Raw genomic sequence first — 287,581 nt, 5'->3', positions numbered from 1 at the left:
TATGAATTTCAGAACACTAAAAGGGATGTTACAAGAGATTTGGAGGTCCTTGAACCTAATAGTATTGAGAACATGTCAAAGAGATGCCTATTAGACATTGTTCCAAAATAATAACTCCGATCCCTTAATACTTTTCTTACTCTCCTTTTTTAACCTTGGAAAGATCTTTTAGAAAATAATATATTTTGTGATAAAGAAACATTTACATAAGTTCAACAGTTCTTTTGGTTTCACTTCAGTTTCCTTTTATTCAGTCAATTACAGGTACAATTAAATTGATTAATTTTTCTCTAAAAAATAGCACATATTGGCCAGGTGTGGTGGCTCACACCTATAATCCCAGGACTTTGGGAAGCCAAGGTGGGAAAATTGCTTGAGACCAGGAGCTCAAGACAAGGCTGGACAACATAGCAAGAGACCCCTTCTTCACAGAAAAATTAGCCTGGCATGGTGGCCCACGCCCGTAGCTCCAGCAACTTGGGAGGCTGAGGCAGGAGGATTGGCTTGAGCCCAGGAGTTTGAGGCTGCAGTGAGCCATGATTGCACCACTGCATTCCAGCCTGGGAGACAAAGTGAGACCCTGTCTCCAAAGAAAATAATAATAATAATAAAATAAAAATAGGCTAGGCATGGTGGCTCACGCCTGTAATCCCAGCACTTTGGAAGGCCAAGGTGGGTAGATCACCTGAGGTCAGGAGTTCTAGACCAGCCTGGCCAACATGGTGAAACCCCCCATCTCTACCAAAAATACAAAAATTAGCTGGGCATGGTGGCACATGCCTGTAATCCCAGCTACTCAGGAGGCTAAGGAAAGAGATTCGCTTGAGCCCAGAAGGCGGAGGTTGCCCTGAGCCGAGATTGCACCATTGCACTTTAGCCTGGGTGACAGAGTGAGACTCTATCTCAAAAAATAAAAATAAAAAAGAAAGAAAGAAAAGGTGGGGCAGTGGAGGGTGGGGAGTGTAAACTATACTCTGTCTGCATCACATGCTGCTTGAGATAATCCCTGGTGCCAAGTAGCCTGTTTCAAGTCAGAACTTGTTATTTGCTGCTGTGCCTGTGGTTTATGCATTCACGTCAATGTGATCATGGGCACCATTCTTGAGAAATGAAACCTTATCATGACTAGCAAGCAGCCACAGATGTATACCTATCCTTTGCTTCTTCGATATATTGGATTTTTAACCCCTGATTGACAGTCGATGCTGCTGGCATTGCAAACCCTCCTCATTCATGTTTATTCTGTAATAAAAAAGTGGAATATGATGTTTTTGTTACCATGTATAAGAAATTACAATCTTTACCTAGTTGGGGAGGATTTTTTTCCTTCCTGAACTGGTTGCTTATGTAAGTATTCTGTATTCCAACAATCCATCCATTTCCATGCTTTTCCCATACCCAAAAGTATAGCTTTTGTCACCTTACTGATCTCTTGTTCACAAGTTGATAAATTTTGCCAATTCCTAAAGATCAATTTGTATGGGAAATTTTGTTTTTAACACTAGACAAATGAGGTCTCTCACATCTCTCCATCCATATATAAATAAAGAAACAAGCAGGCACACACACAGACAACTCCTAAACTCTAAACCAGGCAGTTGTATTCACCAAGAATCTTTCCACCGCATATTCACAGGCTGGATCACAACCTCCTAGACCAAATTTCTAGTGAACAAAAGTAACCCAGACGGAAATCCGGTCTCCTGATCCGCCCCGCTTTCCAGTAAATGGGCCCCCTCCCATAAGTCCATGTATCAGCAATCTATCTCTTGAATCCAGCAGAGGGCAGAACAGTCACAGAAAAACTACCCTTGTAAACCTGGCCTCCAAATGTCTAACTGGTTAAGGAAAAGAGGTGGAGGGGAGAGAGATTGTTGGTCCTGCGGGTAAAGGAAGTACTGTAGAAGGGAAAGCCAACATTTGAGTGCCAAAATGGGGCAAAAGGTTGGTTTTATTTTCTATTAAACTAGACCAGTTTCATCTAACAGGATATAATAAGGCAAAGCAGAGAAAAAAATCACATAATTCTATGTGCTTTTTGCAGAATGTGAATTTTAAGTTATGAGAGTTAAATGAGTTAATACATACAAAACACAATAGTGCCTGGCATGTAGTGAGCACTAAGTAAGAGTTTGTTGTTGTTGTTGTTGTTGTTGTTTTTGTTGTAGAGATAGCGTCTCGGTATGTTGCCCAGGCTGGTCTTGAACTTCTGGCCTCAAGCCATTCTCCCTCCTCAGCTTCCCAAAGTGTTGGGATTGCAGGTGTGAGCCATCATACCTGGCCTATTATTATATATTAAGATGTCAAAGCCCTTCTATTATTTATGTTTCTTACCACAATAAGAAAATAAATACTATAAGTCAAAAAAAAGTCTAAAACTGGTCTGTTTTGGAGTGAGGAACTCCTCTCTTTAGTGTGATACTGCTGTCACAGATGGGCTTGTACCCTGCTCATGCTCCACCAGCTGGAAGCTGGCTGGTCTCCAGTAGTCCACTTTGTCTTGACCCCTGAAATCCCTGTCCATGTCTCACTGGCCAGTTCAGCCTCTGTGATGCAAAGCCGCTATGGTGTGTGTAGCCAGCATCTCCTTTATTTACACAGAAAGGGTTCCTCCCTCAAGGCTGGGGCTCAAATGGGAGGCCTGTTTCCCACATCATGACTTGTTAGCATTTGTGGTTCCAGAGGCTTCCCTTAGCACACCTTTGATCTGGGATCTGTACAAACAGAATACACAGGGCCAGGCCGCAAGAGTGCCAGCAGCTACCTGCACTTTCCCCACAGGAAAGTACTTTCCCACTGTTGTCCTTTTTTTAAAATAGCATCTCTCATCTCCCTACTCAGACTGCTTTTCTCTTTCCAGGGACTCTAGGGCACAGAATAAGTCTTAAATTTGTATGCCTGGGATGCTTGATCTTTCTTTCACAAGAGAGAGGGGAGGGTTCCAGCCTCGTTCCCCATTTTATCCCTACCCTTGGAGCCGTCTGGGATTCTCCATTCTCTAATTGCAATGGACAGTTTTGGGGTTGTCTGGCAAGCTCACAGTTCCCCTTTCTTCCTTCCTATCATGTACAGTGGGAAGAGAAGTACTTTGATAAAATGTGGCTTTCGGCGACCCCACCCTGTGGTCACTAAAGATACACACACAGGAACAGGTAAGAAATACACATATAGGCATGTGCACATACACAGGTAAGACATGCATATACAGAAACAGATAAAATAATGTGGCAGACATGGAAACTTTGACGCACACAAAGACACACACACACCCCCACAATCCTGTGGCTTAAGGAAGTAAGATTTTCCCCCGGGGTATTGTTTTTCTTGTTGACTCTTGTCACTGCACAGTTCTTAGAAAAAGGACAGAAACACAAAGCCTCTCCCAAGTTAGAAACGAAGGCCCTGGCACAGCCCAGCCCTGGCTCACCAGTCCAGGATGCCTGTCCTACCTTCATCTCCTGGAACTGTAGTTCTGGCTCAAATGGTGCCCCAGGGATCTTAGCCAAGGAAAACAGAGCCTGCCCAGGCACTGAGTGCCACTGGGCCAGCTGGCCCAGACCAAACATTCAAGCTCTGATGCTCAGAGCCCCCACCGTCTGCAACCCAAGCATCTCTTCCCCACACAGGCCAGCCTTACCTCATGTAGCAGCCTGCTGCAGGGGCGAAACCAAGGGTGAGGAGGGTGAGGTTTGAGAGATAGGTTAGAAAATGGGGTTGGGCATCATTCTGAGCAAACTATCACAAGGACAGAAAACCAAACACCATACGTTCTCACTCATAGGTGGGAATCGAACAATGAGAACACTTGGACACAGGGTGGGGAACATCACACACCGGGGCCTGTTGTGGGGTGAGGGGAGGGGAGAGGGATAGCATTAGGAGATATACCTAATGTAAATGATGAGTTAACGGGTGCAGCACACCAACATGGCACATGTATACATATGTAACAAACCTGCACGTTGTGCACTGGTATCCTAGAAATTAAAGTATAATAATAATTTAAAAAAAAAGAAAATGGGGTTGGGGGGCAAGAGGTATGACTAAGTAGGGGGGTGACATGTTTAAATTTCCACGTTTGAGGGCCCAGCACCTAGAACAGTGCCTGACACACAATAAATGTGAATGGCTCTGGTAGCTTCATGAAAAGGGGGCTGGAAACTGATGGCCCTGATGGCAGGAAGCTCAGTCAGGAGCATCTGATCACGTAAGAGTTGGGTGGGGGCTTGCTCTGGGGCTGAGGATGAGGTAGGAGTGAAAAGAGAAAGAAATGGAAGTGACTGTGGATGTGATAAGAAAGGCTGGTTAGGCCAGGCGCGGTGGTTCACGCTTATAACCCCAGCACTTAGGGTGGCCGAGGCAGGTGGATCGCATGAGGTCAGGGGTTCGAGACCAGCCTAGCCAACATGGTAAAACCCTATCTCTACTAATAATGCAAAAATTAGCCGGGTGTGGTGGCAGGTGCTTGTAATCCCAACTACTCGGGAGGATGAGGCAGGAGAATCGCTTGAACTTGGGAGGCAGAGGTTGCAGCAAACCAAGATCATGCCACTGCACTCCAGCCTGGGCGATGGTGAAAAAAAAAAGCTGATTAGAGCTGAGACCCTGGGCTCTGACTCATGCTAATTAAAACAGTACTAAGGCAGACATAGAAAGCCAGCTTGTTAATTTACTGTGAAATATACCTGTCGTGAGGATGGGAAATACATGCATCAGCATAGGCGTTCCCATCAGCATACAAACATGATCTGGTATCTCTCACTCTTAAAATTATTCCTTGACTTATATCATTTCTCTTCATACTCCACCTCATTTCTTTGCTTTCCTTCATAGCCAAACTTCTAGAAAGAGTTGCCCCCAAAATGCTGTTTCTACTTCCTCAATCTGTTCACGCCCACCCTATTCCAATATGACTTTCATCTCTACTATTCCATGAGGTCTTCTCATGTCAAAGTCACTGATGATTTTCCTGTTGCCAAATCCAACAGGCTTACCTAGTTCTTCATCTAGAGAAAATAGAGACTCAGCAGGTTAAACAGAGTTTCACTTCTTGCAATTTGGTCCAGTCCCCTCATGAGGACAACTGGAAAATAAGAAACAAATCTGCTTATAGGCATAGAAGAGATAATAAATTGGTGTTTGGGACTACTTTTTCCCTGGAGGGTATTTCTCCATGCTCGAATGAATGACCAGAGGAAGATGGCCTTTTTAAACAGGAGGACAGTTATTGAAGTTTAGGGCTAGCCAAAGTAAGAAGCCCTGGGCTGGGCATGGTGGCTTACCCCTGTAATCCCAGCACTTTGGGAGGCCAAGGCGGGAGGATCACAAGGTCAGGAGATCGAGACCATCCTGGCTAACATGGTGAAACCCTGTCTCTACTAAAAATACAAAAAATTAGCCAGGCGTGGTGTGGGCGCCTGTAGTCCCAGCTACTGGGAAGGCTGAGGCAGGAGAATGGCGTGAACCCAGGAGGCGGAGCTTGCAGTGAGCCAAGATCACGCCACTGCACTCCAGCCTGGGCTACAAAGTGAGACTCCATCTCAAAAAAATAAAAAATAAAAATTAGCCGGTGTCGTAGCAGGCACCTGTAATCCCAGCTACTCAGGAGGCTGAGGCAGGAGAATCACTTGAACCTGGGAGGTGGAGGTTGCAGTGAGCCGAGATTGCACTGTTGCACTCCAGGCTGGGCTATAAGAGCAAAACTCCGTCTCAAAAAAAATAAAAAATAAAAAATAAAAATTAAAAAGGGCTCCTGGTTCCAAGATGGCCGAATAGGAACAGCTCCAGTCTACAGCTCCCAGCGTGAGCGACGCAGAAGAGGGGTGATTTCTGCATTTCCAACTAAGGTACCAGGTTCATCTCACTGGGGCTTGTTGGACAGTGGGTGCAGTCCACAGAGTGTGAGCTGAAGCAAGGTGGGGTGTTGTCTCACCCAGGAAGCGCAAGGGGTCAGGGAATTCCCTTTCCTAGCCAAGGGAAGCCATGACATATGGTACCTGGAAAATCGGGACACTCCCACCCTAATACTATACTTTTCCAATGGCCTTAGTAAAGTCAAGAGCTTCTGCACAGCAAAAAGACACTACCATCAGAGTGAACAGGCAACATACAGAATGGGAGAAAATTTTTACAATCTACCTATCTGACAAAGGGCTAATATCCAGAATCTACAAAGAACTTAAATTTAAAGAAAATATCAAAAAACCCCATCAAAAGTTATGCAAAGGATATGAACAGACACTTCTCAAAAGGAGACATTTATGCAGCCAACAGACACATGAAAAAATGCGCATCGTCACTGGCCATCAAAGAAATGCAAATCAAAACCACAATGAGATGCCATCTCACACCAGTTAGAATGGCAATCATTAAACAGTCAGGAAACAACAGGTGCTGGAGAGGATGTGGAGAAATAGGAACACTTTTACACTGTTGGTAGGACTGTAAACTAGTTCAACCATTGTGGAAGACAGTGTGGCGATTCCTCAAGGATCTAGAACTAGAAATACCATTCGACCCAGCCATCCCATTACTGGGTATATACCCAAAGGATTATAAATCGTGCTGCTATAAAGACACATGCACACGTATGTTTATTGCAGCACTATTCACAATAGCAAAGACTTGAAACCAACCCAAATGTCCATCAATGACAGGCTGGATTAAGAAAATGTGGCACATATACACCATGGAATACTATGCAGCCATAAAAAAGGATGAGTTTATGTCCTTTGTAGGGACATGGATGAAGCAGGAAACCATCATTCTGAGCAAACTATCGCAAGGACAAAAAACCAAACACCGCATGTTCTCACTCAGGTAGGAATTGAACAATGAGAACACTTGGACACAGGGCGGGGAACATCACACACCGGGGCCTGCTGGGGGTGGGGGGAGGGGGGAGGGATAGCATTAGGAGAATTACCTAATGCTAAATGACGAGTTAATGGGTGCAGCACACCAACATGGCACATGTATACATATGTAACAAGCCTGCACGTTGTGCACATGTACCCTAGAGCTTAAAGTATTCCAAAAAAATAAATAAATAAAGGAGCCCTAATGAACCTCCCCAAGTTGAGATATGGAACAGCTGAACCTTGGAAGTAAGGGTCAATTACAAGTAGACAGACCCTAATTGGAATCAGCTTCAAATCATCTCCATCCCTGCAACTAGAATAAGGTAATTCTGGAATGCCATTGACTCTGAAGAGCCTGGCAGAAGCAAATTTAAAGCCTTTCTGGAGGAAGACATCACAGGCCTCAACTTATTGCTATAAGCAATTTTTTGCATTGTATTTTGCAAATACAATTTCTGGCTCATGAAGAGATAATATAGCATGAACGAAAACCAGCAAAACCAGTAGACAATAGAAATAACTCCACAGGGGCTCCAAATGTTGGCATAATAACAAATCAACTTTAAAGTTACTATGTTTACCATGTTCAAAGGCATGGTTGAGAATTTCAGCAGAGGACTGGGAATAATAAAAAAGGACCTAAATGGAAATTCAAGAACCAAAAACACATACATGTTTTGTTTTATTGTGCACCACTTTATTTTATTTTATTTATTTGGGGAATTGCACTTTTTACAAATTGAAGGTTTGTGGCAACCCTGCCTGGACCATCTAGCAAGGCCATTTTTCTGATAATATGTGCTCACTTTGTTTTTTTATCTCACAAAGTGAGAGCCTTTTTCAGCAATGTTTTTCTTCTTCTCCTCCTTCTTCTCCCCCTTCTCCTACTTCTCCTCCTTCTCCCTCTGTCCCTCTCCTCCTCCTCCTCCTTCTCCTCCTCCTTCTTCTTTTTAGAGACAGGGTCTCGCTCTATCACCCAGGCTGAAGTGCAGTGGCACAATCATAGCTCAATGCAGCCTCAAACTCCTGGGCTCAAGCAGTCCTCCCACTTCAGCCTCCTGAGTAACTGGGACTACAGGCATGAGCCACCTCGTGGCTGCAATAAAATATTTAAAAATCAAGGCATGTACATTGGTTTTTAGACATAATGCTATTGCACACTTAATGACTCTAGTGCAAACGTCAACTATTATATACACTCAGAAACCAGAAAATTTGACTCACTTTATTGCAATATTCACTTAATTGTGGTGGTCTTGAACTGAACTCACAATCTCTCCAAGGTATACCCATACAATCATCAATAATAAGTAATTATGGATAGGTTTACCAGTTGATCTGACAAACTAAAGAGAGAATTTACGAATTAGAAAATAAGTCAGAAAAAAACCAGAAATAAGTGCAGAGAGAAAAAAGTATGGAAAATACAGAAGAGAGGAAATGATTCATAAAGAGTGTGTAGAGAAGTTCTAACACATGTGTAATTCAAGTTCCAGTAAGACAGAAGAGAGAGATAACGGGGTAGAAGAAGAGCCTGAATGATTAATGGCTGAAGACTTTCCAAAAACGAAGAAAGGTATCAAATCACAGATTCAAGAAATCCTAAAAACCCAGGCAGAATAAATAAAAAGAAGTCTGCACCCGGACACATCATAGTACATTGGACACATAGTCTACATGGGACACATCAAAACCAGTGACAAAGAGAAAATATTAAAAGCAGTCAAAGGAATACAGATGCATTATCTTCCAAAAAAAAAAAAAAGCAACAATTTAATCAATGACTTCTGCTCAGAAATAATGAAAACCAGCAGACAATGGAATTACGTATTTAAGGTACTGAAAGAAAATAACTGCCAAATTTGAATTCTGTATTCAGCAAAAATACCCTTCAAGAAGAAAGGTAAGATTCTGATTCAAAAAAAAAACTATAAATAAATGAATAAGAAAAAATCGGAGGAATTTGAATACTGACTGAATATTTGATATTAAGTAATTTAATTTATTTTAAATTGTGTTTTTTTTTTAACGAGTACTTATCTTTTAGGGATAGACACTAAAGAATTTACAGTTGCATTTTTTTTTTTTTTTTTTGAGACAGAGTTTCGCTCTTGTTGCCCAGGCTGGAGTGCAATGGCACAATCTTGGCTCACTGCAACCCGTCTCCCAGGTTCAAGCGATTCTCCTGCCTCAGCCTCCCAAAGCGGCTGGGATTACAGGCACCCCCCCACCACGCCCAGCTAATTTTTTTGTATTTTTAGTTGAGACGGGGTTTCACCATGTTGGCCAGGCTGGTCTTGAACTCCTGACCTCAGGCGATCCACCTGCTTTGGCCTCCCAAAGCGCTGGGATTACAGGTGTGAGCCACTGCGCCCGGCCTACGGTTGAAATATTATGATGCCAGGGACTTTCTTCAAAATAATCTGGAACTGGGTGGGGACTGTGTGGTGGGAAACAGATTGGATAGGTGCTGATAATTGTTGAAGTTAAATAATGGATATACAGGTTCATTATACTAGTCTCTCTACTTTTGCATATGTTTGAAGTTTTCCATTCTAAAAATTTCTCAGAAAGAATGAAAGTAAAATAAAGACATTTTTAGACAAATAAAAATGAGAAAATCTGTCACTGGTTGAGCCATACTAAAAAATGTTCTTTAGGTCAGAGGAAAATGATGCCACACAGAAGCTTGCAAATGGCCGGGCGCGGTGGCTCACACCTCTAATCCCAGCACTTTGGGAGGCCAAGGCGGGTGGATCACGAGGTCAGGAGATTGAGACCATCCTGGCTAATGCGGTGAAACCCCGTCTCTACTAAAAATACAAAAAATTAGCTGGCCATAGTGGCGGGCGCCTGTAGTCCCAGCTACTCGGGAGGCTGAGGCAGGAGAACGGCGTGAACCCAGGAGGCGGAGCTTGCAGTGAGCTGAGATTGTGTCACTGCACTCCAGCCTGGGCGACAAAGAGAGACTCCATCTCAAAAAAAAAAAAAAGCTTGCAAATGCAGAAAAGAATGAAAAACAATGAAGATGGTAAATATGTTTATAAACCTGAATAGACGCTGGCTGTATAAAGCAATAATAATAACATGAGGTTGAAAATGAAATTAAAATGTATAACAACAATGACATAAAAGCCAAGACAGTAAATGGAGTAAAAGTGTTCCAAGGTTCTTGCATTATCCTGGAAGAAGATAAACTCCTATTAGACTTAAATAAGTCAAGGGTGGATATAGTAATCCCTGTAGTATTAATAAAATAATAGTGAAAGGGTGCATAATTTCCAAGCCAGTAGAGAAAAATGTAGAAAAGTTAAAAATATATTATCAATTCAAAAGAAGGCAAGAAAGGAGAGAAAAGGGAATATAGAGCACATAAAGAGTGTTCTTTCAGCATACAAACATGCTCTGGTATCTCTCACTCTTAAAATTCTTCCTGGCCTATTATTTCTTTTCATACTCCACCTCATTTCTCTGCTTTCCTTCATGGCGAAACTTCTAGAAAGAGTTGCCCCCAAAATGCTATTTCTACTCCCTCAATCTGTTCACTCCTACCCTATTCCAATATGACTTTCATCTACCATTCCACAAAGTCCTCTCATGTCAAAGCCACTGATGATGACTGAGGATGACTGATGAGACAAATAGAAAGCACTTTGGGCCGGGCGCGGTGGCTTATGCCTGTAATCCAGCACTTTGGAAGGCCGAGGCAGGTGGATCATGAGGTCAGGAGCTCAAGACCAGCCTAGCCAACATGGTGAAACTCCGTCTCTACTAAAAATACAAAAATTAGCCAGGTGCGGTGGCATGCACCTGTAATCCCAGCTACCTTGGGAGGCTGAGGCCAGAAAATAGCTTGAACCTGGGAGGCAGAGGTTGCAGTGAGCCAAGATCACGCCACTGCACTCCAGCCTGGGCAACAGAGCAAGACTCCATCTCAAAAAAAAAAAAAGAAATAAAGAACTTAATACAATTATAGATTCAGACTGAAATATACCAATAGTTACAGTGAATATAAATGGAAAAGAAATTCTCAAAATACAAGGATTAGTAGACAGGATTTAAAAAACAAACAACATGCTATTTACCAGAGACAGAGGTAAGGCATAAGGATACAGAAAAAATGAAAGTAAAAGGACTGAGAAATATAAAATTGGAAGACTCTAAAAGAAAGCTGATATAGCTATATAATATATATATATATATCATAAAAGGTTGGTTTCCTCCTTCCTTTTAAAGTATATAATTCAATTTCTTTTCAGTATGTTCACAATATTATGTAGCCATCACCACTATATAATTCCTAGATAAAATTTACTTTAAGGCAAAAATTCTTTTTTTTTTTGAGACCCAGTCTCACTCTGTTGCCTAGGCTGGAGGGCAGTGTCGCCATCTCGGCTCACTGCAACCTCTGCCTCCCAGGTTCAAGCAATTCCCCTGCCTCAGCCTCCTGAGTACCTGGGATTATAGGCGCGTACCACCATTGCCTGGCTAATTTTCGTAGTTTTAGTAGAGACGGGGTTTCCCCATGTTGGCCAGGCTAGTCTCAAACTCCTGACCTCAGGCGATCCGCCCACCTCTGCCTCCCAAAGGGCTGGCATTACAGCTGAGAGCCACTGCGCCCAGCCAAAAAGTCTTAAACCCAGAAGATACAACAATCCTAAATTGCTAAATCTCTAATAACATAGTCTCAAAGCACAAGATGTAAGAACTGATAGAACTACAAAGACAAATAGAAAAAGCTACAAGCCTAGTGGGAAATTTTCAACAAGCAAAGAGTATAGAAGATTTGATTTCAAAATTCATTAAAGTAGGGCCGGGCATGGTGGCTCACACCTGTAATCCCAGCACTTTGGGAGGCTGAGATGGGCAGATCATGAGGTCAGGAATTCGAGACCATCCTGGCTAACACAGTGAAACCCCGTCTCTACTAAAAATACAAAAAATTAGCCGGGCGTGGTGGCGGGTGCCTGTAGTCCCAGCTACTCGGGAGGCTGAGGCAGGAGAATGGCGTGAACCCGGGAGGCGGAGCTTGCAGTGAGCCGAGATTGCGCCACTGCACTCCAGCCTGGGTGACAGAGCGAGACTCCATCTCAAAAAAAAAAAAAAAATTCATTAACGAAATAGAAGATTTGAACAATACAGTTAACAACTTTGACTTAAGAGACATACACAGAACACTGTCCCCTAAAATTCTGACTACAGTAGTCCCCCTCTTATCCACAGTCTCGTTTTCCATGGTTTCAATTAACCCATGGTCAACTGCAATCTGAAAATAGGTAAGCATAGTACAATAAGATCTTTTGAGAGAGACATTTTTAGTAGAGACAGAGTTTCACCATGTTGGCCAGGCTGGTCTAGAACTCCTGACCTCAGGTGATCTACTCACCTCGGCCTCCGAAAGTGCTGGGATTACAGGCCTGAGCTACCATTGCTGGACTTTCTGTTGTTGTTTTTAGACAGGGTCTTCTCATCCTATCACCCAGGCTGGAGTGCAATGGTGTGATCATGGCTCATTGCAGCCTCAAACTCCTGGCTCACATGATCCTCCTGCCTCGGCCTCCCAAAGTGCTGGGATTATAGACATGAGCCAGTGTGCTTGGCCACAAAACTTTTTCCTTTGAACATAATTATGAGATTGAAATAAAAAGGAAAAAGACTTTTTCAGCGATATGAAAATCTAAGGAGGATATTATGATTAAGGAAAATTACCTACTAATTTCAGTCATGAACATAGATGTAAAAATCCTAAATAGTAGATTAGCCAACCAAATCTTGCTATACATAAAAAGGTCACTTCATAATGAGTAAATTGTTTCTATTCTAGGAATGCAAGTTTGGCTTAAGACTTGAAAACCAATCCAAAAAATCTACCCCATTAAAAGAATAAGGGAGAAAAATCATGTGATCATTTTAATAGATGCCAAAAAGCATTTAATAAAATTCAACATCCATTCATGATTAAAACAAAACAATACAAAACAAAAAACTTAACTCTTACCAAACAAGGAATAGAAGGGAATTTTCTTAGTATAATGAAAGTCTACATAAAACTATATCAAATATCATTTTTTTTTTTTGAGACGAAATTTCACTCTTGTTGCCCAGTCTGGAGTACAATGGTACGATCTCAGCTCACCACAACCTCCGCCTCCTGGGTTCAAGTGACTCTCCTGCCTCAGCCTCCTGAGTAGTTGGGATTACAGGCATGCACCACCACATCTGGCTGATTTTTTTGTATTTTTAGTAGAGACGGGTTTTCTCCATGTTGGTCAGGCTAGCCTCGAACTCCCAACCTCAGGTGATCCACCTGCCTCAGCCTCCCAAAGTGCTGGGATTACAGGCGTGAGCCACCGCGCCCGGCCTTCAACTATCATTCTTAACTATATCAAATACCCTTCTTAATGGTGAAACTTTAGTTTTCCTTTAGACACCTAGACTTAGAATAAATGAAAATACGTCTCTACTACCTCTATTCAACATTGTAATGAAAGTCCTAGACAGCACAGGAAGGTACGAAAAAAAGCTTTGAGATTGGAAAGGAAGAAACATCTTTTTTTTCTTTTTTTTTGAGATGGAGTCTTGCTCTGTTGCCCAGGCTGGAGTGCAGTGGTGCCATCTTGGCTCACTGCAAATTCTGCCTCCCGGGTTCAAGTGATTCTCCTGCTTCAGCCTCCCAAGTAGCTGGGACTACAGGTGCGTGCCACCATCCCTGGCTAATTTTTGTATTTTTAGTAGAGATGGGGTTTCGCCATGTTGCCCAGACTGGTCTCAAAATCAAGGCGATCTATTCACCTTGGCCTCCCAAAGTGCTGGGATTACAGATGTGAGCCACCGCGCCCGGCCAGAAGAAACATTTAAAGATGACAGGAAATCTTTGTAGAAGATACTTAGAAAATCCAAATGAATGGGGAGAAAATTATTAGAATTAATTATCAAGATTACTGAATACAAGCTCAATATACGAAAATTGTGTTTACATATATGAGCAACAAAAGAAAAATATATTTCAAAAGGCTATCATTTATTTAAAAATAGTGAAAAGAGACTGGGCACGATGGCTCATGGCTATAATCCCAGCACTTTGGGAAGCTAAGGCAGGTGGATCACTTGAGCCCAGGAGTTCGAGACCAGCCTGAGCAACATGGTGAAAGCCTGTCTCCACAGAAAATAGAAAAAAATAGCCAGGCATGGTTGCATGTGCCTGTAGTTCCAGGTACTCAGGAGGCTGAGGTGGGAGAATCACTTGGGCCTGGGAGGTGGAGGTTGCGGTGAGCCGAGATCATGTCACTGTACTCCCCGCTGGACGACAGAGCAAGACTCTGTCTCAAAAAATAAAAAAGAGTAAAAATATATACAATACCTGGGAAAAAATAATAAAAATGTATAAGATCCCTGTGAAGAAATGAAAGAAGACCTAAACCAAAAGAGGATTCTATCTTGTTTATACGTTGAAGGTTCAATGTCTTAAAGATATCAGGTCTCTTATAGTGATCCATAAACTTACCAGCATTTCAATCAATATCTCAAAAAGTGGGGTGATTATGGTGGGGTTTTTTGGTGGCTCTTGAGAGGCTGACTGTAAAGTTCTTATGGAAATGCAAGAGCCAAGACCCTCAATAAAAAAGAACAAGGTTCAGTAAAAAGGTACAGTATGGTAGTGGGACAACGATAGATAAATAAAGCCATGAACTAGAATAGAGTTCAGGGACAGACCCTCACAGGAAAGGACACTTGCTTTATGACCAAGGTGGCATTGAAGTACAGTGGGGAAAGGACAACAGCTTTTCAATAAACAGTGCTGGGATAATTGTGGATGTCCACAAAAAAGCAATTTGCCTACAGTTCCCCAGTGACTATGTGGTGAAGCCAAGTCTTTATTATTTTTCTGTTTGTCTTGAGACAGAGTCCACACCCGGCTAATTTTTGTATTTTTAGGACAGACAGGGTTTCAACAAGTTGGCCAGGCTGGTCTCGAGCTCCTGACCTCAGGTGATCTGCCTGCCTCGGCCTCCCAAAATGCTGGAATTACAGGCATGAGCCATCATGCCTGGCCTGAAGCCAAGTGTTTAAACCCAAACGTATCTGGCTCTAAAGTCCATACTCTTTACATTTGGCCAACCACCATGTCACGTCCCAAAGCTGTCGTAAGCAACAGGCCTCCCAAGCTATGGAGGTGCTCTGTGACCCAGAAAATGTTGTGAATACCTGCGGAGGAGATAATTACTGCCTTCCAGGTTGGTAGGGTCTCCTTGGCCCATAGTCCTAAAGCTCCTACTGGATTCCCCTCCTCTCTGGTAAAGTACAGCTGGCACCTGACCACCAAGTCCCTTTGAAAAAGAGTGGCCCTCTGGTTGACTCTGGGAAGGGGGACTTCAGCAGGGGGCTGGCCTTACAGCCAAGGTACTCAGGACTGAATACCCCCAGGGCGCTGTGAGAGGCTGATGCTCTGAGGTTCCCTTGGGGTCAGCCTCAGGCCAGAATTTGGTCACCAGAACTAGGTCACCAGAGACTCTTGGGACAAGTTTTGTGTTTTACTTTTTAAGCTGAACTTTGTGTTTTTGCGGCTTTGGTCCAGGGGTAGAGGCCAGCTGAAGAAGGAAAAGCAGTAGAGCCTTCCAGGAAAACATGCAGCCGAGGCCTAGTTCCCTTTGGCCTCTTGGCCATGCCCTGGGGGATCCCTCGGAACTACCAGGGTTCCGAGGCTGCCCTTCCTCCATTCCTCCCTTCCCTAGTTTCCTGGATTGACAAAGTAGACCTTTGTTTCTGGCTTTGAGACCTTGAGGGAGGATGGGAGTCCTGTCTTTAGCACCCTAGCAGTAACTATAATCAGGCTGAAGAGTTTTCTTAGAAATACAAAATGGCAGCTTTGAAAGGCCCTCGCAGCCTCCTGACCCCGTTTCCAGATGGGGACTAGAGAGATGATCTTGTTACAGGAAAGGGATCCCAATCCAGACCCCAAGAAAGGGTTCTTGGATCTCGTGCAAGAAAGAATTTGGGGCAAGTCCATGGAGTAAAATGAAAGCAAGTTTATTAAGAAAGCAGAAGAATAAAAGAATGGCTACTCCACTGGCAGAACAGTGGTGTGGGCTGCTTGACTGGGTATACTTATAGTTATTTCTTGATTATATGCTAAACAAGAGGTGAATTATTCATGAATTTTCTGGGAAAGGGGTGGGGATTTCCCCCAGAACTGAAGGTTCCTCCCCTTTTTAGACCATATAGGGTAACTTCCAGACATTGCCATGGCATTTTTAAACTGTCATGGCACTGATGGGAACGGGAGTGTCTTTTAGCATGCTAATGCATTATAGTTAGCGTATAGTGAGTGGTGAGGACACCAGAGGTCACTTTCATCGCCATCTTGGTTTTGGTGGGTTTTGGTTGGCTTCTTTACAGCATCCTGTTTTATCAGCAGGGTCTCTGTGACCTGTATCTTTTTTTTTTTTTTTTGAGATGGAGTTTCACTCTTGTCGCCCAGGCTGGAGTGCAATGGTGTGATCTCGGCTCACTGCAACCTCCACCTCCCAGGTTCAAGCGATTCTCCTGTCTCAGCCTCCCGAGTAGCTAGAATTACAGGCTCCCACCACCATGCCCGGCTAATTTTTGTATTTTTAGTAGAGATGGCGTTTCGCCATGTTGGCCAGACCAGTCTCAAACTCCTAACCGCCGGTGATCCGCCCGCCTCGGCCTCCCAAAGTGCTGGGATTACAGGTGTGAGCCACCACGCCCGGTCTGTGACCTGTATCCTATGCCAACCTTCAGTCTCATCCTGTGACTAAGAATGCCTAACCTTCTGGGAATGCAGCCCAGTAGGTTTCAGCCTTATATCACCCAGCCCCAATTCAAGATGGAGTCACACTGGTTCAAATGCCTTTGACATTCTTGCCTTGGTCACCCAGGAGTCAACCCTAGACTCCCAGTACAGCACTTCCTCAGTTCCCTCAACTAATTGCACTCCCCCAAATTGAGGCATTCCCAGCAGTATGCTAGGATGTGTACTGACATCAGGATTGGAGAGGGGCCAGGGAAAGGCCTGGCAGGACTTGTCTCCCACAAAGAAAACCCTTGGAACAGTCTCCTGGAGGTTGTGGGCAGTGAACCTGCACGACAGGGTAGACCCAAGACAGGAAGAGTGCCCATGGACCCTGGGAGCCAGCAGGGCCAAGATCTCCCAGCCAAACTCACAGAGGCCACCAAGCCCAGCGCCCTTGAGACACACACAGCATCTGAGTCAGACACAGAGCATTCTAAGCTGGTAGGAATGGCCCAAGGTGACATATGAGATGTCTTGCCCAACAGACAAATTGTTCATGGGGGAGATTTCTCCTGTCCTCAGCATGCAATTCTTCTCTCCCCGTTCCATAGTCTCATTGTCACTAGGTCAGTGTCTATCCAGAGCAAACCACATGAAACACAAATCATTGAGGCTTGGAGTTGATGAGGTTAAACCCAACAGCCTGCTTTTTAGCAGTCTTGATTCAGCTTGTCATCAAAACAAACCACAGCCCCTGGCTTCGCTTAGGAAAATGCCTTTGGCTGAGAACTTACAGGTGGTCTTGGAATAGTGTGGCAATTGCCCTCCTTTGGGAAGAGGGTGTACAGTCGGGGAGGAAAGGTGCCGAGAAGAGAAAGGGAGAACTGAGCAGGCATCTAGGCCTTATTGGGGAATCCTAGGTCTCCACCTGACCTTCTGGGTCCCCGCAGTCTTGAGACAGACACTGTGCTGAGCCCTCCTGAACACCAGGTGTTGGCCCAGGCAGGGCAGGTCCCGGAGGATTAAGAAGCTGTCTTGTCCATGAAGCAGGAACTGGTTGTTGCTGCCCAGAGTGATGCTTCAGAGGCAGAAAACCCCATGTCTTCAGGTCCACTTGCATCCCCAGCCCTCAGGAGTCTCCATTCTTCCCTCTTCCCCACGCCTTAGGCCTCCTTGCATCCTCATGGATTGTTTCAGTGTTAACCATTCCTGTACATCTCCCAGACCGTGGTGACACCAATGCCCCTGGTATACGGAACTGTCGCTCTCGAGTTTACTAGGTTCCTAAGTCCTCTAAAACAGTAAAGGGAAAACAAAACAAAACACAAATAATCTCATCCCAAAGGTGCTCTTGGCTCCAGCCCTGGATCCAGGCTGTACTCCTCTCGGCAGCGCTGCTGAGGCCACAACTTCCCTGGCTGGGGCAAGGCACCTCACAGCCTCCATCCCCCTGCTCCCACACTGTGTAGATGAGGAGCTGGGCCATGGTCCAGTGGCCAGAGCCCTAGCCTGGGACTCAGGAGATCTGTGTCAGACCCAAACTCTGTGTGACCTTGTGCAAGTCATGTGAGCTCCCTGAGCCTAAGTTTCCCATGCTGGGATTATTGTAAGGAGCAACACACGGTACGTGGGAAAGTGCCGAGTGTGCTCATGGAGGGTGAACACGGGTGAGGGGTTCACGAGTCCACCTGCACCCTCCCTGCCCCACAGGCCCGCCTTGGAGGAAGGTGGGAACTAAGAGCTGGGCCATGGAGCTGGCCTATCTCCTGTGCTTCTGTCATCAGGGGAGACCAAAGTCACTGCGGCCACCGCAGCAGGACACAGGGAGCACTCCAAAGGCCCCGGCGACGTTTGATTGTCCAGCATTCCACATCTGTCCCAGAAATGAGTTTCCAACAGCTCCAGGCTCAGGTCTGTGTCAAAATCCAGATGTCAGGGCCTCCCTCTGCAACAGGGCTCCTAGATTCTGGAGTCAAAGATCTACTAGAAAAGGGGTCCCCCTTGTCGAGCTCTGATCAGGCACAAGAGGCGAATCTCGCCCCTCCAGAGCCAAGACAGTGTTCCTCTCCTACCGCATTCTTTCCATTCTTTAGTGTCTTGAGGCTCGACAGTTCAATCGCACTCACAAAAGAGTGGCAAGAAATGTTGTAACTATTTTTCTAAACCTGAGAGAATTGCCAGAAGCCCCCCCAGCCTGTGTTGAGCTCCTGTTCTGCCTTCTCAGATCTTCCTACAGCCATGCCATATCCCACCACCTGTGAACAGGGTTCAGGCCTCCACCATTCCCCCAGGGGAGGAACCCTGAATCGCCCTTCCAAGAGGACTTGTGGGGAATGCAACTCCTACCAGAAGACGACCCAGCATGTCCTCTCAACAGGGCCAACATTCTGAACAAAGGCCTCAGCCCAGGGTGGGGCGGGGACGCTTAGAACAGGAGCCTGGCCCCAGGCTATGTAGAGAAGGAAAATCATCTTCAATTTTTTGCTCATGCATCTGCTCCCACAAACAATTACAGAGTAATTTCTGCACTAAATTATTCATACATTTCCCTGCCTCATATGGAAAGACCATTCTGTAGTTTCCTTTGTTTCCTTAGGCCTCTTTCCAATCGATAAATATAGATCCACTTCATCATTCTCAATGGTTGCATAGTACTTGATTGTTTGGATGTACTTCATTTTACTTAGCACAGTCCCCTATTGATGGTGGCTTCTTATTTTCCAGAGCTACAAACAGCACTAGGGCGAACACTGACGCACATACATCTTGGGGTGTGACTTTGTTTTCTTAGGATGAATTCCTAGAAGTTGACTTGTGAGTTCAAAAGATAGGTCCACTTTTAAGACTTATTTCTCTATAGTCCACTCCCAGAATGGGTGTGGTAGTACCCTCGCCAGTACCAAGTCCTGTCTTTCCCAAGTGTCCTGCCCATCTCCAATCCAGGATCTAACACGGAGTTCAGGCTCTCCTTCCTGACACCAGGGGACCCTCCTCTCCTTCAAGACATAACCTATCTAGCTGACTCCATTTTCACCCCCAGGGATAATCCAGCCCCCAGCTTGTCATTTCTTCCTCTAAAAAGCCTCCAGCTCAGCCCCTAGTTTCCACCAACAGTCAGTGGGAACCAAGTGGGCACCCTGGGAGTAAGGGGCTCCTTGCTCTCAGTCCTGAGATCTTGACTGAGTCCAGGCTTCAACTTCTCTACCTAAGCCCCACCTGGCAAAAGGACGGTTGTATCTATGTTATAGCTTTGCCACAGCCTAGACTCCTTAGGGGAGGACAGCATTTGTCTTGAGAACAGGTAGCCGCTGAAAAGCCAGTCATTGGGGACAAGGTCCCCAGCTGGATTCAGCAACCAGGCTGAGTCCCTATGACTGGCCAATCCTCCTCAGGTGGCATAGCCCACACAGCCAGCACATCTCACGCTCAAATCTCCAGGAAGATGCTGGGACTAACCACCATGCTCTGCCACCTCCAGAGCAGAACAGACCAGGCAATGCCTTCACCACAGGGAGCCTTCTTATTTTTTCATACTTTGGTAAAATACACATAACATAAAATGCATCATTTTACCTTTTTTTTTTTTTTGAGACAGTCTCACTCTGTTGCCCAGGCTGGAGTGCAGTGACGTGCTAAGTAAATGAACTGCAACTTCCACCTCTTGGGTTTAAGCAATTCTCCTGCCTCAGCCTCCTGAGTGCCCGGGATTAAAGGCATGTGCCACCACGCCCAGCTAATTTTTGTATTTTTAGTAGAGACAGGGTTTCACCGTGTTGGCCAGGCTGGTCTCAAACTCCTGACCTCAAGTGATCCGCCCACCTTGGCCTCCCAAAGTGCTGGGATTACTGGCGTGAGCCACTCGCTGCGCCCGGCCTCTACATTTTAACCTTATTTATTTGTTTATTTATTTTTTGAGACGGAGTTTCACTCTTGTTGCCCAGGCTGGAATGCAATGGCCCAATCTCGGCTCACCACAACCTCTGCCTTCCAGGTTCAAGCGATTCTCCTGCCTCAGCCTCCCAAGTAGCTGGGATTACAGGCATGCACCACCACGCCTGGCTAATTTTGTATTTTTAGTAGAGACAGGGTTTCTCCATGTTGGTCAAGCTGGCCTCGAACTCCCAACCTCAGGTGATCCTCCTGCCTCAGCCTCCCAAAATGCTAGGATTACAGACATGAGCCACCAAGCCGGCCCATTTTAACCATTTTTAAATGGGAACAGGTAGCAACTGAAAAGCCAGTCATCGGGGGCAGAGTGCCAATGTAAAGTTCTGTGGCATTAAGTACATTTATATTGTTGCACTACCACCATCCATTTCCAGAACTTTTTCATCTTCCCCAACTAAAACTCTGTACTCATTAAACAATAACTTCCCATTCCCCTTACCTCCCCCGGCCCCTGACAACCACCATTCTGCCTTCTGTCTCTGTGAATTTGACTATTTTAGCTAACTTGTCTAAGTGTGATCATATGATATTTGTCCTTTTGTGACTGACTTATTTCGGTTAGCATAATATCTTCAAGGTTCATCCGAGTTGTAGTATACGTCAGAATTTCCTCCCCTTTTAAGAATGACCGATATTCTGTTGTATATATATACCGCCTTTTGTTTATCCATCAATGGACTCGTGGGGTTTTTTTTGGCTACTGTGAATAATAGTGCTAGGAACTAGTATCTGCTCAGGCTCCTGTTTTTATTTCTTTTGGGTATATAGCTAAAAATGGACTTGTTGGATTCTATGGTAATTCCATGTTTAATTTTTGAAGGAATTTCTATACCATTTTCCGTAGGGGTTCCACCATTTTACATTCCTACCAGCAATGCACAAGTATTCCAATTTCTTCTTTTCTTTTACCCTGAATCAACAATGGCTAACATCGGATCCAATTTCTGCATATCTTTGCCAACACTTATTTTGTGTTTCTGGTTTTTAAAATAATAACCATCCAAATTGGTGTATCTCTTTGTGGTTTTTATTTGCATTTCCACTGGGAGACTTCTTAAGGTCAGGAAATCCTAGATCTCTTTGTCAAAGGACAGATGGCCCAGCTGAAAGGAGCCTGGGTAGGGAATTGGCTCCCATACTCCTCTTAACCCTATCTCTTACTCCTGGGAGCTGAGCAGAGGCACAGCCACCCTGTCTGCATCCCTGTGCTTCTCCCTCAGGCCCCTGGGTACTCTTGACCCTGCTGAGCTTGGTAGGGGATGATCAGGAAGCCTGAGTTTTGGAAAGTTAGGGAAGAGCAGGTGAGAGGAAGGATGGAGACAAAGAAGCACTTCCGAGGGACAGCAATGGAGCATGGATGGCACTGGGCACAAGAGGGAGAGGTCTCCAACGCCATGCCAGCCCTCCCTCACCAGGTAGAACTTTAACAGCTTACCCCATGATGCTCCAGGAAGCCCTGGGAGGGAGGGAGGGAGGGAAAAGAAGAGGGAGGGAGGGAGGAGAGCAGGAAGGGGTGATCCTGCTGTTTTTACAAATGATGACCCAGAAATAAATGGACTTCCCTCAAGAAGACAGAGAAGGTTAGTCGCAGGGCAAGAGGAAAGTCAACAGCAGGGCACTTCCTACAGAAGACGCAGAGACACAGAGAGGCGAACCAACTTGCCCAGCAAGTGGGGAGTCAGAGACAGTCACACATAATGGTCATTGTATGGCTTCCTCCTGGCTTGTCTTTCCAGGCTCCCTGCCTGGTGACCTGGCACTCACTCTCCCCAAATACACCGTGACATCATTGTGCCCCGTCTCTACTCTTGGTGACCCTGGAACACATCTCGCTGCAGGGCAAATGTCCTTGGGGTGCCATGTTCCTCTGGTCTCCAGTCTATTGACCCTATCACTCATAACAACCTCCTCTGCACCTGGAGTTCCTCTGCCTCACAGCCTGGGTACAGGTCCTGAAGCCCAGAAAAAGGCAGTAGCCACGTTCCCTGCCTGGGGACACTGCCAAAGACGGAAATGAGGCTTGCCTGCCATGACCGGCTCAGCCAGACAAACCTCATTTCCTTTCCGACATGGTAAGAAGTTCCAGTTCTAAGAAGAAACCAGCCCTTAGGAATGTCTGAAATCCCACCTCCTGGAAGAAACAAGAGGGAAGGAGCCTGGATATGTGGCAGAAACTTGGTAACCTTCAGAATGTGGTCAACGTGATCATCCTCATTCCCTCCCCTCTCCCCCCACCACCCCCACACAGCTGGCCTCAGTTGAGAGCAGCAAACATGTCTCGCCCAGGGAGGCGCCACTCATTCACCCCCAGGGGCAGCCGCCTCCTTGGGCCCCTTGGCCCTGCCTCCAAAGAACAGCTGTAGGCCAGTGGTTTGGCACCTGGGCCACATTCTCCCATGGACAAGAGGTGGTATGTGGGGGATCTGGTGATTACTCTCATGATTATGGGGCTCTGCTTGGCTCAGACTTGGTTCTTCTGGGTCCTGTGTGAGACTAGAAACAGAGCATTTCTCGAGGAAATGGCTGAGCCTAGGAGCCTGTCCTTGGCCCTCTTCCTCCTACCTCCCTCCCTGGTCCCTTGGAGCCCATGGGGAGGGGGTTCAACCTCTCTCCCTCCCCAAGGCTGCCATCCTCAACACCTTCACTCAGGTGGGGCGTGGAAGGGTGGGGGAAACACCGTTGGTGAGGTCCTGGGTGTCTCCAGAACAGCAGCAGTCACTCGCCCTGAGGTTTACTCACCCAGCTGCCACATAGCAAAGTTCAAGACCTGTGCCCCAGAAGAGGAAAAGGGAAGATCCCCAGCACCTGAGTGTGTGCATATGTATATCTGTGCAATATGTACATGGCAGTCTGTACATGTCAACACATATGCCCACGTGCATTTCAAACAATTAAACAAGCATAACACTTGTCGTGCTTATTATGAGCCAGGCATGTTCTAAGTGCTTCATAAGTATGGTATTAACTCACTTAATCTTCATAACAGCCCTATGAAATAGGTTCTGTTATAACTCCCATTACACAGAACCAGAAACTGAGGCAGGACTGCTTAAGCCCAGGAGTTTGAATCCAGCCTGGGCAACATAGTGAGATCCCTGTCTCTAAAAAACAAACAAATAATAGAAAAACTAGGGAACAGGTGCAGTGGCTCACACCTGCAATCCCAGCACTTTGAGAGACTGAGGCAAGAAGATTGCTTGAAGCCGGGAGTTTGAGACCAGCCTGGTCAACATATTGAAACTCTGTCTATAAAAAAAAAAAAAAAAAAAAAAAAATTCTGAAAGGCATTTTGTGAGAAACTGAGGCACAGAGAGGCGAAGTCATTTGCTCATGGCCACAGAATAAGACGCAGTGGCAGGATTTGAATCCAGGTATGCCGACCTCTCATAGGCACATGTCAGGTGTGTTATGCATGTTAGTGTGTAGGCATGTGTGGAGGTGTGTGGGTGGATGCGTGCGTCTGGGTGGATGTGTGTGTCTGTGTGTCTGTGTGGATATGTGTCTCAGTGAAGTGGAGCACACAGTGAAAGGGTGAATTTAACCTTTCATTCACTCACTCAGACCTTACAGCTTGCAAAGTCCTGTGTGGCACTGTGATATAATAAAATATATATATTTGGCCTCTGCGCTGGGTTCCTGGTAGAGAGCCCCTAAAACTCTTATAATTTCCTGAGCAATAGGGTGCTAGGAGAATCTTTTATTCTAATATTTGGTGCTTGACCCTGGTTCCTGACAGAGCTTCTAATCCCTTGGAATTTCCCGGGTGACAGGAACGTCTTTTGTTTTAATGAAATGATTCTCAGTGAACTCCTGGATGGGGACTGGTCACCAGAAAGACCAAGCCATGATGAGAAGGTTGGCACTTTCAGTCCCACTCCCATCCTTCAGGAAGGGGAAAGGGGCTGAAGGTTGAGCTGACTGGCAATGGCCGATGGTGTAATCTATCAGGCCTATGTGATGAAGCTTCCATAAAAACCAGAAGGACAGGGTCAGATGAGCTTCCAGATAGCTGAACACGTGGAGGTGTCTGGAGGGTGGAGCCCCTGGAGGGGGCATGGAAGCTTCTCTCCCCCTCCCCCATGCCTTGCCCTATGCATCTCTCCATCCTATTCTTCATTGGTGTCCTTTCTAATATCACTTATAATAAGACCAGTAAATGTTAAGTGTTACACTGAGTTCTGTAAGCTGTCCTAGCAAATTAAACCCAAGAAGAGGCTCATGGGAACCCCAATTTATAGCTGGTTGGTCAGAAGTATAGGTCACAACTACAGCTGGGTGAGTGATATAAGCCTGCAGCTCAGCTACTTCTACTTGGTAAGTTGTGGCGGGAGGATTGCGCGAGCCCAGGAGTTTGAGGCCAGCCTGGGTGACACAGCAGGGCCCTGTATCCAAAAAACATTTTTTTAAAGCATAGGTCCCAACCAACTACTTCTGACTGGCATCTGCAGTGGAGGCAGTCTTGTGAGACTGAGCCTTCAACCTGTGGGATCCGATGCTATCTCCAGGCAGACAGTGTCAGAATTGAGTTAAATTGTAGGACACCCAGCTAGTGTCCACTGGAAAACTGCTTGTTGGTGGGGAGAAATCCCCACATATCTGGGGGCAGAACTGAAGTGTTGTGAGTGGTGGTGTGTGAGAAGGAAAGAAACAGGTTTTTTGTTTGTTTGTTTGTTTTTAATTTTGTCAGACCCTCTAAGGCAGCATTTTGTCCAAAGGACCAGAGCTGTCCTGTTTGAAGGCCAGATCTGAACCCCAGGCCACCTCTGCACAGGCCTGAGGTCACCAGGGATCCCTCTAGCAGTGACATGCAGGCAGGGCCTGCAGCTCCCTGCCAGGGGTGGCTCTCCTGCTCACTGGTTTCCTGCAGCCCTTCTTCAGGAGTGCCAATTCAATCCAACCAGCCTGACCCAGGGCCACCAGGGAGGAGGCACCTGGGTAGAAACTAAGATCCTTTAGAGCTTATGGTTACATTTCCTGAGACTGCCAAGAAACCTCATTTTGGATAATTCCCTTCAAGTTACACTGTGAGCACCTGGTGCAAATGGCCCTGAGATCTACGTCTGAATGATCCTGGTATCTGTTGAAAATAGCAGAATGTGGTCCGAGAACTGCTGGGGAAAAAAATTCTTCTTTGAAATGGCACTAGCTACTATGTAGTGAGTACTTGTGAGGCATTAGTCATTGTTTTAGATACATCGTCACTTTTAAGCCTCAAAAAAGTCCCTATGTGTTATTATTCCCATTTTACAGATAAGAGAATGAAGTTCAGATGGGGAAATGTCTGATTCCAGGGAGGCATGTGTATTTCTGTGGGTCACAGACCAGGGAATGACCCTGTCCCCACCCCATCCCACAGCCATGACACCCCTTACACCTGGCAAACAGAAACCACCTGCAGTTACAAAGATAGGGTCATTTATTCATGTTATATTATTTAATTTTAAAGGCAAAAATACAGTTCTGTTTTGAACACCAAGGTCAGACACAGCCCCCTACACAATGGTAAATACACACATTTGCATACACAGGAAATCAAAATACACAGCACAACAGGTTTCTGGGACATGAAAGCCGTCATCCTGGCTATGCAGAGCCCCCGCCCCTGGCAGTCAGCAGAGACCCTGTCCGGGCTGAAGGCCAGCACAGCATCTCCTTTACCCTCCTGTGCCACCTCTGCCCTCTTCGATCTTTCCCAAAGGCCAGTTCACAAAGGGTCACCAGCAATAGGATACACAGAAACAGAGAAGGGCATGGCACATGACAACTTCACGGTCATAACTCCCAGGAGAAGGAAATGCTCCCTGAACCCCCAGCCCTGAAATCCCCAGTAAGGAAACAGGACCCGTGGCATCTCACGGATCAGGCAAACATACAGGCCTAACTGTGCCCTGGCTGTGCCTTGGGCCCAGGTGAGCCCATGAGAGCACTACATCAGCAAATGGGGGAGGCAGTATTTCCCTTGGTTCTAAGAATGACCTACATACTTGACATGAATGAGAAGGTAACAACAACAACAAAAAAAAAAACAAGAAAAGGTAGAGTTTGGTTTTAAGAGTAAAATAACACAGAAGTTACCACTCAGGGCATTTGTCTGATTTCTTTTAAGGCACTTTGGAAAAGTCAGGTCTGCGGACAGAAAGAGAGGCTTTCATTCTATTTCCCAGAACTCTCTCTCAATGCAGTCATTTCTAGTTTTAATAATATCCTTGGTATAGAGTGGGGAACTGACAGAGAAATACTTTTTGCATAGTCCAGCTGCTTCTGCAATGGAAAATAATTTTTAACCAATACAAAGGCTTCTGGAAAAAGAACCAAGTTAGCATCTGAGATGCGCAAAGCAGTAAAGGCACAGATAAGACTGGGGCCAGGCACCAGCTCAGCCTCCACACTGAGGGCTGGTACCCAGGAGGGCAGTGGTTTGGGGTCCGCCACAAGCACAAGGCTCAACCCTGGGATTAGGCAGCTGAGTCTTGGAACCTGAGCCCAGGCTGGATCTGGCAAAGGCGCTCAGTGGTAGGAAGTGCCTTGTGCCATCTCATCCCAGGCGGCTCAATAGCTCCCAACAGAGGTGGGTTTGTGACAGACAGCCCTGTGGGTGGGAGCCTCAACTGGGGTGGGAGCACCTGTGAAAACCTGAGGTGGAACAGGAGGCTTTAGGCACCGAAGTTCTTGGGAGGGCGTCGGGGTGCGGGTTCGGCTGAACTTCTTTCTAGATCACTAATTAAAAGGCACATTCATGCTGGGGAATGGATAGTCTGTTTGACCCTGAGTGCCACAGTCAAGTTTTAGGGGACGGGCAAGAGGCAAAGGAACAAAAAAGGGAGAGGAAGGAAGGAATGAGAAAGGCAGGGGAAAAGAGGAAGGAGGAAGAAGGAGAACTGGTAATATAGGGTGGGCCAGGGAGTGTGGCTAGCAGAGCCTCTGAGGGAGGTGGCCCCCACTAGAACAGAGGCTCCCTTGCCTAGGGAGTTGCAAAGGGCTGGTAAACAACCTGACTGCTGTTATTTACAACCCCCCAGCCTAGGGGCCTGAGGGATCAGTCTAAGGAGGCTGAGGCTCCCTCCGCCCTGCCCACCTGGGGAGGGTTGGGGAAGTGGGGAGTTCTGCACAGTAGGTGCAGAGGCTTCTGTCTCCCAGGTATCCTCCCTGAGGTCTGGCAGGATAATGCTGACCGGGAGGCCTTACCTGCCAAGGGGCCAGAGAGTGATTTTGCTCTTGAGAAAACCTGGCCTGCCAGCTAAATCATAGGCCTATTTGTGGCCACTACAGCATATATTTATTTTTTTCCCTAAAAAATGCTCAATACCCCTCCCCATATTTAAAACACAACAATAAAAATACATAGGAAATTCAAGTTTACATAGCATGCCAAGAAAAATAAATTGTCATGACTTAACATTAAACAGCTATGCAAATTTGGATCAACACAAAATCAAGCTAGATCATAATTAGAACTCGATCTGTTCTTTCTTTAAAATACCACAAACTACTATTAAAAAAAAAAACACAACAACTTTACATTCAGAAATCAGACAATCTGGAGATAGGCCACTGAATGTGAGAACACCCAAGGCTTTTGCTCTGATGCTAGAGTTGCCCTGGAATCCACATACATAGGACAAAAGGTCCAGGGCTCAAGTTTTAAAATCCTTTTGCTAAGAAAACACATATGCACAGTGATTGTAGTAGTTGCATACCACTGAAAGAAGGGGGTGGGGGGAGGACGTAACATTAACAATAGTTGAAATTTTGTGTTTTTCTGTTAAAGATCACACCAATCCAATTTTAGCAGCACTCTCCAAATTTTCACGAATAAGAAAACCATAATTGAAAGAAAAATTCTAACCTATTTCACAACAATTTAGCAATTCTATCACCGGGAATGTGTTCCATGGCCACCAAATTTTGGGATGTGTACAGTTCTGACTCTGGGGTGACACTGCGAACACATCAAGAAATCCGCAAAGGCATAAACACCTTGCAGAGCTAAGAAGTCACGTGCCGAGCCAAGTCGGGGGCAAAATATCCCACTCGTCCTGGTCATCTGGAAAGCCATCTGAATGATGAGCGAAGGGGACCTGTCACTCAGACTGGTAAAAATGAGAGGGACCAGCCCAGCAGATTGGCAGAGACACACAGCAGAGGTCCCTGGCTAATTTCAGGTCTCTTATCTATGTACCAAAACGCTAGCTCGGTGTCCCGATGTCCACTGTGATTTGGGTATACAATGGGTATCTCTGTACGTCCAGCACCTGGTAGGTGAGTGAGTTCAAACCATCAGAGAGCATTGTCTCCTTTGTGTGTGCAATTCGGTCAAACCTACAAGGAAAAGAGCACAATGAGATTGTCTTAAAACAAAAATCTTAAGAAGAAATCATTACACGTACTTCCTCCTCCCTCTCCACTGTAACCTGACCACCTCAATTTCCCTCTAGGCCCAGAGCCCTCTGCAGAGCCTCGGACCTGCAGCCTACTCATCCTAAAGGGGGAAGGAGTATGAATAAACAAAGAATGCACCTCTGAGGATTGGGTTCATTTTTCTTGTCTCTTGAGTGGCGGATCATGCGACACCTCCCGACCACAGCATTTGGGCGAGATATAGACATGCCTCTAAAAACTAATCTGCAAAGAGTAAAGGGAAAGTCATTATCACAGAGCTGCCATACACTTGGCCTGAGAGCCCTGGCTGCAAGACTGTTGCTCCATCCACCATCAACCTTGCTGTTCTCACTCAGCCCACAACCCAGCATCATGCCAGAACTCAGCCCAGCATGACCCTGGTTAAAACTCACATTCCTACTCCATGTCCTTTTACAACTGGTTCTGCAGTTTGTGGTGTTGACTATCATGTGCCAGACACTGGGGGCGTCTGCCCCACAGAATATACAGTGTGAATGCTTCAAACATAGGGACTTCAGGGCCAGGATGGAGGTGAGAAGAAGAAGATGAGGTTGGAGACACAGAGGAAGAAGCACAGTTTGTAACCTCTGCTGGAGCAAGCCTAGGCAGAGCCCAGTTGAGGATGAACAGGTATCTGCCAGAGCATTTTGGGCAGCCAGGATGGCACAGGCAAAGGCATGGAAGTGAGAGCAAGCCTAGTGCCCTCAGGGAGCAACATAAGCTCCTGGGGACTGGTGACAAGGGTCTGGGGTAGGACGTGGCAGGTGATGGGCTGAAAAGGGCAAGGCTAAGTCACAGAGGCCTTCTCAGAGCATCCCACAAACGGTTGCCAGTATCTGAAAGGGGCCTAATATACAGTATTTCCAAAATACTTTTAGCCATGGGGAAGTCTCTCTGGAAAGTAGTATAAGAATGGAGGGCTTCAGAACATGTGGGAAAAGGCAGAAAAAAACAAATGGAGGGCTGAGAACAAGACTAGAGGCAGCCAGAACAGGGTGGAGGATTCTGTGTTGGTCTAAGGAAAAGGAATGAGGACCAACAAAAGCCTGGAGAGCAGGAACAGCAAAGTTAGTTAAGAGGCAGAACTGGCTGATCCCAGACCACTTAAACATTCCTGGCCTTGCCTGGCACACAGTAAGTGGTGCACAGTAAGTGTTAGGTCCTTTATCTTTCAAGAAAGTTGCTCCACACACCACCCATCCTTCCAGTGCCACCGCCTTAGCATGGGACTAGATGCCTGCGGATGCTCCCTCCCTCCCCAGCTGTTCTGACCATTCAGACCTGTCAGCCCTGCACACTGTCATATCGGTCCAGAGTGTCTGCCCAGGAGTGCCTCTGTGGAAGCAGGCTTGCTTCTGTCTGGACCCTATGTCCAGGTTTTCAGTGTCCTGGGCCTGCCTGGCACAGTGCTCTGTATGCAGCAGATGTTCAATATGCACACACTTGATACTCCATCTACATACTAAAACTGGAGTTTTCTTCAAGGCTTATATTGAAGACTTGGGTCTCTGTTAAGTTTGCACACAATGGTAACTTGAATGACTTGGGTGTTGCTCTGACAGATACCTTCTGTTAACTGGTACTGCAATTCAGAAAGGCTGCACCAGGGTGTATTCTGATATTAAACTCAGTAATGAGTTCTGACTCGCTCCTGGAGGGAGAGGGTGCTCATCGGGGGCTGGTGGGGTTGAAGCTTCTACGGCCAGAGGACTGAGCAGAATGTTCTTTCAAATACTACTGACAGATGTTTTTTACCACTGTAAATGACAACCCACATCATAAAGATTTACCAGCTTAAAAAGAGCCCCAGGATGTGGATGGGACAGAACTGACCATGCCATAATGGTTGCTGGGGCTGGATAGGTCCTCAAAGGTTTATTATACTACAGTATCTCTTTTGTATATGTGAAAAATACTCCAAAATAAAAATATAACACAAAGCTTCTGTGAAGGCAGTTAGGATTCTGCTCAAGGAAACTTGTTTCACAGTGAAAGGGGACCATAATGAAATGAGGGATTTTTACAAAGGACATTGGTTTACTCCTTGAGTACAAAATGGCATGCGGCAAGTCAAAGTAAACTTGCCCCGTCACTTGGTTCCCATTTGACATTTTTCCAGGTCTATACAAAAATCTCAGAAACTCATTTTCCTACAGATCCCTTTTAGCACCTACAGGACCTGTAGGAAGCCACACCTAAGAATGTGGGCTGACTAGAGTGCATCCCATCTGAGGGTCAGTCCTTGGGGAACAACCAAGCATTGGTTTAAAATCTGGAAGTGAAGGTTGACAGAGGAGAAAGATATCTAAGTTATGACCATTACCTGTTAAAAATGTCATCATCTTCTCCTCCCCAGCCCCAATAATTATTAGGAAATCCATTGATGGTTAGAAACTGTTGTTTACTTAGAGCAGAGACACCTCCAAAATACTGAACATAAGGTAGGCTGGAGGAAAAACATACACACAGAAGGAGCAGTGGTTAGTTAAGTTCTGACATCCCCAAAATAAAGCTTGCTGAGAACATAAACACTTTTAAAGTTCTTCTTTTTGCTTCTCTAGAGTTTTTATTTATTTATTATTTTTTTTTTTTTGAGACGGAGTCTTGCTCTGTTGCCAGGCTGGAGTGCAGGGGCACAATCTAGGCTCACTGCAACTTCCGCCTCCCGGGTTCAAGCGATTCTCCTGCCTCGGCCTCCTGAGGAGCTGGGACTACAGGTGCCCGCCACCACACCCAGCTAATTTTTAGTAGAAACAGGGTTTCACCATGTTGGTCAGGATGGTCTTGCTCTCTTAACCTCGTGATCTACCTGCCTCGGCCTCCCAAAGTGCTGGGATTACAGTTGTGAGACACCAAGCCGGGTCTTTTTTTTTTTTTGAAAGGGAGTCTCGCTCTGTAGCCCAGGCTGGAGTACAATGGCGTGATCTCAGCTCACTGCAACCTCCGCCTCCCAGGTTTTCAAGCAATTCTCCTGTCTCAGCCTCCCAAGTAGCTGGGACTACAGGCGTGTGCCACCACGCCTGGCTAATTTTTGTATTTTTAGTACAGATGGGGTTTCACCATATTGGTCAGGCTGGTCTCGAACTCCTGACCTCAGGTGATCCAACCACCTTAGCCTCCCAAAGTGCTGGGATCACAGGCAAGAGCCACCATGTCCAGCCTCTCTAGAGCTTTTTTGATGGTGGGTGGGGTGGGAGGGAGCAGTTACGAGGGTTTTGTCTGTTTTGCTTTTGTATCAAGGCTCACATGACCTTAGATTAGACACAGATATCAAAAAGTATGATTTTCCTCTTTCCACAACACAGCGCTGTTTCTGTGGTTATGTAGAAAGCCAGTCAGTGACAAAAGCAGGCCTAAGCCCAGTTCTTCCTGAGTGACTCAGGAATCTGCTTCTCCAGCGCTCTGTTCCCGCACATGAAGTCCTTATCCAGGAGCTCCTGGAATCTGAGATTGTTTTAGAGCCTCTCTGTACCCACCCAATCATGGCCCCCCTTCCACACCCATCCTATCGACCAGTCTAGCTTTCATGTTTCCAAAGGCATACTGACTAGAACACTGGCCCTAACAGTTGAGGAAGTGTTTCTGAAAATTTGCTAAAATAAAACTTCTTTGAAACTTCAGACTTTATCCTGATTTAGCAAAATGTATAATGATGAACTTATGTTTTAACATATTTTCAAGTAGTAGAGCATCTGGGCTCTCATCCTTCCAAAACTTTTTGTATTTTAATATTTCAGTGGTTATGAATTGTGAACTCCTAAGGGATACAAAGTCAGCACTGATGAGAAATGTCAAGAATCAGGACGTGCCCCAAAGCCTTCCTGTGGGTTCTCTAAAGGCTGTGGTTTTGTGTGACTCTGAGTGCAGCTCCAAACCACACCCAGCTCTTTCTGGAATCCAAAAAGACCAAACCCATCACATAAATTAAGGAAAACTCTAACTCAGACTTTGAGGGGGAAGTCAGCCAAACCATACAGAACATATGAAAATAAAGATGCAATTATTATATTCAAATATATTCAGGAATTCTGACTGTAAGGCTCCTCAAGCAAAGGCCCCCAGAGGGTCTGCTTTAATGAACCTATTCGTAATTAGGTGTCATCACTTAGGTGCCGAGTCATCCACCTTTGGCACACCTCATACTACTGTCCACATTATTAATGTGAGGGTTTGAACCAAAGGTGGCCAGGCCAATAAGGTTTTTTGATAATCAGTGTTTTTACAGAAATGGATTCTTAGCTATTTCAGGGGGAAGTACATGCCAAGCTGACATGATTTGGTTTTGCTGTCTCTGCTGCTTTCTCTTCCCTATCTGCCCCAAGCCCAAACCTGCCAGGCTCCTTGTGAAACAAACATGGTGCTGTGGCAAAGACTTAGGGCATCACGGGCCCCTTCCTTGTTCACCACTGTGCTTCAAGGGAGGAATCAAGAGGGGTCAGGGTATAAACCTGTGTGTTTCAAGAGAAGAAGATACACACACGGAGAGGGAGGAAGGGTGAAAGCGGGGATGGAAGGGTATAGAAGGATTTCTGAAGAGTCTAAAAGTAAGGTTACATTCAAATTTTCCTCCCTTTAAGACAAGAAGTTAGGATCTTTGATCTGGGAGAAGGACTTCATACATTCCTATATTCCCATCACGGCTCTCATGCTCCCAGCAAGGGAGGACAGGAAGAAATGATGAGAATAAAATGAGTCTGACAGAAAGCTGTTGCATCTCAGCAGGTGCAGTAGTTCATGCCTGTCATCCCAGCACTTTGGGAGGTCAAAGCAAGAGGATTGCTTGAGCCCCCAGGAGTTCAAGACCAGCCTGGGTAACATAGTGAGACATCTCTAAAAAAATTTTTTTTTTTTTTAAATCAGCCAGGGGTGCTGGCCCACACCTGTGGTCCCAGCTACTAGGAAAGCTGAGGTGAGAGGATCACTTGAGCCAGGGAGTTTAAGGCTATAGTGAGCCATGATCATGCCACTGCACTCCAGCCTGGGTGACAAGCAAGACTCTGTCTCAAAAAAAATAAAAGAAAAAGAAAAAAAGTTGTATCTAAAATAAAGGGTCTGCTGTCTACATGAGCCAACCACACTGTACTAGTCAGCCTAAACCAGGGGTACCCAACATAGAGGGTACCTGTGGCACAGCTCCTGGATCTTCAAATTCACTTAAACCAAGGAAGGAAAGGGTTTTGTTATTCAATTGATAGGTTTTTTTTTTTTTTCTTTCTCTGAGACAGTCTTGCTCCGTTGCCCAGGTTGGAGTTCAATGGCACGATCTCAACTCACTGCAACCTCTGCCTCCCGGGTTCAAGCAATTCTCCTGCCTCAGCTTCCCGAGTAGCTGGGATTACAGGCACCTGCCACCACACCTGGCTAATTTTTGTATTTTTATTAGAGATAGGGTTTCACCATGCTGGTCAGGCTGGTCTCGAACTCCTGACCTCAGGTGATCTGCCTGCCTCAGCTTCCCAAAGTGCTGGGATTACAGGCGTGAGCCACTGCGCCTGGCCACTGACAGGTAATTTAAAACACTTTTATGTTAATATAAACACGGAATTAGGAAACAATATACAAGTTTATTTATATATTTATTTTTAAGACAAAACAATGGACTATAAGGCCATTTTCCACCAATGACAATATGCTTTGGATAATACCCTAGTCGGGCATCTGGGCTGGCCTCTTCACTAGGGGCATTTTGGTGGAAAAATTTGGGCTTTGTATTTAAGCAGAAGTTTGTGCCCTGCTGGAAAACAGAATCACGTTCCTTCTTATAGGGCCAAGGGCGGGAGCAGTGGTTCACACCTGTAATCCCAACACTTTGGAAGGCTGAGGTGGGAGGATCACTTGAGCCCAAGAGTTCAAGCCCAGCTTGGGCAACATAGCCAGACTTCATCTCCACTAAAAATAAAAAATTAGCTGGACATGCTGGCTCATGCCTGTAGTCCCAACTACTCAGGAGGCTGAGGCTGCAGGATGGATTGAGCCCAGGCAGTCAAGGCTGCAGTGAGCCATGATTGTGTCACTGCACTCCAGCCTGGGTGACAGAGCAAGACCCTGTCTCAAAAACAAAACAAAACAGGCCAAGGAACATCTGCTGAGGTATACAAGCTAAATAATTCAGTGGGGAAAAACTATTCCAATTTACTTTCCAAAACTTGTGGGGCAAGAGAAAGAAAAAAGCAAGAAAATACAGTACCGTTTGGAGCTTAAAGATGAGAGCCCCTCCCAAATGCTAAAAACTGTTCTTAGGCCAGGCATGGTGCCACATGCCTATAATCCAGCACTTCGAGAGGCCAAGGCAGATGGATTGCTTGAGCTCAGGAGTTCGAGACCAGACTGGGCAATATAGCAAAACCCCATCTCTACAAAATATACAAAAATTAGCTGGGCATGGTGGCAAGTGTTTGTAGTCCCAGCTACTCGGGAGGCTGAGGTGAAGGATGGCTTGAACCCGGGAGGCAGATGTTGCAGTGAGCCAAGATCACGCCACTGCACTCCAGCCTGGGTGACAGAGCCAGACCCTGTCTCAAAAAAAAAAAAAACAAAAAAAAAAAACAAAAAAAAAAAAGAGAGAGAATTTGTTTTTGTCTGGATGTGCAGAAACTACAGGCATTTCTGGTCTCTTCTTTCCATCTCAACTAATACAAAGCACCCATTTCTCAGAGGAGGCATTCTGCTCCAGAGCTTAAAGAGGCACTCCTGGGCTGCCAGGACTGCACTTCCTAGTCAACACATGAGAGAGAAACATGTTTACCACAGACTCTGACTGAGTATCTCTTACCTGAATCCAAACTTATCCATTGCAACAGAAATGTGCCGTGGCTGTGAAAAACACCTGTACGCATTATGGTCATTCATTGGAATGAGGTCCACGTCACTAAACACAAAGCAGGTGTAGTCATAGTCCTTCAAGGCTTCTTGAAAGCCAACATTGAGGAGCTTAGCACGATTGAACATAGTGTCTCCCGCCTGGTGCAGAAACAAAAACAGTGATATCAAATGCCTTAAAGCCTCTAGGCCAAACACTCACAGGGACTGGTGACTTGTCCACTATACACGGTCACTAGGAAACTCTTGGGCCTCACTTTTCTGTCCTCACTCTACAATCAACACAGAGTTCCAAAACCTCTGAGTCAGCAATTCCCCTCTAGGAATATATCCTGCAGAAGGACTTGCATGTGTGTGAATGACTATGCACAACATTGTCACTGTGGAATGTTCATCATAACAAAAGACTGCAAAAAACAGAATCAGTAGGGAACTGGTTCAATAAATCATAGTACATCCATACAATGGAATGGAACCGTTAAAAAGAGGCAGCTCTGAAAGGAAAGGTGAAAAAGGCATTTAAACACATACATCATTTATTTATACACACTATAAATAAACTCCAGGAAAGGTATCCAGGAAACTGGTGACATTAGTTGGGTACCTATGGGACTTTTCACTTCTCCCTTCCTTATATGGTTGACTGAGGCTTGATGACCACATTGTGTACCTTCCATCTACCTGTCAAGCACAAACCTAGGCACCTGAGAAATACAGCAAACCCAACTCAACCTCTGCCCTCACAGTGCTCACCATGGAGGGTAGGAGGCCATGCCATACACACCAGGATAGAAGCAAGGTGCGCAAGACAGAAGAAGGACACCTGCTTCAGGGTGCCAACCACGAGGTCCCCAGGCACCAAGTGTGCTGGTGCAAAGGGAATGCATATTTTTATTTATATTTTTTATTTTTGAGATGGAGTCTTGCTTCGTCACTGAGGCTGGAGTATAATGGTATGATCTTGGCTCACTGCAACCTCCGCCTCCAGGATTCAAGCGATTCTCCTGCCTTAGCCTCCCGAGTAGCTGGGATTACAGACACGTGCCACCATGCCCGGCTTTTTTTTTTTTTTTTTTTTAATTTTCAGTAGAGATGGGGTTTCACGTTGGCCGGGCTGGTTTCAAATTCCTCACCTCAAGTGATCCACCTGCCTCGGCCTCCCAAAGTGCTGGGATTACATGTATGTTTTATTTGTTTTCTTTCAGTAAGAATGTAAGCTCAGTGAAGGTTAGGATGTTTTGTTTTTTTATTCACCCAGTTCCTTGAATACTGCTTCTCACACATTAAGAGCTCAATAAATAGTTGCTGGTTGGCTGAATGAATGAATGAATGAATGGGGTTCCACATACAATGGCAGATGGTAATCCCTTCTGGGAAGCTCAACCAAAGAGCCCTGTGAGGGGTCACCACAGGGATCACATTGTGGGGTAGAGTTGGGAATCTGGTCTTATCAATTCCCATGGCCCCAGGTTAGTAAGGACAGACCTAGCACTGACATTGCCACACCTCACTCTCAGCAGTTCACAAAGCCTCCTGCACACATGCTGTCATCCTAACCGGAATCCTCACAACACCAACATGAGGAAATGAACTAAGGCCCAATACTTTGGAATCCTCATTCAATGCTCTTTCCCATCTCTCTTGGGATCAACACAGTCAGAGCCCTCTACTTTGGGGAAAAAGTGTGTCATAGGGGCTTGCGACTGGTACACAGTCTCAAAAGTGGGATGCTCAAAGTCTTCTCTCCATGCCCTTACAAGATGACCTGGGCTGGGTGTGGTGGCTCACACCTGTAATCCTAACACTTGGGAGGCCAAGGTGGGCAGATCACTTGAGTCTAGGAGCTCGAGACCAGCCTGAGCAACATGGTGAGACTCTGCCTCTACAAAAAATTACAAAAATTAGCCAGGCACGATGGCGCACACCTGCAGTCCCTAGTACTCTGGCGGCTGAGGTAGGAGACTCACCTGATCCCAGGGAGGTTGAGGCTGCAGTGAGCCATGACGGCACCACTGCACTCCAGCCTGGGCAGCAGAGTGAGACCCCCATCTCAAAAATAAATAAATAAATAAAACCAAGACCTGGAAACTGGCACTCCAAAAGGCTGCCTGTGTGCGTACAGAACGCACAGATGTGCCACAGCCACCCAGACTCAGGTGGGGAACTCGGGGAAGCAAACCACTTAGAGAAAGAGAGGCACCAGGAAGAGAAACAAGGAAACATTTTACACACAAGAGCTCCTTTTTTAAAGCCCCTGACAAAGTTTTCTAACCCCGTGTGGTGAGTGAAAGAGCCAAAAGGCACACTGTGTTTTTTGGCTGTCCCACAGGCTGAGTTGATTTGGAATTCCGTGTTCAGCTAATTCTGTGTAAGTCATGGGATCAAAGAAATTCAAAGTTTAGGCTGGGCGCGGTGGCTCACGCCTGTAATCCCAGCACTTAGGGAGGCCAAGGCGGGCAGATCACTTGAGGTCAGGAGTTTGAGACCTGCCTGGCCAACATGGTGAAACCCCATCTCTACTAAAAATACAAAAAATTGCTGGGCACAGTGGCTCACGTATGTAATCCCAGCACTTTGGAAGGCCAAGGCGGTGGATCACCTCAGGTCAGGAGTTTAAGACCAGCCTGGCCAACATGGCGAAAGCCTGTCTCTACTAAAAATACAAAAATTAGCTGGGTGTGGTGGCGGGCGCCTGGAATCCCAGCTACTCAGGAGGCTGAGGCAGGAGAATCACTTGAAGCCGGGAGGTGGAGGTTGCAGTGAGCCGAGATTGCGCCACTGCACTCCAGCCTGGGCAACAGAGCGAGACACTGTCTCAAAAAAAAAAAAAAGAAAAAAAGTTCAAAGTTTAGAAATTGCATATGAAAATTATGAAGTTGTTGGAATTATTATAATATAGTGTGAATATTCACTGGTGGGGATACCGTACACAAGGCATGGATAAGTGTTTCAAATGGCATTTCATTTAATCATCTTGACAATCTTGTAACAACCCTCACCCCAACCCAGACTTACACTGTCAAACACAATTCAGCCCCATTGAGCACTTTCCAACAAGCAAAGGGAGGTATACCAACAGAGCCTTTCTACATCTGTGCACTAGACCCCCAGGGCTGCCCAGCCCAGGACAATGCTCCCTTCTCGTGGTACACTCCCCAACAACTGGGGCAGAGGGCTCTTTGAGGCCATGTCTCTACAATAGGACTGGGCCTACTGGCCTTGGTTGTTTGATCTAAGCAGAGGCCTAACTGCTGAACTAAGCATTTTTCCTCTCCCAGGAATTGGAATTTTGGAACCATGAATGAGCACCTCTAGAGCTAAGGCCCATGAGCAATGGCACCCTGGAGGAGAAGCCCAAGAAGCAGACCTGGTTCCAGCCCCTTTCACCACGGGGGGTGCCACGGCCCTTTCAATGCGGTGAAATGCCCCAGTGTCCGGCCCGGACTTAAAATTGGTCAGGCAGTTTTCCAAAATAACCTGAGCTACATATCCCTCCCTTTCTCCCTCATCCCAGCCTGGCCTCATCTGTGGGATGCAGTGAGACGGAAGGGCATGGTGCACTTTAGCAGGTGCTATCACCTATCAGGGGCCATGGGAACACCAGGCCAGCAGAACAGTGGAGGAGGAAAGTGTCCTCCCCTGGAATGACAGAAAAGTCAAGCATTTTCTAGGCTTCTTTAGGTGAAATGCTGTAACACCGGGGCACACACCTTCTTTGATAAGAAAGACAGGCTCTGGCAAGCTCACCAAGCCCCATCACTCGCAAGAGGTGGGAAGAGCCCCAGCTTCACTCCTGCCCTCCTCACTGAGCACACTCATCGGTGCCTCTGCTACTCTGTTTGCTCAAGTAAACATCGATCAAGCACCAAATACACCACGGTGACAGACACATGCATTTTTAATCCCAGGAATGCTGGCTTCTTTACTTATTAGCTATGTGATTTGGGGCACATCACACCTCCAGGCCTCAGTTTCCTCTTTTGTGTTATGGGGAGAGCATGTGCATTGTATTAAATGAGACAACACTGTCTACCAACATAAGATTAGGTCCACCCTTTAAAAGCTGGGTTTTTCAGAATTAAGAAGACCCAGCCCGGGGAGGCTGAGGTTGCAGTGAGCCATGACAGCACCATCGCACTCCAGCCTGCGTGACAGAGACCCCATCTCAAAAATGGGGCCCCACTGCCTGACAACAAATGTTGGCTACTATCATTACAGGAAGAGGCTTTCCCATCCATCTTGAACAGTCAGACCATTCCAAATGTCTCTTAGATATCCTACCTGGAGACTCTGCCTTCTGTAGTGTTTGCTTCAAAATTCCTCCCAAATCCTGCTTTTCTCTGATGAACGGGAAATTACTAAAAACATTTAAGGCTCAAGGGAATTAGCCTGTGGCTTACATGATTAGAGTTTCTCACAGCAGAAGAGAGTCAGGGGGACCTCTGGAGGCCTGTGAAATGCGTAGGAAGTCACGCTTGGTGAAGAGAAGCCAGCATGCTGGGTGCAGGTGTCCCTTTCAAAGACGCAGCTTTTAAAGGGTGGGCCTAATCTTATGTTGGTAGACAAGAGTTAGAGTTATCCCTTCCTTCTAGGTCAACTGGCTGCTTTTAGAGGGAGAAGACAGGCCCCCTAAAGAAAGGCCAGAAAACATATAAAATCCCCACATGATTGAGCAGAGAGTGCTACAGGACGGGGACTGCAGACAGCAGACAGAATCGACCAGACATAGACTCTGGAGGCGGTGCTGGGAGAGAAGGCATCTGTAGGAGCAGAGAAAAGCATGCATGGTGACAGCATTTGTAAAGGCGGTAAGGAAAAGAGAACAGTCAAGGAACTACAAGAAATTCCGAATGAGTGAAGCCAGAATGAAACATGAAGGCAGAGATGAGCCAAATCACAGAGGCTGGGGAGAAGGGTTAGGTGCTTGTTAAGATACTTAAGCTTTATCTTTATTTAGGCCACAGGGAGCCTTAAACCATGGTTTGTATGTCAAGGAGGGATTTGTGCCCCAATCCAACTGAAGGCAAGGAAGCTGTTATATGATTCCTATGAGGCAACAACCGTGGGTAAGCGGACAGTCCTCCCCCAAGGGCTAAAGGCAGGGTCTCCACTTCCACTTCCACGCCTCACCTGCTCCCCGTGTATGTGCACTACACTTGCAAGCAGACTTTGTAGGGGCAGGGCGAGAGGTTCAGGACAGGTGCTAGAATCTGGTCTAATCCCCAAGAAAACCCTAACTATGGTTAAGGAAGGCAAGCATGGCCTTCCCCTGATTGCAACAGGGGACAGATGACCAACTACAGAAAGCCACGGGCCACTCTTGTCCAAGTCCCAACAGTTTCTGGAAGAACTGTTCTGTCCAATCACCCTGCCTTCCTTGGATGTCAGGTCCATGTGTGTATATCAGCAGACACATCCCTTGTCCATAATGGCTTAGGGACCAACTGTGCCCAGCCTCTCCTGCACCAAAAGACACAGCAGCAACATGGCTGGAACCATCAATCCAAAGCCAAGACTCGCAATGAGTCAGAATTTCTACGTGATAAGAGACACTGTTGCTCCCATACACATGCCCTGGCTCATCACAGCGCCACACCCCTCCCCACCATGCAAGAATGCAGCACTGAGCTCTCAACACGACAGATCCGGGGGCAGGTCTGCAGCCAGCGGCAATGTTTGCTGAAACACCCTCTATATGCTTTTCTGTGCCCACTGAGATAGTAAGAGGAAGGAACTAGGCTGAGTGGGTTGCATCAAACAGTAACAGATCAGCGGCAGCAGAAGCTCTGACTGGGCATTCCTACAGGCCTAAGTGTGGATCCTGGAACAGTGGGCAGGCTGGGAGGTGATCCCCAGAGAATTTCTGGAAAGAGCCTGGGATTATACAAATGCTGAGTTTGTGGAGGGCTAATAATATCTACTCAGCCGTGAGTTCACAGCAGTTGGGCTCTAGTTTTGCTTTTGTTGTTGTTGTTTTTTTGCAGGGGAGACAGGGTCTCGCCATGTTGCCCAGGCTGGCCTTGAGCTCCTGGGCTCCAGCAATCTTCTCACCTCAGCCTTTTGAGAAGCTGGGACTGTCAGCACATGCCACCACGCCCAGCTGGGCTCTAGTTGTTAACCATAACAATATGGTAGCTCAGAGCTGTCAACAAAACTTGGATCTGAGATTTAAACTCTTCACCCCAGTGAGTGAGAGAGATGGGCCTTCAAGGGTTAGGGACCAGGCTATGGGAGTGGTTCTTGGTCAATCAGTCACCACTCTCAAGAGTGAGCATACCCTTGACCCCTGCCACACAGGAACACAGACTGGACTGAGGCTATAAAGTTGCTTTCAGAGAGAACTGAGCTCCTTGAAGAGCCCAACAGGGATTCTGGATGAAATGAGCACAGAAGAGAGTTTTTTGTTTGTTTGTTTGTTTGTTTGTTTTTTTAAAACTGAGTCTCGCTCTGTCACCCAGGCTGGAGTGCAGTGGCGCGATCTTGGCTCACTGCAAGCTCTGCCTCCCGGGTTCATGTCATTCTCCTGCCTCAGCCTCCCGAGTAGCTGGGACTTTTCAAGTGCCCGCCACCACGCCCGGCTAATTTTTTGTATTTTTAGTAGAGACGGGGTTTCACCACGTTAGCCAGGATGGTCTCGATCTCCTGACCTAGTGATCCGCCCACCTCGACCTCCCAAAGTACTGGGATTACAGATGTGAGCCACCACGCCCAGCCAGAGGAGACAATTTTAAACCCAGCTCCAAGGAGCCAGCGCAGGACGCCTGCCTCTCCCAGGGCCTGACACACTGAAAAGTGGAGACGTGGCTTTCCGCAGATATATCAAGACAGTGGTGCTAAGCACGTTCAGGATGTTTAAGATACAAGTTGGAGAAAAATACTTAACAAAAGCTTCTCTTTCAGAAAGCAATTTGGCCATCTGTATTAAGAACTATAAAAATGTGTAAACCATATCTGAACCCATAATCCCACATCTGAAAATCTAGCCTGGGAAAATTATCCTAAATGTGGAACAAACCAACACAGAATAAACTTCATACTCCAAGATGTTCATTATGGTATTATTTACACTCACGGAAAATTGGACATTACCTAAAAGACTTCTAAGAGAGAAAAGACAAGTTAATCATGATGGAATTCTACGATCAACTACTATGAAGGCATGGAAAGTGATGATGATGAAGACTATGAAATAACATGGGAAGATGCTGATGATAAAGAATTTAAGGAAAAAGCAGGATACAAAAGTTTATACACACACAGCATGCGCTCAACTGTAGTTTAATTTAAAAGAAGTTAAACTCTCAGACCCTGTACAACGGGCTGGCGTCCAGCAACCTCAGCATTTCCGAGAGAGCCCACAGAGGCCCTGGTCTTGCCTAGGAGACCCCAGGGCCTGAGGATGGCACACTCATGGGATTATTTACATAGCCTCCCCCTGACCAGCAGGGCCCTGGCTCTGGGTTGATTTGAGGACATGTGAACATTACCAGGGTGGTGGTGGCAGCGGTGGTGGCAGCAGCAGTGGCAGTGGTAGTTAGGTCGGCATTCCTCTCTCTCTCTCTAGGAGGCGGAGAGTACAGAAGAGAAGGTAGGTGGAGAATAAGAAGCAGATCAGAGAGGAACTCCTCCTTCCACTTGCTTTGCTACAAACAGGATTAACAAGTAAAGGCAAAAGGCCCCTGCTAGAAGGAAAACAAAAAAGAAGAAAAAGAGAAAAGGGTGGATGCAAGGGAGAGAGGTGAGGAAAAGAGAGGCAAATGTCAAAGCTGCAAGGGAAAAGGGGCCCATTCTGATGACCACTGTTCCAATGCAAAAACAAATTTCTAATAAGCTGTCACTCCTTGTCACAGAGTCACGGGTGAGCAGAAAAAATTGCGTTTCCCAGAACAATGTCCATGGAAGCAATTCACCAGAAAATTGAGTCCCCAGGAGAACAGAGACACACACAGACTAGGTGGGGCACACAGCAAAGGGGCAACACTCAAACAGTGATGGCACAGAGACACTCCCTGGCCTTCCCACTCCCACTCCCCACCCCGGCAAGCTCCAAAGGGTCCAAGTGCCCGAAGCAAGGGGAGGCTACAGGACAGGACCAGCCCTACCCCACTCCTCCCGAGCTCCGTTCCCACACACATCAATCTGTGCACTGACAGCTGAGGTAGAAAATGGAAGGCCGGGATAGGGGGATGGTAGAGATGATCAAGATAGAAACCAAACCAATGGGGCCATAAGCCCAGGCAGCTGTCCTCACTAATGGGATAGACCCAGGAGTCTGCTTCTCCCCAGTTGATCTTGACCTTGTGTAGGAACCAGCTGCTTGGACCAGTGACAGAGACAACTGCTGAGGTAGGGTGACAGATGCTCTTGCTCACTGAGGGTACAAAGGACTGTCTCCAAATCCATCCTCAACCAGCCTGGAACTATCATCCCATCATCCTAAAACAGTGCACAGAAGAAAAGGAAACAGGAGAAAACTTCAAAGCCAGACAGAGTCCTCAGGGCAGCCCTCCCTCCATTTCTCCACAGTCTTTCAGGCAGGCTCCAGCTCTGCTTCCCAGCCATCATGTGCTTACCTGTGGAGCCTTCCCTCTGCAGGAACAATCAGAAGACCATTTGCCTCACTCTGGGGGATGGGGGGAGGTGGGAGGGTCAAAATTCAAAGTGAGATCATAAAGGTGCTGAGTCCAAAGGACCCTAAAGGAGTTTTGTGACCATTAACAATCACAAGGCTAAGGTATTAACAGGTTTTTGGCATTTTTCCTGATAAGGGAGGTCACCCCAAGGACTGTCACAGGCAGCCTGTGCTCTGGTCAGCATTGAGCCGGAAGCTTCGGGGAGCGGCCTAAGGGAGGGGTCCTGCAAGTTCCGAAGGGTCACGACCTGGCCCCACTGGGAATGGAGGCTTCACTTCCAAGAGGCACAGATCTAGGCAGAAGATCAGGAGTAGGGAGTCCTGAGACTAGGGAGAAACAAAGGGGCAGGAATGCCGGGGAGAAGCCCCGTGGCGCCACTCACTGACTGCATCTGTACTGACTATGCACCAGCTGTGTGGTCAGGGAGAATGAAGGGAGGCAGACATAAGGGACTGAGAGTCCGGGGGCTGGGGTGAGGCTGGAACTCAGATAATCATCCCTTTCCAGAAAGTTCTGAGAAGCCTGGGAGCAGCAGGGAGGGAGAAGTCAGCTCTACTCCAGGGGCTCCATAGAACTAATGAGGTTGGGGAGGGAAGCTTAAAAGATAGCCAGAGACACACTAGGAACAGAGGGGACAGCACAAGCAAAGGCACGCAGAGGGGACAACAGAGGTGTCTGGGTGGAGATGGGGAGTCCAGTGAAGTGGAGAGGAGGAAGAAGTGGCTGGAGGTAGGTCAGGGTCTGGGATGCTAAGCTTGGGCCTTCCGACCATTTAGACCCTTGCCTGTGGGCAGTCATGAAATGCTAACAGGTTTAAAAGAGGAAGTAACATGGTCAGAACCAGAAAAATCCTGGGCAGCTGAGGGAGAGGAACAGAGGTGCCAGAAGATACGCAATCGGGATTGGAGAGACCAGTTCTGTGTACTGGCTGTGGGGCAAAGGGCTGCCATGGTTGTGACAAACCCACCTGGCCAGCTGTGCCTGCATTCCTTACTCATTTTGTAATTTTTATGATGGGCAATCCCACAAACATTCTGCATTCCTTAATTTAGGGCTAGTGCTACCAGGTGGTGACCTGCCCTCCCTTCACCTGGAGTGAAGTCTCGTTTCTGGGTTCGAGTATTAGGAAATGCAGCATGCATCCCTGTTTGCTATGATATCTTCTCCTTCTGCTGCTTCTTTTCTTGCTGCCGTTGAAGTTAGAATGCTATATCTTGACATCCACGTCTCAGAGTACAGGGAGCCAAATAGTATTCTCCCATGCTGGTGAGCTAAGGTCGGGGGTGGGAGGACAGACCTTAAGGAAAAAGAGCAACTCTTGTTCTTCTATATCTCAACCAGGAAAGCCTCTCCCGGCTCATTCTTTCAATATCCTTATTTTAAGATATAAGTTAGTACAATAATTACAGAGGCATAAGCCAAATGGTAGTGGTTAACAGCTTACTATAGACAGAGTATGAGTCATAACAACTTGTGAAAGTTCACTCCTGTGTGTGGAGCTTGATACGTGGCCCTTCTTTGAAGAGGCTTACAGGCCCGGGATGGCCTCTGAGATTCTGCCACCTGGCTCACTCCACTATCCATTACCCTGTGATTCCAAGGAGTGCAAACCAATAGGAGGAAGGGTCCTGATGCGGGCCCTGAGTTGGGGGTGCAGCAGGAGGTAGTAGGAGCCATGAGGAATTCACCACCACAGAAGCAGGCAGAGGAAACAGGCAGGATGAATGGAGAGTGCAGAGGCAGGAGTGGACCCTCCCAGTAACGGCTGGTATTTACTGAAGGTTTACCATGAGAAGGATGCCTCACAGCGCTCCCCACCAAGGAGGAAACTGAGGCCTGCAGAGCTTAAGTAACCTGCCTGAGGTCACTGACTGGAAAGTGGCAGTGCCAGGACTGAACCCAGGCAGTCTGAGCACACAGCACACTCTCAGCCCTGGATACTAGACTGTGAGCAACACTGGGGGCACCCTGGCCATGAGGAGTGTCACTGATGCCCTGAGAAGGCACTAAACCTGGAGTCAGACGCTGGGGTTTGAGCCGCAGCCCTGCTGTTGTCTATGTAACTTTCGGAGACTGTCCCTCTCTGAGCCTGTTTCCTCACCTGTGACATGGAGCAGAAGTTTCTACATTGTCTGGTCTCAGGGGTCTAGGCAAATCCTAGCAGAGACTGAATGGGAAGCTAAGGAAGTGGAAATGGGACATGGCCCCTACTTCAAGTAGAATGAAACCCTTGTGACCTGTTATAAGCGGAAGGTTGTGTAGCATTTCAATGGGGCAGAAACAAATCTGATACTGAAAAGCCTGTTTGGGAACCCTTGGACTAAATGTCTCAGAAGCCACACCTATTTTGAGCATTATTTCTGTCTAATCTTAAATGGTATGTGTGTGTGTGTGTGTGCATGTGTATTTGTGTGTGTGAATGAAGAGTCAAAATGACAGCAGGGTGTCTGGGCCAGGGAGAAGCTGAGAGGCTATAAAGAGGGCTAATAGCCCATAAGGTTCATTTGCTCAACAAACAGTGTAGAAAGGTCAAAACCAGGTGCTACAAAATCCTTTTCTTCTTCTAGAATATAACCATAAAACAGACAACGCAGGCAGTTTCTAATTTGTAGACAGGATGTGCTCCAAATGTTTCTCCTTCCACCTCTTTTTTTTCAGGGTTCAGGTTTCCCATTACCATTTTATTATTTATTAGGTAATATTCTTTACTGAAAAGGTATGGCAGAGTTTAAGTATTTCTCAACTTAGTTACCTGGACTCTGACCATATTTTCCCAAAATGATCAATTAGGGTGAGATTGGAGCAGATGATAAGAGAGTAGCTGGGGAAGTGGTAGAAAAAGAGGAAAAGATTCTCCTAAGGTGGAAAGTTAATCCTTGGAGAAGGAAAGGAGGAAGAGAAAAAAAAAGTATGAGGAAAAGCAAAGAAAAAAAAAAGATGATATTGACAAGATAAGAAAAAAGGAGGTATACATGTTTGAAAAACCAAAACTAAAATATTCCTGATGCTAAGTTGTGAAGTGGGAAGAGGGAGGGAGGGAGGGAGGATGGGCAGTTCCTAGTGTTCCAGGGAAAGCAGGGAGGCAGTTGGGAGGAGATGCTAACTTAGGCCCACTTTCCCCAAAGTGTGACTCACAAAACACTCATCACTTGAGGACGGTTCTTGGAAAAGTTCTCTCGTCAGGCAAGCTCAGGAAACACTTCTGGGGTTACAGTGTATACCAGGGTACCAAAGGCTCTGCGGGAATGAGACCTGCTTTACATGGTTCAACCCAGCATTCCTCAAGCGTATTTGGCTCCATTTGGGGAAGCACACTTTTGGAGGAGCACTCTCTTAGGTGGTGCCCAGTGTTAGCCAGCACAGCTGTGCCACCGGTCTGAGCTGGCTTGGTTAGTTGTTCTGTCTACTCGGATTGAGATGGGCAGGAGCATGTAGCTGGCAGAGGACATTCAGAAATCTACTGTGTTGAGCCTGGGGAGTGTGTAAATTGTATCACAGGAATTTAAGCTGGTGGCTAGATTTTACTGGTCCAATATTTGACTTCAAAACAGGGAAGTCTCACATTCACCTAAACTGCAACATATCTAGACGTAGCATCCCACCCTCCAGTCTTCCTTGAAAACAGCCACCTCAGTTCAAAAATTCAGCATCATCATCACTAACTCTCTTTTACCCTCTTTACCCAAGTATATATTTTATTTATTTATTTATTTTATTTTTTTGAGACGGTGTCTCACTCTGTTGCCCAGGCTGGAGTGCAGTGGCATGATCTCGGCTCACCGCAACCTCTGCCTCCTGGGTTCAAGAGATTCTCCTGCCTCAGCCTCCCGAGTAGCTGGGATTACAGCCGCCCACCACTATGTCCAGCTAATTTTTGTATTTTTAGTAGAGACGGGGTTTCGCCATGTTGGCCAGGCTGGTCTTGAACTCCTGACTTCAAGTAATCCGCCTGCCTTGGCCTCCCAAAGTGCTGGGATTACAGGCATGAGCCACTGTGCCTAGGCCCAAATATATATTTTAATCTACCTATATGGCACCCAGACCACAGCTGTCTGTCTTCTACTCAGACAGATTTGTGGGATGCTGTCAGATGCCCTGCTGAATAAGATATGACAGCTTTGTATCCAAAGCACATCCCTCATCTACTGGCATAGCAACTGTCAAGAGAGAAACGAGATGCAGCTGGCACGGCTTGTTGTTAGTCATCCCTGCTGGCTCCTGGTGATGGTGGCTGCCTCTTCCAGGTGCTCGCTGCCACTGCTTTAATAACAGGCTCCTGAATCTTGCCGTCATTGGTATGTGCTAACTGGCATCAGACAAATGTTTCTCGATCACAGAGCTTTTCTTAAATGAATACTTGTTGGGTTAAAGTGACCTGCACTTTGCAGGACATTTACCTGTTCTCTCTTGCATTCTCCAATATTCTTCCAAGGTGACCCACAACTGCGTGGCTGTCCTGCTTGCAGGTGTTCATAGGGCCCTGGTCTGTGTCTCACTTGGCCAAAGAATTCAAACAGCCTCAAGGGGTTTGCCCACCACCTGCTCTCGTGCTTCAGTTTCCTTGTAACAGGGCTTGTTCTGCTCTCTCCTGCCTCACAGGCTTAACTCTGACACCTGGCCCCAGAGCTTCTGGTGCTTCCTACCCCAGTGGGCATCTCAGTTTCCAGGAACATGCAAGGCTCCTTTCTGCCTTGAGGTCCCTGCTCACTGGCCCCAGCTAAGAAGCCCATCTCCCTGCAGACTTTAGAACCTAGTTTATATCCTGGCTCTTCCAAGCCATTGCTCTCTCTCCTTCCTCTGAGCTTCCAAAGCATTTGGCAGCCACCATCCAATCACAGGATATTTGGGTCTGTTAACAAATTGTTCCCTGGGAGGGTCCCACTTGCCAGAAGTGGGTTGGAGGCTTCGGGACAGGGCAGGACTGAGACCTTACACTTCTTCAGAATCTCCCTGCAGCAAGTGATGCAGCACAATGCCACAGCAGTCCTCAAGTGCTTCCCCTGGGGTCATAGGGAAGGTGCACAGAGTCCCTTGACTTTGATGGAAGCCGTACACTGCCAACAATCCTCCTACCTAAAGCAGAGTTTATCTCGAAATGAAATGGACATTGGGCCTTGTAGAAATGGGCGTACTCAGACTCTTCAAATGAATTTCAATGAAATTGGGTGCTTAGATAAGTTAGATGTGTCATTGCACCTAGGAGGTTATAGTCTAAAGACATGAATTTAAGTGTTAGGGGAAATCTTGAAATATCAAAGTTATACTCTTGGGAAAATAATGCTCCTCAAATAAACTGAAAAAATTATTTCAATAAAGATGCCTCTTAGATCAATCTGATTCTCCATGCCATGGTGATGAAAGTTGACCTATCCTTAGCATTACTTTCCTAAGCAGGGCTAAAGCCCAACACATATGGATCAGATGAGCAGTGAGAAACTTTTTCTCAGACTCGGCCCAGTCCACATAACTCTCAGATGGCCCACGAATCAGACTTCTCCAGATATTTCACCAGGGGCTGGCATGCAGGCAGGCGACCTGAACTAAGGGCACTGTCTCCAGGTGCCCCAGGAGACACACTCTGACTGACTGAATAAACTTTGAAGTTACCTAAAAGTCTGACATCTAAATGGTGGTTTTGTTTTTAAAAGGAAAATACACAGCTACACAAAGCCAGGGAATAATCAGTGTGTACTTTGGAATAATTAGGGTTGTCTTTTTTTCCCAATTTTGCTGCAAGGCTACTTCCAGAAAACAAAAACAGAACAACGAAAACACTCCAGCATTTCCCTTGGCTATAGAGTTGACAGCAATAGGCAAGCACACTGTTTGGCGTTTAGCTCATCTGCACTGGTGGTGGCTGGGGGAGCTGGCTCCTCGCTGTAAGTGCCAGGTATCTGTGAAATCACTCCCCTTCCCCTGCCCTCATTACACACACATCTGATACACATCTGCACGCACACACATCCTCTCTCATTCCACCTTCCCAGGCCTCACCTGGTTGATAACATAGATGCCATAGTCCAGCTGCTGGCGCTGCAGAACTGGGTGCAAATAATATAGCCAGTACTTGAGGTGCTCCTGCCGGTTGCGGAATGGAATGATGATGGCCACCTTGTGAGGAGAGACGCAGTCCCTGGGGGCGTAGCGGCCGCCCATCTTCACATTTGGGTTCTGCTTCGCCACGAGCTCCAGGTCCACAGGCATGTTAAACTCAATCAGCATGGGGCCCACTAGAGAGGTGGAGGGAGGGAGAAGTTAGCAGGCCACAGGACTCGCCACCACTCCACAGGCTGCATCAGATGGCCAGGCTGCAGCTGCAGAGGAAATGTCTCCTCCTGGGAGGCAACGTGGCCACGGAGAGGGCCCTCCTGCCCAGCATCAGGCACCACATCCAGCATTAGGGTGATCAACCATCCCCAGAAACCCCCTTCAGTGCGGGGCAAACCTAGATGGTTGGTCACTCTGTGAAGCACTCGCCTGCCCAGGACCCTCCCCGCTCAGACTCCACTGTAAAATGGAAATAATTTTTACCCAGACTTCCTGATAGGCTGTTGTAGAAATCAGTGATCATGGATGAGAAGGCAATTTCTCAAAACCCCTGAGGTTGAGACTTAGCTCTGCCACCTCCCAGCTGCGTGGCCTTGGACAAATGGCTGACATCATCTCTCTGATTCTAGCCTAACTGGGGAAGGATGTGTGTGTGTGTGTGTGTGTGTGTGTGCGCGCGCGTGGCACACACGTGTGCACATGCATGTTGGGGAAGTCAGTGTGGAGGGAGTTAGCTTCGAAGTGGAAGGTAGCAGGAGTGGCATGAGTGACCACGTCCCAGGAAGGGACTCGATGGAAGGTGAACCAAGGTCTGGGAGGGATGGAGGCAAAGAAACCCCAAAGGAGACTGAGGGAAAATAAAAGAAATAGCTGGAAACACAGACGAATGCTTAGTAACAGAGGGGATAAAGTAACAAAGAGGAAGAAGAAGTAACAAAGAGGGAGGGATGACTCCCAAGTTTCTGGCCTAGAAGAACATGGATGCAGATGAGAGAAGTAAGTTAGTAAGAGAGTGCTTGCCTCAGAAGAAAAATGGATGAGGTGCAGATTGTGGATTGTGAGGTAACGGCAGGTGGGAAGAGGGATGAGGAAAAGGTCACATACCAGGTATGTGGTACACGTGGTGCAGTCCAGGCAACACAGGGAATCAAGGCTCTGCTGACTTGCCTTGATTCCCTCTTGACAAGTCAAGAGCCAAGACTTGAACCCAGGCTCCCCATACTCTCTGCAGACCAGACCGCCTCAAAATGCGTTCCAGAAAACATCAGACCCAGCAAGATGCTTAATGGAAAAACATGTCTCGTGGTCAAATAAGAACGGGAATGCTGCATATTAAATCCTGCTTCTGCAAAGTCACAACACACACCAAAGGCTCTGAGAAGTTGTGCAGTCGAAAAACCCCCTTGGTTATATTTAACCCACCATTTCCCAAGCTTATTTGGCTACAGAACCATTTTTCCAGGGAACACACTTTGGGAACTGTTACTCTAGTGTAACCAGCTTCACCTGTGAAGCAAATGAGCCATAAGAACAAAGGAAGGAACCTAGAGAACAGGTAGGAACACCAACCATAAGCACAGATCAAAACCTGAAACATGCTGGTGAGAACCCGCCCAGGGCCAGTGAGCAGGCTTCAGCCTGCCCTGTTTATCAATAATGCGTGGCTCTCCAAGCACCCCCTACTCCCGGAATCACTCGCCCTTCTGAATTGAACAGCACGAGAAAAAAAGCTGTGGGCCTGGTTCCTCTCACCAGATAGCTGCCTCTTCCATCCCCTTCCCCAGTACACATCTCACACCTTCCCTCCCTCCTTAGCTGACCCAGGTCCACCATCACAGGACCTGTTCCCATTAGTTCGTTTTCTTCTGAGATACAGCCCCGACCATATTACTTTCCCACTAAAACCTCCAGTGGCTCTAAGGCTGTGTGGCCCTGCACAAGGGAAGGCCAAGGCCCACAGCTGAGCAACAGGCCCTTCAATCTCAGCTCTGTCTGTCTCCTTCCCCATCCCTTAAGCCATGCCTGTCCACACTTTTCTCTTTGCCAGAAATGCCCTTCCCACTCTCCTCTAACTAGCAAACTTTTGCATTGAGAGATAGGCCTCAATCAAGCTTGGTCCTTTTACTCTCTGCACTATCACAGAGCTCAGGCAGCAGACCCTCTGGGGCAGGGAAGAAGATCCTCAGGGCTCCCTCTCTGCAGCCCTGCTCCCTCTCTGGTCATGCACCTCCCTCCTGGAGGGACAGAGGCCTTGAAGCTCAGTCCCTTGTAAGACTGCCTGCTGAGCCAGCTCCCACCTCCCAGGGTGCCCTAAAGTGAGCAGGCACTGTACTCTTCAGAGAAGACCAGGACTCAGTCAGTGGTCACCCTGGACAAGTTTTTCCCAAACCTATCATCAGAATTGCTTGAGGAAGTTAGTACAAATACAGAATCTTGGGCCCTTCCCTTAGAGAGTCTGCGGATTTTGGGAAGGACCTAAATGGCTACCTAACAAGGAGCCCAGATGATTCTCACTGGGCAAGCTGGGTAGTAGGGCTCCGATGGACCATCTGATGGGCATCTGATGTCAAGCCTTAGGGCTTTCAGGCAAAGACGGCCCTCGGGGATTCCCACCATTCACACCCTTCCCCACAAGGTCGGCCAGGCCTGGGCTGCCCAACACCCAACCCTGGGCAAAGCCCACTGGGGGGCCCTGCTGCACAGTGAACTTGTGAAAAACATGAAGAAAAGATCTGTCACAGGGCTCTTTTCACTTCAGAGGGCCCCCACAACATCTGCAGCCCCCACCCCACCTTTGGTTCTGAGGATGCTGCTAAACATAACCCCATTTTGGGGAACCCAAGAAGCACCTGGGCTGTCACCCTGCCGACTTGCTCGTACCTTCTGAAACCCACCCAGAAAACAGGAATTCACACGTGGCCTGGTCGCTTCCGCGGGACAGACACCTGCAGGCTGGAAAGTGTCCTGGTGTTGCCCCATCATGGGTATCAGAAAGGTGGTCCTGAAGTCAAGAGCCCTGGACAGGAGAAGAGATGCCTGGGCCCTGGTCCAGCTCCACCAGTGACTTTCCAGATGATCTTTGGTATCCTGAGAGTGGATAGTACAGCCACTCTCAGGGTACTGGTTTCCTCATTTGTAAACTGCAGGGACTGGACTGGATGATCTCTAAGGTCTCAGAACGCCCTGACATGTCCAGTGACACTTGGTAAACCAGGAGGAGTGCAGGGATCCAAAGCAAGATCTTTGGACAAATCCTTGCTCCCACCTTCCCTGCCCTCAGCATGAATTTCCAAGCAGACAGGAGATGTGAGTGTCCTGCATAGGAGAGGTGGAAAGAAGCCTTGATCACCAAGAGTCACATTTACCTACGTCTCCTCTTACCTCAATTCCTAGGCTTTCTCAGCTTCTTTCTTGGATGTCCATCTTTGCCCCCTTCTCTTCTCACTCTCCCTATACCCAGGTCTTTGGTTTAAGCACATGACAGCTCCCAAACCTCTGTTTCCATCTCACGTCTCTCTCCTGACCTCACAGCCAATAGAACATGGCTAGCCATATGTCATGGGCACCTCAAACTCAACCTGCCCCAAATGGACTCTCATGCAACCCCACCACCATCACCACCTATAGCCAGACCTGCTTCTCCTCAGGATTCCCTCAGCAACTGACACCACCGTCTCCCCAGGGCAGAAGCTGATACCCAGGTGGTCCATCTTCTATTCCCCCTCCTCTCTCCCCAACCCCAACACACACACTAACGCTCTCTCACCCTCACATACACACACACACACGCCCACTCGCTCCCATGCCGGGGCTGTCCACAGCATGCTGACAACCCACAGAAGCCGATCAAGCACCAAGCCAGAGAGTCTTTACTCTGAAATGTCTGTTAACTGCAAACTTGCCCTGTGATATGTATAAAGACCAATTTCAATTTGTTTCAGTTGATACTTTCTGGGTACCTACTGTGTGCCAGCCCAAGGAGGAGTGGGTTGAGGTAAGGAGGGAGGATGGACAAGACAAATCCTGCCTTCCAGGAGCTCCCTGCTGAGCATGTGGCAGAACCTAAATGAAAATTACCCTGGTTTAAGGATGGTCAAGGAGCTTGCTCCTCCAATGGCTCTGTGCAGAGCTTTATCACTGAACAGCCTCTTCTCACTCTCCTGCTCCCTTCTGAACTCGCTGTGCCCCTTGCACAACCCCCATCATGCTTCCAACACACTGAGACACCTTGACCCCCAATCCTGCCCTTCTTGCCAATCTGGCAATTTTTTCTCCACAACTCTAAGGATCTTGCAGCTCACTCCTTTGAGACAACAGACAGCAGCCCCAGACCTGGCGTTGAATGACAAATTGGGTCGAGTACCAGCCAGGAGGCCTCCTGAATGCCCTGCACACCTCCTGCCATACTGCAGGGGCCATGCTCTGCTACACACCTGGCTCTGTCCGAGTGAGAAACTCCAGAGAGCTCAGACTCCAGGAAGGCAATGACTACCTCTATTCAGAATCATGCAGACCTGCGACCAGGTTTCAGAGCCACTGCCTGGGGTGGCGGGGAGAGGCTCTGGGAAGAGGCAGAGGGCTGAGGGCTTCATGACAGGCCTCAAGCCGAGCCAAGGCGCCCTTGCTGTGCGGCGCATGGCGTGTGCTACCACATGCTCTCGGCCCCGCTGGGCTGGCTTGTGTGTTTTCTTGGCTCTGGAAGCTGGGAGGCAGGGTTACGTAAGCAGATGAGCAGATGTAAGCTGTCCTCGGCTCCCCCAGCTCAAGCCCCGCCACGTGGGCCTCTCGGCTGGGAGTCCAGGTCATGGCCTTGCATGTAAGTCGCTCAATAACTTCAATGTGTGAGCTCAATTCAGACAAATTCCACTGCTCCCCTGCCTGGCACAGCAAACCCAAACACATACATGCCCCTCCATCAAAGGCCCTGCTAATCTAAGCCAACACCAGCATGGACTCCTGACTGGTTTTCATGCTGGCTGAAGCACTAGTTCAATCCTTTAGCCTCAGCAAAACAGGCTGAAACATCTAGTCACTGTTTGTCAACTGATTGGCCAGTGGGTCGAAAGAAGCGTTGGCCTGATGCTTTATTGTGACAATGTTTCACTAGCCCAGGAATGAAATCATAGAAGTAAAGACCATGTAGGTGTTTTTTCATTAAACTAAAGGTAATCAATGTATAGGAATGCCCTTTCTTCCAAGATTAACTGCTTCTTACTCTTTGAATATTAAAATGTCCTTTCTCTTATGAAATCATCACAGATTTTCATGCTGGACTGATTTTTAAAATTTAATTAAAAAAAAAATCCTTCCTTGGCAGCCATGGGTCAGGCCTCTAAGTTTCTTTTGAAAATTTCCTGGACAGGAAATTCAAGTATTCAGGAAACATTTGGGAACACGTGGAACTAGGCAGTGCCTAGAACTCTGTGGTTCTGAGAGTTGGGATACTGGAATTTCTTCTTGGGTCTCAGACCTGACAGTACACTGCACAGCCCCTCTTCACAAACCAGCTCCCCAACCAGTGCTGTTCCACAGGCTCATGTGGGTGGGCCGCTTCTCTCTGTACCAATCTTCCAAAGGCCAGGTGTGCACCGCAAGCTGAGCCAGGCATTACCACCAAATTCCCCAGCCTGAGAAAAGATTTGCTTGCAGCATTCTCATGAAATCACGGTGCCCCTTGAGGCCCCTTGGGCTAGAAATGAGAAGCACCATTTACTTTACGTGGCTCACCCATCATTCTGGGAAGAGCACAAGCTCTCTAAGTCTGCAAGGGCTTCAATCTAACAAATCTAACGGCTGCCTGGCCTTACCTCAAACACCACCCCCCAAGGAAGCCTTCCCAGACCACTCAAGGTTGGTTCTTAAGCATTTCACCCACTTCCCCTAAGCATTCACAGCACCACATCCATTCATATTCAAACATGTACCCAGTTAGTATGTATCATGTGCCAGGTGGTACAGGGCATGCAGGGGTTGGCAGGGGAGTGGGCGGCAGGGTGAGCAAGTAAAGAAGAGGTCTTTGAGGCCGGGCGTGGTGGCTCACGTCTGTAATCCCAGCACTTTGGGAGGCTGAGACAGGCAGGTCACCTTGAGGTCAGGGGTTTGAGACCAGCCTGGCCAACATGGTGAAACCCCATCTCTACTAAACCTCATCTCTACTAAAAATACAAAAATTAACCGGGTGTGGTGTAGCTGTAATCCCAGCTACTTAGGAGGCTGAGGCAGGAGAATCTCTTGAACCTGGGAGGTGAAGGTTGCAGTGAGCCGAAATCACGCCATTGTACTCCAGCCTGGGCGACAGAGCAAGACTGTCTCAACAACAACAAAAAAAGGTCTTTACCCCCAGGAGTCAAGGAGACCAGCAAAGCCAACAGTACTGGTGAGTGTGACAGGTAAACAATAAGCTAAAACTAGCACAGAAGGGGAATCAACTAGGGGACAGGAAGAGAGTCAAGGAAAGGTTTGCAAAGAAGCAGCTCCTCCATCAGGGCCCCTCAGTCCTCTTGGGAGGATTCATCACAGAGTTGTGTCCACTTGGCTGCCATGCACATGGGAGTACGCCAACAAATCCTAGCTGTGTGGGTGGCGCGCAGCTATCCTCTCCACTTCTCTGCCACCTGCACAAGTAACAAAGGTTTCCATAAACCTACAAGAAAACCTGACAGAAGAGCAGGGGATGGAGAGCCACCAGAAGGGACTCTCGATTCTCACGTGAAGCATTTTGCACTGAGTTTCAAAATCTAACTCATGAAGGCTTCGAAAGTGTAGGAAATGATTTATTTATTTTTTTTCTTTTTGAGACGGAGTCTCGCTCTGTCGCCAGGCTAGAATGCAGTGGCACAATCTTGGCTCACTACAACCTCCGCCTCCCGGGTTCAAGCGATTCTCCTGCCACAGCCCCCGAGTAGCTGGGACTACAGGCGCACGCCACCACGCCCAGTTAATTTTTGTATTTTCAGTAGAGATGGGGTTTCACCATGTTGGTCAGGATGGTCTCGATCTCTTGACCTCATGATCTGCCTGCCTTGGCCTCCCACAGTGCTGGGATTACAGGCACGAGCCACCGCGCTCGGCTGGTTTGTTTCTTAAATCAGATGTTTGTGGTATTTTTCTTTATACCTTTGGTTATATCTTTAAACTTGAACAATAAATATTTTAAAATATGACCCACAGATGGGAAAGGTGACCCCCTCCCTAGTCCCATTCCTAATAAGGAAGTATCTTCCAAAATAAGGATGTCAAAACATACAACTCAGTGACCAGAAAACAGGAATAGTCTATTCTTAATGCTGATATGATATGTCTTGGGTACACCACACACAAACACAAGTTCAACACCCCCAACACCCATTGTCCTTTCCACCAACTCACCATCCAAGCCACTATTTGTTTCTTTCCCTAGGACCTCTTTTTCTTTTCTTTCTTTTTTTTTTTTTTTTTAAGAGACAGTTTCTCGCTCTGTCACCCAGACCAGAGTGCAATGGCATGATTATCGAACTCCTGGGCTCAAGCAATCCTCTCGCCTCAGCCTCCCGTGGGACTACAGCGCATGCCACCACACCCAGCTAAGTGAGAAACATTTTTTCAACAGGAAACAGAATACATCTGTGGTCTCAGTACCCTGCATTTGGGAACAGAGAGAAAAACAAAGAATTTGCTGAAAAAAATAGGCCAGGTGCGGTGGCTCACACCTGTAATTCCAGCATTTTGGGAGGCTGAGGTGGGTGGATCACCTGAGGCCAGGAGTTTGAGACCAGCCTGGCCAACATGGTGAAACCATGTCTCTATTAAAAATACAAAAATTAGCCGGGCGTGGTGGCACTTGCCTGTGATCCCAGCTACCTGGGAGGCTGAAGAAGGAGAATCGCTGGAACCTGGGAGGTGGAGGCTGCAGTGAGCCGAGATCATGCCACTGCACTCTAGCCCGGGCAACAAAGCAAGACTCCATCTCAAAAACAAAAGACTCCATTTCAAAAAGAAAAAAAAATAAAAAATTAATAAATTAAAGGAGACTGCCAGACAAGGTCCACACAGCAGACCCTAGGTGGCCAAGTGGGAAGCTGGACCAACTGGGCACAGTGGGGCCAGTTGCTCATCCATTCATCTGTGCTCAGAAACAGTCCTGCCACATGCCTGACCTGCCACACTTGGTAGTTCTTCTAAAACATGACTTAAAAGTGACTTCGTCAGCAATGAACCGCTGACTGACCTCAGTGGAACTGCCATTTCTCATGCCTTGCTCTCTCCCTCATTAAAGTCCCACTCAACCTTCACAGGCCAAGCACTCAAGCTTGCTTTCACAATGCTGGTAGGTTTCCCTCTATTGCAGAGGCTTTCATGCTGTGCAGCACAAGAAGACTCATCTGCAGAAGTATGTGAATTTGCAGATTCTTGGGTCCTACTCACCAGATTGATTTGATAAGCCTGGGGCAGGGGCCCAGGAATCTGCATTTTAACAAGCACTCTAGGTAACTGCAATTGTGATGCAATTCCCTGGACTACATTTTGAGAAACGCCGGTTTACAGGTTCACTTATTAACTACCACTTCCCTCCCACCCCCATGAAGCTATTTAAGAATGAGGCCAAGAAAAACAACTTATACTCAGGAACTACTGTGCATTTTCCTCTCTGAAAATGTGTAACATGTTTTGCTTTCAGCTTTTGCAAATAGTCAAATATAATAATTATGTTGGGACCCATGGTTTGAATATCTTTTTTTTTTTTTTTTTTGAAACTGGGTCTTGCTCTGTAGCCCAGGCTGGATTGCAGTGGTGCCAGCTCACTGCAGCCTCAAACTGCTGGGCCCAAGCGATCCTTCTGGGCTGTGGTCTCGGCCTCCTGAGTAGCTGGGATCACAGGCACGAGCCACATAGCTCAGCTAATTTTTAAATTTTTTGTAGAGATAAGGTCTCATTTGAGATGTTGCCAGGAAAGTCTCAAGCTCCTGGTCTCAAGAGATTTTCCTGTCTTGGCCTCCCAAAGTGTTGGAATTACAGGCATGAGCCACCGTCCCCGACTAAATATCTACCTTTTCACTCTTCCTCTTAATTTTCTAAGTTCCATTTCTCTTTAATTATTTATTTTTGAGGAGGAGTCTCACTCTGTCGCCCAGGCTAGAGTGCAGTGGTGCGATCTCAGCTCACTGCAACCTCCGCCTCCCAGGTTTCAAGCGATTCTCCTGCCTCAGCCTCCCAAGTAGGTGGGACTACAGGCACGTGCCACCACACCTGGCTAATTTTTTGTATTTTTAGTAGAGCTGGGGTTTCACCATGTTGGCCAGGATGGTCTCGATCTCCTGACCTCGTGATCCACCCACCTTGGCTTCCCAAAGTGCTGGGATTACAGGCATGAGCCACCATACCCAGCCCATTTTCTCTTTTTCTGATTTTAAATTTATATTGGTCCTTTTTATGGTATGTGTTCTTATAAGCCACCTCAAAAACTTCAGGAAACAGGTAAAGCAACAATTTTTTGAAGTTCAAACCAAATGTCATCCCCTCTTCAGAGCTCTCCCCAGTCCCCTCTCAGGACCAATCAGTCCCCACTCCATATGCCTGCAAAATCCTTCACAAACCTTGGCTGGAGCCCTGCAGGGATGAGGCACTAGTCGACCTGCCTGCTTCCTCCCTTAGAATCTTGAGGGCAGGGGTTGTGTCCCATTCCTTTCTATGCTGGGACAGTTCCTGGCAGCAAGAGCAGCAATCATGTGTTGACCCACACTGCACTTGTTCAACTAAGAGGTGAGAAGCTGAACTCACAGAGCTGGGAGTCATCTTGCCTTTGATGTTTTAGAATCTAAGATTTTAGTCTTAAATTACAGTTAAGATCAAGGTGGGGCAAAAACACTCTCATTTCTGCCAGACGAGGTCTTCAAAGCAAGCCTAGGTGGCCAAGTGGGAAGCTGGACCAAGTGGGCAAAGTTGGGCCAGTTGCTCGTCCATTCATCTGTGCTCAGAAACAGTCTGCCACATGAGGCCTTTTGTTTCTAGGTTTAGCACCTGATTCATGAGCTACAGCCACCACCTCCCAACCCCTCCAGCATCCCATCAATTTTAAAATAAGTTTTCTCCAGACTCTAGGCCTAACATCTGACACTTTGTGGCAATGGATGGCCTAACCTCCTAATAAAAATGGTGCATTTTCTTGGCTAAGCCTCACATAGCCACACCAAACAGGCTCTTCACCAAATGTCACTATTTCCTTGAGAGAATAACCCCAAAGCTCAAAGTTTTACATGGGTCACAAAATCACCAGAAAAACCTCAGGTGGTCACTCAGCCCAGGATGCTGTCGCCAAGGCCTACATCTAAGGAAACAGCGCCATGATCAGATTCTGCCACCTCAAACGGCCAGGATCCACCTCGAACCAGACCCTAGGGAATCCTGGCAGACAAGGGCCAATAGAGCCGTGGGAATTATGTGTGGGCCCCACGGTTACACAGGAAAGAAACTGAAGGCCAGAGAGGAAGACAGACTTCCTCAAGAACACTCTTGGAATGGCAAAAAAGCTGTCCTAACTTCCCCTTAAATAATCTTCCAGGGTTCTGATATTCCTGGACGCATCCACACAGTGGACAGCAAATCACAGCACACGTGCCTTTACCGTCCCTGCGCTGTACCCATGGGGATTCTGTCTCAGAATCTTTTCCAATTTAGGGGCCCGGGGGGCCTTCAACTGATGGAGGTGGCATAAAAGTGAATCTTATTTGACATCACTGATCTAAACCATTCTCAAGCATTACTTCTATACCATATGTGGTCACAGATCCCCAATTCTGTGGGGCAGTAGAAACAAGGAGAGGACGTGGGGAAACCTCTGGGAGACCCCAGAACAGGCAGCATGACAGTTCCACTTCTGTCCAGTGGGGAAGCCATAGAAATGCAAAGCCTTGGGGTCAAGAAAGAGTGACTGGGGGTCACAGGCTTTTAAAGCCCAGTAAACAGGCTCCCAAGTGTTTGGTCTCTGGAGGAAAAAGTCCCAAGAGGAATTTCTGCTTTCTTTGGTCCTCACCCAAGGGCAGATTCCTCCTTCTCACTCCTTCCGCTGGAATTTCTGGAAACTGTGGAAACTGTGCCTGCCCACAGATATCTCTACCAGGAAAAAGCTCTGAGGCCTACTTGCCTATAAACCCCATATTAGCCCCAGGAAGATCTTGCTGTATATCTGTCCTTTTAGAACTAGAGCGCTTCCAGAAGGGATGATTTTAGCTTCTCAGAAAGGATCAGAATGGTATAGGCATCTGGCGTTTTATTTTAAGACTTTCACCTCCAGGCTGGGGCAGCCACCTGCCTCTTCTGGGCTCTCCTCTCAACCTGGAGCCAGTCACTGACAAGTAGCCCAGGAAGAACTCCAGAGTCACACTTACCACTACTCCCTCTAGGGTCCCATGCCTCACTGCCAAGTCAGGATGCTGGTGAGGATGCTTTGCTTTGCACCTCCTTAGGCCATTTGTTAGAAGAGATTTAGACATTTGACACACAGTCTACAGGAACTAAATGCAATTTTCTTTCTTTCTTTTCTTTTTTCTTTTTTTTTTTTTTTTTTGACACAGAGTCTCACTCTGTCACTCAGGTTGGAGTGCAGTGGTACAATTTCAGCTCACTGCAGCCTCTACCTCCTGGGTTCAAGTGATTCTCTTGCCTCAGCCTACTGAGTACCTGGGAATATAGGTGCATGTCACCACACACCACATCCAGCTAATTTTTGTATTTTTAGTAAAGACGGGGTTTCGCCATGTTGGCCAGGCTGGTCTTGAACTCCCGACCTCAGGTGATCCACCCGCCTCAGCCTCCCAAAGTGCTGGGATTACAGGCGAGAGCCACCACACCTGGCCCCCAAATGCAATTTTCAAGGGAAGGCAACACAGTAGGAAGGAATCACAGGAGGAAGGAATCACAGGCTATGTTTCAAATCACTCCTCCACCTCTAAAAAGCTACAGGCAAGTTTTATAACCTCTCTAAACTTTGTTGGTGACAACACAGTTCCTAACACACACTAGGCCTATGACATATATTTGCTGAATAAATACAAGAATAATATTTGTATGTGGACCTCACACTCTAAGAGGAAGACAAGTCATTCTTTTTTTTTTTTTTTTTTCCCCCTGAGATGGAGTCTCTCCATCACCCAGTCTGGAGTGCAATGGTGCCATCCCAGCTTACTGCAACCTCCCTCTCAGGTTCAAGCGATTCTCCCACCTCAGCCTCCCAAGTAGCTGGGATTAGAGGCACCCGCCACCACGCCCAGCTAATTTTTGCATTTCATAGAGACAGGGTTTCACCATGTTGGCCAGGCTGGTCTTGAACTCCTGACCTCAGGTGATCTGCCCACCTCGGCCTCCCAAAATGCTGGGATTACAGGTGTGAGCCCCCACGCCCAGCCAAGTCATTCTTAATAGAATCCAGTAGAGGATAAGGTGTCATAAAAAGAGACTGTTTGCTGAGGAGAGTCAGCAGAGTTCAACTATACCAGCATACCTAAAATACGGAAGAACAAAGGGCATTAACATAGTTACAGAAAAAGAAGAGCGCTGGTGAGAGACTGCACAAAACAATGGGAAAAACAGTTTAATGTTCCAACAAAATACAGCATGAGCGAAGTGAACATATATATAATAGATGCAGGAGGCTGAGGTGGAAAGATTGCTTGAGGCCAGGAGTTCAAGATTGGCCTGAGCAACATATTAAGACTCCCATCTCTAAAAAATAAAATAAAATTAGCGAAGTCTGGTGGTGCACACCTGTAGTCCCAACTACTCAGGAGGCTGAGGTGGGAGGATCACTTAAGCCCAGGATTGCGAGGCCACAATGAGTCATGATCATACCACTGCTCTCCAGTCTGGGTGACAGAGCAAAACCCCAGCTCTTAAAAAAAATTGTAAATAAATAAGTAAATAACAGATTCAGAGATATCTGCAATGTCTGAGACCAGGAAGGGATTAATATCCAGGACGTATAAGGAATTCCTGCATATCTTCAAGAAAAATATAAGAACTCCAGTGAAAAACAGGCAAAGGATTATAATGAATAAGCAATTTACCTAAGAGGAATCCCAAAGACCATGAGGCATATGAAGAAATGCTCCAGCTCATTAGTAATCAGAGAAAAGCAAGTTAAAACGAAGAGTTATCCTAGCACATCATCCATTAGTTTGGCAAAAAATAGGAAGCTGATTAATGCTGATTATTCACGGAGACGCAGAGCCTGTCATGCTCTGCTGGTGGAAATGTAAACTGAGGCAGCCATTCTGGAGCTGTGTCTGCCACCCCTGAATCAACATAAACATGCTCACACGTTGCCCATAAAGGAAATGTTTAAGGATTTTCCTCACAGCAATATTTGCGAAGGTAATGCTGGAGGCAGTCCAGGAGTCCCTCATTACAGAAGGGAAAAAGAAACACTGGGATGGATGACAATCATGAGGTATTATTCAGCAGTTAGAATCAACATGCTGGACATATACACGGCAACATGGATGGACCTTAAAAACAAAGGTGCACACTTGGCACCAATTCTTGTTTTCTAATTATGATTCTCTACTAAAAGGAACTAGAGCTCATTGGAGAAGTGACTGACTCTAGGGCTGAGTTGGGGAAAGAACAAGAGGACCATGGAACTTCTTGCTGTGCCTAAAAGTAAAAAAAAAAAATGCTCAAAGAATAATAGGATATGTCAAAAGGAACCAGGAACCTCTAAAGAGGAATCCCAAAGACCATTCCCGTGAAGGGGATCTATTGGCTAAATCTGGGATAGTCTGAACATCAGAATACATAATGATAGTAAAGGATTATGATTTAATGAAGTAAGGATGCATAGGTCTGCATTAATATATGAATTAATTAATAGGGAAAAAGGGTAAGCTCTTCCTTATAGAAGAATGCCAATTAACAAACATAGAAGGAATAATGGAATTAGAAAACCATCAACTAACTGATTCAGGCAAGAATCATTTGTAGATGCTAAAACTCAGTGGATATAAAGAAAACAATGAAAGGTAAGAAAAAAAAAGTGGATGAAAGTTTGAGGAGTAACAGGATATTTACATAATCTCAAAGTATATGCCCATAAGATACTTTAAAAATTTTTTTATTTATTTACCTTTTTTTTTGAGACAGAGTCTCACTCTGTCACCCTGGCTAGAGTGCAGCGGCATGATCTCGGCTCACTGCAACCTCCGCCTCCCAGGCTCAAGCAAGCCTTGTGCCTCAGCCTCCTGAGTAGCTGGAACTACAAATGCGCCACCACGCCAGGCTAATTTTTTGTATTTTTTATAGAGATGGCGTTTCACCATGTTATGTTGACTAGGATGGTTTCAAACTTCTGACCTCAAGCAATTTGCCCACCTCAGCCTCCTAAAGTGCTGGGATTACAGACATGAGCCACTACGCCTGGCCAGATAGTTTTAATTTAAAATGGTAAAATAGTAACTATAATGGAGTAATGCCAAATGCCACTACAATGAAATCCTCAAGGTTCACACTGCCAATAAGGAACAAACTGACAGTGTGTTTCTCTAGATCTCGTTACACTGAGAAGAACTCAGCATCATTTCAGTGGTATTCCTGTCAAAAGTGAATAACCTGAATCTGATCAGGAGGAAACATCAGACAGACCTAAACTGAGAGACCTTCTACAAAATAACTGGCCTGTACTCTTCAACAATGTCACTGTCATGAAATCCAAAGGGCTTGGGAATTATTCCAGATTACAAGACACTAAGAGACATGACAACTGAATACAACACATGGTTTTCTTCTACCATCAAGGCTATTATTTGGGCACCTGACAAAGTCTTCCTAAGACCTGTAGATGACATAGCAGAAATGTTTCAATGTTGATTTCCTGATTGTTAATTATACTATGTTTATATATATTTTTAAATCACCTTGTTGTTAGGAAATATACACTGAATAAGGGTAAAAGGAGATATATATATATATACACACACACACACACATATGCACACACACATGTATATATACACATATATACACACACATATATATGAGAGAGAGATCTAGATATATCTATCTAAAATTATATTAATATCTATCTGTCTACAGGTAGATACACACACACACACAGAAAGAGAGAAGGAAAAAGTAAATATAGTAAAATGTTAACATTTAGGGACTCCAGAGGATATCCAGGAATTCTTTGTATTAGTCTAACAACTTTTCTGTAAGTCTGAAGTTATGTCAAACTTTTTAAAAATAAAAAAAAAAAACAACCAGAACTGGATGAAAAACATACAATCAAAATGAGCTATAAAATGCCATTTACATATGTTTTAAAAATGTATATATACTGTATGACTCCATTTATGTGACATCCTCAAAAAGACAGAACAATAGTAATGAAGAATAGATCAGTGGTTGCCTGGGATTAAGGGTGGGAGGAGAATGTGACTGCAAGAGGGATTTTTTTGGTGTGATGGAACTGTTCTGTATCCTGATTGTGGTGATAGATACACAAAAATATGTATGTGTTAAAATTTATAGACTATATGCCAAAAAGCCAATTTTATTGTAGGTTAATCTAAAAAAAGGTTTTTTAAAGTTAAGAATACATCTATATATAAAGCAGTGGCTTCCATTTTGGCAAGAGCAAAAACAGATACACAAACTATAAATACATTAGAATAGTTGCCTATGATATACCTGGGAAATAGAAGTGGGAATGAGGACAAAATAAAACAAATACATAAGGCAAGAGAGTCCGTGAGTAGACCCCAATGATGATTATTGGCCATGAAAGGAAGCTTGATGGCTGGATGGAAAGAAGGAAGGAAGGAAATAAGTAAGGGAGAGATGGCAGATGGAGCTGGATGTGTCCTTCCAGGGCTGTACAAAGGAGGGGGGACCCCAACCCCTAGTCCAGACAAAGGTCCCTAAGGCAGGTGTACAGTATTGTGGGGATGAATTCATCAGCCACGAGAGACTGACCCATCTAATGTTAAATTCACTTCCCTGCTCTGACTGCTGACTCACCAGCTGTTAGCTTATACTGCGGCTTCCCTTGCAGTTAATTCAGCCAGAGAATTCTAAGCTACTCAACAACAGTTCTAATCTTCCCAGTAAAGCTGCAACTTTGCATTCCAGTATGTAAGTAAGTCTCCTGGGAGTTTTATTACTGAGTCAGCTGCCCCTCTAATCAGTTTTGGAGCCCTGACAGATTTTCTGGAGCTGCGGTGCTGATTACGAGCACATCCTTCTCTCTCCACCTAGCACCAGACCTCTCGGACTGTGGAGGGCCCACTGCTCCTATGGGCCATCTGGGCACTCAGCCAGCCATGTACTCCTGGCAATACCTCTCTGGTGTCAGGGCTACTTTAAATGTAGCCAGCTCCAATTTCCTTCTCTAAGGAGTGGGGATAATTATGCCTTCCTTTCAGATGTAAGTGAAATAATACATATACATACATATTGCAGTGCTTGGCACTAATAGATGTTCAATAAATATTACTTTCCCTTCTCCCCCGACTCCTTAGAACTTCAAAGCTTACAAATTACTACAGCTCTATCAGCACACATGGCTAAATTTTCACATTTCTACTCTTAGCCACTACAATCAGTGATAGATTTGGAGGAAAAGTCTGGGACCTTAAAGGGTCCCTGGAGTATTACATAAAGCTTCTTGCAGCGTTGAGAGTTGAACAGAAATTCTGTTCATCTTTTGCTGTCGAAGCCAAGTTGGTGGCTTCTAAAGAACCAACTTAGAAGAAAACTCAGGAGAAAAATTTCATCATTTTGGGATGGTGAAGACCTGCTTAAGTATGAAAGCAACCTGAAGGAAAACATAGATTTAAACACATAAAAATTCAAAACTTCTGGCCGAGTGCAGTGGCTCACACCTGTAACCCCAGCACTTTGGGAGGATCATTTGAGGTCAGGAGTTTGAGATCAGCTTGACCTACATAGTGAAACCCCGTTTCTACTAAAATACAAAAATTAGCTGGGCGTGGTGGCGGGCGCCTGTAATCACAGCTTCTCGGGAAGCTGAGGCAGGAGAATCGCTTGAACCCAGGAGGCAGAGGTTGCAGTGAGCCGAGATTTCACCACTGCACTCCAGCCTGGGCGACAGAGCAAGACTCCCTCTCCAAAAAGTAACATAACATAATGTAACATAACATAACATAACATAAAAACTTCTATATAGCTAAAGAAACCGGAGATAAAGAAGAGTGACAGATGGAGAGACCATATTTACAAATGATATGTAATAAACAAGTAAAATCCACAATATAAAAAGCTCCTGCAAACATATTTTTAAAACTAATAGAAAAATGGGTTAAAAGAAAAAGGGTAAAAAAAAAAAATGGGCCAAAAAAAGGGTAAAAAAAAAAAAGGTTAAAAAAAAGAAAAAAAAAAAGTCAGCTGGGTACAGTGGCTCACACCTGTAATCCCAGCACTTTGGGAGGCCAAGGCAGGTGAATCACTTGAGGCCAGTTTGAAACCAGCCTGGCCAACGTGGCAAAACCCCATCTCTGCTAAAAATACAAATATTAGCCAGGTGTGGTGGCACACACCTGTAGTCCCAGATACTTGGGAGGCTAAGGTGTGAGAATCACTTGAACCTGGGAGGCGGTGGCTGCAGTGAGCCAAGATCGGACAACTGCACTCCAGCCTGGGGGATAGAGTGAGACTCCATTTCAAAAAAAAAGAAAAAAGAAAAAATACTCACATAAGAAATACAAATGGGCAAGCCAGCCATGGTGGCTCATGCCTGTAGTTCCAGCTACTCAGAAGGCTGAGGCGGGAAGATCATTTGAGCCCAGGAGTTCGAGTCCAGCCTGGGCAACATGGCAAAGACTCCCATCTTGAAAGAAAGAATGAAAAAAGAAAGACAGATGGCCAATAAACACGTGAAAATCTGCTTAACTTCATCAGTAATCAGAGAAACATATTAAAACAAGATACTATGTCTGAATATGATACCGGCAAATATATAAAGGTTAGTAACATCCAGGGCTGGTATGAGTGTGAGGAATAAGCACTCTTATACACTGTTAATGAGAAAAAGCCAGAGGGCAAACTGACAGTATCTATCAAAATGTTTAAAGTGCATGATCTTTAAATCTCAAATCAGTAACCTAACCTTCTACCTTAAGACACCAGAAAAAGCAAACTTAACCAAAAGCGAACTTAACCAAAAGCAAGCAGAATGAAAGAATTAATAAAGATTAGAGAAGTTAATGAAGCAGAAAAATAAGAACAAAGAGAACAAATAATGAACTCAAAGTTGGTGCTTTGAAAAGATAAATAAAAATGACAAGCTTTTGGCAAGACTAAGAAAAAAAGAAAATTCAAATTATTATAATCAGTAATGAAAGAGGGACTATCCCTACACCAACTTTAACAGAAATAAAAAGGATCATAAGGAATCACTATGAAATGTATGCCAACAAATTAGATGACTTAGATGAAGCAAACTCCTTGGAAGACACAAACTATCAAAACTGACTTAAGAAAAAATAGAAGGTCTGAATACATCTATAACCAGAAACTGAATTAGAAATCAAAAAGTTTCCCACAAAGAAAACATCAGGCCCAGATGGCTTTACTGGTGAACTCTACCAGATATTTAAAGAAGAATTAATAAAAACCGACCACAAACTCTCAAAATACAGAAGAGGAAGGAACACTTCCCTACTCATTTTTTGAGGCAGTATTACCCTGATACCAAAACCAAAGATCTCACAAGGAAAGAAAACGAACAGACCCTTTCTGACAGTGGTAAACAACTATGAAAGAGAAAAAAGAGAAGGGGAGGGGAGAGGAGGGGAAAAGAAGGGAGGGGAGGGGAGGGGGGAGAGAGAGAGAGAGAGGAAGGAAGGAAGGGAGGGAGGGAGGGAGGGAGGGAGGGAAAGACTACAGACCACTATCTGTTACGAATACAAATCAACAAAATACCAGCAAACTCAATCCAGCAACAAATAAAAAGAATTATACACCATGACCAAGTGGGATTTATCCCAGGTATGCAAGATTAATATCTGAAAAATCAATGTATAATATACCATATCAATAGAATAAATGACAAAAAACACATGATCATCTCAACAGACACAGAAAAGCATTTGACAAAACCCATCACCTTTTCATGATAAAAATACTCAACAAACCAGGAATAGAAAGGAACTTCCTCAACCTGATAAAGGGCACCTAGGAAAAACCCACTGCTAACATCATTCTTAATAGTCAAAGACTGGATATTTTCCCGCTAACAAGACAAGTATGTTGTCTCTTAGCGTATCTACTTAACATTGTACTGGAGGTTTTCACGGGGCATTTAGGCAAGAAAAAGAGCTGCTGTGAGAGTTCATGAAAACAATGCAACTGAAGTATTTTTCCCATGGTTGGCATGTAATAAGTGCTGAACAAGCATTATCTTTTGTTCGGTGATGTAGGTGGTTGTTGATGGAGCCTAGAACCCTGCATCTACAGTGGCTCCCACCGATTACTTTTTCACACTGACCAACTTATCTATTCATCTTGACTTTTGATTTCCTGTTTAGAGACTAGAATTGCTAGAAGGTCTAAAGCAAGCATGTCCAACCGATGGCCCATGGGCCACATGCGGCCAGGATGGCTTTGAATGCAGCTCAACACAAATTCGTGAACTCTCTTAAAATATTGAGTTTTTTTTTTAAGCTCATCAGCTATCATTAGTGTATTCTATATGCGGTCCAAGACAACTCTTCTTCCAGTGTGGCTTGGGGAAGCCAAAAGATTGCACACCCCTGGGTCTTAAGTTTAGGTGGATGTGGATTTCTCCAGTAAGACCAACCCTGGCTCTTAGGGCCCACTGACAGCCACCCCAGCATTACACAGCTGGCCCTAATGGAGGCAGCACTCAATGGTCCTACCACAAAGCCATTTAGTGATGCTGAGCAGGAGTACATGGCTACATCAGAACTCCAGGCAGGAAGAGACTCCGGAGAGCATCCAAGCCAATCCTTCATCTCATTTTATACATGGGCAAACTGAGGCCCAGAGAGAGAACATGATTTCTCTCGGATTATTCAGTAGGTTGGAAAGAGAGCTGGACTTTAGGGTCTGGCATCCTGGATTCCAACACCAGCCCCAAGGTAGAATAAAGCAGGTTATCTACAGGTTTGTGCTTTAGTTTTTCTACCAACACACCAGGCACACAAGACAGCCCACCTACATCTATCTTTTTGTTTTAATGATATACTTTCTCACCTAAGACTCAATCAAACATCTAATGCTCCCTCTTCAGCTCCTCTTCCTAATCACTCAGCTGTCTGTGGTTTATGATGGCCTCTTGCCCAGGATACTGATGAACAATGTCCACCTGAAGGGAAGAATGTGTGCAACCATAAAATTCCAGTGTAACTGACACAGGGGAACACACACTCCAAGTTTCCAGTGCTGTGGATTCAACAAGATAGCGGCCTTCTCCTTGTGGCCTGGGGTACTCGCTTTGGGCTATATTCTGTCCCTAAGTTGTGGTCAGAGCCTCACAGCTCTTCCTCTTCTTTCTCTTGACTCTGCCCCAAGGCAGATGAAAACCTGCATTTGGAGGAATTTTATATGTGGCCTAAGGGTACTGACTGTATGCCTTTTGTGCCCAAGAAGATGAGTTAGGCATTGATCAAAAGACATTCAGAGTACTGATATTACCATATAACTAATCTCATTCACTCCTCTTACCAACATCTTGAGGTAAGAAATTATCTCCCTCATTTTAAGTAGTAAGAAAATCTTGCCCTAGGTCTCTAGGAACAATATACTACTAGCAGCTCTGACCTAATTCAGTGGGCCCAGAGTGCCATATTAAGTCACAACTGACTGCTGCGGAATGCAGTCAAAGGAAAAGAAGACATATGACATAGCTAAGGAGTGGCTGTCACAAATTAAATATGCCCCATCTGCTGGATCTGTGAACTTTTTTTTTTTTCTGGGGGCGGGGGGGTGGAGACAGAGTCTCACTCTGTCACCCAGGCTGGAGTACAGTGGCCTGATGTCGGCTCACTGCAACCTCCACCTCCCAGGTTCAAGCCATTCTCCCACCTCAGCCTCCTGAGTAGCTGGGACAACAGGTGCATGCCACCACGCCCGTTTAATTTTTGTATTTTTAGTAGAGACAAGGTTTCACCATGTTGGCCAGGCTGGTCTCAAACTCGTGACCTCAGGTGATCCACCCACCTCGGCCTCCCAAAGTGCTGGGAATACGGGTGTGAGCCACTGTGCCCGGCCAGGATCTATAAACTTTTAGTCACTGAAATCACTAAGTCTAAAATCATTCCATCATTTATGCAATTCAGTGGGCTTCTGAATCTACAAGAGTCTACAAAAGATGCAGGCACATGGGGGATGACTACAAGGACAGAACTGGCAATTAATATTTGCAGACTTTGGGCTACTGTAACAACTTATTTTTATCCAACATAATTTAAAAGCCTTTCTTCATTAGGGCCCTGTTTCTGGATCCCATACACCAGGGCTATTACATAGAAGTTCATCCACATGAGTTAAATGATCAGGTGCCCAGGCTAGCCCAACAGAATATAAGAGTTTCTATGGATGGCTACATGCAGTGTTTCCAAAAACCGATCCACAAACTTTTTGATCAACACCATTATTTTTAAGTCAGGTTTTTAAAGCCAGAGCCTGCCCCATGCTATAGGTTTAACACCACATATCAAGGAAGAAGGAAAGAATGTTCTTACTTTCTGTAAACCAACTTGGCAAAGGTAGGTGGGTGTTGAAAGAGCCACAGTAAGGCTCCTTTTGTGGACACAGAGTGAATTCAACAGGAACTGCTCTGAGGCAATCACTTACAGGAAAACCCTAATGTCCAGAAAGGCCACATGGTGTCCAGCACAGGGAACTACACACACACACACACACACACACACACACAGAGGATGGAAGTGTCAGTGTGAGGCTCCAGCTAGATCCAACTCGCCCTTAGAATCCACATACTTCAAAAGCCAGGATTTTCCAATTTAGAACCTGTGAATGATTCCAAACCTCTTGGAAAGCAATGCGGCAATGTGAATCAGTATTGTCAAGATGACCATATCCTCTGGCCTAGAAATTCTTCCCCAGGAATTTATCCCAGGAAAGTAATTCAACTGAAGCAAAGAGCTACACACTACAAAAATGTTCATCTCTAGATTATCTACGATAGTGAAACCTGGAATAGTGTATGCTAATGGAATATCTATAAGGATACTAGACAGCAACAAAAGATAATTAGGATAATCATAAACAACATAACATTTTATAAGATAATGTTGGATAAAAATGGCTGCATGCAAAGTTTCACTCTACAACTGCATTGGAATATATGCATTGGAATATGTATGCATTTGAAAAGTAATAGCAAGCTCTGTTATATACAGGAGTGGGAGCATGTTCTGTTACAATGGTAAGTAGAATTGTTTTTAACATTTAACATGGTAACATTGTATTTTCAACTAAAAAAAAAAAGGTCCTACAAAGCAAAAGCCAAATAAGTATTATACTACCAACAATAAATAACATATATTCACAACTTATTCTGTGTTAGGCACTGTTTTAAGCCCTTTCATGGCTACTACCTGTATTTCATAACATCTGTGAGGTGGATACTGTTATTGCCATTTTACAAGTGAGAACACTGAGGCACAGAGAGGATAACAACTTTCTTAAATCAAATACCACAGTGTGACAGAAACATTCCTTGTGCCATTTCTATGGGTCATCCACCTGCTAAAATTTTTATGTCTGCTTAGACAGACATGATGAAATCCTTAGCAGAAGCCTCATGGGTAGTGAGCTTCAAAAGGAATTCCAGAGGCCTTTCATGTTGCAGATACAAGCAGGTTTCCCCCCCCGCCCCACTCGCCAAACTGGAATCTAGGAGGTAGAGAAAGACAGAGGCTAAAGACCAGCAGGCCCAGCCCACTCAAATTTCAGAAAGACAACAGAGACCAAAGGAGTTAGGACTTGCCTAAAATGATGTAATGAATTAGAAAAAGAATGAAGACCAGAGCTCGGAATCCTCACTCCAGGGGCCTTCAAGGCTTGCTCCTACCTTCTGCAGACCAAGAAATCCCTCTCTGCAGCTCTCTTCCCTTTCAACTGCCTCCCTTTGATCCCTCAGTCCAGCTACCCTCAGACTTCCTCTGTCCATAACAGTCCAAACTGCACCACCTTCTCTTTCTTTTATCATCTTCAGCTCACTCTGCCTCCACTTCCTTTCCTCTCCTGCCCTGCTGGTAAAGGTGTGCAACTTTTGGAATTTCAGCTTTAGTATTCTTTCCACATGACAGCAAGTAGAGGAAATCGCAGGTTAATTTTAGCAGTAGACTCCTGCCCTTCCAATAAGGGAGACTGTTCAAACATACTGAGAGACAGAGATGCTAAAATCAATGTCTGGAAGAGAGGTCCTTCATTCTGACTCTGGCCCTGGCCCAGACCACCCATTTGGCTCCCTGCACCTCCTCAGTACCCTCAAAGCACCCAGGCTTCCTCTCTCTGACCACACCATATTGCCAGAGTCTATCTACTACTACTAAGGGACTGCCCAAGAGTGGGGGCCTCTCTTGTTCATGTCTATCTCTCACACTTCATATAGTGTAGTTACCAATAAAAGTTTGCTGAATGAGGAAATGAGTCCCTATTCATTCTCTTCCTGGGGAGAGTCTCTCCTGACTTTGGTGTGAAGACTCAATTCTACCTATTCTTGGGCAGGCAGGGACTCTGGCCAGAGTACTCCTCTAAATGTCAGGCGCTACCCAACACCTCAATACCACATCCCCACAATCCCATAACACAAATACCAGCTTCCCTAGGCCGCACCCTTAACTCCACATCCTTTCCTGTTTCTTTTTTTGTTGTTGATTTTTTCCAAGCTGGCAGTGTCCTGCAACACCAATGACAGCTCTGCGGTTTCAGGATGTCAAAGGCAAAAGGCCATTATGCAAAACAGGAAGAAACTTTGAAAGAAAAAAACTTAAGGCATTTTTAGAATATACCCTGTCATGGGGCCAAGCAATGATTGAATCCCCTGCCAGGGACCCTCCCCATGACCTCTAGGCCCCCGTGCTGGGGCAGGAAGGAGCCTGACCTCACACCGTATCCGTCACACTGCTGACATAATCCTGCCCCTTCCCTCAGTGCAACCTTGCCCTAGCGCTCCAGGCTTTGTGCCAAATGACCCCGGCAGACAAAACTGCTCCTCAGAGAGAATTTATCTCCACTGAGGACATTCTAAAGGGAGTAACTTCAAAGTATACTCCTTGGGAATAGCCTGGCACACTGGCCTGAGGCTTTATTGATCTAACCCACCTGAACCAGCCCCAACTGAGAATCAGGTTCTGCCTCTCCCTAAGAGAGCTTCTCCCTAAGAGAATTCCTAGAAACCTAAAGTTTCTCACTATGGCTCCTCCCTAGATCTCAGGACCACCTGGAGGTGGGAGAGCTGTGCTATATGTTTCAGAATCTGATTTGCAAGCTTGCTCCCACCTTCCTGTGCGTCACATCTCAATGATGTCAACAGCACTGGTTTAGCTAGCTGTTGTTCACCCACCACCACAGCCCCAGAGCTACAGTAGTCCACAGAAGGCCAGCACAGGGACTTAGCTGCTAAAGAAACAAATGGAGAAGTTACTGAGAAAGCATCAGCCCCACCGATTCTGTTCACCACAGATTTCTGCTCAGCCAGATCCTAAGAGCCTATCCTGCAGCCTGGCCCTTTGCCCCTGCCCCCAGGCACTTCCTGGACCTAGTTTCTTTTTTAATCAGAATTCTAGACACATTGTTCAGCAATAAGTGATACTCATCTGCCAGCACTAAGCAAATCTGGAATTTCCAATGAGTCTATCCTTTTGTAAGACTGGCTTGAAAATCTAGCCCTTCTCAAAAAACATTCAACACTTTTTTTCCTTTTTTAGAAAGCTCTCCTACAGAAACCATCCAAAAAGTACATAAAGCTTTCTGCACAAGCATCACTACATCACTAAGAAAAAACAAAAACTATATATGTATATGTGTGTGTTCAGCAACAGTTGAATTATTTTTTTAAGTTATGGCAGATTCAGCTGACAGAATATGATAATGCCTTTGTGATTTTTAAAGGTATAGGGTCAAGTCTGTGACAGAATCTTAAATGAAAAATGCTGAACACCAGGCTATCTACATGAATCTATGTCAATCTATCTGTCCATCTATAAAGACAACAGCTATAACACTGGGTGTGGTGACTGACACCTATAATCCCAGCGCTTTGGGAGGCCAAGGCAGGTGAATCACTTGAGCTCAGGAGTTCGAGACCAGCCTAGGCAACATGGCAAAACCCCATCTCTACAAAAAATACAAAAATTAGTCAGGCATGGTGGTGTGCACCTGTGGTCCCAGCAACTTGGGAGACTGAAGTGGGAGAATCACTTAGCCCGAGAGGTCGAGGCTGCAGTGAGCCGTGATCACTGCACTCCAGCCTGGGTGACAGAGCAAAAACCCTGTCTCAAAAAGAAAAAGAAAAAAAAAAAAGATATCAGCTATATTCTCAAACATGAAAAAGACTAGTAGGAAATATGCCAGTATGTTTCTTTTGGGTGATAGGAATTTGGGTGTGCTTTTATATCTCTTTCAACTTTTCAAATTATTTTCAATGAGCCTGCATTGCTTTTTACTTTTAAAATGAAGGAAGAGATTATCCCCCCTCAAAGGGCAAAAGCAAAGACCCATACCACTATCCCCAACATCCCTGTGAGGCAAGTTGTTCTCTCTCTCTCTCTCTCTGCCTGGGCTTTGTGAGGGGCTCTGGAGAAGCAGCGGGTGTGGGGAGTGGATAGAGAAGCAGCTACATAACACACTCAGACCAGACTTTAAAATCACTGCCAAAGAATTCAGCAACAGCCAATTATATAGCCCCTGGCCTTCATTTGTGCAGGGAAGGGGCGGGCTGAGGCCAAGCTGCAAAGTGGAACCTGAAACACTGAGTGTGTGACTCACCCCTCTGTCTTCTAAGGACAAATCCCTTTAGGCCACATTCACCCAGAACCAGCTCCCCACTAAACCCTGTCCCCCACCCCCAAGCCCCACTCTCCAACCTGTAGGTCTCTGACTTACAGAACAATATCCTGAGATCACTCCTTGAGCTAGTGACCGCCTCAGCTCATCCTGCAATGGCCCAGATCAACACAGAGGCCCCTACAACTCAGGTCTCAGGTCTCTACAATCTCAATCACAGTCTGGCTCCCAGGAACCCCTACCAAGTTTAGGGACAGGAGGGACCCTGTGAGTCTAATCCCATGCCTTCTTAATTCCCCTAGGAGCCAGGGTCTGGCTGGCTGGCCTTACAGTGACCTCACTGCCCAGGGACCACACCAGTCTATACCAAAGCCAAATGTAAAACTGTCACCATGCCAGGCCCTCAAAGGATTTAAGCTTCAAGGGCAGACCATTTGTCCTAAGACAACTGGATTGCTGCTCCACTGGATAAGGAAAACTGGAATTTCCAGGTAGATGTGGGTTCAAGCAGAATTCCAGTCTCTGCTTCTTCACAGTAAGAGCAGAGAACAAAGAGTAAGAAACAATGTACAGGAGGCACTGGGTAAACAGATAGCAGGGAAATCAGCAGGTATGACTACTGAATAAACCTCTTTCACAAACATACACCCATAGCCCAGCTGAGTGCAAAGGGGATGAGCCTGCCGGCCCTGTTCCTTAAGTCTGGATGGTCCCTAGGGTGGAATCTGTGGAAGGCTTGGACTGCCTTGCCATTAACTGCCCCATAATTCCCAACCCATAAATTAGCTTAGTCCCAGCCTGGAAATCGCTACCCTGCTGCTACCCAAAGACCATAATACCCAGTGATATCTCATTATAATCATTATAAAGCAGCAAGTTAAAGATTACTCAGCAGAACTAATGCATAGCTTCAGAAATTAGAGGAAAATTTTCACACAACCAAATAAAACCAGGGCTGGAGAATTTTGATATGAACTTGGAGTTTGTGAAAGAAGAAAGGAAGAAATGAAGGAGGGAGGGGAGTGATAGGGAAGGGGATAAATACACACTTTGGTTCCCTTAGATGACGTCAGCACTGTTCAATTATGCCTCCCCTGCCTAAATTAAGAGTTCCTGAAGAAGAGGCATTTTGTTTTCTTCTTTGAAGCTCTAGTGCCCAGCATAATACAGGAACACTGCTGGAACTGAAGGAATGAAGTTATCAGATGCCTTAGCCATCATGGATATCCATACAAGATCACCATACAAGACCCTTCAGATGGACCAAGACACACACCTTGCAGGGATCGTCTTCTGAAACAGGTCACCCTGTTTCAGGGCATATCAGGTCACCCCTGAACCTGTGCACTAGCCAACTATTGAATAGTAACCTCCAGGAAGAGCACTAGACAATCCCATCGTGGAATGCTACAGTTCTAAGAAGCTGCAGTTTAAGTCCAATCCCACATTTGGCTCTTGCTCCCCATTCCCCAAGGAGTTTCCATTTGGTTCATCAGAGGCTCCACTGCAGGTGGAGGCGGCGCCGTGTTTTTACTCAAAGTCTGGAATGAATTACAGCAGCCAGGGATCACTCTTATCGCCATAGGCTGTGTCTAAGAAAGCGACTAAGTTTCACCATGAAAGCAAACCAAATAGTCATGGAGGGTATTTCTCAATCTCAGACTGTTAGACAAAGAATGTCTGTGTATACGTCAATACATTATTTTCCACAAAAAAAACAACAGGACAAAACTGGCTTACAAGACTAGTTATCTGAGCCTAAAGCTTCAACCCCCAGGATGAAGCTCCACCCCAAGCCGGAAGGTGATGAGGTTCCAAGGCTCATCCCCGAAAGGGCGAGAGACAGTCCTTTCCCAAGCCTCAAAGTACACTCTGTCCTGGGCAGCCTGCTTGCGTCCACATGTGTGCATATGAGGGAGGGGGAAACGTGCTGGTGGGGAAACGTGCTGGTATAGAAACACCCGAGAGCTGAGAGCCCAGCAAAGACCAGCAAGTGCTAGGGCACAAACCCTGGCAGAGGCTCAGCGACAGCCCCCATAAAAACCAGGGAAACCGGCTCATGAGCAAGTGCTCCTCGGGTGCCCTGGCTACCTGTAGCTGCTGTTTGCTGGTCCAAGTGCCCATCTCTAGATCAGAGTCTTCCCTTTGAACAAATGAAGAGATCTCCTCAAAGCATAGGTGGGCAAGAGCAGCCTCTGAGGCTTAAGCAGTCTAACACTCACTCCCCTACCCCCCTGAGGGGACTGTACCAACCATCCCAGGCCCCAGCTGAGCCCCTAGGCCAGCCTGCCTCTCTCACCAGTTCAGCTTCAGGTACTGCCCACCTCCCCCCATCATCCTGCTCATCTCCAGACTGGCAGTGCCACAGCTGCTCAAGTCCCATTGAGCTGCTGCCCAATCTGAGCAGAGATAAACATGACAGGGGGAAGAAGCCCAAGGCCACTGTTCCTCCCAGCTCAGCAGGCAAACACCCAGGTGGCCAGAAAAGAGGGCCTCGCTGCAGGGTGATAAGTGGATGCTGCATGGCCCTGCTGAGGACCTGAGACAGGGTTAGGAAAGAAGGATAGCATAGCATCTGCAGGCCTAAACTACCTTGGAGGATTTCCTGGAGAAAGCTGTAGAATCCTCAGGAAAGGCCCACCTTCCCACTGCATCACTCACTCCTGCAAGCCTCACATTAGCCCATAGCAGGGTGCCTGGTGTGGGGGCGGGGGGTACTATGGCTCCATACCTGCAGCCTGCCCCAGGTCACATTAACCCAAGTCTATCTGAAGACTATTCCAAGGCCCTGACAGCTCCAACAGCAACCCATCAGCAGTCCAATCCAGTGCGTTATGTCCTCCAGGGAAGGGCTTACCTATAACCCACACCTGTCAGCCGAGAGGAATCTCAGCATCTGGCCCAGACCCCTGGACACCAGAAAGTAAAGCCAAGTCGGGGAAAGGAACTGCAAGTAGTGAAAAGGCCACAACTCTAAACCCCACGGATGCTTTCTCCCACCAACCACAAAACCACGCGCAAGGGCTTTGGCTGACACCTGCCCATGAACAGATGGGCTCGACTCCCCCCACCCACACACTCCCAAGGAGACTTTCAGCTTTCTCAAGGCCTCATAGCCAGGAACCTCCACTCTGAGAACTGTACCTAACCATCCAAACCTACAGGCCCTATTAAAATGAAGAAAAGACCTCTCGGCCCCCGTTTCTGGGGCTGCCTCAGCAGCAGCCTAAACGTCATGGTCCCTTGCATGTCACACGAAAGCAGCCAAACTAGAGAAGGCACTCTCTCCTCGTCCTCCAAAATGTTCTTTCTCGGGAAGTTCTTTCAAGTAGCCAATTACAGTCCATTTAGAAACACCAGTAACTGGTGACAAGCCGATCACTAGCAACACCATTACAAAACAAAACTAAGCAGAGATATGGTCACGACCTTGTCTCTTACGCTTCCAAGAGAAGATGTGATACTCAAATACCAATCTAATCAACTTTGCGGTACTTTTGTTTAACTTGCTAATTATTTTTTCTTTCTGTGCAATATCCAGGCAACAACTAAAAACAAAAGCAAAAAACCTGGCCTTTTTCTGGCCTGGAGACTCAGTCTCTCTCCCCCTTCACTCTGCTGTTCAGAGCCATTTCAGTGGGAGTCTGAAAAAATGAAACTTTTTAAAGGTCCTAAGCAAATATTATTACTATATTATTATTATGCGGTGTATTGAGTGCCTGTATTTTTTTTTTTTTTTTTTTTGAGACAGTCTTGCTTTGTCGCCCAGGCTGGAGTGTACTGGCACAATCTTGACTCACCGCAACCTCTGCCTCCCAGGTTCAAGCAATTCTCCTGCCTCGGCCTCCTGAGTAGCTGGGATGCCACCACCCCTGGCTAACTTTTTTGTATTTTTGTAGAGATAGGATGGTGTTTCACCATATTGGCCAGGCTGGTCTCAAACTTCTAACCTCTCCCCTCAGCCTCCCAAAGTGCTAGGATTACAGGCGTGAGCCACTGTGCCCAGCCTGAGTGCCTGTATTTAATGTACATGATCTCATTTAGTCTTAAAAAAAACCCTGTAAGGTAATCATCGACAACCACATTTTACACAAGGAAGAGATTTTGAGAAACTCGATAGCATGTCTCAAGTCAGACACTTAGCAGCAAGGCAGAGTCCATTTCATTTTATGGTACTAGTCTGCTTCCCAGAATCATCATCAAATGCAAAGGAATTTAATTATCTGCTTAAAAAAACAAGCCCCCATTACTACCACAGTTCATGTCTAACCAATTCCAAGATGTTCTTCCCAAACTTGATATGAACACATTGACGCAATTACTGGCGAAATTGAGCAAGAGTATGTAGTAGCCAGGGCTCTGTGGGAAAGTGACAGAAAACTCCTATCGGCAGGATTTCATCCTGCCTGCCAGGGCCCCTCACTCACAACAATTATCTAAAACTTAGCATTAGAAATGAGAGACCACCTGTGTGGTAACCCTGGAAGCAACCTGTGGTTGCCTTGGGCCTGTGGGCCTGTAGGTTACAGGTCAAAGAGAAGTCCAGACTAGGCTCAGCCTCCTGCTATGAGGAATGCAAACTCACCTACTCAAGCTCTCTGCCTATGCTGAAACAGGCTAGAGGTCAGAGTTCAGATAATCTGGGCAAGATAATTGAGACTCAGGCTGCTACCGGAAGTACCAGAAATGGGCAATGTGGTGTTGACTGGTTATATTTTAGCCCTCTAGCCCCCAGAGTACACAAGCTCTCTGCCCCTGGGAGAGATCCCTGCTCACCTAGGTTTTGCGTTCCCATACCGGGAGGAGGCTAGGGGGAAGGGCTCTCGGTCACGATCCACACAGAGGAAGAAATGAACACACAGTGACAATTTACTGAGGGCTTACCCTCATTAATTAAGCCCTTATTTACATTGTTCACATAATCTTCCAAAACAACCCCTTGAAAGGGTGACCATTTATTATCCCAGAAGAGAAACCTGAGGTTCAGAGAGAAGTCACTTGACCCAAACGATCAGGAGAAAAACCCACTCTCAGGAGAGTGGCTCTATGGCAAGACACGTGAACCGAGAGGTCAGTCTCCTTCCCCACCGGGAGCCTCACGTCAGTCCCCAAAAGGGAGTGGATTACTCGAGGTCCCTACCAGAGTTCTCAGTGCAAGGCTGCTCCAAGCCCTAAGCAGACCCAAACTCCAAAACTTCCTGAGCCTCGGGCCACAGCAGGGAAGTCTCCAAGGCCTTCTCTGGTTCTGGGACTAGAGGGGCCTCGGGACTTCCTTGTGCGGTCCCGGCCCCAAGCCTCCAACAGGACTCCCCAAGGGCCCACCTCGCAAACCTTCTCTCCCATCCAGTCCCGAGCCTGTCTGGGATTTAAAACTCTGATCCAGAAGAGGGAGGCTGGCTGTCGTAGAAAAGCCAGCCTGTGGGAATGTCTGGGGGACCCTGTCGGAGAAATCCGGGAGGGGGTCCCAATCCTCGGACTGGCGCCGACCCGAGTCCTTACCAAGCAGCGGGGACTCCTCAGGGCAGGCGGGCAGCGACAGTGCGGTGGTGTGGGGCACTGGGACCGAGGTCAAGTTGCTAGCCGGGCCAGGGCCAGAATCCGCGACTGGGCTGGAGTCGCCACCCGGGCGCGGCTGGGAGGAGGCGCCTAGAGGAGGCGGCGGCCGGGCCCCGCCGGTCCGGAGCTCCCCGGAGGGCTGCCCGATGGCGGCGGCACCGTTCGAGCCGCCCTGCAGCGGTGTGGAGACTCCGACCAGCTGGGGCAGGCGGCTCAGGTCGCGGCCAGCCAGGTAGTAAACGAGGGTGACGCCAAGGTGCAGAGCGCAGACGGCCACGAGCAGGCGGCAGGCCCGCTGTAGGGACGCACCGGGCATCGCGGCGCTGCCGCTCAGGAGCGGCTCCCGAAGCCTCATCTTCCCGCCGCCGCTTTAAGAAGGGTGTAGGCTACAGGAGGGGAGGCGACCCGCCCGCTGGCCGCCCGCCAGGCGCTGCCCCACAGCGGCGACTAGGGGAGGGCCCGGAGCGGCGGCGGGCGAGCGGCTGAGCTGAGACTCCTCCGGCCAGCCAGACCTGGGAGCGGCGAGAAGCCGCCCGAGGCGCCGGCGGGGAGGGGAGGGGAGGGGAGGGGAGGGGAGGGGAGGGGAGGGGAGGGGCCCCGACGGAGGCGGGGGCGGGGCCGGGCGCGGGGTTTTCTGGACGAGGGCGGGAAGGCGGGGCAGCCCGTGGCGGGATGGGCGGGATGGGCGGGATGGGCGAGCTGGGCGGGGCCTCGGGAGGGTGGGCAGCGGGCGGGGCGGCCTCGTGGGGTCCCCGGAGTCTGACTGGAGCTCCGACGCTTGGCCGCGCACCGCCCTCTTCCTCCTGAGCTCGGTCGCGTTGAGCCGCGCCTCCTCTTCCTCCTCCACGCTGCCCTCGACAGGCCTCGCCACTTCCTGGGGTGCGAAGGGACTCGGGTGCGAGCCTGGGCCTGCAGCGCGGCGGCGGAGAGAACGGAGAGGACAGCTGGCGGGTGGTTATCTGGGGTGGTTTGGGGCCGCGGCGGCGTTCTGGCCAGTGGGCCTTGGTGGGCTAGGAAGAGAGGCAGCAAAAGGTTACCCAGGAAACGGGCTTCGACGCCGGGCGAGGAGTGGCACGTTCGAAACCCCCTCCCTAACTCAGCCCGGCGGGACCCCTCTGCTTAACGGGGGGTCCTGCGGCAAAGAAAGTGGACGGGTTGCCACTTCTGTGCCTCCCCAGCCTGGGCTATAAGGGGCTTTCAGACCAGCTTGGTTCCAGATGTGTGTGTGGCGGGAGCCCTGTATACTTTGAGGAGGAGAGCAGCAAGAAGCCTCTAACTCCCAGGCCAGCGTGCAGGAGAGCAGCCGGCGTTACAGTCTACACTGGGCTGCACACTGTCCCATGAAGTAGCAGTTCTCCCCATGTCGTAGAGTGGAGCCCTGGCAGATTAAGAAACTTGCCAAAGAGCCCACAGCTGGCAAGAGGCAGAATTCTGGCTCCGAAACCCGTGTTTTCCACAGGTTTACCCTTTGTTGATTTGCAAGTAAGGGCTGAAGGCTGTGTGGGTGAGAGACTTAGGCACCGACGCCACTTGACCTCGATTTGACCCAGAGGCCTCAGACCCTGAGTGAACAGAGACACCTCACCCCAGAGAAAGACTCATGGAGGTGCTGTCAGTAATGTGGATAGGGAAGCTGAGGGCTCTGGCAGCCAACCAGCAGGGAATAACAGTAGCTACCTTATTCTGAGAGTTTGCTGTGTGCCAGTACAATCTGCCATGAAGTAGGTGGTGTTACGATGTCCATTTCACAGATGAGAAAATGAAGGCTTATGAGTTGACACTTTGGTTGTGATCATACAGAATCAACTTTCCTCACTTGCCTTCCTGGACACCAGGTCCTTCTGATCTTCCTCACTTCACTGGCCATTTTTGTCTCCTCTCTGGACTTCTTCCCCAGTTGCTGAAGGCCCCGACCGTAGTCCGTGATGTTCTTTTGTGTCTACACTCACTCCCTCAGAATGATTTATAATATCCAAATGCTGATCACTGATTTGTCTCCAGCCCAGATCTCTTCCCTGATCTCCAGATTCAACTGCTTATTTTACTGGCATCTCAAACACATCTTGCCCCCAGCAACCTACTCCTTACACACCACTCCCGTTCTTACCTCCGTCAGACAGTGATACTATTGTTTATTCAGTTCCCCAGAATCTAAAAGGTGTCCTTGATGTGCTTCTCTTGCTCTCAATGCCATTTGCAAGCCCTCAGCCAGCTTTGTCAGTGCTACCTTCAAAACATCAAAATTCACCACCAGCCAACTCTGATGTAACCATCCTCGATCAAGCCACCATCATCTTGCCCTGAGTTATATGGCAGCTACTAATTGGACACCCTGCTTCCACCTCCTCCATTCCTCCTCCCTAGTCTGTTTTCCACAGAGCATCCAGGAAATCTTTGTAAGCATAAATCAGATCATGCCATTTTGTTCAGAACCAAATCCATAGAATCCCTGTTCAATCTGGTTCCTATCTCCCTCCCCACCCACATCTGTCACTCTACCATGCTGGACCTGCCTTAGCCACACTAGCCTGATAGCTATCCCTTGAACTTGCCATATTTCTTCCTGCCTCAGGGCCTTTGTACTTGCTGTTCACCTAGCCTGAAACACTTGTCCCCAATATTTCATTCAATTCAGGTCTCTTAAATGTCACTTTATGACAGAGACCTTCTCAGACTACCTTATGCAGAATGGCCTCCTGCCCAAATCTGCTTAAACTGCTTGAATTTTTTTTTTTTTTTTTTTTTTTGAGACAAAGTCTTGCTTTTGCCCCCAGGCTGGAGTGCAATGGTGCAATCTCGGCTCACTGCAACCTCTGCCTCCCGGGTTCAAGCGATTCTCCTGCCTCAGCCTCCTGAGTAGCTGGGATTACAGGTGCCTGCCATCACGCCGGGCTAATTTTTTGTATTTTTAGTAGAGATGGGTTTCGCCATGCCTGATGTTGGCCAGGCTGGTTTCAAACTCCTGACCTCAGGTGATCCGCCTGCCTTGGCCTCCCAAAGTGCTGGGATTACAGGCGTGAGCCACCGCGCCCAGCCTTAACCTGCTTGATTTTTTTCAGAGTGGATATCAACTACGCAACATTATGCATTTATTTTCTGTTGTCTTGCCTCCCTCATTAGAAGATCAGCTTCGTGAGAACAGGAAATTTCTCTCTCGTTCACTACTGTATCTTCAGCCCCTAGAACTGAGCATGGCACATAGTTGGCACTGAATCGATACTTTTTTTTTCTGAGAGGGAGTCTCACTCTGTCACCCAGGCTGGAGTGCAGTGGCGTGATCTTGGCTCACTGCAAGCTCTGCCTCCTGAGTTCACGCCATTCTCCTGCCTCAGCCTCCCAAGTAGCTGGGACTACAGGCGCCCGCCACCACGCCTGGCTAATTTGTTTGTATTTTTAGTAGAGATGGGGTTTCACTGTGTTAGCCGGGATGGTCCCAATCTTTTGACCTCGTGATCTGCCTGCCTCGGCCTCCCAAAGTGCTGGGATTACAGTTGTGAGCCACCGAGCCCGGCTATTTGTTAAAATACTTTTTTAAATACTGTGATCATCTTGATGATGTGGGAAGGAGAGAAGGGAAAAATTATTGCTAATTTAGTTTAGAACGTAAAGTGGAGTTCTCCAAGGAGTTGGTAAAGGTGAAGCTGACCCCAGCATCCTGGGTCTAGGGGTAAAGTCGGCCTGGCCAGTGAGTGAGGGTGGGTCAGATTAGTCCCGCAACTGAAAATTAAGTGGAGGGGGAAATGGGGATGTGTCTTCCATTGGTATAGATGATGGCCAGGAGACAGGACTGCGGGGGGTATTAAGAATCACAGACCTGTCCCAGGACACACTGTGGCCAGAAATCGAGGAAAAGGAACAACACTTGCTGATTGCCTATCCCTCAGGAACTTGCAGAGTCCACTGAGGCCTGAGCACTAGTCTCAGCTGCCCCTGATCCACAGGCACCTAGAATCAGTCAATTACAAATAATACAGATGGCCCAGAAACCTTTGGGACAACATTGTCCAGCAGTCCAGACATGAACTGGTGCTAGTGAGACAGACCCAGGCAACCTTCCTCCCCACTGTCTCCAGCTCTTTTCCACTCTCTACTTTGTCAGGTGAAAAATTAATGCCATCCAGCAAGACAAATGGAGGAGGAAGTTGCAGTGCTGATTGGCCAAAAGCTGGCATGGGGGCTTGGCCATTGGCCCATCCATGTGCTCATCTGCCCAGAATCACCAGCTCCCTGCTTCTCCCTGCAGCTGGCCTTCCTCTGCCCTCCTATGGCGCCCTCTTCTGCACCTGTCAGGTTACATTTCTGTTTTTACCCTCGTGGATCAGAAGGGCATCAAATAGTGCCTGGCACATGGTAGATAGTTATTTCAGTCATCTATTGCAGTGTAACACCTACCCCAAAACTTACTGTTTTGAAACAACAATTTCTCGCAGTTTTGCAGTTGGCTGGGCAGCTTTGCCTCACATGGTGTCAGCTGAGGCACTGGCACAGTTGGAAGTTCCAAAATGGCTTCACTCATGTGAATGGCAGTTGGTGCTGTCTGGGGGCTGGAAACTCAGAATGGGTTGGGTTATGGGGCCTTCATTCTCCACTTGGACCTCTCCACAAAGGACTCTCCATGTGGCTGCTTGGGTTTCCTCACAAACTAGAGGAAGCATTCCAAAAAGGAGCGTTTCAAAAATACAGAAGATGGAGATCCCTTAAAGCCCAGCCTTAGCATCACTTCCAGGGAATTCTTTTGCTTAAAACAAGTTTATACGGCAGTCCAGATTCAAGGGGAGTAAAACTGTCTCTGCCTCTTGTTTTTTCTTTTTTTTTTTAGACAGGATCTTCCTTTGTCAACCAGCCTGTAGTGCAGTGGTGTGATCACAGCTCACTGTAATCTCAAACTCCTGGGCTCAAGTGAGTCTCCTGCCTCAGCCTCCCAAGTAGCTGGGACTACCAGGATGCGCCTCCATGTCCAGCTAATTTTAAAATTTTTAGTAGAGATGAGATGTTGCGATATTGCTCAGGCTAGTCTCGAACTCCTGAGCTCACGCAGTCCTCCTGCTTTGGCCTCCCAACGTGCTGAGATTACCGGCATGAGCCATTTCACCTGGCTGATTCCACCTCTTCACGGGAGGAGAGGCAAAGAATTGTCAGGCACCTTTATTCCACAGTAGTTTTCCCAGTGGCCACAAATTAGTTAGATTCTCCTCACAGGTAAAATACATTAGTGTCTTCCTAAAATCCCCCAAAGGTTCAACTAATTAAGACTTCAGGTCCAAAGTACTGTCTAAATCAGATCCAGGTGTTACCGACCAAAGCGCAAAAGCACTCACTGCCCAATGTTCTAGAAACCAATACTGTGACACCAGGTTTTTGAGAAAAGAAAAGCTTTATACTGCAGGTAGGCCAACAAGGAGATAGAAGAGTCCAGCTGAAATCTCCCTGTGGTGACTTTAGGTCTCCCTGGGCTGGCTCAAGTCTCCCTGGGCTGGCTTTAAGGTAGTGTTTTTATCAGAAAAATGTTTGGGGGTGGATTCTGAGATTAGTAAGTAACTGGTGGAAGGAAAGGGGAGGTCTGGAAAGTCCTCAGTCATGCACAATTATTTCTTCATGCCTCTTCATGGGTCACATGTGCAATTCAGGGGGATTTAGAATGAAACGTGGTGGAAATTTGGGTTGTGACACCAGAAAGCTCTTTCTGTGCAACAGCCCAGTTGCCCTATTTGTTCCAACTGATTTCAGCCAGTTCTTTTATCTCAAGCAGAGGGAGTTTTGGCATTTCAGCACATTGTTTCTTTTCTTATCTGCCATCCTGCAAACTCAGGAATTTCTGCTAGTCATTGGTTTCTTTAACTCTTTGGGACACAGTTTCACAGGTATATTCCTCAGGTTCAGGGACGGGAGGTATGGATAGCTGGGTGCAGTGGCTCATGCCTGTAATCCCAGTGCTTTGGAAGGCTGAGGTGCGAGGACCACTTGAGCCCAAGAGTTTGAGACCAGCCTGGGTAACATCTCTAAAAAATAAAGATAAAAGAGGGACCTGTGGATTATAAAGACAAATTACCTTATTCCATTTTTTTTTCTCCCTTTTCCTGAGAAATTCAGTTAAAAAGTCACTAGGTAGGGTTGAGCAACATAAGAGTCCAAACAGCATAGACAGGGTGTCAAAGCCCAACCCGGATAGGGAGGGGTAAGGGTGGGGGTGGGGAGGATAGCAGCCCAGCAAAGAGGGTCAAAGCCCAGGAGAGCAAAAAGGGACTCAGGACCTGAGCATGGTAGGAAGTCTCCTGTGAAGTAGGGCAACCGAGTACAGGGTGTTGAAGCCAAGACGTGATGAAGAGAGTGTTGAACACAGGAACACTGATTAAAAAGTAACTATATGGCCGGGCATGGTGACTCACACCTGTAAACCCAGCACTTTGGGAGTCCAAGGCGGGCAGATCACCTGAGGTCAGGAGTTAGAGACCAGCCTGGCCGACGTGGTGAAACCCCCATCTCTACCAAAAATACAAAAAGTAGCTGGGCTTAGTGGCACATGCCTGTAATCCACAGCTACTCGGGAGGCTGAGGCAGGAGAACCACTTGAACCTGGGAGGCAGAGGTTGCAGTGAGCCGAGATCGGGCCGTTGCACTCCAGCCTGGTCTATAGAACGAGACTCCATCTCAAAAAAAAAAAAAAAAAAAAAAAAAAAATAGCACCTATATATAGATGAGAGTTACCCAAGTTTCTGACAGTCAGAGGAGTTACAAATATAGACAGGGAGAAAACTAAAATGAATCCTTTGGTACATTATTTAAATTTGAGAAATTGGTGTGAATTCATGATTTTCAATATAGTGATAGATGAAATAAGAATGGGGTGTGTGTGTGTGTGTGTGTGTGTGTGTATTGTCTGGGAGCAGAAATTTCCCAAGGCCATGAGCACATCTAGCAGCCAAGTCTTGGTTTCTAAACACCATTCTCCAATAAAAGGACCTAGGTATTCTTGGAGAAAAGGCTGATTGCTGATTCCAGGGATTGGCTAAGAATATTACAAGATGAACCTGGAAAATCTTGTGTCAGAAAGTGAGGAAGAACTCAAAGAATGATAAGATTATGTCAAAAAGACACAGAAATCAGTTTGAAGGGGCTCCCATTGGCCAAATATGGAAAAATTTGAGAATGAAAATAAATATTGATAGAAACAATTTATTACCAATTGAACAAAATAAACTATGAATCCATAGTGATATAAATAAATGGAATTTGATGAGTAACAATATATTTACCTAATTTCAAGTACTGCCTTAAGAAATGCTAATAATTTTAATGGGAAACATTAGAGAAATCCAAATTGTGAGACATTCTAGAAAACAACCATCCTGAAATCTTCCAGAATGTCAAGGTCATAATAGTCAAAGACTGAGAAAATGTTCCCATCACAATTGAAGGAAAATAGAGAAATAACAACTAACCATCCTTTTCTTGGGGTTGCACTACTGTCCAAAGAGCATGTAGTGAGGGCAGTACTGCTAACGTCTACACAACACACCCGCATCAACTAGAGCTTTGCTTTAGCTTGGTGTAATTTTTGGAAAAATGAAACACTGAAGGAAAAAAACAATGCAACATGTGATTCTAAAGTGGATCCTTCTATTATAAAGAATATTCTCTGGGCGTGGTGGCCCACATCTGTAATCCCAGCACTTTGGGAGGCTGAGGCAGGCAGATCACCTGAGGTTAGGGGTTCAAGACCAGCCTGGCCAACATGGCAAAACCCCATCTCTACTGAAAATACAAAAATTAGCTGGGCATGGTGGCACGTGCCTGTAATCCCAGCTACTCAGGAGGCTGAGGCAGGAGAATCGCTTGAACCTGGGAGGTGGAAGTTGCGGGGAGCCAAGATCGTGTCACTGCCCTCCAGCCTGGGTGACAGAGTGAGACTGTGTTTCAAAATTATATATATATCTTATTGGGGGCCAGAAGCAGTGGCTCATGCCTGTAATCCCAACACTTTGGGAGGCCAAGACAGGCAGATCACTTGAGGCCAGGAGTTCAAGACCAGCCTGGACAATATGGTGAAACCCCGTCTCTAGTAAAAATACAAAAATTAGCTGGGCATGGTGGTGTGCACCTGTAATCCCAGCTACTTGGGAAGCTGAGGCAGGAGAATCGCTTGAACCTGAGAGGTGGAGGTTGCAGTGAGCCAAGATCACGCCACTGCACTCTAGCCTGGGCGACAGAGCAAGACTCTGTCTAAAAAAAAAATATATATGTATATATATAAAAATGAAATTGGAGGCCTAGTGTGGTGGCTCATGCCTATAATCCCAGCACTTTGGGAGGCCAAGGCAGGAAGGTCGCTTGAGGCCAGAAGTTTGATACTAGCCTGGGTAACATAGCAAGACCCCTATCTCCATGAAAAATTTTAAAAATTATCTGGACATGGTGGTACATACCTGTAGTCCTAGCTACTCGGAAGGCTGAGGCAGGGGGATCATTTGAGCCCAGGAGTTTGAAGTTATAGTAAGCTATGATCAAGCCACTGTACTCCAGCCAGGATGACAGTAAGACCCTGTCACTAAAAAAATAAAAAATTAAAAAAAAGAATATTATTGGGATGACCAGTGAAACTTGGATGGGGACTAAGGATAAAATGATAATAATGTAGCCATGTTAACTTCCTGTTTTGATGATTATATTGCGGTTACACTGGAAATATACACAAAAGGGTTTTGGAGTAATAGGGCATCATATTGGAAATTTACTGTCAAATACCATCATGTGCCACGTAACAACATTTCAGTCAACAATGGACGGCATATAGGATGATGGGTCCATAAGATTATAATAAAGCTGCCCTGTACATGTATACTATTTTTTTATATTTTACAGTGTATTATTACTGTACCTTTTCTATGTTTAGATATGTTTAGTTACACACTCATCATTGTGTTATAATTGCCTACAGTATTCAGTACAGTAACATGTTGTGCAGGTTTGTAGCCTAGGAGAAATAGGCCATACCATATAACCTAGATGTATAGTGGGCTGTACCATCTAGATTTAGACTCACTCTTTGATGTTTGCACAATAACAAAATTGACTAACGACACATTTCTCAGAAAGAATCCCCATGATTAAGCGATGTATGACTGTAGTCTAAAAAAATTATTTGTACTAAACTTGCAACTTCTCCTTAAGTGACTTTTCCCCCACACATCTAACATATAATGGAAGTACAAGGACAAGAAAACCACAATAGACACTCCCATTTAGAATAGGAGATTAATAAGAGGCACATAACAGCCATTAGCAAATGTGAGAACTAACCATGCACTTGTCACCAATTCCCCCTGCTCCAGGGGCAGGGAATGTGATTCTCTGTGGCTCTTATCTCTACCCTTGGATGGAGCTTTTGGCTCCATCCTTTGAGTCATTCCTCCTTTTCCAAAAGAAATAGGCTTTGTTCACAGTCTGGCAACTTGTTCAAGATGCTTCACTGGGTACCCAGTGTGCTTTTTTCATGTTGAACTATCTTTGTCTGTTTTAGCTCAAGCCACTACTGCTTACACCGGTACAATTCTTGTAGGGGAAAAAACTGTGGACTTTCCATTAATTTTATTTTTACTCAAACCATACCCCCAAATCTCAAGATAAGCCCTTCCCTCATTTAGGCTGTGAATTACAGTGCTGTGGACCAAAACTTTAAGACTCTTAGAAGCACTTTAGTCTACATGAGAGGTTTAGGAGGCACTGTTTTAAGTCTTTCTGAAATCTCAACAGTCTTACAACCATAGAAAAGAACAAAATTATGTCCTTTGCAGCAACATAGATGCAGCTGGAGGCCATTATCCTAAGCAAATTAATGCAGGAACAGAAAACCAAGTACCGCATGTTCTCACCGATAAGTGGGAGCTAAACATTGAGTACACGCGGCACAAAAGTGGGAACAATAGACGCTGGAGACTCCAGCAGAGGTGGAGGGACAAGAGTTGAAAAATTACCTATCAGGTACTACCTACTGGGTGATAGGATCATTAGAAGCCCCAACCTCAGCATCATGTAATATACTCATATAACAAACCTGTACATGTACCCCCAAATCTAAAATTTTTTTTAAATTGCTACCCATATATTACTATATGCCAATAATATACTAATAGAGTACAAAAAATAACTAATATAACATTTGAGAAACAACAACAAAAAAGTCTTATACAGCCACATCCTTGACCTTAAGGCCCCATTTTACGGGGAAGGTCTTAGAATTAATATTCCCTCTAGGTTTTAATTTACTTTGAGCATTTTTTTTTTCTGGCTGTAGATAATGCCCTGGGCCGTCTATAGTTTCTCAAAATTTTTCTTGAAACAAAATAGTTTCTTCTTCCTGTACTTTTTCACAGGCAGCTAAAGGGAGTAAGTTGGCATTTTGAACATTTTGCCTAGAAATTTTGCCTAGAAATCTCCATACCAAGGCGGCAAGTTCCATTATTTTCTCTTATCCATGTTACTACTATGTCACTTAGGTCCTGAATAATTTTCCAACAACTTCCTCGCTGTGTTGTCATCCTCTTTCCTACCCTTCAGGACTCTGCAAGCTTCCCGATTCCAAAGTCAATGTTATATGTTTTAGATTTTTGTTATGGAAGCTCCCCACTTCTGGGTGTTAATTTGTTTTAATTGTCTGTTGCAGGGGTTGGGAAACTAGCTTCCATGGCCAAACCTAGCCCACTGTCTGTTTTGGTAAGTGAAAATGTATTAGAACTCAGCCATGTTCTTTTGTTTGTGTATTTTCTATGGTTGTTTTCATACTATGATGGCAAAGTTAAGTAGTAGCAACACAGATCATCTGGCCTGCAAAACCTAAAATATTGACTCTCTGATCTTTTACGGAAAGTTTGCCAATGCCTGATTTATTGCTATGCAAAACAAAACAAAAAAAAACTACCCAAGATGAATCTCTTAAAACAACAATTGATTATTTCTTACAGTTGTGTGCATTAACCATTAACCCAGTGGTTTTCGGCTTCACAGAGTGCTGGGTGGGGTGGTAGAACGTCTGGAGGTACAAATGACCTTACTCACATGGCTGGAAGTTGGTGCTAGTTGCCAACTGGGAGCTCAGCTGGAACTGTTAGCCAGGTGTCTCACTTCTCCTCCTCCGGGTGGGCCCCCACAGAGTTGCCTGGGCCTCTTCATAGCATTGCAGCTGGATTCTCAGAAGGAGCATTCTGAATGCATAGGAGGAAACAGAAGACCTTTTTTTTTTTTTTTTTTTGAGACAGGCTCTCGCTCTGTTACCCAGGCTAGAGTGTAGTGGTATGTGATCTTGGCTCACTGCAACCTCCACCTCTAGGGATCAGGTGATCCTCCCAACTCAGCTTCCCGAGTAGTTGCAGCTACAGGTGTGTGCTGCCATTCCCAGCTAATTTTTGTATTTTTAGTAGATATGGGGTTTTGCCATGTTGCCTAGGCTGGTCTCAAACTCCTGGGGTCAAGCTTTCTACCCACCTCAGCCTCCCAAAGTGCTGGGATTACAGGCGTGAGCCATTGTGCCTGGCCCAGAAGATCTCTTCAGGCCAAGGCTCAGAAGTTGTACAGTGATACATAGCTACATTCTATTGGTCCACATAAGTCACAGGACTAACCTAGATTCAAGGGGAGAGGAAATAGACTCCACATATTGATGAGAGATGTAGGAAAGAATTTGTGGCCATCTTTAATCCATCACAACACAAATAAACTGCGTGTCAGGATGCTATTACCATCTATATTTTGTTCTGAGTGCTCAACTATACTTGTTCTCATGATCCGAAGTGGGTCTGCTTCCTCCTCTCACCCCTTTATCCCAACCTGTGCAAAGGTGCCATAGCACTGGGTCCAGGCCCTGCTCAGTGACTTTGGTCATCCATTTCCAGCAACATCTATACCCAAGACAGGATATGTCTACAGTCTGTTGGGATGGGTTATTTGCCTCAAGTGCTGCTTTCTCAGATCCTAGAAAGGCCAATAGAAGCCTGGCAACTGCCTTCAATTGCTGTATCTTAAAATTGTTGGAATATCCCATAACTAATTGCTAATTAGTTATTGCCATAATAATGCTGCTTAGCAAATAACGACCAAATTGAAGTGCCATGCAATAATAAAGCATGTATTTCTCTCTCAGGTGTCCATGGATTGGCTGGGACAGCTCTGCTTAAGGATGTAGTAGCTCTGTAGGTTGGCTAGGTTAGTCTATGCCATGTGTCTCAATTTCTTCTGTGATGCCCACCAAGGGCATGTTTTTCACATGGCACAAGATGGTTGAGCAAAAAGCCCCAATATCTCATAAGGCCTGTGGTTGGAGTGGTCACTTCCACCCACATTCTATCAGCCAAAACAAGTTGATTGGCCAATCCAACATTATCATATTCTGCCTCTAGTGGGAGAAACTTCAAAGTCACATGACAAAGGGACTGGATATAGGGAGTGGTGAAGAATTGGGAATAATGCAACCCTCCATGACTTTTTCTTTTTCTGCAGCTAGAATGGTGGCTGGGAATTGTACTCCAGAACAGCTCACAATTTGTAATAAATCTGGTCTCTTTTCCTCCAGTTTCCTGCTCTTCCCAACCTGCCCTATGGACTTCATAAGATTTCAGCATTAGAGAGAATATAGAAGGACATCAACCCTAACTTCATCCAGTGAGGATTTCCACACACCATACACTCTCTGAGAGTTCTCTTGGCTTTGTGTGCACACCTCCAGTGACAGGGAGCTCGCTATGTCATGAGGCAGCCTGCTCCCTTGTGGCTATCACTGACCCAACTATTAAGCCTTCTTATACAGACAGTCCCTGACTTACTGTTAGACTTACAACTTTTTGATTTTACAGTGGTGCAAAAGCAATATGCATTCAATAGAAACTGTATTTCAAATTTTGAATTATGATCTTTTCCCAGGCTAGCAACATATGAAGACCAACCTTTTATTTTTAAAGTAGGCTTTGTTTTAGATGCTTTTGCCCAACTATAGGTTAATGTGAATGTTCTGAGAATATTTAAGGAAGGCTAGGCTAAACTGTGATCTTTGGGAGCTCAGATATGTTAAGTGCATTTTCAACTTACAATATTTTCAACTTACGATGAGTTTATTGGGATGAAGCCCATTGTAAGTAAAGGAGCATCTACATTAAGCTAAAATCCATGTCTATAACTTTCTCAGTAATATCAAGTTTGTTCCTTGGAGCCAGAGAATAAACGGAATGCTTTTCCACGTGATGGTCTTTCTGTTGTTTAAAGAGATCAGCCATGTACCTTCTCCCAACCTGAAGACAACCCCTCACCAGGCTACCTATCAATTCTACCTCTTTTTTTAAGAGATGGGGTCTCACTATGTTGCCCAGCCTTGTCTTGAACTCTGGGCTCAAGTGATCCTCCCACCTCAGCCTTCCGAGTAGCCGGGATTACAGGCACACACCACCATGCCCAGCTCCATTTCCATTGTTCTTCATGCTTCCTTATTGAGTTCCTTCTCTGTCCCGATTATTCTTCTTTGATTGGGCTTTGACTACCTGGGCATTTAGTAGGGTCCATAACTGAATGCAGCATTCCAGCCAGGGTCTAAGCAACAGAATAGAGCAGGACCATCATCTCCGCAATTTCCAATATCATACTTTCATCAATGTCTTCTGAAACAACATTCACTATTTTATGTTCATGTTAAACTAAAAGACAGGGCTGAAGGCAGCATCCTGGAACAGTGGAAACATTCCTATAAGTTGACTTGAATCCTTTAAATAAAGTCAATGTACCAACCAGAGTTTTTGACTATGAAAACAGTCAATTATAACATTGCTCTGCTGTGGCCACCACTGCCCATGATTATTTAACACGACTGCTACAGGAATGTTCATGCTGCTGCTGCCTCCATGAATAATTTCTACACCACTCCTGCCTCTTAGCATCACTCCTAAGAATTCAGAGTCTTCGGTGGGAATGACTGAGCCAATTCACATGCTTGAGCCCTAGCTGCCAGGTAGGGGAGGAATGAATCTTCCCCTTTCTGCCTCCATGGTGGGAGCTAGGGCATTGCAGCCCTCCAGTACTATATACACTGGAAAATTCTTCCAAAATAAGATGGGGGATTGCATGTTGAGTGACAAGTATAATGGCAAAGGTTCGTTCCAGTCATTTAAAAAAGTTCAATTTCCCTTTAATTGTACTATCATCCAACCCATATTTTCCTTTTTAGTCACAGGAATAACATGCCATAGATTGTTAAAGGCCGACCCAGTTTGCCAACAGACTATCAAATGCAGCACTGTGATCTGGCAGTTTAGGGACCTGTTAAAAAAAGAAATGTGATAGTCTTTGCTCTGGCTTGTTCTGAGAAATCTCCACTTCCTTTACATCTTTAAAAGTCTATTCTTGGCCAGACACAATGGCTCACGCCTGTAATCTCAGCACTTCAAGAGGCTGAGGCAGGAGGATTGCTTGAGCCCAGGAGTTCAAGATCAGCCTGGGCAACATAGTGAGACCTTGTCTCTATTAAAAATAAAAAAAAATTAGCCAGGCGTGGTGGTGGTATGTGTCTGTAGTCACAACTACTCATGAGGCTGAGGTGAGAGGATTGCCTAAGCCCAGGAGGTTAAGGTGGCAGTGAGATGTGATTGCGCCACTGCATTCCAGCCTGGGCAACAGAACAAGACCCTGTCTTACACACACACACACACACACACACACACACATACACACAAACTGTTCTTAGATAAGACTGTAGTTTGCAGAATCAACATCTTCCTGTAATGGACAGGTATTGATTTTTTGTGCCTCCTCCTCAACATTACTCCTTCTGTTAGAGACTCCCACTCTTCCCCATGTGGTTAGGACAGGCTAACTATGGGGTCACTATGGCCCGGGTAACTTATATCTGGCCAATCAGAGCACTATACTCCTCTGGCCACAGTTGATTTGTTCAAGGATCAACATGTGGCCCAAGAAGGATTAATGAGCAATGTCCCTTCTTCTCCCAGGACTTCTTCTGCAAATGTTGAGTAAAAGCCTTTTCCTTTCCTCTGGAATGGCCAGTCTGGAGTTAGCAAGGGTGCTATATTAGTTTCCAAGGACTCCTCTAACAAACTGTCACAGACTTGGCAGCTTAAAACAACAGAAATTGAGTCTCTTACAGTTCTAGAGGCTAAAAGTCCAAAATATCAAGGTGTCAGCAGGGACACGCTTCTTCTTCTTTCTCTTTCCTTTTGTTTTCTTTTCTTTCTTTTTTTTTTTTTTTTTTTTGAGATAGGGTCTCACTCTGTCACCCTTCCTAGTAGCTGGGACCACAGGCATATGCCACCATGCCCAGCTAATTTTTTTAAAATTTTTTTTGTGGAGACGAGGTCTCACTCTGTTGCCCAGGCTGGACACGCTCCTTCTGAAAGCTCTAAGAAATAATTCTTTCTTGCCTCTTCTAGCTTCTGGTGGCTTGCAGCCATCCTTGGCATTCCTTGGCTTGTAGCAGCATCATTCTAATCTCTGCCTCCATCTTCACGTGGCCTTCTCTTTGCCTATGATTTTCTCCTGTTGATGTGTCCTCTCCTCTTATAAGGAAACCAGTCACTAGACTTGGGCTCACCCTAATCCAGTATGACCCCATCTTGACTTAACTAATTGCATCTGCAAAGACTATTTCCAAATAAGCTCAATTCTGAGGTTTCGGATAGAAATGTATTTTGGAGGTACGCTGTCCATCTCATTACAGACATTATGTGGAAAAAGCCTATCTGAGAATTAAGCCAAAAAGGAAGATAGAGGGTTGCGCCCTGGTATGCGGTATCAGACTCCCCCTGGACTGACCAGTTATGTGACCTGGTGAATTACTCCTCCCTTTTTTCCCCCCATAAGCTGATTTGAAGTAACAGAAGGAAACTGATTACCACTCCTCCTTTTGCAAAATTAGAAAATCATTTACACAGGACTAATGTTCCAAACTTCTCCCCGCTATAGTCATCCTCCAAAAGTCTCTGACAAGGATTGAGCAATTTCATTTGGAAATTCTCTTAGTGCCTTGGATTTACTTCATTTGGCTAGGAAACTAACTTATTTTGAGAAGTGAGATGATCTCTTACAATGTCTTCAGCCATTCCTTTCTTATAATTTTTGTTGTGGAAAATTTTAAAAATATACAAAAATAGAGAAAATAGTGTAAGTCTCCAAGTTCCCATCACCCCACTTAAAAAAAAATCAACATTTAGCCATGTTTATTTCATCTATACCCCCAACTTTCCTCCACCTCCTGCAGGATTAGTTTAAAGGAAAATTCAGATAACATGTACAGTAGTACCCGCTTATCCATTGCTTTCTGGTGTCTCAGTTACTGGAGGTTAACAGTGGCCTAAAAATATTAAATGGAAAATTTCAGAAATAAAAAATTCATAAGTTTTAAACTGCACACTGCTCTGAGTAGTGTGATGAAATCTTGCCGTGTCCCTTGCCATCCCACCCAGGACATGAATCATCCCTTTTTCCAGCTTATCCATACTGTGTACATTTCCTGCTCATTAGATAGCTACCCATTAGTAGCTGTTTTGGTTATCAAATAAAAAAAACATAGGATGTATGTAGGGTTCAATACAGTCTGCAGTTTCCAGCATCCACTGGGGGTCTGAGAACATATACCCAAGGATAAGGGTGGACTACTGTAATTAATTTACCCTCTTCAACCACTATCCTGAGCTTAAAATTTGCTCATAACTGCATTTGATAAGCTCTGTCGCCTGCAAGACAAAGCAAGTTACTTTACACATAGGAAGTGGACAATTGAGGTTTGTACATACAGTCCCTGCCCTCAGAATTTTCAATCTAATAGGAGAGAAAAGACAAGAACCTCCTCCAGGTGCTCACCAAACTTTAATGGGGATCACCTGGGGAGCTGTTAAAATGCAGACTCTGCCCAAGTAGGTAGGAACTGCATTCTGGAGTTCCAACAAGCTCTTGGGCAATACCAATGCTGCTGATCCATGGATCACACTTTGAGCTGCAATGCCCTAGACCATCATGCAAAGGAGATAATGATAGGGTGCTGTATAAGGTAGAGATAATGGGCCACACTGTTTAAGACCTGGCTTGTTAAATAGCTTACCACAATTATCCAAATTAATTTTTTAAATATTCCAGAGTGAGACTAACATCGAGTCAACCACCAGGGAGCCACAAAAGAAATTTTATAAACTCTGGGAAGAGAAGGCACAGTGACCTACCAGTTCAGGAAACATATATGATAGAGAGCGAACATGTCTAGCCAGCTCAGGGTTACTCCTTTCTCCACAAACTTGCCCCTCTTTAGGAAGGGTCCTGGGTAGCCATGTTGATACTGCTTGCCCCCAGCCTCCAGCCACAGCTGTCTGGGCCAGGGGTGAGCATCTGACCCAAGTTGGGCTAATCAGATGATTTCTCCTGAGAATTTAGATTTGCAATTCCAGAAAGCTGGTCGGCCCCTGGGTGTGGCTGGAATTGAGATGATGTAAACATTCCACCTTCTGCCAATGCATAGAGAAGCAAAGAAAGCTGAGAGAATGAAACAGACCACAGACAGAGAAGTGGACATAGAAATGAAAGAGAAATACCCATATTCCTGAGGCTTCTTTGCCCCCATTCTGGTCTTTCCTGAAGCCTATTAGCATTTCTGCCCATGGTTTCTGTGCCTTAGAATTCAATCCCCTTATATTAAAAATCTTCCAAGCGTTGTACCAGTGAGTTTCAGATCCGCAAAAGCAAAGAGACTGGCTGGGCGCATTGACTCACACCTGTAATCCCAGCACTTTGGGAAACTGAGATGGGCAGGTCACTTGAGGTCAGGAGTTCGAGACCAGCCTGGCTAACATAGTGAAACCCCGTATCAACTAAAAATACAGAAATTGGCCTGGGGCAGTGGCAGGCACCTGTAGTCCCAGCTATTCAGGAAGCTGAGGCACGAAGATCGCTTGAACCTGGGAGGTGGAGGTTGCAGTGAGCCGAGATCGGGCCACTGCACTCTCCAGCCTGGCGACAGAGTGAGACTCTGTCTCAAACAAAAAAACAAAAAGGAAAGAGACTGATGAATAAACACAGTTCTACAACAAGCAGGACAAAGTCAGAGAGGGAGAGAAGGGTAAGAGCCTAGAAATGCAGGTCAATGTGAGTCCCCCAGGTGGGTAGGTAGGAGAGAGGCCATTCCTGATAGGAGTGAAGTTTCAGGAACCAGAAAAGAAATTTCCTCCCCGCAGGCAGAGTGGAAGCCACCTGGTTCATGCTCCCTGTCTGCCTGGAGAGCTTCACCTGGGAACTCCCCTCAGCCTTCCTGTTTGTGTAGGATCAGCCATGCCAGAATGCACCTTGTTCCAGTCCAGCTCCGGGGCCACGGCAGCCCTTCTTTACTGCTACCTGTGGTCACAGCCTGGCCCTCCCAAGTGTCTGGGGGAGCTGTTCCCAGCTGGCTGCCACTCTGCCCATTTTCCTAATCAGCATGCCACTCCCCAGGTCCCCAGCCTGGGGATGTGTGGCTTGGCTGAGCTGCAGGTGGGTCCCAAAGTCCATGGCGATGATCTGTGCCCGGTCCTTTTGTTCCAGGTAGACGACCAACTTGTCCTGCCTTTCCCAGGACCATCCCAGTTTTAAAATGAAAAGTCCCAAATCTCAAGAACCCTCTCAGTTCTGGGGAAACTGGTAGGGTTAGTCACCCTAATTATAGAGACCCCAGGTCCTCAGTGGAAACTGCCTTAGCATTGTGCCCTGAAGACAGCATCCCAACCCTAAGGACCCCAGACCTCCAAACCCTACCCTCCTAAGGATTCCCACACAAATGGATATTCCTGAAACCCCCATATCTCTCCATAGGCCTGTGTGCAGTATGAGTCAGATTAGATTCTGAAGCCTCCCAGTCTTGAACTGGGTGACCTGGACATGTTACCTAACTTCACTGTGTCTTATCTGGAAAATAATATCCAAAATAGCACACGTGCCTCATGGAATCATGGGAGTATTGCCTGGGAATTCCCCCTCGACTTCCTGATTGCGTTAGGACCAGCCATATGTCAGAAAGCACCTTGCTCCCATGAAGCTCTGGGGCCACGGAGTCCCTGCCAGCTGAGGCTATAGTTTGGCCCCATAGAAAGTTTTATTCTCTCAGCTTTAATTTTTAAAATATTCTGACTATATAAAAGTCAGCAGTTACTTTCATAACCTTACCCTAATCTAGTCATTGCCTCCTCCTTCCTATGGCCCACCTCCGACTCTGTTGGGTACACATCAGAGCACCAGTGGTATGGCACAGTTCCTGCACAGGCAGTGGGAGGACCCAGGCTGCCTGCAGAGGCTTCACCTAGTCCTTCGTCTCTCTGGCCTTAGACCAGGGCCTGATTTCTGTAATCTCCAGGCTGAATCCCTGGAGGGGAAAGCTCATGGAGCTAGCTAGAAGGGCCTAGCAGGAAAGGGGCTGTCAAAGGACTTCAGTTGCTTGGCCAGCACTCTGATATGAGCAGAGGACTCTGTGTCTCTGCTCCCCATGTTCTTACACCTGTCAGCAAGAAGTTCCAGCTCAGGAGGGACTATCCCCTGTGAACCCTGGAAATACAGAAGAGGCATAAGCACATTTTGTGCATGCACAATGGGGGCAGCTGATGAAGTCCTTGCAGCCAGCTCTCCCACCTGACAATTGTCACATGGGGGTGAGGGCTGTCTGCTCACAAAGGCAACCTGGCTCACATAGATTTCTTAATTGCTGTTCACCACAGAGAAGTGTATACACTAATACGGGCATTGTATGTCCTAATGACAGCAAATCCCAAAGCCCCGGTGCTGGGTTTCAGGCCCTCTAAGGAGAAAACCACAGGAGTGCATGGAAGTCTCACCACCTTCTCTGCGCCAGCCACACTAAGTCGGCTCTCAAAGGCCGACTGTGACTGTCCTTTCTCTCATCTTTCCCCACGTTGATAAACGTCCTGGGATTAGCCCTTCTGTGTTTATTGGATGAGCAATTTGTGTCTGTCTGAAAAGCTACATCTGAATACTATTTGGCATGAGCTGAAGAAATGTGATCTGCTGCGTTCTCCTCCAGCCAACTCTCTGGAGCTAGCCTGCCTCCTGCCAGCAGGGCCTACAGCTCTTCAGCGGGGTCTGGCAGCCGCACACGTTTGCTGAGGGGAGTGGTTGCACGCAGGAAGTTGGAGGAGGTGCCTAGGGTGGGACCGGGAACCCAGAGAGACAGAGGCAAAGCACCTTAGCAAATTGGCCAGTAGATCTAGAGCCCCTATAATAATTTAGGGACATCACAGATGCATGTGGTGGGCCCCAAGCCCTAGGGACAGGAAAAGCAGGTCCTCCATACAGCTCAAGAGCCTGAGTGGTTACCTGAGCCCAGTGTCCTGGGTATGAACTGCAGCAGAGGTGATTCAAGAAAGTCCAGGGGGTAGCATCCCAGATCCCAGGTCTGGGAGGGATTAGTGTCGAGCTCTTGAGAGTTGTGTGTTTGTGTGGGATGAAATGGCAGAGAACGGGCAGTACGGTTGGGGAGGGTGGTGGAATAAGCTGTACCAAGGCTATTCAAATGTTTCCTGACTCCATCAGCACAGGTCCTGGAATTGGGAGGCCAGAGCTTGCAGCTGCGGCAATCAAGGGCCCAGTTAAAATATGCTGAGGAGTGTAGGGGAAGAGAGAATTTAGTTGGTATGGATGTGGGTGTGTCAATGACTTTCCCTAGCCCATATTCCCCAACCCAAGCCTTCTGCTGTGACCCCCTCAGCACTCTCTCTGCTATTCTCTTAGGGCCACATCACTTCTCCTTGTATCCCATCACTCATGTCTTTGTCTTCCCTCCACCTCTTCCCTACCCTTCCCAAGTCAGGGATCCCAGGGCAGGACACCATCCTTGTGTTCCTGATAATGAGCATTGAACTGGCCACCAATGAGGCATCAATAATGTTTTCCTGAATAAAGGAATAAATGAGAGAGGCTGGGAATTCAAACTTCAGTGGCCACAGGTTCACAAGAAGATGACAAATGACAAATCAGACAGAGGTAACAATACAGGAGATCAGCTCAGGAGTGAAAACACCATCCTCGGAGTGCAAAGGAGTAGGTAAAGCCAGCTCATGACAGGAACTCGGGCACTTCAGCAGCCAGAGTCCATCTGATGAATGGCAAATGGTGTTTCACATGGTTCCAAATAGTCAGCAAACAGCTTTTGAATCCCTGCTTTGTACCATACTCCATAGGACGCTATCTGTCTCCACAAACAGATAAAAAATATGTGCACTCCTAAAAAGATAGGAGCAATCTGTGCTCTAACAGAGGTGTACAGAGAGGGTTATAGATTCAGAAAAGGAAGAGGTTAATTTCACTTGGAGAAGCAAGGAAGGTTTCCTGGGGATGGGGGTGATGTTAGACCTGAATCTGGAACAAGGTCTGCAAATGCATCCCAAGTGTGCTGTTTCCCCTATACACACACCCAATCTGTATGTCTATGGTGGATTTTTGCAAACTGATCCTTTTACTTTTTACTCTTTAGACTTGTGGGTGAGGTTTGTGAATGGAGAACAGTGGATGATGTGACTGAAAAAATAGGTTGAAGCAATATCTGGATTAGGATTTTGTCAGGCTAAGGAATGTGGGCTCAGGCCTGCAGAGGGAGAGGGACTTACATAGCTGTGTTCAGGAAGACATTCTGGCAGCAGCGCACAGGGAGGGCTGGAGTGGGAGGCGGGCAGACCAGCCAGACGTCTGTCCCAGGCAACAAGTGACGAGGCCTCCTCTGAGCTCCTGCCATACTTGGCTGAAACATCTGTTTGACACTCATCCCACTGTCTCTCTTGGAGCTGCCTTTTGATAGCATGACGGCCCCACAAGCCTGCGGGTTCCTTGACAGCAGGGACTGTTTGTTGCCCCAGGCCTGACATGGTTCTTGGCAGGTGCTCATTATATATTTGTGAAGTTACTGAATAGGGCAGTGAAAAAAGGACAAGAGGCATACAGAGAAGGGCACAGATTTCCGGGATAACATTCTGTTTAGCAAGTGCAGTTCCCGAGGCCTGGGCTTTGACACAGCTGTCTTTTGGTGTGTGTGGAGAAGTATAGGCATGTGCAGGCAGCCCAGGCAGAGAAGGAGCCACAGCTCCCTCCAGTTGGAGTGGGAGCTGCTGTCATTCTATGTGTGTGTGCGTGCATGTGTATGTGTGTCTCAGAGATGGGCTTGGACAGAGTGTTTGGCTTTTCAGAGAGACCTGGACAGACAGATGGGAGACTTCATGATTTACTACCCTAAGGTGTCTTAAGAGGTATATTAAAACTCTTCTTTTTTTTTTTTTTTTTTTTTTTTTCATGAGATGGAGATCTCACTATGTTGTCCAGGCTGGATTCGAACTTCTGGGCTAAAGCAATCCTCCCACTTCAGCCTCCCAAGTAGCTGGGGTTCAGGCACATGTCATTGCACCCAGCTAAAGCTCTTTTTGGGTTACAAGTGAATAGAAACTCAACACAAGCAAGCTTAGGGAAAATTGGATATTTATTGGCTGGCTCATAGGATGCATTTGGGGGTAGCCGGAACCAGGGATTCCAACAATACCAGACTCTAGCATCTGCTTCTCTCTCCACCCATTAGCCTCATTCTTGCAGCCTGGCTTCCTCAAGGCTGGAAACACGGCTGCCAGTAGCCTGGGTCTCACATTTGAGAGCTTCCACCCAAGAGGCACCAAAGGCTTTCTTTCTCAAGTCCCAACGTCAAAGGTCCCAGGAAAGGACTCTGACTGAGTCCCTTGTGTCAGGGACCTGTCCCTGGCCTAGGACCAAGAACAGTAGATAAAGAAGCAGGGTCATGTAAGAAGGAAATACCTTCCAACAAAACCTCATTATTGGAGTGGGGAAAGGAGCAATTTCCAGAGGCCTCTGTCCTTTACATATGTTAATTACTTTGCAAAACTCCAATAGGTATTACTGTTGTAATCTTTATTATCCTTGGGAATTATTACCTTAGAAAACCAAGGCACAGAGAGGGTTAAGCAACTGCCATAGATCACCCAATTAATAAATGGCTAGAACTTTTTTTTTTTTTGAGATGGAGTCTTGCTCTGTCGCCCAGGCTGGAGTGCAATGGTGCGATCTTGGCTCACTGCAACCTCTGCCTCCCGGGTTCAAGCCATTCTCCTGCCTCAGCCTCCCAAGTAGCTGGGATTACAGGCATGCACCACCACACCCAGCTAACTTTTGTATTTTTAGTAGCGATGGGGTTTCACCATGTTGGCTAGGCTGGTCTTGAACTCCTGACCTCAGGTGATCCACCCGCCTTGGCCTCCCAAAGTGCTGGGATTACAGGCGTGAGCCATCACACCTGGCCAAATGGCTAGATTTGATAAATAGCTAGCTAATAAATGGTTAGCAGAGATGGAGTTCGGATCTGAATTCATTCAATTGATCTTCCCCTGTATCTTCCTGTTGTGTTATAGTGCCTATTCACCACAGGAGGGAGAAAAGCACGGTGCAGGGATGCGAGGAAGGGACAAAGATAATTCTCCTGGGAAAAGTCAAGGGCTGGGCTGAGGAGCCTGTGGGAAGTGATTGATTTAGTGTCACCAGGGGAATCAGGAATAAGAAACCCCACCACCCATCAATCTCATTGGAGAGATCTGAAAAGGGACATTTCGTGCTGACTTCTTCATCCTTCTTCCATCTTAACTTACTTAAAGTAAAATTTGATGAAGCCAAGAAAAGCAAATAAAAGAACAATGAGGTCCCATTTTAACCTATTAAAAATTTAAGCAGGAATATAATAGTCGTGCTGGCAGGGGTGGGGAATTGGCTTGCTTCTAAATGGCTGGTGACAAGATAAAGTGGTCCAACCTGTGAAAAACAATTTATTTGGTCATGAGGGTTAAGACCTACAAAAGCTTTCTTTACCTTTGACCCAGTAATCTTACTTTTTAGAAACAACTCCTGGAGTCACAAAATAAAATGCACTTAGTGTCATGTGCAAGAGATAAATCTAAAACAGTGTTTCTCAGAAAGATCAAAAGTAAAAGGACAGGAAAAAATAAGAAGCAAAAATAAACGCCGTACATGCAAATACATGCAACAAGAAAACAGACGTTACTGCCGGGCGTGGTGGCTCACACCTGTAATCCCAGCACTTTGGGAGGCCGAGGCGGGCAGATCACCTGAGGTTGGGAATTCAAGACCAGCCTGACCAACATGGAGAAACCCCGTCTCTACTAAAAATACAAAATTAGCCGGGTGTGGTGGCGCACGCCTGTAATCCCAGCTACTCGAGAGACTGAGGCAGGAGAATTGCTTGAACCCAGGAGGTGGAGGGTGGAGGTTGCAGTGAGCCAAGATCGCACCATTACACTCCAGCCTGAGCAACAAGAGCAAAACTGTCTCAAAAAAAAAAAAAAAGAAAAAGAAAACAGAAGTTACAATGTTAATATCAGACATGGTTGAATTCACCAAAAAAAATAAAAAGAAAAATCAGAAAACAAGACACAGAAGAACACCTTGTAATGATAAAGGCTGAAAGCTATGATGAAGATGTCATGCATTTTTATGCATAAAATACAGCAACAGAATTCATAAAGCAAAAAATGGGAACTACATGGAGAAATAGAAATATAATAAAAGAAGGAAATTTTAATTCATTTCTCTTAGCCCATGACTTATCAGTAAACCATACAGTAAGTAAGGATACAGATGACTTGATTTGTTAATTAATAAGGTAGATTGAATTAAAATATATTAAACTTCAAGGTCGGGCTTGGTAGCTCTGGCCTGTAACCCCAGCACTTTGGGAGGCTGAGGTGGGTGGAATGCTTGAGCCCAGGAGTTTGAGACCAGCCTGGGAAACATGTTGAAACCCTGCTCTACAAAAAAAGTACAAAAATTAGCTGGGCATGGTGGCACCACTGTGCCATGACCCCCTCAGGGGGTCTACAGGGGCATCAGCAACTCCATATCCTTTGGTGTGTTTTTCCTCCTGCACCTGGCAGATGGCACCCTTCATGCCTGATAACTTTATTGACTAATTCATTAATCCATGACAGACATGTCAACAATTACAAAAATAGCTCTAGAGAAACATGCAAAAATGCAGTGGGGACCCAGGAAGAGGAGTATCTAAGCCTCTCTGGCTTGGAGCGGGACTTTGAGTGAGTAGGAAAAGGACTTGGGGCTGAAGAAAGAAAATGCAGTTATAGAGCAGAGCTTGAGGCCCCTGCAGCTTCTTGTAAGGCTGAACCACTGTTTCCCACAAGGCCATGCCCGGTGGCTGGAACACAGCAACTATGAAGCTCCTCTAGAGGGTTCTCTGCAAATCCTCCTCTCTGCCTCAGCCTTCCCAGCCTTAAATCATTGGTCAGAGCTTTGTCCCTAAGGAGCACTGAGATTTGCCAGAGTCCTAGAGTGAGCAGTAATGGAGCAGAAATTAGGAGCCGAATGAGTTATAGTCCTAGCATTTCTATTCTTAACTCCTAGGCTTTTATGGAGCTCTTAGGGTTGAGCTGCATTTTAAAAGCCCACACATGGAATACATGGTGGGTACAAGTGACTCACCATTAGAAAAAATTAAGTTAGGGCCCCAAGTCATGGCTGACACTAGAATAAATTCCAGATGGCTTAAAGATTTGAATGTAAAACATGAAATCGTAAAAATAGTAAAATAAGAAAATAGGTGAATATTTATAATTTTGAAAAGGAGGGAGAATACAGAAGATCATTTTAAGTTTAACACCAAGGCAGATAAGAAAGAAAAGATTGACAGTAGTGCAAAAAAAGTCCTGCACCAGAAGACTGTTTCAAAAGTGCAAAAATAGAAATAGAGTTAAGAAAGAACTCTATCCTAATGTCAGAGTTATTCGATACAAAGAAAAGAGGGCCTTGGGCTACTCCTTGGGGTGCTTAATTGAGCAACTGTATCTAGAGTATTTGTGCCAACTGTCCCCTTACTTATGACACTTGTACTAATCAGCCAGCTGCAGTGGAGATATTCTCTACACCAAACCAGTGAATGCCCCAGGTAGCAACTATCCCCACTGGAGTAAGAAACTGGGTGTGCTGAAAGACATGACAGATTCTCTTCTTCCTGACATACGTCCCCCATGTATACGTCCAATCAACACATTCTTCTTCCCACAAAATTACTTTCTTTTTTTTTTCCTTTTCCTTTTTCTATTTAGAGACAGTATCTCACTATGTTGTCCAGGTTGATCTCAAACTCCTGAGCTCAAGTGATCCTTCTGTCTCAGCTTCCTTAGTAGCTGGGATTATGGGCACGCCACTGGCCCAGCACCTCCCACAAAATTACGACATTCCGGCTCAGGAAACAGAACAGACAAGAACAAGAATGCACTAGATTCATACAGTGACTCATACCTGTAATCCCAGCATTATTGTAATCCCTCATACCTGTAATTCCAGCACTTTGGGAGGCTAAGATGGGAGGGTCGCTTGAGCCTGGGACGTCGAGGCTGCGGTGAGCCATGATTATGTCACTGCACTCCAGCTTGGGTAACAGAGTGAGACCCTGTCTCAAAAAAAAAATAATAATAATGCACAATTTAAAAATGAACAAACATATTGGGCACGGTAGCTCACGCCTGTAATCCCAGTACTTTGGGAGGCCGAGGTGGGCAGATCACGAGGTCAGGAGATTGAGACCATCCTGGCTAATACAGTGAAACCCGTCTCTACTAAAAAAAAAAATACAAAAAATTAGCCGGGGCCGGGTGTGGTGTCTCAAGCCTGTAATCTCAGCACTTTGGGAGGCCAAGGCAGGCGGATTACGAGGTCAGGATATCGAGACCATCCTGGCTAACACGGTGAAACCCCGTCTCTACTAAAACTACAAAAAATTAGCCGGGCGTGCTGGCGGGCGCCTGTAGTCCCAGCTACTCGGGAGGCTGAGGCAGGAGAATGGTGTGAACCTGGAAGGCGGAGCTTGGAGTGAGCCAAAATCAGGCCACTGCACTCCAACCTGGGCGACACAGCGAGACTCCGTCTCAAAAAAAAAAAAAAAAAAAAAAAAAATTAGCCGGGCTTGGTGGCACGCGCCTGTAGTCCCAGCTACTTGGGAGACTAAGGCAGGAGAAACGCTTGAACCCGGGAGGCGGAGGTTGCGGTGAGCCAAGATCGCACCATTGCACTCCAGCCTGGCAGCGAAGCGTTACTCTGTCTCAAAAACAAAAACAAAAACACACAAATATCTAGAGTTACTAAACAGTTGGGTAAAATTAACACTATGAAACAGAGCCATCAAAATCCATCTGTAGTCCAGGAGCAGCGTCTCACACTTATAATCCCAGCACTTTGGGAGGCCAAGGTGGGAGGATCGCTTGAGCCCAGGAGTTTGCAACCAGCCTGGGCAACATACGGAGACCCCATTTTTACAATTTTTTAAAAAATTAGCCAGGTGTGGTGGCACACACCTGTAGTCTCAGCTATTCAGGAGGCTGAAGTAGAAGGGTCACTTGAGCTCAGGAGTTTGAGACTGCAGTGAGCCACAGTCTCACCACTGCACTCCAGTCTGGGTGACAGAGTGAGACCCTGTCTCAAAAATAAAAAATTAAAAATCCACTGTGGGAAACCAGAATATGCCATCCCAAAACATGCCACTCTGATGTAAGGATTATTTTGAGTTGAAGGCGCTGGAGAAGATTTACAGAGACAAAGGTGTCTTCCTACCCTGTCTATCAGGAAAGACAAAAGTTAACCACCAGAGACAACTTTAGAGCTTAACAGCCTGGAGATGGCACCAAAGGAATCTACATAGCAAGTTCTACTAAATAGCCTGTAACTGCCATTTATTTGCCGTCCCACAATTTGCTGCCCTTAGAAGTTCAATGTCCTTTTCCCTTGTCTTGCCACTTCTCTAAAAATGTACTGTTCTTTGTTGAAGATGCTATATGAGCTGGAATTCCAAGCCACCTCTTTGGGGCCTATTCATTCCCTGGGTATTTCAGATGTATATATGAAATATACATGCTAATACACTTGTTTGTTTTTCTCTCGTTAATCTGTCTTTTGTTACAGGGGTTCATTCCAACTAAGAATTTATGAGAGTTGAGGAAAAAATTAATTTTAGTTCCCCACACTGCCGTCTGAAAAACAAACACCTAAGAATGAGAATTAATGAGTATTAACAGAGCAAAGCTTTAGATTAAGCGTAATTAATATCTCAACAAGATATGTGAAAAGATATTTCATTTACTAAAAGGAATTAGGCCAGGCATGGTAGCTCACGCCTGTAATCCTAGCACTTTGGGAGGCCAAGGTAGGATAATTGCTTGAGTCTGGGAGTTTGAGACTGGCCTGGGCAACATAGCAAGATTCTATCTCTACAAAAAATTTAAAAATTATCTGGGTGTGGTGGTGTGTGCCTGTAGTTCCAGCTAGTCAGGAGGCTGAAGTGGAAGGATCATTTGAGCCCAGGAGTTCGAGGTTGCAGTGAGCTCTGATCTTGCCACTGCACTTCGGCCTAGGCCACAGAGCGAGATCCTGTCTCAAAATAAATTAAAAAATAGAGTGAACTGAAGATCGATTTAGAATTCAGTTTCCCAAATAAAAATTCAATGGGCTTAATAACAAAATAGATACAGCTGAAGAGTGAATAATAGAGTTGAAAGATCAAGCAGCTAAGAAATTCAGGAGAACAAAAAACGGCCAGCTGTGGTGGCTCACGCCTGTAATCCCTGCACTTTGGGAGTCTGAGGCGGGCAGATCACCTGAGACCGGAAGTTCGAGACCGGCCTGGCCAACATGGCAAAACCGTCTCTACTAAAAATTAAAATTAGCCAGGCATGGTGGTGCGTGCCTGTAACCCCAGCTACTTGGGAGGCTGAGGCATGAGAATTGCTTGAACCCGGGAGGTGGAGGTTGCAGTGAGCCAAGATTGCACCACTGCACTCTAGCCTGTCTCAAAAAAAAAAGAAAATTCTCATAAAATGCAGTTCGAAAGAACAGAGGTGAGAAGTATAAAAGAAAAATTAGGAAGTATGGAGGATGAATCCAGAAGTTCTATCATACTATTTAACAGGAATTCCAGCATAAGGAAACAGAGGAAATGGAGGGGAAAAAATAAAGAAATAAATAATGGAATATTTTCTGGAGATGAAAAAACACAAAAGCTTTCACATTGAAATGACCCACTGAAGACTAAGAAGAATAAACAAAACAAAACAAAAAAGACTTACACCCAGATTAACTATGATCAAATTTCAGAATACCAAACATAAAGGAAATACCAAGCAACTTTGTTTTATTCCCTCACATTTGTAAGTGAATTTTTCTAGGAAGAGGATTCACAACAATTATTCAATTCTCAAGTAAGTAACCAAAACGAAAGTTTAAGAACCACTGCCCTCTATGAAGGCAGCTTCTCCAAGCAAGGAATCTGGAAAGAAGCTTAACCCCTAAGTAAGACCTTCCCCCAAAGGTTGCAAAGGTTGCTCCACACATCTAGTTCCATTTACTCTTTTTTTTCACACCTGAAGAAGGGAAGTTTGGCCAAGCTCAAAACCATAAAGTCCTTAGTTCAGACAACACATTATTACACTTTCTTCTTTGTGGGAAAAACATGTGCAAAGATTTTCCCTCGGAAATGTGCCTGTTTTTAAAAGTCTCTAAAACTCAAGAGTGCTAGCATTTGCTGCTCTGAAGATCTAGCCAGGAAAATGGGGGCAAAGGGAGGGCCGTGAAAGCCCACTGTGTCCTTTTAGTGTTGGGGACGTGAAGACACAGGCCTGATCACTGTACAAGGTCAGGACTGGGAGGCTGGAAACTTGGGTTAGAGCCCTGGCTCCACTACTTCCAACTGTGTCATCCAGGCCAATCCCTTTTTACTGTTTCCTTGTCAGTGAAATAGGAACATACTTGTTCTGTCTCTCAGAATAGTTCTGGGGCTAAGATGGTAAAACAATGAAGACATTCTGAGACCTCAAGTTCTGAACCAAGGGTCACTTAGGCAAGTGCCTTCCAGAGCCAGATAGGTAATGCAACTTTGTGAATTGGCCACATTAGAAAATGGTGGGGACCCAGGATTGATTTATGATATGGTTTGGCTGTGTCCCCACCCAAATCTCATCTTGAATTCTAATCCCCATAGTTCCTATATGTGGAGGGAGGGAGGTGATTGGATAATGGGAGCAGTTTCCCCCATGTTGTTCTCATGATAGTGAGTAAGTTCTCATAAGATCTAATGGTTTTCTAAGCATCTGGCATTTCCCCTGCTTGCACTTCTCTCTCCTGTCACCATGTAAAGAAGGTCCTTGCTTCCCCTTCACCTTCCGCCAGGGTTGTAAGTTTCCTGAGGCCTCCTCAGCCATGTGGAACTGTGAGTCAATTACACCTCTTTCCTTTATAAATTACTCAGTCTCAGGTATTTGTTTATAGCAGTGTGAGAACGGACTACTACAATTCATTGTTGGGCATGCTGAATCTAAGGTGCATACAGGGAAATATAGTTCTAAAGTACGTTCTAGGAAACTTAGTTCCAGGAAATATTAATATTCCAGGAAAAAAGGTGGGGGACTGTTGAGGGTTGTTCAGGTTCCCTAGAAAACAAAGCCTGGGGCAATGATTATATGCTGATGTTTTTAATGAAGGCACAAATCCAGAGCCTCAAGAGTGATGTAAAAGAGAGGGCTGGGAAATGATGCAAGATGATTGGAGGAGCCGGGGGCTTCTGGCAGCAGCTGGCTGGCCACAGAACTCCAGAGTTGGCTGCAGTGGCAACAGTTAAGGAAATGCAAAAGGCTAGGATCCAGGACTTAGGCAGGCTAAGAGAAACTATGAAAACACGTAGAGTGTGTCCAACATAAATGGCAAACAAAATTAAGAAACACTAGGTACTACATACCCCCTCTTAGAAATCTGCAATGCATATTAGCACATTAACGGTTCTAGAAGTACCTCAGCAAGGAAACCAATTTCATTTTATTTAATCCAGCATTTCCCAAGCTTATTTGACCACAGAACCTTTCTTTCACGCACTGCTCATCTGTAGAACTCAGTTCTGGTCAGCTATGAATACTGGAATTTGGGGCTCAGGAAAGAGGATAGATTATAGATATGAATTTGAGATTAATAGTGATTAAAACCAGGAGAATAAAGGAGATCATCCTGGAAGAGTTTCTAGAATGATCCTAAGCTTGAGTCCTGACATACATCAATATTTAAGGGACAAACATAGGAAGAAGATCCCTGAAGAGAGGAAAGGAAGAAACTATTGTAGAATTAGGAGAATCAGGAACCATCACTAGGTAGTAATGACAGTTAATTTTAGGTGTCAACTTGACTGGATTAAAAAATTCCTAGAGGCCGGGCGTGGTGGCTCACGCCTGTAATCCCAGCACTTTGGGAGACCGAGGCGAGCGGATCACGAGGTCAGGAGATTGAGACCATCCTGGCTAACGCGTTGAAACCCCATCTCTACTAAAAATACAAACAAATTAGCCAGGCACGGTGGCGGGCACCTGTAGTCCTAGCTGCTCAGGAGGCTGAGGCAGAAGAATGGCGTGAACCCAGGAGGCGGAGCTTGCAGTGAGCCAAGATCGCACCACTGCACTCCAGCCTGGGTGACAGACCGAGACTCCGTCTCAAAAAAAAAAAAAAAAAAAAAAAAATTCTAGAAATCTGGTAAAGCATTATTTTGGGATGTGTAAGTGTGTGAGTCTGAGTGAATTCGGTGGAGAAGATCCACCCTTAATGTGGGCGGGCAGCATCCAATCTGCTGAGAATCCAGAGAGAACAAAAACAGAGAAAAGGTGAATGTGTTCATCTGTCTGCTGGAACTGGGGTACACTCTTCCTCTCCTCTCCTTGGACAACAACTCTGGGCTCCCCAGCCTTTTGATTCCAGGACTTAACACCAGACGCCGCTGGGTTCTCAGGCCTTTGGCCTTAGACTGGGAATTATGCCTTCAGCTTGCCTGGTTCTGAAGCCTTTGGATTTGGACGGAGCCACACCACCAGCTTCCCTGGTTCTCCAGCTCTCAGACAGCCTGTGGCAGGACTTCTCAGCCTCCGTAATCACAAGAGACAATCCCCCGAATGACTCTCCTCTCATATGTCAATGTAAACTAAAAATACAACCCTAAACACCCCAGCCCACTGAACAGATCCCCTCTTGGCCAAGGGGACCTCAGAAAAACCTTAAAAAACAAGTTCCCAGTCATGACAGGACAGGTCAGACAAGCCTCATTATACCCCCTCTCTTTTGCAATGTAGACAGAACAACTCATCAGCATTAATATTAAAATTGAGACCATAAGGCTGACAGAATGGACTCTTTGTAGGAATGAGAGACCCTACAGGTCACCCTGACCCAGTGTATCGTGTCTTGCTCTTGTAGCCCAACTCTGGCATAGCATCCCATGATGGTTAGCAGACTTCTTAACTAATGTATGTTAAAATTAAACCTAAACATTCCTTCATGCTGACTCCAAGATTTTAGACAAAGCCTTACTCCTTTACCCAATTGCAAATTAAAGAATCTCTCAACCTACTTATGACCTGCAAGCCCCCACTTCAAGATGTCCCACCCTTTTGGGCCAAACCAAAGTATAATCTCCACGTATTGTTTATGACTTTGCCTGTAACTTCTGCTTCCCCGAAATGTATAAAACAGAGTTGCATTGTGACTGCCTTGGGAGCACTTACTCGAGGCTCTGGGTTTGTGTTTTCCCCAGGCTGCAGTCACTCATACTGGCTCAAAATAAACCCCTTTAAAATATAGTGTATATTACAGAGTTTGGTTTTTTTTTTTTCCATTGACAGTTTCTCTCTATAGATACAGATATAGATACAGTAGACATTGATATATATTGATTCTGTCTGTCTGGAGAACACTGACTAATACAATAGTTAAAGTAGAAAGGAATTTATGACCAGGTATAGGTGAGCAGACGACACCCCAGGCTTGAGTTACTAAGAAATCCATCTTCCCAATCAGGCATTACCCTAGAGCTTGTTAGAGTTGTAAAATCTCATATGTCATGGCAGATCTACTGAATCAAAATCTGCATTTTATCCAGATTTTTCAGGCCATTCATATGAACATTAAAGTTTGAAAAGTTCTGGCTTACAACATTACTAGCAGGGCTGGAGGAGTAGACTTAAAATGGAGCTTCCAGAAATAATTGCAAACCCTCAGAATCATCACGGTTCTGCCATCACTGATCGTGAAAGAACCTGCCACCACTCCTGCCACAGGAAGCTACTGGGCCAGAAACCAGTACCGGTTGGGGACTACAAAATCAATCTGCCACAATCCACATCAGCAAAATTAATGCCCTACCTGCATCCTCTCTCTCCACTTAACTTAGTTTCAGGTTCAAGTTACATGCAAGTTTATAGAATGACAATTCCTAAAGCTCATTTGGAATGCCAGCTGCAATGAAGTCTGGGAAGTATGGCGTCCCAGCTCTACTGCACCGGAAGGAGATGGGAAGGGATGTTATGTGAACCTGTCCATAGAATCCACCGTCCCAGCTCTAATATACTGGAAGGAGATGGGAAGGGATGTTGTGTGAACCAGTCCATAGAATCCACCATTGGTGGTGTCGTGGAAGCTCTGACATGAGCTTCTTGTTATCCCTCCGTATCTGTTCTCCCCCTCATTCATGGTAATCCAATTTTGAGCTAAATAAGGACTACATTTCCCAGCCTCTCTGCAGATAGATATGACCATGTGACTGAGTTTCGGTCAATAATATAAAAGTGGAAATGTCCCAGCACTTTGGGAGGCCAAGGCGGGCAGATCATGAGGTCAGGAGATCGAGACCATCCTGGCTAACACGGTGAAACCCCGTCTCTACTAAAAACACAAAAAATTAGCCAGGTGTGGTGGCATGTGTTTGTAATCCCAGCTACTCGGGAGGCTGAGGCAGGAGAATGGCGTGAACCTGAGAGGCAGAGGTTACAGTGAGCTGAGATCATACCACTGCACTCCAGCCTGGGCAACAGGGTGAGACTACGACTCAGAAAAAAAAACAAAAAGTGGAAATGTCACATAGCAGCTTCTAGGAATCTTTGAGAGAAAGTAGGAGCATGTCCTTTACATTCATCTTTTTTCTTCCCTCCATGGTGCTGTTTGGAGCATGAGATGGTACCGTCTTGGACTAGGAGGTTGAGGGCTACACCCTAGGAGTTGGCAGAGCTTTGAGTTAGAAAGAACCTGAGGCCAGGTGCAATGGCTCATGCCTGTAATCCCAACACTTTGAGAGATGGAGGCGGGTGGATTGCTTGAGTCCAAGAGTTCAAGACCAGACTAGGCAACATGGTAAAACCCTATCTCTACTAGAAATAATAATAATAAAAAAAAAGTAGCCAGGCATGCTGGCGCATGCCTATAGTCCCAACTACTCAGGAGGCTGAGGCGGGATCGCTTGAGCCCAAGAGGTCAAGGCTGCAGTGAGCCGTGATCACACCACTGCATTCCAGCTAGAGCAACAGAGCTAGACTTTGTCTCCAAAAAAAAAGAGTATAATCAACAGGCAATAGCTGATAGGATAAGTAAGGGCTGAAAAGTGACCCCTGGATTTTGCCCTAGACTGTTGAAGACATTAGCAAGAGCAGTTCAGTAGAAGGGGCAGGGCAGAAGCTAGACTACAGATTGCTGGGAGAATGAGAATCGAGGGAGTAGAGGGAGCAAGTACTGTCAACCACTTTGAGCAGCATGACCTGGTGGTCAGGAGACAGTGAAGGCTGTGGGCTCCATGGAGGGTTTTCCTGGCTTTTCTCTACTTTTAGGACCAGGGCAGACAGAGCAAGGGTGGCCTGGGATATCCAACATCATTCAGTGTTGCAGCCCATCTGGTGGCCGTGGCCTTCATAGCCCTGGAAATGCCGATGCTGTCTCAGAAACAAGGGGAGAGAGGGAACCTGGAATAAAGGAGGCTGGAGGATGATTTAGGCTCAGCCAGAGTAGATGCTGTTAAGTCCTTCCCTTTGGACTGCTCCACACTGGGGTGCCTCTGGGCATCCTTCAGCGAGAGGCTGCCCCTACTGTCCCCTCCCTCCCCACCTCTGGTGCTGCTATGGCTGCATCCCAGGCCTGGAACCAACATGCCCAACAGCCTCAGCACATCTGCATAGCTGACGTCAAAGCAGACCACAGTTTGTCCTCTGGGGAGGAAAGGGAATCACGGTATGTGTGTTGGTTTCTCTTCTATCCTGAAAGCTCTTTCGCCCTTTTCTGCACTCAGGCCTCTGGCTAGCTTTCCTGATGTGCCTCTGGGATGCTTCCCCTTGGCACCTCCTCAACCCCACCCTGCAATCCCAGGTTTATCCGTTTCTTGTCACCTTGTGCTCAGCTGGGAACCCCTCCCTGCCTTTTCACATCCCTTACATCACTCCCTGAACACATTAGTCACTTACGTCCTCTCCTTCTTTAACTTTCTTTCCTCTCAAATGATAAAACCACCTTCCCAATCAAAGATTTATTGTGCAGGGAAGTTTCCCCAGCTCCCCACAGTAGTGAGATTAGCCAAAGGTGAATCACATGGGGGAAACTGGAGAAGGAAATGGCCTAGATTTACACCAGAGCTGTGGGGAGCAGAACCAGCAGCCAATCACAGAGGATCCTCCCTGAGTGGCTGACCGTTTGCAGGGACATCAAGTGTCCATTTATCTCCTATCTTGGGATGAAGTGAGGGTCCTCACGAGGGCCTGGCACTTGTCAGTCTGCCAATTGCTGGGACGAATCTCAGGTTTTATTAGCCCCTCAATGGTCTCAGGTATCCAAGGAGAAAGTGAGGGTCCCAGGTCTGAGCCCAAGCAGGGGTTGCTCTCACCTTGGCAGCTCCCCATCTCCAGGATGTGCTCTTGCTACTCTGGAATATGGCAGCCTCTGCAAGGGATACTGGGCTTACAACACAGAAAGTGTCTCAAAAAACTTGTAAGCATCCGTCAGAATCCTCTCCTGCTCCCCACTCCTGGGTCCCCATCAAAACCCAGCTTCCAGTGTTTTAAATCAAAATATAGCAGCCACAGAAAGCCTTCAGGATTGATAAGAGTTGAGCCGAGCAGATTCAAATAGCAGTAGGTCTGGTACTCTACAATGGTCTTGCCCTCCTCTGACCAATATGTCCTGGATGAGGAGGAAGAATTCAGCAAAAGGAGCAAGCTTCCCTCAAGGTGCTTAGGAAAAAATACACACTCTGGACACTGAAAAGCTTGGGGCTGATCCTATCCCTGCCACTGCTGACTTTGGGTTCTTTTTTTTGAGACAAGGTCTCACCATGTTGCCCAGGTGGGTGTCATGAACTCCTGGGCTCGAGTGATCGTCCTGCCTCAGCCTCCTGTGTGGCTGGGACTATCGGCATGAGTCCACTCTACCTGACTCCTCTGGGTATATTTTTAACTTCTTTGAATTTCCACTTTCTCAATTGTAAAATAAGGCTTATATTTCCTTTTACATAAAATTGTAAAAAATTAAATGAAATTATGCATGCACAGTTCCTGACTTTTATTAAGTTACTAACCTGCTTGAAGGTAAAGCTTCTGAGTAACTTCTTGTTTCCCATTTTCAGAAATTCTCTCCTCTCTGCTTTCGGTTTACCTTTCTCTTCTCTTATCATTTTCTTCCTCAGCACCTGGAAGTTCTCCTAGGTCCCCGCTATTCAAAGGTTCAGGGCAAGCAGTATCACTTAGGACCTTTTTAGAAATGCAGAATCTCAGGGCCCACAACAGACCCTCTCTGAATCTGAATTGGCATTTTAACAAGATTCCCAAGTTTTCTCTGTGCATGCTAAACTTTGAGATGTGCTTGTACTAGACCACCCCTTTCTTCTTTAATTTACAACATCAAATAGCACTGGTTTCAATAATTCACACCACTAACAGGAGTTTCCCCCCAGCAAATTGCATACTACTTACTAAAATCTCCTTAATTATGACACTGCAGTAACAATAAATCATAATATTAATGAAAATAATAGCACAGTGTAATATGTGTTTAATGCTTTGGTATTTACAATACTCTTTTATACCCACATAATCTCATCTGATTCTAGAATATGGAATGGTTATCAATCAGTGAGTTGATGAATGAATGAATGACTTGGGGCTATTTGGTGGAGAGAAACTGGATTATAAGAGGATTTTGAGGTTATATCAATGAAGAATTTTGCTCAGCTGCTACTAAGAGAGATCCAAGTCAACCGTGGTCTAAATAAGACAGGGTCTTAGTTTTCTCCTAGGAAAGGCCAGGCAGATAGGGGGACTCTATCTACAAGGTCTCCAGATTAGAATTATTTTGTCTTCTGCTCTGCTATCTGTGGCACATGACTTTACTCCTCAAGATCACCTCATGGATAAAAAATGACTGCTAGGGCCTCACCCATCAAGTCCATGCCCCAGGGAGGGTAAATGAAGAATGGTGGGGGGAAAGACGAAGTGGTACTTGCTAGCTATGTTAGCCTCTTCTATACAGCTTTCTCAAAACACCACCCAATCACTTCCCCTGACTTCTCATTAGCCATCCCTATCTGCAAGGCAAATGTAGTCTTAGCTAAGACTAGGCACATTGCTGCCCCCAATATAGGAGTAAGGAAGGTGGGATAGTGGCTGTAGGAAAGAAAACTAGCATTCTTCCTATGGCATGAATGACAGGAGCATGAATGAAAGGGAGAGATTGATATACAAATCATGTTCAGTGTGCCAAGGACTTTCTGGAAGTGTTTTGTATTTCTCCTTATGTAATGGCTCAACAAGGAATAGAAGAGTCAGGACAGGATGGAGTGGTCTCTGCCGGGCTGCTTCTGGGGAAAAAGAAAGTGTCTTTCACCGATGTATTAGCTGAGGACCCAAGGTGGGGTGAAGTGAGAAACCAGGACTCTCAGCTGGCCCAACCCAGCTGAAGTATTGCTCTCTCTTCAAAGGATGCTGGCTTAATGATGGAGTTATCATCACTCATGCTCTTCTTCCTATATGGGATGCTCCCCTCACTCTACATCTGAATTCCCAGCTCCTTCTACCCAACTCCCACTCAGTCCTTCAGTTCTTAGCTCATAGGTTCTTTTTTCTTTTTTCTTTTTTTTTTCTTGCTCTGTCGCCCGGGCTGGAGTGCAGTGGCGCAATCTCGGCTCACTGCAAGCTCTGCCTCCCGGGTTCACGCCATTCTCCTGCCTCAGCCTCCCAAGTAGCTGGGACTACAGGCACCCACCACCATGCCGGGCTAACTTTTTGTATTTTTAGTAGAAACGGGGTTTCACCATTTTAGCCAGGATGGTCTCGATCTCCTGACCTCATGATCTGCCCGCCTCGGCCTCCCAAAGTGCTAGGATTACAGGCATGAGCCACCTCACCTGGCCTAAGCTCATATGTTCTCATAACCTTGTTACATGTTCTCATAAACCTGGAATTTGGTCAGGTGTGGTGGCTTACGCCTGTAATCCCAGCACTTTGAGAGGCTGAAGCAGGAGGACTGCTTGAGCCCAGGAGTTCAAGACCAGCTTGGGAAACATAGTGGTATCCTGTCTCTACAAAAAAAATTAAAAAATTAGCTGGGTGTGGTGGTACACACCTGTAATCCTAGCTACTTGAGAGGCTGAGGCGGGAGGATTGCTTGAGCCCAGGGGGTCGAATTTGCAGTAATCCATGATTGTGTCACTGTATTCCAGCCTAGGTGACAGTGCGAGACCTTGTCTCAAAAAACAAAAGCAAAAAAACCCTTGAAATTTACCAGTATAGCACTGTTTGAGATCTGTTTGTGCCCCAGTCTTTTATTCTACCTCCAAGTAGAAGGTCCCTGAGGGGAGATACCATGTCTATCCTATTCATCATTGAATTTCAAGCACTTTGTACAGTACCCAGAACATAGTAGTTGCTCCACAAATATTTTCTGAAAGAATAAATATATCTTATAGTAAAGTTCATACTATTTCTTAGCAATCTTTTGATTGTGATTAACAAAAATCTACCTAAATTAGTTTAATCAAGAAGGGGAACTTATTTATAATGATACTGGAACATCTCATAGAGACAAGGGAGTAGATTATAGCCTAGCCTCAGGAATGGAGTAGAACTAGAAACTCAAATGCCATTGGAAATTTTTCTGTTTTTTGTTCTCTCTCATTAAACCAGATTCCTCTGCTTATTACTCCTATATAGTAAGGAAAATATGGCTGCCAAGAGCACCTAACTGTTATATGTTGTTGGGCCAATCAGCTGGAGGGGAGTTAATATAGCTCTCTGTTCTCTCTTTCTTCAATATTCCAGCATGGCTCAGGTGCCTGGCCCTGGACCAATCAAATGATAAAGGGTCAGGGTCATATTGTAGAAACATGGCAGCTCCCACTGCAACCTTGTGGTTTGGGTATGGGAGAGTTGTTTCCTGGAAAAGAGGTTTTAGGAAGACAAAAAAAATGGGTGTCCATTGGAGCGAGCATCACTCATCCCTGCCCCAGCACTGGCTCCTTGACCATAGCTCTAGCATTTCATTAGATTGATGCCTGGATCCTGAGCACCTCCACTGGGTCTTGAGGGCCCTTGCCAGAGGCCTCTTATAGTTTCTAATCCAATTCTTTGTTTACTCCCCTGAACCATTTTCCCCCAATAATGCCAGTATTTAGAGATACCATGGGTGCTTGAGACTTCACAGGGAGGAAGAGGCAGCCTGGCCTCCTCAGGATCCAAGAGATCTTGCTGGGCTTTACTGCCTGCAGAAGGTGACAGTGGAGTCAGGAGAGTTGTTGGACAAGGACAGACCTCAGGTGGGGGCAGCTCTCTTCGTGATTTCCCTCAACTAGCACCCTACTCCTCTTACATCTGGTCATCATGCAGCTGTGAGGGATGGGCTTCCATAACCATCTGACAAATGAGGAAACTGAGGCCCTTAAATGGGGCAGGACATGAGCATGGTCATCCAACAAATGTCTCAGTTCATTTTATATTGCTATAACAGAACATCTCAGGCTGGGTAGTTTATAAAGAAATTTATTTCTCACAGTTCAGGAGGCTGGGAAGTCCAATATCAAGGTGTCAGCATCTGGTGAGGGCCTTCATGCTGCATCATCCCCTCATGAAAGGTGGAAAGGCAAGAGGGGTGAGATCAAGAGTGCAAAAGGGTGCTGAACTCACTTTTCTTACAGACCCAATCTCTCAAGAACTAATCCACTCCTGAGATAATGACATTAATTCATTCATTAGGGCAGAGCCTCCACGAACTAATCACCTCTTATTCAGCCCCATCTCCAACACTGTTGCATTGGGTATTAAGTTTCCAACACATAAACTTGGGGGACACCTTCAAACCATGGCAATAGATGAATAGCAAAGAAAACACTTGAACTTAAGTTTCCCTTCTTTATGCTCCAGCTATAGGGACTGGATGAGCTTAACATCTCTTCTGCAGAGACAATGCTGTGTTCAACAGATATAGACTATGTTTCCCAGGATCCCTTGCATGTAGGTATGTTGTGTGACTGAGTTCTGCCAATGGAAGGAGGTGGAAGAGATGCATACCACTTTCACATTTGGCCATGAAATATTCTACACACTTAGGCTGGGTGCAGTGGCTCATGCCTGTAATCCCAGCACTTTGGGAGGCCAAGGCGGGTGGATCACCTGAGGTCAGGAGTTCGAGACCAGCCATGGCCAACATGGTGAAACCCCGTCTCTACCAAAAACACAAAAAATTAGCCGGGCGTGGTGACAGACGCTTATAACCCCAGCTATTCCGGAGGTTGAGGCAGAAGAATCACTTGAACCGGGGAGGTGGAGGTTGAAGTGAGCCAAGATCGTGCCACTGTACTCTAGCCCGGGTGACAGAGCGAGACTCCGTCTCAAAAAAAAAAAAAGATTCTACATACTCTCTCCTCCACCTGTGAGGCTGGAAGCAAAAGGGTCTGGGAATGGTGAAAACTCCTAATGGAAGAAGGCCAAATCTCTGATTTCACCCAGGAGAGAGTTCCCTATCAAGATCTGCATTGGATTTTGCTGAAGCAAGTAATCAATCTTTACTGTTAAGCCACTAAGGTTTTGAGGCTCTAAGTTCTTATATACAGCCTAGCATGCCCAGACTAGCACATCTCCGATGGAGCCCCTCTTTTCCACAGAGAGTTAGACTTGATCTCCCACAGCACTGTATCTGCCCCAGCCCTCCCCACCTTCTCCCCTGACAAAGACCCAAAGTACAGTTTTGCAATTAGGAACACAGACCTTAGGTCTCCTCAGAACTGAGTCTGAACTCCAGGTCCACCTCAGACAGACCTGAGCAGGTTCCTTGACCTCTTTAAGACTGTTTCTGCATCTGTAGAGATGGTACCCATGTCAAAATGTGGTTGTAAGGATTAAATGAGATATTATATAATCAATGGTTCACAATAAGATGATGCCACTCTCTGAGGACAGGGGATTGGAAATTTGTAGGGCCATTTTTAGTTGTAATGATGATTGTGGAACCCTTCTGGCTAGGGATGCTAGAGGTACTGTGACACTTAGGGCACTCCCACACAATGATAAATTGTTGCTTGTTCCCCACACCTTTCATATGGTTCATCATTCATTTGTCTGACATTACAATTACATGAGCCTAGAACCTAACTCTTACATATAATCACAAAGTATTGTTGTGTGGCTTTAATTTACTTTTAATTTATTTATTCTTACTTTTTAATTGCAATGAGGTCTCTCTGTGTTTCCCAGGCTGGTCTTGCACTCCTGGGCTCACGCAATCTTCCTGTCTCAGCCTCCTGATTATCTAGAATTACAGGTGCATGCTGCCACACCCAGCTGTGTGGTTTTAAGATATATTAAATAGTCCAGGAATATCCACACCCAGCTGTGTGGTTTTAAGATATATTAAATAGTCCAGGAATATCCAAGGGTGTGGACAAGGATGGGGAAGACAGAAGGGATATGGCAGATACCCAGGTCTGGCAGGAGCAGAGCTATCACCACACTATGCCCAAGGAGTGAGGGATGGGAGATTACTAGAACCCGGAAGAAGAGTGTATGTTGCAGAGTGGGCGGAGTGTTGCAGAAAGTGTTCATTTCCTAGGGCTGCCATAACAAATTACCTCAAACTTGGTGACTTAAAACAAAAAAAAGATTCTCAAATTTCCAGAGGAAAAGTTTAAAATCAAAGCAAGGTCACAGTCCTTTCAAAGGCCCCAGGGAAGAATCCTGCTCTTCCAGCTTCCAAGGGCTCCTTGGCTTGTGGCTGGATAACTCCAATCTGTGCCTCCATCCTCATACAGCCATCTCTTCTTCTCTGATTTCTCTTCTGTCTCTTATAAAGATACTTGTGATTAGATTCAGGGCCCACCCAGATCATACAGCATGATCTTATCTTGAGATCCTGAATTACATCAGCAAAGATCCTTTCTCCAAATAAGGTCATGTTCACAGGTTCTGGGAGTCAAAACATGGGCATATCTTTTTGGGGGCCCCCATTCAATCCACCATGGCCACTGTATTAGTCTGTTCTCACATTGCTATAAAGAAATACCTAAGACTAGGTAATTTATAAAGAAAAGAGGTTTAATTGACTCACAGTTCTGCAGGCTGTACAGGAAGCATGATGCTAGCATTTGCTTGGCTTCTGAGGAGGCATCAGGAAACTTACAATTTTGTAGAGATAAGGTGTAACTATATTGCCCAGGCTGGTCTCAAATTCCTGGACTCAAGTGATCCTCTGTTTCCACGTCTGGGTGGAGCTATGAGTCACCTACACCTGTAGTTCTCAATGTTATGTGACCTAAAGCCCCTTTCTTATAATAAATATTTTGCAACACCACCTTTAGCCTACATAGGTAATATAACCAAAGTACATCATGGCTTCATAAAATTAGTCCATAGTATGTCACAATTAATGTAAAGGTGAATTAAAAGAAATGTTTAACACAAGGATGTGTATTTCAACATGCAAATGCTTGGACAGACCCCTGCTAGAAGATATAATAAGTAGTCATAAGCTTGTACCTTACACAGAATCTCCGTGAATGTGCAACAGTTACAAGTGCAGACTGATACAGGTGTGTTACATGAGCAGGCTCGTCACATGGCCAGAGCAGGAGCAAGAGAGAGAGGGGAAAGGTGACACACACTTTTAAACCACCAAATCTCATGAGAACTCACTATTTTTAGAACAATACCAAGAGGATGGTGTTAAAGCATGCATGAGAAATCCGTCCCCATGATCCAATCACCTGCCACCAGGCCCCACCTCAAACATTGGGGATTACAATTCGACATGGGATTTGGGTGGGGACACAGATCCAAACCATATCAGCCACCTTGAGAGCAGCAGTGATATATAGCAGTAGTTTGAAGTATATAGCCAAGGAGGTAGCCAGAGAAATAAATGTCCCAATCTTCCTTTCTTCCCTCGGTCCATCTCGTACCAGGGATCTCATAAACCAGAGGGGGTGAACATGATTGGTGGGTCAGGCTTCCAGGGCTAAGAGCAGAGTAGAAACGGAAGGAGCACGTATCTGGAGGGACAAACAAAAGATAGTAGCCCACCATGTAAATCAAGGGAAGATTGGACTCTTATTTAGAACTCTAGTAGGAAGGTTCTCTTGCAGTAAATCATAGTTGAATGGGAATGGGACTGGTAGTATTTGAGCCAGTCATGTAATAGACCTGTATCAGTCGGCACTTGTAACTGTTGCACATTCACAGGGATTCTGTGTAAGGTACAAGCCTATGACTATTATGTCTTCTAGGAGGGGTCTGTCCAAGCATTTACATGTTGAAGTATACAACCTTGTGCTATACATTTTTCTTCTTCTTTTTTTTTTTTTTTTTTTTTTTTTTTGAGATGGCATCTTGCTCTGTCACCCAGGCTGGAGTGCAGTGGCATGATCTCGGCTGACTGCAACCTTTGCCTTCCAGGTTCAAACGATTCTCCTGCCTCAGCCTCCCAAGTAGCTGGGATTACAGGCATGCACCACCATGCCCAGCTAATTTTTATATTTTCAGTAGAGGCAGGGTTTCACTATGTTGGCCGGCTGGTCACGAACTCCTGACCTCAAGTGATCCACCTGCCTCAGCCTCCCAAAGTGCTGGGATTATAAGCATGAGCTACCGTGCCCGGCCTATATGTTTCTTTTATTTCATCTTACCTTCACTGTGACATTTATGGCCTAATTTTATGAAATCATGATATAGTTTGGTTATATTATCTATGTATGCTTAAGGTGGTGTTGTAAAATATTTATTATAAGAAAGGGGCACTGGATCACGTAACACTGAGAACTACAAGTGTAGGTGACTCATAGTTCCACCCAGAGCAAGCACTAAGTGTTCAATGCATAGTATCTACTGTTATTAAGGGTGTTATCACCCTTCTTCACTTCCAGGCACAATCAGGTTTAGATCTTGGAGACCAGTCCTGTTGTGAGTCACCAGAGAGGAGCAGGCACAGCTTGGAGCCAGTTCCCCTGGGGAGGGTGGCACCGAGTGATGCAAGGCTGGGTCCCAAGAAACCCTGGCCCTGATGCTGCTGCCCCCTCTCTGGGAGCAGGAAGTCTCCAGGGGAAAGGACTATTTCCTTAGAGCCCTGGAAATCCCAGATGAACCCTCCTACTAGGTAGATCTAAAGTGTTCCCTCTGAGCATACCGGCATCTCAAGTTTCCCACTAAAGCAGGGGGCTGGGCCAGGCTTGGCTCCAGAGCTGCGAACAGCCTGGACACAGCTGACATCAGCAGTTAGGCCAGGTTGGGGACGGGTAGGGTTAGCCCCCAGCAGCTGGGCTGTCTCACCCATAGGGGAGGGGAGAAGAAGAAGAAGGAGCAGCAGAAGAAGGGAGGAGGGAAAGCAGGAATAGGAAAGTGAGCCCAGGGAAGTTTGCTCAGGACAGGCTTTTGCTGTAGGGTGGAGGAATTTCTCTAGCTGTAGTGTACCACTACACTTCAGCCTGGGAGCAGGATTCCTCCAGCTGTAAAGTGGAGTAATCCGATGCATGTTATCTCCCCGCTTAATAACTGACGTCCAAGACCCCTGCCTATGTCTTCATCTTTATTTCATCTCAGACCATTTCCTGCCATGCACGGACCTTCCCATAGAATCACTTATAGATCCCTCCAAAGGCCATGCTAATCCATGACTATATGCCTTTGGGTATACAGCTCTCTATTTGAATTGCCTTTCCATGATTTATCTAGCTGGAAATTTCCTTAAAATATCACCTTCTCCATGAAGTATTCCGCAATTCTGATAAAATTATTCTTGCCTCTGTGTTCAAATCTAGGTGTCCAAGATACATTAGAATGACCATTTATTAATCTAGTAAGTATTCTCAAACTTTAGTGTGCATCAGAATGACCTGGAAATCTTGTTAAAACACAGATTACTGGGATCCAACCCCAGATTTCTGATTTCAGTTCTGACCTGTAGTGGGGTCAAGAATGTTCACTTCTGGCTGGGTGTAGTGGCTCACACCTGTAAATCCCAGCACTTTGGGAGGCTGAGACGGGTGGATCACTTAAGGTCAGGAGTTCGAGACCAGTCTGCCCAACATGGTGAAACCCCACCTCTACTAAAAATGCAAAAATTAGCCGGATGTGGTGGCGGGTGCCTGTAAACCCAGCTACTCAGGACGTTGAGGCAGGAGAATTGCTTGAACCCGGGAGGCAGAGGTTGCAGTGAGCCGAGATAGCGCCACTGCACTCCAGCCTGGGCAACAGAGTGAGACTCTGTCTCAAAAAATAAAAAAGAATGTTCACTTCTAACAAGTTCCCATGTATTGTTGATCCTGCTGGTCCAAGGATCACACTTTGAGAACCACTGATTTACCACAAGAAATTCTCAACCCTCAGTATGGTCAGTGCTTACTTATTAATTTATTCAGTGAATGTCTACTGAGGGCCTGCTATGTGACAGACATGGACCAGGTGTTGAGTATTCAATGATAAGCAAAGCCCACATTGAACTTGCCCACATAGAACTTGCCTCTATGGAGCTTCCTGTCACTACGGAAGACATATTAAGCAAATAAAAATACCATTAAGTATATAATAACAGGCCAGGAGTGGTGGCTCATGCCTGTAATCCCAGCACTTTGGGAGGTAGAGACAGAGGATTGCTTGAGCCCAGGAGTTTGAGACCAGCCTGGGCAATATAGTGACACCTCGTCTCTACAAAAAATTTAAAAATTAGCCAAGCATGGTAGCACACACTTGGAGTCCTAGCTACTTAGGAGGCTGAGGTGGGAGGATAGCTTGAGCTCAGGAGGCAGAGGTGTACTGAGACAGCACTTACACTCCAGCCTGGGTGACAGAGTAAGACTCTATCTCAAAAAAAAGTACATAATATTTTGGGAGGCCGAGGCGGGCGGATCACGAGGTCAGGAGTTCGAGACCAGCCTGACCAACATGGTGAAACCCCGTCTCTACTAGAAATACAAAAAAATTAGCTGGGCGTGGTGGCATGCACTTGTAATCCCAGCTGCTCAGGAGGTTGAGGCAGGAGAATCACTTGAACCCAGGAGGCGGAGGTTACAGTGAGCTGAGATTGCGCCATTGTACTCCAGCATGGGCGACAGAGCAAGACTCTGTCTCAAAAACAAAAAAAAGTACATAATAACAAACTGTGATAATTGATCTGAAAGAAAAGAATATTACGAGAAAGAATAATAACAAGAAGCTATTTCAGATAGTGTGGTCAGGTAAGACCTTTCTGGGAAGGGGACGTTTATACAGGCAGACATCCAGTACTGTAAACAAACTTCTATAAGGTGTGTTTATTGCACTGTATTGTTACCTAGGTTTAAGTTGTCCAGCTAACCACCAGACTGTGTACTTCTTGAAATCTAGAATCTTGTCAATATTTATGCCCTCGGCATGCTGCACAAAGTAGGGCCTTGGTAGCTAGTGAAAGAATGAATGGAAAGATGGAGGGATCATGGGAAGAGTGAGCAAATAAATAAAGGAAACATCAGGTGGCTGTACGAGTGCATACTTGCATGGATGGATGATGGATAGGTAATGGAGGGACGGGTGACTGTCTCCAGCAGCAACACTGACAACCAGGATTCCTGGTGGTACCAGTGAGACAAGAGTGGAAACCGATAGAAACTTAGCTGATTCCTTTACTATATTTCCAAACCATGTCCATCATTTAAGGTGACCACCAATGGCCTCTCCTCCCCCAAAAGCCCCTTGATTACCATTGCTACTCCCTACTCCACACGTGAATGAATTGCTGTCACCTCCTGTACTCCCACACATGCCACACCACACTTATGTAGACAAATATAACTGCCTTGCGCTTGCCATCCACTGATCACCTGTGGTACAGGTTTCTCAGGGCAAGCCGTGCTCTCTGTGTCAGTCTTAGAAGGGAAAAGGGATAGAGAGAGGAAGAAAAGAAAGTTTCTCTCCTACATCTGAGCCAAAGAAGGTACAGAGCTCAGTGGGCAGTGAGGAGATTCTTGCTCTGATAATTCATCACATGACTTCAAAACAGCACTTTAAATGACACATTTTTTCTAAATATATGTCTTAGGCCTCCTAAGAGGAGTTTATTTAGAGACCCAGTTTGAGTCACAATAAAGAGTTAAAAAAAACACCCAGGGTCCCTCTGGGATATTTTAAAAAATGGACAGAGAAAAGAAAATTATACACAGACCACTCTCTTCCCTTTAGATAATCTCTGCCTGAAAATGAACGCTCACCTGGCTTTGCATTCCTCACCTGCGGATGAACGCTCATCTGCCTTTGCATTCCCCACTGGAGGATGAACGCTCACCTGGCTTTGCATGCTTTAAGACTCCCATACACTTGTTTCCAGTCTCATCAAAGTTCTTAGCTACCCAAGCCCAGTCCTATGTCAAAGGAGCTTGAATTCAGAAGAGAATTTCCAAAGGGCTTGAAGATGGGAACAGAGCCCCTCTCTATTCAAAAGAGGGAAAGATAAAGAATCTGGGGCATGACAATCCCCAGAGATTGAAATAAAATACTTCTTAATTGTGAACGGCCTGAATAGACAATTCCTAAAAGAGGGCAAGGGATTAACAAATATGGGCATGAATATCTAACCCTAAAAGTAATGAAAGAAATGCAAATAAAGATTGTATATGTCTCCATGTATATATGTATACACACATACACACATTTTATACTGTAAGACTCTATGTGTGTCAGGATGTCCTGAAATGGTTTCTCATGCGACTGTAATTGGTAATATGCTTCTGAAATCCTTGGGCAGTAGATCTCAAGTGTCTCTAAAATGTTCATATTTTTTCTCCAAAAAATGCAGGAGGAAAGGATTTGATATCAATTTATCCCTAATTCTGATCATCCATCCTAAGGGAACATTTGAAATACAAAAAACAAAATAGCAAAAAGAATACTAATCGTGAACACTAATCACAAAGCTGTTCATCTCTGTGTTGTATGTAATAGCCAAAGGCTGGAAATAGCCTTAAAGTCCAGCAATCAGAAAATGGCTATTGGTTAGACATTTATAGAATACTCTTTTTTTTTTTTTTGAGACAGAGTCTCAGTCTGTCACCAAGGCTGAAGTGCAATGGCACAATCACGACTCACTGCAGCCTTGACTTCCCAAACTCAAGCGACCCTTCTGCCTCAGCCTTCCCAGTAGCTGGGACTAAGGGTATACACCATCACAGATAATTTTTTATTTTTTGTAGAGACAAGATTTTTCCCATGTGGCCCAGGCTGGTCTTGAACTCCTGGGCTCAAGCAATTCTCCCACCTCAGCCTCCCAAAGTGCTGAGATTATAGGTGTGAGCCACCATGCCTGACCTTAGAATATTCTTTATCAATGCCCACTTATGGGTTCTGCAGGGTTCTTCCCTGGGGAATGTGCTAGCAGGCTGTTGTATAGGGTGCAGTCTCCAGATCCTTCAGGAAAGTGCCTTGATTGAGTCTCTCAAGTCCAAAACCTGGTTCTCAGCTTCTCTGGGTCAGAAACTGGATTTTCTTAGTGTACTGGAGAAGAGTGGTCCCTTGGGGACAGACTTACTCTCACTAATACCATCCAAGGCTGATGTAGCCATCAAATACCAATTTATTAGAGCACAGTGGATGACATCCTTCTGCAAACAGCATAGTATGTATATCCACTGCCCAATATCTATTCTCCAGCTGGTACTAGGGTAGACAGGAAGAAAAATCAGAAGGTTTCTTGGTGAGCAGCATGTTTGAATAAAAGGAAATGGACAGGCTTGAGGAGTAATTTTTCAAATCATGATGAGACCTGGGGAAATGTCCCTGATTGATAGGAGAGGCAAGTTCTCTGTGACTAAATTGCTTGTTTCCCCTGACAAAGTGTCTCTCTCCTCCGGAGTGTGTAGGCTGCTAGCTGACCAGTTTACTTTCCTGCACCTGCTTTTCCATGTTCACTGCTTCTCTTTTTATTAATCAATTCCATTCCTAGCAAAGGTAACTGAGCAATCGAGTGGGGGCACTGGCAGGTCCAGCTGGCCCAGTCATAGTCCCTTCTCTGGGGATATGGACTTGGGATTGTGCTACTTATCAATCTGTTGCCTCTCAGTGCCAAACTCAAACTTCATTCCCTGCTCTGCAAAAATGTAGCTGGACAGTCTTAATATTTTTCCTTTGTCAATTGACAGAGGTTAAACTTTGTTAGTAAAGGGCACTGGAGAGACGTTATAGGAGAAAGAAATTTTTCTTTTTTCGTTATTCTGGTGTGCTCTGCTTAGCAGATCCCCTGCATGTCTCAGCACGCAACACCTGGGTTCTATAGATAAACTTCTCCAGTATCCAGCGTCTGCAGTGCAAGCAACTTCTTTAGCATCAGGTTCCCACAAAGACAGACGGCTTCTCCAGGGTCTGGCTCCTACCATGCATGGTGGCCAGCATCAACCAAAGGCCAGCAGCAGCTTCCCCTGGCACTCCCTACTACAGGTAGTTTTATAGGAGTGACTCTGGCAGACACCTCCCAAGCATCCCAGAGGGTAGATTTCCAGCAAGTTCCATCAACACAGCATGACATGGACTTCTTTACAATCCAGTGAACCACAGCCATACCTGTTCCAACAGTGTCTGGATCTCAGCCCTTGGGGTGGGGATTGGGGATTGGTTTCTGTCTTGAATGGGATATCTCAGCCCTAGAGGTAGTAACTACTCCTTCTAGCTGTTATTCCCATACTCTTTAAAATTCTCTTTACTTCTTACTGGCTAATCCTTCACTACTCTAATCCCTGTTACAGATAGTTAATAATTCTTTTTTGAGGCAGTCTCGCTCTGTCACCCTGCTAGAGTGCAGAGCGATCTTGGCTCACTGCAACCTCCGTCCTCCCGGGTTCAACTAATTCTCATGTTTCAGCCTCCCGAATAGCTGGGACTACAGGCGTGTGCCACCATGCCTGGCTAATTTTTTGTATTTTTAGTAGAGATGGGGTTTCACCATGTTGCCCAGGCTGGTCTCGAAATTGTGAGCTCGGGCAATCAGACCGCCTCGGCCTCCCAAAGTGCTAGGTTTACAGGTGTGAGCCACCATGCTGGGCCCTCTAGTGTGTTTCTGTAATTCACAACCAAAAGATCCTTAACTAATACAATCTGACTCTGGGAGATACTGTGCCTCCTCTCACGGTGTATTCATTTCATTGGAACCTTTAGAGTTTGAGACATGTCCCCTTTTGAGACAATATTATTTATAAAACTGAAAATGAGAAATAACTTAAAAACTCAATCATAGATATGCAATGAGAATAGTACTGCATTTTGAAATGTACTAATGTGCTTGTTTCTTTTGTCTTTTCCCCTTCAGCACAAATCTCATGGGCTGGTTATTTTCCACCTGCTTCTTCAGATCCATGGTCCACCATTTTCCACCCTGCTTTGTGCACTGGGAGGCCACCTTTCTGCGGAATATACTTACCTCTCTGCCTTCCATGTCAGTTCTGCAAATGGGAGGCACTGGAAAGAACGTGAGGGCAGGAGGAGAGATATGCCAGGGTATTTATTGCCCTAGCTCCCCCTCTGCCAGACCACAGGTAAGAAACGGCTGCATTTCTCCACCTAAATTCCTTTCGAGCTGTCCCTCACCCATCGCTGCAGTTTGTATTGTTGCTCCTTTGGGTCTCAGGGTAGCGATGCTCTCCCACATTTCTAGTCCCTGCGTGCTTTGTCATTTCTTATTCACTACCTTAGCCTTGCTGGCACTTTCATAAACAATGTCTTCATTAAACCCTTCAATGACCACATTGAGTAACCCATCTGTTTTCTGCCGAGCCCCTGGCTAATATAGCATCCATGGGGAAAAAGGGAGGGCAGGGATGCCCGGCGCGGTGGCTCACACCTCTAATCCCAGCACTTTGGGAGGCCGAGGCAGGCGGATCACGAGGTCAGGAGATCGAGACCATCCTGGCTAACACGGTGAAACCCCGTCTCTACTAAAAAATAGAAAAAATTAGCCGGGCGTGGTGGCGGGCGCCTGTAGTCCCAGCCACTCTGGAGGCTGAGGCAGGAGAATGGCGTGAACCCGGGAGGCGGAGCTTGCAGTGAGCCGAGATCGCGCCACTGCACTCCAGCGTGGGCAACAGAGGGAGACTCCGTCTCAAAAAAAAAAAAAAAAAAAAAAAAAGGGAGGGCAGGGATTAGAATTTACTACAGAAAAAATACAAAGAGAAAGACTGAGGCTTCTGACATACAAAATTGGATTACATGGAAAAACAAAAGCCTTTGCCAGGCGTGGTGGCTCAAGCCTGTAATCCCAGCACTTTGGGAGGCTGAGGCGGGCAGATCACAATGTCAGGAGTTCGAGACCATCCTGACCAACATGGTGAAACCCTGTCTCTACTAAAAATACAAAAACTTAGCAGGGTGTGGTGGCAGGCACTGTAGTCCCAGCTACTCAGGAAGCTGAAGCAGGAGAATCGCTTAAACCCTGGAGGCAGAGGTTGCAGTAAGCCGAGATTGAGCCACTGCACTCCAGCCTGGGCGATAGAGTGAGACTCCATCTAAAAAAATAAAAAAGAAAAACAAAAGCCTTAAATACAGGCTATTTAGGTTATTGCTTCAGATTTTTCTTTAGTTAGGCCCGTTGTCATTTTTCCCTATTAACCAGTGGGTGGGACACTGTGAAGGAGACTACATCAGTTAGGGAGAAAGAATATAGAAATCACAGTTTCTCTGCACATTCTTAGTCGAAGTGTGATTTAAATCTGTCACCACTCTCAGGGATGTGACTAACTAATTTAGAGGATCATAGGATGGAATATTAATTATGATTACAGCAAACGTTAATGAGTAAGAGCTTATAACGTACTGCTAAGTGAAAAAGTAGGGCATGAAACGTATGGTCATTATGATCTGTCAACTATGTTAAATACGTACACAAATATACGTAGGAAAAAAAATTGTAAGAAATTCACCAAAATGTATAAAGAGATGCCTTTAGATGGTGGAATTAGGGGCAGGATTTTTTCCTTATATTTTTCTGTATTTTCTAATTTTTCTTTAATGAACATGAATTACTTTCATAACTATAATTTTTATTTTCTTTTCTTCCTTTTTTTTTTTATGAGAGAGGGTCTTGCTCTGTTGCCCATGCTGGAGTGCAGTGGTGTGATCACAGCTCACTGCAGCCTCGACCTCCCAGACTCAAGCAATCCTCCCACCTCAGCCTCCCAAGTAGTTGGGACCACAGGTGCATGCAATACATGTGGCTTATTTTTTAAAATATATTTTGTAGAGATGGGGTCTCCCTATATTGCCCAGGCTGGTGGCAAACTCTTGGGCTCAAGTGATCCGCACACTTCAGCCTCCCAAAGTGATTACAAGTGTGAGCCACCATGCCCAGCCTCTTTTTCCTTTCTGGTTTTTTGTTTGTTTGTTTGTTTGTTTGTTTTTGGCAGAACAGTTGTTACACACTCCTTAGCAGATTCAGACTTTCAGACTTACATGGAACACCAACCTACTTATTTTGTTTTTTATTTTTGCTTTTTTTTTTTTTTCTTTTTGAGGCAGGGTCTCACTCTGTCACCCTGGCTGGAGTGCAGTGGTGAGATCTTGGCTCACTGCCACCTCCACCTCCCGGGTTCAAGTGATTCTCCTGCCTCAGTCTCCTGAGTAGCTGGCATTACAGGTGCACACCACCACGCCCAGCTAATTTTTGTATTTTTAGTAGAGACGGGGTTTCACCACATTGGTCAGGCTTGTCTCAAACTCCTGGCCTCAAGTGATCCATCCACCTCAGCCTCCGAAAGTGCTGGGATTACAGGCCTGAGCCACCGCACCTAGCCAAATGAGACTGACCCTGGCAAGTCCCAGCCAAGGAATCTGCCTCCAGATATGCCTTGGCCTGGTTGACTCTTGGAGTTAACCCTTCAGAAAGCAGAAGGCAGAGACCCTTCTGATAAGGGCTGCCTCTAGGAGTGGGACTGCTTCAGCAGATCCAGCTGAACTGTCCTGAGCAACTGTTGTAGAGATATGGGGAGTACTTAGTCTTCCAGTTGAGGCCAGGTTGGGCCACTGTGTAGTGGGCTGCTGGAAGACAAGTTGAGTCCAAACTAGCCCAGTTCTTGAGGAGCAACCACGTGACTCTATCACCGTGATATGCACAGGTTGTGACTGGTGTCCTCAGACTGGAAAACACAGTAGTGCCAGCTCAATCAGGATAGGAGAGAGACGTATACATTGACGTTTGTCTTCCTATCTGGATGAGTGTGGTCCTGCCTTTGGGCCTTTCCTTGGGCCCTCTCCTCTATGTGAAATGCCATCTCTACTAGCCCATCTCTGTCAACTAGATTCCTGTCGGATTTATTTGTTTAGGTAGAATAGCAAGAAGTCTACATCCTGGTGATCCTGGGCATTGGGAGCTCACCTCACCTTCTCTGGACTCTGGAGGGCACACACAGATGGCCCCTGCTGGGGGATGCTTCGCACACAGACCGTCTTCCAGAGGCAGGGGCAGGGAAACTGCTGTAAGGTGGGTGTTGGGATCTCTTTATATTTAGTTTTGTTGTGCTGTGGTTATCGATGTTGTGGTTTTCAGTTTCCTTCCCTCGTAGTTACTCCCCACCTGGGCTAGCCACTCTCTACCCATCACAGGCCCAAGTGTGTGAGAAGGGGCTTCTCCTAGGTCCTCACCAAGGCCCCTTCCCAAGGTCCCTTCTCAAGGCCCAACCTGCCTGCAGTCTCACCAAGGCCAGCAGGGCCCAGGTCTGGGCCCAGGTCCAGTCCCAGGCAAGGGTGTTGTGTCTGCTTCCTGATAGGTCAGGCCGCCCTGAACCCTCCAGGTACACTGGCCCTAAATGTGTCTGCTTCCTGAAGGGTCAGGTTGCCCTGAACCCTCCCTGCACTTCCTCTTGTGACCAGTGTTGAAGATCAAGAGGAAGAGGAAGAGGCCAAAAATTCTCCACACAGAGCCCTGGGCTCTGAGGCCCTATGGCTGGTCACTTACCTGGTCCATAGCAGAGGTGGTGTCTCTAGATGAGGGTAATGGGAAGCATCCTTCCCCCATCCCCTGCTCCTTTCCTCCGAGCCATACCCATTACACTGAGCCAGTCACGGCAGACATCTAGGCAGAAGGGACCACAGGGGTGGCCTCATTGCCTGTCCTTGCTCCCTGCATACTGCATATCTGCAGCCTAACCTGCTGAATCACAGTCCTTGTCAGGTGAGGGCCAGGACAGGAGAGAAGACACTTCACTTGTTGCCACTACCAGTCTTTCTATACCCTATCTTTGTATTCTGTCTGCTGGGCTTAGTATGGAGCCCACTAGGTCAGCCTTTGACCAATACACCACACAGAAATATATTTTGGTTCTGTTTACATTCTTGTCAGAAAGCGTGCTATTTTAAGGCAGCGCCTCTCAAACGTGAATGCACATAAGGATCACCCGGGGATCTTGCCACAGCCTAAGTTCTGATTTGGTAGTTCTAGATCAGGACATTCTGCATTTCTAACAAGCTCCTGATACTGCAAAGATGGAAGGGACCCAGGCTTATATTCTAGGCTCAGATGAGGTCTTGCTTGCTCTGTGAAGATTATCAGAGTGCTGATGTCAGAATTAATCACTTCATCCATCATTTCCTGAACACCTGGCTCAGGCGTTGTCCCAGGTGCCAGCACAGTCTGCCCACATCTGCTCCCTGACTCGTCTGGGAGCTACTGGGACACGTAGTCTTTGTAGCCGTACTCCCTAGCATGGTGGATGCTCAGCAGTTTGTTTGAGCAAATTAATGAACAAATTAATGGCATTTGAAGGCGATTTGCAAAAGGTATAGGTTATTAATATGTACATATATATTTTGAGATGGAGTGTCACTCTGTCACCCAGGCTGTAGTACAGTGGCACAATCTCAGCTCACTGCAACCTCTGCCTCCCAGGTTCAAGCAATTCTTCTGCCTCAGCCTCCTGAGTAGCTGGGACTACAGGCACGCACCACCACGCCCGGCTAATTCTTTTGTATTTTTAGTAGAGACGGGGTTTCCCCATGTTGACCAGGCTGGAAGGTTGTTAATATTTAAGACATTTCCTAAACCGTGTTCCCTGGGACACCAATTCTGACACCAATTCAGAGGGATGTTAATAGATATTTGTTAAATGTGGTGGGGGAAGTGGGAAGCTTTTGTAATCACTTAATCCAGGAAATGCTGGATGAAAAATAGACTCCTGAAAAGCTTCTCACAGCCTTTAATAAGCTAGTGGTCAGTGCCAGCGTCCCAGAGAGAGAACCATAGAGCAGCAGTTCCCTCACTTTGTTGACCATAGAGAATACCTCTTGAGAAGCACCTTGCAGGGCTAGGATGCCGAGGAACAGAGGTGAGGGGCACAGTGAGCACTCTAGTGTTCACTCAAGTCTTGTAGATAATTAAGTTACAAAGGTCAAGAGAATTAATCGCCACTTGATGAAGGGAGAGGGATGTCAGAACTGAAAAGAAAAGAGGAGGATGTTTCTTTCACAGACTGAGTCATCACACTTTGGAGTTTTGTTTTGTTTTGTTTTGGGGGGGTTGTTTGTTTGTTTTTGAGATTTGGAGTTTTGTTTTGTTTTGTCTTGGGGGGGTGTTTGTTTTTGAGATTTGGAGTTTTGTTTTGTTTTGTTTTGGGGGGCGGTGGTTGTTTGTTTGTAAGATGGAGTCTCGCTCTGTCGCCCAGGCTGGAGTGCAGTGGCATGATCTCGGCTCACTGCAACCTCCACCTCCCGGGTTCAAGCACTTCTCCTGCCTCAGCCTCCCAAGTAGCTGGGGTTACAGGCGCCCGCCACCACGCCCGGCTAATTTGTATTTTTAGTAGAGACGGGGTTTCACCGTGTTGGCCAGGCTGGTCTCAAACTCTCAACCTCTGGTGATCTGTCTGTCTCGGCTTCCCAAAGTGCTGAGATTACAGGTGTGAGCCACCGCGCCCCACTTCTTTGGAGTTCTTATCACACTGCTGTGGGGCTGTCTCTGCTCTTCTGGGTTCCTCTGGGAGGGGAGCACAGGAGAAATTCTGACTCTCTCTTCCTCCTCTGACCTCTGCAGTGGCTGAGAGGGGGAGGTTAGGAAACTTAGAGAGAAGCGAACATGGAAGACTACTTGATGCTCAGTCTGCTAAAAGACAAAGGACTCCAGAAAGTATCTGGAGATAAAATGTCTCCAGGAGGAGCTTTATTCCAGCTAGAAAGCGGGGGAGGATTTTTTTTAAAGGGCCATGTAATACAAGTCTATAGCCGAGATTGGGATTGAAATGAACTGATTAAAAGAAAGAAAACATCTAGAAAAAGACCCCAATGAATCCCAGACTTCATTTATCTTAAAACAGTCATTCTCAACTGGAGTGAATTTTGGTCTCCCATTGGACATTTGACAAGGTCTGGAGACATTTTTGGTTGTCACAACTGAGAAGAGGTGCTACTGGCATCCAGTGGGTAGTAGGCAGAGATGCTGCTAAACCTCCTACAATGCACAGGGCAGCCCCTTACAACAAAGAATTATTAGGTCCCAAATGTCAGTAGTGCCACCATTGAGAAACTTTGCCTTAAAAGTTGTTTTTAAATATCAGCTTTCATTTACAATTTACAATGGTGCACAAATTCAGTTGCTATACCACAAAAAAATTGGGAGAAATTTATTCAGTATAAAAAAATCCAGATTAACAATTTGGTCACCTCCTTTGAGAATGAAAAAAAAAATGGACATCCAAATGTTAGTCAACAATACTATTTTGTAAATTTAAAACACATCTCAAACAACACTTGCTATTTTGCAAAGAGAGAAGTAAAAGGATTCACAGCAAATATTCCCTTTAATTTAAAAGTTTAGGACATTGCTTAAATATATTTAATAACTTTTAGCAGGAAGATTTTGAAGGAAATTTTTTATGATACATCTTTTTATTTGCAAAAATTGTAAAAATTTATGGGGTACATGTGAAATCTTGTTACATACATATATGATGTATAGTGATCAAGTCAAGGTATTTAGGCTGTCCATCACCCAAGTACAGTACATTTTTGTTTAACTATAGTCACCCTACTCTGCTATCAAGCAATAAATGTATTCCTTCTATCTGTTTGTACACTTTAACCCACTTCTCTTCATCCTTCCCCCTTTCTTCCATTCATTCTTCTCAGTCTCTGTTCTCCATATTTCCTCTCTTTACCTCAATGTAATCACATTTTTTTTGGCTCCCACATATGTGAGAACGTGCTACATTTGTCTTTTGGGGACTGGCTTATTTCACCCAAGATAATGACCAATTCTGGAGGAAATGTATTAAGTAGAAGGGGATAAAATGCTTCAAATAAATAAATATTATGAGTAGGGATGGGGAGGATCCCACTACTGGATATATAATTAAAGAGATTCTCACACGACTCCATAAAGAGACATGTAAGAGGATTTTTTTTTTTTTTTTTTTTTTTTTTGGAGACAAAGTTTCACTCTTGTTGCCCAGGCTGGAGTGCAATGGTGCGATCTCGGCTTACCGCAACCTCCACCTCCCGAGTTGAAGCGATTCTCCTGCCTCAGCCTCCCAAGTAGCTGAGATTATAGGCATGCACCACCATGCCCGGCTAATTTTGTGTTTTTAGTAGAGACGGGGTTTCTCCATGTTGGTCAGGCTGGTCTCGAACTCCCGACCTCAGGTGATCCACCCACCTCGGCCTCCCAAACTGCTGGGGGGGTGGATTACAGGCGTGAACTACTGTGCCTGGCCATAAGAGGATATTTTATCACCAAGTTATTTGTGATGGCTGGAGAGCTGGATGCAATGAGGCATTCATCATTGGGGGAATGAATGTAAGTAAAATGTGACATAAGCACACTACAGAATATTCTATCACAGTAACAAGCAATGAATTAGATGCACACAAAAGGTCAAGAAATCTTTAAAACAAGGTTCTGTCCAGGTGCAGTGGCTCAAGCCTGTAATCCCAACACTTTGGGAAGCTGAGACAGAAGAGTTGCTTGAGCCCAGGAGTATGAGACCAGCCTGAGCAAGATGGTGAGACCCTGTCTCTACAAAAAACAAACAAACAAGAGCAAAAAAAAAAAATGCCAAAACTCCACAATGCTGAATGGGGGAAAAAAGAAGAAAGGAACAGAAGGAGGCCTCCAGCACAATACTATTTTTTTGAAATGAAGAATACCCACAAAACAATGCCACATGCTTTTGAGAACACTTGCAAATAGAATGATTTATGAGTCTTAGTCACTGCATAAACTTTACAGTTGAACTCTTGGAAATTATGCATCAGTGCCACCTGGTGGTAGCACTTCAGATTTGTGGCATAATTCAGTTTTGTTTTTAACAAGATAACATTTACATACAAAGAAATGCACAGATCTTAATTTGATGATTTTTCGACGAGTGTATACCCCAGTGTAATCCCCACTCTAAATAATATATAGAGTATTTCCACCGCCCCAGAAGGTTCCCTCCTGCTCTCCCCATGCCCTACCCTGAAAGCAACAACTGATCCACCTCTGTCACTACAATTAGCTTCCCCTGTTGTAGAACTTACATATGTGGAATTATACAGAATTATACAGTGCATACTCTTTTGTGTTTGCCTTCTTTCAGGAATCATAATGTTTTTGAGATTCAGTCATGTTATAGTACGTATCAATAGTTAATTCATTTTTATTGCCAGGTGGTATTCCATTGCATAGCTGTATTCCAGTTGGTCTATCTATGCACCAACTGACTGACATTTGGATCATTTCCACTTTTTGCCTAATACAAATAAAGCTTCTATGAATATTTACGAATAAGGCTTTGTGTAGACATATGCTTTTTATTTACTGTGGATGGAACTGCAAAGTCATAGCATGGATGGATGTGTAATTTTTTTAATTGCGAAAAACAATTCTCCAAATAAGTTGTATCATTTTACACATCCACCAACAATGTATTTATATCAGCAATAAAAAGATGAACAACTCAACTTATCTAAATAGGCAAAAAGTCTTGAATCAACATTCGGAGATATATAAGTAGCCATATAGTACATGAAAAAGTGCCCACCATTATTAGTTTTCAGGAAAATGCAAGCTAAAACCACAATGAGATATCACTTTACACTCACTAGAATGTTAAAATGTTGAGAATGTGGAGGAACTGGAGGCAATTGGAAATCACACACACACACACACCAGCTCTCTCAGGTCACCAGCTCAATTCCTTCACAAAAGAAGGATTCAGCTTGTGACTTGCACATTTCCGCATAGGCTACTGTTGGTCAAGCCTGGAAAGTTAAAAAGGCGGAAAGACAAATCTGCTGCTGTGCATTGGTGGCGTGGAGCTACAGGAGTGCCAGAGGCGTATACTGGGGCAGGCTCTTATACCTGTTTTTTACTGCAGTTCTTCATTCAGTAGGGAAAGCTTTCACAGGAGTCTATTAGTAGAGGTTGGCCCTGACCCTTCTAAGGGGGATAAGAGTACCCTGAAGTCAAAATGAGTGAAAGCCAAGTGAAGAGATGGGCAGGTTTCCATGGGCCCCGCTTTGCCTGGGGCTGCCCAGAACATGGGGCTGGCTGTAGCTTCACCACCCAACTTCTCTCTTCCCTCTTCCTCTTTCTGCTTCTCCTCGACTCTCTCTTCCTCCTTTTCATAACAGCATCATGTATTAAGTTTTGTTATGAGCCAGGCGTTTAATTTTTTTTTTTTTTTTTTTTTTTTTGAGACAGAGTCTTACTGTGTCACCCAGGCTAGAGTGCAGTGACGCAATCTCGGCTCACTGCAACCTCCCCTTCCGGAGTTCAAGCGATTCTCCTGCCTCAGCCTCCTGAGTAGCTGGGATTACAGGTGACTGCCACCATGCCAGGCTAAATTTTTTTTGTATTTTAAGTAGAGATGAGGTTTCACCATGTTGGCTAGGCTGGTTTCGAACTCCTGACCTCAAGTGATATGCCCGCCTTGGCCTCCCAAAGTGCTAAGATTACAGGTGTGAGCCACCGCACCCAGCCCTAATATATACTTTTTAATACAACACTTCAAGGTAGGCGTTATTATTGTTGTTGTTGTCATTTTTGAGACAGGGTCTCACTCTGTAGGCCAGGCAGAAGTGCAGTGGTGCTCACTGCAGCCTCCACCTCCAGGCTCAATTGATCCTCCCACCTCAGCCTCCCAAGTACCTGGGACTATAGGCGTGTGCTACCATGCCTGGCTAATTTTAAAATTTTTTGTCAAGATGAGATCTCGCTATATTGCCCAGGCTGATCACAAACTCCTGGGATCGAGCAATCCTCTCACTTCAGCCTCCCAAAAATGCTGGGATTATAGGCATGAGCCACGGCACCCTCACCCCATGAGGGAATGTGGGCTCTCCGGTTAAGGAATTTGCTTGAGGTCACAGAACTTGTGGATTCGCACCCCATGGCTGTAGTCACAAATTACCGCAAATGCAGAGGCTTCAAACAACATCAGTGCATTCTGTTCCACTCGGGGGTCAGAGTCTGAAATGGGGCACAGGCTTGCTCTCCCTCTGGGGGCCCTACGGGAGAAAACGTCCCTTGCCCTTGCCAGCTTCTTGAGAGTGCCTCTACCCCTGGGATCCAGGCCTCTACCCCGGGATCCAGGCCTGCATCACCCCCACTCTGCTTTCATCATCACAGCTCCTTCTCTGACTCTCCCCCCTCCCTCTTATGAGAACTTTATGGCCCAAGCTCACCCAGGTAACCCAGGATAACCTCCCCATTTCAGGATTCTTCCTTTGATCACAGATGCAGAATCCCTTTTGTCATGTGAGGTAACATATTCACAGGTTTGGGGGATAAAGAGGTAGGTATCTGGGGGGATGGGAGCATCAGTCTGCCTATCACAGTGAGTGAGTGGCCAAGTGAGGGTTCAAACCCGGTTCTGTCGTATTCCTGAATCTGGGATCTTTCTCCAAACCACACTGCCCCTTCCTTCAGTCCTTCCTGTCCTTGGAGCTGTCCTGGGTTCCCAGCAAGCACAGATTCTCAGAAAGCGACAGCAGAAGACCCTAAGGCTGGACACATCAGGAGGAGGAGCTCCTGGTGAGAGTCCAAAGACTTCTTTTCAAATCTGGGAGGGAAGAGGAAAGGAGACGGCAGGAGACTCCATGCCCATAACCCCATTCACCATAAAGGGAGGGGGAGGTTGGCCTTGAGGGCCAGACAGGAGAGGTTCTGCAAAGGGAGCAGTGTACCCTCTGAACAACGCCGAGGACAACACAGGTACTATGTGAATGTTGGTGAGGAGGGTGCAGGTTGCTGGGGTCGGTGGCGGGGTGAGTAGCGGTATTTTGGACCCCGTGTCTAAATTCAGCCTGGTCATAGATACTGCCAGTGGCTGTGTCTGGGAAGATGCCAAGCTGGGGTCACGTGGGTCCTGCCTGCTGAACCTATAAGTGCCGTGGGGCATGTGTGGCAGCTCCTCCCACCTTCTGCCTGGACCCCCAGGATTGACTGCCTTTTGGAGAGGGTCTATATTCAGGGACCTCTAGACCTTAGCTGGGCCCAGATGCAAGGAGGTTCCACCTGTGGTCCACACTTGACTGTTTTGGCAACTTCCTGCCAAGGCTGGACCACAGAATTTTCCACGAAACTCACTTCAAATTGCGCGGCTCTTTCAGCTCCTGCTATTTCAGTTACTGGGCCAGGATGGGCTTCTGGGTGTATGTATTTGAAACCAGAATCTATGGTGGGCAGAGGAATCTGGTAAGAGTCTGAGATTTAAAATCAGATACTGGTTTGAATGCCGGCTCTGCCACTTACAATGCTGGAAACTTCGAACCTGTCATTTAATCTTTCTGAGCCTTAATTTTCTTGTCTGTAAAATGGATAGAATTATAAGGCCAGGTTAAGAGGCCAAGAGGGGGAGCTCCTTGTGTGGATCTAAGGACCCCTCCTCGAGGCTGGGAAGAAAGAGGTGGGCAGGAGACCATGCCCAGATCACACCCACCACAGGGAGAGGGCAGCAGAGATCTTCGGGCAGCTTGAGGGTCAGGCGGAGACAATCACCAGGGAGGGGCAGACAAGCCCTGAGGCCTCACCTGTCAATGCACTGACTCACTGCAAATATTTACTCGGTGCCTTTGAGCATGAGAACTAGACCTCTCCCTTGCCTGCCTTGGACCAGTGCCCATGGGCATGTTGAAAGCACCTGCCTGGAAGGGAGTCTGCCTTAAGAGGGTGGGTACCAACCAGGGCCACCTTGGATATGGAAAGGAAACGTCATGAAAAGGAAATAATTTCCAGGGCTCCTGGAACTGACTGAAGACTTTAGCCTTTTGGGCTCTGAGGCTGTGCCATTTGCCAGGCTCCAAAATCACTAATCATTTTATCCTGTTCCTTTGGCAACAATAGGGTACATGTGACCTCAGCCCGGCCCATCATAGATGCCCAATTTCCAGGCCACATTGATTGGTCCAAGAGATGAGCACATGACTTGCCCAACCCAATCAGAGTCTTCTCTTGGGTTTTTATACACTGAAGGAGGCTGTGGGGAGAGGAGAAAAGTCCCTTCTGTTCTTTTAGTTCACAAAGTTGGGAAAAGCAGTCTGCAGCCATACCTCCCCATCCCTAATAGCAAAGAGTAAAGCCTGTCTATAAGTGGGGGAGCATGATGACAGCCCCCCAAAGAAAAGTATGAGAGTAGGAGATTGTGAACAAAACTCTGGTTCTCCCCAGCACACCCCAGGATCCTTTGGGCAGGTTGCATGGCCTCTGAACTTTGCTGCTGGATACCTTACCTGTCCCCACTCCAGTTAAGTGCACACTACAGGGCCCGTGGAATCTAAGGGGAGTGGCACCCCCTGGAGATGAACAGAACACATTCCATACAACCACATGAAGTAGCCCTGATTACAGATGAGCAACTGAGGCTCAGAGGTGCAATGACACACCCAAGGTCACACAGACAAGGTGTCCAGACTCCAGAGCCCAGGTTCTGATGGCATGGCTGCCTCCTGGCCCACCCCTGGCACAGACCAGAAGAGAGGCAGCACTAAGGACTCCAACATGAGTCTGGGAGCTGTTACTCTGGACAACGGCACCCCTGTGTCCAGGAGCCATCAGGAGGCCCTTGTTGGCCCAGCTTTATGAAGCCCTGGGCTCTTGTGAGTGAATTCATCCTACAAGTGAAAGATCAGCATGTGGCCGTGGTGAAACCCTGTCTCTACTCAAAATACAAAAATTAGCTGGGCGTGGTGGTGCACGTCTATAATCCCAGCTACTCGGGAGGCTGAGGTGGGAGAATCCCTTGAACCCGGGAGGCGGAGGTTGCAGTGAGCTGAGATCGTGCCACTGCACTCCATCCTGTGCAACAGAGCAAAACTCTGTCTCAAAACAAAAGAAAACAAAGTAAGCATGTGGGGAAGGTTTAGTGACATCTGTGGCTTTTGTCTGACCAGCAACATTCCTCCATTCGGTAATAGAATCCCAGGTTTTCTTTGGAGACCTACTTACCTTCATTGGATACAAATAAGGGACTGTCCATCAAAATGTCCTCCCTTCCCTGGTCAGAAAGTAGACGTGGGCTGGGCACAGTGCTCACACCTATAATGCCAGCACTTTGGGAGGATCACTTGAGCCCAGGAGCTTGAGACCAGCCTGGGCGACATAGGAAAACCCTGTCTCTACAAAATAAAAATAAGAAATTAGCTGGGCATGGTGATGCATACCTGTGGTTCCAGCTCCTTGGGAGGCTGAGGAGAGAAGATCGCTTAAGCCAGGAAGGTCAAGGCTGCAGTGAGCCGTGATCTCACCACTGCACTCCAGCCTGGGCAACAGAGCAAGACCTTGTCTCTAAAACAAAAAACAAAAAAACAGAATGTGGACGCATAACTCTAGGTTTTTTGAGCCCCGTTCTTTTGGGGCATAGCTTTTTCAGCTTGTCACCTAGTTTTTTGTGCAGCTGTGGTAGCAGGCACTGTCAGTGTCCCACCCACACTGTTTACCACTCCCCGTTCTTGTGCATACCTGCAGCTTCCCTGTGCAACCCCGGCAATCCTTTGCCTGGAGGCTTTCTCTAAGAGCCCAGAGACATGAAAGGAGCTGGCCAATAGTGCCAGGGAGTTAATGGTCTCTCTTCCAGCAGCCCTCAATCAGCGACTGTTGGGAGTTGCTGGATATATACCCCAACTCCTTCACCTCTCAGTGGGGATAACTCTGACATGTGTGCCACACAGTGTCCCAGCCATCCCTGGTTGGATTGAGGCCCAGTTTCCCCAGCGGTAACCTCAGCGATGCACACATTATTAGTTCCCTTCTCTGCCTTCCTGATTCCCACTCTCCTGCAGGTGTTTCATGGGATTGCCTCCCAGAAAATGATTTGGAATCTAATGTGCTTTTCTCAGGGTCTGCCCATAAGTGAGTCTAACCTAAGACAACACCACATCCTTCTGGAAAATTATTATTCTGCTGAGGTTTGCCAAAGTCTACTTCTGTTGCTTGCAACCCAAGGAACCTATCAAAATTCACAGTGGTCTGGAGTTGTGTCATGTTGCACCAGGCTGTGATAATCTCTGATTTTTCTGAAGGCCATCAGAGCTCTGGAAGGGAAGGGGGTATCAAGAGACTTTGTTCTAAGCTCTTTTGTATGTATGCTCAGAGGACTTGAGCCACTGGTTATGTCCATGAATGGAAATGTTTGGATGGCACAAGGTCCCAGAACACCAGGTCTCTTGTGCAGCCCCACTCCTCGGTGGGTCTGTATGATAATCCATCATGGTTGGAGGTGATCAAGGCAAGAGTCCATGCACCAGGAGAGAAGATAGGCACTGAAGCTGTTTCCTGTGAGTTCAGCAGATGGTCTTGGGGTAGCTTATGGAGATAAAGCACCACACTCAGGTCTTAGAGGAGATACTAAGTTCTTAGGTCCCCAGCCAGGTTGGCTAAGAGCTAGTAGAAAATGTGGTCCTTGAAATAGAGTGCCACCTCTGTTCCCACCTATATGGACACAGCATAGAATGTCACTGGCTGGACTCAGTGAACCCACTAGAGTTCAGCTTGTCCTCAGAGCTTCCTCAAGCCCTCAGTCCAGCAGACCAAGCATCTGAAGCTGGGATTCTTACTGTCCTGAGATTTCATCCAGTGTAGGATGGAATCATATAGTCAACACACACATGCCAGGCCCTGGGCAAAGCACTGGGGATATGAAGTGACTTAAATGTCCCCCTGTTCCTCTCTTTAAGGAAATATGAGAGATAGTCACATAAGCAAGATAAGGTCACGAAACATTACAGCTGCTGCTGGGATAGATGTCTGTGCAAACATGGGCCCCAAACTGGAGTGGGCTGAGGGTCTGAGAGGAGAGCCCAAGGGGAGGTAATAGAGGGGCACGCCAATCAGAAAGAACAGCATGAGAAAAGGCTTGGAGGCATAAAAGCCTGCAGGTGGTTCTATCGGATGGAGTGAAGGCTCAAGTGGCCAGAGGTGAAGTTAGAGAGGCCAACAGAGGACCAGTCATGGCGGAACTTGTATGTCATACAAACCAAGGAGCTTGGTTTTCATGCTTGAGTCATTGTGATTGAATAACTTTAGTTGAATTGACTATGCGTAATTGAATAATATTAGGCAGAGGGATGATGTGGTCATTTTTGCATTTCAGAAAGATGGCTCTGGAAGCAGAATGGATTGGAGGAGGTGAGACTGGAGGCAGGGAAACAGCATGAGTAATGAAGGTGAGAGGTCACAGAGGCTGAACTAGGGGAAATATAGAGGAGGTGATGGATATGAGAGGTGGTGAGGAGGTGAAATCAGTAAGACCTGGTTCCTGGAATGTAGAGGTGAAGGAGAAGCTCAGGATGGTCCCCAGATTAGCCTAAGGCAGTGGGATGATGGTGGTGCTGTCCACGCAGGTGGGGGAACTGGGAGGTAGGGCAGCTCTGGGCGGACAGAAGATGGAAAGTTGACTTTTGGACATATTGAGAAGGGGGTCCATAGGATAATGGGGTGGAAGGAATATCTCTATCACTATTTCTATCATAGCTCTCACCACAGCATTTTATAGATACCTGCTCAGGAGTCCATTCCACCTCTCCACCACTGGTGAACTGCAAACTCCTTGAGTCCAAGTCTCACTCATCTCTGGAGTCCCAGGGACTGGCACAGTGACTGGTGCCCCACAACAAGTGCTCAATAAGTGTCCATTGAATGGTAGAGTGGATGCCCCCATGGAGGGATGACTTCAGCCCATTTCATCACTGAGTATTCCTTGGAGTCAAATCCCAAAAAAGTAGATGAAACCTCTCCTTAAAGGAGTGTCCTCCCATTGCCTGCCTCCTACAGCTCTGGACCAAGTGGAATAGGCAGGTGGGCTCTAGACCTGGGACATGGAGTTGGGTGGCTGAGGGGCCCAGGACAGGCTGTGGAGCTGGCTCAGTCCAGACCAGGTCTCCCTGGAGGGGATGCCCACACCTGGGTAGCTCACACAGGTTTCCAGGCAGGTGGGGGCACTTTGGGCTGGAGGAAGGGTGGAGCAGGATGTGAGCTGGAGGCCAGGGAAGGTGGTCCCAGGGCAAACTGGCCATGCTGGCCATGCCTTCTGGCAGGCCCAAACTCTGCTGGAGCTCAGCTCACCCACCTTAAGCCAAACAAGGCCTCTGTCCCCACCACGCATCAGCAGAACCCATGACTCAGACCTGATGGATCCAGCATTGCCGTCATCAAGGAGTGGCTGTTTTTCTCAAGGAGCTGGGCACCAGTCCAATCTAAGCAGATGGCATGAAGGCTGCTGGGTGAGGCTGGGGAGTGTTGGCCCAGTCAAGGCACAGGACGCAGGTCTTCACTCTGTCCTGGGGCAGAAGATGCAGGAATTGCCCAGCTTTCCTGCCCGAGCCCTGTTTTAGGTCATCTCTGTCCTGATTGTATTGATTCCAGGACCTGTGCAGGTGCCCAGGGCATTTAGGTCTTGGCCTCTCCTCTGCTTCCAGGAATCCCCACTTAAGCCCTTTCCTTGGTATGACAGCAGCTACACACATCTCATCTCACATTCTCCTCTCCAGGGCCCTCACAGCTGCCCTGGGAGTCAGGCTGCTGGTGGTACAATTTGGTGAACCCAACATGGGAGATGGGAGAACACATACAGGCCCAAAGAGGGGAAGGGATGCACCTAAGCTCACCTAAGAAACTGGTGGCTGGGCTGGGAGCTGAGTGTATAACGTGGCCCTCACCTCCCGCCGCTGACTTCCTTGTTCTTTCCATTCTGGCTGTACTGGACTCCTTGGTGTTGTAGCTGCCAACCCTGTTCCCAAGTCAAGGCTTTTGCACTTGCAGTTCCTCTGCTTGGCAGGCTCTTCCCCCGCCATCTCTGCAGGACTCGTTTCTTCTCTGCTCACGTGCTACTATTTAAAAAGAAGCCTCTCCTTTGTCACTCTCCTCTTAGGCCACTTGATTTCTCTTCCACATCACATGTCATGTGTTTATTGTTGTATTTCTTTGTTGTCTATCACCCCACTAGAATGTAAGCTCCTTAAGACAGGGACTTTCTCCATCTTATTTACAGCTGACTCCCTGGTGACTCGAACAGTGCACAGAATATGGTAGATACTTCATAAATATCTGTTGAATGAACACACAAACCCAGATTGCCTCACTCCTGGTCCGGAGCTCTCTCCTGTACCTCTCTGTGTCTCAGAGAAGCCAGAGGAGGAAAGAGTGCAGGAGGGGTTGGCTTAGGCTGGAGGGTGGCAGCCTTGCCCCTTTGCCAGAGACACAACAGGCACTGTGACCCAGGCCACGCCTCCTGGGGCCTGTGTGTATCTGGGGGCTCTCTTGGGCACTCACAGAATCCCAGGGGCATGGAGGGATCAGCACTTACCTCCCCTTTTCCCAAAGCAGGCACCATCTCTGCCCTTGGGCCCACTGTGTTCTTCCCGTTCTTGGATCTGTCACGCAACTTTTTTTGAGACAGGGTCTCACTCTGTCACCCAGGCTGGAGTATAGTGGTGTGATCACAGCTTACTGCAGCTTCTACCTCCCAGGCTCAAGCAATCTTTCTGCCTTAGCCTCCAGAATAGCTGGTACTACAAGGTACGTGCCACAGTGCCTGGCTAATTTTAAAAAAATTTGTAGAGATGGGGTCTCACTACATTGCCCAGGCTGGTCTCAAACTCCTGGCCTCAAGCCATCCTCCTGCCTTAGCCTCCCAAAGTGCTGGGATTACAGGCATGAGCCACCATGCCTAGCCTCAACACTTATTGAGCACCTACTGTGTCCCACGCTCAGGACTGGGCACCAGGGCAATAGGATAATTGAAACATTGTCCTCTTTCCCAGACAGCTTGCAGCTTAGTCAGCAGATGGATAAGCAAGCGCCACTAAAGTGCAGGGGGAAGGCACGGATGGAGGAGACAGAAGGCACAATGCGAGTGGGGCATTCGGGGTGGGTGACAACGTCATGACCTTGTTGGTGAAGGGCAGTTAGGAAGGTTTCAGAAGAAGGAATGTTTAAGCTAGGTTTCACAGGATGGGAGTAGGGGGATAGAGAAGGGAGACCCAGCATTGCCAGCAGACAGAATAAATTGTGCAAGGGGTTCAGTTGAACTGAAGAAGTGCAGGTCCAGGGTGGGGCAAGGTGAAAGTGAAGCTGGAAAGATGGGTTGGAATCAGATGTTGAAGGGGTGCGAACACCAGGCTAAGGAGTTTGGGCTTCTTCCTGTTGGCAGTGGACGCCATTACAGTGTTTTGGGCAAGATGACCTGGTCAGCTTTGCTCTTTAGGACGCTTGTCCTGGACGCTGCGTGCAGAGTGATCTGGAGTGGCAGGTGGAGAGCCAGAGATATGAGTCAGGACACTATTGAGGTGGCCAGGTTGGAGACAACAGTGGCCAGGACTAGGGTAGAGTGGGGGGTGTGGAGGGGCAGGGATGGATTCAAGAGCTATGTAGGAAGCAGAACCTAGACCCTCCATGGGAAGGCAAACAAGGCTGAAGGGTCAGTGCCTGGGATTCCGCTGCCGGAGGTTGTTGGGACGTGGGTCAGGGGAGCAGAGATCAAGGCTTATTTAGCCCCCACTGACCATTCCAGACTCCGGTCACGGCCCTCCCCGGCTCCCTGGACCCACCTTGCCCCCATGGCTTCTCTGTTCTTCAGATGTGAGAAGCTTCTTCTTGCCTCAGGGCTCTCACACATTCTGTTTCCTCTACCTGCAGCACTGTTCCACTTGGCTACAGCCTGCCCTGCCCACTCAGCCCTTGGCGTCTCTGATCTCAGATGGATAGGTCACTCTTGGATCCTCTCACGGAACAGAGCATGTGTGGTTCATGGGACTCACTCCAACAGTGATGATACAATGCTGCTGCCCGTTCAGTACTGTCGCTCTACTTAACCAAAGCTCCTGGAGGACAGGAACTGTATCTGACTCACTCTCTGCCATATCCAAGCACGCAGCATGGAGCATGGCACTTAGCTGCTCATTAAACTTTTACTGAGTACATGAACGGTGAATTAATGGTGATGTTTACTTGGATGCACTGACATACTTAGTGGGCTGTTCAATAGCAGTTGGATATAGGAAGTTAGGTTTACACTTTGATGGGATGACAGATTAGGAAGTTTGTTACTATGAGTGAATCTAGAAGGTATTTGTCTGAAGAGGAGACCTTGGGGTGGGCTGGGATGGTAAGTGAGCTCAGTACTCCACAGGCTGCCCTTGACTTTACTCTGTGCTTTGAAGGATGCAAAATTCAAGCATTCTGGCTCCTTGCAGCAGCTAGAATGTTCAGTAGCCATTCCTGCCACATGGATAGAAATCTAAGGTCCAAAACAAGGAAGGGATCAAACCCCTTTGCTCCCCTCTGTCCCTTCCTCACTGTAACCTGGGACACTGACAGACAGAACTGTCAGTGATCAGATGAGAAATGAAGAGAGGCCCAGGAGCTTCACACGTGCAAGGGTAGGAGGCAGGCAGATGCCTAGAGGTGCTTGTGCAAGTACAGGAGGTTTATGCAAGTACAGGAGGCCGGAGACAAAGCTACGAGCCCCAAGGACTCTCAAGGAGGCAGACCTCTTGTGTGAGGGAAGACTGTCTTTGTTCAAAGCCATCCAACAACGAAACTGGTAGGTAGTGAGCTCCCCATCACCATGAATGACCTCCCATTGGGGCTGCTGTAGGAAAGCCCTAGTGGAAGAAGGGAGATGAAACCCAGATGACCATTATTTTTTATTTTATTATTTTATTTATTTATGTATGTATTTATTTATTTTGAGACAGTCTGGCTCCATCACCCAGGCTGGATGGAGTGCAGTGGCGCAATCTTGGCTCACTGCAATCTCCACCTCCCTAGTTCAAGTAATTCTCCTCCCTCAGCCTCCCAAGTAACTGAGATTACAGGCACACACCACCACACCCAGCTAATTTGTGTGTGTGTGTGTGTGTGTGTGTGTGTGTGTATTTTTAGTAGAGATGGGGCTTCACCATGTCAGCCAGCCTGGTCTCAAACTCCTGACCTCAGGTGATCCACGCAGCTTGGCCTCCCAAAGTGCTAGGATTACAGGCATTAGCCACCACACCAAGCCTATTTTTATTTATTTATTTATTTATTTATTGAGACAGTTTCTCGCTCTGTCACCAGGCTAGAATGCAGGGGCACGATCTTGGCTCACTGCACCCTCCACCTCCCAGGTTCAAGCAATTCTCCTGCCTCAGCCTCCAGAGTAGCTGGGATTACAGGTATGCACCACCACACCCGGCTAATTTTTTGTATTTTTAGTAGAGATGGGTTTCACCATGTTGACCAGGGCTGGTCTCGAACTCCTGACCTCAAGTGATGCACCCGCCTCAGTCTCCTCCCAAAGTGCTGGGATTACAGGTGTGAGCCATGGTGCCTGGCCCCAAGATGACCTTTAAAGTCCAATTCCCCTTTTATATGATGGCATTTTTGCTTTAGGACAGGAAGTCATCATTAAATATTTTCTCTACCTGCCTAAGCAATGGAAAGATAGCTGCCACCTGCCTCAGAGGCATCCCTGGGACCGTGCAGTTTCCCAAGGAGGAACGGAAGGGTCTTGAAGCTGAGTCAAGGATCACTGGGGGCCTCAAGCTGGTCTTGGCCACAGATCTGGGGCTTCTATGGGTCTGTAGAGGTGACTGGATGGCTGGTGTCCCCAAAGGGACTGTTCTTTTTTTAATTTCAAAAAAAATTTTTTTGTAGAGTTGGGGTCTTGCTATATTGCCCAGGCTGGTCTCTAATTTCTGGGCTCAAGCAATCCTCCTGCCTCAGCCTCCTAAGTGTTAGGATTACAGGCATGAGCCACCGCACCTGGCTGGGGCTGTCCTGAAACAAGAATCCTTCGCCTTGTCATTGGAATATTCTTGCAACTTATCTGTAGGCTTGAAATCTTTCGAAATAAAGTTTTTCTTTAAAAAAAAACACAAAAAACCACACACTCTGATTTAAATATTTCAGAGCGAAGCTCAGCATCTGTATTTGTAAATTCTCCCCCAGGGAAATCCAATCTGCAGACAGAGCTGAAAAACGCTGATCTAAATGAATTAGAGAAACGTGTATGTAAATAAAATTTATTTTATAAATCAGAAATTCTTTGAGAGCAAATATCCAAATTACTTATTAATGTATACTATGTAAGTATGGGGGAGTTTTAGATACTGATTTTTCTTTAAAAGAATCTTGTCTTTATTTAACCTATGAAGATGCAGATGAGGCCGCGTGCAGTGACTCATGCCTATAATCCCAGCACTTTGGGAGGCTGAGGCAGGTGGATCATGAGGTCAGGAGTTCGAGACCAGCCTGGCCAACATAGTGAAGCCCCGTCTCTACTAAAAATACAAAAACTTAGCCGGGCAGGTGGCGGGCACCTGTAATCCTAGCTACTCAGGAGGCTGAGGCAGGAGAATCGCTTGAACCCAGGAGGCAGGGGTTGCAGCCAGCCGAGATCGTGCCAGGCACACCAGCCCAGGCAACAGTGTGAGATTCTGTCTCAAAAAAAAAAAAAATGCAAATGAACACATAATACCTGCAAAGCAAGAAGGCATCTTCCTTTTAATGTTTTATTTTGCCTTTGTTTTGCCTGTTAGTTGTGCCCACTTTGTGGTACAAAAAAATAAGTGAAATAAAAGTAAGTAAAAACGATCATTTCTGCTTACATTTACAGCTCATTTCATATTCTGCAAAATGTTTTCCCGTCTGCTATCACCGCCCCCATCCTCACAGCAGCCTGGGAGAAAGGCAGAACCAAAATTCTCATCTCCACTTCGTGCATGGGTGATCTGAGGCCCAGTTAAGAAAAGTGCCTCTACCGAGGTCCCGGAGTTGGTTGCTGGAGGCACTGGCAAAGGAATCCAGCCTCCAGCCCCCTTCTCTGCCTCCTGCCATCTTCCAGTTGCTTTTTTCCTTTCTCTCTTTATCTCTTTCCCTTTCTCTCTGCCTTGAACTCTCTCTCTTTCTACTTCAACTTTCCTCTCCTTGCTCCAGCCCTCAGATTGGAGTCAGCTTTGCAAGTTGTCTAAACTTTTTGTCATTCTGGAAACCTGCCAGCCCCATCTCATCAAAAGCTCAGCATCTGCACCTAGAGCAAGCCCTTTCCGGATGTCAGCGTGCAGAGATTAACTCTGGCCTCTCCATCTGGCCCTAGATAAGATAAGATTAGGGGAGCGGCACTATAAATAGGCCCCCATCCTTCCCCAGGCCCAGACCCCAGCCAGCTCAGGCTACACTATCCCAGGATCAGCATGGCCATCCGCCAGTGGGTAATCGCCCTGGCCTTGGCTGCCCTCCTTGTTGTGGACAGGGGTGAGTGGGCAGAACCCAGATTCTCTGTGGCTTTGTGTTGGTAGGTGAGCTTGGGGTGAGAGCAGAAGCAGGGCCTGGAGCACCCTGTGAGGCCTCAGCTTTTTCCATGTACCTTCATTCTGCATATGCACCCTCCACTGTGGTGGGGAAAGTTCTGGGCTGGGAGAAAAGAAACTTGGGTTCAAATCCTGACTCTGGTGCAGAATTGCCAAAGTCCCCTACCCTCTTGGGGCCTCAGTTTCTCCAGCTGTAAAGGAGGGGATTGTTCCAGTTCAAAGCTGCACTGAGCAACTATTGGGCTGGAGGCTGTGGGGGCAGAAGGGAGCAGGTGGGTCCCAGCTCTCAGGAGAGACTGACAAGTATGCTGGCTGCAGGGTGGTGGGTGCTAAGAGAGACCTGGCAGAGGTCTTCTGAGCTCCCCATCTCTCTGAAAGGCTGTGGTTTGGGACTTGGGCAGCCATGTGAGCATAACAGAGCCCTTTCCCAGGACTGGACACATATACTTGGGGCAGGGCCCCCTCAGGGTCTGGGCCATCCCTGCAATCTCACAGCTACCATGTCAGGCACTGTTCTGAGTCCTTAAGACAGATTAGTGACCCAAACAGAAAAAGCACGGTCCTGATGGAGCATAAATCCAATGGGGTAGAGGAAAAGGGGAAAGGCAATAAACAAGATGGTTGCAATGTACGTTAAACGGTATGTTAGAAGGTGATAAAAGTTAAGGAAAAAATACTTGGCAAGGTGATGGGCACTGGAAGGGGGTTGCAATTTCAAATCGGGGGAGGTATCTCTGAGAGTCCGATGTTTGAGCAAAGCTTGAAGGAGGTGAGGGACTAAGCCATGTGGATATCTGGGAGAAGAAGATTCCAGGCAGAGGGAACAGCTCAGGTGCAAAGGACCTGAGGCAGGAGCATGCCTGGAGTGACTGAGGTACTGTAAGACCAGTGTGGCAGGAGGGGACGTTGTACAGAGTGATAGGAGAGGAGATGAGAGAGGCAACTGGGAACTGTACCAGGAAAGACCTTGTTGGCCAACATAAGAACTTGGCTTTTCCTCTGACTAAAATGGGAGACACTGAAGGCTTTGAGCAGAGATTCATGTCTTTCAGGGGTTGCTCTGGTCGGTACATTGAGAATAAACTGAACAGGGAAGCGGGGAGACCAGTTAGGACCCGCCTGGACAAAAGCCATAAGTTATAAGGCAACGCCTGGCAGGATCCCAGGGCCACTGACCTCATGGCCAGTCTCACACCTATTTCCCCAGCTGGAAACAGACCTGGGCACGGGGGGAAAGGGAAATGGGTCTGAGGACCTGTTCAGGAGCAGCTTGCTTATGCCCAGCCTGCTTACGCCCAGCCTGGCACCTACACCTACCTACTCCTTGAGCAGTTGGGAACACTGAAGAGCCTGCTCTGAAGAAGTTTGGTTTTTGTTTGTTTGTTTTTGTTTTTGTTTTTTGCACATTTCAGATTACTGCCTGGGCTGAGTGAGGAGGGGGCACTTTGGGTCAAGGTCAAGGGCAGCCTGGGGGTAAATGTAACTTTTCCCCACATCCCCCAGAAAGAAACTCTGACATCTTAGAGTTCTGAACACCCCCTCCTCCCAATACACTTAAATTTTTTTTTTTCAAGACAGAGTCTTGCTTTGTCACCCAGGTTGGAGTGCAGTGGCACGATCTTGGCTCACTGCAACCTCTGCCTCCTAGGTTGAAGCAATTATCCTGCCTCAGCCTCCTGAGTAGCCGGGATTACAGGCACGCGCCACCACACCCAACTAATTTTTGTATTTTTAGTAGAGACGGGGTTTCACCATGTTGGCCAGGCTGGTCTCGAACTTCCAACCCCGAGATTTGCCCGCCTAGGCTTCCCAAAGTCCTGGGATTACACCAATGGACTTTAGTATTCCTGAACACCCACAGTGTGGGACATTGAACCAAGTGCTGCGCAACGGCAGACATAAAGGAACCCCAAGGAGCTCAGGTGCATAGGGAGGCGGGGTGACCCAGTACAGTATGTGGTGGTGTGAAAGAAGCCTCCATCCAGATCTGCTCAGGAAACTGTGGGGGACATCAAGGACAGCTTCACTGGGGGGCAGCATCAAGCCTTGAAAGGAGGGTATGATTCGGTGGGAGGAGAATGGAGATGAGGACATTTCAGGGAGGGGACATGGCATGAGCCAAAGCAGGGCCCAATCTAGGACCCGTGAGCAGAGAGGAATAGCTGGGGTATGGAGAGGTGTACTAGGAAGTCAGCCCAAGAAGTAAGTTTAGAGTCAGCTCCCACAGTACCCTAAACATAAGACTAAGCAGCTCAGGTCCATATGGAGGCTTAGTGATCAGGACGGGGAACCATGGAAGGGCTTTATATTTTTAAATGCTTTTCTTTTCCCTAACAGTTAAATATCAAGAAATGCACAAATCTTATCACTCGATGAATCTTATCAATGAGTCTTGACAATGTATACACTGGTGTAACGCAAACCCCCATCAAGATACAGGACCTCTTGAGACAAGGACTTAGGGAAGAAAAATAAATACAGAACGTTTCCATAGCCCCAGAAATTCCCCTATGTCAGTCAATCCCTGCCCTCACCCCAGTGCTCTGACTCTTTTTTTTTTTTTTAAGAGACTTAGTCTCACTCTGTTGCCTAGGCTGGAGTGCAGTGGTGCAATCATAGCTCACTGCAGCTTCAACCTCCTGGATTCAAATGATCCTCCTATCTCAGCCTCACAAGTAGCTGGGACTACAGGTGCATGCCACCACACTCAGCTAATTTGAAAATTTTTTAAAATTTTTATTTATTTATTTATTTATTTATTTATTTATTTATTTTTGAGACGGAGTTTTGCTCTGTCACCCAGCTTGGAGTCCAATGGCACAATCTTGGCTCACTGCAATCTCTGCCTACTGGGTTCAAGTGATTCTCCTGCCTCAGCCTCCTAAGTAGCTGGGATTATAGGTGTGCACCACCACGCCCAGCAAATTTTGTATTTTTAGTAGATATGGGGTTTCACCATGTTGGTCAGGCTGGTCTCCAACTCCTGACTTCAGGTGATCCACCCGCCTCGGCCTCCCAAAGTGCTGGGATTACAGGTGTGTGCAACCTGCCCTCATTGTTAAATTTTTTATAGAGATGGGGTCTTGCTGTGCTGCCCAGGCTAGTCTCAAACTCCTGGCTTCAAGTGATCTTCCTGCCTCAGCCTCCCAATGTGATTTTTTTCCATCATAGATTAGTTGGCCTGTTCTAGGATTTCACATAAATGGAATCATAGGGTATATAATCTTTTGTGTCTGGTTTCTTATGCTCAGCAAACTATTTTTGAGATTCAGCCATGTTATTGCATGTATCAGTTGCTTGTTTTAATTGTTCAGTAGTGCCCCATTGTATTTATTTATCCGTTCTCCTGTTGAAGGACATTTGGATCACTTTCAGTTTGGGCAATTTGACATGGAAGGGTTTTAAGCAGTTCAGTGACAGGTCTAGGTTTGCATTTTGATACCCCAATGCCAGGCTTAAACAGCATATCGGGGTGACTTAGTCTAAGTTTCTGTTTCCCTCTCTCTGTGGAAATACCTTGTAATAGCATCTCCAGGAAAATATAAAACCACATTGCCTTGCACACCTCCAGTGATGGGAAACTCACTACTTCTGGAGAAAGCCTCTTTCACTGTGGCATAGCTCCCACTGAGAGAAAATTCTGATTCATATGGAACCCAAACCTGCTTCCCTGCAGCCTCCTCACAGAGATGGGCTCTGCTCTGTGAAGTTGAAAAGAGTCCATCTCTCCCTTAGCTCCAGGATAGCCCTTCAGAGACTTCAGGGAGCATCCTGCCCTTCTCTAATTTACATAAACGCCCTTCCTTCCACCTGTGCCATTAGACATAGCTCCAGTTCCCTCATCCACCCATCATGCTTATCAGTCACATCACAGTTTGCTCATGTCCTTTATAAGCAGTTCAGCCAGACCTTGAGGGGCACACCAGTGTATGTAGAAAGAGTCAGGCTCTGGACTGCAACAGACGTGTGGGAAAATCCTAGCTCTGCCTTAACAAACCGCATTGCGTCACCTCTTTGAGCCTCTTTCGTAGTTCGTTAAACTGACCTATGCCCCAGGAAACAGATTCTGAGCTATACATGCAATTTACTGGGGAGGGTTTATGGGAGTAACATCCATGAAGGATGAGGGAAGTTGACTTCCATGCAGTGCAACAGAGGCTTCAGATGATCCTACAGGCAGCTTTGGGCAAGGGGATCAGGCCCTTTGTAACCACATCAACCCGACATGGGATATGGGCTGTTCCTGGGTAGAGGATGCAGCCCTGGGCAAGGCAGCTTCATTCTCTGAGGGTAATTCCTAGGAAGAGACTTGAAGTGAGTGGTCAATATTTCTGGCAGCTGGGGAAATGAGTGCCTCAGACTTGCGGGAGGGCTCTTGATGGCAGAACACAGCGTCCACTACTATCTCCTTTCTTCCCTCTGTTACACAGCAGTAAGAGAGGGATGGAGAGGAGTTAAAATCATGTGTTCTTAATGCCCGGCACATAATAACTGCTGAATTGTTATTTTATAATTATTATATGAGACACAACAATTCCAGTGGGATCTAACTAATAAGGAATAGGCTGGACTGTCACCTTCCTAATTTTTGAATTTCTGTCTCTGTTTATGGAACCCAAGTTCACATCAGCTTTCTGGCAGCCCCGTTGTCTGGTGGCTCATCAGCTTTCCTTGAGGAATTCCAGGTTGGGTAGTTGCTGGACCAAGCTCCCTGAAGGAGAAGCAGTCCTCAGACCCCTAGACCTGGGGTCTAGAGCTGGCATCATCTAATTCTTGCTTCTTTGTATTTCAGAAGTGCCAGTGGCAGCAGGAAAGCTCCCTTTCTCAAGAATGGTAAGGCAGCTGCGTGCTGTTCTCACCTTCTGTCTGCTGAGAGGAGTCCTCTCATCCATGCTGAGAAACCAGTTATTCTTCTCCACAATCCTGCTCAGACACTTTCAATGGCTCCAAGGTGGCCAAGGTGGTCTCCTGGCCTGCACATTCCCCAGATTAGCCCCCAAGGCTGAGTAGGCCCAGCCCCCTCACCCAAGTCCCAAGATTGGCCTCAAAGCCCTTGTGATGTCCCCCACCTGGTGTCCAAGGCCCCTTCCATCAGTGAGATCTCCCCACCCAGGCTTAGCAGGACAGGGTGTGCTCTCTGCTCTGTATAGTGCAGACAGGCAGGCCACGGAGTTCAGGCCAAAGAGGGGACCCTGGCACACTGAAAGTACCTGTGGAGTGTGCCAGCCTCCCCCCACCACATTCCATCTGATTGTCTAAACACCAAGTTGTCCCTGAATCCTGATTCCACCTTGGCCTTTGGTCTGATGCCCCCAGTGACCCAGAAGGCAGTGGTACTGGCATCCTTGAGACCCTTGAGATTGCCCCTTCATGTAGTGGAATGAGGAGGCTCGGAGCCACCTTCCCATCCACAGCCTCAGCATCGTCCCCGTCAGTCCATCAGAATCCAGCCCCACTTATTCAGTGCCAAAGAGCCAAATACTGTATATACATTATTTCAATTAGCCCTATATGAGAGGAACACCACTATTATAATATTTACAGACGAGGAAACTGAGACTCAGAGAGTGGAAATACCTCAATTAAGGTTATACAGCTAATCAGTGGCAAAATTCAGGTTTCTAGGGTTCAGGCCTTCACGGTTGCACCGCACAACCTTTCTCACCCTATCCTTGTCTCAGGCGCTAATGCCAGTCCTGACTGAGTTCTCACCTTGACCTCAGGCCTGTCCTAAAACCCTTTCAGACAGCCTCGATTAAGCCCCAAGCTCTGCCTCATTTCTTCAGCCTTCCCACCCTTTGCAGCCTTTCTGACATGGGCCTGATAGATCATGCAGGCCCGGGAGAGTTCAGGAGCCCCCAGGGAGAGAGGGGCCTCCTGGGAATGATGGGTGGTTCTGTATCCTGGGGTCTTCAATGGGACCAGCAGCAGAAGTTCTGATTAGTGCCTCTGAAGAGGGTGTGAACAAGTCCCCAGGTGCTTGAGGGCACAAACTCACTCCACACACATAGACATAAACACAGGCATACGCTTGAATGCCTGCACACCTGGGGCTACAGAGACACAGGTACACATATGTACACATCCAGCCATAAGCACACACGTGGTCATGCACACACACATACAAGCAAACACACCAAGGGGCCCTGAGTGGTTGGTTTCATCTTCACTGGACCCACACTGGGGGCCTTCTTGACTCTGATGCCTCACTGGGGCCCCACTGGTTCCGAGCAGAACCCCTGTATCCCTCCCCACTGCCTCTGAATCCCTGAGTCCTCTCCCTCACTTCTCTTCCACAGCCCATCTGTGAACACATGGTAGAGTCTCCAACCTGTTCCCAGACGTCCAACCTGGTCTGCGGCACTGATGGGCTCACATATACGAATGAATGCCAGCTCTGCTTGGCCCGGATATAAGTCTGCCCCACAACCCCTTCTTGCTTGGGTGGGCCCCATCTCTGGTGCACAGTCTGAAAGGAGCAAGACTTGACCTTCTTCTTCCTTCATACATGTTTGACCTGAGAAGAGTCCTCCAACATATGCCCCTAATAGAATGAGCACCAGATTAACTCAAAGAAGGCACATGGTTCCAAGCAGAAATCTAGAAGCTGGTGGTGGGTAGGGGGTAGGGGCAGAAACCATTTTCCTTGTTCTGCCCTGACTGACTAGGTGACCTCATTTGTTTTTTCATTTGTCTAGCCAGCAATTATTTATTGAGCATTTACTATGTGCTAGGCACTGGGGCTAGAACAGAGCCTAAGTTAGACAGCATCACTGGCCTCCTGGAACACACAATTGGTGTAAGGGGGAAGCTAGGCTGATAGTCAGCCAATTGCAGAACAGAATTTTTTTTTTTTTTTTTTTTTTTTTTTTTTTTTTTTTTTTTTTTGAGACAGACTGTCACTGTCACCCAGGCTGGAGTGCAGTGGCATGATCTTGGCTCATTGCAACCTCCGCCTCCTGGGTTCAAGTATTCTCCTGCCTCGGCCTCCCGAATAGCTGGGATTACAGGCGCCCACCACCACACCTGGCTAATTTTATTTTTATTTTTATTTTTAGTAGACATGGGGTTTCACCATGTTGGCCAGGCTGGTCTCGAACTCCCGACCTCAAGTGATCCGCCCACCTCGGCCTCCCAAAGTGCTAGGATTACAGGCATGAGCCACCGCGCCTGGCCTTCAGCACATAATTCTAAGGGATCAGTGGGGCACACAGAAATAAGTAGAAATTAGCTAGGAAAAAGGAGCAAGGGAAGATAATTCCAAGTAGATGAGTTTGAAAAGGTCTACAAGGAAAAGTTTACATTTGAGGAAATATAAGAAGTTGGACATGTTGGAGTATAAAATTTAAGGGAGAATCAGGGAGAGGCAAGAAGTGAGTCCAGAGAGATGAGCAGGGCTAGAACATGACCTCCCTACATCAGACCACCTATTGGCTCTTAGTTTCTTCATCAATAAAACCCATCTTCTATGATCCTGAGAACTAAATGAGACCATGGAAGTGAAGAAAGTCCTCGGAAGCTGCAAAGCTCTGGATAGATGTGAAAGTTTGTATTTGAGGAAATATAAGGAACATCAGGATGTTGTCCTAGCTTAGAGAAAGATCATGCTAATCAAAGACTCATGGTTAGGAGGTACATTGGGAGTGGAATTGACAGGCTTGGTATGTGACTGGATGTAAAGGCTGAGGGGAAGGAGGCAGCGTACTGGTTTCTGATTTGTGGGCTTGGGTGGCCAGTGGTTCCATGTGCCAAGATGGGTGGTTTGGAGGTCTGTACCAGTTCTGTGGGGGGCAGTGATGTTTGTGGACAGTTGAGCCCCTAGGACATCCCACTGGATATGGACAACTGCACGAACAGGCAGGACATAGGTCCGAGCTGGAGACAGATTTGCCAGCCATCAGCATGCACTGGTGGTTGAAACCCCAGGAAGCTGAAATCCCCCAGGGGGAGGGTGCGCAAAAAAGGAAAAGCTGTAGAAGGATGTGCCAATGGACCCTTGGGATCTGCCCTGTATCCATACACTGCATTTGTGGGCGATGCTCAGCAGGATGTCTGGATGGACTATGCCAGGTCCCTGAATGGTACACTACAGCTCCTGAGAAGGTAGCCTCATGCCTGTCTTCTTTGATCCTAGAAAAACCAAACAGGACATCCAGATCATGAAAGATGGCAAATGCTGATCCCACAGGAGCACCTCAAGCCATGAAGTGTCAGGCTGGAGAACAGTGGTGAGCATGGAGAGGATACGACATGAAATAAAAGATCCAGCTCAACTAAGTGAAGTGGTCAGTGTCTCTGAGGACACTGGTTGCAGAGGGGATAGGAGGTGGATCTTGCATTGTCACCTCTACTCTGAATTTGATGTCCAGCTTCTCTCCATCCCTCTGGTGCTCCTCAACCCTGTCACATGTCCCCTCAGAGGTCCCAGTTATCTTCTGCCTGCCTGAGTGGCCAGTCCCTGACCCCAGGATGCTGCCTAGTACTCCCGTCTGCCCCAGCCTGGACTATCATTCAGGCCAAGAACCTAGGTGAGGTCTGTATCCTCTGCCACTGCCGGGGTGCACGGCCCAGCCTCAGAAAGCCTCTGTGAAATCAGGAACAGTGGCTCATACCTATAATCCCAGCACTTTGGGAGGCTGAGGGTGGCAGGATCGCTTCAGGCCAGCCTGGGCAACATAGCAAGACTGTCTTTACAATTTTTTTTTTTAATTAGCCAGGCTTGGTGGCATGCACCTGTGGCTGAGGTGGTGGGGATTGCTCGAGCCTGGGAAGTCGAGGCTGCAGTGACCCATGATCGCATCACTGCACTCCAGCCTGAGTGACAAAGTGAAACCCTGCCTCAAAAAACAAACAAAAAAAAGCTTTGTGAGAGTCATCCTGTACCCCCGATGGCTTCCTCCTGGGTTGTGCCAGCACTCCAAGGCATGTACACACAGACACGTGGCACAGCAATGGCTGATATTCAGGCAGTGTACACAGTACAGCTGAACTGCTTGTTGTAACATTGAACTAGGTTTTTCACAATTGAAAACAGGTGATGCCCCAAGCCCTTTGAGTGCCCCCCAATGCCCTAGCCACCCAGATTGTCCCCTGGAAACACCTGGGTCTCTCGGTGTCCACGGTCTGGGGTTAATTCCTGGCACTGCGGGATGATTTCCAGATGCTGCTCAGCTCTTTTGGTCAACATCTGCTCTGACTGGTTGTCAGATATTCTGACGTTAGACACAGCCCCAGGCACGTCCTGCACACATGCACTCACACAATGTCCCACAGGGACACCCAGTGTTCAGAATTGTCACCATAGACAGAGACCCCCTCCTGTGGTATATGTTGAATACCTCCTCTTTTGGCCAAAGTCCCTAGGCAGAGCCTCTTGATAATGGTGGCAGGAGAAAGGGGTATGGAGAGAGGCCTGGGCAGGTGAGAGCAGTTTCACACAGACTCTGATTCCTGCTGCAGAGTGAGCAGAAAGGGCAGGAAATGCTCTGTAGGAGACACAAGTCTGAGAGAATGGGCACAGGAAGGCAGAAAGCTACTTTCTCTTGGACCACTGGAATGGGAACACTGAGCAGGAATTGTTGCTGATAAATTTGCAGGTGGCAGGCCTAGGAGGCCATCTATGAATAAGGCCTTCTACTGGGACTGACTCATACCTGTTTCATACCTGCATATGAATGATGTAGGATTAAGTTTGGCTGTGAGAGGCAGAAAACCCAAAATAACAGTGACTTACAGACAGAACTTCATTTCTCCTACACATAGACCTATGTAGTATGACAACTCCATGCTCCTCTATTTTGTTACTCTGCCATCTGCATCACAGTTTCTACCTCAGGTCCAAGACAGCTACTCCAACCACAGCCATCACATCTGCATTCTAGGCCACAGAGAGAAAGGGCGCACCACTTGCCTCTTGAAGACATTTCCCATAAGATGTACACACTCTGTATAAACCGCATTAGCTAAAATGTAGTCTCATGGCCTTCTGAGCAGCAAGACTGGGAAACACAGTCTATCTGGTTGGCCATGCATTAAACTAAAAATTAGTTCACTTTTTGTAGGAGGAGAAAGTGGATATTGGTGACATCTAAAAGTTTCTGCCCTAAGTGGGACACCCCTTTTATATCCAAGTGGCATAGCCCAGCCAAGCATCTCATCAGTGACCCTTCCTTCCCAGGCTTCTACTCATCATCTGAGGAATCAGAGATTAAGCCTGAACAATGTGCCAGGAACCACCTGGAAGGAATACCTAATTTACCACTTACAGATGTGGACTCTGTGGCCCGCTCTCTGGGAACTACCCCAAAACCTAAGTGCTGGCCCTTAAAGACCTTATGTGTGGCATGAGACCCTGCTGCCCTGGCCATTGCTGATTAGCCAAAAGATTCTTCCCCAGGATCTTTCAAATTAGAAACAAGCAAACAGAGGCAGTTCCCCTCTGGCACTGAAGTTGTAGGATGAGCTACACAGGGGTTGTCAGCAGTCACATGTCCTGCTTTGTGGAAGAAGGAGGAATGAGAGGATGATGCAGGCATGCAGAGGCAGAGTGATTACAGGCAGTGTTTGAGTTCCTGAAGCCCAGCTGCCTTTGACTTTCCCAAAATTACATGGGATAACTTGATATCATGATCATAAAGTTTCTATTTTGCCCAGTCTCTTTGGAATTAGGCTTCTGGTTCTTTCTCTTTCTTTCTTTCTTTCCTTCCTTCTTTCTTTCCTTTCTTTCTTTCCCTTTCTTTCTTTCTTTCCTTTCTTTTCTTTCTCTCTCTCTTTCTTTTCTTTTCTTTCGAGATGGAGTTTTGCTCTTGTTGCCCAGGCTGGAGTGCAATGGCGCAATCTCAGCTCACCGCAACCTTTGCCTCCCAGGTTCAAGCGATTCTCCTGCCTCAGCCTCCTGAGTAGTTGGGATTACAGGCATGCGCCACTATGCCTGGCTAATTTTGTATTTTTAGTAGAGACGGGATTTCTCCATGTTGGTCAGGCTGGTCTTGAACTCTCAACCTCAGGTGATCCACCTGCCTCAGCCTCCCAAGGTGCTGGAATTACAGGCGTGAGCCACTGTGCCGGCTTGGCTTCTGGTACTTTCGACAAAGGTCCTGACTACTATATGAAGGAGTCTCAGAAGAGGTAACCTTTAAGTTGTGCCTTGAAGGATAAGTAGAAACCATTAACTAAATAGACAATGTCAAGGCCGGGCACGGTGGCCCACGCCTGTAATCCAGTCACTTTGGGAGGCCAAGACAGACAGATTGCTTAAGCTCAGGAGTTCAAGACCAGCCTGGCCAACATGGCAAGACCCTGTCTCTACCAAAAACACAAAAAATTAGCCGGGCATGGTGGCACGCACCTGTGGTCCCAGGTACTCGGGAGGCTGAGGTGAGAGGATCACTTGAGCCCAGGAGGCGGAGGTTGCAGTGAGCAGAGATCAAGCCACTGCACTCTAGCCTGGGCAAGAGAGCAACAACCCATCTCAAAACAAAAACAAAAACAAAAACGAAAAACAAACAAACAAAAAACAATGTGGGAGAATCCTTCCAGCCCTGAGGCTGAAGAATTCGTTTGTGGGAGCACACATTCCCATCTGTTCTCCCTGTGGTAAGACTTACCATGTCCCAGGCAAGTGGCCACCTGAGAAGGGTGCTCTCTCCCCTTCTCACGGGAGAAGAAGGGGTGCTCTCTCCCCTTCTCACGGGAGAAGAAGGGGTGCTCTCTCCCCTTCTCACGGGAGAAGAAGGGGTGCTCTCTCCCCTTCTCACGGGAGAAGAAGGGGTGCTCTCTCCCCTTCTCACGGGAGAAGAAGGGGTGCTCTCTCCCCTTCTCACGGGAGAAGAAGGGGTGCTCTCTCGCCTTCTCACGGGAGAAGAGTTTCACAGGCAGAAACCCCTTGGATGAGCAGATCTGCGTGGGTGGGGCCTGTGCAATCACCTATCACATCTGCCCAGCAGTCCATGCCTTAGGGCCTATTTTCTCAACCCTTAAGACAATAAAGGCTGTTAAAGCTGTAAATTCCAATGCTGACGGAGATTCTGAGGCCAAATGCAGCTATAGAACTTTCACTATTGATGTGTGCATTCAACATTCATTCGTTCTCCAAATATTTATTGAGGTCTTACTATATACAAGACAATATGCTTGAAATAATGCTGTTACCAAGATAAAGAAGTTCCTTCACCCAAGGAACCCTGGTGTTAAAGGCAAAGATTAACCAAATAATCCCACAACTATCATGGACTATGTAAATGCTGTGAAAGAAATGTATGGGAAGACGAGAGAGGATCCCACCTGGGGGCCGGACAGGGTCTCAAGACAGTAGGTGAGGGTTCATGGAAGAGACATGTGAGTTGAATTCTGAAGGATGAACAAAAGTCACCTATACAAGGGTAGGGTTGGAGGAAGGAAGGTGAGGAGCTGTTCAAGCAGAGGTAGTAGCAGGAGCAAAGACCCCCAGGCAGGAGAGGGTGCAGTGCATCTGAGGACCTGAAAGAAGAGGGGCTGACAGCAGACAGCATTAAATGAGGGGCTTGAGATGAGATGGGAGAAGGCATGGGGTAAAGACTTTTGCCTTTATAGTAAGAGAAAGTGAGCCGTTGGAGGGTTCTAAGCAGGGGACTGACATGGCAAGATTTGTACTTTATGATCACTCAGGCTGCTCTACAGAAAATGAACTAGAGCAGAGAGGAAGTGGGAGCTAGAGGGAGAGGCAGAGGAAGAGAGGAAAAAAATCAGAGAATGGGCCTGTGCAACCCTGTGTTGGTTGAGAGGCAGTACAGTAGAGATGAAAAGCACTGGCTGTGAAACCAAGCTGCCCAGCTTTGTGTCTTGGCTTTGCCGCTTTCTCTACAACCTTGTGCTAATGACCTAAGTTTTCTCGGTTTCCTCATCTCTAAAATAAGGATATCTGTCTACTTCTCAAGTTATGTAAGAATTAAATGACTAATATATATGAATAATTTAGAACAGTGTTCGGCAGTTCGGTGCATAGTAACTTCTCATTAAATGTTGTGGCCCACGCCACACAGCTATCACACAAAAATAGATCAATAGTGAACCGCTCTGATTAAAGTTGGGGTGCGGTGGGCTGGGACCCGAGCCTTGTCCACAAGTCTACCTCTACTACCTTGTCTGAGGTCTTAACCCGCCCAGTCCTGAATTCCTGGGACTTCAACGACTCTCTCTCTGCCAAATGATGTGGGTCTTTAGGTAGAGTTCTAGCACAAAGGGCTATCAATGTTATTAAGCATAAATTATGACTAGAGCCACAAAATGATTTCATTAATCAAAAAAAAAAAAAAAAAAAAGCAAACCACTCTTCTACTTGATGATGAGCACATAAATAGTGTTTTTTTTTTCTTTATTTACTTAAATTTTTAGAGATGGGGTCTTGCTATGTTGCCCAGACTAGACTCAAACTCCTGGGCTCAAGTGATCCTCTAGCCTCAGCCTTCCAAGTAGCTGGGACTACAGGAAGGAGCTACTGCACCTGACTCAATTTTTTTTTTTTTCTTTTTTGAGATGGAGTCTCACTCTGTGACCTAGGCTGGAGTGCAGGGGCGCAATCTCGGCTCACAGCAACCTCTACCTCCCAGGTTCAAATGATTCTCGTGCCTCAGCCTCCCCAGTAGCTGGGATTATAGGCACATGCCACTAGGCCAAGCTAATTTTTTTTTTTTTTTTTTAAACAGAATGGGGTTTTGCTATGTTGCCTGGGCTGGTTTCAAACTCCTGGCCTCAAGTGATCCGCCCGCCTCAGCCTCCCAAAGTGCTGGGATTATAGGCATGAGCTGCTGCGCCAGGCCTTAATTTTTTAAAAACAATGATGGGGTGGGGGTGGGGGACAGTGCACAAAATGGATAGAACAGCCATGAAGGAAATACAGAACTCAGAAGGATATGGTTAAAAAAATGCCTTTGAAGGAAGCATATGTCACTCCTGAGAAGTTTATGGCTGGCTTCACCACCTGCCTGCTTTACTCATTCTGGTGCCTTCTCTTTGCCCGTCCTAATCCATGGCTCTGGCCTGGTTTCAAGTACAGACTCAGTCAACACTGGGTTCTAACCTTCTGAAGACTTGCTTGGGGATGAGGAAGACTTGCATCAACCACAGGCTCCATCCAAGGAACGGCCCCCTGGTATCTCATGGCCTGTGGCTAGTCAGGGTCACTGGGAGGTGAGGACAAAGTCTAGAAACCAACAACCCAGCCAGATATTCTGGAATTAGGTCACGATGAGGGATATGTGCTCTACTTACGTGCCAAACACCTTGTTCTAGGCCATTCCCAATATTCCTGACTAGGTGCAACCTCCTGGTGATTCTGGTTTTACAGCTATGGGACTGCATAATCACAAGAGCAAAGAAGCCCTCATGTATCTGAAGACTGAGGGGGCCTATAAACCTGAAACTGGCCCAAGGCGAATTAGAGCTCTCACCAGCCCAAAGCAAGCACCCAGAGGTCCAAACAGCTGGGGAAATTTGGGCAGATGGCCCTCTCCAGAAAAGGTGGATTGCTGGACGGTACAACCACAGGGACAGAAGGAGAAAACAGACAGGAGCTTTACTCAAAATCACAAAGACACTATTTTCCATTGAGAACCGGTGTGAGAGTAGGAAAACTGGCAAATGGCCAGTTGCCCCCAGCAGCCCTGAAGAAATCAGGTAAATTCCGCTCCAGAGACGGCAGAGCTGGTGGTGCCATTCTTCAGGGCAGCACAGCCTTTTTCTGCTGCACCTCACTCGGCCAGGGCAAAGTTTGTAGACTGCAGCCGCTCGGTCTCCTGGCAGATGTTCTGCTCCACTGTGTCACATTCGGCTAGGAATGCCTAGAAAATACACACGGGGCAGTAAGGGCCCATCCAGGGATAGCCAACCACTGCCCACACAAGGCTCCTTGCTTACCCATTCTGGGGAACACATGGCTGAGACTCAAAACAGACTCCGCATGAATGCAGATGGGCCACTGGCCTGGGTTCCAAGGTAAGGGGAGGGAGGGAGCATAAGACCAGCATTCTGACCATGCTCTAGGCCAGCAATCCCCTAAAAGGTGGTAAAGGCAGGGAGCTTTGCCTCAGGGCCACTGCACAGCAACTGCACAATCGCAGGAAGCACTGTATGCATGAATACTGCCTCCTGGAATTGTGTAATGTGTCAGCTCTATCTGCTCTCCAGTGAGTTCCCTCCCTAAATAGTTTAAATTCAAATATAATTACAGGGACATGGGGGCTCTTCTCTGACGTTTGGGGTTCCTGCTGATAAATAAATATAACCAAAACAAGCCCATACCACACACCATGCTCCTACACTACCTGATTTTGAACAGATAAACACACATGCCTACACATTAACATATTACGCCTTGTCATGCACTATTACACAACTCACCTGAACCTTTTTTACCAAGCCTTTCCTTTTCAATCTACTGTCTTTGAAATTTTCTGGCAGGATCTATGGAAGAGTAAGTTGATAATACAAGTTAGTAAATAGTAAACATGTAACAAATAATCCTCAGTGAAAATGACATGAGAGCACGTAAGAAACACCCACAGTACACAAAACAGGTCACGGGTCACCAATGTAAATGTGATGTCCATTTTCAGGAACCCTTTCCCTGGGTCTGTATCCTGTATGGCCTTTCCATGGCTCTTGTCCCTATAAAAGCTCCCTGTGTTCTCAATGTCTGGGCCATAGGAACTGATCTGTAACACAGACTTTGTTCTTCTATTGTTTCCTATGTATGGATACTCTGCCCTGGCCACACCACGGGCTCATTGTGACAGGAAAAGTGCCTGCTGCTGCTTCTTTACACCCACCCTGGCCAACAGAAGCACACAGTGCAGTTCACCTTCAAGAATCAAGCATCAGGCTAGAGATATCATTACTATCATCTGCAAAAGAGAACCCCTGAGTTAATGATTTTCAACGGGCTCACAAGACCTGGGTCTGGCTGAATCCTCTACAAGTAATGAGCCCTGCAGAATTATCAGTCACATACTCATCAGAGAAAGTTAAATCCTCTGTTTCCTTGACCATGAGATCGTGGACTCCTTGGGTCCCAGCTTCATGATGATTACAGATGCTACTGGCAAACATAAGTATAAATGATAAAAGTCCTATGCTGGAGGGCTGTGAGTGCCTAGAAAGCAGGAACTGTCTTATCATCATGCATTCACCCAGGACCTAGCAACGTGACTGGCACACAATAGTAGATGCTTAATATTCTCAAGTGATGGGTTTGCTCAGGCAATAGGAGAGTACATTACTGAAAGAGTGAATGTGACTGAAATAAAGTCAAAGGAAACTAGTTCTTCTCAGCTGAATATTTACTTACCAGTGTGTCAATCTCCTCCAAGATCTTCATAAACTGCTCTATTGTGGCTTTTACTCTCCTATCAAGTTTGCAGAGAGCTTCAGCTTGCAAATTCTTGGGCAGAAAACCCTGCGGGGAAATAATGCATTATTGCAAGGGTTCTTTGAGGCTGATGGAAGACTCCATGCCACAATACTAATGAAGCAATCACACAGAGCCCACCATAGCCCTGGCAGGCCAGGCCACATCTCAGATCCACAACTTTAACTCTTGGAAAAATTAAAAAGGCTGGCCGTGGGCCAGTCCAAGAATTCTATCAGGTTGCAATCTGCTCTACCTCGCATGACCCACTGTGGCTGCAAATGCCTCCTGAGGCTTGGCTCCAGTGAAGCCCCCAGTCACAAGAAGAGGCAGATGTTAAAAGCACAGGTTTAGAGTCTTCAAAGCCTACACCTGAAAACTGACTGCCATTTACTAACTTGTGATCTTGAGCAAATTACTTAGCCTATTCATGCCTAAGTACCCTCATTTTAAAAATGAAGATTATGATACCCACACCCTAGAGGGTTACTGTGAGGTAAAGGGAATATATGTACATGTGTCACTAACTTGTGGCACGGACACATGCTAATGGCAGCAGTGCTTATTTTTATCAAATTGTCTAATGGTTCACTTACACAGCTTGGCCTAATGACCAGTTAGCTGGTGACAAGAGTTGGATAGCAGGGATCTCTGAGGATGTTTATCACAGCCACGAGCTACAGATACAGATTTCACAACATGTAGCAAGAGCTTTAAACATCACCCAGCAATTCCAACTCAAAGAATTTATTCTACCAAAAAAACCAGGAATGGTCAAAAAAGATTCATGTCCAAGGATAGTCAAATAAGCATTACACATAATGGTAAAAATAATATTAAATGAACAATACAGAGTTGGCTAGGTAAATAATACATTTATACGAGATGAAATGCATGCAAGCTTTGAAAAATACCATCATAGGAAAATGTTTAATTTTTTATCCAATAAAAGAATAGTTTATAAAGTGTAAATAACATTATATCAAATTTTTTTAAGATGAAAAATATATTTCAGGCTTTGGTAATGGTCATCTCTGAGTTGGGGCCTCATGGGTAATTTTTATTTTCCATAGTAGTGCCTATACATGTACTTAAAACTTTTGTACAGTCAGCATGTATTCTGTAATTAAAACACAAACATAGGCCGGGCGCGGTGGCTCACGCCTATAATCCCAACACTCTGGGAGGCCGAGGCGGGCAGATCACTTGAGGTCAGGAGTTTGAGACCAGGCTGGCCAACATGGTGAAACCCCATCTCTATTAAAAATACAAAAAAATCAGACAGATGTGGCAGGCGGCACCTGTAATCCCAGCTACTCGGGAGGCTGAGGCAGGAGAATCACTTGAACCTGGCAGGCAGAGGCTGCAGGGAGTCGCTGAGATCGCACCACTGCACTCCAGCCTGGGCGACAGAGTGAGACTCCATCTCAAAAAAAAAAAAGCCAAAACACAAACACACCCCAATTAATGTTATAAAATGAGAGGGAAAAATAAATAAGTGGTCTTGAGCTAGTCTTAATCCTTACTGGGTTTTAGTACCCCATCTTTAATATAAGGAATTGAACAGGATGACGCTCCCAACCCCACTATCATGCTCAACTTGGACCTTCTATGAACCAACAAAATGTTATTTGCCTTGCCAAACACATTACAACAGCCCAGAGAGAAGCTACTTGTTCTATTTCAGACAATACATGATACTAGCATGGCAGGTGGTCTCCGTGAGCACAAATGGATGCTGGCTGCGGTTTGACGATAACTATGACAATAAATGCTTATAAAGCACTTAGTATGTGTCAAGCTGAATCTACATTATTTAATCCTCCCAACAATCCTAATAGGGAAATGTCACCATTATTCTCTTTTTACAGATGAGGAACTTGAGACAAAGATAAACTTGTTCACAGTAAGAGAAAGGGTGAATCCAGGATCTGAACCCAGGAAGTCTGACTGCAGAACCTGTCCCCATAACCACAAGCTATATCCAGGAAGCTCTGATAGAAGGCAGAAAGTCAAGGTCCATGAAGAGGGTTACCTGCTGGATTCCAGTAAGTTCTTTATTCAACTCTTCCAGCTGGTCAGCTATCTTCTCCACAGACTTCTCCAAATGTTTCAACTTCTTTAGTTCAACCTCTTCCTGTGGACTGTTCTAAAATGTTTAAGAAGAAAATAAAGCCAATAGTCAGCAAGAACAGGCTGGGCGTGGTGGCTCACGCCTGTAATCCCAGCACTTTGGGAGGCCAAGGTGGGCAGATCATTTGAGGTCAGGAGTTCAAGACCAGCCTGGCCAACATGGTGAAACACTGTCACTACTAAAAAAACAAAAAAATTAGCCAGGCATGCTGGCATGCACCTGTAGTCTCAGCTACTCGGGAGGCTGAGGCAGGAACATAGCTTGAACCTGGGAGGTGGAGGTTTGTAGTGAGCTGAGATTGTACACCTGTACTCCAGCCGGGGTGACAGAGCGAGACTGTCTCAAAAAAAAAAAAAAAAAAGAAGAAGAAAGAAAAAGCAATCAACAAGAACAGTAGCCTCTGTGAGGAAAAATACCTGACCACAACTGCATGAAACCACTTACCTAGAAATAACGGTTTTAACTCTGTTACTTCTTGGAAATCAAGTCAAAGGGTTATACATCAAGTTTTCCATCTACAAAGACTCCAGACTAGAGAGAAGGTGTTAGGTAAACATTCTGGTGAGGGCCCTGACAGCTTGGGTGCAGAGAATGGAGACAATCCAAGTGCCAGATTCAGTCTCAGCCCTAGACTGATCAATAACCAAGACTGAAGCCTGGAGGGTAATCACATTTCAGTAAACACTTGTGAGGAGTCCAGAATGGCAAGACAGGTGGAATTCTACCATTCCTTTAAATGGAATTCCTAAATGGCAGCCTCCAATTGAGCTCTCCTGTTTAATGTGATGCTGGTTAACAACAATGAATACTTTTATTGCACGCTTCCTACATGCCACACACTATCCTAAGCACCTTACCTATTTTTTAAGCCTTACCACAACTCCATCAGGGAAGTACTGCTGTTTTACAGATGATCAAACTGAGGCTTAATGTAATAAAGTAACACGAGATCACACAGTCCAAAAGAGGTAGATTAGACTTAAGTTCAGACTTTTTTTTTTTTTTGAGATAGGGTCTCACTATGGTGCCCAGGTTGGAGTGCAGTGGCTGTTTACAGGCATGATCATAACTCACTGCAGCCTCAAAGCCCTGGACTCAAGTGATCCTCCTGTCTCAGACTCCCGACTTGCTGGGACAATAGGCATGTGCCATGGTGCCTTCCTTGAGTTCACACTTTGCTCCATACGCTCTGTGTCAGCTCCAAGTAAAAGTCCTATAGTTTCTTCAAACTTGACTCTTTGGTTCTGCCTGTTGCCCATCACCATTCTCCCTGACCCTGAAGCAAGAAATTTAGAATATTTCCCTCTTCTCTCAGGTAAACAATTGATAGATAGGTCTAGCAGCTTTCTGCTTAGTTATGCTATCCCAAATTATTCATTTCTCTTTGTAGCTAAGTCCTGAGTTCCAGTCTCCTGGCAGTTCCAAGTCTGGATTAGATTTTTTTTGCCTTCACTTTGTTTATCTGCCCTCTCTCTACTCAGGCACCTCACTCACAATAAGCGAACTTCATATGCTCATAATTCCGCTGTGTCACAATGCAGGGCTGGCCACAGCCCTCTCTCATCACCTTAAGGGTTGCTGACCTCATCTGTCTTTTTTTCCCCTCAGTTCTTTAGTCTGAACCTTTCTTTCCAGTTGACGGTTTTCCCTTGCGGGAGATTTTAGTTAAAAGGTTGGTTAAAGGGAGAGAGGCTCCTGAACTGGAACAGAGTGATTATTCTTAATATCTACAAGTTTATTTTAACAAAAGACTCTTGCAAATTCTACTCCAAGTGAATGAGACCTGTCCCAGGCACCATTTTAACCAGACCAAGATTCCAGCACCAAAACAAAAAACAATTATTAAGGCAGCACAACCGCTCCTAATTCCTAGAGCAAAAGTTCTAACCAACAGGAGCAGGAGGGTATGAGAACAACAAAATTGGTAATCCTATAAAACAAATAAAGATTGTATTTGTTTAGAGAGGTGTTTTATCAATGCAGAATCTGGGTCCCTAGTTTGGTCTTCTGAACAGAAACATGTATAAAAGACTTCAGTCATTTGATTCTGAGGATTTCTGATGGAAAAAGCAATTTACCTTTTTCCCAATTAACATGACCCGGCAACCATCTTGTATTCCAAGTGCTGACAACGGTGTTTCCATTTCCTTCAGAGATTTTCCTAAAAAGAGGAGAAAGGTAGGCCAAGTTGTAATAATTGTACAACACTGAAAATAAATTTCAGCAGGATACAGGAAATAGACAAGTGTGTTCACTAATGAGAATTGGTATCTTTTTAGAGGGTGTCATGACCCAGTAATTTCATTTCTAGATATTTATCCTAAACAAATAACTGGACATGTGATTCCACAGTAACTACTATACAATAATAGTCAGTGCAACCTTTTCATAATAGTGAGAAACTGGAAAGAGCCAAATATTCAGGAATCAGGGACCAATGAACCACACTACAGAAGACTTTAAAGTCTTCAGTAGGCATTAAGGTCTACAGTAGCCATTAAAGCTCATTTTTTGCAGGAAACCTCAATACCACAATGAATGCTGATGACACAGTGTTATTATGAGGGGTTTTATCCAGGGGAACATTTTCTTTTTCATGCATTCCTCTTTTTTGAAACATGAATTTCTATTGTCTTTATAATTCAGAAATAAAATATTTTTAAAAATTAAAGACAATATGTTACACTATGAAATATAAATAAAAATGCCTCCTATTACTAAATTCTTTATAATGACTGACACCCAATGGGATAAGTCTTTCCCCAGTGGATACCAGAATAATGGATTCTCTGGTACAATGGACAGGGGCCAGGGGCCAGCAGGGTGTGGGTCCTGGCAGAAATGAGCATCATCCATCCACTGAACCTGCCACATCCAGGCCTCAGGTAAGTTTGTTCAAAACCTCCTTTGAGTCAGAACAAATGTGAGGCACTGGAAACACAGCAGTATCTCCACTCTCACGGAGGCTGTTATTTTAACAGAGAAATCAGATGTTAAGCAACTAAGAAAATGATTATTTAATAGTAATTTCATAGAAGTGATGCAAAAATAGCAGGGAGTACCATGGTGACATATAATGGGAAGATGATCTAACCTAGCCAGGGAAGACTGCCCATGAGCTTCATCAAAAATGGTGAGATTTCTGCCATCATCATAAGACTTCAAATCTGACACCTGTCCAGGTGTTTGAAAGTATCCAATACCTAGCAGGTCCTCAATAAATATCTGTTGAAGAACTGAATGAATAAACAAATAAATAAAAATTGTCCCAGTTTGAAAACAGAGTGACTATTAGGAAAAGTTCAGCAGTTTTAAAACTGTCCTTTGGCCATAAGGAAAAGCTGGAAAAGAAATGCTTACCCTTGGCCAGGTGCAGTGGCTCACACCTGTAATCCCAGCACTTTGGGAGGCCGAGGCAGGTGGATCACCTGAGATCAGAAGTTCGAGACCAGCCTGGTCAACATGGTGAAACCCCGTCCCTACTAAAAATACAAAAATTAGCTGGGCATGGTGGTGGGCACCTGTAATCCCAGCTACTTGAGAGGCTGAGGCAGGAGAATCACTTGAATCCGGGAGGCGGAGGTTGCAGTGAGCCTAGATCGTGCCATTTCCAGCCTGGGCGACAAGAGTGAAACTCTGTCTCAAAAAAAAAAAAAAAAAGAAAAGAAAAAGAAAGAAAAAAAAAGAAATGCCTACCCTTAAATATGAGTTTCTGAAAAGACTGTGGAACCCCTATGACCTCTTCAACAACCTGGGCCAGGTCTTGGACAACTGGTTCACTGCTGCCCTGCTTCGGGGTAACATGAAGGTCGTGCTTCTCATTGCCTGGGGAGAAAGAAAAGCATTTCACAAATATGATTCTTTCACATAAACCAATATAGGATGACACTTTATCACATTTATTTACCCAGCCTTCAAGGCCCAGCTCATATGCCACCTAATCCACAGAGTCTGCCCCCATGCCACCCAGCTTTCCTCTGGTGACCTCCTCAAGTATCTCTGTTTCCTCTATTATAATAACTAACAATATGAATGATATCAGCTAACATTTTAAGCATTTCATGCATAATCTAATTTAATCCTCAGATAAACCCCACGAAGTAGATCTACCTATTACTTCTTATTTCACAGATGAACAAACTGTGACTTCAGGCAAGTTAAGGCCTGCCTATGGAGACCCAACTGTTGGAATCAGAACTTGACATCAGATCTAGCTGATTCCCAAGCCCACCTTTTTCATCACAAGCCATCTGCTTCCTGTGGCCTGACTGCACTGTACCCTGTATTGTATTGGTCTCGTCTCGCTTGCTGTAATCGGCAAGTGACTGTTTTCCTCCAAGTCTCTCCCACCGAACACACTTGAGTGCATCCATGATTGGTGCTAAGTAAACAGACAAACGAATACGAACAGCAGAGCCTTTCTTTCTGAAGAAGAGACGCCAATTCTTTTCCAGGGATGTGGACAGTAAGGAGGGAGCCTGTGTCCAGTACATTACACCAATGTTTGGTTCCCCCAACAGCTCCGTAAGGTCAGCGGGAGCCAGGGTTACCAAATCTACTTCACAGAAGAGAAACCGGATTCTTAGAAGCCGTCCATCCCAAGGTCACGCAAAACCGCAGGATCTAGAATCCGGGTCTCCAGATTCCCAGACCCTTGGGCCTCCCCTAGCTGGTTCTAGAGAAACCTCATGGACTCAGCTCTCCGGTGTACTGACTTCATTTGGTTGTGTGTCAACTCCAACAGTAGGCAGACCCAAAGGGTGCCCAGAGTACAACGCTTGGATCCACGGCCAACTCAAGCGGCGCACACGGAGAAGGCACTCAGCAGATGAGGAGCACCCCGGCATGCACGAAGTTCTGACTTATCACACACGAAGCAGTCGTAGACCACATGGCCAAATATATGCCTGACACAAAGGGCACAATAACTGCGCGGGCACACAAACACAACGAGGCCCACGACGTAACGCACGGAGAAGCTCAAATACCCAGGATCGCACAAATCGCCAGAGACAAAATACACCGGCCACATGGAAAAGTGTACAGACACAAGCCCGGGACAAAAGACAGTTCCACGGGCACAACCAAGAACCCACGCTTCCGGACGCCAGGACAAGCGCAAGGTCACACGCTTCTGGAGGACACGTGACTAACCCACAGACCCCGCCGGGCTTTCGGGACCAGCACGGAGCCCACCTGGCGCCCGACACTCACTGTGGGTGATAGTCACGGTGAGCCCAGCTGCCGCCATTTCCTTCCTGGTCACCTCCTCGCTCCGGGTCGCCTCCTCGTCCCGGGTCACCTCCTGGCTCCGATTCATCTCTTCGCCCTGGGTCGCCTCCTCACTCTGGGTTGCCTCTTCACTCCAGGTCGCTTCCTCACTCAGGGTCAACTCCTCGCTCCAGGTCAATTCCTCGCTCCGGGTCGAGCGGCGCCGGGTTTTCTTCTTCATCCGCGGCCTGCGAGCGCCGGCGGCGGCGCCCCTGGTGGGTCGGTCATGCCCGCTGGCAGTACCCCGGCCAGGTGGACGCCGAGAGGGAGGCGGGCCACGCTGGGCCGGGGACTCCGACTGGCGCGGCTCCCGGCCTGGCCGAAGGGCGCGCAGCCGGGAACCCAGCCGCTCCCGGTCGCCTCGCGGTCTCCGCGCCCCGCCGCGCTTAGCCAGGCCCGCAGTTGTTGACCGCCCAGCGATGGTAGCTGAGCGCGGCGTCTCACAACCCCGCCCGACTACTTCCCAGCCCCGCCCCAGCCTGCCGGCCCCGCCCTCGCCCTATGCCGCTTTAGTTGCCTCCAGGCCCCACCCACTCAACTGAGGCCCCGCCTTGCTACAGTAAAACCCCTCCCACTCCTTCTAGCAACACCCCGCCCCCTGCAGGCTCTCTCCGAGTGCACCAAGTCATTTTGCTCTCCTTCCCCGGAAGACCCGGCTGAAAATCCGGAAAAAGAATCGGGAAACGCCAGGAGGCATACTGCGCTTGCGCACGGAGGGGCCGGAAGTCGAGGCGGGAGTGACTCTGCTTCCGTTTCTGGTTTTGCTCTAGTGTTTGGGTTTCTTCGCGGCCGCTCAGGATGAACCGACTCTTCGGGAAAGCGAAACCCAAGGCTCCGCCGCCCAGCCTGACTGACTGCATTGGCACGGTGGGCATTTGATCATGCATAAGTAGGCTCAGGACCTCTGACACACCCGACCCCGCCCACCCCCAGCCCCGGGCCCATATTCTTCCACTTCATTTCGGGTCCTGGGCCCCTTACACGTCGTCCCTCTCTATCTCACCTTCTCTCCTTCATCCCTGTTACCCAAGTCATTCCTAACGCCACAAACCAGGGACCCCCTAACCCCATCACTGCCTTGCCCTGCCAGCACCCAACCCGTTTTGATGCCCATTGCCCGTCCACTCGCTCTCGCCTTGATCCTCTCACCTCACCCAGCCCTAGGCCCATACACCCTTCCCACCTCGTCCTGCCTGATCCCTTACCCTTCTTCCATCTGTCATGCTCAGTCCACATCAGGACTCAGCTTGATATCCTAGGTCAACATATCTGTACCTCCGTCCTGGATCTCAGTAACACAAAACTCAGAACCCTGGCCCCTCAGATTAAGCCACCATCCCCGATTTAGGGAATGGCATTAGATCTACAATCAGCTGGTTTCACTTGGCACTGGCCCATTTCATGTGCCTCTTGGAGGAACTCTTAGCCTGGCTAGTCTCTGATTCTAGGGAAATTCCAACTCAACTCAGTGATTCTCTAATTATTTTCTGCCCCAACCCACTTGAAGGCTACCTGGTATATCAGAATCGGGGCAGTGTGGCGGGGGATAAGAGAATAATTTATAAAAGCCCAGGGTTTCTGGTTGGGAATACCCTTCTTTGTGAACCACTGTTTTTCACCCTTCCCCTTAAGCTCCTCTTTTCTTCCCTGTATTCCTTCCTCTCTACCTGCCCCTTCTGGAATAAGTGTATTGCAGTAACTACCAGTGCATTTGATATTTTCCCCTAAGGTGGACAGCAGAGCAGAATCCATTGACAAGAAGATTTCTCGATTGGATGCTGAGCTAGTGAAGTATAAGGATCAGATCAAGAAGATGAGAGAGGGTCCTGCAAAGGTAAGGTGGGCAGCAACTGCTGCACAAGGTACTGGCAGAGCCTAGTTTTAGCACCTACAGAAATAGGGCCTAGTTCGGCTGGGCGCAGTGGCTCATGCCTGTAATCCCAGCACTTTGGGAGGCTGAGGCGGGTGGATCATGAGGTCAGGCATTTGAGACCAGCCTGGCCAACATAGCGAAACCCTGTCTCTGCTGAAAATACAAAAACTTAGCTGGGCATGGTGGCAGGCGCCTGTAATCCCAGCTACTCAGGAGGCTGAGGCAGGAGAATCGCTTGAGCCTGGGAGGCAGAGGTTGCAGTAAGCAGAGACCACACCATTGCACTCTAGCCCGAGTGACAGTGTGAGACTCCGTCTCAAAAAATAAAAAAGAGAAATAGGACCTAGTGCAGGGGCTGTGAGCATCCCTACAGAAGAGATGCTTAACAGTCTGGTAAGGAGAAAACATGTGAGGGTGTATCCTTTAGGGAGGAGAGCTTGCAATCAAATATGGAAGGGAGGCTGGAGATTGATCTGGTGGAAAGAGATGCTGGTCACACGTCTAAAAGCATGTACATGAGAATTAGCACATTATACTGAGAAGGTGGTAATCTGGAGAGGAAGACTAGGCTGTGCTCAAGATCAATGACTTGCTAAGCTGGTCAGGTTAGGTTGGTATATTAGACTGCTTAAGGAGTGGCCTACTGGGAAAAACTGAACTAGGCATCTGGGACCAGTGTTCTAATACTAACACTGTCACTGCCTTCTAGTTGTGACCTTGATAAAGTCACTTATTTTCCACTCCTGTTAGGTAGAAACATAAAATACTGTGTTTAAGCGCATGGACTGTGGATATAGAACTACCTTGTTTTTTCCAGATCCATAACTTATTAACCATGTGAGCCTGGGTATCACTGAACCTCTATTTCCCCATCTGTAAAACAGAGATAATACCCACCTTACAGTATGAGGATTAAGTGAGGTAATTGATGTGACCTGTGTATCACTATGTCTAGGATAAAGTAGTACTCAGTAAATGTGAGTTATGATCATCTGTGAAGTAATAATACCTGTTTTTCCTTCCTCATTGGAGAAGACAAATAAAATGATCTACAGAATTCTATAGAAAAGGAAGGCTTTTCCCAGCCATCTTAGTGGATGGTGTGGAATGAAGAGCAACCAGAGGTAGGAAAGCCCATTTAGATTTGAGACACTGAAAGCCCAAACCATGGTGATAGGAAACCAAAGAATCTGTTTGAAAGTGAGTTCTGAAATCAGCTAACAGGATGACTGCATGAAGAAACAACAGAAAGAGGAAAGATAAGGTTGATAAAAAGGTTTTCAACCTAGAGAGGTGAGAGATTGGTGGGCCATTGTTACTTATTTCCAAGGTGAGATAAGGTTTAGGAGTTTGGAATTGTTAAGGTTAAGTTGATAGGCTATACAAGTGAAGAATCTCCCTAAGGCAACTGGATATACAGAATCAGCACTTTTGGGGCTAGAGGCAGAGATAATATGCGTTAGGAAAAGAAAAAATAGTTCAGGACTCTGGGATGTGGGATGCAAAGACAGATAGGAGTGAAGGCTTAAAGACCGGACCTTAGAGATACCTGTTTTTGGGAGGGGAAGAACAGAATCCCGGAGCCATTATGCCTACTACTTTGAAGAAGAGAGGAAGTAAGCATGTGAGTTTGAGGCTATGGGAAATTTCTTTTACCGTATATGTGTTTTCCACCTTATTTTTGTTAAATCTGTTTTTCTCTCCAGAATATGGTCAAGCAGAAAGCCTTGCGAGTTTTAAAGCAAAAGAGGATGTAAGTTACACACACAATTTCTTTACCTCTAGCAGGTTTAACTAAAAGAGAAATGGTCTTCCATTCTTTCAGGTTTTCATACTATCTTCTAAGCACTCTTGATTTAATTACAAATTTTCATTGACATGTAATTAAATACAGTTAGCTGGGTTGTTATCTGTCGTAACAACTTCCATCTAAATAGAACTTTTTGCCATGATGGAGATGCTCTATATCTGTGTGTTCAATACAGTAGCTATTAGCAACATGTGGTTATTGAGCACTTGAAATGTGGCTAGTATGACTAAGGAAATTAAGTTTAAATTTTATTCAATTTAAATAATTTAAGTAGCCTTATATGGTTAGTGACTACTGTTTTGGACTGACCAGATCTGTAGGGTTTGGTTTTCCTATTATTTATTTTAGAGTGTACCTTTTTTGTTTTTGTTTGTAAAGTTAGGAATCCTAAATGTTTGTTCCCTCCCACCAGAATAAATTTAAAGATCCTTAATTTGTTTTAGGTGACTATGTCCCAATTTTGAGCAGAAGCTAACTAGTATCTTTGGTGCCTACCTCTGTAGACTGTTCAGCTGATGAGATCCTCTGCAGGGTTATAGAGGTCAGGTATAATTAGCTATCGAGGAACCAGAAAGATTGTCAGTGTCTCTCTTCCTATATTAAAATGACTTTTTATAAGATACCAGATGCCATCTTCCTCCTTTTAGAGTAGATCAAATTGGAAAAAGAAATTGTAATGCCTAGACTGGTGAGAGTGTGGTGAAATGATTTACCTTCTTAATTGGTGGCATTGCTAGTTTTAAGTAACCTTTTTTGTTATAAAAAGAATATAGGTTCATTGTAGAAACTTGGAAAATACATAAATATGAACAGAAGAAAATAAAATTTACCTAGATTCTTACTACTAGAAATAACCACCTTTAAAATGCTAATTTCTTCCAGTTTCTTTCCTCTGCTTCTGCATACGTGGTATGTGTGCATATAACTTTTTAGAAGAAATGAAATTATAGTGTGTATATGTAGGTTTTCCTTTTCCACTGAATGTTATATCATGAGCATCTCCCTGTTCTTTTAAATATTCTTTGGAAACTACATTTTTTAATGAGATTATAATATTCTACCATTTGCTTGCACCATGAATGGACCACTCTTTTTCTAGTTGGATAGTTACATTGGTTCCAATATTGTATAAAGAACATAGTGACATAAGTCTTTGAGGTAATATTATAATTTGATATAAAACTTTATTTTAAAAACATTTTGAACACCACACATTATATTAGGTCAGATGGATTACCTAATTATGGGTGCAAAATTAATAAAACACCTGGGGCTGGGCACAGTGGCTCACATCTATAATCCCAGCACTTTGGGAGGCCAAGACAGCAGCTCACTTGAGGTCAGGAGTTGGAGATAAGCCTGGCCAACATGGTGAAACCCCATCTCCACTAAAAATACAAAAATTAGCTGGGCGTGTTTGCATGCGCTTGTAATCCCACCTACTTGGGAGGCTGAGGCGGGAGAATCACTTGAACCCAGGAGGCAGAGGTTACAGTGAGCTGAGACGGCACCACGACACTCCAGCCTGGGCGACAGAGCAAGACTGTCTCTAAACAAATAAATAAGTAAATAAATAAACAAAATAAAATATGCCTGTCTTCAAGGAGTTCAAAATTCTGGAAAACCATTTAGCTATATGTATGAAGAGCCTTAAAAATAGTTTTACCCTTTGCTCTAAGAATTTCACTTCTGTATATTTATCATAGAAAATAATTATAAAGACTTATTAAGATATGTAGCAGGCTGGGTGCGGTGGCTCATGCCTGTAATCCCAGCACTTTGGGAGGCCGACGTGGGCGGATCATCTGAGGTTGGGAGTTTGAGACCAGCCTGACCAACATGGAAGAACCCGTCTCTACTAAAAATACAAAATTAGCCAAGCGTGGTGGTGCATGCCTGTGATCCCAGCTGCTCCGGAGGCTGAGGCAGGAGAATCGCTTGAACCCAGGAAGGTGGAAGCTGCAGTGAGCCGAGATCGTACTATTGCACTCCAGCCTGCGCAACAAAAGTGAAACTCTGTCTCAAAAAAAAAGATATGCAGCAACACAGAAAAAAGCAAATGCTATAATGTTAAGTGGAAAATAGTGTTATAACTAAAATACAGTCATGTGCCGCATAACAATGTTTTTGTCAATGAATGACAGAACAGAGTGCATTATACCACTCTGGCCCCTATAAGGTTATAATACTGTATTTTTACGGTACCTTTTCTATAGGATGTTTAGATACACAAATACCATTGTGTTACAATTGGCTACAATATTCAGTACAGTAACATGCTGTACAGGTTTGTAGCCTAGGAGCAAGCAGTAGGCTATATCATATAGCTTAGGTGAGTAGTGGGCTATACCACCTAGGTTTGTGTAAATACATTGTCTGATGTTTGCACAATGATGAAAGTGCCTAACAACATATTTCTCAGAACATATCCCCATTGTTAAGCGATGCATGACTGTACATGCAAAGGAAAAAGACTGGAGGGACACATCAAATGATATTTGTGTTAGAGTGATTAAATTGTTTTTGCCAATTTTTCTGTGTGATACCTAATTTTTAAGTTTTTTGTTCCTTTTTTTTTTTTTTTTTTTAAAATACTCTTATTTAGTGTGGGGATACTTTTTCTTGAGGATTTCTATCTGGTTCATATATTTGCCATTCTCAATTGACTCTAAAAAGGTATGAGCAGCAGCGGGACAATCTTGCCCAACAGTCATTCAACATGGAACAAGCCAATTATACCATCCAGTCATTGAAGGACACCAAGACCACGGTACTCCCAAAACACCTTTTCCTGTTATTTCATTTATTTACTCTTATTTCCTTTTCCTATGGCTTTTTAAAGACAGTTTAACCGGCCAGGCACAGTGGCTCACGCCTGTAATCCCAACACTTTGGGAGGCTGAGGTGGGCGGATCACCTGAGGTCAGGAGTTTAAGACCAGCCTGACCAACATGGTGAAACCCTGCCTCTACTAAAAATACAAAAATTAGCTGGGTGTGGTGGTGTGCACCTGTAATCCCAGCTACCTGGGAGTCTGAGGCAGGAGAATCACTTGAACCCAGGAGGCGGAGGTTGCACTGAGCCATTGCACTCCAGCCTGGGCAGCAAGAGTGCAACTCTGTCTCAAATAAATAAATAAATAAATACAATTTAACCAACATGACTTACTAAAACATTGTGTTTTCTTCTTCCTTTTCTTAGGTAGATGCTATGAAACTGGGAGTAAAGGAAATGAAGAAGGCATACAAGCAAGTGAAGATCGACCAGATTGAGGTGAGACATATGCTAGTTTCTGCAAGAATGTGCACTAGCTTCTGAGAGAATCCAAACGAGTGTGCATGTGATAGGAAGAGTACAGGAGAGGAACTGAATCTTGGGGCTACCATTTACTAGTAGAGTAACTTCGAGAAAGGGTACCAAATGTATCAGTTTCCTCAGTGCAAGGATCCTAATACCACATACAGTTACAGACAGTCCCCGATTTAAGACGGTTCAACTTAACGATTTTTCAGTTTGATGATGGTGCGGAAATTATATGCATTAAGTAGAAATCATACTTTGAGTATCCACGTAACCATTCTGTTTTTCAGTTTCCATACAATATTTAATAAATTACATGAGATACTCAACACTTTATTATAAAATAGGCTGTTAGATGATTTTGCCCAACAGTAGGCTAATGTAAGTGTTCTCAGCACAATTAAGGTAGGCTAGGCTAAGTGATGCTTCAGTAGGTTAGGTGTATTGAATGCACTTTCTACTTAAGATATTTTGAACTTACGATGGGTTTATTAGGATGTAACCCTATCATAAGTCAAGGAACTTCTATATTACGAGGATGAAATAAATGAGCTAGTATATCTACACACACAATGCCTGGCCTATAATAAGCATCCAGTAGTTACTTTTAACTAATTCAATGATATTTAGTCTGTTTCTTCGATGGTAGTGGTGTTGTTGCCTATTCCCAGGATTGTCATGAGTGTTAAATGAAGGTATGTAGGTAAAGTGTATGTAAAATGTTTAACCCAACTCCTGGCATGGTAGACTTGGTTCCCTTTTCTAGTAATTCTCTTTAGATTTTTAATAATAATGTCATTAGTTCCTTAAAGTTAGCATTTCTTATTGGAATTGGGTTTTGACCAGGGAGATGAGCCCTAAGAGCTTGGCAGCTCTCAGCTGTCAGATGAACAGCCCAGGTGGCAAGAAGAGATAGCAGAGGGAGTGAGTGGTGACTGGTCAGAGGAGAGAGGCTTCCTTTCTGCATATGAAATGGCGCTCTTGACCTTTACCCCCTGACTAGAATGTCCATTTTCTTGAATGCAGGGACTTAATTTTGTTCACTACTGTGTCCCCAGTGCCCATAACAATGCCCCGCCATGGTTGGTGCTCAGAAAGTATTTGATGGTTGATGAATCAGAGGCTATAAAGGGAGATAAAGAAAAAAAAAAAAGAGAGAAAACAGTACGGCCTGATTCAAGCAGTGTTTGTTAAAATACCAGGCATTTTATTGCCTGTGCAAAGATATTATCTGATAATGCTGATCTTTAGTAAGAGTGAAGGCAGGCTGGGCGCGGTGGCTTATGCCTGTAATCCCAGCACTTTGGGAGCCGAGGCGGGTGGATCATGAGGTCAGGAGATCAAGACCATCCTGGCTAACACGGTGAAACCTTGTCTCTACCAAAAATACAAAAAATTAGCTGAGCATGGTGGTGGGTGCCTGTAGTCCCAGCTACTCGGGAGGCTGAGGCAGGAGAATGGCAACCCGAGAGCAGAGCTTGCAGTGAGCCGAGATTGCACCACTGCACTCCAGCCTGGGCGACAGAGCGAGACTCCGTCTCAAAAAAAAATAAAAGAGTGAAGGCATTCCTCCCCTCTCTTATTTTTTCAAGCACACCTCTTAGGTTGCCTTTGTCTGTCTCTAATCCTCCACAAGTGTCTGCATGATGGAATTAAACTTTGTGATACTCTCTAAGAGCTTCACTGATGAAAGTGTTCTGTGTATGCTTGTCTTTTTTTTTTTTTTTTTTGAGACAGTCTCGTTCTGTCACCAAGGCTAGAGTGCAGTGGTGTGATCTTGGCTCACTGCAACCTCCACCCCCTGGGTTCAAGCCATTCTCCTGCCTCAGCCTTCCAAATAGCTGGGATTACAGGTGCCTGCCCACACCCAGCTAATTTTTGTATTTTTTAGTAGAGATGGGGTTTCGCCATGTTGGCCAGGCTAGTCTCAAACTCCTGACCTCAAGTGATCCGCCCGCCTCGGCCTCCCAAAGTGCTGGGATTACAGGTGTGAGCCACCACTCCGAGCCATCTTTTTTTTGTATAATATCATTTGCCATTAAAATATAATGAAATGCAATGGTATTTTCTGCTTTTAGGGTTCCTTGTGTTTTAATTAAAGCTATTTAATAGGAACAAAAGAGAAACTTTGGTCTTGGTGAATGCTTTGTATGTCTCTTCATCTTTCACCTGTGGTTGTCTGTCTGTCTCCCTGCCTAATTATCCTTTTCCTGTCCTCCAATAGATTGCCAGCATGACAGGTGGAGAGCCCCTTTAACTCTTTTGGTGTGTATGTGTCTTTGGTTAGATCCGAATTTTTTGGTTAGATTTATTTTCCTAAAATGCTTTACTTGGAAAATATTTTCATTGTTTCATAGCTTTAACTTTTTATTTTGCTGTTGTGTGTGTGTAGGTCTGTTTTTCTTTTGCTTTTTCAGTTGCTGCATATCACTTTGTCAATGTTCTTTTTAGCTTAGTGCTTATATTTTTTTATATTGCTTTTGTTTGTTTATACAATAGAGAACCAGCTAATGGTTTGTGGGATAAATTTTTTCTGTGTCTGTCCTGGAGTGTTGCTAGGAATCCTATTCATAGATGATCTGGGAAGATGTGTCTTGATGTATAATACTATTGTATAAGCTTGACTTGATTAGCTTTCTCTATGTTATTTTCATTGTCTTTTAATTATTACTCAGCCAGTGCTTCTCTGTGTAGCAGAGTGTTAAATATGCATGTAATTTGGCAGTTTGGTACTTGGAAATACAGAAAATCAAAGTTTAAAAAAAAAAGTCACCTCCATTTTGCTACCCTTTTCACCTTTATGGGGGCCAGGAAGGAATTTTCTTTTTTTTTTTTTTTTTTTGCTGTTGCCCAGGCTGGGTTATAGTGACTCAGTCTCAGCTCACCACAACCTCCACCTCCCAGGCTCGAGCCATCCTTCTACTTCAGTCTCCTGAGTAGCTGGGACTACAGGCGTGCACCATGCCCAGCTAATTTTTGTATTTTTTTGTGGACATGAGGTTTTGCCATGTTCCCCAGGTTGGTCCCAAACTCCCGAGCTCAAGTGATCCGCCCTCTTTTGCCTCCCAGAGTGCTTGGATTACAGGCATAAGCTACTGCACCCAGCAGAATTTTCAAATGTCTTGCATTGCTTTAGAAATTCTGAAGGATAAATGGTGCTGATTTGGTCCTTTTGCTTTATCAACACTAGTTCTGTTCCTGTCTGTGTGGAATTTTAGTATATGAAGAGTGTATTGTTGTTCCGCACATAATTAACACAGTAAAATATATATAGTATTAGGTGCTTAGTGTTTTACATATATTATTGCAATAAATCCTTACAATAACCCCAGTGAGATATGGCTATTTTATTTATTTATTTATTTTTGAAACAGAGTCTCGCTCTGTCACCCAGGCTAGAGTGCAGTGGCGCGATCTCGGCTCACTGCAACCTCTGCCTCCTGGGTTCAAACGATTTTCCTGCCTCAGCCTCCCAGGTAGCTGGGATTACGGGCACATGCCGCCATGCCTAGCTACTTTTTTGTATTTTAGTAGAGGTGGGGTTTCACCATGTTGCCCAGACTGGTTGTGAACTCCTGAGTTCAGGCAATCCACCCACTTTGGCCTCCTGAAGTGCTGGGATTATAGGCATGAGCCACCGCGCCTGGCCAGATGTGGCTATTAATAATTTCATTTTACAAATGAGGAGAATAAGGCTTAGAGACATTACTTTTCATTGAGTAATGGCAAAATTGAACTTGGGTATATCTGACTCTAGAGTCTCACTCCTAACCATTATACCAGCTGCCCTTTGTTATGCTATACCACTTCTTAGATTGGTTTCACATTACAGTTTACCCTTGAACAACAAATGCAGTTTGAACTGCACGAGTCACTTATATTTTTCAACCAAACGAGGATCGAAAATATAGTGTTTGCAGGATGCAAAACCACCCATATGGAGGACCAACTGGGGACTTGGGTGTGGGCAGATTTTGGTATAGACAGACATCCTGGAACCAATCCCTTGCATGTACCAAGGGACAACTGCATTTTTAGCCTTGTATTAATCTCCCAGTTAAGCACAGGTAAATTATTCACACGGGGTTTATGCCCTTGGCCCATTTTTTTCACCAGCCTTGTCTTGGCTGTGACACCTATCCTGATTCCCTTTCTGGTTCTCCATCCAGGGTGGGCCATGTACAACTCACTTTTTGTACCACTTCAGTTTTTTCTACTCTTGCCTCCTTTCTCTACACAGTGTAATCTGTCTTTGGCTGACTTGAGAAGAATAATTTGATTGTCTCAATAACCTCCCTGTCTTCATTGACTAGAAAATGATTGATAGTTTAGATCAAGATAATTGCTTGATTTAATGTTTCAAGTAAAACTTTCTGTAATAGTAGACAGCTGACAATCATCTATTCTCACATAGGACTTTGGGCTTCCATGAGGCACTTTAAAATCAAATCCAGCCGGGCGCAGTAGTTTATGCCTATAATCCCAGCACTTTGGGAGGCTGAGGCGGGCAGATCACCTGAGGTCAGGAGTTCGAGACCAGCCTAACCAACATGGCAGAACCTCACCTCTACTGAAAATACAAAAATTAGCCAGGCGTGGTGGCGCACACTTGTAATCTCAGCTATTTGGAGGCTGAGGCAGGAGAATCGCTTGAACCCGGGAGGTGGAGGTTGCAGTGAGCTGAGATTGCACCATTGCACTCCAGCCTGGGTGACAGAGCGAGACTCCATCTCAATAAATAAATAAAGTAAAAAATAAAATGAGAGATCATCAATTCTATTCTTTATTTTTAAGTTCACATTTTGCCACCAAAAATAGGCGAGGGATTATGTGGGTCAGTAACATTCATAGTTATTGTTAGAGGAAATCTTTGGGCTTGTGATTTTTAATTCTTTAAGCATTCTCTCATACTTTTAATTAGAAGGAATGTTTAAGAGTTACTTGAACCTGTCCTTTAGAGGAGTGTCTGCTCAGTTGTTAACATTAAAAAATTGCTAGCCAAAGACTGGGATAGGGGAGGTGAACTAACAGTTGTTGAGAACTGTTTATGTGCTTGGCATTTTACATACATTATCTTTTTAAAAATTGCTCATGTCTAGATTCAAAGGAGAATGGAGGGGAAAAGGGTAGTTAAAAGAAAATGGTAAATGAGAGAAAATCCTCTCATATATATTTCCATAGGATTTACAAGACCAGCTAGAAGATATGATGGAAGATGCAAATGAAATCCAAGAAGCACTGAGTCGCAGTTATGGCACCCCAGAACTGGATGAAGATGATTTAGAAGCAGGTAAGTTATGAGAAAAGTAATGTATATTTAGTTTTGGAGTCCAAAAGGAACAGCTGCCTGGGACCTTTTCGCAAATGCTAGTGAAAATTTCTATCAGGATTTCCTGAAGGTTAGTTTATGGTACAGTCCCTGGACAAAGAGCTTGTGAGGCAGCCACATCAGATTGCATACTCCACCAACAACAGTGGGGATGATCAACTCTGAAGGAAGTCCAGGTACAGGCTGACCTGGTGCTTGGTATCTGTAAGTGTCCTCCACATGGCCTTTCCTTGCTGTATTCCTTTTGATTTTGTTCTCCCTATTTTCCTAGTTGGAGTCCTCTCCCTCAGAACAGCAAAACCAATTAAGAAACAATAATTAGGGCCAGGTGCCCTAATCCCAGCACTTTGGGAGGCCAAGGTAGGCGGATCCACTCAAGCCCAGGAGTTCGAGACCTGGCTGAGCAATATGGCGTGACCCCGTCTCTATAAAAAATACAAAAATTACCCAGGCATGGTGGTGTGCGCCTGTGGTCCTAGCTACTCGGGCGGCTGAGGTGGAAGGATCGCTTGATCCCAGGAGGTAGAGGTTCCAGTGAGCCGAGATTGCACCACTGCAGCCTGGGCAACAGAGTGAGACCTTCTCTCAAAAAAAAAAAAAAAAAAAAAAAAAAAGAATAGTTGGCAGATACTTAGTGTGCATCTGCTCTATGCCAGGTACTCTGCTAGGTGGTGGGAATTTAGCACTGAATAAAAACGCAGTCCCTACATTCATGAACCTTCTCTAGCAGTGGAAGACATAAATGGTTTGCTTCAAGTAATTAATGACTACAGCACAGACTATAGGGAAGAAGTATGGGGTAGCATGGCAGCACATACTAAGGGACTCTAACCTAGTTAGTAGTGGGAGAGAGGCATGGGACCTGAAGGATGAGTAGGGGATAGCATGAAAAAATGAGAAGGGTTGTTGAGTGGCCCCAGGGAGAGCAGTCTGGAAGTTATTGCCATAGCCATTTAAGAGATGATGGTGGCCGAGACTAGCTAGGGTGATGGTAGCAGAAACAGACAGAAGTGGACAGATTGAAGACATCTTAGAAAATTGAGTGGACAAGACTTAATGATTGACTGGATGTGGAAGAAGTGGGAGGTGTCAAGGGTGGCTGTCAGTTTCTAGCATGAGTAACTGGGTAGATGACAGAACCATTCCACACTGGATTTCTATTGTGTGATTCCCCTGTTACATTACTGCTGCTTCTTTCCCGCTCTCTCCATGGTCTATTTTTGCCTAGAACCTTTTATTTTTTTTTCCATTTATTTCTTTATTTTTTAATTTCCCATCTTCAGTTGCCCCTGATGAGTCATCAGGGGACAATACCTGCTATTGTCATTCCTCTTGGCCACTTCCAACTCATTTTACCACAGACTTATTTTTGGAGTCGGATTTCATGTAATGGTCACACAGCATACAACAATCTCATGCCCTCTTCACTGCCTTTTTTCAAGTCCATCGATAAATGAGAGAAATTATTAGCTGCCAGTTTTCTTGGTTACATTTTTTTTAAATGTTGACTGTTTCAATCTCAGAGTTGGATGCACTGGGTGATGAGCTTCTGGCTGATGAAGACAGTTCTTATTTGGATGAGGCAGCATCTGCACCTGCAATTCCAGAAGGTGTTCCCACTGATACAAAAAACAAGGTGAAAGCTTTTTCTGTTTATATTTCAATGCAAAATAGCAAAGGCTTTATGCCTGACCATAAGTCTGGGAATCTAAAAGGTAGTCTTACACTAGAACAAAGAAAGACAGTCCTGGTCATTATTTTGTGAACCCTTGAAGGTCCGGTTTTTCTGCATTGGATGATGAACTGACTGCATAAACACTGTCACTGAGGCTCAGGAATATTTTTATACAATGACAATTTGTGTAACATACATAATCACCCTTGTGAGCTGGCACTGGGTACCATTGATGGGTCTTAGACATTTCCTGTAAAAGCGTAAGCAACACATGCAGGAGACTTGCTAGGCAGCAGTGAAAAAGTCTCACTCTCCATACACACCAGTTAATTACTGGCTGGATTTTTAATTTTATTTTCCTTTCTTTTTTTTTTTTTCCTGTACACACAGGAGTTTAGAATGGATGGATTTTCTAAACTATGGATTAATAATTTAAGCATAAAACTTAATGTAGAAAGATTCTAATTTAAGGCAAAAGAATCAGAACACCTGACACTAAGTATGACTAATTACTTAGCTATTGTAAGCTTTTCTTTTCCTTGCATCTGTAAAATGCAGATAATTACAAGTATCTCACGTAATTGTTGTGCAAGCAAATTAGATCTTGTATGTAAAGGACTTTGCAAACTTAAAGCTCTGTCCAAATCTACATGATTGTCTTTTTTTTTTTTGAGACAGAGACTCATTCTGTCACTCAGGCTGGAGTGCAGTGGCGTGATCTCAGCTCACTGCAACCTCCGCCCCCCTGGTTCAAGCAATCCTCGTGCCTCAGCCACCCCAGGTAGCTGGGATTACAGGTGCGTGCCAACATGCCTGGCTAATTTTTGTATTTTTAGTAGAGACAGGGTTTCACCATGTTGGCCAGACTGGTCTCAAACTCCTGGTCTCAAGTGATCTGCCTGCCTCAGCCTTCCAAAGTGCTGGGATTACAGGCATGAGCCACTAATAATGACAACCAGGCTAGGCAAGGTGTGACTTTGAGCAAAATAGCAGAAATTTATGTCTTCTTTTTGAACCTCATCAGTTTTTCCTACCTGTAAAATGTGAGAGCAAAGGGCAGGGAGCAGATAATTTCTTAGGTCCATTATTACTGGTTTCTGTGAGTATGCATCTTCCTCTATTGTATCCCTCTCTTCTCTGTTGAGTCTGGGATAGTCTTGCCTTTCTGAACTGCCCACTCCTCCCCGACCTCTCTGGCAACTTCAAGGTCCCAGGTCCATGGGTTGCTTTTTCTCAGCAACCCATGAAATAATTTTTATTAACACTACCATAGCCCACCTTGTTAATTTCCTAGTAACAAGTCCCTGAAGCGGCCGGGCGCGGTGGCTCAAGCCTGTAATCCCAGCACTTTGGGAGGCTGAGGTGGGTGGATCACGAGGTCAAGAGATCGAGACCATCCTGGCCAACATGGGGAAACCCCGTCTCTACTAAAAATACAAAAAATTAGCCGGGCGTGGTGCCAGGCTCCTGTAATCCCAGCTACTTGGGAGGCTGAGGCAGCAGAATCACTTGAAGCCGGGAGGCGGAGCTTGCAGTGAGCCGAGGTCGTGCCATTGCACCACTCCAGCCTGGGCAAAAAGCGAAACTCCGTCTCAAAAAAAAAAAAAAAAAGTCCCTGAAGCATCTATGTTATTTCCACTTTGAGAAGGTCACAGATTCCTGAGTTATATATGCTATGGATATATGGGGGTTTTGTTGTTGTTGTTGTTTTATCTTTTTGAGATGGAGTCTCGCTCTGTCACCCAGGCTGGAGTGCAGTGGCACAATCTCAGCTCACTGCAACCTCCACCCCTGGGTTCAAGCAATCCTCCCACCTCAGCCTCCCAAGTAGCTGAGATTACAGGCATGCTTCACCACACCTGGCTAATTTTATTGTTTTTATTAGAGATGTGATTTCACTATGTTTGGTCAGGCTGGCCTCGAACTCCTGACCTCAAATGATCCACCTGCTTCAGCCTCCCAAAGTGCTGGGATTACAGGCGTGAGCCACCGCGCCCGGCCTGTTGTTGTTTTTAAAGTAAAGGAATAAAAGAATGGCTACTCCATAGGCAGAGCAGCCCTGGTGTTTTCATTGATAGTGATGTCGCTGCCTATGATTATAATAAAGCATGATATGGAAGTGACTGCCTATCCAAGGGCACTGCTCCTTCAAGGATTTGGGAGGCTAAGAAAGATATTGGTCCACATTAGCGATCAGAGTGAAAATGCAAATCTGGAGGCAAGGACGCACTCCTCAACCTTTCCTTTTTGACCCTCCCAGCCTCCTTTTCCCCTTTCCAGGTTTACTCTTAGTTTTCTTTCTCCCTCTTTCACTCTCTTGCCCCTGTGGAGCCCCCTTTTGGCCCTTGCTAGTTCTCTTCTTGATTCATCACGTCCTCCTTTACCTTTCATGAAAAAGCTCGTTCTCATCTTATGAGTGCGATTTTGGTTTTGATTGATTAAATACTTGGAAATGAGTTTTAACTATTAAATGTTTGTAATCCTTTTTTTTTATATCAAATAGAAAAATAGTGGCACTAAACATTGCTTCCTTTTTACAGGATGGAGTTCTGGTGGATGAATTTGGATTGCCACAGATCCCTGCTTCATAGATTTGCATCATTCAAGTATATCTTGTAAAACAAACACATATTATGGGACTAGGAAATATTTATCTTTCCAAATTTGCCATAACAGATTTAGGTTTCTTTCCTTTCTTTGAAGGAAAGTTCAATTACATTGCTCTTTTATTTTTTCCATTAAGAGACTCATTGCTTGGGAAATGCTTTCTTCATACTAAAATTTGATTCCTTTTTTTCTTATGAAAAACGAACTCAGTTTAAAAGTATTTTTAGCTCGTATGACTTGTTTTCATTCATTAATAATAATTTGAAATAAAACTAAGGAAATGGAATCTTAAAAGTCTATGACAGTGTAACTCTACAGTCTCAAAATGACCTGATAAATTGATAAGACAAAGATGAGATTATTGGGGCTGTTCATATTATGATTCAGAATCATTTTCTATTGTGGTATTATAGGTTGGTTAAAGTGATGTCCTTTTTGATGGGTTTTGTTGTGTCTTGTGAACAAGTCATTACTGTGTCCATTATTGGAATGGAATTATCACTACTGTATCATGAGTGGGTATTTTGATTCTATGGTTCCCTCAGCATTACATCTTGACTTGTAATCAATAATGAATATTTCTTGATATTTAATGTATAGGACATTTATTTATACTCAATAAATATTTTTCAAAAGGATATAATTTTAATAATATCACTTCAGCTTAAAACCTCTACTGTGGAAACCAAATTTAATAGAATTTTAATGTCATTTCAGCCTATAACTCCACTACAGAAACCAAATTAACCAGTAGCATTGTGAGGAAAGAGCAAGGAACAATCTGGGCTTGGGCCCTGGGTCTACCATTTACTAACTACTGAGTAGTCTATTCAACTTCTCTAACCTTCTGTTTCCTTATTAGTAAAATCATGCTTAACTCACAGAGCTTTTGTGAGGAATAATTGAGGTAATGGTTATAAGTACCTTGTTAACTGCAAGGGGCTATTCTTATATGAGGGATTGTTAACAATAAAAAAGAAACTGCTTCATTCTTTTCTTGGAAGGTGCCTGGAGTACTACAGCAAGTTCAAACTCCTGCCCAATTTCAGGGTCTGTAATGATCCTGTCCTCCCTTCCTCACTCAAGTTGCTGCCAACAGCATTCCCCCTCCAGCCTAGCTGGGTGCCTCACAGTGCCATGTGCATCTGACTCTCACATGTCTGCAGATCAAACCAATAAACATTTAGGAACACCAGCTTTGTAGAAGTCTCTGTACCAGCCCAGGGGTTACCAAGTTCCTCTCTTCAGGAGTTCTTGTCTAGTTACAAGTGGGGATGAGATAACGTATGTAACCCTCTCCCATCTCCAACCTCACTTTCTCAAGAAGCCTTCCAGAGGGAGCAAACATTATAGTATTCATCATTACCCTCTTGAAACCTTTCTTGGCTTTTCTATGAGTTCTGAGTTTTCTTCTAATCTGGCCTACTTATTCTCTTATATGGATACCTCTTTCTTAGCCCCTTGAATATTTCTTCCATTAGAGTTCCAATCTGTATTCTCCTTGAGAAATCTCACACCGATGATATCAACTATTACCTACGCACTAATGACTCAAAATGACTGTCAGTAGCCTAGACTTCTTATCCTTATTTTCAATTCTGGGCATTTCCATTTAAATGCCCCATCGTTACCTAGAATCTAACATATCCAAATTAAGCTCATTATCTTGGGGTTCACTGTCAGCAAACATTTCTCTTTGATTTCTTGTCTTGCTTAGTGTTACCAGTGATTCATATATTGCCCATTGTAGTGGGTGATATTTAGCCCTTCAGCTGGACCACATTAGTGCATTGGATACGAGTGAGCAGTCATTCTACCTAAATCTCTACTCTCTTGGCTTTTGTGACAGTACTCTCCGGTTCTCCTGTTCCTCTAACTATTCCCTCTAAGGCTTCTTTCTGAAATCCTCAACTCTCTAACTGTAATGTTACTGCTCCTCTGGATTCTAGCTTTTACCCCCCAGACTTCTTTCTCTGTTTACTTATATTTAATGATCTCAGCTATTCTCATGACTTTAACTGCTAACTTCCAAATCTATACTTCTATCCCTGAACTTGCCCCTGAGTTTCAGAATCTTATTTATAGCCAGCTGTTTGCCTAACAATTATTTGGATGTTCCAGAAGCCCACAAGCACCTCACATTCAAATGGCTGAAACAGCCTATCACCTTTCCTGAGACCTGAATCTCCTGCTTCTGTTTTCCGTGTCTCATGATGGGAGGCTGTGAGGCTAATGGAACTATTATTCTGCTATCATTCAAAACAGAAAGCGCTTGAGTTGTCCTTGATGCCTACATTTTGCCTACACAGTCAATTATCCTTAAACCCTAATACCTGTTTCTCAAATCTAACTCCTTCTCTCCTTCTCTCAACTCTCCCTGGCCTAGATGTCTCTCACGTAGTCTTTTGGAATGTCTTCTCTTCTCGCATAGTTTCACTTCCTTGAGTGCACTGATCACATATAGCTACTCTTACCTTTCTAAAATACAAATCTGACTTAAATTCTTTAATGTTCTCTAATACTTCCACCAGGGCATAAAAAGCTGCCAGTGACCTGGCCTCTGCCTATCTGTAATGGTTTATTGCCTAGTCTTTTCAGAAAGCATTTCCTTTCTTTCAAGGGAACTGTTGCTCCCCCATTTCAACTGTGCGATTATTAGGAACATGCCAATTTTAGAGTAGTACTGTCCTTACCCTTCCAAGCTATGGAAGTGTGTATGTGATCACGCTGTGTCTATCAGAGTCCATAACTCAGATTTTCTAAATAGAAAGTAGGGGAAATGCTTTTTCCCTTTCTTTTTTTAAAAAAAATTCTTTTACTCTTTGTCAGTATGAGAGATTGAAGCCAGAGGGGAGCCAAGATGAGAGACAGAATGAAAGATGTCCATGGCACTCAGCTCTGAATTCTGATCCTTGACATTCCAAGTCTCTACAACTCTTTGTTCTGTGAGGTATTTGAGGATTCTGCAAATAAACTTAACCCCCTTTTCTGCTTAAAGTAGTTGGCACTGGGTTCCTGTCACTTGCCGGTAAGAGACAGAATAATTGCTCTGCAGCTTGTGTCATGTCACACTTTTCAATTTTGTGATCTAGTAATTGCTCTGCGTCTGGTCCCCCCACATCCACCATACAGCCATGATTCCTTGCCTCTGTTCATGGTTTCTCCTACCTGAAGCTTCCTTATGTCTTTGTCCTTCTGCTAATTCTACCTGTATTGGGGAAAGGCCAAAGGGCATGCCCTGGTCTGTGTCAATACCAGTGAATTAAAGGAAAGTGGAAGGAGTGAGTCCTGTATTAGAAAGCCCTAGGTACCATAAAGCCTGTGATCATCACTCCTATAGCTACCACCAGACAACCTCGCTGGTCAGTATTTCACCTGTTAACTATTAGGAAAGAGCAGAATTGAGTGCAGGGGGTCCTAGGTTTTAATCTGTCAGTTCTGAGAGTTTAACAGGAATGGGGAAGGAGATTGACATGATTCTGTATAGAAAAAGTTTGGCACTTCTATCATCCATATCCCTTAGCTTTCCTTTTGTGTTTTCTTATAGTTATGTCACCAAGAGAGTTATTAAAAATATTGATGTCTGGGTCCTACCCCCATAGATTCTGATATAATAGATCTGGATACAGTGTGGGCATTTGGATTTTTAAAAGCTCCCCAAGTACTTAAGTGTATCCAAAGTTAACTGCTGCTCTGTGGTGCCTGATCAGTCTGAACCTATTTTCATGGTTAAGCATTCTGGACTGTTACCATCAATTTCTGCAGTGAAGGAGTAGGCAGTGATTGCCCTAAGGTAAAGTTTTTCGTCCACGGAATGAATTGGGAAGTACTCCCTCCTCCTGTATTTTTTGGAAGAGTTTGTGAAGGATTAGTGTTCATTCTTCCTTGAACATTTGGTAGAATCATTTGGGCTTGGGCTTTTCTTTATGGGAAGTTTTTAAAATTACTGATTCAGTCTCTACTTGTTATAGGTGTATTCAGATGTTCTATTTATTCTTGAGTAGTCTGTGTCTTCCTAGGAATTTTTCCACTTCATCTAAGTAATCTAATGTGGTTGGCATACAGTTGTTCATAGTAGTCCCTTTTGATCCTTTTTATTTCTGTAATGTGGATAGTAATGCCTTTGTTTTCATCCATCATTTTAGTAATTTCAGTTTTTCTCCTTTTTTCTTGATTATTCTCTCTAAACATTTTTATCACTTTGGTTCAATGAACTGTTGTTTTTTTTCTGTTCTTTTTCTATTTCAATAATTTCTGATCTTTTATTATTTCTTTCCTTCTACATGCTTTGGTTTAGTTTGTTTGCTCTTTTTCTTTTTTCCTTTTTTTTTTTTTTTTTTTTTTGAGACAGGGCCTCACTCTACTGCCCAGGCTGGAGTGCGGTGGTACAATCATAGCTCACTGCAATCTCAGCCTCCCAGATTCAAGCAGTCCTTCCCACTCAGCCTCCCTAGTAGCTGGAACTACAGACATGTGCTATCAAGCCCAGCTAATTTTTTTTTTCCATTTTTAGTAGGGATGGGGTATCACTATGTTGCCCAGGCTAATCTGAAACTCCTAGCCTCAAGCGATCCTCTCGCCTTGGCCTCCCAAAGTGCTGGGATTACAGATGTGTAATCCCCCATCCCCCCATGCCCCCATCCCAGCCCTGTTATTCTTTTTCCAATTTCTTAAGGTGGAAGTTTAGGCTATTGATTTGTGATTTTTCTTCTTTTTTATTAATAAACTTTTTTTTTAGAGTTTTGGGTTCACAGCAAATTGAATGGAAAACACAGAGAGCTCCCATATAACACACAACCTTCCCACCAGCAGCTTCCCTCACTACGGTGGTATGTTGCAATCAGTGAATCTACACTGACACATTATTATCACACGAAGTCTATAGTTTACATTAGGGTTCACTCTTGATGTACATTCTATGGGGTTTTTTGTTGTTTTTTGCTTGAGATGGGGTCTCACTGTGTTACCCAGGCTGGAGTGCAGTGGCATGATCTCAGCTCACCGCAACCTCCACCTCCCGTGCTTAAGTGATCCCACCTCAGCTTCCTGAGTAGCTGGGACCCCAGGTGCATGCTACCATGCCCAACTGATTTTTGTATTTTTAGTAGAGATGGGGTTTCACCACGTTACCCAGGCTGGTCTTGAACTCCTGGGCTCAGGCGATCCACCCGCCTTGGCCTCCCAAAGTACTGGGATTACAGCCATGAGCCACCATGCTAGTGATTCTATGGGTTTTAACAAATATAATGACATGTATCCCCCATTGTAGTATCATGCAGAATAGTTCACTGCCCTAGCAATAGTTCACTGCCCTAGCAGTCCTCTGTACTCTGCCTATTCATCCTTCTCTCCCCTTTAACTCCTGTCAACCACTGATCTTTTTACTGTCTCTATAATTTTGCCTTTTCCAGACTGTTATATAGTTGGAATCAAACAGTAAATAGTCTTTTCAGATTGCCTTCTTTCACTTAGCAATATGCATTTAAGTTTTCTCCATGTCTTTTCATGGCTTGATAGTTCATATGGATTTGGGATTTTTTGTCTTGTTCTGTGTTTTTGAGACAGGATCTCGCTCTGTCACCCAGGCTGGAGTGCTGTGGTGCAATCTTGGCTCACTGCAGCCTCCGCCTCCTGGGCTCAAGTGATCCTCTCACTTCAGCCTCCTGTGTAACTGGGACTACAGGTATGCACCATCAAGCTTGACTAATTTTTGTATTTTTGGTAGAGACTGGGTTTCGCCATGTTGCCCAGGCTGGTCTCGAACTCCTGGACTCAAGCGATCCACCTGCTTTGGCCTCCCAAAGTGCTGAGATTACAGGCATGAGCCACCATGCCTGGTCTTTGGGTATTTTTTGTTTGTTTTTTGATAGTATCTCGCTATGTTGCCCAGGTTGGGCTTGAACTCACCTGGGCTCAGACAATCCTCCTGCCTCAGCCTCCCAAGTATCTGAGACTACAGGTAAACACCAACATGCTGGCTTCATTTGTTTTGGGCACTGAATAATATTCCATTATCTGGAGTTCTTTTTCAAATATAAGTGTTTACAGCTATATATTTCCATCTGAGTACAGCTTTCACCACCTGCCATAAGCTTCATGAAGTAGTTTGTATAGGAAAGGCAAGATAAATGCTTGCTTACTTTCATTTATTCACAAGTTTTGAAAATGAGTAGATTCCGTAGAGTGCCAATTATGAATTTGCTTTCAGTTCTACATTTATCGTTTTTGCTTGCTCTGTGAAATGGATTTTGGCCTTTTATTTATTCTTTGCCAGCTGGAAGATATTAAACCTTGTCAGCAGAGGGCACTGGAGAGATACTGCAGGAGGAAAAGGGTTTTGGCTCCTGTTTCTGATTTCAGTGGGGCAGGCTTCTGTAGCCTGGGCAACTTCTTCGATGGCTTCTGCAATGCACTGGCTTCTTCAGTGCCTGGCTATCTCACTATATAGTGACCAGTTGTCAGAAACTTCTCCTAGCACTCCCCGCAGATGGTTTCTAGTAGGGTACCTCTGGTGAGACACCTCCCCAAGAATGGCTTCAACCAGCATTCCATAAGAAAAATGTCTGGCAACTTCCATGCCATCCAGTGAGCCACAGGTCTTTTCTCTAACAAGGTCTGCATGCCAGCTCTGGTCTCGGCTCTTCTTTGACACTCTTACCTCAGCCCTTGCTGCTCCTTATATATGCTAATCCTGTTTTGGAATTATCTTGCTTCTTTACTAGCCAATCCATTATTATTCCAACCCCCTATTATACTTAATAAATCTTTAAATAAAACTTTCCTTATTAAAAAAAATGTAATTCCTGTTCAGAAAGTGGGGTTCTTTTCTCCTGATTGGACCCAGACTGATACACCTGGTAATTTTTAAAGGTGACTATAAAATTTGATGAGCTAAGCTGTCAAAATTAAGGATTTATGTTCAACAAAGGACAAAATTAATACTTAATGGAATAGAAGACAATTTAAATGTCTAAAACTGACGATTGACACCTGCAATATACAAGAAACCATCAGGAAGAAAAATGGGCGGTGGATATGGATAAGCAGTTTTAAAAGGAGGAAACTCAAAAGACCATCAATAAATGTTTGGGCCGGCGTGGTGGCTCACGCCTGTAATCCCAACACTTTGGGAGGCCTAGGTGGGCGGATCACCTGAGGTCAGGAGTTCAAGACCAGCTGCCCAACAGGATGAAACCCCGTCTCTACTAAAAATACAAAAATTAGCCGGGCATGGTGGCGGGTGCCTGTAATCCCAGCTACTTGGGAGGCTGAGGCGCAAGAATCGCTTGAACCCGGGAGGCAGTTTGCAGTGAGCCGAGATGGCGCCACTTCACTCCAGCCTGGGCGACAGAGTGATAAGATTCCTTTTATTTTTCCAACCAGTGGGGATGTGTCTGTTGTCCCCCTCGGTCCCCGGGGGGGCCTTGGAAGGCAGGGTGGTGTGGGGGGCTGGGGGGCAGGCTGAATGTGTGTGTGTGGGTGTGGGGGGGGTGTGTGTGGAGTGTGCGTGTGTGTTTCCATGGTAGGACTCCAGTCCCAGCTGCTGCCTAGGCTCCTGTGGGTCCGACCGAGTTCCCCCCCCCCGTCCATCTTCCCCAACAGGGCTATAGTTTCAGGGTGTCCCAGGCCTTGGCTGGTTGGCTGGGCCCAGCTCCTGGGGGCTGGGCAGGGCAGGGCAGGGCCGGGCCGGGTCCACTTCCATTGTTAGCAGTTGTTTGCAGAATTTTCTCTTTTACCATTCCTCTCTTTTTGTTCTCGCCCAGAGTGGGTGTTTTTTGTTGTTGTTTTAGATTTTCATATGAAGGCAGAGAGTTTTTCTTTTTTAACTCCCCATCCCCCTATGCGGGGTGTCATTTCACCATCCACATCCACATCCACATCCTTGTTTGCGTCTCTGGCCCTCGTCCTCCCTGCCTCCCCAACCCCTGCCTACCTACTGCTCCCAGGGGTCTCTCCAGGGGCAGGGGGATTTCAGGAGATGGGGTGGGGGCCAGCCCCTACTGGACCCTTGTAATCTGATTTGAAGACCATCCCCCTGATGGGACCAGCAGCCCCGCCGGCCCACTGGGGGTCCCTCTTAACATCTGCTTGTTGTGGGGGTCAGTGCCAGGGTCTGGCTGGGGTCTTGGCACTGTCTTCCTGGCCGGGGCCTGGCACCTTAGCCCCCAGCCGGCCCGAGTGGGGGATATCGACACCCCCAGCTAAAGCACAAGCACCTTAGTCATCTCTCCTCTCCCCCCGCCTCCTGGCCTGCCACCCCACCCCAGCGTTTACCCCAAAGCACAATGCCCTGGTCACTTGGCAAGCGGCTCGGCCTGACGGAGGCCGAGGGGCAGACCGGGGCTCCAGCCAGACCCCCAAAAGGAAGCAGGTGCTCCCCCACTTCCAGGCCTTAGTTGGGGCGGGGGCCCAGCTCCTGGGCCTAGGGTCTTCTCACCCCCACCCCCTTGTCCTGGGTAGGCCCCTGCCTGCCCCTCTCTGCCTTTTCCTCGGGTGTCCCTCCTCGAGCCCCTGCGGCACTGGCTTGGGTGGCAAAGCCCACTTGTTTCAGGGACCCCAGGAGGTGCCCCCTGGCTCCCGGGACTGTGTGTGGGTCTGGGGGGTGGGGAGAAGGGTCGGGCAGGGGGTGCAGGGGAGGAACTCCTCACCAGGAAAGTCAAAGACAGGGTTGTGCCTTACCCCAGGAGCCACCCTTTGCCCCCCTTGCCCTGCCGTTCATCCTCCACCCCTACCCCCGGGCGGCCTGCTGCTTTTTCCTTCTCTTCCTCCCCTGCCCTGCCCTGAGCTGCATGGTTCCCCCACCCTGGGCAGCCAGGAAGGAATCTGAATGAAGAATCACCAACCACCAGAGAAAAAAGACTGTAGGGCCCTCCCCTGCCAACTCCCCTTCCCTGGCCGCCCACTCACCCATACCTCTTTCACGCAGGACAGGCTGCCCACCCTGTCGACGTGAAGTGCCAACGCCCTCCCCACCCTGGGCCGAGCCCCCACCCCTCCCTGGGACCCCAACTGAGATGGCACATTTAACTACTGTAAGGAGAGGAGCGGCGTTGGCAAATGTGAACCATGAGAATATCAGTGATACTGATGAGAATAAACGCCTTTGTAAAAAAAAAAAAAAAAAAAGTTTGGAGCCAGGCGTGGTGGCTCACGCCTGTAAGCCAAGCACTTTAGGAGGCCAAATCGGCAGAATCGCTTGAGGCCGGGAGTTGGGAGACTAGCCTGGGCAACATGGCGAATCCCGTCTCAACTAAAAATAGCTGCGCATGGTGGCTCCGCCTGTAGTTCTAGCTACCCGGAAGGCTGAGGCGGGAGGATTAGAGACTGAAGCTATAGTGAGCCATGATCAGACCACTGCACTCGAGCCTGGGTAAGGCAGCAAGACCCTATATCAAAAAAGAAAGAAAAACCACAATGATTACGCAAGTCGCCGCCCTCCCTCCCGCGATTGTTGCTATTTCCATCCAGCTACTAGTCTCCTCCTCCCGCCCGACACCTGGCGCATCTACCTGACGTCACGAACGCGCCACACAGATTCGGGCTGCGCAACCTCTGTGGTCATCTACACTGCGCGCAGATGCGAATATTCTCGCGGCGCCGGAAGTCCGGAGCACGTGACCTGGTGACAGTGCTGGCTTGGCTGTACAGCTCGATCTAGGTTCTGCGGCACGGGATGGCGGAGGCGCCTCCTGTCTCAGGTATTGTCCCGGCCCGACCGGGACTGGGCCCCTTTCAGGGAGCGGAAATTGGGTCAGTGACGAAGTTCTAGGGCCTCAGCCACTCATATCGCGAGAGTAGCACATGCTAGGGCATAGGATAGTGGCTCGGAAGGGCCAAGCCCCGCGCATCGTTGCGTACGGAGATCTGTGTCCTCTTGGACTAGGTGGTGAAGCCCAGTAGCTGGGTTTCGGAGGAGAGAGGACTTGTCCCGGCGCTGCGAGTCGGTGTGGGTGCCCTGCCCTCCCACAGGCTGTTTCTGGGGCAGCGGCGCACTGACCTTCGACAGGCGGGCGTCGGCCAGGTCACAGCCCGTGACGGTGGCGGGCTCTTGACGTAGGGTGTGGTGTGCTCATACCGCCTGGAGTGGTGGCGTGGGCGCGAGCCGAATTCCAGTAGTTTTAGAGTCTCAGCCTGCCACGAACCCCGTATGACTCAGTCTCAGTCTTCTCATCTGTCAGTTGGGAGTAGATAAGTTGATTCCTGTGTTGGCTCCCGCCCTGTACTGTACCTATTCCGTAATTGTTCACTCACTCCTCCTCCTGGAGTTGCCTCAGTGTGTAGAGACAGCCTCATTTGTTCGTTGATACAACATCCATTTCCTCAGGGTGTTCCATAGATCAGTGTTTTCCAAATTTGTTGGACAGCAACCAAAAGAAACATTTTGCATCGCGACCTTAAATATTGTACACTTACATAAATATAAAAGCGAACCAGAAGTTTCTGGAAGCAGTGAGGTTGGTTGGTTTGTTTTACAATCAGCAATATATTCTGCTTTCTATTTCGTTTAAAAATATGTCACAGCCCACTGCATTCATTTGATTTTATGGCCCACTCTGGAAAACAGGGCAGCAGTTTGCAGAATGGAGTTTGGAAACCATTGGTTTGAATCTTAGCTCTGTTCCCGACTAGCCGTTGAGGCACCAAGAAGACCATATATGTATTTGTATACTGGGTGGCAGGTAAAATATATTTATTACTATGGTTCTTAGTTTAAAAAGTTAGGGCCGGACGCAGTGGCTCACGCCTGTAATCCCAGCATTTTGGGAGGCCGAGGTGGACGGATCACGAGGTCAGGAGATCGAGACCATCCTGGCTAACACGGTGAAACCCCGTCTCTACTAAAAATACAAAAAATTAGCTGGGCATGGTGGCACGCTCCTGTAGTCCCAGCTACTCGGAAGGCTGAGGCAGGAGAATCGCTTGAACCCTGGAGGCGGAAGTTGCAGTGAGCCGAGATCGTGCCACTGCACTCCATCCTGGGCGACAGAGTATGACTCCGTCTCAAAAAAAAAAGTTGGAAAACACACTGCGTTGGTGTACCCTAGTCTTGATGTGGATATTAAGTCTTCCTTGGGGTTGGAAAACTTTTTGGGCTGGATATTTTGTTATTCTCCTGACCTAGTCCTTCACCAGATTCTCTAAACTGGATCTATTGATCGTCTCATCCACAGGCTCATTTCTGACTCATTTCTGTACCCTTCAGTGTTTGAAGAAGAATTGGGTGGGGTTTAGTTGTGAGTCATTCGGTTGAACTTTGGTGTTGTGCCCAAGTTATTACCTCCAACCCAAAAAGTATCTAATGAGGCAAAATTTTCTAGTCCGAAGACTTCCTTACTCCTTTTCATGTGCTTTAGTTTGATTTTGCTTTAGTTCCCATTCCATGTTCTTATTTTAGCATCATCTTTAGCCCACACCCTCATCATCAAAGTCTTTAAACAGAAGCCCAGTGCAGAGGATACTTTTCTGCCCGTGAGCAGACTCTGCAATGCCAGCCTTGTCTCTGGACTTTGTAATCTGCCAGTTGAATTTCCCTTTAGTCTGCCCTTCCGACCTGTTGGACACCTACTGTGCTGCTGTGTTATCTTGGATTTAGGGTACCACTTGTATTCTAGCCGTGGTGACTAGACATCCTATTTACTAACTTCCAGCTACTTGAAATAGTGAAATAAAAATGGTACCTCTGATCTTCGCCATGGCCAGTTTCCTGATCAGTGTGTCCTGTTTCCCTTCCTCATGTCTCTTCTGGGTTTTTTTCCTGAGGGCTTTGCCTGCTGCCTCATGTCTAGTTGAACATATCCTGTATATGAGTACATGCAGCCTTCTCTGGATTCTCTAGTTGCATCAACTCATTACTGCTTAACATGAAACACTCTTTTCCTATCCTTTACTAGGCTTCTCTAGACATCTTTACTGATCTTATTTCTGCCCCTCTTTCCAGTCTCGCTTTTTCAAGCAAGAGAGAACTACACAATACCCGCTGGTCCAATTTAACCATTCCAACCTTTAAATTATCTTATGTTTCCAGAATACCTCTGCCACCTTCTGCATTTGTCTAATCCTCTTGTGATTTTGTGAGGCCCTCCATCCCACCCCCTAGAATTCTGCCTATGTGAAAGCTTTCAGGACAAATCCTGAATTGGGTGAAAGGTTACTCTATGACCTTTATGATCATTCCATTTTTCACTGTATGTTTCTATGGTACCCACTGCCCAAGCTCTGTTAGTGTTAAGAGCGCAGTCTCTAATACACATCCTGAGTTGGAACCCTGAGTCTTCCTTGGAATTCCTCTGTGACCTTGGGCAAGTTCCTACTCTCTGTGCTTCAGTTTTCTCATCAGGAATGTAAGGATTAAATGAGTTAATACATGTAAAGTGCTTAGGATAGTGCCTGGCACATAATACCTAATAAATGTTAGGCCTTATTATTAAACCTGAAACCCTCAGGCTCTATGCTGCACCCATCTATGCTCAAGCCTGTGTGTTTCAGATACTCTGTAGTCCTAACAGCAATGATAGAGTACCATTTTAACCATTTTATGTGTGTTATTAACTTGCTTTACTCTTCACTGCAACTCTTTGATGTAGAGATTGTTACTATCTTCATTACATGTAAGGAAACTGGGGCTAAGTAACTTTCGTAAAGTTACAATAAGTGGTAAGTGACTTAAACCCATGTCTTCCAGGTCTTACCAATTTATAGTATATTCTGTATGCTACACATAGTTCTGACTTTGCTACTAATTTTATGTCCTTAGGCAAACCATTTTGTCTTTGTGCTTCAGGGACTGAATTGACTGTACCAAGACGCATCTTCTGGGGAAACATGAGTGGGTTGAAGGGGAGTATGCTTAATTTTTTCCACTTTGGGATTGTAGACCATATTATAGAGGTTATGTGTGGAAAACCCAAAGTATATTCCTAGGGGAAAGAGATGAAAACTAATACACTTATTAAGTACTATCTATGAAATCATATTTAAATTTCTCAGTAACCATTGAAATAAGTATTGTCATCCTTTACCATAGACAAGGAAACTAAGGCTAAAAGCAGGCACGTGATATCCTTAAGTTCATAAAATAAGTTGGACAGGCGGACTTTAACCCATTTTGGCTTAGTCCAAAGCCTGTTTACTTGATATTACACAATGCTACTTTAGTGTTTTGAAAGAAGACCACATGGAACCTGATGATTGATATCCCTGAACTGTTAGCTGGCCTTAAATTTTTGTAATAAAATGAATACATGTATACATAGTACTTTATGGCCCAGGTGAGCATTTTTACTCAACAGCACTTAGCTGTCATTGGCTATTGGTGTTTGGTTTTTGGACATGGAATAATGATTGATTAGTCCTCCACAAGCACCTTGAACCCATCACCTTCACTGGAAACATAGGTCTCACTTAACAGCATGTTTTGTACAAAGTTGTAAGGAAAATAATTTTTAGATTTGGCTTGGAGTCTATGAGTTTCATGGATGAAACTTAATCTCTTTACTGGCATGTCTATTTTTTATGTCCTAGGTACTTTTAAATTCAATACGGATGCTGCTGAATTCATTCCTCAGGAGAAAAAAAATTCTGGTCTAAATTGTGGGACTCAAAGGAGACTAGACTCTAATAGGATCGGTAGAAGAAATTACAGTTCACCACCTCCCTGTCACCTTTCCAGGCAGGTCCCTTATGATGAAATCTCCGCTGTTCATCAGCATAGTTATCATCCTTCAGGAAGCAAACCTAAGAGTCAACAGACGTCTTTCCAGTCCTCTCCTTGTAATAAATCACCCAAGAGCCATGGCCTTCAGAATCAACCTTGGCAGAAATTGAGGAATGAGAAGCACCATATCAGAGTCAAGAAAGCACAGAATCTTGCTGAGCAGACCTCAGATACAGCTGGATTAGAGAGCTCGACTAGATCAGAGAGTGGGACAGACCTCAGAGAGCATAGCCCTACTGAGAGTGAGAAGGAAGTTGTGGGTGCAGATCCCAGGGGAGCAAAACCCAAAAAAGCAACACAGTTTGTATACAGCTATGGTAGAGGACCAAAAGTCAAGGGGAAACTCAAATGTGAATGGAGTAACCGAACAACTCCAAAACCCGAGGATGCTGGACCCGAAAGTACCAAACCTGTGGGGGTTTTCCACCCTGACTCTTCAGATGCATCCTCTAGAAAAGGAGTATTGGATGGGTATGGAGCCAGACGAAATGAGCAGAGAAGATACCCACAGAAAAGGCCTCCCTGGGAAGTGGAGGGGGCCAGGCCACGACCAGGCAGAAATACACCAAAACAGGAGGGCCACCGACATACAAATGCAGGACACAGAAACATGGGCCCCATTCCAAAGGATAACCTCAATGAAAGACCAGCAAAATCTACCTGTGACAGTGAGAACTTGGCAGTCATCAACAAGTCTTCCAGGAGGGTTGACCAAGAGAAATGCACTGTACGGAGGCAGGATCCTCAAGTAGTATCTCCTTTCTCCCGAGGCAAACAGAACCATGTGCTAAAGAATGTGGAAACGCACACAGGTAAACCTACCTAGATGGGTGGAAATATTTTGTTGTCTTTTTAATTTAAATTTTTAAATAAGTCATATATTCACATAATTTAGAAAGCAGAAAGTATGAAAAGTTACACTGCAAAAAGTCTCAATCTTTATTCACTGTCTGCCTAAGTTCTACCACCACTCACTGCTCCCTGCCCCAATAGGTAACCACTTAGTTTTATGCATATCACAAGCAAATACAAATAAGAATTCTTTTTCTTTTCCAAATGAGGAATTTTGTAAGGGTTTTCAAAAATGCAAATACGGGTGGTGTAGATGTCTGGTTACAAGATTTTTTTGAGTTGTGAAAACAAGTGGTGGGTGGTAACATCTCTGCTGCCTCTTCTGGTTTCATCCTGCATCATCTCTTCTGCCTCATCTGGTCTGCTTAGTTGCAGCAGTCCCTAACTGGTCTTATCATCTCTTAATTTCTCTCTTTCAGTTCACCTCTTAAACCAGCATCAGAGAGCAATCTTTATAAAACACATATTTTATTTATTTATTTTTTTGAGAGGAGTCTCACTGTTGCCCAGGCTAGAGTGCAGTGGTGCGATCCCAGCTCACTGCACCTCCTCCTGGATTCAGATGATTCTCCTGCATCAGCCTCCCGAGTAGCTGGGATTACAGGCGCCCGCCACCATGCCTGGCTGATTTTTGTATTTTTAGTAGAAATGGGGTTTCGTCATGTTGGCCAGGCTAGTCTCAAATTCCTGACCTCAGGTGATCCGCCTCAGCTTCCCAAAGTGCTGAGATTACAGGCGTGAGCCACTGCGCCCGGCCTAAAACACACATTAAACTGTGTCACTCCTCTGCTTAATTCCATTTACTGCTTCTGCCTTACTCAACAGTCCCATCTTCTGCTGCCTCAATGTCTACCACATTTTATTCCCTGGATTCTACACTTTTTTGTCTTTGCATGCTGTTGCATGTGGCTCCCTCTCTCTAGAATTTTTGTCACTCAGTTCGCTGACAAAGTCTTACTCATTTTTCAAAAGCTACTTTAGGCCAGGCATGGTGGCTCACACCTGTAATTCCTGCACTTGGGGAGGCTGAGGTGAGAGGATCACTTGAACACAGGTGTTCAAGACCAGCCTGGGCAACATAGGGAGACCCTGTTGCTACAAAAGAATTAAAATAAAAAAATTAGCCAGGCATGTTAGCACATGCCTGTAGTCCCAGACACTCAGGAAGCTGAGGTGAGAGGATCACTTGAGCCCAGGAGATCGAGGCTGCAGTGAGCTATTGTACTCCAGCCTGGATAACAGAGCAAGACCCTGTTTTGGGGGGGAAAAAAGTTACTTTAGTCACATGTCCAGGGAACCTTTTCTCACCTCTATAGATAGCATTAATCTCTTACAGCCCTTACACTTATGTCTTTCTCTTACATTTGCATGCTTCTATTACAGAACTTACACTGGAAACCATAATTTATTGATGCTTCATTGTCCTCCACTAGTCTGTAAGCTCCTTACAAACAGATGCTGTATATTTCTTTTCTTATTTTGTGACCCTGCTGCCCCACACAGCTCTTGAAACATAGTAGGTACTCAGTTCTGACCATTAAAAAGTTCATCCTTATATTGAACTGAAAGCTTCTTTCCTTTCTTTCCTAGCCTTTGGTTCAAGTTTTATCCTCTGGAGCAGCATAGTAACTAGTCTCTCTTCTCACAGCTCCCCACCTCCTTATTGCAAATCAGCTTTTTGCAGTATTCGAAGACATCTATCATTTTGCCCTAAGTGTATATTTCATCAAGCTGAATAGTTTTATTCTGCTAGCTCTTCCTCATGGACCTTCACTATCTTAATCCCTCTCCAGTTTAATGTGAGATACAGCCCAACCCTTGAAGCCACCATCTACCCAGGGCCTGTTTTTACACCAGCCTATAGTTCTAGTTGCTTGCTTTATCAGGGTTGTTCTTGGAACCTCAATGTATATGTGAAGCAAAGCAATGTTTTACCAGAGTTGTTATTGAATCCTTAAGGCTGGTTAATAATTACCTCTTGCTTTATAGTGAATTATCACAATGTAGTGGCTTATGATAACACACATTTATTATGCCACTGTTCCTGTGGGTCAGATGAATGGGTCCTGGTTAGCTGGTTTCTCTGCTCAGTGTCTCCAAATTTGGCTAGGGATGTGATCTCATCTGAGGCTCAGGGTTCTCTTTCAATCACTGGTTGTTGGTAGGATTCAGTTCCTTACAGGTGTAGGACTGAGGTTCCTGTTTTCTTGCTGGCTGTTGGCCAGGGGTGTCTCTCTCAGCTCCTAGAGGCCACCTGTGTTTCCCTGCCACATGACTCTACACAACATGATAGTTTGCTTCTTTGAGGCCTGCAGGAAAGCAACTGCTGCCACTTCAGATCTCTCTGACTTGTGTTTGATTTTCAACTCTTTTAAAATGGCTTACTTGATTAAGTCAGGCCCACTCATACTCAAGGGGAGGAGATTATATAGGGTATGCATACCAAGGAGGTGGGAATCTGGAAGACCATCTTAGAATTCTACTTAACAAATCTCTTGGGGCCTTAACAGTCTCACATTATTCATATCATTTTTGAGAACACTTCATTCATATTTATTGCATCAATAATATATACCAAGCACTGTTCTAGGTACAGGGAATACTAATGGAATTTACATTCTGGTAGGGAAGACAGGCAGAACGCACTTAGATATTTAATATGTCAGGTGGTGATAAGGACTAAAAAGAAATATTAAGAAGGTTAAGAGGACACAGTGGCAAGAGTGCCATTTTACATAGGTTGACCTCTTTGATAAGGAGACATTTGAACAGAGACAAGAATGAAGTGCAGAAATGCACCGTGTGGCTAGCTTGAGAAAGAGCATTCTAGGCAGAGGGAGGAGCAAATTTAGATGTGGGGAGGGATATTATAGGCAATGAAGATGGGGGGCAGGAAAGGTGGTCAGGGAAATAGCAAGGGCTGGATCATGTGAGGCCTTTAGATTTGGTTCTGAGTAAGATGAGAGGCTGCTGGAAGGTCCTGGGAAGAGGGATGGCATGATCTTACATTCTAAAATAATCACTTAGGGTCTGGATGTGGTGGCTCACATCTGTAATCCCAGCACTTTGGAAGGCCAAGGCAGAAGGATTGCTTAAGCCTAGGAGTTCAGGACCTGCCTGGACAACTTAATGAGACCCCATCTCTGCAAAAGGCAAAAAACTAAAAATTAGCTGGACGTGGTGGCACATGCCTATAGTCCCAGCTACTCAGGAGGCTGAAGTAGGAGGATCACTTGAGCCCAGTAGGTCAAGGCTGCAGTAAGTAGTGATTGTGCCACTGCACTCTAGCCTGGGTGACAGAATGAGACCCTGTCTCAAAAAAAAAAAAAAAAAATGTTATTAGGCTGCTGTGTGGAGAATAGGCTCTAAGAAGGCAACAGGACAAGTTAGGAGGCTATTGCAGTTGTTCAGGTAGGAGATGATGGAGACTTAGACTGGAGTAATAGTGTGGAAAAGGTAACAATTGGATAGATTTTGGATGTATTTGGAAGGAAGATTTTATGCCTGAGCAACTTAGAATAATGGAATTGGCCTTTACTGAAGTGTCAAAGCCTAGTAGAGAAAAAGGTGTTTGTCTGTAAAACGTTTCAGTTTGGAATAATTTCAGATTTATAGAAAAGTTGCAAAGATAGTTGAAAGAATTCCCATATATCTTTCACCCAACTTCCTCTAATGTTAACATCTTACATAACCAGAGTGCCTTTGTTAAAACTAAGAAATTAGCACCGGTATGATCGTATTAACTAAACTACAGATGTTATTCAGATTTCACCAGTTTTTCTGCCAATGTCCTTTTTCTGTTTCAGGACCCAGTCTAGGATACCACGTTGCATTTAGTCATGTCTCCTGAGTCTCCTACCATCTCTGACAGTTTCTTCATCTTTCCTTTTTGGAAAAGATGTTTTTGCTTTTGTTTTATTTACTTCTTATTCAGGGAAGATTTTTTTTTAATTTGGTTAAATTTCTGTAGTCCCAATACTTTGGGAAACCGAGTCAAGAGGATCACCTGAGCCCAGGAGTTCAAGACCATCCTGGGCAACAGAGGTAGACCCCATCTCTACAAAAACTAACAAAAAAATCAGCCAGGTATAGTGGCACACGCCTGTGGTCCCAGCTACTCAGGATGCTGCGGTGAGAGGATCACTTGGCCCAGGAGTTTGAAGATGCAGTGAGCCACGATCATGCCACTGCACTCGAGCCTAAACTTTGGTGACGCCTGTAACTTTCACAGAAAGAGGTTGTGAAACAGACTAAATATCACTCATTTATTACTTTATCCGTGAATTTAACAACTATTTAATGGAGCACCTAGTATATGCCAGACACTGGAAATACTACACTCAGCAAGGTAGACAAAACTCTCCCTCCTCCTGAGCTTTCAGTCTCAGGGTGTTCTCTATTTCTTTTGACATTAAACTGAACAATCAGAAAGTAAATCTTAGGAGAGCCAATGTTATGGAATATTACAATGTGCACTTTTGAGTCAGATAGTTTGACAAGTTTGAATTTTGACTTTTAAATTTGTAGTTCTGTGACCTTGGATAAATGATCTAACTACATGAAGCCAGTTTCTTCATCTGTAAAATGGTACCTATGTTATAGCCTTTTTTTTTTTTTTTTTTTTTTTTGAGATGGAGTCTCGCTCTGGAGTGCAGTGGTGCAGTCTCGGCTCACTGCAGTCTTCGCCCCCGGGTTCAAGAGATTCTCCTGCCTCAGCCTCCTTAGTAGCTGGGATTACAGCCACACGCCACCATGCCCAGCTAATTTTTGTATTCTTAGTAGAGATGGGGTTTCACCATGTTGGCCAGGATGGTCTTGATCTCCCGACCTCATGATCTCCCCACCTTGGCCTCCCAAAGTGCTGGAATTACAGGTGTAAGCCACCGTGCCCAACCTGTTACAGCCTTTTTGAGAGGACTAAATAATAATATGTAACGTGCTTGCAATGTTGTATTTAAGATTAATTTTATTCTTTTAACTTATTTAGACCTGAAAGCAAATAACAGTAATATTATGAAATAAATGCAATGCTAAAAGTATGTACTCAAAAAAACATATACACACACTCACACTCAGTTTTGAGAGTATCTGGTGGTATTGAAATCTAGAAAGACTTTGCTGCAATTGTGTTTGAGGAAAAAAATCTGGAAGTGGGTGAAGGTATTCAGGAATAGATCTGGGAGGATTATTCTGATACTACACACTGGTCTCTATCACTGGATGTTGAGCTCCTGGAGCCAGGGACTGTAACACCACCATGGGGCTTATGGTAGGCACCAAGAATATCTTTGTTAAGTGAATGACTAAAGACTTTGAGGGCAACTACTAGAGCCATCTTACCACTCATGGGTTGTTGGAACCTGCCCAGACTTGGGCTTCTTATAGCTGACACTACAGCTTCACGAGCCTCTTTCTAACCTAAATCCATGGATCTGATAGATTTAGAGGATCCTCGAAAATAGAAAATGCAAAGCAAGATCCTGTATTGCCCAGTGGATCCTCAGGCTATGTTACAAGGGGCATTTGGCTACTCTGCTATTTTCCTGGGAATGTTTCCTTAATTGTGGGAATCCCCACCTGAGTGTCTCCTTCCTAAGTCCTCTTCCTCGGCAAATTCCTGCCCCTTATTGGCCTCAGTCTGAATAGCCAGCTGCCTTACCCAGAATCAGATATTCCTTAAAATCTCTGTGTTTGGATTCTTCTCTTGAATGACTTGCTCATCCTTGGTTGATTAAAGTGAGGAATGGTTTTTTGTGTTTGAGTTTATCTTTTTTGTTATTTTGTTTTTTAAACAGGTTCTCTAATTGAACAACTAACAACAGAAAAATACGAGTGCATGGTGTGCTGTGAATTGGTTCGTGTCACTGCCCCAGTGTGGAGTTGTCAGAGCTGTTACCATGTGTTTCATTTGAACTGCATAAAGAAATGGGCAAGGTCTCCAGCATCTCAAGCAGGTCAATTAATTCTCTCTTCTGAGTAGTTATTCTCCCCTATTTGATATGTTCAAGTATTAAGCCTAGCTTTAAATATACAGTTTAATTTCTCTTAACTACTTTTTCTGCAGGGAGAGTATGTTACCTTGATCATGTGTTTCATATGACCAGAATTAAGTTATAGATCTTAAATAAACCAGCTAAACATAACAATATTAAAATATATTTTAGGATACGATAAAATCAGTCACTCTTATTGAAAATGATGGCTTTTACTTATTATTTTTTCTTTAACATACTGATTTTATTTCCTGTGGATACATACACAGAAGTGTGATTGCAGGATCATATGGTAATTCTATTTTTAATTTATCTTCTTCTCATTTTTGGCCAGGCATGGTGGCTCACACCTGCAGTCCCAGCGCTTTGGGAGGCCAAGGCAGGCGGATCACCTGAGGTCAGAAGTTCGAGATTAGCCTGGCCAACATGGTGAAACTCCATCTCTACTAAAGATATAAAAATTAGCCAGGCGTGGTGGCAGTCACCTGTAATCCCAGCTACTTGGGAGGCTGAGGCACGAGAATTGCTTGAACCCAGGAGGTGGAGATTGCAGTGATCTGAGATTGCACCACTGCCCTCCAGCCTGGGTGACAGAGCAAGACCTTGTCTCAAACAAACAAAAAAACATTTTTTTTTCATTTTTAAATTTTTACTATGCATACATAATAGTTTACATGTTTATGGGGTACACATGATATTTTGATACAAGTATACAATTTGTAATGATCAAATCAGGGTAATGGGCATATTGGGATTCCAACACCTCAAATATTTATCATTTCTTTGTGTTAGGAGCATCCCATTTCTACTCTTCTAGTTATTTTGAAATATATAATAAATTGTTGTTAGCTATAGTGCTACTAAACACTAGGTCTTATTCCTTCTATCTAACTGTATTTTTTTTTTGAGACAGAGTCTTACTCTGTTACCCAGGCAGGAGTCCAGTGGTGTGATCATGTCTCACTGCAGCCTTGAATTCCTGGACTCAGATGATCCTCCTGCCTCAGACTCGCAAGCGGCTCAGACTACAGGCACATGCCACCACATCCAGCTAATTTTTTTTTTTTTTGAGACGGTCTGCTGTGTTGCCCAGTCTTGTCTTGAACTCCCGGGCTCAAGCAATTCTGCGTCAGCCTCCTAAAATGCTGGGATTAGACACATGAGCCACCATGCCTAGCTAGTGGTTTTTTTTGTTTGTTTTTTGTGTTTTGTTTTTTTTTTTTTTGAGAGGGAGTCTTGCTATGTCGCCCAGGCTGGAGTGCAGTGGCGTGATCTCGGCTCACTGCAACCTCCACCTCCCAGGTTCAAGTGATTCTTCTGTCTCAGCCTCCTGAGTAGCTGGGATTACAGGCACGCACCACCACGCCCAGCTAATTTTTGTATTTTTCGTAGAGATGATGTTTCATCATGTTAGCCAGGATGGTCTCAATCTCCTGACCTCGTGATCCACCCACCTCTGCTTCACAAAGTGCTGGGATTACAGGCATGAGCCACCACACCTGGCCTTTTTTTTTTTTTTTTTTTAAATGAACCCCATATTCAGTGGAAAATGCTGTATTCAAGCTAAGCAGTCAGTATTGTGAATTTGTTACTTAAATGTCTGATATGCTTAACATTGAAATTATTACCACTACTTCAGTATTGTATCTTCCTATAGATTTAAATTTTTTAAATTACATGTAGCTTTTGGAAGAAAATTTATTTGGCCTACTCCCATTTTTCCTGACAGATGGCCAGAGTGGTTGGAGGTGTCCTGCCTGTCAGAATGTTTCTGCACATGTTCCTAATACCTACACTTGTTTCTGTGGTAAGTTTGTTTATATACACTGGAGTCTCTTTTACTACATACATTGTACCTCAGTTCAGGAAAGGTGGTCTGCAGGGCATGTTTTAGAAGTTACTAATGAGACTTCAAAGCTCTAGGAGTCTATAAGACTATAATTATGTGGTCCATCACACAGCTAGAGCCACAGCCTTTTTGCTCCTGGCAAGCTTTTCTGGAGATGGCCAACCAGGCTCATGCTGCTTCTGGGCTGTAGTGCTTGTCTCCCTGGTCTTGAGACCAGGCCTGACCATGTAGCAGAGATAGGTGTGGATGTGGGCTTCATCTCACCCCCAGCAGTTACAGCTTTGATATTCCAGATTGGAGCAGTATGAGTAAATAATAGTGTTTATTTTAATCCTGGAAATAAGTCATTGGTATTTATAATCGGATTTTTTATAAACCAGCATTATAAACTCTATCCTGGCATCTTCCCTCTTTATGGAATACTTCTTTCTGTTTTTGAATATCTCAGTTCCCCCAAGTATTAGGGGAAAACTTCCTGTAACCCAGATGCTCATTCTTGCTGCTAGCCCATTTCTGCATGTTTTTTTTTCCTTTCCTGCCTTTTAATGACTAACTTCCCTCTAGTTGTTGATTTTTCGGATTTTTTCTTTACTGTCTGTCTCCCTCCCTGAAGCATTGCATTTTTGCTTCTGTCTTGTTGCCTCACTGAAACTGTATTCAGAAATTGCCAATGGGCCGAGCTTAGTGGTTCACGCCTGTAATCCCAGCACTTTGGGAGGCCAAGGTAGGTGGATCACCTGAGATCAGGAGTTCGACACCAGCCTGGCCAACATGGTGAAACCCCGTCTCTACTAAAATAAGTTAGCTGGGCATGGTGTCGCGTGTCTGTAATCCCAGCTACTTGGGAGGCTGAGGCAGGAGAATCGCTTGAACCTGGGAGGCAGAGGTTGCAGTGATCCAAGATCATGCCATTGCACTCCAGCCTGGGCGACAGAGTGGGACTCCATCTCAAAAAAATAAATAAATAAAATAAAAACAAAGAAATCACCAATGACTCCTTTCCAACCATATCTAGGGCTGATTTTATAAGCTCATAGTCTTTTTGGTAGAGTGATAGCCCTTGACACCTTTGACCATTCCCTTCTTGAAATAAGTAGCTCTTCCTGTTTGTTTCTGCATGCTCTCCTTATTTTTCTAACCAGTTTGCTCATATTTCTCCTTTCCCATTACTTAGCTAGCAGCTTTCACAAAGAGTCAAGTCATTTACCATCAACTCTGTATCTTCTAGATGCAATACCTTGGTGAACTCCTTGACTTCCCCTTCTTTTCTTCAATTCTTAACCACAGTATCATTTAAGATCTGACCCCAAACACCCTCTTACAAAGGATGCTTTCCTTTGTTATTCTCTCTCTCACTTTGGCCACTGTTTTATTTGGAATTTTCTGGTCTTATATGTTTTATTGACAGAATCTGAGCCTTAATAGATACTAAATTGGTATTAGATGAGGGAATAAATATTCTTGAATATACTACCAGAAAGGCAGCATGAAACTGGAAGTAAGAGATCAATGGAAATTTGGGCAAATAGGACAATACCAATACTTAATACCTTATTTTGAAGGATTTTTAAACATAAAGTACCACAATGGAATTAAAAATCTTGTTAAAGCCTCTACTGGCAAATTAGACGAGAGACTCTAAGGCAGCATAAGAATGTGGAGTGAAGGTCAAGATGATCTGAAAGTGGTAAAATGATGTGAGAATGCACATAAAGGCCTTATTTGCAGATGACTTTGCCCCACACTGTTCTTCCAGAGGACCATTAATTTAACATGTTTTTATTGAGAACTTATTAATGTTCAAGGCACTGTGAAGAAACAGAGGCGAATAAAACGGTTAACTTACCAGAGCTTACAGTCTAAGAGTTAAGACACAATTAGCCTGATACTCTGCTAGAAGTACGAAGTACTATGGGAGATCTTTGGGGTAGTTACGACTTATAGCTGGATGATTAAGAGAAGCCTTCTTGGACGACGTAGAATTGAACTGGCGTTGTAAACTAGGTAAAATCTTGGTAGGCAGACAGATATGTTGAAGGGAATAGCTTAGGCAGTTCAGAATCAACAGGGTTTAGGATATATTGGGAGAAGAGTGATTCATCCACTTACAGAGCCCAAGATCTATGATGGGTGGGGAGTGGGAGATGACTGGAAAGGAAGGGCTGACCCTTTGATACCAGTCTCAGGTGTTGGGACTTCATTTGGAAGGCTGTGGGAAGCCACTGAGGGCATCAACATGATTCTTTATGGAGATTAGTTTGGTAGCAGTGAGTAGAGTATTTTGGAGCCTAAATAATTTGGGACTTATAAACCAGATGAAGAGTAGTACAAGCCTCTAATGAGTGTGATGGAAAAATATGGTGTTAGGTTGATTCCTAACAGTAGTAGGAATGGGAGTCACCCAAAGTTTCATGCTTTTGGAAATGGTGATACCAAGGAAAAGGGCAGGTCAAAAGAACAAGGTCTGGTGGGGACAGTGACTACAGTTTAGAAATGTTGAGCTGGAGGAGTGAGCAGAACATACAGTGAGATATGTCCAACAGGCAGGTAGCAATATTTGAGGAAAGACCAGGACTTAAGGATGAGAATCACAGCTGAGAGGAGTAGTTAAGACCCTAGCGGATGAAAGGGTACAGAGTGAGAAAAGGGTGTAATGCAGAACACTTGCAGGGGAAAGAAAAGCAGAAAACCCCAAAACATCATTTGGAGTCAGGGACAAGAGGTAGAGCTCTTGAGAGATGTTAGAGGAAAACCAGGGCACTGTATTGGAGCAAAAAAGCACAGAGGCAGGGAGGCTTTTGTTATAGTCTGGAGACGAGGTTTTGGCCAGTAGAGAGGCAGGAACAGGAGAGCAGATGAGGTGAGAGCCACTTTGTAGGAAAAATTGACACAACTTGGTGATTAAGTAGAAAGAGGTGTCAGCGATGACTGTAGTTTTTGAGCATGTGTGACTCTGACAGAGTTGATGTCACTGACAGAAATAGGAAACCCTGAAAAGAGAGGAGTTGTAGAGGGAAGATGTGAACTTTGGCCGTGGATAAAGCCAGTTTGAGGTGACTGTGAAACCCCAAGCAAGAATGTTCAGCAGACATTTGGACTTATGGGTCTGAAACTGAAGATTCAGGGCAAGAGAGAAAATGTGGATTTGGAGATCAGTGGCCTTTAGGTGGATTGCACCTCTCAACATGAATAAAATTTCTGAAAGAGATAGTATAGAGAGAAAAGCAGAGGCCATGGACTGGGGATGGCTGCAATTTAGTGTGCAAATTGCCCAAGTGAGGATGAATTCCTCAAGGGCAAGGAGGAATCCTGTGCCTTCGTTTTACTCTTCCCTGTCTCTGCTGAGTCCATGGAAGATGTTCCATGAAGATTTGCAGTGACATTGATTATAAAATTATAAGCTCTTTTATGCCGACTTTATAGTTCTGGAATAGGTGAGTTCCTGCTACACAGGGGATTTATGTCCTTTCCATCTCTTACTGCCTCCCCCACTTTCCCCACGGTGCTCTTCTCTTATTCCCTCTCTCTGATCCTTGCAGCAGCAATTCGCATATCAGTTCAGAAGCCCAGTTATAGACAACTTGTCTTATAGGTATTTATCTTAAATGTTTCCATTAGTCAAGGTAGTATTTTCATAAGTAAAAGTGACTTTTTATTTATCTTTCCCAGGTAATCCAAGATTTAAGATTTATCATACTCAGTGAAACTTTTTATGAATAGCATTATATTTATCTTTTTATTTTAGGATATGGGATAATACATTTGTTGAGATAATAAAAACCACACTAAAGTTGCATGCTGCCTAGCTATACTTTACTGTTTCATTAAAGTTGAGAATGTGGTTGAAGTTTGTACCATTGACTCTCTGATCTGATATGTTCTAGGCAAGGTAAAGAATCCTGAGTGGAGCAGAAATGAAATTCCACATAGCTGTGGTGAGGTTTGTAGAAAGAAACAGCCTGGCCAGGACTGCCCACATTCCTGTAACCTGTAAGTTGGAATGGTAATTCCGTTGGGATTGCTGGTGGACATGCTTTGCTGGTGGCTCTAAGTAAACATACCTGGTTAGCATGTAATGGTTTGGGATGAAGGGTGATATGGGACCTCAGTAAATGGTCTCAAATCACCCTGTGCCAGGCACTCTACATCAGTTAACTTGTTGAATCCTTACCACAGCCCAGTAATAGATATTTACCATCTCCATTTTACAGATGAGGCTCAGAAAGGCCAAGCCTCTTGCCCAGTGTCACAGTGGTAGGCCGTGGATGGTGGAGCTAGGGTTTCCAAAGCCAGTGCTGCTTCCATTACATTACACTGCTTGCTTCTAAGAAGAAATGTGACTCATATGTTTTATCCCCCATTGATATCCAAGATATCCAGATCCAAGAGAATGTATGGGAGAACCTTCTGTCTGGGGAAAGACAATTGTTTAGGGTCCCAGTCGGACAGTATTTCCAAGATGTCAATCTTTTTCTTTTTTTTTTTTTTTTTGAGACAGAGTCTCGCTTTGTCACCCAGGCTGGAGTGTGAGTGTGGTGGCGTGATCACAGCTCACTGTAACCACTGCCTCTTGTGCTCAAGCCATCCTCCCACCTCATCCTTCTGAGTAGCTGGGACTACAGGCGTGTGCCACCATGCCTGGCTATTTTTTGTATGTTTTGGTAGAAATGGGGTTTTGCCATGTTGCCCAGGTTGGTCTCGAACTCCTGGGCTCAAGCAATCTGCTCTCCTCAGCCTCCCAACATGCCAGGATTACCGGTGTGAGCCACCACACCCAGCCGCAGGATGTCAATCTTTTCCCTATAATAAATAGCCAGCTGTAGACTATACGCATAAGCCAGACACGGTGGCTCATGCCTATAATCCCAACACGTTGGGAAGCCAAGGCAGGAGGATTGCTTGAGGCCAGGAGTTCTAGACCACACTAGGCAACAAAGTGAGACCCCGTCTCTACAAAAAAATTTAAAATTAGCTAGGTGTGGTGGCACATACCTATAGTCCCAGCTACTTGGGAGGCTGAGCAAGGAGGATCATTTGAGTCCAGGAGTTCAAGGCTGCAGTGAGCTGTGATTGCACTATTGCACTCCAGCCTGGGCAACAAAGCAAGACCATGTCTCTAAAAATAATAAATAAATAAGTAGACTGTATGCAGTCAGCTTCTAAATACCAAAAAATGCACAGTAATAGAAAAACAATTGATCAGTTACAAATAAATTTCTACAGGCTTTGACCTCAGACAAAGGTTTAAATCTTAGGTTCAAGTTACTTAAATAGTTATGTGACCTTGGACAAGTTATTAATTTATCTAAGCCTGCATCTATAAAATAATAATGATAGTAATAATAATACTTATAGGGTTCTATGAAAATTAAATGAATTAGTGCACCTATGCGGCTCGATACAGAGTCTGGCAAGTGATCAAAAAATGACAATTCTTACTTTTACTACCCAAATCTAAGAGTAAACCAGACCATCAGAGTGTTATCTTGGTATTTCTACTGCTTGGAGCAGGGATAATATTGAACCAGGGGCCTTGTGATCAAGGCATGGTGGTGGTGCTGGGGAAATGTCAGTGGGAGTAGAGCTGTTTTAAATTGGGCTAGACAGCATGGCCTGTGATCTGCTGGGCAGTCAGATACCTCCTTCCCTTTGACTGCTCGCATAGGTCCTTCCTTAGGAAGGACTTAAGCTATTCTTGCCATTAGCTGTCATTTTCAGTAAATTCAGTAATAAGAAGTTAATCCTGGCTGGGCGCGGTGGCTCACGCTTGTAATTCCAGCACTTTGGGAGGCCAAGGCGGGTGGATCACGAGGCCAGGAGATCGAGACCATCCTGGCTAACACGGTGCAACCCCGTCTCTACTAAAAATGTAAAAAATCAGCCGGGTGTGGTGGTGGGCGCCTGTAGTCCCAGCTACTGGAGAGGCTGAGGCGGGAGAATGGCGTGAACCCGGGAGGCAGAGGTTGCAGTGAGCCGAGATCCTGCCATTGCACTCCAGCCTGGGCTACAGAGTGAGACTCCGTCTCAGAAAAAAAAAACAAAAAAACTTAATCCTCTGCATGGACTATTTTTCCAAACCCTTCATGACTACCAGAGATCAAAACTGTTGCAGATCATATGATCAGCACCATGTCTGAAAGAAAAGAACACCTTAAAACCTGCTCCTGCTCTTTTGTGGCTCTGGAGCTCTCACACTTGACTTGGGAACTTTCTTTTACTTTAAGGACCATAGAAGCCCATTCCCCAGTAGCACTTTTCTGGTCTCCAAGAAAGCTTTGGTTTCTCTCATTTACACTTGTTAGGACTCAAAAGCCATAGAGACAGGGTCTCGCTCTGTTGCCCAGGCTTGAGTGCAGTGGTGCTATTGTAGCTCACTGCACCCTTGAACTCCTGGGCTCAAGCGATCCTTCCACCTCAGCCTCCCAAAGTGCTGAGAGTACAGGCATGAGCCACCATGCCTGGTGTGAACATCTATATTTTTAAAAGCTCTCCATGCACTTCCAATATATAGCCAGTGTTGTGAACCTCTGGTCTAAAAGTTAAGAAAACCTGAGATTGAGGAGATTGAGTCCAGGCTTCTGAGATATTTGACATAACCTAGAATCACCCACACCTGACAAGCAATGAAAATTGTTTCACCCGAAAGGATTGAGGTATATGTAAAATATAACTGTTGAATAATAATACTCATCTTTAAAGAAACATGCTTAAACTTATGTCTCCTATGGGTATTGTCTATCAAAATGAGTTATCTTAGAAGACTAGACACTTATTCCTGGATTGTTTTCAATGTTTAAACTTTATTTAAGAATTATCAGACCTTGTTTAGGAGTTTCATAGAAACTAAACATTCCAGCCAGACCACTTTATAAGCATATTAATGTTTTACAGCAAATTCTGTTACCCATCTGATTAATTAGTCTTGGCTCTGATTGGCTTTTGATTCCCAAAGGATTGTAATTTGCCACCTAGAATATACCCCTCCGACTCCAAAAACAGTTGTCATAGAAGTTCCCAAAATGTTTTAAGTAGTGGCATTTCTGTACCACTGTGTAATTTGCCAAAGTGTCTGCTTTGAAGAGGACAGTATATATTTGAATATACAAATTCCGTATTGTAACTTTTTTCTATTGGTCTCTATAATATAGCTCCTAAAAATAGCATTTTTCAGAGGGCTAATTCTGACCTATAGCATATCACTCAGCCCAGTTCTTTCCATGACCCCCTTCCTTTTCATTCTCTCCATGTTACTCACTAGCATGCCTCCCCTCATGTCAGCCTTCTTTTCACTGTTCCATTGTTTGCCCAGTGCCTGATATTACTTCACTAGCTGATAAAGAGTATGTCTGTACTTCTTACAGACCTGGTAGATTTGAGTTCTGTTACCTTGCTTAGACTCTGATCTTCTACAGGACCCTATTAGCCATTCTGCCTTTTACCTGAGTAGCAAACTATTTTTATCCCCACACACTGCTGTAAGTGGGCCAAGACTGTATTTGAAAATGTCATCTTTGACTCTCAGACCCAAATATAACCAGTATTTTGACTTGGGATTTACTTCTCTGGTTAAATAGTCTGTGATGATAATGATGTCGATTTTTTGCACATAAAAGTACAGTGGATATCTTTGTTCAAATAGTTTAATCAACTTTAAACAAATACAGAGACATGTCATAGTAGATGTATTTGTTGCCATATTCACAATAAGACCCAGCTGGGACAGCTTTGTTCGGGTTTGGATACATGGCTGTGGTTTATTCAGTGAAACCTTTCTCTTTCAGTCTCTGCCATCCAGGACCTTGCCCACCCTGCCCTGCCTTTATGACAAAAACATGTGAATGTGGACGAACCAGGTAAAGTTAAAATTACACTCTAAAGAAGACCTCAGTTTTCACATGCATGATTGGCTTGTGAATTTCTAAAATAAAAGAATAGTAGGTAGATACAAATAAATGGTAGGCATGAATAGTACTTTTTTTTTTTTCAGGAGTAAAAGTTTATTAAAAAGCTTTAGAACGGGAAGGAAAGCACAGAAGGAAAGTACAACTTGGAAGAGAGCCAAGTGGGCAACTTGAGAGACCAAATGCGCCATGGATAGTACTTTTCTATAACCAGTAGTTCCCTGTGCTGCCCATGACCCTATTTTGTAATCTTATAAGTGATTAAGAAATTATATGCACAATGAGATTGTGAGACTACCCATTATTTCGGATAAAATACCAAAGTGACAGGGAATTTTTTTTTTTTTTTTTGAGACGGAGTCTCGGTCTGTCGCCCATGCTGGAGTGCAGTGGCGTGATCTCGGCTCACTGCAACCTCTGCTGCCTGGGTTCAAGCAATTCTCCTGCCTCAGCCTCCCAAGTAGCTGGGATTACAGGTGCCTGCCACCGCACCTGGCTAATTTTTGTATTTTTAGTAGAGATGGGATTTCACCATCTTGGCCAGGCTGGTCTTGAACTATTGACTTCGTGATCCACCTGCCTCGGCCTCCCAAAGTGCTGGGATTACAGGCATGAGCCAGCGCACTCGGTCGGCAAGGATTTTTAACCTCTCTAGTGGGTGACAGAACCAGGAGTTGAACCCAGGCCTAAGGAGGCTGGGACCAGTTTCCTGTGCCTAGCACAGTATCTGGCATCTAGGAGTCTTTTAATGAATATTGTTGAATGAAAGAATAGGTGACTCCAGAGCCCACCCTTGTTCCGTTATAATACAAGGTCTCCTACATCGTTAGTACAAGGATTACTGATAGCTGTGGAGTGTCTCTGAGGCCCAGTAAGATCTTAAAATGATTTCTGAACCACAGGATGAGATGAGTCATGCAGATTTTCAGTGAGGTGCATTTGTTTAGCCTTTACTGAACTTATGAGGATAGCCATGAGATTACATATAAGTGTTTTGACTCAGAAAGGTCAGATCCTGGTTCTGTCACTTACTGGTTGTTGATTCTGGGCAAGTTGCTTGGTCTTACTGAACCTCATTTTTCTTATAAAGTAGAAATAATAGTGTCTACTTCAAGGGGTTAATGTTAGCCATGGTGCTAGGCAGAATGGTAGCATAATAGGCTAGTGTTAGCCATTATGTCAAGTACTGCAAGCTGATCATTTATGTACATAACAGTGACTTTTAAAAACAAAATATGGAGTTGAGATGAGAGTCGGGGATCAAATAAAACTCTTCTTGCAGGAGAGTAGACTCCAAGTGCTTAACCATTACCCTAGAAAGAGACCTGAAGACAGTTGTCTAAAAGTACTTTCTGCGGCTGGGAGCAATGGCTCACGCCTGTAATACCAGCACTTTGGGAGGCCGAGGTGGATCACTTGAGGTTAAGAGTTCGAGACCAGCTGGGCCAACATAGTGAAACCCCATCTCTACTAAAAATACAAAAATTAGCTGGGTGTGGTGACACGTGTCTGTAGCCCCAGCTACTGGGGAGGCTAAGGTAGGAGAATCGCTTGAAACCAGGAGGTGGTGGAGGTTGCAGTGAGCCGAGATGGCACCACTGCACTCCAGCCTGGGCAACAGAGCAAGACTCTGTCTCAAATAAACAACAACAAAAAAGGACTTTCTTATATCCTTCTCTCAGCAAAATCAGGATGTTCATTAGAACAAAACTAGAATTAGCTTATTTCCCTACCCTGAAGCAAAGTCACATGTAGTATGTTCTAAGTGCTGGGTCTCAGGATAATGCCATTGTGCTGTTAGTCTGAGTGTGTCAGATCTGGGTACATGATAGCTGTCCTTCTCCCCTGTCTGTAGAGTACTGTGGAAGCTCCAGGCAGAGCTAGGACTAGAACCCAGATCTTCTAACTCCTCACCCCAGCGTTCTTTCTCCTTACGCATGCTGCTTCATGGAACTCAGAGATGAAATGACATAAAGCAAATACTCAGGAATAGCCTTCAATTCCTCACCACTCAGAAAATAGGAGAGAAAGACAGGATGGAAAATAAAAAGAAAAAGGAGGAGAAAGAAGAAAGAGTGGGCTGGGCGTGGTGGCTCAAGCCTGTAATCCCAACACTTTGGGAGCCTGAGGCAGGAGGATCGCTTAAGCCTAGGAGTTTGAGATTAGTCTGGGCAATATAGTGAGACCCTGTCTCTATTTAAAAAAAGAAAAACAAAAACAGAAGAAGAAAAAGAGTGGAGAAAGGGAGAGTAATTGAGGAAATAAGAATTGGAGGAGGGAGACATAGGAAAAAGTGAGGGAAATGAAGTTAGAGAAAGGCTTAGTGGGTTTTGAGGGGAGAGTTAGGGCCACAGTGTTAGTTTAGTTGTCCGACAGGAACTTTTAGACTGATGCTGTCTTTACATCTATCGTCTTTACAGGCACACAGTTCGCTGTGGTCAGGCTGTCTCAGTCCACTGTTCTAACCCATGTGAGAATATTTTGAACTGTGGTCAGCACCAGTGTGCTGAGCTGTGCCATGGGGGTCAGTGCCAGCCTTGCCAGATCATTTTGAACCAGGGTAAGTGGTGGGCACACCAGCTAGCAATGCTTGTGTTCTTTTCTGGAACCTTATTAATGATTGTCTTGATGAACTTTGATTGGTGTCAGACTTTTAGTCACAAAGACTTTGAGTAGAGAGAACTGGAGATACAATGCTTAGATGGTTTTTATTATTTTACCTGCATACCAGTATAGGTCATTGTCCTATATAATTTTTTTTTTCTTTTTGAGATAAGTCTCACTCTGTCGCCCAGGCTGGAGTGCAGTGGCGTGATCCTAGCTCACTGCAACCTCCACCTCCCAAGTTCAAGCAATTCTCCTGTCTCAGCCTCCCAAGTAGCTGGGATTACAGGTGTCTGCTATCACGCCTTGCTAATTTTTGTATTTTTAGTAGAGATGGGGTTTCACAGTGTTGGCCAGGCTGGTCTTGAACTCCTGACCTCAAGTGGTAATGCCTGCCTGGGCCTCCCAAAGTGCTGGGATTACAGGCATGAGCCACAGTGCCTGGCCTATCTAATTTAAATAGTAGATTTTAAAATGCTGTTTAAAAGTAACTGCTTGAAAAGGACCAGATTATTATGGACCTAGAAAGACCAAAATAATCTTTTAAAAAATGAACTGGCCAGGCATAGTGGCTCACGCCTGTAATCCCAGCACTTTGAGAGGGTGAGGTGGGTGGATCACTCGAGGTCAGGAGATTGAGACCAGCCTGGCCAGCATGGTGAAACCCTGTCTCTACTAAAAATACAAAAATTAACTGGGCATGGTGGTGGGCGCCTGTAATCCCAGCTATTCGGGAGGCTGAATCAAGAGAATCACTTGAACCCGGGAGGTGGAGGTTGCAGTGAGCAGAGATCGCGCCATTTCACTCTAGCCTGGATGACAGAATGAGGCTCAGTCTAAAATAGTAATAATAATAATAATAATAATAATAATAATAATAATAATAAAATGAACATATGTGAAATCTAAGAACATATAAAACTAACTTTTCATAATAAAAATTAGAAAATGGTTGCCTAGTGGTGGAAATTGGGGGAAGGGACACAAATTTTCTGGGTTGATAGAAATGTTTGATATCTTGTTTTGGGTGGTGGTTACACAGATGTATACAATTACCAAAAGATATCTGAAACCAATCAAAACTGAATATGTAAAATATTTGTGTTTATTATATGCTGGGTGTACGTCAATGGGAAAAAAAGTAGAAAGTATCTACATGAATAGAAAAAATTTTTTTAATTGTGAATGTAAGTTTATGTTTTTGATGTTTTCAGTTTTTCTCTTCCTCTCCATTACTGTAATCTAGAAATGGGACGGAAGAATCTAATTTTATAGTTGGGACGTGTTGGCGGGCGCCGGTAATCCCAGGTACTTGGAGGCTGAGGCAGGAGAATCGCTTGAACCTGGGAGGCAGAGGTTGCAGTGAGCTAAGATCGTGCCATTGCATTCCAGCCTGGGCAGCAAGAGCGGAACTCTGTCTCAAAAAAAAAAAAAATGGAATCTAGTTTTATTTTCTCTTAGTGCAATTATCCCCTTTTTGCTCTCCAGAGTGAATATTGTCAGTTACCTAGTCGCTGATTAAACAGCCTGAAAGCTCACTGTATTTTTAGTTAGGCTGTTTGGTCATGATACAACTCTAATCGTCCCAGTTTTTTCTTTTATTGAGCCAAAATCTGCTTCCCTGAAATATACTCTCTCCTTGGTCTGCCTTTCTCTACATTTCATGTTCCTCCTGGGTTGTTCAAAATCAGCTGTCATATATTCTTTCCCCAGTGTTTCCTTTCAGGCCTAACAGCTGTGATTGCTTCATTTCTTCCCTGTGAAACATGCTCAGAGACCACACATCCTCTTAAAAGTGGCTAGATTGGGCTGGGCACGGTAGCTCATGCACTCTGGGAGGCCAGGGCGGGTGGATCACTTGAGCCTAGGAGTTTGAGACCAGCCTGGGCAACATGGCGAAAACCAGTCTCTAACCAAAAAAAAAAAAAAAAAATTAGCCAGACATGGTGGCATGCATCTGTAGTCCTAGCTACTTGGGAGGCGGAGGTGGAAGGATGGCTTGAGCCCAGGAGGCGGAGGTTGCAGTGAGCCGAGATCATGCTACCGCACACCAGCCTAGGTGACAGTACCCAACTCTGTCTCAAAAAAAAAAAAGTGGCCAGATTGTTCACAACAATGCCAGTCTTGTGGGATCCACGAAAACCAGTATTGCTCAAAACTTGGTGTTCTTTGAGTACATTCTTGAGATTTTTCACTGAGACAGAGGACTGATTAAATGTGTCCTGATTATTTTACGGACTAAAATTTCTGGTCTGTTCTCTGTAGAATAGAACTTCGAGGCTTCCATCACCTGTTGTGAATCCTGACCCTGCCTGTGGGTGCTCCCTTCAGTTTTATCCCAGGCTGAAAATGGGATAATATGTTCCAGCCCCTGTTTTTAATAGTCTCTTCAAGAGAATGAAGACTTGCCTGTGCCCAGTTTGATTATCCATTATGTCATATGGATCTGTAATTAACAGGAAGTGCAGAAAAGCTCTCTATCCTGGTACCAGAGTGCAGATTCTCCTGCCTCAGCCTCCCAAGTAGCTGGGACTACAGATGCACACCACCATGCCTGGCTTCAGCTGTTTTTAGCTCTTGATTCATATTGGGCTTTTACTCAGCTAAATCACCCAAGTCTTTTTTGTACAAATTTGTATGGATCCCAGTCTCTTCCTCCTTGTTTCTGTTTAGTTGATTTTTCAAACCCAGTTTTGAAGACTTTTTGTTTTTCCACATTAGTTATCTAGCAGAATATTTTGGCCGTGTAAATAGTTTATCTTCTTGAATTATAATTCTTCTAGGATCCCTTTCAGCCTTATCTAGAGATTAATAAGCATTCTTTTTGGGTCTTTATTCATATGTTGATAAAATACTACATGGGTTAAGGCTGGCAACAGGGTCCTTTGGTTCCTTAATACTATTTAACCAGCTGTGACTCTACCTCATTCTTCTGTCACCTGCTCATATTTCTGTCTCTTGTGCCTAGAGAGCTTTTTAGTATTTACTCAGATTTTTTCATCAGGAACTCAATTTTTTTATGGTTACCCATCCTGACCCTTGATTGTTTTGCTCACAGCTTTCTATTCATTACCTCTGTAAAAAGCCTTTGTTCTGTTTGAGCAGAAACTTAGCAAAGAAAAGCCTACTAGCAAAAGCTCCCAGTTGCCAGGGTTTCTTTACCAGTTCATTGATTCTACAAATATTTATTGTATTTTCTGAATCTTTATTAATTTATCAAATCAGTCTTTATTAAATGAACAAATGAGTTTTAGAACGGGGGAAAAAATTGCATATAGGCCAGGTGTAGTGGCTCACACCTGTAATCCCAGCACTTTGGGAGGCCAGGATGGGCTGATCACTTGAGACCAGCTTGGGCAACATGGCAAAACCCCGTCTCTACAAAAAATACAAAAGCTATAGCCAGGTGTAGTGGCACACACCTGTACTCCCAGCTACTTGAGGGGCTGAAGTGAGAACATTGCTTGAGCCCGGGAGTTTGAGGCTGCAGTGAGCTGAGCTTGTGTTCACATGACTGCACTCCAGCCTGGGTGACAAAATGAGGCCCTGTCTCCGGAAAAAAAAAAAAAAAGAAAGAAAAGAAAAGAAATCGCACATGCACTTACTGGAAGATGAAATGTGTATTTTAAAAGTAAAGAGTCCTTGAATGTTAAATTCAGCTAATTAAAAAAAAAAAAATCAAAGCAGGCACAGTGGCTCATGCCTGTAATCCCAGCACTTTGGGAGGTCGAGGCTGCAGTAAGCTGTGTTCACACCATTGTACTCCAGCTGGGCAACAAAGTGAGATCCTGTCTTTTAAAAAAAAAAAAAAAAATCAAGAGTCTTGATTATGGCTGGGCGTGGTGGCTGATGCTTGTAGTCCCAGCCCTTTGGGAGGCTGAGGCGGGTGGATCACCTGAGCTCAGGAGTTCAAGACCAGCCAGGCCAACATGGTGAAACCCCATCTCTCCTAAAAATACAGAAATTAGCTGGGCGTGGTGGCGGGCCCCTATAATCCCAGCTACTTGGGAGGCTGAGGCAGGAGAATTGCATGAACCGGGGAGGTGGAGGTTGCAGTGAGCCAAGATCATGCCATTGCACTCCAGCCTGGGCAAGAGTGAGACTCCGTCTCAAAAAAAAAGAGTCTAATTATAGTGAAACCTTTTGGTTCTGTTTAATGTACGATTTTATTTTATGAGTATTATTTTTAATACCTTATTAGAAGGTTTCTATTTTATTTTTATTATATATGTGATTTTTAAAATGTGATGTTTTTATAATACTGCATTTATTCTGATCGTTAGATCTTATACTCTCATGCCAATTTTTAAATTTCTTTTTAGCAACGGGGACCTTTTTACAAGTATTTTATGTAAAACCTGACATAAAGTATGAAACCTGTGCTTCTTGGGTTGAAGTGAGGATGGGAAATCCAGATGTCAACTCCTCCACCACTACTACCAGCTTAGCTTGTCTATCCCCTGTAACATCACCAGAGAACCCGCAGGAGCCTCACAGTGAATGGTGTTCAACCATGGCCTTATGGACCAGATAGTGTTCTCTCAATTTAGAGGTTGCTTCACTCTGATGCTGTTCTTGGAATGTGCTGCAGAGGCACTATGAGATATTAATAGTTTAACAAGGCCTTTTTTATTTCTTCCTATGGTAAAGCTCTTAGGCGGGTCTTAGAGCTGCTGTATAAAATATACTGATTTCTGCATAGGTCTGATCAGTACTCTATTTGGCCTCCCAGAGTGCTGGGATTATAGGCATGAGCCACTGTGCTGGGCCTGCATTTTGTATTTTCTTATAGATTATTTGGGATATTTTAAGAACCCATACATGTTACTAACTTTTTGTTTTTGAAATTTTCTCTTCAAGTATGCTATTGCGGCAGCACCTCCCGAGATGTGTTATGTGGAACTGATGTAGGAAAGTCTGATGGATTTGGGGATTTCAGCTGTTTAAAGATATGTGGCAAGTAAGGTTTTACGTTTTCCTCAGTTGAACTAAAGCTGCACTTTATGCGACAATTATGTAATAATGTGTTATTCTTAACAGGGACTTGAAATGTGGTAACCATACATGTTCGCAAGTGTGCCACCCTCAGCCCTGCCAGCCATGCCCACGGCTCCCCCAGCTGGTGCGCTGTTGCCCCTGTGGCCAAACTCCTCTCAGCCAATTGCTAGAACTTGGAAGTAGTAGTCGGAAAACATGCATGGACCCTGTGCCTTCATGTGGAAAAGTGTGCGGCAAGCCTCTGCCTTGTGGTTCCTTAGGTAACTAGTAAGCGTAAAGTTGGCTTTAAAAATATTATTGTAAATGGTTGGCAGCAATGAGTGTTTAAGCAACGTGGAAGTAAGGGCCAGTTACAATATCAGAGGTTTCTAAATATTATGATCATATTTATGTAGGTACGTTTTCTTTCCTCCTCAAAATATACTTGTGAAAACCCATACATTTGCCCAAATGATCTCTCTGATTCAGGTGTTTTATTGTTAACTCTGGACAACCGTGGTGAGTTATGTTCCATAGGGGTTATGATTTCTCTTAGGAGCCTGTACTATTATGAACACTATATGTATTTATACCAATCCAGGGTTCAGCAAGTGTTGAAAACCCTTTTCACATAATAGGAACATGCTAAAATAATTGTGGGTGAGACAGAGTCTGATTTGGAGACAGAGTCTCGCTTTGTCGCCCCAGCTTGAGTGCAGTGGTACGATCTCGGCTTACTGCAGCCTCCGACTCCTGGGCTCAAATGATTCTTATGTCTCAGCCTCCCAAGTAGCTGGGACTACAGGTGCACACCACCACGCCCGGCTAATTTTTGTATTTTTAATAGAGACGGGGTTTCACCATGTTGACCAGGCTGGTCTCGAACTCCTGGCACCAAGTGATCCACCCGCCTTGGGTTCCCAAAGTGCTGGGATTACAGGTGTAAGCCATTGTACCTGGCCAAAGAACTAAAATTGTAAGTACAATAAAACTTTAGCCATTTAGATCATTCAAGGAATGTCAGTCGCTGTAGCTAAGTTTCCCATCTAGCTGAGGATATGAGGATAGCACCTATTGAACATAATTTTGGATGAATATTTTTCTTTTCTTTTTTTTTTTTTTTTTTGAGACAGAGTCTCACTCTGTTGCCCAGGCTAGAGTGCAGTGGCGTGATTTTGGCTCACTGCAACCTCCACCTCCTGGGTTCAAGCAGTTCTCCTGCCTCGGCCTCCCGAGTAGCTGGGATTACAGGGCACCTGCCATCATGCCCAGCTAATTTTTTTTTGTATTTTTGTAGAGACGGGGTTTCACCATGTTGGCCAAGCTGGTCTTGAACTCCTGACCTTGGGAGATCTGCCCGCCTTGGCCTCCCAAAGTGCTGGGATTATAGGTGTGAGCCACCATGCCCGGCTGGATGAATATTTTTCTAAAATTTACATTTCATGTTTAAATAGAGGTTACTGATGGTGTTGTAATTTTTCTCTTATTGACCCAGAGTCATCATTTTTATGAACTCCAGTTACTGTATTACACTGAATGCAGTGGTGCCCTCGGCCTGCTGAGGTTTCTCAGACTGATGCCCCATACCAATGAGCAGTTTGAATTGTTGTATCTGCTTGTTGAAGCTTTTTGTTTATATTCTTGTCAGTGCTTTTAGTATGCTTGCCTGTCTACTTTTAGTGATTCCCCCTTTCTTCTGATTTGTGGCTTCTGATTACTTGGATATAGAAACCAGAAAAAGCTCATTGGAATTAGACACAAAGTAATACTATACTGAGCCTATCTGACTCAGTCTTTTTGGAATGTATGTCTGCAGTTTTGCAATGACTTGGCAACTTCTCTCCTGAGTGGGTGTTGAAAGGCCATGCATTTAGAAAAAATGGAAAGTAGGCAACTGAGATTGAATAGGAAAATTATTTCTAAAACTAACCGTGTATCTTCTGAGGTAAAGCTAGAATCTTTAGGTTTGGTTTCCATTTCATCAAAAGGAGAGAGTTCACATTTCTTTCAAGTGCCAGTGTGAATCGGTGGGAATACCCTACTTAATCCTTTTTCGCAATCTGACCTTAAAATTGTGTATAGAGGAGAAGTGCTGTCTTCTTATATTTTAATACACATTCCAGCTGCATTAGGAAAGCCAGTCATCTGTTGGTTCTCTGCTTGCCATGAAAATGTGTCTATGATATGGAGATCAAATGACTAGTAAATCTAATCCCCTTTCGGAAAGCACATGAGTCAGTTTTATAAGAATTTCACATATTATAACCAGAAATCCTACCCTGGCACTCACGTATCCTGTTGGTGATGAGAGGAGAAGGAAATGTGAAATGGGTGATGCAAAAGGACTTGAGCAAGAGAAGGGTAGTAACTGGCAGTAACAGACCTTGGGATGGGACAAGACCAGGTTAAGGGATAAGAGGGTACCTGCTATACCTCAGCAGCTATGGAAAACCTTTAAGGAAATAGGCTGAGTTGACTGAGAAGCTCAGAGACAAGCCTATGGCTAGTGATAACAATGACTGTCAGGTTTGTTCAGACCTAGCTTATCTATAGAAAGCTTGCTTAGGTCTTTTGTATCTCACTCAGTAGGAAATTTCCATCCCAGAGGCACAGCTTCAGTATAAGAGACTGGGTAGAGTTCTACTTTAAAGATGGTAGCATGAGGAACTCCCATAGATCTGCTTCCCAGTAAAACAAACAAAGCTAGGGAAAACTATAAAAAAGCAACCATCAAGGCTGGGCATGGTGGCTCATACCTATAATCTCAGCACTTTGGGAGGCCAAGGTGGGAGAACTGCTTGAGTCCAGGACTTTGAGACCAGCCTGGGCAACATGGCGAGACCCTGTATGTACCAAAAAACATTTTTTATTTACCTGGGTATGGTGGCATGTGCCTGTGGTCCCAGAAACTTGGGAGGCTGAGGCAAAAGGATCATTTGACCCTGGGATGTTGAGGCTGCAGTGAGCCATGAATGCAGCACTGCACTCCAGCCGGGCTGACAGAGTGAGACCCTGTCTCAAAAAAAAAAAAAAAAAATCAACCATTTAAAGTTTCTGGAGGCTGGGTGCAGTGGCTCACACCTGTAATCCCCCACACTTTGGGATGCTGAGGTGGGCAGATCTCTTGAGGTCAGGAGTTCAGGACTAGCCTGGCCAACATGATGAAACCCTGTCTCTATTAAAAATACAAAAATTAGCTAGGCATGGTGGCACATGCCTATAATCCCAGCTACTCGGGAGGCTGAGGCAGGGGAATCGCTTGAACCTGGGAGGCAGCAGTTGCAGTGAACTCAGATCACACCACTGCACTCCAGCCTGGGTGACAGAGTGAGACTCCATCTCGAAAAAAAAAAAAAAAAAAAAGGTCTGTAGAAATTGCCCTAAGAGCATACCTCAGATGAAGACATATTTATTCAACAAAATCTACTAAAACTCTGGTAAACAACAGCAAGAGTCTGTGGCATTGACCCCTAGCCAGTTCCTTCCTCTTCCCCTCAGCTCAGCTTGACAGATCTCCACTCAGGATAAGTGTGGACAAGAAGATGGGGCTTCTCCCCTCAGCTCCCAGTCAGGTTTTACCATATCTCACTGGGAAGGCCACATTGTCAACATTTCTCTTCCCCTCCAACTCCAAGTTGAAGAGGCTGAAATTCTGGTGAGTGCAGCTGAGAGGTTAGGGCTCCCTTTCTCCACCAAGCTCCCACTTACACAATGGAGGCTCCATCCCATTTGCAGCAGAATACTGGAGCCCTAATCGTCCTCACCCAAGCTCACTCGTAGGGTGGAGGTTCCACTGAGAGAAGCAAGCCAAGAAGGCAAGAGGCTACTATCCCACCCAACACCCAGAGTAGTGCCTCAGAGACCTTTCCCAGGGGGAGAGACAGTTCATAACAAAAGAGAGCTCCGAAGTACTCTCCAAAGGAACTGACTTTATTTGAAACAGTGTGGGGAAGTACAGGCCTAAGGACACTTTAGAAAATGATAACATACCTTAAAGAACAGTAACTAAACTGTAGGCCATCTAGTTCATCAGAGAGAATCAGGGAAAGGTAGCTAAGAGGAGCCCTCTTCAGGTCAGAACAAATCTCAAAGACTTACAGCAAAGACTATTCCTGCCCAAATTTAATTGGATCAGACTGCTGAGCAATTGATGCCTTGGAACATTGTCAAAAACAATAGAACTGCAATTAATGGATCCTCGAGGCTGAGCGTAATCCAAATAAGGCACACAGTTTAACAGAGAGATCAGGAATCGAGACAAAGAGAGCCCTGCTTGAAACGACTGTCATTCCAGGGTCAGTTTGTACCCGTAAGGCTGTGCCATCCAAAGAGTGATACCAGTGGCTACATACTGTAGGGAAAATAGACTTCACTGAAATAGTCTAGCCAAGTCACAAAACAAATAGCAACCACAACAAAAACAAGCTGTGGAGAGGGGAAGCAGTATCCATAGTTGCTATATAGCTAAAATGTCTAGTTTCCAAAAAAAAGTATGAAATGTGCAAAGAAACAGGGAAAAAACAGGCAACAGAAACTGCCTTGTGAGAGTGACCAGGTGTCAGATTTAACAAAGACTGTAGGATAATCATAATAAATATGTTCAAAGAACTGGGCCAGGCGTGGTGGCTTACGCCTGTAATCCCAGTGCTTTGGGAGGCTGAGGCAGGAGGATCACGAGGTCAGGAGTTCAAGACCAGCCTGGCCGACATGGTGAAACCCCATCTCTACTGAAAATACAAAAATTAGCTGGGCATGTTGGTATGCGCCTGTGGTCCCAGCTGCTCCGGCGGCTGAGGCAGGAGAATCACTTGAACCCAGGAGGCAGAGGTTGCAGTGAGCCCCGATTGCGCCACTGCACTACAGCCTGGGCAACAGAGCAAGACTTCATCTGAAAAAAAAAAAAACCAAATAAATAAATATCTTCAAAGAATTGAAGGGAAACCATACTTAAAGAGGTAAAGAAAGATGTGAAGATTATGTCTTATCAAATAGAGAATATCGATAAAGAGGTAGAAACTAGTTTTAAAAAAGGCCCAAATGGAAATTCTGAAGTTTAAAAGTAGGATAACCGAAATGCAAAATTCATTAGGCTGGGTACGGTGGCTCATGCCTGAATCTCAGTGCTTTGAGAGGTGGAGGCAGGAGAATTGCTTAAGCCCAGGAGTTCAAGACCAGCCTGAGCACGTAGTGAGACCCTATCTCTACAAAAAATTTTAAAAACTTAGGCCAGGCACAGTGGCTCATGCCTGTAATCCCAGCACTTTAGGAGGCTGAGGCAGGCAGATCACTTAAGATCAGGAGTTTGAGATCAGCCTGGCCAACATGATGAAATCTCGTCTCTACTAAAAATATAAAAATTAGCTGGGCATGGTGGCACACGCCTGTAATCCCGGCTATTTGGAAGGCTGAGGCAGGAGAATCACTTGAACCCAGTAGGCGGAGGTTGCAGTGAGCCGAGATCGCACCACTGTACTCCAGCCTGGACAAGGGAGTAAGAGTCCGTCTCAAAAAAAAAAAAAAAAAAAATTTAGCTGGGCATGGTGGCACACACCTGTGATCCCAGCTACTCAGGAGGCTGAGGTGGGAGGATTGCTTGAGCCCAAGAGGTTGAGGTTGCAGCAAGTCATGATCATGCCACTGCGCTTCAGGTGAGCAAGAAAGCAAGACCCTTTCTCAAAGGAAGAAGAAAACTTCATTAAAGGGGCTCAACAGTAGATTTGAGCTGGCAGAAGAAACGATCAGTGAACGTGAAAATAGATTGAAAGAGATTCAGTCAGGCACAGTGGCTCACGCCTGTAATCCCAGCACTTTGGGAGGCTGAGGCAGGCAGATCACGAGGTCAGGAGATCGAGACCATCCTGGCTAACATGGTGAAACCCTGTCTCTACTAAATATACAAAAAAAAATTAGCCGGGTGTGGTGGCGGGCACCTGTAGTCCCAGCTGCTTGGGAGGCTGAGGCAGGAGAATGGTGTGAACCTGGGAGGTGGAGGTTGCAGTGAGCCAAGATTGCGCCACTGCACTCCAGCCTGGGTGACAGAGTGAGACTCCATCTCAAAAAAAATAAAAATAAAGAGATTATATAACCCAACGGACGGAGAGAAAATACAATGAAGAGAAATGAACAAAGCCTTAGAAATGTGGGACACCTTTAACTGTATCAGTGTACATGTAATTGGAACATGAGGAGGAGAGTAGAAAGAAGTGGAAAAATATTTAATGAAATAATAGATAAAAACTTTCAAATGTATTGAAAAACACTACACATCCAGGAAACTCAGTAAACTCCAGGTAGGAAAGAGATCCACACCTAGACATATAATAAAAAATGCTAAAAGTTAATGATAAGGAGAAAGTCTTGAAAGCAGCAAGAGAAAAATGACTTATCACATACAAGGGAACCTCTAAGCTTAACAGTGGACTTCTCATCAGAAACAATGGAGAACACATCACAACCAGAAGGCAGTAGGATGACACATTCAAAATGCTGAAAGAAAACTGGCAACTGGCCAGGTGTGGTGGCTCACGCCTGTAATCCCAGCACTTTGAGAGGCTGAGGTGGGTGGATCACGAGGTCAGGATATTGAGACCATCCTGGCTAACACGGTGAAACCCTGTCTCTACTAAAAAATACAAAAAATTAGCCGGGCATGGTGGCGGGCACCTGTAGTCCCAGCTACTCAGGATGCTGAGGCAGGAGAATGGCATGAACCCGGGAGGCATAGCTTGCAGTGAGCCAAGATTGCGCCACTGCACTCCAGCCTGGGCAACAGAGAGAGACTCTGTCTCAAAAAAAGAAAAAGAAAAACTGTCAACCAAGAATCTTACATCTCACGAAACTAACTTTAGAAAACGAAGATAAAAACAAAATTTATTGCTAGCAGGCAGACTTGCCTTACAATAAGTACTAAAAGAAATTCTTCAGACTATAAGCAAGTAAACCCAAATAGAATTTCAAATCCACATGAAAAAACAAAGAGCGCTAGTAAAGATGATTATGTAATTATAAAAGGCAGTATAAATGCATATTTCTTCTCAACTGATTTAAAAAACAACTGTATAAAATAATATGTATAAAATTATATTTTAGGCCTATAACCTGTAGAAGTATATTTGATAATTATAACATCAAGGAGATAGATGGGATCAAAGTTGTGTTAGAATAAGAAAATGATACCAGATCACAACTCAAACCTACAGGAACAAATGAGGGAAGCCATAAGTGGTAAATTTTGTATAAGAGGAGGGCTAGGCGCAGTGACTCACACCTGTAATCCCAGCTCTTTGGGAGGCCAAGGTGGGCAGATCACTTGATGTCAGGAGTTCGAGACCAGCCTGACCAACATGGTGAAACTCCGTTTCTACTAAAAATACAAAAATTAGCGTGGTGTGGTGGCACATGCCTGTGATCCCAGGTACTCAGGAGGCTGAGGCACAAAAATTGCTTGAATTCAGGAGGCGGAGGCTGCAGTGAGCCAAGATCATGCCACTGCACTCCAGCCTGGGCAACAGAGCAAGCCTCTGTCTTTAAAAAAAAAAATAAAAAAGACTGGGCACTGTAGCTCTCAGCTGTAATCCCAGCCACTCAGGAGGCTGAGGTGGGAGGATCACTTGAGGCTAGGAGTTCAAGGCCAGCCTGGGCAACGTAGTGAGATTTAATCCCTAAAAGAAATTTGTAAAATTACCCAGACGTGGTGGTATGTGCCTATAGTCCCACCTACTCGAGAGGGTAAAGCGGGAGGATCACTTGAGGCCAAGAGTTCAAGACTGCAGTCAGCTATGATCATGCCACTGCATTCCAGCCTGAGTGACAAGAGTGAGACCCTGTCTCCAAAAATTAATAAAGCTATAAATATATATGTTTGTTATCTTTTTCAGCTTCTTTAATAGCTATAGCATTATATAAAGTTCTAACAAAGTAGTATTGGGTTTATAACATATAAATGTGATATGTATAACAATAACTGCACAAAAGGGGAGAAGAATAGAGCTGTGTAAGGGTAAACCTTCTGTATCTTACTGGAGTTAGTATAAATCTGAAGTAGATTCTGATAAGATGTATATGGTAAGCCCTAGAGGGACCATTAAGAAAACAACTCAAAAAATGTAGTGAAAAATATAATTAAAGGAATTACACTATAAAAAATATTGACAAAATGCAAACGAAAATAGGAAAGGAGTATTAGAATAACAAAAAAGACATGAGACTTATAGAAAACTAAAAAAGACGAACATAAATCCAGCTATAACAGTAACATTAAATGTGAATGGATTAAGCAAAAGCAGAGATTTTTGAGTTTTGATTTATTTATTTTTTATAGAGGTGGAATCTCACTCTATTTCCCAGGCTGATCCCGAACTCCTGGGCTCAAGCAGTCCTCCCACCTTGGCTTATCAAAGTGCTGGGATTACAGGCATGAGCCAGTGCACCCAGCCAAAAGCAAAAATTTTTTAGACTGGATTTAAAAAACAAGATCCAACTATATGCTCTCTTGAGATGGAGTCTTGCTCTGTTGCCCAGGCTGGAGTGCAGTGGCATGATCTTGGCTCACTGCAACCTCCGCCTCCCAGGTTCAAGCAATTCTCCTGCCTCAGCCTCCTGAATCGCTGGGATTACAGGTGGGTGCCACCACGCCTGGCTAATTTTTTTGTATTTTTAATAGAGACAGGGTTTCACCATGTTGGTCAGGCTGGTCTCAAACTCCTGACCTCATGATCTGCCTACCTTGGCCTCCCAAAGTGCTGGGATTACAGGCGTGAGCCACCGCACCAGGCCATGGAGACAATCTTTATAGTCAAAGATACAATGAGGCTGAAAGTTAAAGAATAGAAAAAGTACACCATGTAAACAGTAGCCATAAGAGACTCCAGGTGATCCTCATAGGGTCCTGGAAACAGGACTTGTCCTAAACCTAGTTTAGCAGCATGGATGCAGGCGCCACCAGACATTCACAGAGCTCTAGTCAGTCAGACTGTGGATCATGGCTTCTGATTATTTATAATCCCCAGATGACTTTCAGAGTCGAGAGCATTCCACTAAAGTCATCCATGGCTACAATTTTAAGGAGATTCAAGTCTACACTGGAGATATGGGGCCTAAGGAAAAAGAAGATTTATTCTGCGTTTTTGTTATTTGTTTTGAAACAGGGTCTTGCTCTGTCACTTAGACTGGAGTTCAGTGGTGCGATCACAGTTCACTGTAGCCTCAACCTCCCGTGCTCAGGAGATTTTCCCACCTCAGACTCCTGAGTAGCTGGGACTGTAGGCCTGCATCACCACTCCTGGCTAATTTCTTGTTTTTGTCCTTTTTTTTTTTTTTTTTTTTTTTTTTTTTTTGGTAGACACAGGGTTTCACCATGTTCCCAGGTGATCTCGAACTCCTGGGGTCAAGCGATCCTCCCACCTCAGCCTCTCAAAGTGCTGGAATTATAGGCATGAGCCACCACACTTGGCCTTTTTTTGACTTAGGCAAAACGTCGTATACTTTAAAGCATATTCCAGTGTCTAATGCTGGGCCCTGAAATTGTCAGAAAAGGCCCACTCTGCCAGATGAAGGGAAGATAGGGAAGAAGCGTTGACTGCATACTTCCCTCAACTCTGATTCTGGAGTTGCAGGGCATGGAGGGGAAGACCAGTGTGGCTAGCAAATTTGGGAGTATGAAAATGAGTAGTTGCAATTTTCATTTCCAGCTCTTTTCGTTTTTATTAAAGATTTCATTCATACCTGTGAAAAGCTCTGCCATGAAGGAGACTGTGGACCATGCTCTCGCACATCAGTTATTTCCTGCAGATGCTCTTTCAGAACAAAGGTAAATCCTAAACAATGCTAGAGTTGTTGCCATCAGTGTTTTCTTTAAAATGGTGATTATGGGAGGGGAGGAATCAAAATAACCTCAGTAGAACAGGTATGGGAAGTGGTTGTGGCACTCAAGGTCCAGAGGACTATAGTGGGATAAGGCAAATATACAGATCACTCTACTAAATACAGGTGTGATAGCCTGAAAAGGGGAACAGCACTGTTGCAAGGAGTCAGCCAACTAAGAAGTTAGAGGAAACACAGTCCATATGACCACCGACTTGTGGCACCAACTTTTGATACCAATTGAAAGTTCAGTGGTCCCTAAGACCACCTGCGAGGCTTGATAATTTGATAAAAGGACCGCTTAACTTGCTGGTGGTTACACTCATGGTTAGAGGTTTACTACAAGGAGGTTACAGTTTTATTACAAGGAAAAGGATACAGATTAAATCAGCCAAGGGAAGAAGTATGTAGGACAGAGTCCAAAAAAGTACCAAAGGTGGAACTTCATTTGTCCTTTCCCCGTGGAGTCAGGAAAGTATTACTCTCTCCGCGTCAGTGTGTGCCAGCATATATGGAATGTTGCCAACCAGGAAAGTTCACCCAGGCCTGTGTGTTCAGTTTTTATTGGTGCTCTATTGTGCAATCATAGTTGACTGCCCATGTGGCTAATCTCAGTCTCCAGTCTCTCCAGAGGTCTACCAATACCATGTGACCCAAAACCCCTGCCCTAAAACTATCCAGTGTGGCCAGCCTGCTCCTAAATCACGTAATTGGACTATCCAGTGACTCAAGACTCCAGGCAAACAATGACACTTCTATCAGGCATGGCATTCCACTAGGCTTAGAGATTACCTCTCAGAAGCCAAGTACAAAGGCCAGACTCTCTTTAAGTAAGGTTTAATTCTTCACTGTACGTCTGTTTTGTCAGTTTCTACTTTCTGGTGAAAGTCTGGATAGTTTTTTTTGTTTTGTTCTGTTTTTTAATTTTTTTTATTTATTTATTTTGAGACAGAGTCTCACTCCATCACCCAGGATGGAGTGCAGAGGCGCAGTCTCGGCTCACTGCAGCCTCCACCTCCCAGGTTCAAGTGATTCTTATGCCTTAGCCTCTGGAGTAGCTGAAATTACAGGTGCATGCCATCACACCCGGCTAATTTTTGTATTTTTAGTAGAGATGGGATTTTGCCATGTTGGCCAGGCTGGTCTCAAACTCCTGACCTCAAGGGATCCTCCTGCCTCAGCCTCCCAAAGTGCTGGGATTACAGGTGCACACCACCACTCCTGGCTAATTTTTGTATTTTTAGTAGAGGTGGGGTTTCACCATGTTGGCCAGGCCGGTCTTGAACTCCTGACCTCAGGTAATCTACCCACCTCAGCCTCCCGAAATGCTGGGATTGCAGACGTGAGCCACTGTGCCCAGCCTACCTTGGATAGTTTTCATCAGACTTTATGTTCTAAAAAGTGTTCGGGTGATTCAGCTTGGGGAACACACTGAGTGTTGATTAGTCACTTCAGTGTATGTCAGCATCTGTCCCAGCAGAGCACAAGCCAGGGTGAAGGCAGAACTGTGAACCGCTGGTTCCGTTCAACACAGTGCAGGGTCTGGCAGCATCTGACTTGCAAATAATCCTGAGGATATAGTCCATAAATGGGAAGCTAGTTTAATAGGAAAACTTCAGAAAAAAGGGAAAAGTAGTATAATTTACATGTTACAAAAGTTGTGTAATCATATATGGGTTTTTTCCTGAAAGAAATTACAATATACGTAGGATAACAGAGGCATTTTGAATGTCAGGTATGGGACCACTTTTGTACTTTGCAAATACTGTATTAAAGACTGTGAGATGCTGTGATTTGGCAATCATAAATTTAGTAATGCCCAGAGATGCTATTTGTGATCTTTGTGACTGAAAATTGTAAGCAGGGTTGGGACATGTAAGCTGGAAGTGGCTGCTGTCAGTTTTCTTCATTCTCCCACAATCCCTCTTTCTATCTCTACATTTTCTTGCTTCTCATTGACTCTTTGTCCTCACTCCCTCTAATAGTGGACTCCATGGCAGTGAGTGTATTCTTGAAAAGCTATGTGTAAGTTGAATTTTTGCAAGTAGAAGTCCTTAAATTGCAGGAGGAGCTCACTGTCAATACAAACTCTGTTAAACCTGTTCGATGAAGTAAAAAAAAAAACTCTTCAAAAACTGATAATTGGCTGGGCGTGGTGGCTCACGCCTGTAATCCGAGCACTTTGGGAGCCTGAGGTGGGCGGATCACGAGGTCAGGAGATTGAGACCATGGTGAAACCCCGTCTCTACTAAAAATACAAAAAATTAGCCGGGCACGGTGGTGGGCACCTGTAGTCCCAGCTACTCGGGAGGCTGAGGCAGGAGAATGGTGTGAACCCAGGAGGCGGAGCTTGCAGTGAACCAAGATTGCACCACTGCACTCCAGCCTGGGCGACAGAGCAAGACTGTCTCAAAAAAAAATAAAATAAAATAAGCTGACAATTATCACCTCATTGTTTAACTAGATTTTTCATGAATATGGGTTTTTCATGACATGGTTTTTGTAATGGAATGGGCTTTTCCACAGAAGTGAGTTTTCTAGATAAATAAAACATTTCTTAAAACTTCAAAGGTTGTTTTCATTTCATCACTTTGGTGGGACTCTGATAACTGTATGCTGTGTCTGTGTCTTCATAAAGCATGCTATGTTTAAGTCTTTATGGTAATTCATGTGCAGGAATTTATGGGAGTTCTGCCTTTCCTGACATTTGTAGATAACCACTCCTGCATATCATTTCTTCCGTATAATCCAGTGTTCGCTGATGGGAGCATTAACTCAGTTTCATGAGTCACTTTTGCTTTATATCTGTAGAGAGCATATAGGGAACTTTTTCATATCATCAATCCCAGGCACCTCATTTTTTATCTGAAATGTATATTTTCCAGCCAAGAACCTTTTATTACTTAGAACTCTTCACATCTGTTATCAACTTCAGTAGCTGCTTTTTTTGTTTTTTTTTTTTTTTTCAGGATAATTTTTACTAAGAGGGGACTTTTAAAGTCATTTTTCTCATTTCTGAGTACATGGCAACCTGTAAATGACATCAAAGCCAAAATCAGATGTAGAAGCCGGGCAGCTAGCCAGACTCATTCTACCCCAAGTGACTGACTTGCTTCCCACACACCAGCATCACTACACACGATTTTTAGGATCATGCCTCAGCAAAATTACATGATAGACCTTGTAGACCACTCACATCTAATGGAAACCACAGTAAGAAAACTTTAGAGGCCAAACCAAAGATCCTGCTTTATTTCACTTTGCTGTAGTTTGGTGATATTATCAGGTGTGCTCTGAAGTGTGTTGAGCCGTTTGTCCCTGCATTAAATGGTACAGATTGTTATCTGTTTTCAATTCTTATATCTGCTTTTTATGGCTTTTTCTGTCTGTACCCTTGTTAGGTGATGACTTCTCTTTCCTTTGCATACCTTTAGCAGCCCCTCTTTCTATTCAGATATTGTAATTATTAGTCTTCTGTGAATTTGGAGACCAGACCACAAAGATTGTTAGAATTGTATTTTCATGAAAAGTCTGTAAGCCTGGAGTCCTCTTGTGAGTAAAGCTCATTCATATAGGGATTAGGCTCGCTCCAGACATGGCAAGTGAAGTTGGTGAATAAGTGACTATCAGAGAAGTACAGGATATTTGGAATATTCTTGTTACCTTTGGCATTATATTATAGTTGTATTATTTTAATTATTCCTAAAGTAGTTACCGTTTCTTTTTCTTTTTCCATAGGAGCTTCCATGTACCAGTCTCAAAAGTGAAGGTATGACTGGGGTGGGGCATGAGGGAATTTTTGGGGTGAAAGTGTCGTCACTCTGCATCTTGTTAGGGAGTTGGGTTATGTATTTGCAAAATTCAGTGAAGGCATACTTAAGATTTGTGGTATAACTTTCACCTCAAAAGGAAAAAAATATAAATTGAATTCTAATTGATGAAATGCTGAAAAATATATGCTAAGTGCACTCATGTCTACAGCTTGCTTTGAAATGCATTAAAAAAATTAGTGGGTAGGCAGAAGAATGGATATGTATCTGAAAAAGTATGTTAATGGTAGAATCTAGATATGGGCATATGGATGTTCACTGTAAAATAGTTTGAACTTTTTTTCTTTTTTCTTTTGAGACGGAGTCTCACTCTGTTTCCCAGGCCAGAGTGCAGTGGCGTGATCTTGGCTTACTGCAACCTCCACCTCCCAGGTTCAGGTGATTCCCCTGCCTCAGCCTCCCAAGTAGCTGGGATTACAGGTGCCCACCACTACACCTGGCTGATTTTTGTATTTTTGGTAGAGACGGGGTTTCACCATGTTGGCCAGGCTGGTCTCTAACTCCCGACTTCAAGTGATCCACCTGCCTCGGCCTCCCAAAGTGCTGGGATTACAGGCATGAGTCACCACACCCGGCCTCGATTCCTGTTTTTATAACCGTCACATACTGTTGTTGAAGCCACTTTAAAACCTTTTTGGAAAAGTGATGGAAGATAAAGATATACAAAATAAAAGGTCTTATTGTAGTTGGAAAGAAAGCTGTAGTGGTTAGGAAGCTTCTGGATGCAGGTAACAAAACCCAAGAAAAAGTGACTTTTACGATAAGGGTGTTTACTGCCACACCTGATAGGAAATCTGGAGGCAGAACAAGTCCGAGATTGGTTAATTTTAGCTCAGTGATTTTGAAGACTTCAATTTGGCTCCTCTGTGGTTTTCTTGATTTTCTCCTCGTGGGTATGTTAGCTGCTGCAACTTCACACATTGGGTCTCTGCCCAACAACATCTAAACAAAATCCATGAGGAGAGTGTTGATCTTCTCTTCCTATGTAAGAGCAAGGAAAACAGTCCTGAAAGGTTCTCAATACACTGTGTCCAATGCTTCTGCCTAAAACTGTCACTAGCAAAGTGAATGGAATTACCATGGTGGGTAAAGCTACACAACATCCACCCCTGGAACTGAGGAGCACACTGGCCCCCAATTTCTGAACAAAATTAAGGCTGTCTTTGCCTGAAAGAGAAGAGTGGCTGTTTGGGAGGTACCCAGCAATATCTGCCTCAAAACCGTATTTAAACTTTTGGTTCAGTGTGCCATCTGTATCAAGAAAAAAGTTTGGTTATTAAAAACATAATTTGGGTCCAGGCCTGGTGGCTTATGCCTGTAATCCCAGCACTTTGGGAGGCCAAGGTCACCTGAGGTCAGGAGTTCAAGGCCAGCCTAGCCAACATGTTGAAACCCCATCTCTACTAAAAATACAAAAATTAGCCAAGTATGGTGGCGCACGCCTGTAATCCCAGCTACTCAGGAGGCTGAGGCAGGAGAATCACTTGAACTCAGGAGAGAGAGATTGCAGTGAACTGAGATCACACCATTGCACTCCATCCTGGGTGACACAGTGAGACTCTGTATCAAAAAAGAAACAAGAAAAACATAATTTGGGCCAGATGCAGTGGCTCACATCTGTAATCCTTATGCTTTGGGAGGCCAGGGCTGGGGGATCACTTAAAGCCAGGAGTTAAAGACCAGCCTGGGCAACATAGTGAGACACTGTCTTTGCAAAATAATTTTTAAAGTTAGCCAGGCATAGTGGCATGTGCCCGTAGTCCTAGATACTCGGGAGGCTGAGGCAGAGGATTGCTTGAGTCCAGGAGTTTGAGGTTGCAGTAAGCTGTGATTGTGCCATTGCACTCTAGCCTGGTGACAGAGCGAGACCCTATCTCTAAAACAATAAAACAAAATAATAAAAACATAATTTGAAAAAATACAAAATTAATACACTTATGAAGTTTAAAAAAAAAATATGAAGTGAAAGATGAAAATTTGCCTCTAATAGTAGTTTGTTAGTTAGGGTTTTTAGATCTTTTTCCCTATTCATACAGATGTATAAACATGCCAGCATAGTTTTGTTTTTCCCCTAGATTTAGGCTCATACTAAAGATACTGTCTGCAGCTTATTTTCCCTCACTAATATCTCAAAGACGTATTTCCATGTCAGTATGCATAACTCTTGTTCTTGCAGAGTATTCCATATGTGGATCTACCATGTCATAGTTCACCATGGCCCTTTTGGTGGTCATTTAGGTTGTCTCCAGTTTTTCCCCATTATTAATAAGCCGAAACCGTCCTGTCCCACTTTTTATAACTTTATGATGCAAAATTTCAACCATATGTGAAAGTGGAGAAACTGATATAATGAATCCCCACGTACCTACGACCTGTCATCATCAGTTGTCAACATTTTACCTCTCTTGTTTTCATCCATCTCTCCTTCCCTACATTTTATTTATGCTGAAGTACTTTGAAAACAAATCTCAAATATCATTTCACCCATAAATACTTCAGTGGTTAGCCCACTTTTTTTTAGTTGAAATTCACATAACATAATTAACCATTTTAAATGTACAGTTCAGTGGCACTTAGTTCTTTCACAATCTTGTTCCAAAATATTTTCTCTATCTTACATTTTTTCTTTTTCTTCTCCTTTATTTTATCTTTTTTGAGACGGAGTTTTGCTCTTGTTGCCCCGGCTGGAGTGCAGTGGCGCAATCTTGGCTCACTGCAACCTCCACCTCCTGGGCTCAAGCAATTCTCCTGTCTTAGCCTCCTGGATAGCTGGGATTACAGGCACCCACCACCATGCCTGGCTAATTTTTTTGTATTTTTAGTAGAGACAGGGTTTCACCATGTTGCCCAGGCTGGTCTCGAACTCCTGGCCTCATGTAATCTGCCTGCCTCAGCCTCCCAAATTGCTGGGATTACAGGCATGAGCCACCGTGCCCGGCCTTTTTTTAAATTTTATTTTAAAAATATGTTGAGACAGGGTCTCACTTTGTTGACCAGGCTGGTCTTGAATGCTTGGTCTCAAGTGATCCTCCCATGTTGGCCTCCCAAAGTGCTGGGGAAAAACATTTTCATCACCCTGAAAGGAAGCCCTGTATTAATTAAGCATTTACTCCCCACTCAGTCCTCCCCCAGGTAACCACTGATCTGCTTTCTATCTGTATGGATTTACTATTTTCGAATACTTCATCTAAATGGAGTCACAATATGTATTCTTTTGTGCCCTGCTTCTTTCACTTAGCATGTTTTCTAAGTTTATCATACTGTAGTATATATCAGCACTTCATTCCTTTTTATGATTGAATAATAATTCATTTTATGAATATACATTTTATCCATTCACTGGTTGATGGATATTAGAATTGTTTCTACTTTTTGGCTATTGTGAATAGTGCTGTTATGAACATTTGTATACAAGTTTTTGTTTGAATACCTATTTTCATTTCTTTGGGGTATATACCTAGGAGTAGAATTGCTGGATCCGATGGTAATCTTGTGTTTAATTTTTTTGAAAAACTGCCGTTCTGTTTTCCACAGTGGCTGCACCATTTTATATTCCTACCAGCAATGTATGAGGGTTTCATTTTCTCCACATCCTTGCCAATACTTGTTATTTTCTGTTTTTGTTTTTGTTTTTGTTTTTGTTTTTGTTTTTTTGAGATGGAGTCCCACTCTGTTGCCCAGGCTGGAGTGCTGTGGCGCTATCTCGGCTCACTGCAAACTCCGCCTCCCAAGTTCAAGTGATTCACCTGCCTCAGCCTCCCGAGTAGCTGGGATTACAGGTGCCCGCCACCGCGCCCGGCTAATTTTTGTATTTTTAGTAGAGACGGGGTTTTACCATGTTGGTCAGGCTGGTCTCGAACTCCTGACCTCGTGATCCGCCCACCTCAGCCTCTCAAAGTGCTGGGATTACAGGCGTGAGCCACTGCACCCGGCCGTTTTTGGGGCTTTTTAAATCATAGCCATCCTAGTGAAGTGATATATCACTACCACATGATGTGATGTCTCTGATATCTCAATGTTGGGTTTTAAAATCTATTTATTATTTGAGACAGGGTCTCTCTCTGTCGCCTTGACTGGAGTGCAGTGGCAGATCACAGCTCACTGCAGCCTTGATCTTCTGGGCTCCAGTGGTCCTGCCACACCGCCTCCCAAATAGCTGGGACCACAGGCATGTGCCACCATGCCCTTGGCTTAATTAACTTTTAATTAAGTTTTAAAAACTTAATTTTTAAAAGTTTTTGCAGGGCTGGGCGCAGTGGCTCACGCCTGCAATCCCAGCACTTTGGGAGGCCAAGGCAGGCGGATTACTTGAGGTCAGGAGTTCAAGACTAGCCTGGTCAACAAGGTGAAACCCCGTCTCTACTAAAAATACAAAAAATTAGCCGGCATGGTGGCGGGCACCTGTAATCCCAGCTACTCGGGCGGCTGAGGCAAGAGAATCGCTTGAACCCAGGAAGCGGAGGTTGCAGTGAGCAAGTTTTTGTAGAGACGGGGTCTCATTATGTTGCCCAGGCTGGTCTCAAATTCCTGGGCTCGAGCAATCCTCCTACCCTAGCCACACTTAAATTTTTTATAGAAACATACACTCAGCCAGCCTTCCATATCCACGGGTTCCATATCCATGGATTCAACCAACCACAGATTGAAAATATTCAAAGAAACAAATTACATTTGTACTGAACATGTACAAAATTTTTTCTCATCATTTTGTAAACAATACAGTATGACAACTATCTACATAGCATTTACATTATATTTGGTGTTGTAAGTAATCTAGAGAAGATTTGAAGTATAAGGGAGGGTGTGCATAGGTTATATGCAAATATTATACCATTTTGTATAAAAGACTTCAATATCTGTGGATTTTGATATCCAAGGGAGGTCCTGGAATCAGTCCCCCATGGACTCCAAAAGTTTATACACCCATCTACTAAGATGAGCATGCCTTTTTCTCCGCACCTTAAACCCTACCATTGCTATTTTTTTTATTTTTTGACAGTTTTAAAGGTGAAAATTGATATTTTAATATGCATTTTCAGCTGGGCAGAGTGGCTTACACCTGTAACCCCAACATTTGGAAGGCCAAGATGGGAGGCTTATTTGAGCGCAGGAATTCAAGGTTACAGTGAGCTATGTTAATGCCACTGCACTCCAGCCGGGGTGACAGAAAGAGACCCTGTCTCTTTAAAAAAACAAAACAAAAAAAAAACTGATGGCCGGCCATGGTGGCTCACACCTGTAATCCCAGCACTTTGGGAGGCCAAAGCAGGTGGATCACCTGAGGTCAGGAGTTCAAGACCAGCCTGGCCAACATGGCGAAACCCTGTCTCTACTAAAAATACAAAAATTAGCCGGGCGTGGTGGCACACACCTGTAATCCCCGCTACTTGGGAGGCTGAGGCAGGAGAATCGCTTGAACCTGGGAGGTGGAGGTTGCAGTGAGCCAAGATTGCGCCACTGCACTCCAGCCTGGGCAGCAGAGTGAGACTCTGTCTCAGAAAAAGAAAAAAAAGCAAAAAGGCCAGGTGCGGTGGCTCACACCTGTAATCTCAGCACTTTGGGAGGCCATGGGAGGTGGATCACCTGAGATCAGGAGTTCAGGACCAGCTTGGACAACATGGTGAAACCCTGCCTCTACTAAAAATACAAAAATTAGCCGGGTGTGGTGGCAGGCACCTGTAAGCCCAGTTACTTGGGAGGCTGAGGCATGAGAATCACTTGAACCTGAGAGGTGGGTGTTGCAGTGAGCCGAGATCACACCACTGCACTCCAGCCTGGGCGACAGAGAAAGACTCCATCTCAAAAAACAAAACAAAATAAAAAAAACTGCATTTACATTATTACAATTGTATTATTACTATTGTATTCTTTGAGCCTATAGTTATTCAAATATTTGTTGAATGAATGTTCATATCCTTTGTCTGTTTTTTTTTTCTTTTTAATTTGCCACAGCAGATGCTACATTTATGTGTGACAAGCGGTGTAACAAGAAACGGTTGTGTGGACGGCATAAATGTAATGAGATATGCTGTGTGGTAAGTGGACTTATTAGGCATAATCAGATTCCATTCATCCAGGGGCTGGGCTTCTGGAAGCCTGAGCCATGTGGAGAATGCAGCTCAGATTTAAAAGTCACTGGGACGGGCCCCTAAGCAGCAGTCAGAGAGCTCTCATAGTCCACGTAACCTCTCTGCAAAGAGACAGACTGGGCCTTTTTAGCCTCACCCAGGTCAAGAAGTCAGCCAGCGGCATCTGGTAGCAACACAGAGAAAGAGAAAGAGGAAAGAGAAGGTCTCACACCCCAGAGCCCAAGACCCCTAGATGAGCACACAGTCTTCTGCAGAAGATTGTGTGTTGTCCCAACACAAACTGGCCTGGACTTAGCAACTCAGGCTTCGGGTTTCATGTACTGCTTAGGTCAGGTCAGTAGGAAAAATTATTAGGACATTTTTAAAAAAGATTTTTAAAAATAAAATATTTATTTAAAATGTTTGCTTTTATGGAACTAATTAAATCACTAGCTGGCTATTTGTACTCTGTTATCTCATATACTCTTTTATATATAAAAAAGATAACATGTATGTTATATATGACATGATAACATGTATATATAAATGTGTATGTATGTATTAGTCCATTTTCACACTGTCAGTAAAGACATAACCCAAGACTAGGCAAGTTACAAAAGAAAGAGGATTAATGGCTCTACAGTTCCAAGTGGCTGGGGAGGCCTCACAATCATGGTGGAAGGCAAGGAGGAGCAAGTCACTTCTCACATGGATAGCAGCAGGCAGAGAGAGTTTGTCCAGGAAACGGCCTTAGAAAGCCATCAGATCTCATGAGACTTATTCACTATCACGAGAACAGCACAAGAAAGACCTGCCCCCACGATTCAATTACCTCCCACCAGGTCCCTCCCACAACATGTGGGACGTCAAGATGAGATTTGGATGGGGACACAGCCAAACTATATCATTCCGCCCCTGGCCCCTCCCAAATTTCATGTCCTCACATTTCAAAACCAATCATGCCTTTCCAACAGTCCCCCAAAGTCTTAACTCATTTCAGCATTAACTCAAAAGTCTACAGTCCAAAGTCTCATCCAAGACAAGGCAAGTCGCTTTGCCTATGAGCCTGTAAATTCAAAAGCAAATTAGTTACTTCCTAGGTCCAATGGGGGTACAGGCATTGGGTATATACAGCCATTCCAAATGGGAGAAATTGGCCAAAACAAAGGGATTACAGGCCCCATGCAAGTCCGAAATTCAGTGGGGCAGTCGAATCTTAAAGCTACAAAATGCTCTCCTTTGACTCCATGTCTCACATCTAGGTCACGCTGATGCAAGAAGTGGGTTCCCATGGTCTTGGACAGCTCCACCCATGTGGCTTTGCAGTGTACAGCCCCCCTCCCAGCTGCTTTCACAGGCTGTCATTGAGTGTCTGTGGCTTTTCCAGGCACACAGTGCAAGCTGTCAGTCGATCTCCCATTCTCGGGTCTGGAGGACAGTGGCCCTCTTCTCACAGCTCCACTAGGTGGTGCCCCAGTAGGGACTCCGTGTGGGGGCTGCAACCCCACATTTCCCTTCTGTAATGCCCTAGCAGAGGTTCTCCACGAGAGCCCCACCCCGCAGCAAACTTCTGCCTGGACATCCAGGCGTTTCCATACATCTTCCGAAACCTAGGCAGAGGTTTCCAACCTCAGTTATTGATTTCTGTGCACCCGCAGGCTCAGCACCACATGGAAGCTGCCAAGGCTTGGTGCCTGCACTCTGAAGCCATGGCCCAAGCTCTGTGTTGGCCCCTTTCAGCTGCAGCTGGAGTGTCTGGGATGCAGGGCACCAAGTCCCGAGGCCGCATACAGCAGGGGGACCCTGGTTGCCAGCCCACAAAACCATTTTTTCCTCCTGAGCTTCCAGGCCTGTCATGGAAGGGGCTGCCATGAAGACCTCTGATGTGCTCTGGAGACATTTTCCCCATTGTCTTGGGGTTTTACATTTGGCTCCTTGTTACTTACGCAAATTTCTGCAGCCAGCTTAATTTTCTTCTCAGAAAATAGGATTTTCTTTTCTGTCACATTGTCAGGCTGCAAATTTTCCAAACTTTTATGCTCTGTTTCCCTTTTAAAACTGAGTGCCTTTAACAGCACCCAAGTCACCTCTTGAATGCTTTGCTACTTAGAAATTTCTTCCACCAGATACCCTTAATCATCTTCTCAAGTTCAAAGTTCCACAGATCTCTAGGGCAGGGGCAAAATGTTGCCACTCTCTTTGATAAACAAGAGTCACCTTTGCTCCAGTTCCCAACAAGTTCCTCATCTCCATCTGAGACCGCCTCAGCCTGGACATTATTGTCCATATCATTATCAGCATTTTGGGCAAAGCCATTCAGCAAGTCTCTAGGAAGTTCCAAACTTTCCCACATTCTCCTGTCTTCTTCTGAGCCCTCCAGACTGTTCCAACATCTGCCTGTTACCCAGTTCCAAAGTCACTTCCACATTTTCGGGTATCTTTTCAGCAGTGCCCCCACTCTACTGGTACCAGTTTACTGTATTAGTCTGTTTTCACACTGCTGATAAAGACATATCCGAGACTGGGCAAGTTACAAAAGAAAGAGTTTTAATGGACTTACAGTTCCAAGTGTCTGGGGAGACCTCACAATCATGGTGGGAGGGAAGGAGGAGCAAGTCACGTCTTAACATGGATGGCAGCAGGCAGAGAGAGAGAGCTTGTGCAGGGAAACTTGGCCTTATAAAGCCATTAGATCTCATGAGACTTATTCACTATAATGAGAACAGTACAGGAAAGACCTCCCCCACCATGATTTAGTTAACTTCCACCAGGTCCTTCCTACAACATGTGGGAATTCAAGATAAGATTTGGGTGGAGACATAGCCAAACTGTATCAGTGTATATATACATAAACAAGATAACACAGTACCAATAGCAAGGTAGTACGTGTGTATGTATGCATATAACATACCTAATTATTTTTTAAATTTATATATTTAAGTGAAGAGTGATGAATTGTGCAAGTATTATAAACTAGTGTTGGAAGGCTTAAAGACTTCCTCTTATTTTAAAAAAATTTGCAGCCAGGCATTGTGGCTCACACCTGTAATTCCACTTTTGGAGGCCGAGGTGGGTGGATCTTGCTTGATCCAAGGAATTCAAGGCCAGCCTTGGCAACATGGTAAAACCCCATCTCTACCAAAAATACAAAAATTAGCCAGTTTCATAACCTGGTCTCTAAATAAATAAATAGATTTAAATGTAAAAATAAGGCTGGACGCGGTGGCTCATGCCTGTAATCCCAGCACTTTGGGAGGCCAAGGCGGGCAGATCACTTGAGGTCAGGAGTTCCAGACCAGCCTGGCCAACATGGTGAAACCCTGTCTCTGCTAGAAATACAAAACTTACCTGGACATTGTTGTGGGCACCTGTAATCCCAGCTACTCAGGAGGCTGAGGTAGGAGAATTGCTTGAACCCAGGAGGTGGAGGTTGCAGTGAGCTGAGATCGCACCACCACACTCCAGCCTGGGCAACAGAGTGAGACCCTGTCTCTCTCTCTCTCTCTCTCTCACACACACACACGATGTAAAAATAAAATATATTTTTTTTAAATTTCAAACTGGCTCACGCCTGTAACCCCAGCACTTTGGGAGGCCAAGGCGGGCGGATCATGAGGTCAGGAGATTGAGACCATCCTGGCTAACATGGTGAAACCTCGTCTCTACTAAAAATATAAAAAAATTAGCCAGGCATGGTGGTGGGCGCCTGTAGTCCCAGCTACTCAGGAGGCTGAGGCAGGAGAATGGTGTGAACCTGGGAGGCGGAGCTTGCAGTGAGCCAAGATTGCGCCACTGCACTCCAGCCTGGGTGACAGAGCGAGACTCCATCTTAAAAAATATATATAGGTATACATATCAAATATATGCAGAAGCAAAGAGACTAGTATAGAGAGTCCCATATACACAACATCCAGTTTCAGTATTGATCACCTCATGACGAATTTTGTTTTATCTTCATCCCCACCTACTCTCCCTTCTGTGGCTATTTTGAAGGTATTTCCAGACATCATTTTATCCATAAATGTGTAGAGCTTTGTTTTTATTAATCTTGTTGTTATTTATGGAAAATATAAAATGAAGACCATTTTATGAACAAATATAAATCTCTTTTCCCAGGATAAGGAGCACAAGTGTCCTTTGATTTGTGGGAGGAAACTCCGTTGTGGCCTTCATAGGTGTGAAGAACCTTGTCATCGTGGAAACTGCCAGACATGCTGGCAAGCCAGTGAGTGTCTTTACTGTTTAGTTTATTAGAAGAGTTTTTTAGAAATTCAGACATAATATACTTTGAGAGATTGATTTACTTAGAATTGTATGGATTCTTGAACTAAGCCTTTGTATTTCCAATATGTTGAGACTTTTTTTAAAGTTACTTCTAATGCTGTGTTGTAGTCCCTGAATGTGCAAAACTTGGGATATGAGCAGTGATCCTGAGATGGGGCCTAGTTCGTTAATAGATTCCTTCTCTGCTACCTGCCTCATATGTGTTATTAACCTAGGTTCTGTCCTCAACAATCTTCTTTCTCTATATTATTAGCAGCAGTTTGCAAACTTTTTGGTTGTAGGGCTCATTTACATTACTAAAAAGTATCCTAAAGAGTTATTTTTATGTGAGTTTGTTTATCTTTATCTACCATATTAGAAATTAAAACTGAGAAATTTAAAAAATAATTGATTAGTATATTTAAGAATAATAATATACTCATTGCATGTAATCACAAAAATTTTTTTAAATAACTTTTCAAAAAAATAGAATAGTGGATACTTGGTTTAATAGAAGATAGCTGGATTCTTATATCTACTTCTGCATCCAATCTGTCGTGATATAGTTGAGGCATATGAAAAAAATCCAGCCTTACATAGATAGCCTTACACAGGAGAAGGGAAGAGTATTTTAAAGATGTTTTCAAATAATTATTGATATTCTTTGAGATTACACCAAAATTCAACCTCATTTTAGAAAGGACTTGACTCAGTGTTTTTGTTCTCTGTCACAAAAATTTATTGGACTTTCTTGTGCTTTGAACGGATCTTTTCACCCGTGCATGATTATAACAGCCTGCGTTGATCATTTGGAAAATAATTCTTCACTGAGTTATGTGATCCTTGAAATGTTGATAAATTTCCTATTATAATATTAAAAACTCAGTCATTAATATAATCTCCAGTCTAGAAATATGTTGGGAAAAGTATTGGGAAGTTGTCAGGGTCATAGTAATAAATGAAACTTCATATCTGTGCATGCCTTTTTCACCAGCTTAGCTTTAATAAAATAAAAGTTTAATAAAATAAAAACCTCTTTTGAAAAAAGTGGCACCCCCAAAAATTCTCCTGTAAAAATACAAGCAAAAATGTGTGTGTTTGTGTGTGTAAATATGTACGTGCACATCCCAAACTCAGAAAGGGTTCTTTTGTTTTACCTGCTGCTCCACCAGGTTTTGATGAATTAACCTGCCATTGTGGTGCATCAGTGATTTACCCTCCAGTTCCCTGTGGTACTAGGCCCCCTGAATGTACCCAAACCTGCGCTAGAGTCCATGAATGTGACCATCCAGGTGAGTACCAACTTGTCTTCACACTTCAGCCTGCTCACACCATGTCATTTAGGATCCTGCTGTGTAACTGTCTTCACTGCTCTACAGTCATGCTGTGATGGCTGCCCCTTGCTCCTGGCTCAGGGGCTCCCTCTGTGAAAGTGGGTCTGTGATCTGGGCCACAGCTTGGAATCACAGTGCCCTCCATTGGTTTACTCTAGGGATGTCAAACACACCTAAACAACGTTGGAAGACACCCCAGCTGATCTTCTCTCTCAAGAACTTTTCTTTCTTTGTGGTCTCCACTTTGGTGCATGTTTTGAAATTTAGCATCTTTTTACAAAATTAAGAGTGACTTTTTTGTTGTTATAGAAGCAATATATATTTATCGTATTAAAATTAAGAAAATAGAGGCCAGGGCCAGGCGCAGTGGCTCATGCCTGTAATCCCAGCACTTTGGGAGACCAAGGAGGGGCAGATCATGAGGTCAAAAGATTGAGACCATCCTGTCCAACATGGTGAAACCCCGTCTCTACTAAAAATACAAAAATTAGCTGGGCATGGTGGTGCACGCCTGTAGTCCCAGCTACTTGGGAGGCTGAGGCAGGAGAATCGCTTGAACCCGGGAGGCAGAGTTTGCAGTAAGCTGAGATTGCACCACTGCACTCCAGCCTGGCGACAGACTAAGACTCTGTCTCAAAAAAGAAAATAGAGGCCAGGCACAGTGGCTCATGCCTGTAATCCTAGCACTTTGGGAGGCCGAGGTGGGCGGGTCACTTGAGGTCAGGAGTTCGAGACCACTCTGGCCAACATGGTGAAACCCTGTCTCTACTAAAAATACAAAAGTTAGCCAGGCACTGTGGCGGGCACCTGTAATCTCAGCTACTCAGGAGGCTGAGGCAGGAGAATTGCTTGAATCCGGGAGGCAGAGGTTGCAGTGAGCCAAGATTGTGCCACTGCACTTCAGCCTGGGCAACAGAGTGAGACTCCATCTCAAAAAAAGAAAAAAAAAGGCCAGGTGCAGTGACTTATGCCTGTAATCCCAGCACTTTGGGAAGCTGAGGCAGGTGGATCACCTGAGGTCAGGAGGTTGAGACCAGTCTGGCCAACATAGTAAAAACCCTGTCTCTACTAAAATACAAAACTTAGCCTGGTGTGGTGGTGGACGCCTGTAATCCCAGCTACTTGGGAGGCTGAGGCAAGAGAATCACTTGAACCCGGGAGGCAGAGGTTGCAGTGAGCCAAGATTGCGCCATTGCACTCCAGCCTGGGTGACAGAGTGAGACTCTGTCTCAAAAAAAATAATAATAATAAAATAAAGTCAAAAGTTTGAAATTAAATAATCTATTATATGTCACCTCCTAAGAATTATACCTTATATATATTTCTCAGGGTCTTTGCCATGTGCAAATATATATGTTTGCATTTTTCCCCCAACGTAAAAGTAGGATCCTACTGAACTTAATGCTTTTAACTAGCTTTTTTTCCACTCTTATTATTATATTTTTGATCTGTCCCCTTGTCAGTATTTTTTTACAATATAAATTTTTAATTTCAATTGAGTGTCCTGTTACATGGATGGGCTATGACTTATTCAGTCAGTCTTGTGTTGCTGGACATTTTAGTGTTTCCAGTTTTTCTCTGATAAACTGCTCAGATACCAGGCCGACAACCATTTGACATCACTCAATTTCCGTATCTGTCAAGTCTAGTTGCTGGCTTTTCTCTAGCACCATACCGGGCCCATCATTTCATTTTACCAAACACCAGAGGCAAACCTGAAGTAATTCAGGGGACCAGATTTGATACCCACAGTTAGTCTGGCAATATGATTCAGATTTAAAACTAGAAAACTAGCTCTTAATTTTTTAAGTTAATGGAGTAAAACAGAACTTAACAAATTCTTCATTAAGTGGAATGTTCCCTCCTTCCTTGGGGATCTTAGGATAGCCCTCCCGGTGTAGTTTGCAAGCCCCTCCTGTGGCATTCATACCAGCATGAAGTACATGCCCAGGCCAGTCCCCACCCATTCCCTCCTTTACATTTACCTGCGGGTGAAGTCCAAATGCTGCTGGGCAAGGTCCATAGTAAGAACTTCACCATTTGTGAATTGTGTTGTTTTAGCCTATTTTGTTCCCCATTCATTTCCATTTTCTTACGTGTTTATTGTATTTCTAACATGGTGTCAGACACAGAGGGAACTTCAGAGGAAGAGAAAAATACCCTGTGACCTTGAGGTTCTTATGTTCTCCCTGAGAGGAGGAGGACAGTAGTTTAATACACATGATACAACCATCCTTCACATGAAGATGGGCTAAATAATGTGGCAGCAACCCATCTGCATAGGAACTGAGATACCAGGAAGTGTGAGGGAGCTCAGGCTAGAGTGTGGTCAGCCAAGGAAAGATTCATTGTAGGAGGTGAGTTTTGATGAACCTCCCCTTATAGGCAGTAATGAAATTGGAAGGAGTCAGCAGAAGCATTTTAGATGGAATTAATAGCAAAGATATCTGAGCAGAAGTGAGCAGTTGCTGTTAAAGTAGGGCCAAAAGAATGACGTAGTAGAATTGAATGGACCATATGGCTGTGCTGCAAGAGATGAAATGGGAAAGCTGCCTCCTCTGCTTCTGTTTTGGCATGTCTCTTCCGCCTTGGTTGGGTTTCTTTTTCTCACTCATGCTTGGCCTTCAACACTTTAACATAAAGCAAGGTTCTTTTTACTTTCCTGTGACCATTTTTCAAAAGTACTCCCAGTTTCTGAATTTAAAAGTTTCATGCCGTATGCCACTTATATGATGTATAATGGTTTACATGGCTTTATTTAGAAAGTATTCCTAAAGTTACCTTTCTCTTTCTGCAGTATATCATTCTTGTCATAGTGAGGAGAAGTGTCCCCCTTGCACTTTCCTAACTCAGAAGTGGTGCATGGGCAAGCATGAGGTAAGTTTTCTCTCTCAAGTGCTCATTGTTCCAGGCAGAGGTTCATGATTTTATTACTTAAGAATTGTTAGTCTCATTGTTTGTCAAAGTAAATACACTCAGAAGTAGAAGCTTTCCATTGCTGAAAAATTTTTTCTTAAGATATAATTTGCATACAACAGAATTTACCCTTTTTATTGTACAGATCCATGAGTTTTAACAAAAGCATACATACCATCAAACCACTACCACAATCAAGATGTAGAACAGTTCAGTCACCCCCAAACATCCTTCATGCCCCTGTATACTCAATGTCCCCTACTTCCAACCCCTGAAAACCAATGATCTGTTGTCTGTTCCAATCATTTTACTTTAAAATACCAAATTTTTTTTTAATAACCTCCTTATTTCTGCAAGAATGGCAATAATCAAAAAATAATAGATGTTGGCGTGGATGTGGTGAAAAGGGAACACTTACACTGCTCACCGGTGGGAATGTAAACTAGTACAACCACTGTGGAAAACTGTGGAGATTCCTTAAAGAACTAAAAGTAGATTTACCGTTTGATCCAGCAGTCCCACTACTGGGCGTCTACCCAGAAGAAAAGAAGTCATTATATGAAAAAGATACCTGCACACGCATGTTTATAGCAGCACAATTCACAATTGCAAAAATGTGGAACCAGCCCAACTGCCCATCAGTCAAGTGGATAAAGAAATTGTGGTGTATCTATACGTACCATGGAATACTACTCAGCCAGGAACGAAATAATGGCATTCACAGCAACCTGGATGGATTTGGAGACCATTATTCTAAGTGAAGTAACTCAGGAATGGAAAACCAAACATCGTATGTTCTCAATTATAAATGGGAGCTAAGCTATGAGGACGCAAAGGCATGAGAATGATACAATGGACTTTGGGGACTCTGGGGAAAGGATGGGAGGCGGGTGAGGGATAAAAAACTACACACTGGGGTGAGCACGGTGGCTCACGCCTATAATCCCAGCACTTTGGGAGGCCGAGGCAGGCAGATTACGAGGTCAGGAGTTCGAGACCAACCTGGCCAACATGGTGAGACCCCATCTCTACTAAAATAATTAGCCGGGCCTGGTGGCGCATCCCTGTAATCCCAGCTACTTGGGAGGCTGAGGCAGGAGAATTGCTTGAACTCGGGAGGCGGACGTTGCAGTGAGCCAAGATTGCACCACTGCACTCCAGCCTGGGCAACAGAGCAAGACTCCGTCTTGAAAAAAAAAATAAATTTTAAAAACTACACATTGGGTACAATGTACACTCCTCGGGTGATGGGTGCACCAGAATCTCAAAAATCACTACTAAGGAACTTATCCATGTAACCAAATACCACCTGTTCCCCCAGAACTATTGAAATAAGAAAAAAGAAAAAAAAATCACTGATTGCAGGTCACCATAACAGATATAATAATGAAAAAGTCTGAGATGTTGCGAGAATTACCAAAATGTGATGCAGACACGAAATGAGCGTGTGCTGTTGGAAAAGTGGAACAGATAGACTTGCTGGACACAGGGTTGCCACAAAGTTTCAATTTGTAAAAAATGTGATATCTATGAAATGCAATAAAGTGAAGTCCAATAAGTAATGCATATTTATTGTACAGTTGAGAAGATTTAATTCTGCTACTGAGAAAGAAATACTCTACCATTCTGGCATATAAACCACCAGACATGTACACATTTTTCCTTGCTCTGGTTAAGATGATACTGTTTGCTACATTCCAACTGTCCTATACCAAAAAAAAAAAAAATTTACTGTTTTCTAACCTGCTTTTTTTGCATCATGACGTATTGGCCAACATTTCATGAAACTCTCTTGACATCTATAACAACATGCCATATTCTTTTATCTTCATGGACGTATATTCCTCCACTGATTTCCTGTGGGTGGTTCTCAAGTCCTTGGTATTTACTCTTTTCTGTATGTCTCACCTTTTCCAGTTTATCCATTCTAAAACATCAATGTGTTATCTTTGTATTGATGGCTTATTAAGACTTCATTCAACAGATAACGAGTATGAGTACCTACTATGTGCTAGGTAACAGGCTAGGTTTGGGTGATTTGGAAGTGAACGAGACTAACCCTTGCCCTTATGAAGCCTTCACTTTGGGTCAGGAGGCAGGCATGAAACAGACAATAGTAATAATGCGGGAAATACAGAGGGCTAAGGAGGGTGGAAGGGCTCTCCAGGTGTTCTGGAAGAATTAACATCCTAAAAGATAGTGAGAAGAAAGTAATGTGGAGAGGATGACAGGGTAGAGCATGGGCAAAAATTATCCCCATTGCCCTGGTAGTAGAATGGGTAAGTGTTTAATGATGAGAACTACATTCTACTAAAATATGGATTCCAGTGCGATGGGAAATATGTATGTCCTAGATGTTGGAGGTCTCTTCAAGGGGAGAAGTTGTGTGTCACTGCAGTAGAAGTATATCCCTCATTTCAAGGGTTCATGAAATAATTTGAGTGAGTATATAAGACTAGCCTTTGGTCCTACAAGAGTAAAATTTCAGCAGCTTTTTCTTATGGTGAGGAAGCCTGGAAACAGGCCATTTTTCAAGAAAAAAAAAAATGAATTGGGGGTTCCATGCCCTGTTGTCTCTTAATTTTTTAAACGACAGGACTGCCTGAAGCTGTGGAGACCATGAGTTGGGAGACATGAAGAGAGTTAAGTATTTAATTACAGAAAACAGCCTTCTAGCCTGGGCACCCTAGTGGGATCCTGACTCTACAAATAATACAAAAATTAGCTGGGTTTAGTGGCGTGCCTGTACTCCCAGCTACTTGGAAGGCTAAGGCAGGAGGATCACTTGAACTCAGGAGTTCAAGGCTGCAGTGAGCCATGATCGTGCCACTGCCCTCCAGCCTAGGCAACAGAGCAAGATTCTGTCTCAAAAAAAGCAAAACAGGCCAGGCGTGGTGGCTCACGCCTGTAATCCCAACACTTTGATAGGCTGAGGCAAGTGGATCACCTGAGGTCAGCAGTTCAAGACCAGCCTGGCCAACATAGTGAAACCCTGTCTCTACTAAAAATACAAAAATTAGCTGGGCATGGTGGCACACACCTGTAGTCCCAGCTACTTGGGAGGCTGAGGCGGGAGAATCGCTTGAACCCAGGAGGTGGAGGTTGCAGTGAGCTGAGATGGCGCCACCACACTCCAGCCTGGGCGACAGAGCAAGACTCTATCTCAAAAAAAAAAAAAAGCAAAATAAAACGAAAAAATGGCCCTGCCATCAGTCTCAGAACCCTGAGCTAAGGTTGCCCTCCACCCCACATCTATAAGAATTAGTCTATTGACTCTGCTTTAGCAGTTCAGAAAGGAGGGAAAAGATCATCTGCCCCTCCCAGTTAGTCATAGCATTTTCAAGCACTCCCTAGTTATCTAGTTACATTTGTTTGTTGTCACTTTGGAAAGTTTATGTCCCAGATCACATTTTTGGCTTCTGCTACAAATCCTTTTGAGTCATAACAGGGATTATTAAAGTTAAGGTTTGTTTTCTTCATCTCAAACTAACCTTTCAGACTTTGAAAATCAAACTGATTTTTTTTCAGATAAATAGAGCTTTTTTAAAAATACAGCTTTTAAGCTGGATGCGGTGGCATGTACCTATAGTCCCAGCTAATCAGAAGACTAAGGCAAGAGGCTTACTTGAGCCCAGAAGTTCAAGTCCAGCTTAGGCAACATAGTGAGACCCTGTCTCTAAAAATTAAAATAATAATAATCCTTACTTTAAAAACTGAGCTGAGTGTGGTGGTTCACGCCTGTAATCCCAGCACTTTGGGAGGCCAAGGCAAGTGGATCGGTTGAAGTCAGGAGTTCAAGACCAGCCATCTGGCCAACATGGCGAAACCCGGTCTCTACTAAAAATACAAAAATTAGCTGGTCATGGTGGTACACACCTGTAACCCCAGCTACTCGGGAGGCTGAGGCTGGAGAATCACTTGAACCCTGGAGGTGGAGGTTGCAGTGAGCCCCGAGATCGGCACCACTGTACTCCAGCCTGGGCAACAGAGTGAGACTTCGACTCAAAATAAATAAATAAATAAATACAAACTGTTATTGCCAGATGCAGTGGTTCACACCTGTAATTTCAGCACTTTGGGAGGCCTAGGCGGGTGGATTGCTTCCACTCAGGAGTTGGAGACCAGCCTGGGCAACATGGTGAAACCCCATCTCTTAAAAAAAAATACAAAAATTAGCTGGGTGTGGTGGCATGCACCTGCAATCCCAGCTACTTGGGAGACTGAGGTGGGAGGATCACCTGAGCCCCAAGAAAGTCATAATCACACCATTGCACTCCAGCCTGGGCGACAGAGTGAAACCCTGTATCCGAAAAACAAAAACAAAAAAACCCTGCTATAAGCTCAGAAATGTTTAAAGAGAAAGTTAAAACTCACCCCAAATCCCACATGGAGATGAGAATCTGGCTACTTCTGTCTCTCCTAGTTTCGGAGCAACATCCCCTGTCACCTGGTTGATATCTCTTGCGGATTACCCTGCAGTGCCACGCTACCATGTGGGATGCACAAATGTCAGAGACTCTGTCACAAAGGGGAGTGTCTTGTGGATGAGGCCTGCAAGCAGCCCTGCACCACCCCCAGAGCTGACTGTGGTCACCCGTGTATGGCACCCTGCCATACCAGCTCACCCTGCCCTGTGACTGCTTGTAAAGCCAAGGTGGGTATTTCTGGCCACAGATGCAGCCTTGACTGTAGTTCTGAGGCTACTAGTGAGTCCAGAACTGTCTACAGTGACCCCTGGGCATGCATCTTAATCAAGGGTCATTGGTTGCAAATAACCTCAAGTTAGAGAAAGGTAGAGTAAGTCATACAGGTTTCTGCCTGCCCAACTTGGTATGGCCTTTTGATTCAGCAGGTACCCACTGCCACCGGACCAGTCTGTGTCTCCCTTGGATCAGATTCTCAATAGTCACTGATTGTTTACTCCATTTATTTAATAAATGTATAAATGTCTTTTGTGCAAGACATAGTATGAGGTGCTAGGGATAAATTAGTGAACAAGAGACACATGGTTCCTCACAATCTGATAGGACAGATACTTGATTATTACTTAGATAACTAATTATGGCTGTGGTGTCATGAGGGAGTAGTTTAAGCCTTGTGGAGGGTGCTATGAGAGCAGGTAAATGGGAGGTTTAGCCTGGTCTAAAGGATCAAGTGTGGCCACCTTGAGGATGTGGAGTTGGCTAGGCCACAGTTGGGCCTAGGGCAAGTGTCTGTCTCTGATGGTAAAAACTTCATCCTAGGCCTGCCCCTTCAGCCAGGATTAAGAACAGAGTTGGTTTCCAAAAGGGGGCGTTGTGGACGGGGCAATTCTTTCCTAGCATGTCAACAACTGTGTCAGTTTGCATGTGTGGTTAGCTTCTTCCAGCTTGGAGAGTGGCCACCCACTGACTCTCTAGTCTCTGCTATGGTTTAAGAGAGGATTTAAGAGTGAAAACTGCTTTATTCACATGGTTCCAGTGTGCTAAAAGTCGTTCCATGTTCATCTGACTTCAGGTAGAGCTACAGTGTGAATGTGGACGAAGAAAAGAGATGGTGATTTGCTCTGAAGCATCTAGTACTTATCAAAGGTTAGTGTTACTTAAATGTTAACAACTGATGACCTAGGTGAAACAGATACATGTGTGTTGTTTTGTTTTTAAAGCTAGTCAAGTGAAGCAGTGGGAGTGGAGAAGAAACAAAGAAGTCTGTTACTGGTTGTGATCAGTTAGTTGTAAACACCACTGCACAGATACATGTGTTTATCATAGTATCCTTGCAACGTTTCTAAAAGCTGGAAAGGTTTTTTTGTTTGTTTTGTTTTGTTTTATTGAGAGGGGTCTCACCCTGTTTCCCAGGCTGTTCTCCCACCTTGGCCTCCCAGAGTGCTGGGATCACAGGCGTGAGCCACTACACCTGGCTGGAAAGTTTCTTACATACATTTTAAAAAATCTGGTTTCTCTAGTTCAAAGAAAAAGTGCTGCTTTATGTACCTTTTCGTCCCTAACTTTAGTGTGTAAAATAACGTTGAAATTTCTCCGCTTCCTCCTTCCTCTTTCTCTTCTTCTCTCTTTTGGTCGTATTACGTTGTGAGATAAGAAGGGAAGATGTCCTGAAGTTAGGTGAATTGCTTTCACACCCTACCATTTGTCATTGGCACAGCCAGGGCCAAGCCCTGTGCTCCTCTGGTGTGAGGGTTTCTAATTGTTCTGTGAGGTATCTCTGCAGCCTCCTGAAGTCTTGGGACCTGTGTAGCCACATAGGGATCTGAGTGCTGAGATGGAGGTGTTAGAGAATGAATGGTTATATATATATATCTCTGGTTAGATGGGGAGAGGTGCCATGGATATAGGACTTTAAGAGGATGCACACATCAGATTGGCTGTGTTTGAATACCTACTAAGTGCCAAATGTTGCTCTAGGGGATACTGAGGGATTGAGTCACCTCATCGCTCCCCATGTAGCTGCTTTGAATATGATTGAAGAGATATGACATAAATATGTAGGTAGTTCATAGTAGCCGGGCTTCCAGGGCCACACCAGTTTTTATGTGATAGATTTGCTTTTTTTTTTTTTTTTTGAAATGGCGTTTCGCTCTTGTTGCCCAGGCTAGAGTGCAATGGTGCAATCTCGGCTCACTGCAACCTCCACCTCCCAGGTTCAAGTGATTCTCCTGCTTCAGCCTCCTGAGTAGCGGGGATCACAGGCACCTGCTACCATGCCTGGCTAATTTTTTGTATTTTTAGTAGAGACGGGGTTTCACCATATTGGCCAGGCTGGTCATGAACTCCTGACCTCAGGTGATCCACCTGCCTCGGTTTCCCAAAGTGCTGGGATTACCGGCGTGAGCCACCACACCCGGCCTAGATTTGCTTTTAAAGAGGTCGCTGTATCCCAAGTATAAGGAGGTTCTTGTGAAACTGCAATGCCTCTTTTTCCCTTTCTTTTTTATATTTCAGAATAGCTGCAATTTCCATGGCCTCTAAGATAACAGACATGCAGCTTGGAGGTTCAGTGGAGATCAGCAAATTAATTACCAAAAAGGAGGTTCATCAAGCCAGGTAATTTTTAAAATGCATATATGTGCCTTCTTTCTTCAATTAGACTTCAATTAGAGGGCAGGGATTCTTCATTTATCTCAATCCTTCATAGTAGAGCCTTGCATACACAATAAGTATTCAATAGACAATTTGATGTTGAGACATCCACTCCATCCCCAATGAATCCTACTCAGGAGATGGCTAAGACTAGAGGAGACTTTTCCAGGCCTCACAGTAACCGAAGGAAGCAGAGACCTATAGGTGTTTAGCTTAACCCATATGAGAATAGAGAACCCAGAGAGGTGGCTGTCTCTGGAGAGGGAGATCGGGCTGTTAAGAGGGGCACCTGTGGAGCATTTGGGGCTGAGGAGCCAGGGAACACTCTGAGGCCACTGGAGGACTCCTAGACCCCATAGCAGAGAGGCCATCCCACCTGTCCTTGAGAGGGACCTCATCCAGCCATTCCTGGATTGGGGTCCCTGGAGAAATGGTGTTTCTAGGGCAAGGTTACTAATGGAAACTGAAGAGCAGGTGGCCTCACAGGCTGCTTCCCGGCCTGGGGGAATGTTTTTTGGCAAGTCAGCTGTGCTTCCAGGTTGACTGAGACTTCCTTTTCTTGCTGGATAGGAGCTGTACAGCCTGTATTCTGACTTTAATTTTTTTTCATTTGCTTATCAAGGCTGGAGTGTGATGAGGAGTGTTCAGCCTTGGAAAGGAAAAAGTAAGTAGTTGCAGCTGCTTTTTTAATCTCCTTGCCCTTGAGCTCTGTGAAATTAATGGGAGGGAGCAACCCTTCAAACATCATTCACTCAGCCCTGCGCTGCATCTTTTACTGTTATCAAAGAGCAAGATAAATGCCGTTACCAAGAATTGAATTGTCTTAAGGATAAACCACTCAGGTGATTTCAGCATATTGAGAAACATGAGCTGTGTGGTTTTGGGCATGATATAAATATCACATAACACAGCATACTTATTCAGGAACTGGCCAACTTCCTGACTCAGAGATAAGAGGTTTAAAACAATGTTTAATTAACTTTTCATTGAAGTTTAGCATACATGTTGAAGATTGGAAGTGTGCAGATCAGTGAATCGTCACTAAATGAATACAGTTGTGTAATCATTTGTGTCACTAAATGAATACAGTTGAGTATGGATACAGGTGAAAAGATAATTACCAGAACTGTCTCTTGCACTCTACATAAAGGTGAAACCTCTATCCTAACTTCTCTTTAGATTAGTTTTTGAACTTTATGTAAGCGATGAAATCATGTAGTTTGTATTATTTTTGTCTGGCTTCTTTCGTTACATTTTTGTGACATTCACTCCTGTTGTTGCATGTAGCAATGCTTTATTCATTTTTATTCCTGCATGATTTTTTTTGTATTACTATTCATTTACCCATTATACTGTTAATGGATATCTTTGTATTAACTGTTAGACTATTACAAATAAAACTGTTAAGAATTCTTTTTTTTTTTTTTTGAGATGGAGTTTTGCTCTTGTCGCCTAGGCTGGAGTGCAATGGCATGATCTTGGCTCACTGCCACCTCTGCCTGCCGGGTTCAAGCGATTCTCTTGCCTTAGCCTCCAGAGTAGTTGGCATTACAGGCGTGCACCACCATGCCCAGCTGATTTTTGTATTTTTAGTAGAAATGGGGTTTCACCATGTTGGCCAGGCTGGTCTCGAACTCCTGACCTCAGGTGATCCACCTGCCTCGACCTCCCAAAGTGTTGGGATTACAAGCGTGAACCACCATGCCCAGCCCAGAACATTCTTAAACTTGCTTTGCTCTATATTTCTGTACATTTCTGTTGGATATAAGCCAGAAGTAGAATTGCTGATTAATAGAGTTTATGTATGTTCAGCATTAGCAGATTCTGCCAGTGTCCAAAGTGATTGTCCCAAATTACACTCCCACCAGCAAAGAATAATTCCCATTGCTGTACATTTTTGTCAGCACTTGAAATTGTCACTTTTTAATTTTAGCCATTTTATAGATGTGTATAACAAGATGTCATTGAGCTTTTAATTTCTATTTTCCTGATGACTTAAGAGATTGAGCACCTTTTTTGTGGTTACTGGCCATTGGATAGCCTCATTTTTAAAGTGCCTGTAAAAGTCCTTTGCTTATTTTTTTGTGCTCTTTTTGTATTGATTAGTAGGAATTATTTATGTATTCTGAATATGAGTCCTTTGTTGGCTTTATGTATACATTGTGAGTACTTTGTTGCACTCTGTACCTTCATTTTTTACTCTCTTGATGCCTTTTTTTAATCCCAGAAGCTAAAGAACTCTTGTTGTCTTTTGATAAACAGAAATTTTTAATGTTAATATTATCCAGTTTATTTGATTTTCTTAATAAGCACTTTTCATGTCCTATTTAGAAAAATTTGTCTATCCTGAGGCAATGACAATATTCTGTTATTATCTAGAAAGTGTATTATTTTACCTTTCACATTTTAAATCTACAGTTGACCTGTACTGATTTTTTTGAGTATGGATAAGGAGAGTTTACAGATCAGCTTTTTTCCATGCGAATATCCATTTGACCAGTACCAAGATTGTCCTTTTCCCAGCACTCTGCAGTGCCGCCTCTGTCATAAATCACATATAAGCCTGGGCAACTTGGCAAAACCTCATCTGTACAAAAAATAAAATAAAATTAGCCAGGTGTGGTGGTGCACACCTGTAGTCCTAGCTACTTGGGAGACTTGAGGTGGGAGGATTGCTTGAACCTGCAAGGTTGAGGCTACAGTGAGCCGTGATCACCAGTCTGGACTATACTCTTGGTGACAGAGTGAAACCCTGTCTCAAAAAAAAAACAAAAAAAATAAGCCGGGCATGATGGCTCACGCCTGTAATCCCAACACTTTGGGAGACTGAGGCGGGTGGATCACGAGGTCAGGAGATCGAGACCATCCTGGTAAAACCCCATCTCTACTAAAAATACAAAAAATTAGCCGGGCATGGTGGCGGGCGCTTGTAGTCTCAGCTACTCGGGAGGCTGAGGCAGGAGAATGGCATGAACCCAGGAGGCAGAGCTTGCAGTGAGCCGAGATGATGCCACTGCACTCCAGCCAGGGCGACAGTGTGAGACTCCGCATCAAAAAATAAAAATAAAAATAAATAAATAAATAAATAAAAGTATATCAAATATATATATATGTGAGTCTGTTTCTGAGCTCATCCTGTTCAACTGCACTAGTATCACACTGTCTTAATTATTGTACCTTTATAACAAGTCTTAATATCTGGTAGGATATATCCTCAACCATGACTTTTCTTCAATATTGTCTTTGATTATTCTTTATTCTTAGCCCTTTACATTTCCACTTAATGTCTTTTTCATTTATTTATTTATTTATTGAGATAGGGTCTTGCTCTGTCACCCATGCTGGAATGTAGTGGCACAATCATAGTTCACTGCACCCTTGAACTCCTGGGCTCCAGGGATCCTCGTGCCTCATCCTCCAAAATAGATAGGACTACAGGGTTTTACTATGTTGACCAGGGTGGTCTCAAACTTCTGGCTCAAGCAAACCTCCTGCCTTGGCCCCACAAAGTGCTGGGATTATAAGCATGAGCTACTGCACCCAGCCCATTTCCACTTATATTTCACAATTGGCTTATTATTATAATATATACCCAAGAAACCTGCTGGGATTTTGATTGAGTTGGTATTTAACTTGTAGGTCAATTTGGAATCTTTACAATATTAAATTTTCTAGTCCAAGAGGAAGGTGTATTCTGGCATTTCATGTCTTCTTTGATTTCTCTCAATGATACGTTATGGTTTTCTATATATAGATTTTGTATTCTTTCAGTAGATTTGTTTCTTGCTTTTTGATGCTGCTATAGATGGGTTTATTTTTCTTGTATTACCCGTAATTTTTTTTTTTTTTTTGAGACGGAGTCTTGCTCTGTTGCCCAGGCTGGAGTGCAATGGCGCGATCTCAGCTCACTGCAAGCTCCACCTCCCGGGTTCACGCCATTCTCCTGCCTCAGCCTCCCGAGTAGCTGGGACTACAGGCGCCCACCACTACACACGGCTAATTTTTTGTATTTTTAGTAGAGGCGGGGTTTCACCATGTTAGCCAGGACAGTCTCAAACTCCTGACCTCATGATCTGCCCACCTCAGCCTCCCAAAGTGCTGGGATTACAGGCATGAGCCACTGTGCCTTTTTAATTTTTTAAAAATTATTATTATTATTTAATGTGACAAGTGTTTTGTTTATTTTGTTTTTGACCAGGTTGACATCCTCAAGAAAAAATGCAAATTACAAGGATTTCATTTTAAAGCAAATGCTCATTTTAGAAATGTTTTACAGAAGATATTTATATGCTTCAGCAGGCATAAAAATATATCACAGATAAGGCAAAAAAATTCTATGAATGGCTTGATTTTTTTTTTTTTTTTTTTGATACAGAGTCTCACTCTGTCTCCCAGGCTGGATTGCAATGGCACAATTACAGCTCACTGCAGCCTCTACCTCCTGGGTTCAAGTGATCCTCCCACCTCACCTCCCAAGTAGCTGGAACTGCAAGTGCATGCCACCACACCCAGCTAATTTTTACATTTTTTTGTACCACACCCAGCTAATTTTTTTTTTTTTTTTTTTTTTTTTTTTTTTTTTTTGGTAGAGATGGCATCTCGCTATGTTGGCCAGGCTGGTCTCACATTCCTGGGCTCAAGCAGTCCTCCTGCCTCAGCCTTCCAAAGTGCTGGGTTTACAGGCGTGAGCCACCACACCCGGCCTAAATTGGTATTTTCTAATTGCTTGTTGCTGGTATTTAGAAATACAATTGATATTTATTGACTTATTTAGCAACCTTGCTAAATTCACTTATTTCTGATATTGTAGATTATTTTGGATTTTGCATATACACAGTCGTGTCTTCTAATAATAGCAATTTTATTTATTTTCAATTCCTGTTATTTTTTCCTTTCTTTTTTCTTTTACCTTTTTTCCTTCTTTCCAATTCTTAACTTTCATTTCTTCTTCTTACCTCATTGTACTGGCTAGGGCCTTCAGTATATTGTTGAATGGAAGGTGGTAATGATAGATATTCCTTGGCTGGGCGCAGTGGCTCATGCCTGTAATCCCAGCACTTTGGGAGACTGAGGCGGGCGGATCACTTGAGGTCAAGAGTTCGAGACCAGCCTGGCCAACATGGTGAAACCGTGTCTCTACTAAAAATACAAAAATTGCCGGGCGTGGTGGCAGACGCCTGTAGTCCCAGCTACTCAGGAGGCTGAGGCAAGAGAATTGCTTGAACCCAGGAGGCAGAGGGTGCAGTGAGCCGAGATGGTGCCACCGCACTCCAGCCTAGGTGATAGAGCAAGACTCAGTCTCACCAAAAAAAATAGATATTCCTGACTAATCTTCCATCTTATGGGGAAAACTTTAAGTATTTCACCATTAAATATGATGTCTGCAGTAAGATATTTGAGGATGCTCTATCAGATCAAGAGGCATTTATTCAATGACTGACAAACTTTCTGATTCTAGCAAAGATTGATTAAATTGAATAGCCCTGCAAAATGTTAATAATTGGAGAATTTAGGTGAGGGGTATATAGAAGTTTATTGTAATATTCTCATAACTTGTCTTTGAAATTTATTTAAGATAAAAAGTTAGACAAATGCAGACAAGGTATAGCCCTATTTTACCTTGAAGTTTGACTTTCAGCAATTTTAGTAGTACCTCTTTACGTATTAAGTGTGTAGAAGGTAATATGATGACTAGTAGTGCTGTCCAAATTTTCCTTGGTTTGACCCTTATGATAACTTTCTAGTGAGTGCCGTTCAAAACCCTTGCCCTTTAGGAACCGTCAGTCAGTGTTCTCAGCTGCAGAATGTAAATTAGGAGTCCTAGGTATTCAGAAATGCTATAGTGAATACACAGAAGGTCTCCAAACATGGAAATGTACTTTTGGTGGTTGAAAGACATATTGTATACTAGTTAGAGCCAGAGCTCTGGAGTCAGATTGTCTGGATTTGAATCCTGGCTTCACAAATCACTTAGCTGTGAGACCTTGGGCAAGTCACATATTGTCTGTAAGCCTTAGGTTTCTTAAAAATCTAGAAATGATGACAATAACAGTATTTACCTTCCAGAGTTGTTGTGAGGATTAATACATTAAAACTAAAAATGATACTCATAAATCTCTTGGCACAAGAGCTTGGTGCATAGTAGGTACTCAGTAAATGTTACTGATTAAAACTGGCTATTTTTGAAAGCCTTTTGAATTTCTCCTCAATCTTGGTGATGACATAATGACCCTTACTGGATAGAGTCTTTCATAAATACACACAAACCTAAGATAAAAAAATGCAAATTTAAAGAAAAGTCCATCTAAAGTTATATCTATATATACACACACATATATACACGCATACACCTGTGGGTATATATATGTATGTGTGTATGCATGTGTGTATATCTCTATTGTAGAAATAAAAAACTAGCAGGCCAAATTCAGCCCACAGACAGGTTTTATTGGTGTTTAAATTTGAATTAGTGGCCAACTAACCAAAACATCAAAAGATCTTCCCCTACAAATTCTCTTGAAAATCTGAAGAGTAAGCCTCTTTTGAAAAATTGGAAATCTAGCAGTGTGAACCAGATTCTTGTGGGCACTAAGCTTGTAAGTGACTCCTGGTGCAGTGTAAATGAAAATTGTACTAAGTGCTAAGCTGAAATCTAGCTTTAAAAAAATAAAATAACTTGAATGTTGGTGAGATGCCATGAGATTCAGACACTGATGGCTAGGGCACAAAGTGGCATTTCTGGAGACCACTTACTCCACATTGATCAAGAGTCTTATGTCCACTTCATGTACCCCACAACTGGAAACATTTTCAAAGCTTTTTGCACAGAGATATTAATTGTGTCATATATAATATTGAGAAACTGAGGAACTATTAAAGAAACCTAAATGGGAAATGATTAAAATATGGGAACATAATTACAAGACTATGAGCCATGAAAACAGTTAAGTGTGGAAACAAAATAATAATATGAGAAATGCTAACAAGATAATGCTGGGGAGAGGCAAAGAAACAAGGTTTTTTAAATTTTTTAAATTTTTTTATTAAAAATGGTATATATTTGTGGTAATACAGCATGATGTGTATGTATACATTGTGGAATGGCTAAATCAAGCTAATTAGCATATGCATTACCTCACATTCTTATTTTTGGGGGGTGAGACAATTTTGAATATAATAATGGCAGCTACTTAAAATTATAGAGAAAGGCCGGGCGCAGTGGCTCACACCCATAATCCCAGCACTTTGGGAGGTCGAGGCGGGTGGATCTCCTGAGGTCAGGAGTTCAAGACCAGCCTGGCCAACATGGTGAAACCCCATCTCTACAAAAGATACAAAAATTAGCTGGGCATGGTGGCGGGCACCTGTAATCCCAGCTACTCGGGAGGCTGAGGCAGTAGAATCGCTTGAATCCAGGAGCGGAGGTTTCAGTGAACCGAGATCATGCCATTGTACTCCAGCCTGGGCCACAAGAGCAAGACTCCATCTCCAAATATATATATATATACATATACATAGAGAGAGAGAAACGTTATAGTGAAAAAAGGGGCCCGTTACAGCAGCTCATCCCCATAATCCCAGCATTTGGGTGGCTGAGGCCAGTGGATCGCTTGAGCTCAGGAGTTCAAGACCAGCCTGGGCAACATAGCAAAACCCTGTCTCTACAAAAAATACAAAAATTAGCCGGGCATGGTGGCACACTTGTAGTGCCAGCTACTGGAGAGGTTGAGGTAGGAGGATGGCTTAAGCCCAGGAGGTGGAAGTTACAGTGAGCTGAGATCATGCCACTGCACTCCAGCCTGGGCAACAAGAGCCAGACCCAGCCTCAAAAAAAAAACAATTAGAAAAAAGGGAACACTTACACACTCTTGGTGGGATTGTAAATTAGTATAGCCACTATGGAAAACAGTATGGAATTTCCTCACATTAAAAATAGAACTACCATATGATCTGGCAATCCTATTACTTGGTATCTCTACAGAGGAAATCAAATCTGTAGAGATACCTGTACTCTCACATTTGTTGCAGCACTATTTACAATAGCCAAGATATGAAATCAACTGAAGTGGCCAACATGGCTGAATGGATAAAGAAAATGGGGTATATATACAGAATGAAATACTATTTGGCCATAGAAAAAATGAAACCCTGTCATTTGCAACAACATGGATGGACCTGGAGGACATCATGTTAAGTGAAATAAGCCAGACACAGAAAGACAGATACCACACGATCTCACTCATATGTAGAATATTTAAAAAATAATATAGAAGCAGAGAGTAGAACAGTGTTATCTGACTGAGAAGGGGGACAGGATGGAAAGGGGAGGATGAGGAGAGGTTGGTCAGTGGATACAAAGTTACAAATAGATGGTAGTAATAAGTTCCGGTGGTTTGTTTGTTTGTTTGTTTGTTTGTTTTGAGAAGGAGTTTTGCTCTTGTTGTCCAGGCTGTAGTGCAATGGCGCTATCTCAGCTCGCTGCAAGCTCTGCCTCCCGGGTTCAAGCGATTCTCCTGCCCCAGCCTCCTGAGTAGCTGGGATTACAGGCATACACCACCACACCTGACTAATTTTTGTATTTTTAGTAGAGACGAGGTTTCTCCATGTTGGTCAGGCTGGTCTCGAGCTCCTGGCTTCAGGTGATCTGCCCACCTTGGCCTCCCAAAGTGCTGGGATTACAGGCGTGAGCCACTGTGCCCAGCCTAAGTTCTGGTGTTCTATGGCACAATGGGGTGATGGTGGTTACCGGTAAGGTGTAGTATTTTACAAAATAGCTAGAAAAGAGGCTTCTGTGTATTCTCACCACAGTGAAATAATGAGGGCATCAGGTGATGAATATGCCTAATACACTGATTTGGTCATTATACAACATAGTATATATGTACTGAGACATCAAACTGTGCTTCATAAATATGAAGCAATGACAATGGGTCAATAAAAATAAAATAAGAAATGTGTTATTTATTATTATTATTATTATTTTTAGACAGATTCTCACTGTGTCGCCCAGGCTGGAGTGCAGTGGCGAAATCTCGGTTCACTGCAACCTCTTTCTCCTGGGTTCAAGTGATTCTCATGCCTCAGCCTCCTAGCAGCTAGGATTACAGGCACGTGCCACCACACCCAGCTAATTTTTGTATTTTTAGTAGAGACAGGGTTTCACCATGTTGGCGAGGCTGGTCTCAAACTCCTGGCCTCAAGTGATCCACCTACCTTGGCCTCCCAGAGTCCTAGGATTACAGGTGTGAGCCACCGCACCCAGCCAAGAAATGTATAAAAATGAAGTGTATATGTTAATGGAATTCTTTACTTTTCAGATTTCTATATTAATTTTAACATTTGTATGTCTATTTTATGTACCTTATCTTTAAACAAAGCCTCAGAGAAAGTCATCCCCCATTGACCATTCTCAGTGATCCCACACCCCCAAACTCCTCTTCCCCAAATAATCTAAGTCCCCAGTGTTCAGCCTATGACTTGCTCAGATCCTTATAGATCTGTTTTATTTTCTTTTATGAAGACAATACCACCTCATGTCCCAAGTTGTTGTTATTCTCTCCTTAATAATCCAGTTTACCAAAATAGAGATAAATAATGTGTAAAGAATTTAGGATATAGTAGGCACTCGGGGTTACCGTAAGATAGTTTCCCTCCCACTCCTTTTATTTGCATACCTCTCTCTCCCTTTCAGGAGATTAGCAGAGGCATTTCATATCAGTGAGGATTCTGATCCCTTCAATATACGTTCTTCAGGGTCAAAATTCAGTGATAGTTTGAAAGAAGATGCCAGGTATGTAACTTGTTACCTGCTTTCTTAATTGAGGCTTGTCAGAGTGTTTGGTCTTTTGAGATGTCATAACTAATATGTACTCCTCCTGTGATTAAGCCAGTTCAAGTTTGTTTGTTTATCTATTGTAAGAGATTATGTGCTGTATAATAAATATCCTTCTCTTGGTTTCTTGAAACTGTCCCCTTAAAGAACTGAACTTGGGGTGAGGTTGAGATAAGAGTTTGGGTGCGGCAATGGTAAGAGTTTGGGCCTCCCAAGGGCTGGACTAGACTAAATTGGAGGATCTCTGGGCTTCATTCCACCTCTGTCCACCCCAGTCTCACATTCACATGCATTCTCACTTGGAGCTATAACAGCTCTTATTTTTCTCCTGGAGTGCCTGGCCCTCCAGTGGCTATTTCTCCTTTCATCTTCTCATTTCTTATATTTTTCTCTTTTGTTCTTTCTTCCGTCACAGTCATCCTTCTGTTTTCTGACAATTCCCGATCTCTGCAGTTTTTCTGCCAGCATTGTCTATTGTCTCCGCTTTACAGGGAGAGGATGGGTGAAAGGGGTTCTCAGAAGGGCAGAGACAGACAGAGTTAACTGGTGATTTCTCATTTCAGGAAGGACTTAAAGTTTGTCAGTGACATTGAGAAGGAAATGGAAACCCTCGTGGAGGCCGTGAATAAGGTTGAAGTCGAAACATCCCACTGGACATTTCTCTAAGGCCAGCTTGATGGAAAAAAAAAAAGCAATCAAGTCCTGGAAACACTGTCAACCTAGAGTAGTTGTAGGAAAAAGTCACAACTTCTTTGAGGATCCTTATCTTTCTCAAAACACAGCCATTATAACATCTGTGGAAGCCTGTCCTGGTTCAGGACAGTTGACTGCAGAAAAGATCTACAGTCGGCCGGGCATGTTGTCTCATGCCTGTAATCCCAGCACTTTGGGAGGCCAAGGCAGGCAGATCACTTGAGGTCAGGAGTTCTAGATCAGCTTGGCCAACATGGCGAAACCCTGTCTCTACTAAAAATATAAAAATTAGCTGGGTGTGGTGGCGGGCACCTGTTATTCCAGCTACTTGCAAGGCTGAGGCAGGAGAATTCCTTGAACCCGGGAGGTGGAGGTTGCTGTGAGCTGAGATTCTGCCACTGCACTCCAGCCTGGGCAACAAGAGTGAAACTCCATCTCAAAAAGAAAGAAAGAAAGAAAGATCTGCAGTCAGCTGTAAGTAAATACCAGGCAAGGTGGCTCACACCTGTAATCCCAGCACTTCGGGAGGCTGAGGCAGCAGGCGGATCACTTGAGTCCAGGAGTTCACGATCAGCCTGGGCAACGTGGCAAAACCCTCTCTACAAAAAATAAAAAATTAGCCAGGTGTGGTGGTGCACACCTGTAATCCCAGCTACTCAGGGGGCTGAGGCAGGAGGATTGCTTAAGCCCGGGAGGTCAAGCCTGCAGTAAGCTGAGGTTGAGTCACTGTACTCCAGCTTGGATCTCCAGCTTGAGATCCTGTCTGAAAAAAAAAAGAAAAAGAAAATAAAAATGCTGGCCAAGTGCCTAAGAATGGATGAAGAAACTCTGGGTGAGGGAGCTCAATAGTGATAGTTGAGTGACTGTGTGGGACACTTAGGAAGACACTCTAGCCCCTCAGATCTTTGAAGGGCTATTGTATGCTAGGAAAGCCCACTGTTCTTTATAATTCCAAAGGCAGGAATGTCCCCTTTGGGAAGGATGAAAGTTGGATGACTACAGCTGGAGAGCAGTGGGATAGACTCCTTCGGAAGAGGGAGACCCCTGTCCTGGAGGCGGCCAGGGATGTCACGGAGGTAGCTTTAAGTGAAAAAGTCTTGAGTTTAGTCAGAAGCCCCCAGTGCTGCATTGGCTCCCTCCCACTTCCATCAGAGGGGACGGTGAGTAAGGACAAGATGGCTGCTTTAGCCCCTGTATCTAATGCTGGTGGTTTTCCTTCCCAGTCTCCTTACCCTCTTCCCATTCCCCTCCTTTCCTCCCTTCTGTTACCACTTCCCAGCAGAATATTAACACGAAGGAGAAAATGGAATGCATTGTTCCTCTCCTAATTAAGAAACCCAAACAGATGCGTTTCTCTGCTTGTGTGTCTGTATCTGAATACTCATAATTTTTAAAGTAGAACATACTTTTAAAGGAAATAATATTTTCTTGTTTTGTAAGTCTTTAATTTATTTAGTCATTTTTGGGGAATATCACCCACTCCCCAGTTATGGAACCCATCAGGAAGAACCATTACGCTGTCTACCTAAGTCGCAGTTCACTTACCCTTTGTCCCTAACCCTGTCCAGCTGCTACTGTTGTGGCTCACGGAGTAGGTGAAAGAAGTGCATCAATGCCCATCTTCCCAAACCCCTCCAGGCTTGCTTGGCAGTTAGTCAAATGCTCTGTGCTGTGGGCCTCTAAAATCACCTCTTAGTGATCCTTGCAATTCTTGTGTGGTAAGATTAGTTGTAAGCATTTTGTTTTCAGGATGATATGATCAATCAGTCATCTTTTTCCTCAATACAGGGGAAGAATAGTAAGAAAAGCCACAGCTTCCCTCCCATGAACAGAGACCACCGCCGGATCATCCATGACCTGGCCCAAGTTTATGGCCTGGAGAGCGTGAGCTATGACAGTGAACCGAAGCGCAATGTAGTGGTCACTGCCATCAGGTAGGTCAATCCCACCGTCAGAGGAAGAACTCCTAAGCAGGGCAAACTGGACCCAAGAAGCAGGGTCTGTCAATATTTGTCTTTCTTACTACCACTCTCCCTCTTGGAAAAGTAGAAGGAAAATCTGCTTCTCTGGCACTTCCCAGATAATCTAAAGGTCTGAGCCAAAGAGCAAAACCTATGCCTCGACCCACAGGGCAGATGCACTCAAAATGCACAAGTGTCACATCTGCCTACAGTCATAGCAGATGCTGGAAGCAGCATTTCTTCAGGCAAGGGGGCCTGCCCATCATATCTGCTCTTTTCTCCTTCTGTCTCCTGTTCCTGTCTGTCCTCTCCTTGGCTCTGTCCTCTTGGCATGGGGAAAACAGAAAGAATGCTGGACTCTGGTTCGAGGCACCCCCTCGGAATGGTGTTTTGCCATCATAGGAAACTGAAGCAATAATGTGACCAGGAGGGGACAGGGAGGACCTAGGATCACTCTCAGAACCTGGGAATAGGAAGAACTTCCCAATGAAGAAAACAAGTCTGACATGAAGCAAGCCACGGTCCTGGCATAGGTGGGTGGAAGGGACAGGGGGTTAAATGCAGGTGGCCATGCCTGAGAGCAGACAGTTCATACCAGAGAGTGCTCAGTAGTGTCATAGTGCCAAAATCAAGGGCTGAGTTTCTAGCTTTCTGTCCATCTCCACAAACAATTCTCACTTTTCAATGCTTGGTGTTTTGACTTTTATCAGGGGGAAGTCCGTTTGTCCTCCTACCACGCTGACAGGTGTGCTAGAAAGGGAAATGCAGGCACGGCCTCCACCACCGATTCCTCATCACAGACATCAGTCAGACAAGTAAGATTCTCCAGCTGCTTTCCAAGGGGACCTATCTGTCCAGAAAAGCCAGCAGGGGCTGAATTGTCCTGAGCTGCACCAGCCATTGGTGGCCTCCTCAGGCCTGGCCTTGGGGTACCGTGTTCAAATATGTAATGTTTAGTTAGGGTATCAGACACATTTGTTCCCACCAGAGGGGTCCTAAGTTTGTTGTTTGTAGTGCTCTATTCTAGAGAGAACAGTCACTGGACATAATTTCCATGGCGTAGATGGTGACACTGGGAAGTGGATTCAGTCTGTCATACCAGATGGTTTAAGACTGAAACATCGTGTAGTTAGGAATAGTTACTCTGGGCCGGGCGCAGTGGCTCACGCCTGTAATCCCAGCACTTTGGGAGGCCAAGGCGGGTGGATCACCTGAGGTCAGGAGTTCGAGACCAGCCTGGCCAACAAGGTGAAAACCCATCTCTACTAAAAATACAAAAAAGTAGCCTGGTGTGGTGGCGGGCACCTGTAAACACAGCTACTTGGGAGACTGAGGCAACAGAATCAGTTGAACCTGGGAGGCAGAGGTTGCAGTGAGCCGAGATCGCACCACTGCACTCCACCCTGGGCGACAGAGAGACAGACTCCGTCTCAAAAAAAAAAAGAATAGTTACTCTGAAGATGGAAGTGGGTGTGGGGGTGAGAATTGCTGGTGATGGGGGTGGATAGTACTTTCTTGTTTTGCTCTGTCTACTTCTATATGGTTTGAATAATTTTTATAACAAACATATTCATGATTTAAAGAGAAAAGAAAACCAAGTTGGCAAGGGGCAAGTCTGCCAGATGTTTTCTCAGACAGGAGCAGGGAAGGAGCTCTGAGAGTTGGGGAACTGTTGGGCTTTATTTGGAGAAACCAGAATTGTGGCCTGAAACCAACTTTAGAGCACTTAGTCATAGCCCCAGTTGTCCCAGTTGTTTGTCACTTGTCAGGGAGAGGAAGGGAAGGCAGGATGGTGCTCCTTCTCTGCTGCCCTACTGTAACCAAGGCAGTGGGGCTAAAAGTTACTTCAAAGCCCAGAAGGAGAGGGGTGCCTACTCCTGTTCTGGCTTTCCACAGACAAGTCCTAGCAGCACCTGCTCTGTGATTCCTGCACAAAACCTCTGGAAGGGTGGTTAGGGCAGTTTACAAGGTCACCATGAAGGTCACAGCACTTAGTGTTCCTGTGGGACTGGACAAGAAGACAGCTAGGTGTTGCCCATTGAGCTCACACTCAGCCAAGAGCATCCTGGTCCCCAGGACCAGCCCCTCGCCACTCCTAGGAGCCAGGTGTCCTAGGTTCTGGTCAGCACAGTCTGCAAATCCATATGGGCGGTCACTTTGGAAACATGAGGGGTTTTCTCAGAAACTGCCAGAGTCGGGTCCAGTCCTGCTTAGACACAACCATGTGGAGTTATTGGCCCGTTTATCCCATGCTATCTTTTTTTTTTTTTTTTTTTTTTGAGATGGAGTCTCGCTCTGCCGCCCAGGCTGGAGTGCGGTGGTGCGATCTCGGCTCACTGCAAGCTCCGCCTCCCGGGTTCACGCCATTCTCCTGCCTCAGCCTCCTGAGTAGCTGGGACTACAGGCGCCTGCCACCACGCCCGGCTAATTTTTTGTATTTTTAGTAGAAACGGGGTTTCACCATGTGTTAGGATGGTCTCAATCTCCTGACCTCGTGATCCACCCACCTCGGCCTCCCAAAGTGCTGAGATTACAGGCGTGAGCCACCGCGCCTGGCCATCCCATGCTATCTTTTTAAAAACCCTTTGCTTGCTTTATTTTTGTATAAAATTCTATTATGGAAACATTTTAGAGTAGAGAGAATAGTATTACTATCATAAATGCCCATGTGCCCATTACCAAATTTCAAAATCACCAGCTCATGTTTGTCCCACTATCAACACTTCACAAGTGAGATGCTCGCTTGGCTTAAGCTGTTAACTGAGAATTTATTGAACTGTGAAGGCAGAGTAAAATAATCACCATGTATGAAATCCTGTAAATAGATTGTGAAAGGGTATCTCTAAACTGTAAAGTGTAGAGAATTTACCTCACAGAATAAAATTCCCCATGTAATATGTAAATCTAGAAGGAAACACAAAAGTTAAAAAAATTTTTCACAAAGGGCAGAAGGAAAAAAGTAAGACTAAAATAAAAATAAAATAAAATAAATGTTTAAGCTTCACAAATGGTAAATCAGCTGATCCTTAACTTTCTGAAGTCCTGTATCTGTTTCCCCCAAAGAAGAAAAGACTGATCATTCTTTGTTTGTTTTTCAGGAATCCTGGGAGCAGTAATTTACAGAAAATAACCAAGGAGCCAATAATTGACTATTTTGACGTCCAGGACTAAGAAGATCACGATGCACTTAGATAAAAGAATGATTAGGTGTAGTGGAGACTTATTTGCCAGCAGATAAATCATGCCTGTTCCCCTCTGCCTGGCAGAATCACAGTCTCACATACTGTCTTGTACTGACACATCCAAAGCATGAGTGTGTCAGAAATCCCTTGTCTATTCCTGTCTGTATAAAGTGTTTCATTATGACCAGATCTCTGATTGTATGGTCACGAGGTATGCAATCATGTATTCAAAGAGGCTCTTCACACCATCACTGTGATTGCTCTGAGAGTTGGGGGACTATTGGGCTTTATTTGGACAAACCAAACTTTTAGCCTGAAACCAACTTTATGCCACTAAGTCATAGCCTCAGTTGTCCCAGTTATTTGTCCTCCTGAAAATGCCTGAAACATCAGACAGACATTGCTTGCTTTACCCAAACTGATCAAAATCTTTAGGAGCACAAATGAATTTCTTAGTCTGAAATACCAAATAATGACTTGGTATACCATATCTGGAATCACACATGTTATCTTAAACCCAGCCATCATACCTAAGTCTTTTGCCAAAACCTCTCATAGGTATATCTAGCTGAACTTATTTTGGCATTTCCCAATGTGATCAGTTCTAGACCTAGAAGGGGGTCAGGCTGCTTTACAGAATTCTATTTCCTTAAGCCCCTGGCACTTCTCATACCACATCACTGAACCTGTTCAGTAACAATCAGTTTGGCCGTCCCCCATGATGGTAGGAAATACAGAGAGCAAGTTCTTCTGCCAGGTTCACACTGTGGTCTCTGAACTGACCAGTATATCCCTAACTCCTCTTTGATAAAGAAAGAGTCTCAAATGGACAACTGTCCTGTGTTGCTTTCCCTAGGCCTTCAGCAGCCATATTGGCTCTCCCTGCCTCTGAGCTCTGGACTCTGTTTGAATATGCCAAGTAGTATATGGACAGTCCAGGGCTTATGCCCAGCAGCCCACTGGAGGCATTCTTCAGGCTCCTTTAAGGCAGGTGCATTGATAGTTCCATTAGTGTGACCCTTGCATTGGCACTCCTCCAGCCTGGAGGCCAGGCTTCCAGCAACTTCCTTCTGCCCCAGAGTAAGCCACGAGCCCCAGAGCAGTAGCAGGACACTTGAGAAGTAGAGTGACAAAAACAAGCACTTAATTAAATTACAAAATATAACTTTATAGGGCTGCCTTTTGGTGTTTTCATTTTTTTATTTCTTTTCATTTTTTTCCTCAATCCTCCTCCTTCTGTAGCAGGGCTGTCCTTTGGTCCTTACCCGGTCTGCATCGAAAGGGATCAGGTACAGCAGCAGGAACAGGCGACTGGAGGGAAGTGACACAAAACAAAACCACCTCTCTCTGGACCCATGTAGTGCAGGTCAGTGGCCCCACACACAACAGGAAGCCCATGAGCATCTGTTACCTCTTTCAAGCAGTGGGTTCAGTGGGTTCAGTACGTGTGAGAGTATCTCAGAATCAGCAAAAGGCAGGAGACCTGACTTCAGATTCTAGCTGTGCCACATAACTTGCTGCTTGAGGCAATGAAAGTTTCACTGACCTCATTAGGGTTATGAAGATTAAAGGAGTAATATACGTGGAGGCACCTGATCCTCAAAGTTCTAAAAATGATATTTAGTATCTAGAAAATATGTACACATCTTCATAATACTAGCCAGGTGAAAGGTGTGGAATGCTAACCAGGCCTCTTGGTGAATATTTGCATGCCACCCTGTGCCAGCCTTGTGCCAGGGCTGTGGGAGGCAGGTGCAGCCTGGTTTCGTACATTTAGTAATCCAGGGAGGACACATGTGAACAGATGCTCTCAGTGGAATTGGCTGGTCTGCCACCAATAGGTCATTAATCGGTTATTAAAAGCGGAAGAGTCCTAAGAGGAATATTTTGTGAAGTTGCGGTAGAAATGGGTTAGCTCTGGGGATCAGAGCAGGACACGTGTGGGAAAGTGAAACAGGAGGAAGCATTTGAGATGGTAGACTGCCATTTGGAGGAGGAAAGAGGCCCATGCCGAGACAAGGTAAACAGCAGGAGACAGGGCTGGGGGAATCGTTGAGGAAGGGTTGTCCAGAGCAGGCAGACAACTAGGAGGACAGGTGATGAGGCTGGAGAGGTGGACAGGGGTCAGCTCTTGGAGAGCCACAGGGAGTGACAAGAATTGTAAGCAGAGTGGCATGGCCAGATTTAGGATCTAGACCAGGATTCAGCAATGTTTTGTGAAAAAAGATCAGATAGTAAATGTTGTAGACTGTGAGACTTACAGTTTCTGTTGCAGCTGTCCAACCCCGCCATCGTAGTGTGAAAGCAGCCATAGACAATATGTAAATGAAAGAGTAAGGCTCTGTTCTAATGCTTTATTTGTGCACACTGAAATAATTTCATATGATTTTTATGTCACAAAATATTCTTTTGACTTTTTTCCCCAACCATTTATAAACATAAAAACCATTCTTAGCTCATGAGTTGTGCAAAAACAGGCAGCAGGCTAGATTTGACCAGGGACTTTATTTTACCCACCCTGTTCTGGGGCAGTCCCTCAGGCAGAAGAGTATAGAAGGGATTGGAGGGCTACTTGGAGGCAAGAAGCTCAGCCAGGAAGCTGCAGAAGTGATCCGGGTGAGAGAAAATGAGGGTGATGGGGGTTGGCACTGCAAAGAGGGAAGAGCTTCAGATCAGGGAGGTAGGATTGGATGCCAGAGGTTAGCGGGAGAACTAGCCCCCCTCAAATCACCAAGGGGACCCCAGATCTCCTCAGCAAGGGGAAGCTGCTGCTTGTAGCTTTGGTGGATTCCTCACTGAGCAGTGGCACTGGACAAGAGTGTACAGGAGCATGCGCTAGAGGGAAAGACCCCTGTGCCTCCACCACCCCATGCATGGAGGGAGGGCACCAGGACCCCAAGCTGTTGCTCCCTGAGAATCAGGTGGTAACTTCTCTCTCTGCTCCCATACTGTCTTTCAGCAGGAGAGTTTTTATGGGCTAGAGCTTTCCAGCGACCAAATTCTTCTTTCTGAAATATCCTCTGGCTTGTTTGGCAGGGCCGGCTGCTCTCAATAGTGTTACCTGCCTGGCATGCAATAGTGGGTGTGTGCGGGACTGTGGAGATGAAAGCAGGCCCTCCTAATTGCAGGTCTGTTGGCCACAGCCCTAGATCCTGTCTTGGAGAGGCCAGAGAAGGTGGCAGGGGAGGAGGAGGAGAAGT

At 45.1% G+C, this 287,581-nt stretch overlaps 5 protein-coding genes, 2 long non-coding RNA genes and 1 other non-coding gene across 19 annotated transcripts; 5 read left to right on the top strand and 3 right to left on the bottom strand.

Moving 5' to 3' along the window:
• Positions 1–19,433: 19,433 nt before the first annotated feature.
• On the bottom strand, positions 19,434–82,880 carry B4GALT1 (beta-1,4-galactosyltransferase 1). 2 transcript variants are annotated; one of them, XM_054502860.1, is made up of 6 exons: positions 81,945–82,880; positions 50,409–50,644; positions 35,735–35,922; positions 31,286–31,408; positions 29,080–29,184; positions 25,961–28,881 (listed from the first exon to the last, which is right to left on the bottom strand). In XM_054502860.1, exons 1-6 carry the CDS (start codon positions 82,354–82,356, stop codon positions 28,749–28,751), a joined length of 1,197 nt encoding a protein of 398 aa, XP_054358835.1. In that variant the 5' UTR covers positions 82,357–82,880; the 3' UTR covers positions 25,961–28,748. The 2 variants fall into 2 exon arrangements, with proteins under 2 accessions (XP_054358837.1, XP_054358835.1); XM_054502862.2 differs by lacking the exons at positions 25,961–28,881; positions 29,080–29,184; positions 31,286–31,408; positions 35,735–35,922 and adding an exon at positions 19,434–20,147 and having other exon boundaries at positions 81,945–82,543.
• A 196-nt stretch (positions 82,881–83,076) lies between these two features.
• On the top strand, positions 83,077–95,223 carry LOC129044701 (uncharacterized). The gene is made up of 4 exons (XR_008504741.1): positions 83,077–83,483; positions 92,662–92,711; positions 94,135–94,196; positions 94,564–95,223. It is a non-coding gene; the product is annotated as an uncharacterized LOC129044701 (long non-coding RNA).
• LOC129044803 (U4atac minor spliceosomal RNA) lies at positions 89,439–89,564 on the top strand. The gene has a single exon (XR_008504793.1). It is a non-coding gene; the product is annotated as a U4atac minor spliceosomal RNA (small nuclear RNA).
• A 59,755-nt stretch (positions 95,224–154,978) lies between the features above and the next one.
• Positions 154,979–163,275, top strand: SPINK4 (serine peptidase inhibitor Kazal type 4). Its single transcript, XM_054502859.1, has 4 exons — positions 154,979–155,039; positions 159,888–159,928; positions 161,395–161,507; positions 163,230–163,275. Exons 1-4 carry the CDS (start codon positions 154,979–154,981, stop codon positions 163,273–163,275), a joined length of 261 nt encoding a protein of 86 aa, XP_054358834.1.
• A 6,352-nt stretch (positions 163,276–169,627) lies between these two features.
• BAG1 (BAG cochaperone 1) lies at positions 169,628–179,566 on the bottom strand. 3 transcript variants are annotated; one of them, XM_054502857.2, is made up of 7 exons: positions 178,825–179,566; positions 177,307–177,435; positions 175,689–175,771; positions 173,512–173,625; positions 171,417–171,524; positions 170,471–170,533; positions 169,628–169,911 (listed from the first exon to the last, which is right to left on the bottom strand). In XM_054502857.2, exons 1-7 carry the CDS (start codon positions 179,060–179,062, stop codon positions 169,822–169,824), a joined length of 825 nt encoding a protein of 274 aa, XP_054358832.1. In that variant the 5' UTR covers positions 179,063–179,566; the 3' UTR covers positions 169,628–169,821. The 3 variants fall into 3 exon arrangements, with proteins under 3 accessions (XP_054358832.1, XP_063506302.1, XP_054358831.1); XM_063650232.1 differs by having other exon boundaries at positions 177,842–179,365; XM_054502856.2 differs by having other exon boundaries at positions 178,807–179,362.
• Positions 179,489–196,113, top strand: CHMP5 (charged multivesicular body protein 5). 2 transcript variants are annotated; one of them, XM_063650233.1, is made up of 9 exons: positions 179,489–179,748; positions 180,611–180,715; positions 182,461–182,507; positions 185,241–185,334; positions 185,766–185,837; positions 191,046–191,154; positions 192,717–192,829; positions 193,547–193,665; positions 195,409–196,113. In XM_063650233.1, exons 1-9 carry the CDS (start codon positions 179,680–179,682, stop codon positions 195,485–195,487), a joined length of 807 nt encoding a protein of 268 aa, XP_063506303.1. In that variant the 5' UTR covers positions 179,489–179,679; the 3' UTR covers positions 195,488–196,113. The 2 variants fall into 2 exon arrangements, with proteins under 2 accessions (XP_063506303.1, XP_054358833.1); XM_054502858.2 differs by lacking the exon at positions 193,547–193,665.
• A 7,765-nt stretch (positions 196,114–203,878) lies between these two features.
• LOC129044697 (uncharacterized) lies at positions 203,879–207,606 on the bottom strand. Its single transcript, XR_008504740.2, has 3 exons — positions 207,154–207,606; positions 204,985–205,646; positions 203,879–204,861 (listed from the first exon to the last, which is right to left on the bottom strand). It is a non-coding gene; the product is annotated as an uncharacterized LOC129044697 (long non-coding RNA).
• NFX1 (nuclear transcription factor, X-box binding 1) lies at positions 205,006–285,551 on the top strand. Of its 8 annotated transcripts, none has more exons than XM_054502844.2 (24): positions 205,006–205,173; positions 208,997–210,001; positions 215,837–215,995; positions 217,764–217,841; positions 221,768–221,873; positions 225,665–225,736; positions 228,205–228,344; positions 233,249–233,348; positions 233,429–233,646; positions 243,076–243,173; positions 246,965–246,995; positions 253,012–253,091; positions 257,241–257,349; positions 258,560–258,679; positions 261,519–261,598; positions 266,061–266,291; positions 267,134–267,207; positions 268,576–268,677; positions 269,336–269,377; positions 278,405–278,503; positions 279,109–279,175; positions 281,027–281,172; positions 281,910–282,014; positions 284,298–285,551. In XM_054502844.2, exons 1-24 carry the CDS (start codon positions 205,149–205,151, stop codon positions 284,368–284,370), a joined length of 3,360 nt encoding a protein of 1,119 aa, XP_054358819.1. In that variant the 5' UTR covers positions 205,006–205,148; the 3' UTR covers positions 284,371–285,551. The 8 variants fall into 8 exon arrangements, with proteins under 8 accessions (XP_054358819.1, XP_054358818.1, XP_063506297.1 ...); XM_054502843.2 differs by having other exon boundaries at positions 205,041–205,173; positions 253,009–253,091; XM_063650227.1 differs by having other exon boundaries at positions 205,041–205,173; positions 243,055–243,173.
• The last annotated feature ends 2,030 nt before the right edge of the window (positions 285,552–287,581 follow it).

This window comes from Pongo pygmaeus, chromosome 13 (genome assembly GCF_028885625.2).
Source record: "Pongo pygmaeus isolate AG05252 chromosome 13, NHGRI_mPonPyg2-v2.0_pri, whole genome shotgun sequence".
In the NCBI taxonomy this organism is placed as follows: domain Eukaryota; kingdom Metazoa; phylum Chordata; class Mammalia; order Primates; family Hominidae; genus Pongo; species Pongo pygmaeus.
The sequence above is the reverse complement of the archived record's forward strand: the minus strand, read 5'-3'. Positions and strand labels throughout refer to the sequence as shown.

What these genes read in the sequence shown, in the direction of transcription:
- SPINK4 (XM_054502859.1), top strand. Translation starts at nt 154,979, where the DNA reads ATGGCCATCCGCCAGTGGGTAATCGCCCTGGCCTTGGCTGCCCTCCTT. An exon ending in AGCTCCCTTTCTCAAGAATG is followed by an intron (nt 159,929 to 161,394) that starts GTAAGGCAGCTG and finishes TCTCTTCCACAG; the next exon opens with CCCATCTGTGAACACATGGT. An exon ending in CAGCTCTGCTTGGCCCGGAT is followed by an intron (nt 161,508 to 163,229) that starts ATAAGTCTGCCC and finishes CTTTGATCCTAG; the next exon opens with AAAAACCAAACAGGACATCC.
- NFX1 (XM_063650226.1), top strand. Translation starts at nt 205,149, where the DNA reads ATGGCGGAGGCGCCTCCTGTCTCAG. An exon ending in GTCTCCAGCATCTCAAGCAG is followed by an intron (nt 215,996 to 217,763) that starts GTCAATTAATTC and finishes TTTTCCTGACAG; the next exon opens with ATGGCCAGAGTGGTTGGAGG. An exon ending in TACCAGTCTCAAAAGTGAAG is followed by an intron (nt 246,996 to 253,008) that starts GTATGACTGGGG and finishes AATTTGCCACAG; the next exon opens with CAGATGCTACATTTATGTGT.
- B4GALT1 (XM_054502860.1), bottom strand. Translation starts at nt 82,356, where the DNA reads ATGAGGCTTCGGGAGCCGCTCCTGAGCGGCAGCGCCGCGATGCCCGGT. An exon ending in TGAGGAGTCCCCGCTGCTTG is followed by an intron (nt 50,645 to 81,944) that starts GTAAGGACTCGG and finishes CCACCTCTCTAG; the next exon opens with TGGGCCCCATGCTGATTGAG. An exon ending in GATGATGACATTTTTAACAG is followed by an intron (nt 29,185 to 31,285) that starts GTAATGGTCATA and finishes TACTCTTTGCAG; the next exon opens with ATTAGTTTTTAGAGGCATGT.
- CHMP5 (XM_063650233.1), top strand. Translation starts at nt 179,680, where the DNA reads ATGAACCGACTCTTCGGGAAAGCGAAACCCAAGGCTCCGCCGCCCAGC. An exon ending in TGACTGACTGCATTGGCACG is followed by an intron (nt 179,749 to 180,610) that starts GTGGGCATTTGA and finishes TTTTCCCCTAAG; the next exon opens with GTGGACAGCAGAGCAGAATC. An exon ending in TGAAGATCGACCAGATTGAG is followed by an intron (nt 185,838 to 191,045) that starts GTGAGACATATG and finishes ATATTTCCATAG; the next exon opens with GATTTACAAGACCAGCTAGA.
- BAG1 (XM_063650232.1), bottom strand. Translation starts at nt 178,103, where the DNA reads ATGTACTGGACACAGGCTCCCTCCTTACTGTCCACATCCCTGGAAAAG. An exon ending in GATGGCTTGTGATGAAAAAG is followed by an intron (nt 177,436 to 177,841) that starts GTGGGCTTGGGA and finishes CTTTCTCCCCAG; the next exon opens with GCAATGAGAAGCACGACCTT. An exon ending in TGGAGGAGATTGACACACTG is followed by an intron (nt 170,534 to 171,416) that starts GTAAGTAAATAT and finishes ACTCTTCCATAG; the next exon opens with ATCCTGCCAGAAAATTTCAA.